The sequence below is a fragment of the Chionomys nivalis genome, chromosome 5 (assembly GCF_950005125.1).
Source record: "Chionomys nivalis chromosome 5, mChiNiv1.1, whole genome shotgun sequence".
Lineage (NCBI taxonomy): Eukaryota > Metazoa > Chordata > Mammalia > Rodentia > Cricetidae > Chionomys > Chionomys nivalis.
Window position 1 is genome coordinate 32,950,620 of NC_080090.1, and position 245,721 is coordinate 33,196,340.

Here is a 245,721-nt window from a genome sequence, read left to right on the forward strand (position 1 = left end):
GAGCCCACAGCCTTGTGTGCTAGATGATCATTCTACACCCAGCCACATTTCCAGCTCTATCAGTAAGTTTATGATAAACTCAGCTGTTCTGGATACGCAGACAGACAGATTTGTCACTTGGCTTCCTTGGTGATTAGATCTGGAAGCCCCAATCGTCACCAAAGCCTGCATATGTCACCGTCCCTTCTACAAAGTCATTTGCATAGAACTGTACCCACAGCCTCGGGTATTTGAAACCCCCTCCAGATGACTTTCCTACCTAATGCGATGTAAACACTACGTGGATCCTTCCTATACAGCCTCTCAGCTAGATGAATGCCAAAAAAAATTGTGCATCTGTGCTCAGTACAGAGAGGTACACATGCCTCTGGGTACTTTTTATCTGAATAAAGGGTACAAACCTGCAGAAACAGAAGGGGAGCTGTACGGTCTGCTACCACCAAAAATCTTGAGCCCTGACCAGATACCGCTTTCTCAGGGACTTATCTGACCTTCCCATCACATCACCTAAGAAAGCAGAAGGAAATGAACAGAAATGCCCTTCCTCTTTTTCCCAGAGCCAACGTGGTCCAAAGGTGACAGGACAGTCCCAAAGGACTGCAGAAGCAGAGGCTGGGAGGCTGGGGCCAGCCACCCCCTAGGACCTTCTACCCTCAAAGGACTGCCTGCCTGTAGCTTTCTCAGCCTCTCGGCATGCTTGTGAGACTTAAGACAATGTCACAGCTGTGGATGAGGATATGCAGGCCCAGAGGAAGGCAGAGCAGCGGTAATAATTCTTCTCACAAGAGGATTCACCATCTCCACCACCAAGCCCCCATAAAGTAAGTGACTCATGACAATATGGCCACTCATGGGAGGCTGGCCCCACCGGGAGATGCTGGGCAGTAGCCAGCCTAAACCAGTTCTGAAGGGTGAGGATGGAACAGAGGCAAAGCCACTTCTGCTTTCTGTTCGGGGCCACCGAATCACCAGCCCAAGGAGCAAATTTGAATTCTCAGACCTCAGCACAGGCTCACTTCAAGTTCTGAGGGGAAATGTGGGTGCTTTCATGGTAGCTGTCTTGGCTTTCTGTAAAAGACCCCTTCACCGCTTCCAGAGGAGCTGTGGACTCAGTGTGACCCTGTCACTATCAGCTCGGACACTGATAGCCTTTTGCTTCTAGACATTTCTGAGAAGAAAAAAAAAATCACCCTTATTTCTCCTGGTGTAAATCCATCCTGAGGACATGAACCAGTACCAGTGGGGATTTTTGTATTCACCTCAGGCGCTTGTCAGTGGCGGGAAACTGAGACTATATATGAAAAGCAGATTCCTATGTGGAGCCATGTTCTCTGAGTGTGGGAGACAACCTGAAGGGGATCATTTCAGGAGACTTTAAAATTGCACGCTCAGCCGTCATTCGGGCTCCACAGCAGAGGTTACAGTCGCGGCTCGGTTTGCAGCGCTCGGTTATAGAGCTCAGCGTTGGCTGTACGCACGCGCTCTGGCTTCAAAGGGCCAGGTCTGAGCAGCCTCTGTCCCTCCTCAGCTTGGCCCTGGGTGTGTCACTTCAGCTGTTTACCCTCCAGCGTCCCCATTGGAATGCGAAGACTATCACCTCCTTCTCTCCAAGCTGTTTTGTAGGGAAGAACACTGAAGGACAGGCTACCTGGGACCGCAGCTCCCTAGCCCAGGAGCCTTGAGTCCAGAAGTCCTCAGTAGAGAGCTTGTGTCCCTTACACACTGTGACCACAGAGCTGCGAAGAAGCCTTGTCATTCGCTTCCCCAAGGACCCTAAGCTGGTTCCTGTGGGCCGTGCCCTGTAGGTGGAGACCAGTGTAAGCAGGACGGACAACCACACTCTCCAGGAACCTCGCATGCTCTCTAGGCACGAACCTGGTAATGCCTTGCTAGAGATACCCCTGTCTGTTTGGCCCCAGAAGTACTGGAACAAACTGCCACCTGCCCAGGAGAGCAAAGAGTGTCCCATCTAAAGCCTCGAGCTGCAGAGGACCATGGGACCCCAACACAGCACACAGGATGCGTTCTTCTGCCCTTCGGGATGTGGGCCCAGTGCTACCTTGACACAGGCTGCTGACCCAAATGTCTGCACGGTGGACAAGAGTGTCCTTCATCTGGTTCTGTGCGCGCCCTCCAGAGGAGAAATGACTGGATTCGAGTGCTCTGGATTTGGATCAGGTTCAGCAGTGAGAAGCAGGTTGTGCTTCCGATGGGGCAGTGCTTCCGTCTCCAGGGGAAATTAACTACGGAAGCGAAGCCCTCCACGCCTTCCTCTCAGACCGGCTGAGTTTCGCAGGCTCTCCACAGGCAAGTCTCACTTTCCGATTATAGTAGACCCCACGTTCAAATTCACATGTGACAGGCATGTACAGCCAACAAGTCTGTGCACGGGACAGGTGCATGCATGTCACGGCAGTGTTGACAGTGCTTAGTCCTTCACGGCAGCCTGGAGAAGCTTCACACGACTGAACAGCTCACTTCCTCTCTCAACAGAGAGGCCCTCCACACTGGCTACTGGAGGGAGAATAATCAGTAGATTAATCCACACCATGTGCATTCATTTTATATTTATTTATATAAATGATTATATTTATTTAAATAAATATAATCATTTATATATTTTTAAATGAATATTTTATATTCATTTTATATTCTATATAAAATATTTATATATTTTATAGCTTTATTTTCTTAAAAATAATTTTACTTACATTTTTATATTAACCATCACAGATTATTGATCTTTGATTTATTTGTTTTTATTTCCTGTGTGGGTGTTTGCCTGCAGGTACTAATATACCCTGTGTGTATGTACCCAAGACTGCTAGAAGAGGGCGTCAGCTCCCCTGGAAGTGGAGTTAGAGGTGATCACCAGCCACCTAATGCTGGTGCTGGGAGCTTAACCTGGCCCTCTGTAAAGGCAGGGTCTATTGTCACGGTGAAACACCAGGGCCAAAGGCAACTGGGAAGTAAATGATTACTTCATTTTCCACTCCCAGTCACACCCATCCTGGAGGGAAGTCGGGGCAAAAACCTGGAAGCCAGCACTGGGGCAGAGACTGGGGGGGTGGGGGGGCAATGCCTACTGGCCCACTAATTGCCAAGCCTGATTCCTTATACCACCTAAGACCACAAGCCCAGGGGCGGCACTGCCCACAGTCATCTGGGCCCTCCAACTTCCTGGACGACATGATGTGGGCATTTTCTCAGCTGAGGCTCCTCCTCACAGGTAACTCCAGCCTGTACCAAACTGACAGAAAAAGAATGAGAACAGGACAGGCGGCAAGTGCTCTCAACTGCTGAGCCATCTCCAGGTCCGACACTTACCTTCTGACTCTCGTGGAAATATTTTTTTTTTTTTTTTTTGGTTTTTCGAGACAGGGTTTCTCTGTAGCTTTTGGAGCCTGTCCTGGAACTCCCTTTGTAGACCAGGCTGGCCTCGAACTCACAGAGATCCGCCTGCCTCTGCCTCCCAAGTGCTGGGATTAAAGGCGTGCGCCACCACCGCCCGGCTCGTGGAAATATTTTTAAATGTAACAGTAACAGCAGCATGACAGCTCCCACTATGTGCACACAGTAGGTCAGAGGAGACGGCAGGGCAGCTGGTGGGCATTCACTCTGAAAGATCTGTGCTAAACCCTTGCTTTAAAAGCGCTCATAACCACCCCGCATGGCAGTAATTACTCTTGTAATCTCGCCACAGGAAGATCAGAAGCCTGTGTATCCCTGCACACGTGTGTTTATGTTTGTGTCTCTGTGAGCGTGTCTGTGCACGAGTGTTGGATCCACATTGCTGGTGAGGATCGTGGTGGGTGACAGAATACACTGTGCGGAGAGAGCTTGAGTGTGGAGTTTTACTGAGAAGAGGGTATTGAGAGGGGAGAGGGGAGGTAGGGAAGGGAAAGACACAGAGACAGAGACAAAGAGACAGAGAAAGAGAGGAAAAGAGGAGAGAGAGAGGGGGGAGAGGGGAGGGGAAGGGAGGGGAGGGGAAGGGAGGGGAGGGGAGGGGAGGGGAGGGGAGGGGAGGGGAGGAGAGGAGAGGAGAGGAGAGGAGAGGAGAGGAGAGGGGAGGAGAGGAGAGGGGAGAAAGAGAAGCCAAGATGAGCTAGCTATCTCTGCAGGAAGAGAGACCGGGAGTGGGCAGAGCTTGTCTCTTTTTTTTTTTTTTTTTTTTTTTGGTTTTTCGAGACAGGGTTTCTCTGTGGTTTTGGAGCCTGTCCTGGAACTAGCTCTTGTAGACCAGGCTGGTCTCGAACTCACAGAGATCCGCCTGCCTCTGCCTCCCAAGTGCTGGGATTAAAGGCGTGCGCCACCACCGCCCGGCCAGAGCTTGTCTCTTAAAGGGACCTTTGCACTGCCTACCATCAGAGCTGCTTGCCATAAGCGGAGAGACAACTGTGCCAGGTTTCCAAGGGGCGCCAAGATATTAGCAAGTGTGTCTTACGTTTCTGCACGTCGTTTCAGTTGTTTGTTTGTTTGTTGTCTTTGTCCGGTAACACATACATGCAGTGTCCACAGGAGCCAGAAGATTACCCTTGAATTGTAAATCGCACGCAATTGTGAGCCTTCTCTGGGCACTGGAACCCAAAACCTGGTCCTGTGTAAGAACAGAGTGTGCTTAACCACTGGGCCGTTTCTCCAACCCCAGACTCGAGTGACTTTGCTTAAAACAAGGGCAAACCTTCTCTCTCACTTCAAAATCATGTGAGAGTCAATTAAAGATAAGAGATTTTCCATGGAAATTTGGCACACAAATTGAATGAACGTAAAATACGCCTCAGAGTTTGAAGATGTAGTATAAAGATGATATAATACTCCTCAATCAACAGTATTTATACTAATGACATGTTGAGGTGACATTTTGCGAGCGTTGTGTCGCGTGAATCCGTTAGGAAACTGAATTCTCCTGCCTCTTTTTACGTGATTAGTAGCAACCTTCACCCCACATGGCACGAATATCTCTATTACATTTCCCTAGGCATTGGTTACTTATCGTAAAACACCTGTCTCCCATGTGCCAGGCCCCGGGTGCCACCCTCAACCGTTCAAACCGGGAAGCCTGCCTGGGGCAACGGAAGCATCCCTGCATCCCATGTCCAGCTCTAGGAACTGCGGTGTGATCGCAGTTCAGTCTTGTCCAGCCACACTTTGTTCCGTCCACATTAAGATATTTCTGATTTACCTGGCTCACTCGGGACCTCCTGGCGCTGTGCAGGTCAGCCTGAGCCGAGACGGGACCGTCCAAGGCATACATCGTTCAGCCTCCATCTCTATTGGCTACCTGAGATTGGCCATGCTCACCATAGCCTCTGAGGCCCAGTGGGAATGGGGACAGGACAGGACAGCACCTAGGGAGGAGCTGACTGCGCCCGAAGTGTGCGTCCTCCGTGACTTATCCTGCCCCTAGCCTTTCCTGTGCAGGAATATGGGCTTCACCTAGTTGTTTTTCCAGCTAGTCCCCTGCGCCACTTGGAGAACACGGAGCCTGTCCTACTGAGAACTCCTAGTGCCCCTGCCAAAGCACTGGGGGAAGCGGGCACAGACGGAGGGGCGGCACGGGAGGCCACGTACACCCTAAAGAGCGTTCTTAGAGCGCCATCTTGTGGTCATTATTGTCAATTACACTCAGGAATGTTTAGTATGTCCTTTTCCTTTTTTTTTTCCAAATCCATGCAGACTTTGTTAGATATCATTATGATGATATTCAATAAAGGATGTCTTTGTGATTCTCCTCCCCCATCCCTCCACCCCTCTGGAGTCCCTGTTCCCTCATCGTAGGCTCTCACTGATGCTGTGTCTTATACGTCCCCTGCGTCCTTTTGTCCCCTCCCATCCTTCGCCAAGGTACATCACTCCCAGATGGGCTCGTTTCTGGGTTTTTAGGTTTCAACCAGACTTACACCTGTTACACACAAACACCTCGTGGGCGAGGATCCTCACACAGGGAGCACATAGGGGTTGTTGTTGGTGGTGGTGGTGGTGGTGGTGGTGGTGGGTTTTTTTTTCTGAGTTTTGGTCACCTTACACTTTGCAGATCCATCCGTTTCCTGAAAATTCATAATTACAATTTTCTTCACAGATGAATAATACTGCTTTTAGATAGCAAGCAAAACCTGATGTCTTATGCATGTATAACAGTATAAAATTCCATCAATTCTTTTCCTTTCTCATGCCAAATAGCCTCCTTCCCATGTAGACGACGTGAGAGTAGAAACTATATTATTTGAAGTTAATACACTCTGCACATCAGGGGGAAAAGTGTCATATTTTGCCTCCCCCACCACTTTTCATTCCTTCTTTTGCATTTATACTATGTGTCATATGTAAATGAAATGTGAATATGTAAATATTAATATACATATGCATAAAAGAGAAAACCTGTGCTATTTGTCTATCTTACACTTGACATGATTTCCAGATCTAACCATTTTCCTGCAGTGCTGTAATTTCAGGTTTTTATTTTATGATGATGATGATGATGTGTGTGTGTGCGATTTGTAGGGGTGAGACCTGTGTGAGCCATGACTGAACATGTGGAAATCACATGACTCCTTGTTGAAACGGCCTCTCTTGTGCCTACTGTGCTGGTAGCCCAGTCCAGCTGCCCCACCATCTCCAGGCTATATTCCCGTCCCCACCTCCATTTTTGACATGGGAGAGCTGAGATTACAGATGAAAACTGAAACCCCGGCACCTGACCACAGGTCCCAGAGGTCAAGCTCGTGTCTTCAGGCCACCAGAATCCTCTCTCCCCAGCCCAGAGTTCCATTTTACAGCTGAATCAAATCCCACTGTATACACGGACCACATTCTCTTTATTCCTTCGTCTGCTGATGGACATCTAGACTGGCTCCATATTGGTCACTTTCCCCATTACTGCGATAAAACGCCGGACAAAAGGCAGTTTAAAGAGACAAGGGCTCATTTTGGCTGTCAGCTTGAAGTCAGGGAGGGGTGAGGCAGCCGATCACTTTGCACCCATTGTTAGGGCGCAGGAAGAGATAAATGCTGGCCCTGCGCTCGCGTTCCACTTCTTAGTCCTGAGTTAAAACCTCTGGACATGTCCTCGCTGACAGATGTGTCTCCTGGGCCTATTCCAAATTCAGTCAGGCTGGCAACAAGGCTCACTACGGCACACGTTCGGGTGTTTCAGGAGGATGGCTGGGTGGTACCTTCAGCGGTTTTCGGCAGAAAACTCCATGTTGGTTTCCATAGCGACTGCACCACTTCACATTCCCGCCAACAGTCAATGGGGCTCTTGCTTCCCTGTCAGTAGCCAATGAGCTTTCGCTTCCCTCTCAGCAGCCAATGGGGCTCTCGCTTTCCTGCGTCCTCATCAATAGTTGTTTTTGTGGAGTATTTTTTTTTCTTTCTTTCTGATGATAACCTTCTGACTAAGGTGAGTTAGAATCTCAAAACAGGATCTTCTTAAGATTTATTTTATTGATTATATATAGTGTTCTGTCCGCATGTTTGCTTGCACGCCCGAAGAGTTCATCAGATCTCATTATAGATGGCTGTGAGCCACCATGTGGTTGCTGGGAATTGAACTCAGGACCTCTGGAAGAACAGTCAATGCTATTAACCACTGAGTCATCTCTCCAACCCCTCAAAACAGTTTTAATTTGGATTTCTCTGGTGTCTAAGGATGTTGGCCATTTTTCAAATGGTTATCAGCTGTTTGTTTTTCTCCTTTTGAAAATTACCTATTGAGTTCTCCTGTCCACTTACTGACCGGATGATTTGGTGTTTCGTTTTTAGAGTTCTTTATTCTGGATGTTGACTCCTGTTAAATGCGTAGCTGGAAGGGACTTTTTACTCTGCAGACTGTCTCTTCTCTCTGTGATGACTTCCTCCACTGTGCAGAAACTTTAGATAATAATCTCGTGCAGTTCACCCTCAGTTCTTGGGATTGTCTCCTATGCTGCTGTGTTTCCTACGCTCCGTTTGGAACGCCCTCACCACGCCTTCACTGAAATGTTTTCCCTGCTTTCCTCTAGCAGTTTCAGGATTCAGAATGTTTTGAGTGTAGGACAGGAGATGCATATCTACCTTCATTGTTCTTAGGACTGATATCCAGGCTTGCTAGTATCTCTAGATGAAAATGCCAGTGGGCGTGGTTTGGGGAGACACCAGAGAACTGGATCATAGTCTTCACTTCATCAGATGGTCTCAACTACATTGGCATGCTGTATCCACTTGTATTTATAGTCATTATTGAGAGAGTTTGCTTGTTCCTATAATGTTGTTGCTTAGTTTGGGTTGGATTCTGGCTGGGTTATTTGTTGCTTTCTCTTCTCTCCTATTTGCGTTAGGGCTTTGCTGGTTTACTGTGTTGGGCACAATGAATTCCTTCTTAGTCCATCATCCCGTTCATCATCCCACTTAGGAAGTGTTTTCTTTGCTGTGTCCTCTTGGTTGGGATTTTCTTCCTCCTCTGTGTTTAGAGTTCTGAGGTGTCTTCGGCAATGCTGGCTTTGTGGCTATTAACTGCCTTGTGTCATGTTCATCTTGATATGTCTTGATGTCTTCATGAATGTTAAAAGATAACGTTGTTCATCCCTGTTGCTGATTGTCTTCTTCAGACCATGGGTTGAGTCCTTGCTTCATGTGTCTGCTCATACATATTCCCTTTGTTGTTGTTGATTCTTTTATAAGTAACTCTTGAATTCTTCGTCTGGCATCTACACTGGCTCTGTGTCTTCACACTTGGCAGCTGAGTTATCTTATGGAGCGGTGACATCGTTGTCCTTGGTCATGTCCCTTACCATCCTTCACTGTGCCCCTTGTGTTTCCACATTGTAACTTGCACCTCTGTTGGTTTGGGTCTCCTTCCTGTCTCAAAGGGATCCCCTCAGGAGTGACCATCTCTTGAGGGCTTCCTCTTCAGAACCATTGAGAGCAGAAGAGCAGATGCTGTGACAGCCACAAGACAGAGAAACACACTTAAACCTGATGAGAGCCCACGGCTGCACCACCGATGCCTGGGGAGAAAAATACCCCCCCCAAAAAAAGAATGAAATAAAGATTGGAAAAGGATGAAAGAACAAGGGATTAAAATAATAATTCATGATTTTGTATAATTAAAATCATAAACAAAATTTTCATAAATGAAAGAAGAGTAATGGAAGTTAAAAACATGAAGGACGATTAAAAATACAAAGAAAGTCAAAATGCTACAAAAGCAGAGGCAAGTATCAGCTAAAAACATCTGCGCACCAGGCAGTGGTGGCATATGCCTTTAGTCCTAGCACTCAGAAGGCAGAGGCAGGCGGATCTCTGTGAGTTCGAGCCAGCTTGGTCTACAAGAGCTAGTTCCAGGACAGGCTCCAAAGCTACATAGAGAAACCCTGTCTCGAAAAGAAAAAAAGAAAAAAAGTCTGCCCAATAATGGAAAAACGTGAAAGGGAAATTATGTAACTACATTAGAATCTCAAAAATCAAAAGAAATAGTTTGAAAATAAGGTAAAGTAAAAATTTTTTAAAAAATGAGGAGAACAGAAAGAATAAGAAAAAAAGAAGTATAAAGAATCAGAACAAACTTCTGGGCTCTCAAACCTTGAGTTTTCCATTGAAGAAAACTGATTTTCCCTTTGAGTGGGTGTCAGAGCATCTTGGTTGGGAGTGAACTCGTCACTCAGCAAACTGCCCGATGTGACCTACTGCGTTTGGTCCTCTAGAAGATCCACGGGGTTAGTTATATCCCTACCAGCACTTCACAGACAGGGAAGGGGGCTCAGGGAGCCCACCCACCACGGAAGTCAGACAATCCCAGCCACCTTTTCCAGCAAGCTGGCAGACTTGAGTTCCTTCCCCAGTGTGCACAAAGGAGACCTGATGTGGGTATTTTCCAGTGGGGTTCCCAGTAGCTTGGGGGCTGCTGAGAGGTCCAAGAACAGCGGTCCACATTCTTGCCTTTTTGCATGTTAGCTAAATCAGAGGCTCAGAAGCAGTGCCTTTGCTGAGCCCTGGTGAGTGGGGAGGCTGGCCCATCAGTGTGAGCATCTCTCCACTTCTTTCCTGGGCCTTGGTTTTTAATCTCCTCTGCTACCCAAGGGTTCTTTGATTGATTGATTGATTGATTGATTATGCACACGGTGTTCTGTCTTCCTGTATGCCTGCAAGCCAGAAGATGCACCAGATCTCATTACAGAGGGCTGTGAGCCGCCATGTCGTTGCTGGGATTTGAACTCAGGACCTCTGGAAGAATAGCTAGTGTGCTCTTATCTGCTGAGCTATCTCTCCCTTGCTGCAATTCTTAGGGCCTAACCGTGAGGCAAGGCGGAAGGATTGATCTGATGAGAACAAGGATCTAAGCAGTCCCAGGAACTGCACACAACTCACTAGCAGCTCCTGAAGGGTAGGAAAGCAGTACCTGGAGGCCACAGGGAAGCGCAGACCAGCTCAAATTGCCTCCAGACCCTGCAAGGAAAGCAAAACTCAGCAAACAAAGCCAGGGTCTCGGAGCATGGGCGACAGCGCCTCAAATGACCACCAGAGGGCGCTCCAAACCAGACAACCCAGACCCTCCTCAGCGAGGCACTTCCCCGCAGAGGTCAGCCTTCCGCCAGAACACTTTCCGAGCCGCTGAGGCTGCTGCAGCCTTAAGAGCCCAGCCAAGGATTGCCGTCAGAGCATCATCCCCAGAGGCACCGAGGAGACAGGAAACCTGCATCCTGCCTGATGATGTTCAGCCTGGGTTGCATCCCCTGGTCCTGCCAGCGGGCTCATCCCATGGGAACCCGGGGCAGGGCCAAAGGCAGGGCGCCCACGGGGTGAGAAGAGGGGCCCTCAACCCGAGTGCTCCCTCCAGGCGCCGAAGAAGAAGTCCCCGGAGGATCAGGCAGAGGCAGAGAAGCATGCTCTCCAGGTTCAGGTGAACAGAGGTGAGGTCCAGGTGAGCCAGGACTCTCGCACACACAGCAGGGCTCCCACCCAGCAGCGACCCTTAGCAGGGTGAGTGGACAGCCGGGGCTGCACACTGTTTCCAGACTATGGGGCTGTGAGTTCATACTTTAAAAATGGATTTAAGAGCCCCTCCTAGGCCTCATTAAATTTATGCGTGGCTCGGAGCACCATGCTTCCACAGTGAGACCCTTGCCCAGGGTGCTGGCGGGTGTCAGGTAAATAAATGTTTTTGGTTAGTATACAGTCCTATGGCGGTTGTAATTAACACCCGCAGATGGAGCGCTGTAGGCCACAGGGGCCCTGGCCTGAATCCAGGGCAAACGAATTTGTTGTGAGCGTGGTGCAGAGCCATGGCTGGAGCTGAGTCACGTTCAGAGAGGCGTCCAGCACTCTCTGAAGGCAGGCCCCCCACTGTACTTGGCTTGGCTGGGTGTGGCCTGCTCTTGACCTAGCTTAGAAAGGTGGGTTAGGGGAAGGCCAAGGTGGAGGGTCAGAGCAGTTTCTTTCTCTTTCAGAGGTGGCCCCTCTCTACCGCATTCCCACAGTAGCATAGGGGTTTTGGCGCCCCCACCCCCGCCCCATTACCGTCCCCCAGGGTCTATTTCAGCATCCACTTCTCTCCTCTGCCAGCCCTTCCTAGAATTGTGGGAAGCAGCGCCGCCCAGCCCCCCAACTCCAGCCCAAGGCCAGGCTGACTTTAGCCAATCAGCAAGTCCCACTGGTTTGGATGAATCTAATCTCAGGTGGGTTGGTTAGTGTCCCCAAACAAGCCCTGAGAAAGAAGGGTTTTAACAGTGGTTGGGAGAGGCCCCTTGGTTCTTCTGAGACTGGAAAATCTACTCTTTCCTTCTGCTGGGTGGGAGAGAAAAAAATATTAGCCCCTGAAGCTGATGCCACCCAGAGAAAGAGTGGGAGGGAGAAGGAAGGAAGAGGGGGAGGAGACCCCAGGAGCAAACAGAAGGGGAGAGAAACCCCCAGACTTGGTTGACAGAGTCAACCTGGATCCAGCCATGCCTGCCACCCAGGTTATGAGGATCTTCCTCTTAACGGAGCCAGTACAGAAATTTCAACTTTAACTTTAGTCTTTTGTTTCATTTTTTAAAAACAGAGTCTCATGTAGCCCAGGCTGGCTCTGAACTTACTATGTAGCTAAGGGGAGCCTTGAACTTCTGATCCTCTGCCTCCACCTCCTGAGTGCTGGGATTACAGATACACACCACCCCTGACTTTGTGTCCTGCTAGGGACTACTCAGGTATGGACCCAGAACTTTCATGCTAAGCCTTGCTACAATGGGTTTGGAGGTGCCCCACCCCATCCCAGTCCACTGTGTTTTCAAGCCCTGCATGCTTCTAGGACAGAAGGAAGGTGTCACTCTAGACCCATCAGGGTCTCTGAGATCAGTACCAGCTCCAGAGTCCTTATTTCCCAGCCCCAGCTCTGTCTCTACCCTCACCCTGGAGGCTTCCAGCTCTCAGCTGTGCACTCTAGGCTATCTGTGCTCCTGGACAAAAAGTCATGCTGGCATCTTGGGCTCGGGCCCTTGCAGATTTACTACCTACCCACTGTTTCCTTCTCCCGGCTATCCCAAAGGCAGTCTGCCCTTTACACTCCAAGTGGAGACCAGTCACTGACAGGGAATGTGCCCAAATGCTTAAGTGTGTGCCAGAAGCACTTTGACCCAGCATAACCCACAGAATGCCAGCCACTAGTCCAGAACCCCAAGTTTCCATCCTGTGGCGTGGTGATGAACTGATGAAGGCCCACATCCCTATCTCCTCCACATTCCGGCTTCCCCCGGCCCAGGCTGGAAAGATCCGCCAGGGCTTACTTTGTAACTTCAGGCCTGATACAAGCTCAGCTTATAGAGGTTAGCGGAGTAGTGACAAGGTGGGTAGGGGAAGAACATTTTGGGCTTGTCCTTCCAGGCTCCATCTGCAGGTACGTCAGATGTACTAAGACAGGTGACATTGTGCCTGCCACCCATCTTTGCCTTACGTCACTTGGGCTACGGTGTGAAGAGTGTTGATGGCTGCAAAAACACCACTTGGCTCGCTATAACCAATTCGTTTGTGCGTTTGTTTTTTTTTTTATCAGTTTTCCACAGCTTTAAAGATATAAAGATGACAAAATTTCTAAAAATACAATGGAGAAGTGGCACCCTGAGGATGTGACCTAGCTTTCCTGGGTTCTACCCCTGCAGCTGGATCATAAGCCCCAGAAGCCATGGCGCAAACCAGAAACCACCCACATGTTCAGAGAAATCTGCACATGTTCCTTTGTGCAAATGGCTCCTTGGAAAAATCGAATCCAGCTGCTGGAGCCCTCTGGCTCTCAAAGTCCTCGCTTCCGCTGACACATCTGGCATCTCTTCCCTCTGCGAGGCAGTTGTCGCTGCTGGTCCCATTTTACAGATTTGAGGAACTGATACCCATACTTCCCCAAGTTTGCTCTCAGATCCCCAAGGTACACGCTCCACAGAGAAACTCATCCCTCATAGCAGGGCTTCACGCTGGAAATCCAGGCAAATGCCTTAAAGGGCATTCTAAATATATTTCTTTACTATAGATGCTGATCGCCTGCTACTGAAACCAGGAATTAGCTTGTCTGCCTGAGGACGTGGCTGCTGCCTTCGAAAGAAGGCACGGGAGAAATCTGCCGACTGCCAGCCTAGCGATGCTGCCGACGGCTTCCAGCAAAAGAAGAACCTTCGCTGCCAAATACTTCAGTAAGGATTTGATTCTGTGTGGAGAATGACTGTGTGTTTGACTCCTTGCTTGAGGGCGGGGTTGCTCAGGGCCTCTGAGAGAGGCTTCTTGGTCCTGTGGGCACCATGCAGTCAGGGCTCAATCTTCCTTCAGCTTTCATAACTGACTGGTGGCCCAGCACTCACCCGTATACCCCAGCATCTGCTCTGTGTCTGCCTGAAAAACGGGCTCCAATATGACAGCAAGTGTCAGGGGTCCTGGGCTCCAGTGGCTGAGGACTCTAATGACATTTAATGTCCATGAGGACCACCATGACCGTAACCTGCTTGGACACTAGGTAAACCCCCACAGTGAGAGCTGTGTGACCCAAGGATCCCCTGTCTGCACCAGGAAACAACCCAGCCTGGCAGTGAGCTCAAAGATGTGGAGGTTGAGCCTGGAAAGGGCTGGGGAGGAAGCCGTTAGCCACAGTGGGACTATTGTCTGTTTGAGTCAAAGGCAGATGCTGGTCAGGTGTGCCCTGAAGGTGCTGGTCCCTTCAAGAGCCAAGCCTTGTAGGTGCTGGGTCACACCGATGTAGGTCCAGATGGTGCAAGGTCATACAAGTGTTGAGCCTTGCAGGTGCTGAGTCTTGCCGGTGCCGAGCCTAGCAGGTGCTGGGTCATATAGGTGTTAGGCCTTGCAGGTGCTGGCTAGATGTCCCCCTCAGATGCTAAGCCCTTCTGGAGCTGCCATACTCAAATCTGTGGGCACTGTCTGGACCCCAGACAGGAAGGAGATGATTGTGTTTGTAACTGGGTGATGTTCTCTGGTTGTAAGGACCCGAGAGCTGGATTACAGAAGCAGATGCCGTCTGTGGCACCCTCGGGGCCTCTCGTCCTGCATTAGAAACTGAGGGAGCTCTTCAAACTCCCCAGCCTCCTCTGGAGACGTCTGCTTAACTGTCTCAGGTGGACCTCAGGCTTCAGGACATTTTTATGTCACTGTGAGCATGGGGAGAAAGTAAACAGAGCCACAGGGCTTGGACCCCAGCTGTGCCGCTGCTGTGCCCTGAGCTGGCATGTGTGGGATGAAGAGAAAATTTTCTCTTTCACAGAGGCAGGTTTGGGTGGACTGGAATCCGGACTGGGCTCTGAGTCTGGGCTAGAGTCTAGGTGGAAGTTCCACCGGAATCAATGCACAGAAATCAGGGGAGAAGTCGGGCTGGGGCGTTGAGGTCACAGCAGCTGATACTCTCCTCCAACTGGGGTCACAGTATCATTCAGCTCCAAATGAAAACCCCTGGCTTCTGTGGGAGGGTCAGCTGCCACATTTGTCTGATAATGATGGTTTGTGCCCCTCATCTCCAGAGGGCATGTGCCAACCTATTGCGAAAGGGCAATGGAGATGTTACATGAGAATTTAATGAATAAGATTACATTGATTTTTATATGAAAGTGAAACTCACGTGGCAGAGAGTGAGCCGTTTTGGAGTGTAAAATTCAGTGGCAGTCCATGCATGCAGCATGCTGTGTGGTCACACTGTCATCGTCCATGCATCCTGCATGGGCTAGCAGTCCCCGTGCACAGCCAGTATGTCTGTGTGTGGTGATTTAGCTGCTGCACAGGTCTGATAGTGCGTGTGTCCCTCTGTGCCCACCCTTTGCACTCAGCATGCTCTCATCCAGGCTTGTGTGTGATGGAGCAGGTGTCTGTGCTGTCGCCTCTTGATTACGCTGGTTTTAAGTAACGATCATCACAGACTCTTAGACAACGTTGAAGAAAATGTTAATGTTGTTGCACAAAAGGCTTCAGACAGGGGCGGTGTTATGGGAACAGTGGAAACAACTTCTCTCCCCAGCCTTGATCGGGTTATCTGATTCTCTCCTCTCTCTCTCTTTCTCTCTCTCTCTCCTCTCTCTCTCTCCTGAATTAGTCAGGGGATGTTTTTGTTTTTAAGATTTATTTATTATGTATACAGTATTCTGCCTGTAGGCCAGAAGAGGGCACCAGATCTCATCATCCTTGGTTGTGAGCTACCATGTGGTTGCTGGGAATTAAACTCAAGAAACTCAGAAAAGCAGACAGTGCTCTTAACTGCTGAACGATATCTCCAGCTCCCTTACTCAGGATTTTTTTGGGGGGGAGGGGGGTTGTTGTTGTTGTTTCAAATTGTTTTATTTCCATCTTTAACACTAGCAGGAGTCCAAAACAGACTGATATCATCCATGAGCATTGTTTAACTGTAACAAAGAAAGAGTTAAACTATATACATTAAGGAAAGAGGAAAGGGGTAATTTTTTTCTATACCAACCTTTTCCTATTAATTCATTTTCTGATTAGTAGAACTAAACACATCTTAATTTAATTTAGGATGAAGTAATAGAACTTTTAAGATCAACTTCATAAACTTAAAGAAGAAGAAACCGAATTTTTAAGTGGGTGTCACTAGATTCACTGGTGAGCTGGCTACATGGTCACCTGTGCTCCTTGAACTAACAAGAGCAAATCCATGAGGCCCACAGGGAACTCAATGGTTGTGACATCCAAGGGGAGGGCACACATCACATCACAGTGGTGAGAGCTAATGCCCCTACTCTCTGAGTCCACGTAAAAACATCATTACTCTCATTCAAATTAACTGGAAGTCAAACAGTTTTAAAAGTTAGAATGAAGACTACAGCTATTTTCTTTCACATGGTGGAGGGCTCTCCTTCAGCTCCATTCAAAGTGAGTTCTGTGCCGAGTCCCTGCTCCTTCAGAACAGCAAACTGAAAGTAGCCAGGGATTTTTACAGGAAGAATATATACGGGATTTACTAATGACTTGTAGGCTGTGATCCAGTAGTCCTTCAATACCTGTCTGCCAAAGAAAGGTCAAGACTCTGGTAGTCGTGCAGTCTATGAGTCTGGATGTCTCTGCTGGTTTATGTCGACATCCCAAAGAAGTGGGTTCTAAACCCAGCAAGGTATCAGAATACTATCCTGCATGCCTCAGCAGGACGATAGGTGAACTTTCCAGTGAGGGTTAGGGCAAGCAGGCCAAAAGCAAGAGCTTCCTTCTTGGTTGCCCTTTCATGTGGACAGCCACCAGAAGGTGTAGCCCAGGTTTAGGGTGCGTCTTCTGACCTCAAATGATCCAGTTAAGAGAACTCTCTCAGAGATAGTCATGCCCAGCTGCTTGGGTTTAGTTGATTCCAGATGTGGTCGAGCTGGCAGCCAAGATTAGTCATCACACCTGGAGAATATGACTAAGGAACATGAGTTTCCCCTTGATAGATGTTTGCAGAGATTCTTGAGGATTAAATCCCTCTGCTGGACCTCACATCCACCTCTTCGGGCACCATTCTGCCAGACCTGCTGGAACTTTCCTTGTAGTAGGAAGCCAGAGCTATTTGACTCTGCCAGATGCTTTCGTGCCTTGTGGAAGGGTCACATAGTTTATTCCTGGATCCTATTGATGTTAGCAGACGAGCAGACATTTAGGTCCTGCATCTCTCAGGTGTCAAACTTAGCTTGAGTTCCTGCAGTGAACTCTACTTACAGCTGGTTTATGTTTTACATCTTACTCGAATTGACTTTGCTGGCATTGCTGCTAGCACTGTTGTGTGTGTTCCTGAGGAACGGTGGGCAGCATTTGTAAAATACTTTGTCTTCCACATAACCATAGCGACTTCAAAGAGTGGCTTGGGAAGCAATCCCCTTCCTTTGTCTGCCCTAATGAGGGTTACTATTGCTATGATGAAACACCACGACCCGAAGAAAGCTGGGGAGGAAGGGGCTTAACGCTTACAGTTCCATATCACTGCTCATCATCAAAGGAAGTCAGGACAGGAACTCCTGAAGGCAGGAACTGAGGCAGAAGCCATGGGGAATGTGCTTCCTGACTTGCTCATCGTGGCTTGTTCAGCCTGCTTTCCTATAGACCCAGGACCACCAACCCAGGGAGGACACCACCCACAGTGGGACCTCTGACACCGATCACTAACTCAGACAATGCCCTACAGCGGGATCTTGTGGAGGCTTCTTCTCAATTGAGCTGTCTTCCTTACAGGTGTCTATAGCTTATGTTGAATTGACATAAAACGTTTGTCTAAGTTTGCTCTCTGTGGCTGTGATAAATGTCATGACCAAAATCAATTTCCTTGGGAAGGAAAGCACTCATTTGGCTCACACTTTGAGTCATAGTTCATCCCTGGGGGAAATTAGGCCAGGAGCTGAAGCAAAAGTCATGGAGGAAGGCCGTTTACTGCCTCATCCTCTGCCTCATGTAGAGCGAGTTTTCTTACAGAGCCCAGGACCAACTTTCCACAGATGGCTTGGCCCTGCAAGGGCAATCTAATCTAGGTAATTCTTCAGCTGAGGTTTCTGCTTTCTGGGGGGGGATGCTAGTCCAGTGGTTCTCAACCTGTGGGTCGCAACCCCTTTAGGAGTACATATCAGGCATTCTGCCTCTCAGATATTTCTCAGTAGCAAAATTACAGTTATGTAGTAGCAGCAAAATAATTTTATGGTTGGGGGTCACCACAACATGAGGAACTGTGTTAAAGGGCCACAGCATTAGGAAGGCTGAGACGCAGTTCTAGGCTGTGTAGAGTTTATAGCAGAGCTAACCAGCACAGTCCTCTAGGAGAGACTTTGGGAAGCATCGCTGTCCAGGACATCGGGTAATCGTCATCCTCGAGTTCTGTCTGCTTTCTAGGTGCCCCACAAGCATTTTCCATGTAGTTTGCTCCCGGCGTCCTTACCAGCCGCCGCACATGCTGTGGTGTGGATGCGACGGCTCCTTTTTCAGTTCTGGTTCTTTTTATTATTGTTGCTCTGTCTGGTTAAAGGTTTGCTGAGGTTTTTTAGTCCTTTGAGAGAACTGTTTTTTGTTTTCTTGTCTTTTTGGGGTTTTTGTTTGTTTGTTTGTTTGTTTTGTTTTGTTTTTTGCTTCATTGATTTTTCTCTCCTGTTTTGCTTTTTCTGTGTTTTGGGGTCTCTGAATATGCTCATCTCTATGACTTCCTCCTCATTTCCTTTGGACCTGGCTTGATTTTACCAGTTTCTCAAGGCAGAAATGTGTGTTATTGAAATCTTAAGGGTGGCACTTGGAGTTAAAATTATGCTCACTTTCAAGTATTTGACAAGTTCAAAATTTTCTTCCTGTTGTTTTTTTCTTCTAATTTAAGTCCAGTATAGTCCGATCATGTTTTTGTATGATTTCCATTTTCAAGTTCATCAGACTTTCTTTATGGCCCAGTGTATAATCTACCCTGAAGAACATTCCAAACGCCCATGTGAACAAAATCCCTCCGCATCTGTGTGAGGTGTGCTGTGTGTACCCATCAAGTCACATAGGTAACTCTAAAAAAAATATAGTCTTTGGGAGCATAAGAAGAAAATGATACAAAACAAAACTATGGGTTTGAAGAATATTCCCATGATTCCTTGTTTCTGTCATCCCTGGTCTTCCTCAGTTCTTCCAGGGACACTTCTTCAGTGTTTCCTCTCACACAGATCCGCTGGCCAGGACCTCTCCATCTCTGTACCTCAGGGGAATCATGCCATTTTGCCTTTCTCATTTCTGACAGTCAGCTTTCACATAGGTTGGCACTGATTAACAGTTTTCAGTTTCTCTACTTCTGGCTGGCATTGTTGAGAGGTGCTGTCAACTGCTAATTACATGGGCGCTCCTCCTCATCACCAGGCCACTTGGCGCTCCTCTGCGTCACCAGGCCACTCGGTGCTCCTCCGCGTCACCAGGCCACTTGGCGCTCCTCCTCATCACCAGGCCACTAGGCGCTCCTCCGCGTCACCAGGCCACTCGTTCCCTTTACTTTCAAGCCTTAATTTTTTTCTTCTGTCTTTCAACAATTTGATTGCAAATTCTGTCATCTCATTTCCCCGTAAAACCAACCCTGGCACTAAACTGTCCGTCTGTCCACATCCACCTCTGTACTAGAATGCACTTCTCTTTCTCTTTATCCTCCTTGCATTTATTATATGTGAAAAAGAGTGCTTTCCATCCATTGGAAAGTGTCAGTCTTCTTGTTTTGTTCTCCAAATAATGTTTCTGCTCCTGTCTCTCCTGTCTCCATCTGCCTGGGGCATGCATTACAAGCAATTTGGCAGAAATGATTGCCACTGTTTTCCATATCTCTGCCTCTGTTCCTTTTCCTCCAGCCGTTCTGTACCTTCTGAGCCCCCTGCCACAGCTGAGTATCTGGAGGTGCAGGCTGGCTCTACCAGCCCCAGCCATATTGGATTATGTCCATATCTCTACTCCCAGGAACACTTACTCTTTCTTCTATCCCCCTGCATAGGCCGTCGTGCTCTCCCAGACAGGTGGGGGAGGGGATTTAGTCTTCAGTCCTTGGTCCACCAGCTCAGGGATTTCTGCCCTCTGTTTCTGTCTTCCTGAAATTCTGTTGCCCCCATCACCCTCCCGTCTCCTGCGCTTCTTTACATTTTTATTTTAGCTTCTTGAGTCAGTGGTGGGAATGTTCTGCGGAACTCAGAATCCCTGAGGGTGTAGCATCCTCTCTCTCCCTTGGGTTTTAGACAACTCTTTGCTGTCATTAAGAACCGGACAGTTTACCTGCTTACAACATGACTTTTTGCAAACCCCTGACGAGAAACAACTTAAGGGAGCTGGGTCTGTCTGCTTCAGCATCTCACCACGGGAGGTCGGAGGGAGGCCCGGGCTCTGTCCCGTGAGGTGGGGACTTAACTAGTCTTGTCTCAAACAATCAGGAAGTAGAGCACTCGGGCTAGAAGCAGAGCTAGTCTGGGGCACTCAACTTCGCTCCCAATGGTCCAGCATCTGCCATAAACAGTTGCAGTCCGATAGGCTCCACAGCCTGACAGAACAGTGCCCCCAGCGGAACCAGTGTTCAAACACTGCACAAATGGGGCCTTTTCATCTTTAACTGTAACGTTTATTTTTGTTAGGTTTTGTTGTTGTTGTTTTGCTTTGCTTTAAGACAGGGCCTCACAGGCTGGCCTCCAATTTGTGATCCTCCTGCCTCAGCATCTGGAATGCTGTTATTACAGGCAGAAGTGAGCCGCCGCCACACCTGCTAAAAGTAGACACTTTAGATAAGAGGTTGAATCCTTTGCCTGCGCTGAATCCGTAAATCCTGTCCCTCCCATATGCTGCCTTTAATGCCTCTGTTATGTTTGCATTTTATTCTTGCTTTTACTTTTCAGTGCTGCTTCTAAGTGTTGCCCTGTTCCAGTGCCATTTAAGGATTAGCTGGTAGTTGGCCCCGCCCTCTGCCAGGAGCTCTGTGAGAGGACAGGGGATTCTCTCAATTCAAGTAGTCCTTAAGCTCACTCCAGCTCTCCATTCCTGCTGAGCCTCCATGTCAGCCCTTGGTTCAGGCGCAGGACTGGCAAGAGCACATGGGGCCCGGGGCCCTCCCTAGCCTCCTCTGTACCTGCATGCAGTCCCCGCGCAAATGTAAGCCTCAAACAAGGGTGGCTATCTTCTAATTCCGGCTGCCAAGACAACAGAGGCTGCTTGCCTTCCACTGAGTGGGGCTATTGCTGACTGCTTACAACTGAACGAACCATTCCTGCCTTGTGCCTGGTCTCCATGATGGCCCCATCCTGGCACAACCTCTCTGAGAACTGAGCTGGAGGTCTTGGGCAAAGAGCAGCCCTAAGCAGGAAAACCACAGGCTTGTACTGACCTGTCTCAAAAGTCCAGCCGTTAAGTCAATGAGAAGAATTTTCTGGTTGTTTTCCCGCATTTGATAAGCTTCTGAAGTTCAAAAGTAGCTAGGTTTGTCAGTTTTGTTTAGCTTAATAGTTGCATCTCTCGACTGTAGCTGAGAGTCTTGCCTCATACTTTTGTGTTTCAGGTTTCCTGGAGTCTGTTCTCCCCTTAGGATAGCGGCCCCATCCTCTGGCTTTGTTGCTACCCCTTAGGTGCTCATGCGAGCATTACTTTGAATGAGGAAGTGAGGAGGAAGAGCCGGTTAGAGCTGTTTGCACAGTGATTGATCACTAAAGTTATACCTGCCATATAATGTGTATTTAATTACTGTTGAGTAAATGTGTGACTATATGAATGAATGAATGAATAGCATAAGAAAGGTAATGCAGGTCAGATGACCTTACAGAGGCCCTGAGTAAGATTAAAAACACTGGGAATAAAAACATTGCACAATGCTTAGCAGTGCTGGACTGGGAGGGAGGAAGGGAGGGAGGAGGGAGGGAGGGAGGGAGGGAGGGAGGGAGGGAGGGAGGGAGGGAGGGAGGCACCTGGGGCTTCTGGATGGATGATGGAACGGTTCATTTGAGTGATGCAAGATGATCCTACAGAAGGCAGCACCCTCCACAATGACGGTGAGCAAACACACAGACATGACTACGCACACACACTCACACACACGGCGCCCCTAGGTTAGAGACACCTCGTGAAGGCCCACAGAAGTAGAGCAATGCCAGATAACAGGCCTGACTGCTACTTTATGCTCTTTAGGTGAACTGGCTACGAGAGAGGGAGAGGGAGTGTCAATAGCACTTGGCATGCCTTGGGGACAATTAAGCTTGTTTTTTGGAAACAGGGTCTCTCACTGGGACTGGTACCCAGTGGCTGTCTAGTCAGCTCCTGAGGACACTACCAAACTCATGCGACCGTACCCAGCTTTAAAAACAACAAACACTGGTTCTGGAAATCAACATTAGGTGCACCAGTTTGCTAACTTAGCTGCCTCCCCAGCCTCTGAAAACTCTCTGTAGAAGACCACTAACATGTTCTGGGGCTGTGTGAGGAGGGGACAAGGAAAGGGACAGGGCAGTGTCAGTAACTCCTTAGTTCCAGACACCTGGTTAGAAATGAGTCAGGAGGTAGATTTTTTTCCCCTTTCCTTTCTACCTTTTATGGTACAACCAAACTAAAAATGATAATAATAGCCCTGAGATCACTTTGTCCTGTGTCCAGCTCCCTTCAGCGGATGAACTTGGCTCTAAGGTGGAGGAACCAGAACCCCAGTCAGGAAGCAGTGAAACCATGTATAAATGTGGGTGCCCCAAAACACATCTTAAGCAAGGGTCAGGGTGGAGGTGGTAACTGGGGAGATGCGCCAGGAAGCTGGGCTGTGACTGGAAAATGACCAGAAGGAGGGAAGTCCACCTCTGGGGAATGGGGGAGACCACTTCTGCAAACAACAGTCCCCTTGCAAGGACTCTAGAGATGGCTTGAAAGCCTCTATACAAGGGCCATGGCCACTCAGCGCCTCCTCCCCAGTGTACTGAATTCATTTGCACAGGCTCAGAAGGAGCCGGAAACTGGAAGCCAGCAGTCAATTCACCCAACAGGGCACTCATAACGGCCGCTGAAGCCAGAAAACACCGAGGCACAGACATGAATATTTAAGCTTTGCAGAAACCATTCTCCTCACCCAGTGTAGGACACTGTGTGAACTGAATATCCCAGGACACGTTGAAGGAAGGCTCAGGGGACCCCTGGCCTGGTGCAAAAGTGAGAGGAAGTGGTGAGCAGAGAGGGGTCCAGGAGCAGGGTAAAGTCTGGCCTGGAAGTCCCTTGTTCGCAAAAGGAGGCTGGGAGAGAGGTGTAAGTGTGCCTGGAGAGGAACTTACTTCCTCACAATCTGGAAGCTAGAAGTTCACGGTAAAGGTATTGGCAGGCCTCTTTGCCCCTTCAGCCCCTCTATTCGGCTTCAGGTTCCATCCTCTCCCCGTGTCTCATGGGCTCATTCCTCTGTCTGTGGCTGTGTTCTCTTTCTTTCCTTCCTTCTTTCTTTCTTTTCTTTTCTTTTTCTTTTTTCTTTTTCTTTATTTTTGAGGCAGGGTTTCTCTGTGTAACAGTCCCTGACTGTCCTGGAACTCAGTCTGTAGACCAAGCTGGCCTCAAACTCATAGAGATTCACCTGCCTCTGCCTCCCAAGTGCTGAGATCAAAGGTGTGTGTCCCCACTGCCACCTGGCTTATGACTGTGTTCTTACATGCTCCTCTTACAAGGATACCAGTCATTTAACCACCTCTGTAAAGGCCCAGTCTCCAGCAGGCACTTTCTGGGACACTGGGGCTCATAGTTCTATCCTGTGCATTTGAAGGGGACTCAGGCCAACACTCTTGTTCGCCTCAGTTCTGAAGAGCCATGAAGAACCTGTGCCCAAAAAACAGTGTGGACAGAGCCCTCAGCCAATGTCTAGACAGATACTGTGCCAGGCACACTGCCCTCTGGGGAGCCAACGGAGGGCTGAGTCAGCAGCTTTCTCAGAGAGCCAGCTTCCTGTGGTAACCTCTGTTCTGCCCAGCTGGGAAAACATCCCTGAGGTGGGTGGAGAATGCAAACCACAGCAGGCCCTTGGCCTTCTGCCCTCTGCCCTCTGCATCTGCCCCACTTCTGCCGGCTCCCTGATGCCTGCTCCATCATCTTACACTGTCCATTTTGGTGTGAACAAGGATTCCACACCAGACCATCCCTTAGAGGTCTGGAGTGGGAATAGAATACCTAATAAAAAGCAAAGCTTACAGAGGGCTCAGAGTAGGTCCTGAATTCATAGCAGTTTCTTTCCGAGAATAAGACGCTGAGATGATCTCTGAGAACCCTAATGTGGGGTGTGCATGTGCGTGTCTGTGTGTGTGTGTGTACATGTGCGTGTACTTGTGTGTGCATGTGTGTGCGCATATATGTGTGAGTGTGTGTGTGTTGCTTCATGCACAGAACAACCTCTGGTGTCCTTCTTTAGAAGCCACCAACTTTTTTTGAGGCAAAGTCTCTCATATTCCAAATAGGCTAATTTGGACGGCCAGAAAGCCCCCAAAATCTGCCTATATCAGCTTCCCAGCATGCATCACCATGCGCAGCCTTTTACATGGATTCTGGGAATAAAACCCAGGTCCACTTGGTTGTAAAACAAGCACTTTAAGAGCTGAGCCCCTCCTCCCACCAAGTCCTTTTGCAGATTTAAAAAAAAAAAAAAAGCAGAGAGGAATGGTGGAGCCTTGGACATAGGAAACCCTATCTGGAGCCTGGCATGCCATCTGCCAGATGTTGTGGGCTCAGGGCAAGAATTCAGGCAGCGTAGAGGAGTATCGAGCACTCCAAACTCCCCTCCCAGGAGACAAAAATAGCTCTCACCATCTCCTGAGGACCCTGACCACACATTTCGCTCTTTGAGTAGGAACACCACTGAACATGCTGGGATGAAGAACCAGCTCAAGCCCTGGGCATGGTACTTGTCACTGTGTCCACTCCTCAGCAGCACCCTGATGCTCACTAAGCCTGCAGGCTTTTGCAAGGCTGGACCTTGAACGTGGACTGAGGTAGACATCGTAGGAGACCAGGCACTGTGCCCAGGGAGGAGTTGGATGGAAACGCAGGCATACAGCAGCCTCAGTTGACCAGTTGTAGCCCTGTGGCCAGATGGGCTTTTCATGGCTGTCCTGTGTTAAGGAACGTAGGGCGAGGCTCTACAGCCCCAGTAAGACCAGCCATCGGTGTTGAGGATGTATCTCAAGTAAGAATTTCCTATTGAAGAATGTCTCCCCATAAAGTTAGGTCAGCATCATGGAGCCAGAGGCCTTGTCCTCCTGGTGGAGACAGACAGGGGTCACCTAGTATTGCTTAAAATGCAGGCTGAGTTTGAGATACCAGCTTAGCCACCTCCTAGCCAATAACTTCTCATGCATCAGGCACCTTCTTTGGACCCCATTGTTCTCTACGACATGAAGAAGTGTGTTCCATTTGTAATGAAGGGCGGTAGTTCCTACCGTGTGGCACGTGCTCAGCAAATACTCCTTACAGCTGTGCTATGTGTTAAGGGCAGACACTACCACTCAGGCACAATGCACTCCCGGCCACATCATGTGCAGAGTTAGAAGGCAGGGATGTCGTGAGTCTAGGGATAACTAAGAGCTGCTGTCCCAAGACCCTCCAGAATGGTCAGCTTTCCCATTGCCAGGAAGAGAGAAGAACCAATGTTTATCTGCAGCTCCTGCTCCCTTCCCTGTGTCCCTCCTTTCCCTAAGGCTGACCCTCCACATAAGCCACATGCGGGACCCTCACCCCAAGTCTAGACAGTGCCTCTTGTAGGGACAAGGCGCTCTTCTTCCTCCTCCCAGGCTGAGCCAACCTCGTGCCCAGTCCTACAACTTGCTGATCAGTGACACTGATGGCCTGAATGATGTCCTAAATACCATCCCAGCCATTCACACTGTAGACAGGAACCACAGTACCCAGCCTCACCCACAGCATATGCTAGCATGTGTCCACAATGGTTAGATCAGAAGTTATCACGTGCCCTTTGGCATATCAGAGGACACTGACACCCAGAATTAAACTTCTGAAGCGGATGGAGATGCCGTGGCGGGAGCCAGCACGATTCCTCTGCATCCAGCTTTTCACAGTTCTACGTTCCTGCTCCACACACAGCGCTCGCTCACTCCAAACCCCGCTGTGGTCCCTGGCTCCATCACCAAGAGCGGTTCCCTTGAAGGATGGCCGCTGTCTCTGGACCTCTGTCTTGTTCTCTCAGATTCTCCAGTATCGGTAGGGTATCTCGGCAATTCAGTTCAGTTCTAGCATGAACGACCCAGAGTGAGCTCACAGCTTACGAGACTGCCGACTGTAGACTCACTCACAAAAGTGTCTCCTCTTCAGAGCCCGTCACCAACGGATGCCTAGGCCACCCTTCTGTCCTCTCAGCTCCTTAGCCGAGGTTCCCACTGCTCTCCTCAGGTGCAGTAACTCCCTAGATGACTCACAAACTCAAGAACACACTGAGTTACTAGAGAAGACGCACCTCTGAAAAGCCTGACGGAAGAGGGGGGCTAAGGGGTGGGGGGTCGCCACACGCCTCAGGATGTGCCATATACCCAGAACCTCCAAGGTTCACCGACTCGAAAGCTCCCTGAAGCCCCTCATCCATACATAGATGGGCCTGATTGACCAGATCAAGCCACTCACCATTGGTGGTTAAATGTGATCTCCAGCCCCACCCCTCAGCTCGTCACCTACTTGGTTCATCTGACAACCTGACCCTATTTGCACAGAATTACTGCATTAACAGAGACTCGGGTGCTAGGCCACCACACAATCCTGATGACCTGAATTAGGTCCCCAAAGGCCAAATAAAGGTGGACAACGAGAACCAATGCCACAAAGTTGTCCTCTGACCTCCACAGGCTGTGTATCAACACTCCCCCACCCCCCACACTCACACACACTAATAATAATATTAATAAACAGAATAAAAATTTAAAGACTCAGAAGCTTTTGAAAAGCAATAGGGGCTCCTCTCACTCCTTCCCCGCCGGAGCCTCCGAGGAACGCCATGCTAGGGATCAAGTATAAAGATTCATCTTGAGCCTCTCCCGGTAGAGCAACCGTTGCCTGGGAATTGATGAGCGCAACTGCTCTCGTTTGATCCTCACACGTGACGGGTGGTATTTCACCTCCCCATCTTAAAGAAGGACCAGGAGACAGGGACAGGGTCCAGCCAAGCTCAGCAGTGACCTCGCTGATACTGAATGTCAGCAGTGACTCGAGATGAGTAACTGAGAGCTACTCACACGGCCCAATGCTGAAACAATCTTGTTTCGCATGGAGAAAGAAAAAATCCCTGAGCCACTAATAGTTTCAGGAAGTGGTATTTTGTGATCAGTTTGACTTCCTCTGAGCAGTATGAGAGATGAGTCCCAGGGTGCTGGCTTCCTCTTCAAGGCTAAGTGCCTGTGGACACTGTGGCGGTGGCTGTGTGAAGCCAAACCCACCCTGGTGACAGGGCGAGGACTCCTGTTAACCAGGTCACTCCCTTACTTCTAAGAACTGTGAAGGGAGAGAGATGTCCCAGACTTGAACCCACACACCTGGCCTGCTAGGACATTTCGTCCACACGCTGTATTTGGAGGGGAATACACAGCTATGCAGAGCCCACTCCGGTCTCTGACCTCAATCCAGGCTCCCTTGAAGTCCACCTGATGTGATGCAATTGCTCACTTAATCCGTAGGCGTTATGGTTGTTGAAGACATAACTATGCAAGAGGATGCATCTTTTCCTAAGAGACCTTCCTAAGTGGACAACCTAGGCACACAACAACTGCCCTTAAAGCTGCTCCTTGTCATGCAACACCCCAGGTCTCTGTGCCCTTGCTAGCTGAGTAGGCGGGAGAGCCACAGCCCCACCCAAAAGAGTATCAGAGCATTCACCCAAAGCTGGTTGAGTACAGAAGGGGAATGCCAACCTCATTGCTAAGGACCAGACAGGATTCCAGTCAGTCCCCAGAGGTGATGAGACAATGTCATCCAGCTAGAGGTCCTGGGATCAGGTCACTGAGACCACCCCGGGCCCAACAACTTTTGATCTTTTAAAGATGAAGCTAGCTCTTGCCCTGTACTGGAATTTGGACCATGGGTCAACATCTCCAAAATGGTCTGGAGTGGGTCTTTTGTCTCCCTTACTAAAATCAGGAACAAGAAGGATGCTTATTCTCTTCTGTTCAACATAGTGCTTGAAGCCTCTTTATTTTCACCTATTCTCAATATGGCCATGTTGAGTAAATCTTTCTCTACTTTCTACTTAAAAATTTAATAAAATAAAAACATAAAGAGGGGACTGGCACTTCTGGCCTAGGCCAAATTTGGAAGGTATGGATAGTCTGGTGGCATTTCAGCTTCTAGGCCCCAAGTGTATGGCATCTTCTGCGTCCCCAGGCACCCTGGGACCCCAGGGCCTGGGCATGCTACAGAGTGCTCTACCGTAAACTGTACCCCCATGGCCCCATCTTGCTTTAGATGAGTCTCTGATCATGTCTTGCCTAAGCCATTTCCACCCTCTTGCTCACCATCCTTCTACCCCCTGTGGAGTCATCTTGCCTGTGTGAGGGCCATGCTGGAATAGGAACCACAGCCTTGGTTGGAAAGATGAAACCCTGTGGCAGAGAGGCAGAGAACCAAGTCTGAGGAATGCATTAGAGAGCCATCCCCTGTCCACAGACATTCTGACAAAGCCTGGTGTTGCCATCCATATCTACTGCGAGATGCCAACCGTGATGCCATCCATGCCCTGCCGCAGCCACCACCTCCCTGTGGCAGGTCAGGAAGTGGGATTTTCCTTTTCCTCCTGGAATGTGTGGATGCTCCTGTTCGTTGGTCTCATAGCTTTGCTCAACAAATTTGGTTACCTACATATTTCTTGTCACGTGTGGCTGTGGAAGTTTACCCTATTATCTCAAAGGCTAGTGGGTAATTGAAGAGAGATTTTAAACACTGCATGGAAAAAAATCTCCTAGCCTCTGTGGTGTCTTGTACACGCCTTCCACACTCAGCCCCTCCGCTGGCAGCTCTGCCTTGCTCTTTACCTCATGCTGAGAAGAGCCTGAAGACCACAAGAAAGTGATGGCTCGGGGCTTTCTTGAGCATGTCGTTGTGATCTGAGGTATTCTCCACAGGCTTGTTTTCAATGTTTGTTCCCTAGTTCATGGCACTTTCTCGAAAGCCATCATGGTTTTTGAGGGTAGATTTTGGCAGGTGAGAGTAGGTTGATTTGAAATTATACTTTGGTTCTATCTGTGGTCTCTGCTTCCGGATCCTCTTTATGTGACCATCCACCGCCTCATGCCCCACTGCCTTGCCTTCCCCACTACAGAGTGAGATCACTATGAAACTAGCAGCAAAAATAAGCATTTCTTCCCTTAAGTTGTCTCTATTGGGCATTTTGGTTACAAGGCACAAATACCAATACCATGGACTTTGTCTCATTTCTTTCTGTCCAGAACAGCCCATCTCCAAGCCTTTTCTCCAAAGCTTTATGTCAGGCTAATTTTTGTCCCATTGTTTACTGCCTGGAAGCTCCAGTGACCAAAACATTTGCCTCTGACAGTTTTTGAGGGGAAGCCCCTGCTCCCTGATGTGTGTGGGAGAGCCCTGGGTTAGTGAAATCAAGGCAAAGCCCAGGGCAGAGTTTCAACACTCCGTGCAGGCGTGCAGGCTGGCATTTTTGTAAGATTTTTGCTGACCCAGAGAATTGGAACAGGCCTGAGTGTGGCTGGACCAAGTGTTGCAAAGCCATGATCTCTAAATTCAGGATTCTAAATAAGGATTTAAGGATTTTCCCCAGTCTATACTTCGTGTCTCCCCTGCCCCATCAAGGCCGATTTGTGCTGCCCAAATGTTCTGGGATGTGTGAACTTCCCATGGAGCATGGTAGACTTAGCAGAACTACATTCTTTAAGATAACTGGCCTTCCCCTCCCAGCAATTAAGACTCACCATCCTCATGAATTTTTAAAGTTCTAAAATGTCGTCTTGCCAGCTCTTGTCAGCTTTTGTTGCTGTTACTGTTGCTGGGGGAAGGGGGAGGCTTTGGAAACCCGTCTGTCACTTCATTTCCCAGTCATCTGTTTACTTTCTCTGTTTTAATTGGGTCTGGCCATTGTAGAAAATGATGCTTCCTACATGTAGATCGCATGGTTTCATCTTACACCCCCATCCTGACTCCATCTCCACTGTTCATTTTTAAACATGCATTTCGTATATTCTATGCAACATTTTTAGTTGGAAGTCTTTGTGTCTTGTCTGGATTTGTCTGTGAGACGGCTTAAGAATGGGAAGGTCATTAATATTGCCAGAATCGGAAATTCCTGGTCATTGTAAATTCTGGCCTCCTCCTTCACTTGTACAGGGAATCTGCTCTTGGGTCACACACGGCATCATGGGCCAAATCGTCTGCACGCTGTCCTCTTCCACTGCCCGCCTTTCCTGCCTGGGTTCTCCCACCACCCCCACCCCCGGCTCTGCCTGTGCTGTTAGAGGGCTCTTAACTAAACTCCTCTTTTCCTTCTACCAATGTGGAGGTGCTGCGGTTCTTTCTCTGAGTTTGGTTTGGCTTCTTTTGACATTCTTATATCCATGTCTCTAATCAGTGTCTCACCTAATGTCCCTCTGTGGTTGAGACCAGACCCCACGAACATGACTCTCTGAGACTGGTTTCGTTCTAAGGACTAGCAAGAGTGACGCTTATATTTGGCTGAAGTTGCCTTAGTGGCTCCACTAATGATGAGAAAAGCAGAACAGTTGGGAAAGTGGGTGGGAAACCATGCAGAACTGTGCTGGGCTTGAGTTCAGAGCTAAGGCTATGAGCTTACCATTCCAGAAGTCTGCGCTGCAGGTTTCGCTAACAAAATGGGTACTCACAGAACTCATTAGCTAGATGCCTATCGATGACCTGCAAGAAAATCATTTAGTCACATGTCAGTGGTCGTGGTCGCAGACTACGTAGTGGTGTTGAGTACAAACTATGCCTTGGAGAATACTGACTGATGACCAGGGAGCCCAATAGTCCCTGGAAGTCCCCTGAAGGAGAGCAGTACGCAAACACTGGACTCTGGCAGAGATGAGAGGCAGCTAGCTAAGCCGCAGTTAGGTTTTGAAAAAGATTAGGATAAAATAAAGTCTGGGAGGAAAGTAGGTGGGTAGTAGGACCTCACCCAGAGGCATCCATTAGGCCAATAGAAGTTGAGTCAGTGCTGTCCGACAAGAACCTCCAGAGGAAACAGGACAAAGGACTAGAGGGGAACCAGGTCTGGAAAGATGACCTTTGGTTTCTAGACTGAGATGAAGTTGGTAGTGAAACCAGGCAAATAGGGAAGGAAATGACTTCAGTTGAGAATGGGCAAGGGCGAGACTGTGTGTCTGTGTTGGTTTCGGAAGATAACAAGGCCAGAGGGACGAGGACCAGTCAGGCTTGGATTGAGGGGTATCGCGCAGGCTTCAGTGTCAATGAAAAGGCGACCAAGGCAGCTGGAGGCAATAAGGGGAATTCACTGGAAGTTTATGAGACTCTTCGGGAGTTGAAGCCAGTTTGGAAGATGAACGGAAATGACAGTGCACAGCGGCCTTCATTCTAGCAGCACAGGCAGGACCCTGCTGCAAGACAACTCCCCATGCTACAGAGTCCTGTTGTCCTTGCAGAACCATGTCTCTGCTGCAGACTGTAAAGTTGACTCTGTCCAGATTAGCCAGACCCAAGTCATATAGCCATGTCTGACTGCCTACTGGGGACCAAGCAGATCAGTTCTTTATGGTTTCTAAAAAGGCACCTGTGAAGTTTCTTTGAGTCAGCAATGGGCTGGATAGTGTCCAGCAAGCAACCAAGTTCTAACTAGGAGAGAAAAAGACTGGGCTGTCTGTGGTCTTGGAGAAAGGACCCAGCAAGGGATGGACGACAAGTGTAAAAGGCAGGGAGATGAATGGGAGCAAGCAAAGATGGCAAGGTGAGGGGCTTCCTCTTGGAAGATCTGAGTAGGGAGATGGGGGCTGTAGGAGGGGCATGAACACAGAAGGGGACACTGGGACAATCTACTCTTGCCATCTGATCGGGGTCTCTCCTCTGCAGGTAGGTGTTTTTACTAGGGATCAGGCTTGCTAACGGACAATGCAAAACTGACCAAAACAGTGGATCTTTATTTTCTCAAACATAACCTTTGACCTCCCTTTGAAACCTTTGCTTTCAGGGAGGAGAAGTCACTTCAGACTGTCACTGAACCCCTGTGATATCAGGGGTGCTCTTAGCTACTGGGCAGCCCTCCCCTATCTCCGCCACATACTGCTTCATGGATGATGACAATACCTGGATACTCCGTGTATCCTTATTCCATGAAGAGGAACACCTTTTTTTTAAACCTTTGCTATTGATGTGATGCTTTTTTATGAAATTCTGAGGCCTTCAGCACATTTCCAATCAATAATTGATCAATTTATGCATTACCTTGTGCTAGAGGACCTAGTAGACATGTATGGGATTGTATGTGTGTTATATTTTGTACTTGAATAAATGATAAAGTCAATTCTGTATCATCTGGTATAAATTCAGTAATTTCAATATGCAAAACAACTCTTTCTGCATATTGTGAATCAGTAACTAGGAATGAGGTTCTTTAAAATCCCTTAGTACCATGAGAATAGCATATAATTCTGACTTTGTACAGACTCATAAGGGCTTTGATCCACTTTACTTAAGTTTTCTGATTTGTAGCCTCCATTTTCTGATTTATTTACACCAGTATAGAATGTAGGTGCTCCAGTTATTGGTGTGTTCCTTACAATGTGAAAAAGAATCCAATTAACACTCTTTATGGGTCAAATTTTCTTGCTTTTGGAGAGTTGTTGCTCCTCCCTCACAAAGGATTATTGTAAGCTCTTTGCCAGGGTTCACTTCCCTCCCATGATTTGTCAATTTCACCATTAGTGAATAGTGCTACAATTTCTGCAGGGTCCATTCCTACTAATTGACAAGTCTCGATTTTCTTTTTAGAATTAACTCAGAGACCTTATCTACATAAGTTTTTAATTTTTTATTCAGTTTATGTTGTAAAAAGATCCATTCTAAGATAACATCTTCCTTCTGCATTAAAATTCCTGTAGGGGAATGTTTGGAGGGTAATATGACCAGAATTCAGTTAAGATTTGGATCCACATGATCCACATGTGCCTCCTGTAATTTCTCTTCAATAAAGCAAATTTTCTCTCAGCTTCAGCTGATAATTCCCTGGACTATTTAAGACCTTGTCAACATTTAAGCTTTCCTTTAATTGGGTCATCAGGTTTTATCATTATTGGGATAATGGGCTGGGAAATGTCTCCTAGCAATCTGTGGAAGTCATTAAGAATCTGAAATTGATCTCTCCTAATTTCCATCTTTTGGGCTCTAATTTTCTATACCCTATTTTATAACCTAAATAATTAACAGAATCTCCTCTTTGTATTTTTTTCATGAGCAAGTTATAATCCCCAACAAGGTAAAATTTTCTTTACTTCTTCAAAATTCTTTCTAAAGTATCAACTTTTGAATTAGATATCAAAATGTCATCTATGTAATGTATAGATTCAGAAAATTACTTATGTATCATTTCTAATGGCTGACCTACAAAATATTGGCATTGGGTAGGGCTATTCCATTGATATGTTTTAGTAGGCTGAGAACTATTACAAGTAGGCACTGTGAAGACAAATTTCCTGTTCTTTTCTTGTAAAGGTATAGTGAAGAAACAATCTTTTAAATCAATAACTATAAGAGGCTGTCTTTTAGGCAATGGAGAAGGCAAAGGAATGCCAGACCACAGAGAGCCAATTGGCTGAATCACCTTATTAATAGCTTTTAGATCTCTTACCATTCTCCATTTTCCAGATTTCCTTTTAACAACAAATACAGGAGAATGCCAAGCGCTGGCTGAGTCTTCAATATGCGGAGCATCTATTCTCTCTTGTACCAGCTGTTCTAAAACCTACAGTTTCTCTGTTATTAAAGGCCATAACCCATAAAAGTTTGTCTGTCAGCCATTTTAAAGGTTGGACTGTTGGTGTCTTTGAAATATCAGCAGCTATGTGCCCTATTCTTGTGCAAACTGAATGGCTGGTGATTGTTCTTTATAAAACCTTCTAATATTATTCCCAGAAACAGACATTAACTTATGGTTTATTTCTAAGATTGGGCGGGATTTTATTCTGAGTTTTTCATTGCTGTAACAAATCACATCCCCACAAACTCATTGCTATGTTAACTAGCTACATATTGTTTTAATGTTAGTCTCTGACCTTCTAGTCCTATACTTTTGATCCATCTCACTCTGCTTTACCTGAGATAAAGTTCAGATCCCTAAAAACTGAACATTTACATCCTTAAGTGGCAAATTTGGAAGCCAAGATTCTGATGAAATTATTGTTCATCTTCACCTGTGTCTACCAGACTTTCAATAACAATGCCATTTATTCGTATTTTTAATTTTGGTCTTTGTTCATTTATATAAGTTTGCCAAAATACTTGCTTTATGGTTTCTCCTGAATTCTTTGTTATCTCTTCTATAGCTGTGCTATTATCCAGAGCAGTATGATTTCTTACAATAGACATTAGATTGGCAAAGGATTACCATGAATATTCCTCATTGACCTACATTCATTAGTCCAATGCCTGCCTTTGCTGAATCTTCCAAATAATCCAGAAGAGAGGGACATTCTTAATGGATTATTCTTAGAAAAAAAAGCATTGTTTCTAGAAATGCCCTACCTACAACCCCTTTTAAAGTGACCTTTTTGCCACAATTATAATGTTTAATTTAGGATTTTTCCTCAAACCTCTGGAAATCACCTCTCCTATACATTTATCATCATGTTCATGAGATTCAATATTAATTGTGTCTCAGATACATTCCTCTAAAGGTGCTGACCTTGCCTTTAATGGCCTAATTATCCTTTTGAATAGAGAATTGATATTCTCAAAGGCCAGAGTTTCAACTATTATTTGTCTAGCTTCTGAATTTGGTATCATTCTATTTACTGCTGAAATCAATCTTTGTAATAAATCCATAAAGGCTTTCTTTGGGCCCTGCATGACTTTAGTAAGTGATACAATTTTCTTTCCTATTTCTCCAATTTTATCCCAAGCATTTAAAGCAACTGCACAGCATAAATCCAGGGTGTGGTCTTCATATACAGCCTGCCTTTCTATAGTAGCATAGTCTCCTCCAAGAATTTGATCTTGGGAGCTTTCCCTATGTCTAACTCCATTGTTCAATAATTTTAACCTCTTCTCTGAACCAGGTACTCCATTATAATTATGGACCAGGCTCTCAGACACCATTAACCAAATCTTCCCAGTCATTAGGGATAATTCTATTACAAATTGACCATGAGTTTAACATTTATTTTACAAAAGGTGAAAATGTTTCACATGCCATATGAGACTATTGCTTCCTTTAATCTCCTAAAATCTAACAATGGCCCAGGAGTCTAGTTAGCTATAACAGAGCCTCTGCCACTTGGCAATTGCTGTCAGGTTACTGGATATATTAAGGTTGGTTGTCTGAAAACCTTAGGCTGTTCCTCTCTATTCTTATAATGAAATACTAAAATTGGCTCTCCATTAAGTTCTTCTGTCTGGATTTGAATCTCTCTGTGATCTATTTTATTAGATTTTTCCAAGGCCTGTATCTTAGCACTCAGATTAATCAGCTTTTTTTAGTAATAAGACAAAAATTGTAATGCTGATAATGTTTACAATTGACATTACATAAATCCAATCTAAATTAGATATCCTCTCATTTAATCATTCCATTTTCAAACTGTCTAACATATCGTCATACAGAGACAAAAATCCATCCATTATAATGGTTTTTCCCATCTTTTTTAATGTGGGGGGAAAGCTCTCTCTTTTAACTAATTCCTCCCTTTAAGAATTCCCAATTGTCTTACAAAATATCCCAATGATGTTGATGAAGACATGAGACTGTCCAAGTGCAGCCCTGGCCTGTATTGGTGGCTAAAAAGCCTCAGGCAAACAGCTTCTTCATGAATGCATACCTCAAATGTTGAGCACCACATGTAGCATGAATAATAAAAATCCTGAGACAGTTACTGGGGTTCAACCCAAAAACCAGGAAAGCAAAGCATCTAAGCCACTAGAGGAGTCGTACCTCTACCAAGGCTGGGCAGCTGCGGACTAAGCCTATCTCTCCTCTCATTTTATATTCCCTCTAGGGCAGGGATTAAAGGTATGTGACTCCCTAGTACTGGGATTAAAGGTATAGGCCACCACCACCTGGATTTGTTTCTGTATTGATCTTGTGTGGCCTTGAACTCACAGAGGTCCATCTGCCTCTGTCTCCCAAATCCTGTGACTAAAGATGTGTGCCACCACTGCCTGATCTCTAGTGGCTTAGCTTTGCCCTTCTGATCTTTAGGCAAGCTTTATTTGTCAAAGCATAAATAATATATCACTATAATAACACACAGCTGGCCGCCTACTTTTTCCCTTTTTATTTAGTCTGGGATCCCAGCCTATGGGATAGTGTTGCCCACAATTGGAGGCTGTCTTCCTCTCTCAGTTTTTCCTCTCTTGAAACATAACCATAGGCTTGCCCAGAGGTCTGTGTCCTAGGAATTTCCAAACTGACAGTGAGCACTGACTGACCATCATAATTAGGGGCTTTGTAAGCAAACCTCCATGCTTTGGGCTTGGCTGTCTTGCCCTGGTCTAGTGTGTCTAGGCGGTTTTTCAATGTGTGATTTCAGATATTGCATCTTTATCCTGACTTGGGTACCAAGACACTAAATAGATCACTCCCAGAAAAGTGGGAATCTAAGACCCTGAACCCTTTCCAAGGACCCGGCTGTGACAGTGAGTGGCATGGGAAGCAACATAGAGAAAGCACCAACTAAAAGGCCAGTGATGACAGAATAAGGGTCAGAGGGAGGAGGCAGGGAGGAAGGCCTGCCCTCAGGAGCGGAGAGTCCTGAAGCCTCCACCCTCTTAGTGGTGACACAGATGAAGGGCATGCCCATAGCACCAACAAAGCAAGACCACCAAAGCGGCCCAAAAGTTCACTGTGATGACTCCCACACAATTTTGCAATTTTAAAATCTAGTAGGAGTACTTCAGTCCAACCTGATGATTTATGTGAAATTAGTATTTTAAATTATGGGAGTGAACAGGAGCTCATACTCTTACCAGTCTCTCCTCTCCCCAGCTCCCTCCCACTCTCTCTCCCTCTCTCCTTGTAGAAGAAGATCCCCAGAGCCTCAGGGGCAACTCATTCCAACCGTGGAGATGAACAGGGAGCTGACACTGGATGTTACAAAAATCTCACGGGCAGAGGACAGGTGACACTAGATCCCGTGGAAAGTCAGCTCTGGTGACCAAGAGGACTAGCCATTTAACAAATCTCGCCATGGACATTCGTTCTGCTTTTCGTATGCACATAGAGTGCTTCCGGGCTGGCAGGGAAGGCTCAGCTCCACACAGCCATTCAAGACTTATTCTGCGTGGCTCTTACCACCTTTACATAAGACTTCTAAAGTGTCCCTATCCTAATTGAGCAGACAGCAGGCTGTCAGGAGCGAGAGTGCTGTATCCCAGGCCTGGGAATGACCGCATCCCTTCCACTCATTTATTCTGGCCAGAACTCAGCCACACTGAACTGTTGGTGGCTGACAATACAGCACATCCACGAGGAAGAAGGGGCTGATTGCGATAGTGACCTGGCATTCTCTGCTCAGACCAGGAGTGCCACATACTGACTAGGGCACACAGGAAAGATGACAAAGAAGGGCATGGAGACCGGCTGGTAAATGGGCAGGAGGAGCACATTCTGCTACCTTATAGAGGGTTCCTGGGGTCTCTGGCATGGGTCAGAGGGAGATGAAAAGAGAGAAGGGGGTTCCTATGCTCTGAATTACAGGGTTGCCTGATTTCCACGCTGTGAATTCTCCCAGCATGATAGCGCTGAACTAGGGGGGATCAGCATGGCAGCGAGAACATATTGTATTTTCCATATGGATGACTCAAATGGATTAGGAAGTAATAAATTTTGAAACACTGTTTACTTAATTACAGGTTTATATTGTTCAATTTCTGACGGTGCCCATCATAAACCAGCGGCTTTGCAAACCTACTGAAAATGTAACCATCAGCTTCCTTACAGATTAACACCAGCTGGCTGGCTAGGAACCCCACTGGATAGGCAGCGGGAAAGGCAGAAATGATGACCTTGAGTGACAGGCTAAGGAGAGGGCAGTGGCCTCTTCACAGCAGGGAACAGTGGTGCTGGTGATTGGGAATAGGCTCTGGAGAGCCAGGTCAGCGCTGTTTGCACACTGACCTCTGTAAGGACACGCTTTTATCTAAAATCCCGAAGTGTGTGGAACAGGGAAGCAGGGATCCACTGTCTTTGTGAAAATTAAAGTTTCCCATCCCAACTGCCACTTTCAATGCTTGCTGGTCCAGCCCAAACCCAACCTTCCCACTCCCTTTTGAATATTTTTGTGCCCAGATTATGCAATAGCACCAGTGGCTCTGCATGCAATGGGTTTGTTTCTCATCAGAGCTCTTTCTAGCTGGATGAAGGTTTGACACTGACACCTATCCATAAGAAGGCATCTCTCTCGGGATGGTAGCAGGCAAAGGTCACCTCGGGAGCCCTAGCCCCAGGCATGTAGAGTTGTCTTCTAAGGCAGTGGGTCCTTGCCCTGGCTGCATGTAGGTCGCAGTTCCACAAGCCCCAGGATGACTGTGTATGTGCGCTGGTTAAGAAGAGCAGCAGTATGATATAAGCAGGTACTCTTCTGCAAAGTCTCCAGGGTTCAGCCAAGGGAGAGAGCCACAATAGTGAAAGCACCCTGGCTCTGGGCTGGCTGTTGATGGGCAGGTATTCCATCAACGGATGTGCATTTTAACAGGTAGTTCTGGAGACTTCTGTCCTCAGTCCCCTTAGGCCTTTCAGTGCCTGCTCCTGAGCAGCCCTTAGAAGATGCTGAAGAATGTGAGGCAGGAGAGTAGCAGACGTAGAGCAGAGCCACTGGGATTGCAGTGCTGGGGTAGGGGTGGGGTGAGGGCTACACTGTGAAACAGGCAGAGGGAGTGGCACTCCCAGTGTCTGCTGCCATACTGACCAGTAACCCCATTTCCTGTTCTTGGTGTTCAACTTACACCTGGAGAAATAGCACTGTTTCTTCAAATACAAGCTATTTGAAGTCTTCACTTTCAACAAACCCCATAGCCCTGCTCTTGCCCCACTGTCACCTGAAAGCTCTGGAAGGATCTGGAGGCCTCCAACATCCACTGCTGCATGGGGGAGTACTACAGCCCCTTCCAGGTGCTGCCATGAATCCTGCATCAGAAGGACTAGGAACGGAATCCGGGGTCAGGACAAGAAAGCGGAAGAGTCATTTTGCCCTCCACCCACTGACCCCGTGGTCCCAACCAGATTAGCTCCAGCCCCCTGCAGGCTTGCTTCTGAGTCTGAACCCAGAGTCTGTGGTTTGTTTCTCCTTCTCTAATGGCCAGAAAAGCAGGCAGATGAGAGCAATGACTTCAAGTCCTCGGGAAACAGCTGCACAGGAAGAGCTCCCGGAGGTGGTTTCTTAAGCCAAACAATCGTGAGTAGCGCTAGACCCAGGCTCTGGCATTCACTGACCCTTGGCTCAGGGGAACACTGGCCAGGCTGCATTACTCACAGATGGTTTCCGGATTGCTCAAGATGCTGTCACCGGCCACGGGACTTGCCCCGTGACCCTGGTGTCAACATGTGAGTTGTCCAGCTCTATATTCTGTCATCCTTCCTGGGTGGGCTCTGTCCTAGCCTGGTCTGGATTGTGCTTGGCCTTAAAGGAGAGGAACCCTGCAACGGTGTTTCTGATCTGTCCATATGGAGTGTTGGTGTGTGTGTTTAGTGCATGTATGTGTGTTCCCATGTATGTGAGTACACATGTATGTACCTGGGTATGGAGGGGAGAGGTTAACGTGGGGCATCGATCATCTCCACCTCGTATATTGAGGCAGGGTCTCTCACTTGATCCCAGAGCTTGCCAACTGCGCTAGTCCAGCTAAGCAGTTTGCTCCCAGGATCCTGTTTCCACCCCCCAAGTATTAGAACTATAGACAAGCGGCCATGTCCACCCAGGATTTATGTGGGCTCAAAGGATCTGATTCTTGCGATTCCATGGTGACATTCTACCCACCGGGCTATCTCCCCATCCTCTGTGCACACCGTCCTTCACAGAGCATTTCATGAAGCCCTTTGGGGTTCGCAGCTGAGAGGACAAGATTAGGAAAGTGTGTGAGGGCTTGGGAAAAGTGCTTCATGTCTCCCCCAACTGGTAGAATCAGGGCAGTTTCACTACGGTGGCGGGGGTGGGGTTTGGGGAGGGTGTTAAAAGCATGGCAAGACAAGACCTCTGAAGCTAAAGCAATGTAGGGAAGGTTTCCAGAGGTGGGGTACTGTCTGTACAGAGGCACAGGCCATGGGAGCAGGGCCGCATATGAAAGGGGACATACAAGGACCTCGTATAACCTGCACAGAGGACCACAGGAGCAACAGGCATGGGACAGAGGGAAGGAAGGAAGGAAGGAAGGCCTGGGGAAGGCTTTGGATGTCATGTCAGGATCCCTACTCCACATTCTGAGGAGTAAGCTAAGATCAGAAGAACTGGCTTGAAGCCGAATGAGTCTGCCCTGTGTATTCTTCCTCCTGTTGACTGGATGTGGGGTTTACTGCATCCTGCACACTTCCCTCTTGCTCTTAGTGCCCCACACACACTGAGGTTGGACTCGCCCACCTTTTCTGGATTGCTTCAGAGGTCTCCCTGCTTCCCTTGCAGCTGCTGAAGTTGATTAGGTGTCAGTGGGACATTTGAGACTCAGCGAACATGAGGTACATAGAAATATTAAAGCGGGGGGGTGTCACAACATTACAAGTTCATGGGACACTCTCAAGGTGGGAGCTCTTACCATGCAGTGGTCAGAACTGGAGTATTTTGAGAAACAGTCTTCATAGAATAGCGTAAGTTTATAGCCAGGGTATAAAAAGACCTGTGTGTAATTCAGCACTCAAGAGGGTGCTGAAGGATCAAAAGTTCAAAACCAGCCTGGGCTACATAGCAAGACTCTGCCCCTCCCCAATTTTTAGAGGGTTGAGGTGGGGCCCAATAAAGGGTCTAAAGACCCATTAGAATTATGCTGGTCTTAGCAGAGATCTGTTACTCAACTCGGGAAGTTTTGTGACCCTGTTCAGGCACTGGTTTCTCTCCCCTTACTACGGAGGTGGTCCATAGCCTCAGTAGGACTCCCTCTGATAGTGGAGTTGCTGAGGATGTGAGCAATGGCAGAATGCCAGCTCCTTCCAAGAAAGGCAGTGAGCTGAGATGCCTGGCCCCTTGGGCGGGCCTGGAGGGGTCTCACCACTCCCTAATCTGAAGTAGGGCATGCTAGCCCAGCCAACCACGGTGCTATGTGTGTCCTCCGCCCTCTTAGCGGCAGGCCGGCTGGCGCACAGATCTCTAGAGCCTGAGGACCTGTAGCCAGCTGCAGTCTACACTGGGCTTCAGATGGCCCCACCCACCTGCCCACCCCTGAGGCCAAGTCTCCGCCTCCTCCTTCAGGAATGGGTAGCCCGGAGAACACGACAGCCGGGCGGGCCCCGCCCTGGTCAGTGATTGATTACCAAACATCACTGTGACTTTAATGGTCCGCTTGGATGGAAATTAATTCTGGAATGGATAAATAATGCATCAGGATTTATGTAGTCCAAAGCAAACCGGAGCCAGGAGCGGGAGCCGAAGGGGTGTCCAGTGGCCCCCGGGTCTCAAAGAAGCTAGGCATGAAGGGCCATTGGCCAAAAAGAAGAGAAAAGAGAAACGGATGGCAGCATGATCGGCCCAGCAAGTCTGGCCAGGCGGCTGCAGCATGCTGAGCCCAAAGATCAGACAGGCCAGGAGGGGTGAGTACAAATTCCTGTGGATTTCGGATTTCTAGACACACAGCGTGTTTCCCCTGGCAAACGCGAAGACACTCAAGGAGCTGTCCTGCCCGGGTACAGGTGGGGGAAGGCACCCTGGGTCTGTGGCACCTGGGCAGTGAGTGTCTGCCTGAGCCTATGTGTCTGTAGTTCTGGTGAAATTCGGGGCGGTGGGCGGGGGGCGGGGGTCAGACCCGAGATGGTACAGGGCAGTAGCTATCTAAAGTGTGATCGTACAGGGCAGTAGCTATCTATCTAAAGTGTGTAGGTGGTGAGCACCTCCACCCTGCATTTTATGTTTTACAGCCACCCTGTCGTTATGGGTAAACAGGTGGCAACTGGAGGAAAACTTTACTTTTCACTCACAGTAAAAGTTGAAATGACCCTACCAGGGTTAGCCATCTGCAATTCAAGTCTGAGGCCAGCCTGCTGGGAGCAGCCCCACCCCCACCCCCAACTCCACCCACAGCCAACCGGGAGGCAGAGGTAGAGTGTGTCTCAAGCCTGCCTACCTTACGGAACCGCACAGTTGGGAAGGTGGTGGGGGAGGGGGGTGAGGGTAGGGCGGGTACTAAAATCAAATAAAGCAAGAGATTACAATCTGTAGTTCAGGACTCGGCCATCAACTGGTATCCCAGCGATGTAGCCTCCTGATCCAGCCACTAGACAGGAAAAGAGACTAGCATTTCCCCCAGGCAGCAACTTCTTGGCCAGGAGTGAGGTTCTGATGAAAATACCTGTCTTTAAAGAGCAAGCAAGGTGGTGGTGGCACACGCCTTTAATCCCAGCACTGGGAGGCAGAGACCAGCGGATCTCTGTGAGTTCAAGGCCAGCCTGGTCTACAGAGTTCTAGGATAGGTTCCAAAGCTACAGAGAAACCTCGTCCTCCCCCTCCAAAAACCAAAACAAACAAACAAAAAAGATGGAACAGCTTTTCAGAAGACCAGCACTTGCTAGTGCTTGGGACAACCTGCCTTCTTAGCAGAGAGTATAAAGATGGGTCTGGAGATGGGTGGGGCATGGGAGTGCTTTTTAGAGGCTGCTGTGTGGGGAGGGTCGGGGCACTGAGGATCCTTGTACCTCCTCAGGGGTGCCCATTTCTTTAGCAGATTGGAGGTACTTGGTGACTTTTCCAGTGTGTTCAGTGCCATCCAGACTCCCCTGTAGGTTGGTGGGATGTAGGGTAAGTGGGAGTCAAATGAGGGAGGACAGACTTGCCTGCCTCTGCTGAGAGGTGAAGGCATGGTCTAAAGATGAGCAGGGCTGGACCCCTCTCAGCAAGCCATTTCCTTCTTCTGTCCGAAGACACAGGCAGTAGTCACGTGAGGCTAATAAGCACTCGGCATGTGCTGGTCCTAAGAGAAAAATACACACAGGCTTTTGATGACTCCATTAATAATTATTTGATTGCCTGCTGGAATAACAATGCTTTTGGTGGGTTAAAGAAGCATATTGTTAAAATTAATCTCTGGCTTTGAGAACAGCTACTGGATTAGTTCCGTGGTTACATGCTCATGATAGACCTTTTATATTTCTGTAGAATCTTGTTGGTCTGGAAAGAGACCAATGCTTCAGCAAAGGAGACTGTCTGTAGAATCCCAAACTTCACTATTGTGTGTGTGTGTGTGTGTATGTGTGTCTGTGTGTGTGTGCACGTGTGTGTGCGTACATGCCTGTGGAGGCAAGAGACTGACTTCGGGTATCTTCTGTTGCTCTTTATTTTATTCTTTGAGACAGAGTCTCCTACTGAACCCAGAACTCTACTGGTTAACCAGAGGTCTGCCTCTTTCCCCCACCCTCAGCACACAGACCCACACCACTGTAGCCAGCTTTGTATACGGTGTTAGGGATCTGAACTCAGATCTTGATATCTGCATGCACTTTAGTGCCACCAAGCCACCTCCCAACCCCACCAAAGCCCTTTTATATATTTGATTTCAGTGGCTTTCCATGAACATCAGCAGCCCTTCCTCCCTTCAGAAACAGGAATGTCTGGGGGCATCTGTTGACCATTCTAACCAAGGGAGCTACTGACTTCCTGTAGGTAGTCGCCAGGGACGCTGCTGAACACCCACAGTGCCCAGGATAAGGCCTAGCACACAGAATTATCTGATCTCAAATGCCAGCAGTTCCAAGGTTGAGGATAATGTAACAAGTTTAAATTTCTAGTATAGTTTTTCGGACATTAATATAGGAATTACTTACCTAAAACACTGTCTGACCATATATCCTGAGAGAGACATTGGGAGAACATGAGTTACACAGAGGTTGCTATGCACAGGGTACCAAGAGGTGCTCAAAGTGAGCTATGATTCTTGATCTGTAAGCTGAGTAATGACAGGGGACTGAGCAGGGATGGGATGACAGAGGGAGGCTGAGCAGCTGCCTGGGAGCATCACATGTAGTTCTCCCAGTGTCGTATGTATAGTGCGGTGTGTGTAGTATGTATGCATGTATGTAGTATGTATGTATGTGTTTGTATATGCATGTATGTATATATGAAGCAAGTTAGACTTGCAGCATGTTAGGAAATAAACATCTGTGTGCTTCAAAGAAACTGGACTCTGGCAGATGGAAGATTTTTCACCAAAATTCACCCCTATTTAAAACTTTTGGTTCCAGGACAAGGTCTCCGTGACCACTTGAGAGCATTCGCATCACAAACTCCAAGCCCTGCTGTCCAGTCCCCGTCTGAACTAGACACTTGCAGGCCACTCCTATGTGGAAATATGCCCAAGTGTGTGTCACTTGGAAAAGATCAGGCTTCCTCTGTAGAAGAGTTCATAGACTCAGACCCGGACAACAGGCTCCCAGGGCTTTGGGGCCTGACTGAAAAGCAGCTCCCCTGGGATGTTGATACCTCCTGGGCTCCTGGGGTCCCTCCTCAGAAGCCACATTGGCTGCTAATGTTTTGGCAAATTTCAACAGGCCAGCCCTGAAGGAGCAGGTGAAGGTACCCATGACCATGGAGGGTGTCCTTGTCATCTCTTTGTAGGGACAGGAGGAGAGGTGAGAATTAAGAATTTCACAGAAGCCACACTGTCAGTTACCCACTGCAGAACTGCCTTAGTCTGTTGCTATAACAGAATACCTAAGGCTGTAGTGATAATGAAGCAAGGCAGGGATAACAAGTACAGGCACTTGCTGCCAAGCCTGGCAACCTGAGTTTAACCCCCCAAACACACATGGTGGAAAGGAAGAAGCAGTTTCCTCAAAGCCAATCACTACCCTCTACATGTACCCTAATAAAAAATAAAAATAAATATATTTTAAAGGAGACAATGTTTAAAAGGCTGTTGGACTTATAGCTTGGAAGGCTAAGAACATGGTACTTGCATGTGCTAGGCTTCCAGTAAGAACTTCATGGCAAAAAGCAGAAGGCTGGAGTGAACGCGTGTGGAAGCCGGATGTGAGAGAGAGTGAGTGGAGGTGCTAGGCGCATCGTAACCTGCTTTCACTATAGCTAACCCACTCTTTGGGAAGCACATCAATCTCTTCATTATGAGGTAGCCTTGGCGACTGTTTGCTCTTAAAACCATCACCTTTAGAATTGTCACATGGGGAAATTGGGCTTCGCCATGTGTTTTGATAGAAACCATATCCAAATCACAGCATGAAGTAGGCCAACTGTCCTTCCCTGGGTGGATTCAACTTCCAAAAAGTTAATTGCAGATGGGGCAGACAGACAGACCACACACACACACACACACACTGGTGAAGCTCTGACCAGTGAAAGCAGGTGGTACTGTCCCTGGATCTACCCTGTCCCCAGCGGGCTCATCTTCCCTTGACCCATGTTCCCAGGTTGGGAAAGGGCAACGCAGCTCACCCTGTCTCTGCCAGTTTTCACAGGGGAAAATAAGGTTGCATTTACTAACCCTCCACAGCAGGACACAAGACTATGTGCTGTTTGACACAGATAGAATAGCTATTTCTTTTCAAGACAGAAAAATAAAATGCAAGGCAGGCCCCCCTCTCCTCGGAGTTATGGGGTGGTTTCAAACAGTCCGGAGGAAGCTCGGAGACCAGGCTGCACACTCACGCTCACTGTTACACTTGCCACACTTGTGCCCTTCAGCTTGACCATGGCAAGAACTAGCTGCCTGTAGCACTGGGACCAGGCCCTTGTCTGAGCAAACACGGGGCCTACTTCATCTCCATCCTCTAACCCTGTTAGGATGACTACATCTCTACAACCCTGCGGTCACAGAGCTTATCATGATGGTTTTACCAGTCTTGATGCAGCTTCCTTGAGATCCATGAACACCCTCCCACACTAATGGTTACTGCTGTGGCCTGCCCCACGGCACCCGTCTGAAGCATGCCTTCCAAAGTGCTCTCCTCTCTACACATTCCACTTGTCTCAGGCTAAGTCCTCTGTGGCCGTCCTTACCTCCAACCTGGTCAAAACCATCACCCCAAATGTCAATCATACCCTGTACCCTTCTCCATCCGTCCCCCTCTTCTACTAGAAATCCTTCAGCAGTCTCCACTGCTGTTTTTAATCAAACCCCACACTCCTGACAATGGCTCTGAGTGTCCCTGCACAGCCCAGCTCACTTCCAGCCACTTCTCACACACTACGTCCCAGATACGCTGGCCTTCTCCCCGCTGCTCTGTGTTCCACAAGTTCCCTCTGGACTTCCTTTTATACTCGCGTTCACACATAAACACACTTCTTTGACTGTTGTTCACCTCCCAGCCCTCAGCTCCTCCCACCAGGAAAATCCTGCCCCACCCTACTCCAGTTTGGGGCCTTGCCCCATGCTCTGCTCACCTTCATTCCTCAGTCTTTCCGTCTGGTGGCAGTTACATATTTCTGAGGGTGGCTTTTAAGTATGTCACCTGCACTGGACTCTAAGCTCATGAGGGTGGCGACCATTTTCTTTTTGAACAGCATTATGGATGCCCTTGGTGCCTAGTAAGCACTCAGAATATATTTTTAAATGGATGAATAAGTAAATCAGTCATAGGAAGGGATTAGCTTAGGAGGCTTGGCTCTTGTCTCTGCTTTAACTCATTGAGGTTCTTAGGAAAACCTATCCTTACCTTGACCGTATGTTACAAATATTTACCTGTTCTCCAATTATCCTATGGTTGGATATTAAGTTGTTTTTTTTTTTTTTTTAATTTGAGGCATCTGTAAGTTTTTATTTCATGTCACCAATCCTGCAGTCATTTTCCTTTGGAATTTCTGCCTTTGTTTGGAATAGTTCAGAGTAAATTTGTGTCTATTGTCGGTGCTCCTTCGGAAAAAATCTACGGAGTGAGGCTGAAGTAGCTGTGGCTCACTTCCCAGGGCCTCCACGAGCGCAGAGCCCCTCTACTGCAGGGCAGCAAGAGAGCGCCGGTGGGTGGGAGGGAGTCTTTTCGGTGGCTTTGTTCTTAGAACTTTTTCCCACAAGAGAGTAAACTTCTTTGTTAAATTCCCTCAATGAGGAAGGCATTTTTTTTTTTGCTGTAATTCCTCAATTCTTGGGGCTACACTAAAATGAAGCACCTTTGACGTCATTCTGAAAGGTATGAGAAGAAAATCATTGAGTGTCCTGAACAAACATGGTGGAAGTGACATTCATGTTTGTCTAATGTTAAATCCTTTGTTTGTCCTTAGCCCAAGCTACTTACAGACCTCTGTCAATCACCCTGCAGGCCTCCAGCGAGAGGGTTACAAAATGCAATGACTGGACAAACATTGGATGTAGGCAATTGATGCAGTGTTTAAGACTGGGAAAACATCACCTAACAGAGAACTAAGCAAATGGAAAAACAAGAACAAGTCCAGGAAAACAAAGAGTAATATCCAAACACAGAAAAACAATAATGGTATATATAGCACAGTGCTCACAGGGGCCTGGCAGTCACATGGCACTAACGATGGAAGTTCTATATATTGATCTAATACAACTTACGATATAATTGTATGGGACCAATGAGGACGATATTTGTGTGTGTGTATGTGTGTGTGTGTGTGTGTGTGTTTGTGGGGGGATCATCTTCCATAGCTAAAAAGTCAATAGATAGCACTTACATAGGAAAAATCGAGACATGTCAATAAATGAATACTGTTTTAACACGTGATAACTACTGGGGGAAGACTGTAGTCCTGTGTCCCCGTGGCAGGGATACATCCTGAGAAATTCACCATTAGGTGACGCCCATGTCAATAAATGAATACTGTTTTAACACGTGATAACCACTGGGGGAAGACTGTAGTCCTGTGTCCCCGTGGCAGGGATACATCCTGAGAAATTCACCATTAGGTGACGCCGTCATTCTGCCAACACCACATACTCACATGCCGCTCGGTGGACACCTATGCTGCATGGCTCACCCTGCTTCTCCTGGGTACAACATAATGCCACATTTTACGGATGATTGAAGGCAATCATATGTAATTATGTAACAGTTCTCATATAAACTATAATAAGATATGATGTGGAAGGTAGATACCTGCAGCCGTTTGGGGCTCTTACTGTGTCTGTCGTGCGGGTTGCCATGACTGGAGTTGCCCTGGGTGAGTCAGGGAGTGACCGGGGAGAGCGTGCAGATGCCCAGGTCACCACTGCACTTCACTGGACACTAGATTTCAATGAAAAGAGTTTTTCCTTCTTCAATAGTAAGCTAACGTTAATTTGCCGTGACATTTTTACTTTGTAAACCTTTTAAAGTTAGCCTTTTGACCCCTGTTTGACAGCTTTAAACACAAACACATTCAGAATCCATACAAAAGATCCCTTGCACCCTTGTCACATGAGCTTTTTCCTGGTTTTAGTTTCTGTATACTCTAGACTTTCTCTGAAAAACTAACATGCTGGGCTAGAGAGACGGTTGGCCATTGAAGACTAGATTCACGATCAAACACTAATGCAGTTACACACATATCAGCCTACACTGCATGGGCTCACTAACATCACTGACTACCTGATTTACAAAATATGTTGCACAATACATTGTACATACATGGATCTATGTACAGTACATGTGCACATTGTCCTCAGAGGCCAGAAAAGGGTGCTGGATCTCTTGGAATTGTTATTATAGGTGTTTGTGAGCTGCCATGTGAGTGCTGGGAACTGAACCCAGGTCTTCTGCAAGAGCAGCAAATGCTATCTAGTTAACTGCTTTGAAAAGTAAGTTGTAGTATACTCTAAAATAATGATTAGAAATATGGATACTAACTACACAAACAGTGAGTTTTAATGATTATCAAATATTATGTACCGAACATAGTTGTGTGTTCTATACCTTTATACAACTGGTCACAAAATTGGTTTGTTAATACTGGCATCACTAAAACATGACCAAGGTGTTTTATACAACCTTGTGACCATTACTGTGCCACTAGCTTTGACAACTTTTCATCTTTACAGTAATATGGGACCGCGACTACATGTAGCCCCTTGTGACCAAGCTATTGTTGTGCATCACAGGGCTGTACAAAGATAAAATGTGGCTTCCTCTAGAGGTAAGGACAGAAGGTGGGGAATGCAGGCTCTGGATTGAGATGTTGCCAGGGAATGGTAACCCAGAAGCCAGCTGACTCATCCCAGCTGACGAGAGAACTGTTCAGAATCCTGGAGGTTTCTGGTCTTAGGGCATCATGGGGTCCACAGCCCCCTCTGATTGCTTCGTTCGGAGTGGTGTGTCTTCACAGAATATGCCCATGGTGACCCGATGTTGCCTATGCCCACAAAGACCAAATACACTGAGGATTTCTAGGAGAGATCACATCCAGGCCTGAGTGTAGAGCCATAAAGAAATGTAATCAGATAGGTGATGTAGCTTCTGGCTTTGCCTGTATCTCACTCAGAGAGGGGCTCGAAGACAGCAGAGGGTTTCCTAAGCCATGCCAAGGAGGAGTGCATGGTAGCTAAGGCAGAAGCTCAAGGCAGGACCCTGAGGGCACAACTGCTTGTTATTCCATGTAGCCTTAGTTCTGACCTGGGAGCTCACTGAGCTGCTTGGGGGCTCACTCTGACTTGTTCATGCTTAGATAGCTTTCTTATATAACCCAAGATCACCCACCTACCTTGGGATCGACTACCCCCAGTGAGGTAGGTCCTCCTTAACAGTAAGTACCCACGACTATCCCCACAGACTGGCCCACAGGCCCGTGTGATCTAGGCAATTCTTCAGTCAGCTTTCCTATTGTGTGACTCTAGGCTGTGTCAGGTTAAAGTTAAGTAGGACACAGGATACAGGCCAGAGTTCAGTCGAGTGCAGAAACCTCAAAGCTGGAATCCTGAAGGAAAGAAGGGAACTCACAGGTCTCCTTCACCTGCCTGTGTCCTTACACCCAGGCCATGACCTGGCATTGTTGCTGATAGCTAATTCTACCCTGGTGACAGAGGTGCCCAAGCCTGTATGTCTTCCGTTGATGCCCAGACCCTCTACCTCACACAGAGAATACACTGATTCCCAAATGTGCCTTCCAGAACTAATATGAAATTAGAGAAGTGCTCAGATCATCAAAGGACTCCGGACAAGCCCAGGGAATCTAATTAGAGGAGATAAAAGCTCCCAATTTGAGTATCTTTGAATGACAGCAGCCTCAAAGTACATTGTGAATGGATTTTTAATCTGTTGTTTAGGGTTGTGTTGTTTATTTCTATTTTTTTATTTGTTTCTACTGAGACATAATTTTCATACATGGTTCCCCTTTCTGTGAGATTTCAGTTACCTATAATCTACCATGTTCCAAATTAAATTTTAAAAAATCCAGAAGTCACCAGTGTGGCAGTGCATACCTTTAGTCCCAGCATTGGTAGGCAGAGGTATGTGGATCTCTGTGAGTTCGAGGCCCAGCCTGATCTACAAAAAGAGCCAGGGCAGTTACACAGAGCAACCCTGTCTCGAAAAACAAGACCAACAAACAAACAAAATCCAGAAGTAAAGAACTGATGCATTTTAAATCGTGGCTGTTGTCTGATTCCAGCTGTGGCTTCTGATTTCTGCTGTAGCATGGCACAGTCTCGCAACTTCTCACTGTGCCCATCTGGGACACGAATCATCCTCTGTCCGGTGTGTCCACTCCGGGTGGACCATCTCGCCACTAGTCACTCAGAAGACATCTTGAGTATCAGATTGGTGGGCATGGGAACACAACACGTATATTTAAGCAATCCTTATTTTGTTTAATAATAACTCTAAGGCACAAGAATACTGATACTGAACAAGTTAGTATGACAGAGAAAGGCTATGTGAGAAGGTAGACATTACTAACTTTATTGTAGATATATGTACATAAAGGAGAAAGCAGCTTCTATAGGATTTATAGTATTGATGTTTTGAGGTATCCTCTGGGGGAATCTTAGAGTCATTCCCTAAGGATAAAGAGGCATTGATACACAATAAAATGTTTATCTTAAATGTCTCCCCATTATCTGTCATCCAGATCAACACACACTGTATTTTCCTTAACTCCAAGAAGTCCCCTCTTGTGTTCTCCCAAGGTGACTCCATTTTTATCCCCATAGAGTGTTCCTCTTTAGTCACTTTAAGTTTTGTATGCCTGGCATCATGGGTGTGACCGGCATCATGGGTGTGACTGGCATCATGGGTGTGTCTGGCATCACGGGTATGACTGGCATCATGGGTATGATTGGCATCGTGGGTATGATTGGCTTCATGGGTATGCCTGGCATCGTGGGTATGACTGGCATCATGGGTATGCCTGGCATTGTGGGTGTAAGTGGCATCATAGGTATGCCTGGCATCATGGGTATTCCTGGCATCGTGGGTATGCCTGACATTGTGGTTATGATTGGCATCATTGGTGTGTCTGGCATCATAGGTATGCCTGGCATCATGGATATGACTGGCATCATGGGTACAACTCCCACTGTCCACACTGCTGCACTCCATCATCTTTCTTCTTTCTTTTATGGAAAGTAGGGAAAACTTGGAGGTTTGGAAGGTGCTGGGTGTATCTGAGCTTTCTATTCACGTGAAAATCTCTGACTTCACTCCTGTCACCAGCCGTATTAAGAGAGAGAACAAGGAGCTAAGCGCTCAATGTCCTAGCACCTAGACCGTCTTGAGCTTCAATCCAGGACATTGAAGTCCAAGCAGGTTCCTCCCAGTGCCAGCTGTGTCTGTGACTGGTGGGGGTCATAGCCTCTCAGCAGCTGCTGGTTCGAATCCACCAAGCACCTGCTCCCTCCCATAGGGCCCGAGGATGCCATCAGCAGTGCAGGAACCAAGGCTAGGTGAGGTCCATGCCATTCACTCTGACCTGGCCTTCTCAGCTGGGCTTTACTGGAAGGCACGCCCACTGAACCACAGGCTAGGAAGAGCCAGGGTTAGGATTGGTTACTGCTTCCCAGGTCGCAATGAGGGCAGATTCTAGCAGTGTTGGCCATGGGGACAAAAGTGTGTACCCTGTGCAAGCAGGCCTCTGTCGTCTAACTGGCTTCTGTTTTATATTGACTTCCATATTTTGGGAATGTGTGGGTATAGCCTTCTTAGATGGTACAGACTCAGGAAACTTCCCTTCCTGCCTGCATTTGGGGTTGGATACGTCTTTGAGAGTTCCAGCACTTTCAATGCTTACAGTGATAGTAATACCCACTGTTGGTGCTTGGTGAACTTACATGACTAGAGAGCTGGCATATCTCAGGAAGTGACTTCAGTCATGTGCTCTATGTCCTGGGAATAGGCCTTCCCTGCCCATGCCTGCTAGGCCCCATGCCAACTATGAGCACTCTGGGATAACGAGTTTCCAAAGACCAGGCCACTGTTCCCACTATTACTTTAAAGGAGCAAGGGTGCTTCCCATACACAAAGAATGAAGGGTCAAAGGGCCACTATTAGAGCAGGCTTGCCCAGAGTCCTCAGCCTTGGCCTCAGCCGGCCAGCTTCGTCCTTATCTGAACACTGTCCTGAGTACCACCTGCAGGGCTGGAAGCCATTAACCAGCTCTCCATAAGCCATGCCCAGTCTCTAAGGACCAGAGTATTTAAGAACATAGGATAAGGACATATACTCTGCTCTGTTCCCTACCCCGGCCTGTGGCCTTTGGACTGCTGCTGCCCACGGCCATGTACCAAGGCTGCTGTTGTATCCAGGAAACAGGCACTGGAGACTCAAGCCCCTCCCCGCTCTTGCTCTCTTTCCAAAATACATCAGTCTGTCTGACAGGCAAAGAGGTTTCTCTCCTACACAGAAGATACCAATGTCTGTAACATCATTAGCCACTCAGGGCATAAGTACTGCCAGACGAGGGCCAGAAGAAAACTGGGCTGAGCTTGAGGTCCCAGACAACCTGATCACTGGCCATGACCTTGTTTGAAGAGGACAGTAATTGATTTGCAAACTAGGCCTGAACTGGCTCAGACCTGGTCCAGGATGCTGCCTCGTCTCCCTGACCCAGGCAGCTTGGGACCATGCTCTACATCTGCTGAAATCATCAACAACCCGGGCGGTTGATTAACCAAGGGTAGAGACTGTATTGATCGAAGCTAATGGTTTGTAGGCCGGCAGAAAATGAAATTTATAATTGCTATTGAGTCCCATCGACTCACCGACTGTAGGCTTTTGGTGAATGGGAATATGAGAGCAATCATCACGGATGGCCCTTGGGCCAGCAGTTCCCGGACAGGGTTCAGGAGAGGGGAAGGAAACTTCGAGAGGCTCAGCCTGCAGAGCAGAGAATCGGCGCTAAGCACACCGCTGCTCTTTGCTCTGTACACATGCTTGTCCGTCTAGGAGGTGATCAATTAGCATTTGCGCCTTTTTTTGAGCTACTGAGCTAGGAAATTCTAGAAAACTGTAGTGTTGTGTCTCTAGGCTCCTGTTGAGTCTCCAACAACACACACATCATCACCAACCTCACTGTGCCCTTGACTTCTACATTGTATAGATGGGGGCTGTTGGTAGAAGACCAACTAAGAATCCTGATGGGGACTCGGGAATGGTTTCTGCAAGATCAAGGTTAAGAGCCTTACCCCTGCCCCATGTCAACTCATTCTGCTGGGCTATTCCCTTTGCTCCCTGGCCCTCCATGTACACTGCTTCTTCATTTTATCCACTTATTCTGCCTCGGCCTCCGCTATGGCCTTCTTGCCTCCTCCAACTGCCTTGTCCCCCTAGCCTAACCTCGGCCTTGCCTGCTTCATGCGCCCCTTTCCTCTGTGTGTGCCGAGATACCAGCAGTGTTTGCTCCTTGTCTAGCTCTGCCTGGCAGTCATCCTCCCCCAGAGTCTCCCAATGCTGAACACAGAGAAGGCCCCTAAATTTGAGGACTGGATAAATGAAAATGGCGGCTGTATGCAGTTGAATCTTGGGGTGCACTTGCATGGAAGTAAAGAGAAGTCCAAATATCCCCCAGCCTTTGTACCACACAGCCTAGCAAAAGACAGGTCAACTGAGCCAAGGAGGCTAACTTTTAAGAATGTAATCTTTTATATTGACTCTTTAAATCTTTAAAACAATCTTTATGAAAAGCCGCCAGAGTTTTCAGACTACCTCATCACTATTTTAAAAGTTAAGATTTCCATTGATGGGGTTAGAGAATAGGTTTATACATTGTTGCCTTGATGGGGTTAGAGAATAGGTTTATACATTGTTGCCTTGAAGTTCTCTAGGCAGGGAAGAAGGGAAGGCAGTCTTGTTCTGAGCACCCAGCTGGATCTCAAGACCTTAGGTAGAGGAAGGACTCAGGGAAGAACAGACGTCCAAACAGAGCTCAGACGGAACACTAACAGTTCAAAAGGAAAAAAAAAAAAAAAAAAAAAAAAAAAAAAAAAAACAGTAGAGGCATTAGGACCACTATACGATAAATCATCTGCTGTGGCAGCTCACTCCTGGGACAGCACAGGACCTCAGCAGAGCCCCTCAACCTTGTCTACAAATCGCATTAAGTTTCTAAAACATCCCATTGACCCCTCCCCAGTGCCCTTCCATTACCTCACCCTCTCCTCCCAATCAATCTCTTGACCTCAGTGCTTACCCTTTAAATCAGTTCAGCTCTGAGATTCATCTTGCCATTTCCCCCGGCCACTTTAAAAAGTCACCGACTTCTCATAAATCACTTTCTGCTCCCCTTCTCCTCCTGCACTGTACTCCATACTCCGCCGGTGCTGCTCTGACACAGCTGCAGACGCAGACACCCACAGGCTTGCTGCAGGGCGCCCAACCCCAGCCTGTGGTCCAGGGGCAAATGGGTCAGTGGCTGCTGCAGCTGGGCTGTCTCGAGCCTTTCCAAAGCTCCTGAAAGTTATTGAACATGTCCAGTGAGGGTCTCTAAAGTAGACCTTAAAAACAGGACTCCCACGCAGTTCTTACTAAAGAGGTTCCCTGGCTGGGAGAGAAGTGAGGGGAGTGGATCGGAGAATAGGACCAATTCTAGAGGAGGAATGGGACACAAGCCATAAAAGGAGGTCTCTGCCGAAGCCTCAGGGAGCTCGGCTCTGACCAAGGGTTACCTGCTGAGGATGACATAAATTCCCAGGCACTCCTGGTTGTCCCAGTTCAGGCTAAACCAGACTCTAGCAGTCAAAGGGCGCTCTGAAACAATCTGGCCATCCTGAGAATCCTCCTGGGAACGGATTGTGTCTAATATGAAGCCTCCTAAAAGAGAGGGAGCATGAAGATCCGAAAAGGGACCCAAGAGAATCTGGGCAGGGCTGCTGCACAACATGATTTGAAAAGCATCTTTGACCATTCTCAGAAGAATTCCTTAGCATCAATAGTCGCCCCAGGTAGGTGATTGCTGGCCCACACTGCACACCTCCACAGGCTGAAGGAAACCCCAGCACACCAAGGATTCACCTACAGGGAGATCCATACAACAGCCCTAACTGTGGTCCTTGGAAGGTCTGTAGAGAGGCCAGGCCCAGGCTTCCTCCAGCCCAGCGCTGTATGTGATTGATGTTAGCCTGTCCCCTGCCTAGTGTGGCCCACAGACAAGGACTGGGGTTTATACTCTTAGTTATGGTGCTTGTCACAGGAAAAGCTCAAACGTCTCGCAAATTAGCGTTATATTTGTTATTGTTTTAGACATCCCAAGGGGTTCAGCTCCCTTCCAGGCAGCTTTCACTTAAAAAGCTTCCATATAACTTACATAAATGGTTTGAATCCATCAGTATCAGAGCTCTCTTCTTCCCCTCACACATGTAAACTGTTAGGTGGGACATGTCCCTCACAGACCCTGTTCTATTCAAAAACCTATAGCCACCAAAACCCGATTGTGATTTTGAAAACTTCTGTTTGAGGCTGGTGGTTTTCCCCCATTTTGAGGAGTTTATGTTTCCTGTAATGTTCTACAGCTTGCTTTCCTTGAGTTCCATCACAGTATTTAAACATATATCCCTCCATGTTTATGAGCCCCGTGGCCACAGATACAACCGACGCCAGGCTGAGGAAAACAGCTCTATGTGTGTTGAACGGGTACAGACTTTGTCTTATCATTGTTTCCCAAAGGATGCGGTGTGGTGGCTGCTGATGTCACATTGTACCAGGTTCCATAGGTTATCTAGGAAAAAAGGAAAGTATCTGGGAGGATTGTGAAAGTCGTGGATAAATACTGTCATTTTATATGAGGGGATTGAGCCTCTAAAGGGTTTGAAATACCCATAGGGGGTGGTCCCAGAATCAGTCCCAGGTGTGACAATGTCGCAGGGAAATTGAAAGGTGGAAATGCGAGGTAAGGAGTTTATGTATTATTGTTGACCTCAGAAGAAAGGCATTTATGGGAGAAATGGAGTGAGCTGAGATATTGAGGAAGCTCTAATGGTATCAAGGGAGGACACAGGACTGATCACACCCATATCTGCCGAAGACACTGTGGTGGGGGCTGGGCTCTGAGAAGGATTGTAAAGTCATGTAAATCCATGAGACAGTGGCAGCATGTGGCACCCAGTGAGGAAAGGCAAGAGGGTGCTGTTGGGAGGCCAGTGCAGGAAGTGCTGTCTGAGAGGGCAGGATCAACATGACTCCTGTTGCCACCTGGCTTCAGCCCTGGCAGTCACAGACACCTATGTTTGCCCATCCTTCACCCCTCCACCCCAGCACTAATCACACAGTGGTGTTCTTCTCTCTCCCATCTCAGACAGGCAGGAAGCCATGTCTCCCCTGTCTACCTCTCGGGAAAGCTGGATCAGAACTAGTACGACTAGAGAGCCCATGCTTCCTCACCAGACTGTGGAGTGTGCAGCATAGTTTGTGCCCAGCTACCCTGGCTCCGGGAAGCTCCAGTACAGTCAAGCCTGAGCACAGAGGACTATAGGGACACAGGTGGTTGCGGGGATCTCCAAGTGGAGGGCCTGATCACTGCTGTAAGACTGCCCCGACCCATTGACACCTCTGCCTCCCATCACAATCTGGGATGGCTTCCCACCAGCCCAGGCAGACCACCCCCAAGCCCTACCTGAGTGCAGACTCCCACACTGGCACCTTTTGGAAACCCCCTCTCTGAATCCTTCCACCCAACCTTAGCCATGCCCTTAGCTGTGGGCATGTAGATCCTCCCCTTCTTCCTGTCCTTACAAGGAGGATTTTAGAAAGGTTTCCCTATGTTCTTTTAAGACTCATGTGTATTTGTGTGTGTTTATGCATGTGTATGTGTGTACATGTGAGTGGTGTGTGTGTGTGTCTGTGTGTGCTGTTGTCACATACAGGTCCTACCGTCCTAAGCCCCTCAGCCCCTCTACATCTTGCTCCCTCCTCTCGCACTCCCTCACCCAGGCAGGTCCGTATTTCTCCCTATAGGGCCTTTCTCACTGCATCATCCAACAGGAAGCCAGAGGCTTTCATTGAGCATGTCCTTCCTGCATTCTTCAGCCTTTCCCTCAGGGCTCGAGGGGTAAGCCAGCTCTCCTGCACACTGCACCACCCCTCCCTTCACTGGGAGAGTTCTTGGGACTCTACTCACAGTCCCTTCTCTCTCCCTGCACAGGCTTCCTGGAGAGGTCATCAGGGCCCACAGCAGTTCCTTGAGGAGTTAGGACACTGGCCCTGAAGCCAGCAAATGCAGACTCCAGAGCAAAGTGCATGACCTACCAGTGCTGGGACTTCAGGCGACATGTCTCAGCCTCTGCAGGCCTCAGCTTGCACACATGCAAAATGGAAGTAGTGATGAGGCTTGTGTAAAAACATAATAATAATCCTGATAGAAAACGAAGGCCCATGCACAGCATGTAATGTCTAAGTTCACGTGAACTGCAGCTGGTGCTACTTTTATAACAATTATTATTGAACACATCTTGCATAATCTATAATCTAGTATGTTGCAACCTTTCTCCAATCTCTGTCTGTCTCTGTATCTCTCTGTCTCTATGCCTCTCTGTGTGTACGTCTCTGTCTCTCTGTCTGTCTCTGTCTCCCTCTCTCTGTGTCTCTCTGTGTGTATGTCTCTCTCTCTCTCTCTCTCTCTCACACACACACACACACACACACACACGACATATAAAGCACCCCACAAGAGGGCTGGATATCTCCTAGTTCCGTTTCTGGTCCCCCCCTCTACCCCCACTTCCAGCCCACTTCCCTCTGCTCCAGGCCCCATCATTCCTTAGACTGAAAGATATCCTCTGGCTAGCTCCAGGTGCAGAGGTGACTACACCATTCTTGTGCCCCCAGGGAGCAGCAGCTAGCTGAGCAGACAGCAATATCCCACGGAAGACAGTTATTCATAGGATGTCAAAGGTGAACTGGAAAAGGGTGACATTGTGGAGGACCACATGGAGGAGGCTTACCTGGGTGGGAGATCAGACCCTACAGTGTAATGAGCCCAGGGCAGTAACCATACTGCTGTCACATCAGCGGCCTGGAAATCCAGATTCTAAACCATTTGCCCAGAAGTTTGGGTGCCTAAGCACCCTGGGTGCATGCACATGTCATGACACCATTCAACAGTTGTTAGCTGAGCAGCTGGGTCTGGTGGTAGATATGTGATCATGTTGGCTATACTGTGACTCACGGTTCATGGCAGGAATGAGGCTGACTCTGGGGACCACAAGAGCATAACTGCATTTGGAGACAGGACAAGACTGTTTCATGACAGGGTTGCTGCTTAGACATGAGGCCAGCCAAACTAAGAATCTCAGACTGTGGCGCTTGCCAGCCTTCAACCACTGTTGTGGTCTCTGAAGACCTCAGTTTGCACATCTGCAAGCAGTAAAATGTAACTTGTTAGTGGAAGAATTCAAGATTCAAACAGAGCATTTCCTTGGCCACTGCACAGGCCTTTGGGAAAGGCCTGTAGGTGGTGCCCAGGCAAGGATGGTTATATCTCAGTTGAGTCAGTAAGGGGACTGAAAGGAAAGGGGGGAACACAGGAGAAAATGAGTTTAGAAAGTAACTACTCACGAAGTTGGGGGCAGTACCTCAGCGTGTGACGTTGCTAGCTGTGGAGTCCTGGAAGAGAAATGAGGCTCAGCAGGTTTGGGAGAGCTTCACACTGAGTTTTTCATTCATACCAGAAAGACCCAAGACCTTCTGGGGAGCATTTGTAGATGGCTGGACACACGAGCCTCCCATTCATAAATGAGGACTCCTGATAGGAGAGGGGGAAGCTGGGACAACCTGGCAACAGTGAAAAAATCTTGCGAGAACTTCTGGAGAGGGACAGAGGGAGTCATAGCAGTTGGTGAGTCTTGAGTACAGTCTTAGCAAGAAGGCTCTTTAAAGTGGAGGGAAAAGGTCTGGAAGGGGTGTTGGGGGTGATGGTATCTGAAAGCCGAAACCATGTTCAGGGGTGTCTGGCTAGAGCAAGGTTTGGAGGGGCCAATGTCTTCCAGTGCGAGTGCAGAGAAGATGAGAAGCAGTTGCGTGGGTTGTCCTGGGAGAAGCCGCGAGAGCAGACACCTGCTGTGCATGCTGAGGTGAGGGTAGATAGCAGAACGAACACCATGCTTGTGCTGACCTCCTTAAAAATCACGAGCCCTGCCTGTCCTGACCTGAGGCGATTCACATTCTGGTTGCCCTTCAAAGCCTGGCCCTCTGGCTCTGTGGAGATTGTCCCTCCTCTCAGGGGCTCTGCAGAGATCTGCGGCCCCATGGTCTACACATTTGTTTAATTTTCCTTCCCTTCACCCGTCAGGAACTCCACTCAGAATCCTGCCCTGTACTTACCAGGACTCTTTGATTATGAGGGAGGGAGGACAAACGGGGGAAGCGTCTTGGTATCCTGTGGTGAGTAGAGAGCCCCTAACGTCAGGTTACCATCCTCCCGGGGCCAACTTGGTTTCAGGCTTGCCAAGTCCAGTCAGTTCCGAAGCCTTAGCTTTTCAATGCCCCCTGATTCAGGGTCTGGTTTAAATATTTACAGAACTGGATACATTGATTAAAGGAAGTGCTGAGGACAGGAACAGTGGTTATTAATAAATCATGCCAGTGGCTGTTTTTCTTGTGAGAAACTCCGTGGGTCTGATAAGTAATATATGCATGATTGATGACCTCGGGAGAAGAACCTGTGCTGGGGTGGCAGTCCACGTGGCCCGTGCAAGAGGAATTGCAGGACTGGAGATGCTCCCCGCCCCCTGGAATGTGGCTTCAGTGTGGCCTGCTTTCCATTACCTGGAGCTCCCGAGAGAGCTGGTGTCTACAGCCTGACAATCAGGGAAAGCCTCTCCCTTTGTGTTGACATGTCAAGGGACATGCATGCCAATAACATGGGCAGCCATCACTTATTGCCTGTATTGCTAAGCTTTGCATTCATTGACCTGGGCCCAGGAAGCTCAGCCTTCCTGGAGAAGCCATTTGGCATCTGTAGACCCCACCCAGTGTACTCCGGAGGGCCCATCTATGCTGATTAGTCCCTGAGACTGTCAAGTTCTGCTGCCAGCTGCCCTAGTATGCTAGAGGGAGGAAGAGAACATGTCTGTCTGGTAGAAAGGGCAACTATCAGAATCTTTTGTGACAGAGTATAAAGACAGATCTATAAATACAGCCTGAAAACAGTCCAGAGCCTCATGTCCCACTGAAGACACCTGCGGGGTCTATTTCATCCTTCGTGGAGTAGGGCAGGTTCTAAGCGCCTCCTGAAAGGAAGAATTCAAGAGTGGTCGGTGGAGATTAAGTCACCCACTCCAACAGAGAATCCTCACTCACGGAGCCGCCACCGCCTGCCGAGTCTTTAGTTAGACACATCAGGCAATCAAAACACAAAAGTCCATGCACTGGATGTCTTAATCTTATTGAACTTGATTTTAAAAAAAGCTCTGGAGATGTACACATTGACACGTAGAAAAGAAAACTCACCAATCAAATGGGCACACATGCCCTCATGTGGGCAAGGAAAGAGACCTAAGAAACTAAGACCTTCAGGCATGTGGATCTCCCCATCAGTGATGAATCAGGTGTCTCCTGTGCGTAGTTGGTCAAGCAGGGAGTCCCACTTGATCAACCATCTAGAGGAAGGGAACTAATACTGTCCTTTGCACCTCCTGAGTTCTGGAGTGTGACTCCGCAAAGTGTGATCTGCAGCACACTTGGCCATGAGGAAAGTGGTGTGTCAATCACAGCCATACACGATTTTGAGGAAGCCGTATATAAAGGCACTTGAAGCGCCAATAGCTATAGAAAGACCTCTTCTGTTATGCGGGCCCACTGCTTGCTGCTCAGACTCAGGAAACAAATTATCCGTGTAAGCATTCACCCTCCTATTCCCTTTATCACGGTTATCATCACCATGGCTACCAGTTGATGTGCCAAGTACTCGGCAGGGCTTGATGATCACTCCTCCCCTGGGACAGTTTCTCCTCCTCTGTGCCAGTTTCTCCTCCTCCTCCTCCCACTTGCTCTGCAGCAGGCATTGTAAACCTATATAGTCTGGAGTTGCTGACCTGTAGACTGAGGAGAAGTTCATAGTGCTGGCAGTGAGGTAAACCCAAGTCTTTCCCCGAAGTCTATATATTTTCAATTGCCAACTTCTAGACTCACCTTGGAGACAAATCTCATGTCTGCAATGGAATTTCTGGGAAGACCCATTCTAAACATTGACAGAACCATTCCACTGACTGGTGCTCTAGAGCTTGAACAGAGAGGAAAAAGTAAACCAAACCCCATCATCTGCTTCCTTCTGTACCTGGAGTTCAGGTGCAATGTGACAGCTGCCTCATGCTACTGTTACCTTGGCTTCTCTTGACTGGACCCTCAAACTGTATACTAAAGTAAAACTCTTCCTTCCCTAAGTTGCTTTGGCCAAAAACTGTGCCACAGCAACAAAACAACATAACTAATATAGAAATTTGGTACCAGGAATGTGGCTGTAATACAGAAACTTGGTACCAGGAGTGGGGCTGTTGCTGTGATAAACTTTTAGGTTTTTAGGTGTTTGAACTAGAAAATCCCTAATGTGCTGTGATGAGAGTTTGGTGAGTCACTCTGGTGAGTGAGGGGAAGGACAGAATGCTGCGAGAATCATAAACAATGTGTTTTGGAGGAGAAGAAGGTCTTTTGGGAACTGAGCTGCAAGTCATTAAGAACATATTCTGGAAAACCATCTAGCTGCAACCTTCCCATATCCTGAGAATGTCAGTAATGCTGAATGCAAAAGTGATGGACTGATTTGTGATTTGGTGAGGAAATTCTAGACAGTATAGCATGCAGGATGTGTCATGGCTACTTCTCACTGCTCTTCCCTAGGTTTACAGAGAAAGACAGCAAGTGGAGAGAAAACAAGTACAGAAAGATGTGCTGTCTGGCAAGGAAAGAAAAATGTAAAGTTGCAGACATGATAGATAGGAACTGAAAAAAATAGCTATAATTGTTGAAGAGATTATCACCATTAAAGAGAAATCTACATCTCCGTACAAGAACAATATGAAAGGTACCCTAAGGATAAGAACCCGTAGATCAGAGGCTTTGTTTTCTGAAAATCCAAATTAATTTCAGAGGGGAGCCAAAACTGAGAATGTCACTTGAGGGACGGTTCCATATGGCCGCTGAAGCCAGACAATGTGTGGTGGGAGTCATAGTTTTTGCAGTGAGGCCCTGAGGGGTCCATTGTGTGAAACTGTAAAGGTAAAGTCTTGTTGAAATGAGACTTGGGGTTTTGGAGATATTAGGGCCACAAGAGATCTTCCAAGGAAAAATGCAAGTGCAGACTGGAGCTGGCCCGAGAGAGCCATGGCATAGCTCGAGGTGGAATGCTTCCCATGCTCTCTAGTGCCTAGATGCTTCGTTTTGAGTCCCAGTGACGGACATGCAACTGCAGAATCTGATGTTTGTCCCGCTGTGTCTTGGTCTCGCTATGGTCCAGTTTTTCCTTGCCATGTCCTCACGCCCCTCTTTCAGGAATGTTTACTCTGTGCCATTGTGCATTGGAAGTGTGTAACTTGCTCTTTGATGTATTAGAACTGTTGAAGATTTGTGGGGATGTTTGAAGTTGGACTGGATGCATTTTTCACTATGAGATAGCTGTGAGCCTGTGATGATGAGGGGTGAAGATTATAGCTTTAGCACAGTATCTTTGGTATCAGATCAACAAGCGGTGGACTTTTGATGATTAATATTGATTGTCAATTGACAAGATCTAGGGGCACATAGATGTCTGTGAAGGAGTTCCTAGGTCGGGATAACAGGAGTGGAAAGATCCACCTTTAATCTTGGCACCATTCAATGGGCTGTGGTTCTCAACTGGGCCCTAAATGAAAATTGGACTGAACACGGGCATTCATTACCTCTGCTTAGTGAGCGAGAACACAGTGTAACTGACTGCCTCATGCCCCTGCTGCCACGCCTTCCTTGCTGAATTAGTGAGGAGTCTCTAGAAGAACAGAACTTATAGAATGAGTCTACATATATATAGAAAGGGGTTTATAAGAATGGCCCACAGGCTGTGGTCGAGCTACTCCAGCAATGGCTTCCTACCAGCAGAAGGTCCAAGAATCCAGGAGGTTGTCCAGTCCGTGAAGTTGCATGTCTCAGGTGGTCTTCAGTATACTGCAGAATCCCAAAGAAGTATCTGCTCTAATGCCAGAGAAGGCGTGGACTGCGAGCAGGAGGGAGAGAAAGCAGGCAGACAGAGCAAGCGTCCTTCTTCCTTTGTATAGACTGACAGCAGACGGTGTGGCCCTGGTTAAAGGCGGATCTTCCCACCTCAAAGATCCGGCTGAGAAGTGGGTTTTCTCACTGCAAATGATTTAATTAAGAAAAAAATTCCCCACAGGTGTGCCCAGCCATTTGCATTTTAGTTAATTCCAGATGAAGCTGTTAACAAACAAGAACAGTTGTTATAAGTTCACCCTATGTCAACATGACATACAATCATATCTCCTTATGACATGATTAATTTCCTAACGAAAACAGAAATATACTATCGCACATACAATTGCACACAAATTATGTATTTAAGCAGGTCGGAATTACGTTTGACGTGATATAACTGTCCCTCAAACAACCACAAATGCACTATAAATTTAGAAGAGGAGTACTGTCCCTTGAGGGACATTTTGGTGTGTGTGGGGGGAGGGGGGTTCGAGACAAGATTTCTCCGTATAACAGTCCTGGCTGTCCTCGAACTCACTCTGTAGACCAGGTTGGCTTCAGACTCACAGGGATTCACCTGCCTCTGCCTACCAAATGCTAGGACTAAAAGCCTGTGCCACCACCGCCTGGCCAAGGGATGTTCTTTTAGTAATTCTTTTTGTAAAACTTAAGTCTGATTACCACTGATAGTCTCTCTGTTGATGTTACATTACATGATCGAGAAATCAAGGAAAGAAAACAAATATCTGTGCAAACACATTCTTAACAAAATATGGCAGAAACATGTCAGTTATAATCCTGGCTGGCTTCTGGTCACATGGCCCTAGCTGGTGTTTATAGCCACCTTTCTCTACTACCCATTCTGTATTTCCTCCATCTTCCGCAAGAACCTCCGCAGGTCTTGGCTCTTTTCCTGAAGGAGTGACCATACCCTCATTCCTTAAATATCTGTGTTCTTTGTCATCTGTCCTGGATTAGGCTGTTGCAGTTTCCCATTGATTTTAATTAACAGGACATGGAAGCGCCAAGAGGTGGTCTAAAGGAGCTCCTGTACTCCAGACATAATCTTTCTTACCTCCATTGTAGAGAATAAATCCAATTTCTGCTTGGTAGTCTAGATTAACCGCCCCTCCTAACACTTATTTCTTTCTTAGGCTGTTGGCCTAAGGGCATCAGAATCTCAAAGTGGCCAGGGTAAAGTCTGAGTTTCCAGTTCAATGGAATGTTATGTCTCCTGGCAGGAGTGCTCCCTGTTCTAGAACCAAAACTTCTAAGCCAGCAGAACTTAAGGTCACAGGAACAGGAAGCAAAACTTTTCCTATCACTAGAGGTGATCGTGAGTGGAACTATTCCCTTTTCCACCCCTTGATTCCTGGAAATGGGAGAAACAATATGTTATAATGGACGCTGATTCAAAGCATATATTGCCTTCTGGAGAGCCCTGCCCTAGCCCTCCAGGCTACTGCCACATAACTGGCACTGTAACTGGCTGTTACTGCATCTTCAAAAGGCCCTTTTGTTTTTCTATCAGAGCAGCTGCTTCAGGATGGTAGAAACATGGTCAGACTGGTGGATCCTATTATCAAGGGCACACTGCCACACTTCTCTGGCTGTGACTTGAGTTTCTTGGTCCAAAGCAATACCGTGTGGACTGTCATGACTGTGGATAAGGACTTCTAGAAGTCCACAGGTGGTATGTGGCAGAAACATCATGTGTAGGAAAGGCATATCCATAACCAGACAGATTAATGTCTTTAAACAGTGATCAGGGTTAAGAGTGTTGATTCTGTATCATGCAGCATAGGCCAGGCCCAGCAGCCAGATGGGAGCAGGATGTAGATCCATCTGAAATACAAACACAACATGTTCACCCCTGTGCCCGGTGCTGCTGGAAGACAGCGGTGGCTGTGTTGTGGGAAGGAGCAAGGCTGTGCTGCTCCCAAGCACCCCTCCGATTTCTCTTTAGTTTCCCTCGAAAAGCACACTGTGTGGGGCCACCGTTCTCTCTTAGTGTAGGAGGTCAGCATAGGGGTGGCCGCATTCCTTGCTCAGTCAAAGCTCTGCTGCGACAAGGCTGGCAAGGTCAGTACCAATGGCCAAGAGGTGGCTCTTTTGAATTCAGTCTTAAAGGCTGCGTCGGACGTCACCAGCAGCCAGAGCCAAGATCTGAATGGGCGAGAAACACAAAACAAAATGTCTGCGCTAGTAGAGTAGTGATGTGGAGGATAAGGACCTTTGGTCCTGGGGTGAGGCTTATCCATAAGGATTAAACCCAGAGAAGTGGAGACTTCTGGATCCCAGTGGCAGAGCGGAAACTCATGAAGGAAGGCTGTATGCCTCCCTGCAAGTACATAAACCCATGCTCCTTCTGAAGTGTTCTGGCATATGCCCCGGAAATCCAAGCAGAAAGTGGATCCAACTTGTCTTGCCATTCTGGACCCCAGGCCTTGGTCCCGGGGTAGCCTGGGATCCAGTGGGGAGCAGATGGGAGCTGCAAGGCTGACCTAGGTCTCTCCACATTCACTGTGTGTTCTTGGCTTCCAGCTCGCTCCAAGAGCCTGGTGATGGGGGAACAGAACCGGAGCCCAGGGAGGCCCCTGGCCCCCCACAAGCTGGGCCCTGTACTCAAGGCCGGCTGGCTGAAGAAGCAGAGGAGCATCATGAAGAACTGGCAGCAGCGATGGTTCGTGCTGCGTGGTGATCAACTCTTCTATTACAAAGACAAAGATGAGAACAAGCCCCAGGTAAGGCGTGAAGGTCCTGCGTCCCGTGGGCATTATGCCAGGACAGCGAGGTGGGGCATGGGGGCTAAGGTTTGAGTGTGAGTGCAAGCAAGGACAGTACTCAATTTGTCTTACCCCTGTGCATACTCCCATATCACAGCTTGTTTTCCTAAAGCACACTCCCAACTTCTGAGATGAAAACGGTTCCTTTTAACATTGGCAGAGTACATCCCCGCCTAGCTTAAGAAGAGGCACTTCCCGTCTTCCACTCAGCTGCTTAGCGCTTCTGACAAAGACATGTGTGCACATACTTCATTCTCATTATCCAGAAAAATGGGCTTCAGACCAATCTAACCTGACACTGAAATCTGAATCCCTGTGTGACTCTACGTCTGCAGTCTCTGCCTCAAATAGAGGTATTTATTCCCTGTACTACTGGGGACCTCCCCATTTGGGTGATCCGCTCAGACCAGCCTCAGTTCACTCACGGGGAAGGAGGCCTGTGGACAACCAGGCTCAAATTTAAGCATTAAGCATTCAGTGTGCTAAGTCTGGCCCTTGGTTATAGAATTGCTGTGCAATTAGATTCCAGTATCATCCTTGTCATGTAGGTAATATTGTTCTATTTTGCAAATAAAACCTAAGTTGAAAAAAAGAGTGACTGCCCTAACCCTATGGGAAGCACGCTAGATGGACTTCCAAACCATTTCAGATCCACTGAGCTCACGACTTCGCTTTCCTCCCATGTAAAACTGGACTGATGAGATCAGGAATTCCCAGTTTGGACTAGAGCCGTCTTCATCCTGTTCACTGTAGTTTGGTCCACCCTCATGAGTTTTGTCCATTTGTGCTGTTACCTATGTGGCCATCTTCCTCAAGCAGTTTTAATCATTTATGTATTTATGTATTTATTTATTTTTATAATTTACTTAACTTTATTGGCGTGAAGGTGTCAGATCCCCTGAAATTGGACTTGTGAGCTGTCCGGTGGGTGCTGGGAATTGAACCCGGGTCCTCTGGAAGAGCAGCCAGTGCTCTTACTCACTGAGCCATCTCTCCAACCCTATGTATTTATTTTTATTGTATAATTTGCATGACATAAATGATACCATAGTATCCATTGTTAAAGCATATAATTCAGTGGACTAAGCTCATTCACATTACCGTGCAATATGTTTTCATTTTGAATGCGGATGAATTTCAGAAAGGCAATGTAACGTAACTACCACAGAAGAGAAACCATGAATGGAGGTAACCATTGGAATACATGAGGTGAAGCCACCAAGTGATTGACTTGTAGCCAGCTCCTTCCATTACTGCAGGCTGTGGGATGAAGCCTACCCCCAGCCCTGTTTCTATTCAAGCTAGTGTTGAGGATGCGAAAAAGATACAAGCAAGCCAAACTGACACTTCTGACATTCTCAGACTGTTCAACACAGGTGTGACAGAACTTGACAGCCTCCTGCACCCAAATTCACATCTTGCTTGCATGGACCATTTGGTCTTTCCCATGCTGCGGGAACCACTGGGACATGCACAGTCTCCTGTATACCAAGGCCCTGTAACTTCTGGCTTTGAATGAGGGGGTCTGAGTGTCCTTTCCAAGTTGGAGCATTGATAGGGGGTATGGCTTGGCACGTGTTCTTTATCCTCCCTTCTGTATTCTTTCCCCAGGGAATATAGTAGCTGTCCCACACTATCTGCAGGGATAGTTCCAGAACCCTCCATCAGTGTTCAAATCCCTGTGTACAGTGATTTATTTATTCACATGTAGTCTTTGCATCCCCTCCGATAAACTTGAAACCATCCCCAGGTTGATTATAATACCTGGGGCAATCTAAATATAAGCAGTTATTATGCAGTATTGTCTAGCAGTTCATGACAAGAAGACACAATTCAGTCTAGATATAACTAGAAATATTAATGATCCATAGAGGTTCAATGCATGGGTGCAGAGGCCATGACTGCAGACTCCTGGCTTTACTTCTTGCAAGGATTAGATGGCTCCAGTCCTGCAGGCCCAGCTGTCTGCAGAGCACCCTGCTTTGGTGTCTGTGTGATCCGGCTGTGATGAGGCCATGCCCAACAGATGAAGCCGCTAGCTGCTCTTTACCAGAAGTTCACCGTTGTACACCGGACTCCTTTGTCACCCCCTGCTCGACTCAGCCTGCCGTGCTTCCTTTGGAAGTTGTTCATTGTGATGTCGCATGATGCTAGGTGCTGGCAGCCCTGAGGTCCCCTCCCTTGGGTGAAGACCCCTCTACTCCAGGCTCCCCCATGTGTTCCCTACTGTATACCCTGTAGTGAACCAGGCATCCCTACCTCCAATCAAACGGCTCTAGAGCACGTCTCTCCCAGATTTCCCATTGCTGCCATCTTTTCCAGACCTTGACAGCTTCTAGTGAGAGCAGCTAATCAAATGACAGTAACCACATCCCCCATTCACTGGCCTGGATGCATAAGGGTATAGTAACCTTATACCCACCCCAGGTCAGTGCAGGTCCTTTATCTCCAGGGAGAACGGCACATCTGTGAAAGGAGCCAACATACCTCAACAGATACCAGTCTCTGCTCAAGACTCCTCTTGTGACTTTCTGTGTCTGTTGACCCTTCCATGGTACTGGGACCTAACCGACGTTCCATAACCAACTCTGACTCCCGAAGCAGCCTTGCTATACAAGTTCCTAATTTAGCTTCTACAGTGTGATCTCCAACTGCTGTCACAGTCAACCCACAGATCCCTATCTAATTTCATGAAGTACATGTAATAGACTAATTCTCAGTATCTGGTTCCTATAAAATACGCCCTGCTCACTGTTCACAGTGACAGCCGGGCCCAGGAGTCAGTCCCTCTCGGCGGAGAGCCTGAGCCAGCTGTTGTAATTGTCAGGAAAGGGTACATCCAACCGCCTGTGATACTGCCCAGAGCTCAGATAAGCATCAGTCATAGCCCATGTCCTTGTTCCCTCTCAAAGCCTTTATTTCTTCTTTCTCCTGCCTAGGCCAAGAGGGCCAGCAACTGATTGCACAGAGATGAGGCAGGTGGCTCTCATGAGCTCAGACATAAAAGGCCCAGCAGGGCTGCTTTCCAGAGCCCTGTCTGCCCTCATCCCTCCAGCCTTCCCCAGAACATGCTCCGAAGTTTTCTAGTCGGCAGACTCTGCACTTTCTCCAGGGAAGGGGTCCATGACTTTATCATTTGTCTTTTTTGAGTTGTAATTTCAACTTCTGTTCGGAATGTTTTCTCATGGCATGAAGCTTCCTCGTGCGCTTTGGTGGCCAGCTCTGTGCGTTTCCATTACTTGGAGACTCACTTTAGTGATCTCAGGCCTTAACCTGTGTGTCTCTTGGCACTGAGTAGCGATGGACCAGAATTGCAATGGCAAGTACAAGACAGAAAAACAGTAGTGCCAGAGAAAGAGTCCAAAGCAAGCCACAGGACATCAAGAGTAGGTGCTGACATTTTAGCACTCATAATAAACAAGAATAAACTAGAATTATCTGCTTCTTAAAAGACAGGAAGTTTGGGGAGATTTGGCCTAAAAATGAGAAGCAAAAATAAGCAAAAGAATGGGGGGGGGGGACAGGCAGTGGTGGGGCACGCCTTAAATCCCAGCACTTGGGAGGCAGAAGCAGGCGAATATCTGTGAGTTCGAGGCTTGCTTGGTCTACAGGGTGAGTTCCAGGACAGCTAGGAGTGTTACACAGAGAAACCCTGTCTTGAAGAGAGGAAAAAAAAAAGAATGGGGGAAGTCTACACCAGGACCTTTGAACAAAAAAGGAAGCAGACTGAGCAGGGTCCCTGAAACCAGGATCTGAGATGGGGACACACACTTCAAAATTCCTTCCTAGTTTATTGAAAAATGAAGTAAAATCCAACCTTCTAGGTAAGGGTAGCAGATGTAGAAAATCAAATTTAACTGTTTCAACTCCCTAACACCCTAACAAGTTACAACTATGGTCATAGTTAAGACGAGGGAGACAGCCTCTGATGCTGGGCAGACTGGCCAGAGGCAGCTGCTGTGTTTGACTGACCTGGATCCCAGGCAGGGCTGAGGGCTGCACAGGAGCCTGAGACTTGCAGAACAGGCCTGTCCCAACTGGCTGGAACCGGCGGCACTGGATACAGACCAAGAGGAGCAAAGACCAAGAGCCAGGGCTGAGAGTCAGCTTCAAAAGCTGTCAGAGGACTAGGGTGGCAGCTCAGTCAGGTGCTGTGATGACCTGAGTTCAATCCCCAGCACCCACACAGAAAGCAGGTGGGTCCCAGGATTTGCTAGGCAGCCAGTGTAGCTGAATCAGGCCGCCAGCTCCAGGTTCAGCAAGAGACTGTCTCCAAAAAATTCACTTCACACTTAGCTTTCAGGGCCTTCCGGTTAGGAGCAGCCCCCTCCCTGGTCCAGAGAGGAAAGTGAAGAACTTCCGGGGCTTGCGAGGGCAGTGGTCCAGGTGGAACACATCAAACTTCCAGGACTTTAGCCTCTTAGCAGTAAAGGCCAAGATGGCAAAAGAAACTCAGACGAAAACAGGAAGAGGGAGGAGAAGGAAAACGAGGAAGGCTGGGGGAAGGAGAAGGTGTCAGCTATAGAAACAGAAACGCAGAGGGGAGAAGCTCCATATTTAAAATTCTGTACCAGGCCTGGTAGTATAGGCCTGAATTCCTAGCTACTCTGGAGGAGCCTACGGCCAGTGTATCACAAGTTCAAGGCCAGCATGGGCAACTTTGTGAACCCCTTTTCAAGGGGATGCAGCTCAGGGGAGGAATACTAACCAGCCTGTGCCAGCTCTGAGTTCAATCCCTAGCACATCCCAACAACAGAGAACTGCCCCTCACTTCCTATGAGAAAGACTGCGAACCCGGAGGAGACAGAGAACAAAACCTTCAGAAGTGAGACTTCCAATTTGAGACACCTAGAAGAGGAAAGAAATGACAAAAGCGTGACAGACAAACCATCTGATCAGGAGCTCTGGAGAGAGAAAAGGGAGAGGATGTGTCCTCAGAGGAATACTGCCATGAGCCAGCTTCTCACTGCTGGAGAGCACGCAGGGTGGGGCTGATGAAGCAGCGCTAGGGAGGGGCAGAAGGGGGAAGAGCGGGAGGAGGCTAGAGGCACAGTGTCAGGTCTCAGCTGTGCTTGGAATCCTCCAGATAATGGCTAAAACATTGTGCCAAGATGCAGTAACATAAACATGGTATTTGGGGAAAGAAAGAAAATCCCATTTAAGAGACTGAAAGTGCTGATCCTGGAAGTGACGGGGGAGGGATGAATTGCTGTCTTGTGGCAGGCATGGTGGAGAACTATTTTAATCCTTGAGTAACTTTGCTCTTAGAAGTCAGTGAAATAAAACTGAAATGATTAATACGGAGTTTGAAAATACAAATAAGCTAGATTGGTAAGGCTGGGGGTGGACCTGGGAGTGAGCTGGGAGGACAGCAGACCTGGGCTGGGAGGACTGAGGACCTGGGAATGAGCTGGGAGGACAGCGGACATGGGAGGGAGCTGGGAGGACAGCGGACCTGGGAGGGAGCTGGGAGGACAGCAGGCCTGGGCTGGGAGGACTGAGGACCTGGGAATGAGCTGGGAGGACAGCGGACATGGGAGGGAACTGGGAGGACAGCGGACCTGGGAATGAGCTGGGAGGACAGCTGACATCGGAGGGAGCTGGGAGGACAGCAGGCCTGGGCTGGGAGGATTGAGGACCTGGGAGGGAGCTGGAAGGACAGAGGACCTGGGCTGGGAGGACAGAGGACCTGGGAGTGAGCTGGGAGGACAGCAGACCTGGGAATGAGCTGGGAGGACAGCGGACCTGGACTGGGAAGACAGCAGAACAGTAGCCAGTGAGATTTCTGTGTCATGTTATAATTTCTCACAGCGGCCTGTCCACTCACATCCACCTTTTTAATGACTTTTAACTTAACCAATAGAGAAAACAATGAAAACCAAAGAAAAGAATGGAACAGAGCCACAGGCCTAAGTGATCTTCAGATAATTAGAAAAGGAGTGGTGAGAGACTAGACATGTCACCGGGGCCACCAAGGACCACTGAGTCACCCGATGGCCTCTGAAGAGCAGGTCTTGACCTAATGTTGGTGCTCAGAAGTAGTCATGGACAGTGTGTGTGTGGCAGCCTACCTCAGGGAGGGCCAGGAGGCCAGAACGTGAGGTTAGTCACACAGAGAGCAGAAGCAGCAGCTATTAGCCAGAAATCGGGTGTGGCTCGACCTGGGAGCAGGGCCTTCCTTCTGTCCCAGTGTTGGGGGATCCACTGTGGTTGAGGAGCTCACACTCGTCACAGGGGCAGTCGTTCTCAGCAGCATAGGCAGGAACTGGAGGGTACAGACAGGAGGTGGGGCAGGGCAGGAAGCCCTGCTTGCCCTGGAGAGAGGGCCTGTGGGTACTGAAAGTAGCAGGGCAGAGTGTGGGAGGCTGTGGCATTTGAGGGACACCAGCATGGCTCAGGCAGCTGCAGGTTCTGGTCAGGACATCTGAGAAGCCATTTTCAAGCAGACAAGGTTTCCATTTTTGCCTCTTTGTTTGTTTTGTTTTCTTTCCTCTTTTCCAGGATAATAAGTGGCAAGAGGCTGAGCAGTAGAAAATTGATTTAAAGTTTGATTTAATTTAGCACAAAAGCCTGGAGTTGAGAGAAGACAAGATGGATGGAAAACAGGGGCTCTAGTGGGAGTGAGCTTTAACACAATCAGAAATCTTTAAGGAAACTAATAAAATGAAACGTGCCAAAATGAAACAAAACTCGCACAAGGAGCAAACAAGGAGTTCATTTTGTGTTGGCCAGCGCCATGGAGCCTTCCCTGTCGTGTGGCTGCTATTCCCAGTGGTACTCATTTGGAGAAAATTCATTTTTCCTTTCCTAGAAGTATCAGTTGCAAATAGCTTCTTGTCCTGTGTCCACTTTCCCCTCTCAGAGCTGGAACCTCCTCTGGCTTGAGCCTGCTCAGGTCCTGTGTGTGTGGCCACACGGTCTCTGTGCCACAAACTCATTTTAAAAGGCACAGAAAAATCTTAATATTGCAATATTAATTATGTGTTAGGTATAGTAAACTAAGTATATTATCCAATCAGAGTAAGAAATATTTACAAAACAGGGAACTTTATGTGGGGGTTAGGACGGTCATCCAATCCCATAGCTTGAAAGTCATAAGGAATTTCCAATATATAACCAGTGTCCGGCTTCCCTGGGGCCAACATTGACCAAGCTTTTCAACACAAAGCCATTAGGAACCCCTCCCTCCCACCTCACCTCAAGAACAGGAACATTTCAAATTCAGGTGAGGGATGTGAGGGCATGGCATCTTGCCTAGGCTGACGAGTGCCCCGAAAGCATCTAAAAGCCGGAACAACTTCAGTGACAACTGGGCTTGGCAGAGAGAGACCTTTCATCTCAGCCAAAGGTGTCCACAGCGGGAGCCAGGGAGGGAGCACTTTGCTACCTGACTTGAAGCCAGTTTATACACAGCTAGCTTTCTTATAAAGCCTAGGACCACCTGCTAGGACCACCGTGGTCCTCCTCCATCAGTTAACAGTCAAGACAGTCCCCCCACCCCCAGACACGCTTACAGACCAGTCTGATCTAGACAGTTGCTCAGCTAAGAGTCTCGTGGCTCTAGGTTGTGTCACCTCGACAGTTGAAGTTGATCAGGACACTTGCCATGGATGCCTGGTATTTGGGCTTCAGCAAGGCACTTTACCAGTGCCCCACATCTGGGGGGCGGGGCAGAGAATACGGAAGCTTTCTGAACTTGGGCTCCAAGCTCACTAGCTCATAACCAGAGAAGACGTTTGCTGTTATTTAAATGAAAAAGAAATGTTGGGGGTTGAAGAAATAGTTCCACAGTTAAGAGCACTTGCTGCTCTTCCAGAAGATCTGAGTTCGGTTCCCAGCACTCAAGTCAAGTGGTCAAGAGGCTTCAGCTGCCTCTAACTCCAGCTCCAAGGGATCCCACGCCCTCTTCTGGTGTCTGTGGGGACACACGTTTACACATTTGACATTCTCTCTCTCTCTCTCTCTCTCTCTCTCCTCAACCCCCCCCTCACACACACATAAAAATACATTTTTTAGTAAAAAATATCCCCCATAGGTCTTATATTTGAATATTTGGTGCCCTTGCTAGAGGAAGTATGCCAGCTTCGGGGGTTTATACCCTCACCCCACTTCCTGCTCCCCATCTATGCTTCCTGCAAGTGGGTGGAAAATGTGATCAGACAGCTTCCAGCTCCAGCCACTGTATCACACTTCCCTCACTGTGGTAGACTCTCTATCTCTCCGTATCTGTCAGCCCAAAGAAATCCTTTCCTGCCTAAGTGAACTGCATTCAACGAAGCTTTAGTAAGTCAGCCAACAGAAAGGGGTTCATGACAGGCAGGTGCCCCTGACCTCACCTCTGTCATGTTTCGGTGTGATGGACAGCACTGAAAGCCAGTGATTCTGTGGGCTATCAGGCCAGGTCCCCAACTGAGCTTTGTCCACTTACTCTGGCTCTCCCAGTCCCATACTACAGTCTCCAAGGCTGACCGCCTGCGTTCTTCCCTTCCCTGCTCACTTGCATGTTCACATGCATGCTCTGTAGTCTCCAAGGCTGACCACCTGCATTCTTCCCTTCCCTGCTCACTTGCATGCTCACATGCATGCTCTGTAGTCTCCAAGGCTGACCACCTGCATTCTTCCCTTCCTGAACACATGCCCTGCTCCCTGCAACAAGTTGATGGCATCTCCCCTCCTCTGAATACAAGCAGGGCTGTGACTAGTTTGCCACTAGAATGACCCAGAAGTGATGCTGCATGCATTCCAGTCCCCACCCCTAAGAAGCTAAACTGTGCACTTGCCTGGGCAGATCACAGCAGGACAGGGACAATGTGCAGGTAGAGAACTCCCAGCCAGCACTGCCAGTTGACAGAGATGCCCCTTGCAGCTCTGCAAACTCATTATCCGTTCCTTTGGTTTTCAAGAGTGTCATAAATGGCGTGCCGCATCAGTGATCGAAAGAGTAGGTTCTAGAAACACTCTATTTTCTTGGAGTTGTGGCCCCACAGCACTTTCCTCCTTGCTCTATGTGACATCAGTTTTCCCGTCTGGCTAGAAGAGGATCTGCACATTTTGCAGGTTTTGGAAAGTGGGCATAATCATTTCTTAACTGTTGTGGTTATTTGCTGGTGTAGAACAAAGAACCCTGAAACTTAGTGGATTGGAAAGAAGGAATTATGATTCTGCAGCAGGGCTCAGGAAAGTTTTGTTCCACAGGGTGTGGTATAGGGTCACTCACACAGCTGCATAGCAGGCTGTTGCCTGGGGCAGAAGATTCATGACCAACCTGAGCTACAGAGTGGGATTATATCTTAAAGATAGATAGATAGATAGATAGATAGATAGATAGATAGATAGATAGATAGATAGATAGATAGATAGATAGATAGATAAACAAACAAGGTCAGAACTGGCGAGAGAGCTCAATGGTTAAGAAAGGTTGCCGCTGTAGCAGAAGTCTGGAGCGTGGTTCCTAGCACACACATCAGGCAGTGAACAGCCACCTGTAACTCTTAACTCCAGACTATCACACACCGTTGTCTGACACCAAGGATGTCTGCACACGTGGCATGCATCCACATCCACAGTCATATTCTTTTTCTTGGTTTTTTGAGACCGGGTTTCTCTGTAACTTTGGCGCCTGTCCTGGAGCTCACTCTGTAGACCAGGCTGACCTCAGACTCCCAGAGACCCACTTGTCTCTGCCTCCCGAGTGCTAGAATTAAAGGCGTGCGCCACCACCACACAGCTCACATATTTTAAAAGTCAAGTGAAGAGTTAAGGGTTTGAATTAGTTGAAAGTTCAGTAGAAACTAATAGTGAGATATAGTTGTGAAAATCTAATGAGGGCCCAGTCATATTACAAATACATACAAATTCTCACAGGAGAGCAGAAGCCCTGATGAGCTTGGCCATGGTCAAACAAGGTCCATCTGGAGAAAGGTAGTCCCTCAAGCCCTGCATTTTCATCATGGCAGGAACAGGGTCCAGGAAGATGAGGAGCTTGAACTTCCACAGATCAGAGAAACAACTCAGTACATTGCCTGGGGCAAGGAAGTCTTGGAAAGAGTACTATATAAGACATTCATCCTCATAGGAAAACATGAGCAGACGTGCTCGACATGACCACTCCGCTCCTTTGTGTGGCTTATTGGAGCAAGTGAGCACCATTCTCTGGGACTGATGAGTGGGGAGGTTTAAACAGACATGGTCTTTAAGGGCCTTTCCAAATCTCAAAGCCAAAAGGGATGCAAGGAATGAAGACCAGGATTCAGCTAAACTAGTACAGTTTTCCAAAGCCATATCCTATTTGAGTCAAAACTGGGACCAGAGGAAAAGCTGGTGAGCTCTGGATCTGTCCAGGGCAGGCACTTTTTCCCAGAGTTCCAGTTGTTGATGACATCATGGTCTTCAGCTGCCATCTTGTATAGAGCATCTGGACCCTGGGCTCCATGGTAGGCCTGATGAGAGAGAGTCTCAGAGGAGACAGAGTCGATAGTGGACACCGTGGGGGCCTTGAAGCTGGCAGCTCCCACAAGTAGTATTTGGCAGTGAACATGACCTTGCGCTAATTGGCTGTCAATAGGTATCTGTTAGCAGGGCAGTGAAAAATTAAACTGTGGATTTTTCCTCATTTAAAATGCCCTTGGAGACAACTTCAAATGTCTCTTTTGTAAAGAATTGCTAGACTCTTATAAAAAGAGAAGTATTAGTTATTTAGGTCTAAATCTGAGAATTTATGGTTTTTCCATGAGATTCTTCTATGTTTCCAGCCATTTAAGAATCATTACTCCTGCTGTCTATACATATCAAAAACTGAATTCCAGCCAGAGCTAAACAACACAGTGAGACCCTGTCTTGAAAACAAACAAATAAATAATCAAATAACTTTTCTTGCACCTTCCTGAATCTCTGGAGGCAATAGTGGAATTAGCTGGTAACATAATTATAATAATGATAATTACTATCACCAATAATCATATGCGAATATGCTGCCACTCCTATAGGAAAGGAACTGTCACTTCTCGGCCACTTTATCTTCTGAAACTGACCTCTGTGAACGCCGAGTGGTGTCACATGGCTGAGGCAAGTGGGAGCAGGGGACCAGGAGTTCAAGGCTGCATATCGAGACCTCTCCAACAAAACCAATCCCCAACTTTTGTGTTTCCTCCAGTGTCCCTGATCATTCATAAAAACGAAGTGCCCTTCTTTTGGTCTGCTAATTTAATTCAGCACGGAGCTTCCAGTGCCTCTCACAGCAGATCAATCCTTTGGCTTTAAGTTGAACCCAGTTGATTTACGGTAATTGCTGGAAGGTTGTCTGGTAAATCATGGGCGTTGTCAATTACTGGGCAGAAAAGTGAATTGGGTGGCGTTGGGGCCGCAGAAAGGATACCTTGCTCATTGTTTAGCTGAGCCTGACTTACGCTGCATTAGTGTTTAGCCGTTCTTTAATGCATTGGTAGACTACTGATCAGCATAATTTAGGTGATTGGAGATGGCTTCTGTCAAGCCGATGCCTTCTCTAGGCTGCCAAGAAAAATAGGTATATTTCCTAAAGAGTGTGCAGTGTTTGCAAAAGTTAGAGAAGACTTCCATCTGCCCCATAAAGGCAGCGGGTGCTCTTGGCTGCAGCCAACTCATCAAGTCAGGGTGGTACAGCTGAGCCTGTGTGTCTCCAGTTAGCCTGTCCACTGATAGTGTAGAGGCCTCCCTCTCAGCAACCCAATATACCCCAGGGCATCAGCACTGCCGCTGGATTGCAGAAACCCTGTGGGATGGAGCCATTTCTAACCAAGAGAGGGTGTGTCCCCATAGGTGCCTCGTGGTGAGAGACCAAAGCAAGACAGCACCACCAAGAGCTTCCAGCTCTGGTACCAAACCCACAGGCTGGCCTGGCAGAAATGAGTGCAGAGTACTGGGACAGAAATTAACACGGATGTCCATCTGAGTCCTACATCAGAGAAAATTCTGGAAAGCTATAGATGGCCAGCAAAGAGCCTCTCAGTTCCAGAGAAGGCCAGAGCTGATGCCTGAGGATGCTTGTTGTCTCTGAAGTCAGCTGCCTCAGCTGTGACATTGCCACCACATACCATGGAGGGCAGGGGGGACTAGGCTTAGCCCAGTTTCCTCCAGCTCCTCTACTTGAAACACTAGGCATGTCAGGAGACAAGCACTTTCCACCTTATCCAGAGAGTCAAGAAAGAAATGGAGTCACTCCTAGGACCCTACATTACCCTGGCTAGGCCATCACAGGCTGGATGTTTGGTGAGGGATAGTTGTGTTTGTCCCATGTGTCTCTGGCCAGTCTGTCCACTGATGGGGCAGTAGCATCCCCAACAACACCATATTCCCCCGGACATCAGCATTGCAATAGGCCAGGAGGGCATGACATCCCCTTGGACCTATGTCAACCCTTAGCAGATTTTTTTTTCCAATTTTCCAGTTCAAATTTTCAGGCAGCTGGGGACACTCTTGACCATTGAAGGTGGAGCCCAGAGTCATGCCCTGCAGACCATCAGGGTCAGACATTGTCCACTGACTCTCGTCCCCAATAGCATACTGCAAATAGGTGGACCAGTCTTGTATTCCTTTTTACTTCTCAATATCCAGTCCTAGGAGCAAAGTACAATGAGTATAGCTGATCCCCTTCACTACAAAAGATGCAGTCTAAGACCCCCAGGAGTGCCTGAAGCTATAGTCTAAAACTCACATGCACCAGGCATTTTCCTACATGTATAAATATGTGATAATGTTTGATTTACAAATCAAACATTGTCATAGGTTAATAGCAATAGACAATAAAGTAGAATAAAATATCATTCTATAATTCAATATCATGCTTGAGGCCATTATTAAGAACTAGAACCCAGCTACTGCGCATGCCAGTCAACCTAAGAACTAAGACAGCCACTGAGTTGCTCACAGGGAGTGTTCTGCTCGGTTTCTGTCAACTCGACATAAACCTAGATATCTGGGAAGTGGGAACGTTAATTGAGAAAATGCCTCCATAAGACTAACCTGTAAGCAGGTCTTCTGGGTGTAGCTGTGATTAGTACTTGGTGTGGGAGGGCCCAGCTCACTGTGGTATAGTACCACCCCTGGGCAGGTGGTCCTGAGGTGTGTGAGGAAACAGGCTGAGGAAGCCATAGCAAACCAGTGAGCAATGTTCCTCCATAGGATCTCAGCTTCACTTTCTGGAGTCCCAGCCCTGACTTCCTTCAGTGGTTGGCTGAAGAGGAAGTGTAAGAGAAATCAGTCCTCTCCTCCCCAAGCTGCTTTTGGTCACGGTGTTTCATCACAGCAATAGAAGCCCTAACTAAGATGTGAGGGTAGAGTATACCCCATGGCTATGCTAGAAGAAGACACCTGTCATATGCTGCCTGGGGCTTGAGAGTTCATCCAGCTATTTAATTTAATCCCTTGGAAGGCAGAGGCAAGGCAGGCAGAGCTCTTCAATTTGAGGCCAGCCTTGTCTCTAGTGAGTTCCAGGACAGCCAGGGCTACACAGGAAAACCCTGATCTGAAAAACAAAAGAAAAAACAAAAATTATACATACATATATACATACATACATATGCATGTATATGTATATGTAATTTTGTGCGCATATATATATTTTAAAATGTTTATTTCTGGAGTGTTCCACTTTGTACTTCCAGACTATGGTTGACCAAATGTTACTGGAAACTGCAGAAGATGAAGTGGAATAAGAAGGAATTGTTTTATTAAGAAGCTTTACCAATATGGAAATAAATATTTAATAGTGTTCAAAATTTTGTATGTGTGTGTGTGTGTGCGCGCGCGTGTGTGCATGCGCGTTTGTGTGTGCATGTGTGGGGGCATAAGTAGTTCAAGACAACATCAATATTTATTTTCTCAAAATAGTATCTCATTAGTTAAAATAACTAACACTGATGTCCTCTGAGATAGTCTTGATAAACACACCAAAAGTTTACCTTTTAATGGAGCAACATCCGCTGTGGATGAGGCTGAGGCTTCAGCTGTCTCTGTGGCCTCCCAGGTTGACCCAGCAGGGAAGGAAGAGAGAGAAAGAGAAGGTCACGGTCATGTTTGAAAGGGTGCTTAATGTTGAAGTGGACACCACTGCCTTCCAGGTCCACTAACCTTATCTCACCGGGTGTTCCCACCCTCAGACCTCTCAAAAACTATAATAGATAGAGATTTCATGGCTTGAGACCCTTCTCCAAGCCTATGACAAAATAGCATGACATTTTGCCTCTCCCCCTCCTGCTGGGCAGGACAAACACTAGAGAGTTTAGGCAATCCCTGGTTTAGCATTCCACAATACTAGCACTCTGGGACCCAACTCAGCACTCTAACTCAGGCTGCCCCTAAGAGCTCTGGGTCCATACAGACTCTTCCCAACATGCAACAGCATCTTAGCTCACGAACATGGCAATAGGCATTAGAATGAAGAGGAAGTGTAAGAGACAGTGACAGGCCAAGGAAGGAGGGGGAACTCCCAGGGTGCTGTTGGGGTCATTGGTACAGCTTATCCACAGCCAATAGAATACTCCTATCTGCAGGGAATTCTTCAGAGTGACTTGGGGTGAAATCAGGGCACACAATTTGGGGAGTCTAGCTTAGAGTTCAGCCTCTTAGCTGTCACATAACTAATTGCACAACAAGCCAGAACCTTCCCACCTTGGGAAGGGCACCTTCTGGGGCCTTGGGAGGAACTGTTATTTGCTATCTGAGGGCCTTCTCTACCCATGCCTCATGCCTAGACTCACCCTTCATTCTCAGCTGCATTTTCCAGTGGTTCAGAACTGGGCTGGAAATGATCAGCTGGGGAATTATAAGGTATGGGGAACCCCAACCTTCCACAGAAGAGTCTGTTCTTGGGACTCTGATCCTAAGGCACACTCCAACCTGGGTCTAAGATTTTTCTGGATAAAACTGAAGAAGTTCCAACACATCATGTGGAATACAGTGTTCCCTGGACCAGTTCTGGTATGCAGGTGGGAGAACACCCAGAATCCGGGGGAAATCTGAACAGTCAAGACAGTGTCTTAGCAAAGACAGACAACTGACTTGCCCCTCACTCCTCAGGGAGTTCCCCCTCTCCTCAGGGATGTGAGGGTCTCACCCAAACACTCATTTGTCTCTGTCCTTTGCCCAGGTCTCTGTCTTGTGGAGGGTGATGGCCCCTGGCCATGGACCTGGATGATAAGGAGGGAGGGAGGCTGCTTCCCCACTTGGCAATGAGATTCCTTCATGTTTGGATTATTTATGTCAAGTTCGGAGAGATCTGGTTCCTGGCTAGGTGTCAGATGGCTAAAACTTTTGAAGATGGATCTGAAACCCCATCAAAATTACACCAGATAAGGAACCTGAGCAATTGCTCTCGAAAACCAGCCTGCAGTTTTGCAAGACTCCGCCTGTGAGGAGCTTATCTTTCACCTTCATTACAGGGACTTCACACAGTCACGGTGAAAAATGAAGACTTCCCAGAAAGCCTCCCTTCGCTAAGTTTAGCTGAGCTAGGATCGCAAAGGCTTCAACACTAGGGCAAACCCAGGATCCAGGGAAGTGGAGGAGATGCAGACACCCCAGGCTCGGCAGGGAGTCCCTACAGTGTCATAAACTCTAGAGAAGGACCCTATCCTGTCACCTCAGACTCCCCAAATCTGTGTCCTACCTTATTCATGACACATAAAATATGGCAATGGGGGACCACAGAAATATTTTCATGTCTAAAGGTCAGAAAATCAGACCTGAGCCCATGAAGTCATCTTTTCAAGACCTATACTACTACATTACAAACCCCAGAACTTTTTCTACAAATTATTTTTGTTATGTGGTGAGTGTCTGTGTGGCGCATGTGCACATTGATGGTGGAGACCGGAAGAGCTGGTTGGAAACTCCCTGGAACTGGAGTCACAGATGGTTGCGAGACACCAGAATGGGTGCTAGGAGTCAAACCTTCATCCTTTGGAAGAGCAGCCAGGGCTCTTAGCTGCTGGGCCATCTCCACATCTCTCCTGGTGATGGTTCTTAAGCATTCGTGTGTGTGTGTGTGTGTCTGTGTGTGTGTTGTGCGCGCACACACACGCACACGCGCATATATGCTGCATCCTACAACATTCGACCGTAAGCAGTCTTGACAGTGTAGCTCTCACCAATCACAACAGTTCTCTCTTCAGGTGCTGGGCCTGGAGACGCCCAAGAGTTAGCTCAGGAAATCTTCATACAGCCCCACATTACTGAGTAGGAAACTGAGACTCTGGGTGACACAGGCATCCCCTGAAGGCCCAGTGTGACCTCCAAGCCACAGTCATAAGATTGTTCAGTAGTGTCTAATTTATTTATTTATTTATTTATTTATTTATTTATTTATTTATTTATTTGGAGAGGTCCTGGGCACCTATGTAGCTCAGCTCCAACCCAGGTCCTCTGAGTACCCCATCCCATCAGAGGCATCTAGAGGAAAGGTGCCTCTACAACATTCCACAGAGAGGGAAATGCTAGCCCCAGTACCTGATACCAATAAAGCCCCAGTACCTGATACCAATAAACAGTGGGCCAGGACTGAGACCTGACCTCTTTCCATGTGAGTCCCATAGCAGATATGACGCTGTCTGTCTTGGCGAGTTAGGTCCTGGGTGTGACATTTGACTAGAGACAGGCAAGCAGAGTTCTGCCGCTGTGCAGACTCTGGCCGAAGGATGTTAAGGAAATCACCACTTGATTTTAGTCTGAGGGGAGTTGAGAGGCCTGCCTCACTAAATGCTCGCAGATGACGAGGCTATCAGTCTCTGTTTGGGAGTGAGGGATGGACATTCTGGCTGCGGAAGGGTTGAGCAGGCTGCCCTGCTCCTGACATGAAGGGGGATGTGCAAGGAATGGGTGATGGGTGATGGGAGGAGACACATGCCAACAGCCCATTCCTCAGGCCTGAGCAGCCCTTCAATTATCTAACTGCCTTTTTTGAACTTTAATATTATTTTAATGTTTTTATCTGGGTGCAGACATTACAGGGTAGAACATGAAAAGGGCCTCACCGTTCCCTCCCAATGTGTAGGAATTCTGTGCCCTCCCTGAACACAGTTGGCCCTCCATATTTGAAGACTGCGTGTTTACCTGACTGCAGACTAACAACATTGGAGCAGACAAGTCTCTATGCCTGTATGAACATGTGGAGCCTTTTCCTTTGTTTTCTTTTCTCCAAACAGTATTATGTCAACTGTTTACCCAGCATCTTCGCTGTGCTGGGTTTTATAAGGAGTCTTGAGACAATTTAGTATGTACTGGAGGATGTATCTTTGTTTTGCAAATCCTACAGTGTGAGCATCTGTTCACATTGTATCTGTGGGGGCCCCTCACGCACTTTTCCTAAAGCCACTGATCCCACTCTGGAGGGCTCCACACTGTTAATCACTTCCCAGAGGCCCACATTTCTTAGTTTTGATATTTGGGACATTCCAACATAGGAATTTGGGGGAGACTCAACACTCAAACCATGGTTACTATGCTATGGATTTCTTTTTAAGATTTATTTATTTATCATATATACGGTATTCTGTCTGCATGTGTGCCTGCAGGCCAGAAGGGCCGTACCAGATCTCATTACAGATGTTTGTGAGCCATCTTTAGCCTATATTTCTGCTTTTAGTAATAAAGTTTATTTATGCCAACATATCAAAATACTTTTATTTCAATGTGATAGCATATAAAATTATTGGGGTATTTTATATTCTTTATGCTGCCTTTGAAATCTCATTGCTGTGTTTTTCAATTTATACACCAAACTTAAACAAAACTACTTGGTTTGTGGGGTGTGGGTGTGGCTTGTTAGTAGAATACTTGCACAGCATTCTGGTGCCAGAGGCCCTGGGTTTAAGGCCCAGTGTCACAGAAAAGAAAAAAAGGAAAGTACTTGAGCTACCGTTAGATTTCATAAAATACCTATGTGAAGTAGAGTCACAGACCAGTGGTCCAAACAAATGGCCCCCCTCAAAATGTATCTGTGATAATCACCTAAACGAATGAACATGTTCTGTCCAATGAAGAGGGGTCAGGAGAGCTGCGGATATATTAATGCTGCAGTGTGTGTGTGTGTGTGTGTGTGTGTGTGTGAACACAGACTCCACATGGAGGCTAAAGGGGTGTCCCCCTCTGTCACTCTCCACCTACATGTGTGTGCAGAGGTAGACAGTGAGGTCTCCCTCAATTGCTCTCCCCTTGCTTTTTGACACCGGGTCTCTCCCTAAACCTGAGCTTGGCGATTCAGATAAACTGGCTGGCCATCAAGCCCCAGGGCTCTTCCTGTCTCTACGGCCCCAGCGCTGGGATTGCAGGCATGCATTACCATGCTTGGTTCTTCTAGATGCCTTCAAACATGTACAGCAAGCGCTTTGCCAAACAAACCACCTCTCTAGCCACTTTGTCATTATCTTAACATTTCATTGTGGAGGCCTTTCATCTCTTAGCTAGGTTTACTCCTAGGTATTTGTCATTTTTATTTGAGAAGCTCATATATGAACATAGTGTATTTGTATTTGTTTTATGGTTGTTTGGTTTTTGGAGATGATTTCTCTATATAGCCTTGGCTGTACTGGAACTCACTCTCTAGACCAGGCCAACCTTTGCCTCCCAAGTGCTGGGATTAAAGGGATGTGCTACCATTGCCTGACTCTTGTATTTACGTTTTTAGCTATGGTACAGTTTTATTTTAATTTCTCAGCAAGTTTATTACTTGTTTGTAGAAAAGTAACTGATTCTGTATGCTGTGTTTCCTGCACCTTTCCTATAAGTCTTTATTAGATCAGTAAATTTTCAGGAAGCAGAGAGCCAAATCAACAAGTTATCCTCTGACCTCTCCACACAATAAATACATGTATAAAAATAAAATAATAACAGATAGGCAGTGGTGGCACATGCCCTTAATCCCAGCACTTGGAAGGCAGAGTCAGGTGGGTCTCTGTGAGTTCAAGGCCAACCTGGTCTACAAAGCAAGTTACTCAACAGCCAGGGCTACACAGAGAAACCTTGTCTCGAACAACTGAAAAAAAAAGTCTAGAGACTGGGTACCTTTCTCATTTTTATCAAATACTATTTTCCTGCCAACTGATTGTCTCTAACAGTTTCTTTCAGTCTTTATATATCTTTTAAAATTTATTTTTATTTTATATGTATTGGTGTTTTTGCCTGCATGTATGTCTTGTGAGGTGTCAGATCCCTGGAACTGGAGTTAGAGAGAGTTGTGAGCTGCCATATGGGTGCTGGGAATTGAACCCGGGTCCTGTAGGAGAGCCGCCGGTGCTCTCAACCACCGAGCCATCTCTCCGGCCCCGTGACTTTGTTTATTTTGTTTTATTTAACCTACCCTTTTGAAGGTCATTTCCACTAAATTCAGAATGTGAGGTTGGTTGCATTGTTGCGCTTTACTGTAGTTGCGCATGTACAGAAATACACATTGCTAAGCTGGCTTCTCGCTTGCTCTGTTCTGGTGAGAATTCTGCTGCCATCTTCCTCCTTGTTCCTCTGAACACACAATGTCATTTTCTTTTTTTTTTTTGGTTTTTCAAGACAGGGTTTCTCTGTGGCTTTGGAGCCTGTCCTGGAACTAGCCCTGTAGACCAGGCTGGTCTCGAACTCACAGAGATCCGCCTGCCTCTGCCTCCCGAGTGCTGGGATTAAAGGCATGCGCCACCACCGCCCGGCACAATGTCATTTTCTACTGGCTCCTGTTAATGGTTCCTTTTCATAATTGTCTTTGAGCCTTTTGATTCTGACGTGGCTTCACGTACATTTCAGTTCGGTTTGTTTCTTATATTTGAGGCTTATTGGAGTCCATGAATCTGAGCGTTTGTTTCTGACCATTTCTCTAAACATTTTTCAGTCTTCCCCCTTCTGTAAAGGTGATTACATAATCTGATCTTGTGAAATCGACCTACATCTCGCTAAAATGCTGCCTTATGTGCTTTGTGGTTTAAAGACAGATCTCATGTAATCCAGGCTGGCCTGGGTTGCGGGTGACCTTGACTTTCTAACCTTCTTGCCTTCCCCTCCCAAAGGCTGTAATTACAGGCATGCACCATCACTGTTAGTGTTAAAGAAGTGATGTTAACTTAGCCTTGAGGGTCAAACTGAGGGCCTTGAGCACGCTAGGTAAGCATTCTGTCAACTCAGTTTAATTCCCAGTCCTTCTGCCCATTTTTAAAAATTATCTTTTCTCTCTGGAAACTGGAGAGATGGCTCAGAAGTTAAGAGCACTGGCTGCTCTCCCAAAGGTCCTGAGTTCAATTCCCAGCAACCAATTGGTGGCTCACAGCCATGTAGAATGAGATCTGGTGCCCTCTTCTGGTCTGCAGGCATACACAGAGGCAGAACACTGTATACATAATAAATAAACAAATCTTTTTTCAGAAAAAGTTATCTTTTCTCCGGGTTCCTGTTTCCAAGCTCTCTAAGTATGTTTTTCTCTGGAGAGCTGAATTATGGATAATTCTCCCAGCTGGGTCTGTCACTCACACACTACTTTGTGCCTCGGGAGGCTGGGTGTGTTTTACAGCTTCCCTTGAGTGTGCCAGCTTGAAAACCTACCTCTGGTCTTCTTCAAGCTTTCAGGTTTCTGGACTTAACTGTCTCCTTATAAAGCCGCAGACTATCCAACGACTCTGCTTCCAAATTCCTGCCCTACAGAAGCTGTCTGACAAAATAGTACCATAGTTTCAGGCTACTAATTTTTAGGTGTATTGGATAGCAGGAGATAACCAACATGCACAGAAGCTGGTATAGGGGACTTTCTGCATTCAGACAACCCCTGCACCCCAAGTTACTCACTGTGAGGTTTAGGCGCATGGGATGGGCTGAAGCTCATCACTAAACTACTGTTTTTCAGCCTAAGGAGCTTCTGAGGTTTGCATTTAATATGTCACATAGATGATGGATTTTTATTGTTTGTTTGCTTTAAGGTAGGGCCTTTCTGTATATTCCTGACTGTCCTGGAACTCACTATATATACCAGGCTGACCTTGAACTAACAGATCTCTGCCTGCCTCTGCCCCACACCCCAATTCTGGGATAAAAGGCATGCACTACCACTGCCCGGGTAGATGATGGATCTTTAAGTAAGCATTTTAATTTGCTGCTGTCTTTGAAATTTAATCCCTCCCAAAAGCCCCTCAGCTGGGCTTGTCCTACCCATTTCCCAGAGCTCTGTTCTCTGTATGCAGTTTCTAGAATTTGGTAACTGGGGGAACTGGGGCGGGCACTATGGTGTAGACAGCAACAGTCCTGGCTATGGGGCCTTGCTGAAGACAGACAGAATGCTGTGTTCTTAGCGCATGGGTCATCTATACCAATAAACTCTGCAGGCCTAGAGCTAGAGATGAGCGAAGTCAGCTGTAACTTCTAGGGATGAACTCAGACACGCAGGCTGAGCAGATGTACCAATAGCCAGTGCCCATGGGTTCAGACCCCGGGAAAGGAGGTAGGACCTTCGAGCTGTGTGCTCTCTCTGTGTGTCCCACAGGCCTTCATCAGACTGTGCCCCTGTAGCGCAGATCCCTGCTTACCCCCGCTAGCAGCAGAGACAGGAGCCTGCACTTTGTCTTCCCCACCTCTATCCTCTGGTGCGAGGAGACGGCAATAGCGGAACCTGCCCCGCAGGACTTCTAGATCAAATTCAATCATGTGGGTTTAAGAGCCAGGAACAGAGCACCAGTTCCCACCAGAGAAGCTATTTCTGCCTTTTCCCTTTTGCCTTGTAGAAAGTCATGTCAATGAAGATAGATATTGTTACTCCTACTGTGTGGACGACAGTCGTTGAGGCAGAGGGAAAACACAGCAAAGCTTCCGTCAGTCGCTTACGGAAGCAGCAAGTGCCGGGGCTCAGTGATGAATCTCGTGCACGCCCTCTAATGAGCATGTTCCCACGTCCTGGGGCTGCTGTCCTAATTTATTCCCCGTAGTTCCAGGTTCCCAGCAAGAGCACAACCAGTAATTCAGTTACAGAAATTACCAGCTGGGTCCCTGGCTTATTGCTATAATTTCCCTGGAGCAAGCATCTGTGGGTGCAGATACCATCCTGCCTGGAGGTTGCTTATATGACAAGAGGCATTTCCATACGTCCCCGAAGCACAGATGCCAGCAGACATAAGGCTCCCGTTACCCTGCTGTGGTCAGGGTCTGCCAGAAAAGGCCTGAGTCAGCTGCAGGCTAATGCTTCACCTTTCTGTCCCCCCACCCCACCCCCGGCTTCCTTATCTACGCAACAGGACTATAGTGGGGATGTTGTGAGGACTACAGTGTTACTGGTCCAGGAGGAGAATGTCTGCTGGCAGGCATAGGAGTGGGGCTGGGAAGTGGTGAAGCAGACCCTGACCTTTTCAACTAATCAAATGCAGACTCATGGATGATGTGGAGCCATAATAAAGAGATTTATTTAGTTACACACAGTTCTTAGCCCAGCGGCGTGATGCACACCTTGAACTGTGGCACTCAAGAGACAGAGGCAGATGGGCCTCTATGAATTCAAGGTTAACCTAGTCTAAATAGTGAGTTCCACATCAGCTAGGGTTACATGGTGAGACCATGTCTCAAAACAAATCACACACACAGCTGTTCTCACTGTGTGCCAGGACTCACACTAAGGACATCTTGGGTATTAATTCATGTATGCTCAGAACAGCCCTACAAGAAGCTAGTATAAGTCTCAATGCCCAGATAAAGAAACCGAGGTACAGAGAAATGATACAGCTTATCTGCAGCTGAGCTAGGATTTGAACCTGGAGAGCTGACTGCAGGAATGGAGTTGAGAATGGTTTTCCATAGAGTGGATAGAAGTGTGTGTAGTCTAAAGCTAAGCAAAGCTGCACATATGACTTGAAGGAACTCTTCCAGAGAGTAAAGAGGGCTCTGGCTAGCCTGTGATGAGGCAACACCTCATCTCTTTGGGGACAACTTACCAAGCAGGAATCTGACTTGTGGAACTCTCCTGAGGAGTGAGGGTCAATGTCCCTTTATACAGACATATAGACTGAGCATCTAAGAGGTCCTGGAGCCAATACACTGTGGATTCCAAGGGACAACTGTGCTCGCCTATGACAGAGGGAGGGCACTGTCTAGGCTGGTGACTTTGTACATGTTGTTGCCTCCTATTCTGTAGAAGTAAAACCTCAGGCCGACAATGCAGCTCGATGAGAGAGCATGTGCCTAGAATATGAGAGGTCCTGGGTTCGATTCCCAGTACTGCAATAGAAATCTCTTAATAATTAATTGAACTGGACATGGTGACACATGCCTTTAATCCCAGCACTCTGGAGTCAAAGGCAGGTTGATCTCTTGAGTTTGAGGCCAACCTGGTCTACAGAGTGGCTTCCAGGACAGTCAGGGATACACAGAAACACCCTGTCTCAAAAAAAAAAAAAAAACAAAAAAAAACAAAACAAAACAAAAAAAACTAAACTGAAATAATAATAACAATGACAACCAACAATAATAAATTGAATGCATAAATAAAACCAAGAGAAATGAATGAAATCACATCCTGCCTGGCCATGGCAGATTATATTCACGCAGCTGTGTGATGCTGTCTATTGCCCATGCCATCTCCAGAGCTCTGGAACTCGAGCCTTCCTCTCTCTCTCTCTCTCTCTCTCTCTCTCTCTCTCTCTCTCTCTCTCTCTCTCTCTCTCTCTCTCTCTCTCTCTCTCTCTCTCTCTCTCTCTCTCTCTCTCTCTCTCTCTCCACACCTTCGCTCCTATCGGTTCAGCAGACCACCGTGAGCCTTTGGAAGGGGGAGGTGAGGGATGGAGAAGAGTCCGGTTGTCCCCTTGGCCTCAGCGTTGCTTTGCCTTGTCTTGCACTGGGAAGCGCCTCCCACCCTCCAACTGTGTGCTCAGATTGTGGGTGGGGGGTGTCCTCAGTGCCTGGTCCCCTGCCACAGAAAAGAAGCACGCATTTCTTCCTGGTACCCAACCTGCCTTGCCAGGTGGAGGACTGAACCCGTCCTAGCACTGCCCTCCACTACGAAAAGCCCTTTCCCAGACTTCTCAGCTTTCCTGTTTGTGTTTGTTTCCATTTCAGGGATTTATTTCTCTACAAGGGACACAAGTGACCGAACTTCTTCCAGATCCTGAGGATCCGGGGAGACACCTGTTTGAGATCACTCCAGGTAGGCCCGGGGGCTGTTGTGTGCTGAAGGGGTCCTGGTGGCCCCATGGGGGCATGACTGTGCTCCTGCCCCCACAATCCTAATTCTTACAGGAAGATTGCAAGAAAAAGTACCCAAGCTAAGGCAGAAACTTGGGCCAAAAGCTAGAAAAACTAGGGGAAGAAATAAGAAAAGCCAATCTGTTGTTTGGATAATTAGTTCTTGAATAAGAGAAAATGAGCCTCTGACACAGTTCCTTGTGTCGTGGTGACGCCCAACCATAGAATTATTTTTGTTACTCTTTCATAACTGTAATCTTGCTACATTTATGAATCGTAATGTAAATATCTGATATGTAGAATATCTGATATGTGACTTCCGAAGGGGTCACAACCCACAGGTTGAGAACTGCCTTAGGGTGAAGATGTAAACATTCACATGGAAATAGGATCACAGTCCATTCAGAAGCCCACCATAGGTTTATTATGCATCTCAAAGACAAATTATAGGACGGCAGGAGGGACACAGTTCCCCACAGACCCTAGACTAAGCTCTATGTGACCAAGTTCCCAACAGAGCACTGGGCCTTATTGTGGATAGAAAAGCAATAATTATGATAGTAATAAGAGTGGGGCCCAGAATGACAATAAGTACTGTAATCTCAGCTACTACAAAGCTGAGGCAGGAGAATTACAGCTTTGAGGCCAGCATGGACAAGAAAGGAAAGAGTAAAAGAAGGGGGGTGAGTGACCCCACCTTAAACCACAACATCAACCAGGAGCTCAATGAGCCTTCTCACTCAAGGCTCAGTAGCCCCTGGTATGTGCCTGATCTTGAGCTGGCCTCCAGGTCCCCTGGAGAGGGCAGGGCACAACCTCTGTCCTGAAAAAATCAGAGGGAAATGCCATCCTGAGCTGAAGACAAGGTAAATAGGTACTTTCTAGGTTGAGGCCAGTTACCTGAGCAGGAACTTAGAGACAGGAAGTGTGGCTGCTAGGGTCCACGTTGGTGTCTCCCAGCATTGAAGTGGATGAACAAAAGACTGGATAGGGCAGGGATTGTCCATTAATGTAATGTTTTACTCTCTTTGCTTTTGGGGGGCACCAGCCAGCTCCCAAATAAATCACACATGAAGGCTATTCTTAGTTATGAATGCCCGGCTTTAGCTTGGCTTGTTTCTGGCCAGCTTGTCTTATTCTAAATTATCCCCGTCTACTTTTTGCCTCTGGGCTTTTATCTTTCTCTGTTTCTGTATGCCTGACTTTACTCCTATCTCCATGGCTTGCCCTGTAGCTGAGTGGCTGGCCCCTGCTGTCCTCCTCCCCCTTTCCTCCCAGATGTCTCCTTCTGTTTATACTCCCTGCCTGCTAGCCCCGCCTGTCCTTTCCCCTGCTCTTGGCCAGTCAGCTTTTTATTAGACCATCAGGTGTTTTAGACAGGCAGAGAATCACAGCTTCACAGAGTTAAGCAAATGCAGCATAAACAAAAGTCACACACCTTAAGATAATTTTCCACAACAGTGGTCTGTACAGGTAAGGCTTGCCGACCATTCTGAGGGTGCCTGCCTGACGGGTCTCGGGCACAGAAAGCTGAAAAGAACAAAAAGACACCTAATAGCGAAGCCTGGTTCAGTGCCTCTGGAACCAATGTCAGGACAGGAGGAGAAAGGAAGGACTGGTTGACAACGTTCTGTTACAGAACACTGACAAAACAGGACCCTGAAACCGTTCCTCATTCTCCACGGGGGACCCTCACCCTCTAAGAAGGAAAGTTTAACAGCCCTGGGAAAAGTGATCATTCTTAGCAAGATTATACATTGCATCATCTACTTAAGTTTAATTCATAGATCCTGTTGTGGCCTTCAACCCTATAGAAAGTGACAAGTGTGTAACAAAATCAAATGAAGGGGGGAAAAAAACAATGCTGCCAGCGCCATCTAGTGGAGGAACCTGCCAATGCTAAAATCACTGTGCTGCTGACCTCTACAAGGAGTCCCTTCCTCTGGGCTTCACCTCTGGTGATTGAGCAAAGCATAGGAGGACAGTGTCACTGGGGGCATGAGTGTCAGCAGGACTTTTCTTGTCCGACTGTGGTTCGTGGCTCCATGTCTCCCTACTCAGTGTACAGAACATGCAGGTGACCGGTTACTGAATTCTAGAGAGCTGAAAAGCAAGGTTTCCAGCGCTTTGTGTCTTCTTTGGATTGCCTATTACGTAGCTTTTGTGTGTTGTGGGGTGTTCAACAATGAATGCTTCTGACTGGCAGGCAGTTGGTCCCCACGCATCCTCCTGCCTTATGGTTTTGTCCGAGCATCAAAGTTGTCTCCAAACTAGGCACCACTCCTCAGAGAGGCACTGGTTCTATCCTAGAAATGGCTGTATTATTTTTCCCGGTTGGCTGGCCAGAAGGAAGTCACAGGACCTCACATCAGCGCAAGGGATTCATGAAGTGTAGTTCACCTGTGCCGGGTACCATGACAAGGCTGGTTTTACGAGAGCTGGTAGATCTGCCATGCTGCTTAAAGAGCTACCTATCTAAGAGTCACGGGGTCACATTCTCACTCCCACAGCAACACAAAGAGTGTGATAACAGGACCAGTGTTTGATCCAAGATAAACTTCTGCACGATGGGAAAAAAGGACCAACTTCTGAAAGTTGTCCTTTGACTTCTGCTTGAACGCTGTGGAATGTGCGCATGTGCCCGTACACAGACATGAATAATGGTGTTTTAAAATACAGAATATGATAAGGACGTTCCTGCCCATACACCCATCTATCTCTTTATTCCAAAGTGCTCAGTGAGTGGATAATGGAATTTGAAACCCACAGGGGTCAAGCTCACTGCCAGATTAGAAACCAGTCCCCTGTGGTGACTCTCAAACCTCCACAGGGGAACTTCTGGCTGCTGAGCTGGCCGTGAGCAGAGGTGGGTAGGCTGCCCTAGTGTGATGACTGAGAGACTTAGAATCTTCGAGAGAGGACCGAGGAAGGCCTAACTGGTAATGGGGTAATTACGGCTGTGGTCCATTTGTGATTATTAACAGAGGAAGAGTTAGGTGGCTGTCTAGTGATGCTGGCTTGTTCCATGGTCACCCTGACTTTTTCCTTTACCACACTAGAAGCAGAACGCTTCCTCGGGCCCCTTGCCTCAGAGGGCACTAATACCCTAGTTGTACCCTTCTCCCGGTGGAATCTGTAGTGGAGAAGCAAAGACAGTAGTTACCCATATCTTGGCAGTGCCCAGGAAGATGACATATCCCAAGATAACAGACCAAGTAATGCCACAAAGGAAGTTAGCTGACAGGAAGATAGCAGGGCAGGCCCCAAGGTGCTGACCCAGACAGATGCACTGCAGTCAAGCAGGTAAGGGGAGGGACAGCAGGTGAGATCAGCAGATGGCCACCAGGGTCCAAAAACCCTAGTCCTCTTCTGGGCAGAAAAGGGGGTCTTCACCTCTCCTAGTACTGACCTGGGAGGGTAAAGCTCAGAAGCAGAATTAGCAGGACTTCTTCCTGATTAATAAATGCTCATTGTTGGGTTTCTGGGGTAGTAGAGCAGGATCTGGGTGCCAGAGAAGTAAATATTTATTGTGTCCATTCTTTATATGGAGGCCCAGCACTGCCATCTGATCTCACCAGTGCTAAACACTCCACAGGTGTGTTCAGGAACCTCCACGCCAGCAAGCCTAATTTGCTAGAACCCCAGACCCAGAGAGCAGAAGAGAACTACACCTTGAGCTAGCTTTGGGCTAGAGCCCGGCCTCTGATCTGCTCTCTGAGACCTGAAAGAGTCAGGTCCCCCTTACAGAGGCTGCACTTGAGGGTTCTGTATCTTCTGCCTAGATTTTTCTCTCACATCAACAATATCCTGGTAAACCCTGTACTGCCCATCCCTGAATACTTGATCCTATGAGGACTTCTTGGCATCCCCTATGTCTGGCCCTAAGCCCAGTTTAGGCCTCCCTCTAAACCCACAAAAAAGGGCTGAGAGGCTTGGCTTGACAGCTACTGGGCAGGCCAATCTCCATGTGATGCTCATGAATTAAATAGTCAGTAAAGCCCTGTAGCCGCTTGCTAACCCCTATTCACCTTCCGCAGGGAGGCCTGTGGGTTGAAAGGATGTAGACCAGAACCCTGGGGTTACAGCCAAATGACTGGGCTAAGTCTCCATTGCTCAGCATGCTTCCTAGGTATCCTGGGGCAGGTCCCAGAAGCTAGCTCTAGGTAAGGCCTGCAAAGGGAGAATTGACAAGAAAGCAACCGGACCACACAGAATCAACCAGGCACCGTGGGCTGTAAGGAAGGACCAGGCAGCAGGGCTGTTGGGAGGTTAGGAGGTCATGGAGGTGGCTGCCCTATTCAGGGGAGGTTGAATGCTGTGGAGTTGCCTTCCAGCCTGGAGTTTACAGCTGCCTGTCCTGATGCAGTCTGCAGTTTGGAACAGACAGGAGGGCTGGAATCTGCTATCTCTAAGACCTGACCTTGAAAGGGAGCCAGCGTGGGGGGGATTGCTCTGTAGGAGAGAGATACAGTGTGTCTGACATGCCAGAAACAGCCTGGATCGCTGCAGCAGGTTGGGGGGTGGGGAGTGGGGTGCTGATATGCTCCTATCTCCGCACCTGGTACCAGCCAGCCTGCATCACAGCTTGACTCTGTGCAGTCCCACGAAGTTTGGCTGCAGAGCACCAGAAGCTGGGGCATTTCTAGAAATGAAATTAGAAACTCCCACCAGCAAGCGTGAAGAATCAGCAAATTCTAGAGTGACTACTTACAGTTTGCTGCCTCTCCGTCTGGCCTCCTCCTTGCTGTCTGAGACGCAAGCATCTCAGCTACCCACGGGACCTGATGGAGGAGACTCCCACTGGTGCCCACTGGTGCCCACTGGGGAAACGTGCCGGAAGTGGCAGTGCCGGAAGTGGCGGAGCCTGCAGCTGACTCCTTTGGCTCAATTCGTGTTCTAGGGCGGTGGTTCCCAGCTTTCCTAATGCTGTGACTCTTTAATATTACAATTCCTCGTGTTGTAGTGACTCCCCCATAAAATTATTTTTGTTGCTATTTCATAACTGTAATTTTGCTACTTTATAAATTGTAATGTAGACCAGGTGGTGGTGGCTCACACCTTTAATCCTAGCACTCGGGAGACAGAGGCAGGCGGATCTCTGTGAGTTCAATGCCAGCCTGGTCTACAGAGTGAGTTCCAGGACAGCCAGGACTGTTACACAGAGAAACCCTGTCTTGGAAAAAAAATAATAATAAAATAAATAAATATAAATCATAATGTAAATATCTGTGTTCTCCGATGGTCTTGGGTGATCCTTGTGGATGGGTTGTTCAACCCTAGAGGGTTGCAACCCACAGGATGAAAAACACTTATCTAGACCAACACTCAACAGCTAGTTGGGGTTGTCACTAACTTGCTTGCTAGTAGCCACCATCACCAAAAGAAGAAACTGAATGATATCAGGTGAAAGAACTTGAATAACATTTTTATCCAGCCCGTGAAGTCCTAAGCATTGCTACTTCAACTTTGGTAAAATGCTGGGGAGGGTCTCAGAATCTGGGGTTGAACCCAAAGCCGAGGGCCTGCCAGCTCTCCGTCTGTCATACCTCTAGACCCCACTGAAGTATTTTAATTTTCTTTCTAAATTTAGTGAGTGGTTTTCACTTTGGGCACTTCTCAATTTAGACATTAACATTTCTGTTTTTCTTTCCTTTTTATATATTTTTGTCCTTCAAAAGTTTCCTATGCTGTTATAGTTAATTTTAATAGTTTTCATTATTCTCCGTTCCCCTCTCTCAACAAGCCGGCTCCTCTTCTCCCTCTGAAACCCCTTTTCTTGCCAATGAGTCCCCACCTGCTTTCTTATCTGTTTTCTGTGTGTAATCCTCTGAGTTTAACTGGGGGTGGGGGCGGGGAGCTGTTCACTAAGACATGGGCGACATGAGACAGCGGCTACACCAGTGAAGAAAATGACACCCCTCCCCCAGCAAGCATTAACTACCAGTGTCTTGGGGAGGGCTTGGGACCCCAGTGATGGCGTGTTGTCAGGTCCAGTCTGTGCAGGAGACCGTAGCGGCGGTGAGTCCATGTGAGTCACGGTGTGCCCGGTTGGTGTTTTTCTCAGCCTCTGCTAGTATGGTCTTTCTCTCCCTTCTTCCCTGTTGTTCCCTGAGCCTTGGAGGGAGGGATATAGATGTCTCATTTAGGGCTAAACACTCTCTCATCGATTTAAACAATAATTTTCATCAGAAGTACTTGCTCCAAATTTGGATTTCATAGATATGTGATTCAATTAGCACACACATGTCTAAGTCACTCCAAACATACTTGGAGATTTTTAATGACTGAATGGAATGTCAGATGTTTTTACAGAAATGTAAACAAGTTAACTTAAATAATATTTTGATTGCTTCCTTGGACCAGCCACACTAAGGTGCTGGCAACTATAAATCTAAAGAAGCCTTGCTGGGGAGCTCGGACCTGAGGAGGAGGAGCCCAGGGTGCCTTCTGGTAGAGGCTAGACTCTCAAAAAGACCCTCATAAAGAGAAGTCCGGAAGCAGGACAGTATGTGCTGAGGACCTGGGCTTTGGAGTCAGACAGGCCTGATTCCCATCAGAGTTCTCTCTCCAGTCATTAGCCATTCACTAATTGGGAGAACTTGGACCAGTTACCTCAGCTCTGGTTCTCCCACCGAGGGATTGCTCAGCATGAGCTTCAGGGATGATTCCCCAAGGGTCTCAGTTCCCACCAAATCCCACTGAAGTGCATGGAAGACCTTCTGCTAGAACCTTCTTCCACAGGAGAGTGTGCCCTTGAAAGTGGTCTTCAGCCTCATCTGTTAAACTTGAGAATCATGAGAAAAAGACCAGTTCCACAATTTTTGAGCCAAATTTAAAGCAACCTTTAATTAAATACTGGCGTTGTGAGGGTGGGATCCCAGTATGGCATCAGAGACTTCAGGGAAGAAGGCCAGATCCAGCAGATGAGCTGTTGGACAACACATTCAATCGACAGTTCCCTCGTTACCCCTGTAGAGGAAGGATGGAGCATTCTGTCGTGCTGGGAAATAGGGTCTCTCACAAAGTTCTGTGGTCATACTAGAGCTTGGGGAGTCATGGGAGGCAGACCTGCAGTCTGCCAGTGGATTACCCCCCCACCATGTCACCGCCCACCCCCCAGTTCCCATCCCCCATCCCCTGATCTCAGTACCTGTGAACTGTCAGGAGCACCAGGAGCATCTCTGGTCTGAGAGTTCCCGTGTCTGGTGCAGTCATTCTCCACAGTAACTGTAGCAGGAAGAGTCGTGGGAGAAGCAGAAGGCAGCCCCCCAGATGTGTTCAAGAAACAGCCTTCTGTGAGGGTCTGCACTGCAGGAATGTGGAGAGCGGAGAGTACCTTTTTTTCCCATAAGCCCAGAGAAGCTGATCTTTGTCCTGTGAAGGGCCTCTTAAGTGACCCTCTTGGATATGCAAATGCAAGACCAGTCAACAGCCAGCGTCCTCAGATTCCTGTAGAGAGGGCCTTTTGTGGCCATAGGTGGCGGGCTTGCTTTTTTATTTTTAAGTGGTTGACAACTATTGGGAGAATTTCCCTTGCAGGCTGAGTAAGGACTGATCTGCTGGGAGAGATGGGGAGGAACCATCTGAGGGCTGATTTACACAGAGTTTTCTTCTGGAAGAAATGAGACACACCAGCACAATATCTTTATGGTTTTTTGATAAGCAATAAACATTACCTGTATCCCAAAACAAGACATACACTGTCAAGGGTCTGACAAAACAGTTCTATGCTTAGGTTCCGTGCCTTCCAAACTCTCTCTCTTTCTTCCATGTGTGTGTGTTTATACATATGTGCTAGGGAATTACTGAAGGCCCAGCATATGTTAGGCCAGAACTCTACCACCAAGGAGACCTCACTTCCGATTTCATTTTTGTTTAAAGTTCTAGAGAATTGATTTTACGCCTCCCAGGAGGCCCACAGTCTGGAGGTCTACAGAATACTTCTTGGGTTGGGTACTCAAGAGGGTTATGGGATGGATACGCTGTGGAAAGTGAGCCCTTGCTGAGTGAACCCTCCTGATGCTGATGAACCGGAGGTGGGTGACGGTGAAAATAGGGTGGGATTCAGACACCGAGCACTGGGTGGCCTCACCCTCTCAGGGAGGTCAGGCTGGAGAGTTCTGGAAACCCTGTCCCTCAGGGGAAGCTGGTGTTCTGCTGTTCCCATCAACTTGTCACTATTAAAACCAAGGCTGGCTTGGGAAGGACCTTACTTCCTGCCCATCAGGCCCAACACCAATGTCATCCAAAGTGAGGAAACTGTTAAGGTATTCCCAGAGAGCACACTTGAGCCTCACTACTTCCAAAGAAAACCCCAGGGAACAGAGCCTTTTCCCAGTGGTGCACCTGTGCACTGATTACACAGCAGGGGGCAGTTCTGCCAGGCAGCCTGCTGGGCATCAGACAAATGGCCTGAGACAAACACCCTGGAACGTTGCCCCGGGTTTTTCCTCTTCCACCACGAGGTGGCAGCAGGGAGTACAGTGCACCAGGGGCTCTTTCCCAGCCCAGCCCTCCTGCCTCACCCTTAACTATGGCCGCTGTTCTGCTAAGAAAGGAAAGGGTATTCGTGGCTGTGCAAGTGTCTTCAGTCTCTTTAGTCCGTCCTCAGGACCTTCTGTCCCATTCATTGTCCAGATAAAGAAACAATCGAATATCAGTTTTGGCATCAGCTTTGGTCAGGGCAAAGTGATTTCAAACCATGCACTTGGGCATCAGGTGTCCCCTTTCCCTCTACACCAGTGCTCACTTGAACTGCCATCGTCGCTGGCAGCACTGGTCCCGAAAATCCAGAACGGGACAGTGTGGTTCCGGGAAGGAACCTGAATTCTGAGTGCCTGGAGCAGTACTGTCCTCCTCTCCTCACAGTGACTCATTAAGAGATGGGGGCTGAGCAGGAAGTAGTCTTTATGGGATGAAGCCAGTGAGGTTGGTGCCAGGGTGCTCATCACGGCAGTGCGTATCAGTCACCTTGAAAATGTGCTCAGGGCCCTGCCCTGTCCATGACATGCTGTAAGCTGGTCTCAGTGTTTCCCCATCCCTTCAGTAGGTAAGGTACCAACCACAGGGCTGGCACATGACAAAGACTCATGTGGTTACCAAGACCCCTCCTGTAGCATCAGAAGCAAGGCATACTAGTGACACCCCACTTAGCAGTCCTGGGACCCTGATCCGTGGATCTGACACTAGATAGAACTAGTTTACAGTGAAGGATGTCATCGTCAGTGTCTGCCCTGGGAGTGCCACTGAAGCCCTGAAAGGCACACAAGTCCTGTGTGTGAAATGGGGACCCCTGCTATTAGGGGGGCCTCAGTCCACAGACGGCCTGCCAAGTTGAGGACCACAGGTCCTAGCAGTGAATGGGGAATCAGGTGCCTGGGCGCTTTGTGCCTGACTCCCCCTTTGTAAATCAGGGCCAGAATAGGGTTCTTGTGGATATCGATAAGGTCACATATGCAGAAGTCTCAGCATAGTGGCTGGCTCACAGGAGGTGCTTCTTATGCGTCCCCTTGATTACTGAGGCACACGGGCCACTGCAAGATTTCTGCCTAGACCACCTCCCATCCCCTAGTACACAGGAAGGCCGGAGACATGCTGAATACCGGAACGGGCTAAAGCCATCCACGGGAAGCAAACACCCTCTCTGCAAGGGCCATGATAGCAGCTCGCCTTTTCCCAAACAGCATTTGTTCTGGGAGCAGGGAAGGAAAGAAAGTGAGAAACACAGAAACAGCAGGCAAGGGCAGAAGCTGGTGAGGCTGAGACTTGGGGAAAGGACAGCGAGCTTTGGAAGAGCCCTCCCTTGGCAGTCTGGCCAACTGTTGTGGCTTCAGGCCGCAGGAACAAGAAAAATAAAATGTAGCCTAGGAATTTCTCTGCCACCATAGCCCTGGTCTTTCTCCATGAGGACTTGGAGCTGCAGGCATTCCTTCCATAACCAGCTCCCGCCCCACTGCACTAAAGGGCCCTTGGTCAGGACTGGTGAACCTCGCTGGCCCAGCTATGCTAGCACCCTGCCCCCCATGTCCCTTCTCTGTCGGTGGGCACTACAGATGTGCCAAGAATGATCTTGTCCTGGCAGAGCTCACGGCCCCCTCTCAGGGTCAGCCCCATTACGACACACCTGCTTCTCTCCAGAGGCGACCCACCCGGAGAGTTTCCACAGCGGCTTCTTGCCAGATGGTTGTCAGCGGTAGATGGACATCTTGGATAGAATGCCCATCATCTTGGAGATGGGAATTTTTTCTAAGCCAAGTACTTCCCGATTCCAGAGAAAACAGTTTCCCAGATACTCTTCAATTCTTTTAAAACACGGGGAAGCGCTAGTCGGCAGGCCAGACCTAGCTTGCCACCTGTCTTTGAACAGAGCTTTTTTGGAACATGGGCACACCCTCTCACGTATACCTTGTCCGTGACTGACTTCATGCTATATTGCTAGACTGTTCTACCTGCTGTCTGTTGCTTACAGAAAGCCCACCCACAACTTCATGGTCCTACTACATTTGGCTATTAAGTGACGCTCAGATAGGATGAGACATTGTGATGTGTGTAGCTCAGTGGGAGAACATGAACCTAGCAAGTGAACCCTTCCGGGTTCAGATGGAAGAAAGGGAGAGAGAGATAAGAAAGAGGGAGAATGTAGGAGGAAGGGAAGGAGGGAGGGAGGGAGGGAGGGAGGGAGGGAGGGAGGGAGGGAGGGAGGAATTTTCTGGGGTATTGTTGATCAGTGGTGTGCCCACACATAATCATAATTTGCTCACTTTAAAAGCTAGGATTTTGAAAGTCTTTACCATAAAGAACTGATATGGGGCTATGAAGTGATATGTTTAACTTGAGTTGGGTGTACATGACTGGGATCCTAGTGCTTGGGGGTGCTGAGGTAGGAGAATTTCTAACTAAAATCCATACTAGGTTACATAGAAAATTCAAGACAGGTTTGAGCTACATTATGAGACCCTGTCTCAAAAGTACATTTAATTGGGGGGAAAAAAAGAGTTTGATTTAAACACACACACATATATGTGTGTGTGTGTGTGTGTGTGTGTGTGTACATGGAACCCCATTTGCATACTTCTTATGGTTTTGTGTATTAATTATAAAATTGTCTGTTGTTTTCTGGGACAGGATGTCTTGTATCCCAGCCTGGCCTTGGACTTGTTTTGCTGAGGATGGCCTTGAACTTATGATTCTCTTGCCTCCACCCCCCAGTGCTGAGATTTCAGGTGTGGGACACCATACACATTTTTAAAAATGAATGTTTTCATTGTTGCATAAAATAGCCTATTTACTGCAGTCTGGGGATGTTTCGAACAGCAGTGTTTCTGCAGTCTTCCTGTTCCTTCGGTCTTTCGGCGGCTTGACTCTGGCAGCAGAAATGGTGCTATCACCCCGGCCCTGCCAGCCCCTCTTCTCACAGTGCCACAGGGAACAGGAACCACAGTGGCCGAGGCTCACAGGCTGCCTCTTTATCTGCCACACTCGATGTGCTGGCGAGTTCCAGTCCATCACTGTTTTCCAGAGGGTGGGGGAACACCATACAAGGTCCTGTGTTTACCACAATTCCTTCCTTCTTGGTACACCAAACTGCCACTGTGACCTAGGCCCTCACCCGAAGAGAAGAGTGGCTAGCAGAAGAAAGACTAGCAGTGCGTTACGTAGTCACGGTGTTCCGTATCCTCAAGGGGTTTGCAGCCACTCCTACTGGAAACATTCTTAATAAAATAGTGAAAGCACAGTAGTAACAGAACAATTTAGAACCTGGGAAAGCGACGATAAAAGTTAAAAAAACAGAACCAGGAACCATAACATAAACACAAAGGTTTACTTAGGATCGTCATGCTTGCCAAAGACAAACTTTTAGCATCCCCTTCGCTTCCTAAAGCTGGAAGAGGAAAAATCAGAATGAAATCTTATTAAGAGAAAGTCTTAATAAGCATAGTTCTGATAGACCCTGTGACTTTTTGTTTTGTTTGTTTTTACCATGAATCTGAATGAGGCTTGCTTCAGAGAAGCATGGCCCCTCTCTTTCCTAGAGTCATGCTTAGGTGAAAACAAGATTGAGCCTGAACAGGGGGTGAAGTTAAACGGTAATTGCGCTCGGTTGATAGGGGCACCCTGGGGAGAGAGGTTCAGGTCAATACCTCCAACCAAGCATTTAGCCAGCCTTGCTAGCCTCAGGACGTAATTCTCTGGTACATACATGTACACAGATGTACACAGTGTGTGAACGTACAGTGTGTACCAGTGCAGGGAAGTTACACTCCTACCACCATGGAAAACCATGGGGGGAGAGGGTGAGGGATAGAAGGTAGGGCCCGGATGGCCTTTGCATAAGGCAAGAGGAAGTGGTGTGGTAGCTTGTGGCTTCGGATCTCACCCGCCTAACCTGGCCCTGTATCTGTATCATCACCTGTAGAACCATGTGATGACCAGTCACCATGCCAGGGCGGCAGGGAAAGCCAATCAGAATAATCCTGCTGTTAGTGTCCCCAGAGATGTGACTTATAATAAGCTGTTAAAAGTGTCTCCCTCAGGCCCATCTTCTAGAAACTACCAAAGCTGGCAGGACACAGGCATGAAGCTCTCCCGGGAGAGCACTGTGTCTAAAGGCTCCACCACGGACTGCACGCCACAGCGCCAGAACACCAAATTCAACATCCTGCACTGTCCCCTCTCCCTGCAAAGTGTGACTCAGAAAGTCCTGGAGAACGCCAAATGGGCTGGATTCCAGTGTGAACCCAGCCTCTGAATAGCTCTGTGATCCTGTACAAATGATTTCCCCTTTCCGGTCCCCTTTCCGTACTGTTTAAGGCAGACATAATAATGAAGCCAGGCCTAATGTTGCTCTGAATTCTATGAAGATAAACACCTATGACTTCATGCTGGCGCATGGCCTGGGCAAGGCAGTGTTTAGTCTTGAACACGGTTTTAATTAGGTGCTACTGTGTGACAAACTGTCCCAAAGGTTGGTGGTGTCTCTGCTGTCCTGCAGTTTCAGAATGCGGAAGGGCAGCACTTCCTGCTCTCTCTGGGATCACTAGGGGATACGCATCCAGGTGGCCTCACTCTCAGGCATGTGAGTTGTTCTGACTCGGTTCTAGGCAGGGCTCCTTGCATAGGCAGAGTGATATTCCTCCCAAGGGATGGTTTCCCAGAACCGGCCACCAGACCACTCCGCTTTAAGCAGGGTGTGGCATGGTTTCTGTCTTGCATCAGGGGTTTGAGATTGCAGTAGTCTTAGGAACAACTGTGCACGCTCACTACTGCACTGTGGGTTCTTGAGGAAAATGGAACACGGCAGTAGGAGGCGCTCTGGGCAGAAGGGCAACTCCTACTCTCAGAAGCCGCCTTCCGCTGCTCACTCCCAGGACGCCTTGCCTTCCTCTGCTGTCATCTGGCCTTCTTCCTAGAGTCCCCAGCCTTAGCTGAGCCCTGTGGTGTGTTTTAGGGGTTCCTGCCACCTTCAGCCCTGCCCAGAGTGGAGCAGCTTGTGTTGAGCTGGAGCATTACAGACTTGACTGGGGCTCTGATACTTGCTCATTTCCAGAGAGTTTAGGATCACAGTCAATTTGGGGTGCAGAGCTATATTCAATAAACTATATTTCTTAACCAAACTCCCTGCTTACTATGTGACTTTTTTTTCAGTTGTAACCCAAGACCCTTGGCCAAACTTGGAAAATACCATCTATCCCTCTCTCTGTCCGTCCATCCATCCATCTCTTGTAAATAAACATTGACCAATTCACATCTATCTGTTCACTTCCATTCACATCCATAGCCATCCGTCCACCTATTAATCTATGTATCCATCCATCCATCCATCCATCCATCCATCCATCCATATCCATTAGCTTACCTATCCGCATATCTATCTAGCCAGTTAGTCTCTATCCAACCTTCTATTCAACTATCTGTCCATTCAACCACCCACTCACTTATCTATGCATCTATTCATAAAGCCATCTAATCATCTATCCATTAATTCACCTATCTACATGTCCCTCTGCCTGTCCACCCACCTGTCCACATCCATCTGCCCATCTATCCATTCATCACCCTCCACCAAGCTATCCACACACATGTCCATCTACCATCTACCCGCTTGTCTGGTCACTTCTTTCTCAACTCGCTGGCTATAGGCAAGTTTCTTTTTTTTTTTTTTATTTATTTTTATTCTTTTTTAATTAAAATTTCCACCTGCTCCCCGTTTCCCATTTCCCTCCCCTCCTCCCAAATATTGCCCCCTCCCCCCACTTCCCTCCCCCTATCCCCACTCCTCTTCTCCTCCCCCCACACCATTCCCCCTCCCTCTCGATACTGAAGAGCAGTCCAAATTCTCTGCCCTGCGGGAAGACGAAGGTCTTCTATCTACTTCCAGGAAGGTGAGCGTCTAAACAGGCTAAGCTCCCACAAAGCCGGTTCATGTATTAGGATCGAAACCTAGTGCCATTGTCCTTGGCTTCTCATCAGGCAAGTTTCTTCATCTCCCCAAATTTTGTATTTTTTTTCCTGTAAATTGAATATTATAGCGTGTGCCCAGTGGAGTTGTTCTGTGGCTAACAGACAATAACATCTGTGAATTGCGTGGCACACGGTGGGAAGCACATAGTGAATGCTATTTTCCTTTCCCCTTGAGAATGACATACAACAGGAAAACTATAAAAACCACAAAATATATCCAGGAATTATGGAGTGTGAAACCAAAGGCAGAAATGAGAGAAACTCCTGCCTTCCTATTTGCCTGCTCAACTGCCTAGGAGCTAGTATTTAAAACCACTTTGAAAAATCGAGTATCCCAAAATATATTTGAATGGTTCAGTGGGGACGGGATTTTGACCCTCGGTAATAGGCTCATTTGAATGATGCGGCTTTGCTGCTTCCTGTTAGGATAAACAAGCGATCTACAATGGCCACTATGATGTTTTCTTTTAAATCTTGCTTTCCAAACGTAGGACTTGGCCGTTGGACAGCTCCCTCTGGGGGTTGCTCTCCCACACGCCCCCCCCCCCCCAAGCGCTGCGAGGATGCTCTCCCTGAATGCCGGGAGCCCCAGCCTGGAATTCCTAGGGCCTCATTAAGCCGTCTGTGACGAAGTGATCTTGCCTGGTGCTAACACTGTCTAAAGTGACTTGGCAGCAACCAGAAGTCAGGGCTGGCTGCCTTTTCTCTGTTACTCTCTTTGTGAGCTTGCTTCCACATCCTGAGGGAACACATTCTTTCTCAATCTGCTGCTGGACACCCTGTCTCTCCCAGAGCCCCACCCGGGCTTTCCAGGGAGTCAAAGGAGAAGGGGGCCGAGTTCTGCCTGCTACTTTTAATCTCCCTTTTGAATGAAGACTTGGGAAAACTTTCTCCTGGCTTGTCTCAGTCAGTAATCCTCCCCTGTTACCTTACCTCTTCTGCTCCCAGACCACCTCGGTACTTGGAGAAGAAAGGCGAGGCCCCAGTCTAGCCTAAGGCTACTGCCCTGCACCAGAGCTAGGCAGGGGCAGAAGCTAGGGACTGCAAGAGGAAACAACTGAGGATTCTTGGCGGGGTGGGGGATGGGGAGGGCGAGATGGGGGATGGGAGGAGTGGATGGGGGATGGGCTTTTGGTCCTGGGTTCCATCCCCATCACCACAGAAAAGTAAGCAAAGAATCTGGACCTGTGCCAGACAAAAACATGAGAGAATATGACTTCTCTTACTTGAGTGTTACACGGCTCACAAATACACCTTCCTTTAGGAAACAAAGTCACCATAAGAACACTCTTGACATCCACATTGCCCCTTCTTGGGCCTTCTCCCCCAGAGGACTCATTCCTGGTTTGCCTCCTCCCAAGTGCCTAGCATAGAGCCTGGTGGTGTTTTACATCTCAGCTGATCAACCCCACCACCACACTGCACTTTATCACCACGCAGGAGAAAATTCTTTGACTGAGAAACATTTTGCTGGCTCTAGTGTTAAGCGTTGCCAACGGAGTTGCAATGAATAGTTTTCCTAGACATGTGAACAAGAATTCTTGTGGGGCACATACTGGGGAATGGAGTTGCTGGGTCCCGTGGTTTTTCAAGACAGGGTTTCTCTGTGTAGTCCTGGAACTGGCTCTGTAGACCAGGCTAGCCTCGAACTCACAGAAATTCACCTGCCTCTATGCCTCCTGAGTGATGGGATTAAAGGGGTGTAATATCCAGCAGGTATTAGAGTTCTTATATTTATTCTTTTCTCCAACCCTCACCCACCCCTACCCCTGCATGTGGATGTCAACTTTCAGGAATTCTCTGCAATGTGGATCCCTGAGTTTGGATGTCAACTTTCAGGAATTCTCTGCAACGTGGATCCCTGAGTTTGAGCCGTGGGTCTTCCGGCTTGGTGGAAAGCATCAATACCATTTGTTTTTTTAAGATTTAAATATTTATTATGTAGACAGTGTTCTGTCTGCTTGTATGCCTGCACGCCAGAAGAGGGCACCAAATCGCATTCTAGATGGTTGTGAGTGACCATGTGGTTGCTGGGAATTGAACTCAGGACCTCTAGAAGAGCAGCCAGAGTGCTCTTAACCTCTGAGCCATCTCTCCAGCCCCAGCTCTTAATTTTGTTGAGTGAGACCCATGCTACCTTCCAGTAATTACCTTCCCCCATTCCATGGTAAAAACACCCTTCTACCAAATCCTTGTTGCCACTTGATGCTGATGGATCACAGCAGCTAACCACTTAGCTGTGTGATAGGTCACTTCCATTGATATTTAATCCTTATGACGACCCAATGGAGCAGTTTCCAGTATTTTCTTCTTATACGGGTGTGTGTGGGTGAGGTGGGGTGGGGGCTGGCATTTACAATAAGCCAAGTGGTCTTCTAGATGGCGAAACAGTCCCAGAGGGATAAGTGATCAACTCAGCCACAGGGTTTATAGGTAGCTCAGCCAGATTTGAGGGGTGTCTGTACAAACTTTTCTGACTGCTGCCCCAAAGTTCAGGTGAAACGAGAAAACAGAGCCAAGTGGCTTTGGACCACGCCCCCTTCCAGTCTTGCAGAGGTTGAGGTGACTATTCAAAGGATGCTGGAGGAGGGGGGAGGAGCCGCCGTGTCCCTGAGGACTCTTCTTCCTCGTGCGCGCAGCGGCCTGACTTCGGAGGTCGCGCCGCCCTCGGTGGGCTTGGCGGCAGACAAGGGAGAGTGCGGTGATCTGCTCAGCGCCCCCTGGCGGCCGCTGGTTGCGCGCTGCTCGGTGCCCAGGGAAGAGTAACGGGCCGTGGGGAGGGCGCCGCCCGGGCAGCGCATAAAAGCGGCGCGCGGCGTGATCTGCGCGTTCGCGAGGACCTGGGAGGGAACTGAGGTCCCGTCGCTCCCCACGCTCAGCTGTCTAGTGCACGCCAGCTCCGGGGGTGCGGGCCGTGGCGTGGAGCGGAGGCGAGCAGCGGGGAAGCAGTGGTGCCATGGGGTTGTGCTGTTGCAAGGACTGGAGAGGACACCTGCGAGCGCCCAAAGGTAACTCCGGGCGCGCACGTGCGCCGCGCTGCAGCCGCGGGCACAATCCCTGCGGGGGTCCTCAGTGTCTGAGGCCGCCCGCATCTGCCCAGCTTTCCCGCGGTCCCGGCCTCTAACTCTCGCCGGGGCCTCCCCTAACTCCGGAACGCGGGGAGGGAGCCAGGGATACGCGCGGAGCAGCGCAGCGTGGGGATCCGGACGGTCGGTGGGCACCGAGGCAGGTCCGTCAGGTCCACTGCTGCATTGGGCCGGGTAGGGGGTGGGGGACCGAGGAGCACAGCAGTAACCGGCGAGTCCCCGACACCGCCAGCCAGACCAGCGCCCGGGACTCCTCTGCGGCTTAACCGCCTGGAGGGGGCTGGGCCATTCATTCTCACCGGCCTCTGTCACAGACTTGGACTAAGGGGGCCTGACTCAGAGTTTTCCAAAGTCGCTGCGGAACCTGCGACCAGAGCTGCTTTTGGAATGCAGCCGGCTTGGAGAGGGCCCAAAACTGAACGCTCGGGACAGCGGCGACTGCCCGAGGTCCGGCCTTCCTAGGCAGTGGCCGTGGCCGTCTGACTTAACCCTTTCCTCGCCAAAAGGAGCCTTTCTAGACACAGGGTACAGTCCTTACTTCAGTTCCCAAACTTGCCTGACCCTAACTCTCATCCGCCCTGCCTATTGAAATCTCCCCAGGGCCAGTGTTTGAGGAGTGTCCCTACGTGACTTAAGTGTCCCTCCGAGCTCAGCAAATAAGACTTGCTGGTCGCTCTCAGAATAAGCAATAAGTCCTATTCGTCTACAAAGCATATTCTAGACCCAGATAAAGGAAAAGCATGGACCTGTCGAACAGCGTGAAGAACTCTTGCTCAAGTGATCCTTATTCCACAGAAGTCCTTCCAGGAAGGGTGTGAGGTGTCCCACAATATTACTAAACAGACCTAATCGCAGTTTAGACGGGACCAAGCATCCAGACATGCAGCCAGAACCAAAAAGAACCCCTCATGGACTTTGATGTGTTATGTGTTATGGCTGTCCCACCGCAACCATCTTCTTAGCATTTTATTTTTAAAAGAAAAATGAAAGAATGTTGCTTGTGGGGCTTCATGCTTGGGGGCCCAGGCAGAGAGCCAACTTAGCCAGGGCAACAATGGGATTCCACGGGAGGGGCTTACTGCGGGCAGGTCAGAGTCCAAAGGCAAGGACTTTCGTGAGGGCGGGGCCAAGTAGGTTGCTTTGGTCTTTTCTGAGCCCTCCTCGGTAAACAAGGCTCCTGTGAGTCTCTGTGTGTGTGTGGGGGGGGGGAGGCGGGGGGCACGGGTAGATCTGCAAAGACTTGCTTAGGGCGAGCATGTGTTCAGCAAGTAACCTTGAAAGAACCCCAGACCCTTGGCTATGCCCATCCAAGTGAGGGGCAGCCTGGCCTGGCAGTGTTATCCTGCTCGCCTCCACCACAAGAGACAATCAACAGCTGGAAGCAGGGACCCAATGTGGAATGCATTCACGGAGATTCTGCAGCCTACGGAAATAAGCAGGGCTGGTTACCTTTAGAGTTAGAGGGAAGGAGCCAGTGCCTAGCAGAAGGAAACCTGTGCAGCTAGAGGGCCATGCTCAAGAAAGGTTCTTCTTCTTCTTCTCCTTCTCCTTCTTCTCCTCCTTCTCAAATCCTCCTCCTTCTCTTTCTCCTCCTCCTCCTCCTTCTTCCCTTTTTCATATTTGGCTTCTTAATGTAATAATCTCCAAATGTTTTTACATGCTTGTGACTCATTTACCACATTTGAATGTATGTGGTCGGGCTAGGTGGCAGGCAGTTTGGCTCATTATTTGCAATGAATTCTGCAGTCAATGAAAGAAGTGGAACATTATGCGGTCAAATAACCCAAGACATCACCATTTATCAAAGTTTGGAAGGTTTCTTCTGTCTGGCCTTCTCAGGGTTTTGGGCACAGTTGTGCAGCAGTGTGTTGGGTGGACTTTGGGTCCGCCTTCTAGGCTTGTGTCCAAGGAAACTGCTTTGCACAGAACCTCATGGTGCACATACCATTGGATACACTTTACGAATCTCTGCTTTAGATATTAAGCTCAGTTGCCATAGCAGTAACTCAGCAAGTTGGTTTCCATGGCTGTGTGTGCTTGCTAGTCACCTGAGAAGATTCAGACTCGCAGCTCAAAATGCATGTGTATTTGCTGTTTAGAAAAGATTAAAAAGGAAGCCAGGCACGAGACTTAAATCTGTGATCTCAGAATTAGGGAAGCCGAGGCAGGAGGACTACTATAAATTCAAGGGCAGTCTGGACTATACAGTGAAACCCTATCTACACACACACACACACACAATTCATTGCACTCAGAAAAGTCCTTTAGTTACTCATATTACACCAGACCAACAGCTAAAGCAGCCGCTGTTCTTACTGATTTAATTTCTGGATGTTCCTGAACATACATTTTTACAACAGAATACTTTAGCTGATTGTTTGTGTGTGAGAGTGTGTCTGAAGAAGTAGAAAAATTCCAATAATCTGAATGGAATCTGGTGAAGAGAGCCTCAAAACCTCCCCTAGTGCCCGAGACTGGTTTAGCAGCAATATCCTTGTGGCTTTAAAACCCAGTGCTGGGGTTCATCTAGAGACCATCGGCTGGCTGAACTTGGCTGCAAGTCAAACTCAGGGCAGTGGTGGTGTCCTCTGTGTGAGTGGCTGCTGCAGAGGTGGAACTGGGCTCCAGGTGCTCCCAGAGAAATGAGTGGTCCTGCCCCAGTGTCTGTTCTACAGAGGCTGTGTGTGCCTGAGCAGAGGGCTGAGGTACTCGCTCTGAACCCTGAGGCACCTGTCTGATGTCATTCTTTCTAAGAGTGTTTCTAGCTACATCTGTGTGTAAGTCTATGGGACATATTTATTTAGCTCCTCAGTATTGCATGGTTGCCCGGGACCGGGGCTGGAAGAAGGAGATGCCCCTGAGCCTGGCACTGAGTCGAAGTTGGATCCAGGCTGGGAAGCAGCGAGAGCAGGAGGCAGAGGCCCTGTGACCCTGCTGCTGCTGCATCTCCTGCTCTCTCTGGGGCTTTTGATCCTCACTCTTCCTGTTGGTCAGAAGGCCTCCCTGCTCCCAGAACCCCCCACCCCCTTCTCCTTGTGCCTCCTTACATCTTTAGAAGCCTAAGTCTTTTATCAGAAACTATAGTCCGCCCACCACCACTGCCAGTCTTGTGTCCACTTGGTACCCCGTGGGACCTAGCCATCATTCTGTCTTCCATCCTAGCACCCATGACCTGTCTGCCCTGCCTGCCTCCTTTTATCCCCACTGAACCCCCACACTCTTGGTAGCCTCTGCCTTTGATGGACCAATGAGCCATTCTGGTGCTCTGAGTGCCTGATGACCCCAGGCCCCTTCTGTCCTCCCTCATTGCTGGTGGCTGCACCTATCTAGCCTTTCATCTATGTGTATTTGATTGACCCCTTTGCCTGGTTTCACTTCGTTTGCTTCCCATCCTTTCTGAGTTCTGTCTCTCCAGGACCCCAGGACTGAGTGGAAGCAGACCCACGCGCTCCAACTCTCCTCTGCAGCATCCATCTGAACCAGCAGGTGCAGCCGCTGCTTAGCTCGGCTCTCAGCTGGAGCCCTTCGTACCTTCCTGCCCCTCTGCAGAGATGCTGGCTCTCCACTGTCTTCTTCTCTTCTGACACTGGAAAGCTGGGTGCTCTGTGATCCAGTTTCCTGGATCACCTTCCTACTTGTCACCTGCACTGGCTTCCATGCTGGCCATCCCATGCTTGTTCTAGTCCCAGTCACACGTGTCCCTCCTCAGGTCTACCTTGCAGTCTCTATATACAGAAGAAGCTCAGCTTCTTTGTCCGGTGACATTTCTCTCCAGTGCCTGGCCAGCCTGTCCTCCCATACTGCCTAAACCTCGCTGGTCCTACACATTGCTCTGTATATCTATAGCCAGGCTGAGAGTGACTGAACCTGGCGGGGGGCCTGCACCCACTGCTGTCTCTGAGCCCCTGGCCTGTGGGCCCCATTCACTTCATTCTGCAGGGGAGGGGTTGGTCTGATTGGCTGCTGCCAGTGGCCCTCTCTTGTAACCTCTGTAAAGACACTGTACCTGTGTGTTTTGTGAACACTGGAAAGCAGGGTGTAGGAAGGCAGGGTGACACTTTGTCTCCCCACTGGTAGGGCCCAATGTGTGACTCTGGCCACCCAGCAAATCCCAGTGGCAGACAGTTTGAAAGAATCCAGCCCACACTGCCAGTAGTGAATTCTAGGGATGGACATTGTGAGGCCAGCGGCTGGGGCAGCTTGCATTCAGCTTAGCTTCAGAGGCCGTGGAACAGGATGTGGGTGGAGAACAGACTGTGACCGATGGCCAGGAGGTCAGCGCCCCATGGTTCTGGTGGCGGTGTAGAGGACAAGGCCCCATAGCATCCCGCCTGTGGCTCAGGGTCTGAGCGGGTTCCACTGTGTTTCTGAGAAATATCCACCCTCAGTCACCTCTTCCCCATTCAAGTGTACCAGGCGGCAGCCTTGTGGGTTTCTTAAAACAGGAACTGGTCTCAGGTAGAGATTTAGTTCCATTTCCTAACCAGGCCAGCCCTCCCCTCCCGGCTCCAAGCTTCTCCATTGCCACCTACATTTCAGACGTGCACGCCAATCTCAAGAGGCTTCAGAAATGTTTCAGGAAGCGCAGTGATTTTCTTAGCTCTTCCCTCTTCTGGCTACAGCTCAGGACTTTAGCATGTGCATCTAGAAAGAGGAATAAGCAGGCTCTGGTGATTGCCCAGGCCTGCGGCAGCTTGAGCTCACAACTGCTCTGCTCCTAGCAATGGCCAGCAATAGGCCCAGTGCTTCCTTCCTTACGTAGAGCTGGCAGCAGTCTGGCTAGGACACCAGTGCTAAGATTCTAGTTGGGTCAGTGGCCCTCCTTTGGCCATGCTTAAAAGCAGGTCTACTTACCAAGCACACGGTCGAGGTCAACACTGCGGGCCTTCAGGTTGGAGAGGGGTGGGGGTTCTTGTCCTGGGAAGGAGCCAACCTTCTTAAGGAGGCCTGATGTTCCTTTAAAAGCCTCCCAGACACCTTCAGACTTTTGAGCTGCCTGTAAATCTACTCTCCCATCCTGCTAGATCATGGGTCCTTGTGAGGATAGGAGAGCCACCTCTGGGGATCTTGGGACCAAAGTAGGGAGCATTCAGATGAATCAACCCCATAAAATAACTCTCCACAGCACCCCTAACTCCATCCACTGGAGTTTATGTATTTTGTCAGACAGACTCTTTCACCATACACTCTGTCACTAACCCTTGAACATCTTTATAGACCCCGTCCATTAAAGTACACCGCATCTCAACAGTTATAATGTGGTCATAAAATTGCGTGGTCATAACCTTAGTTTAAACATTTTCAACACTCCCAGAACAAACTTCATGCCCAGCTAGCCACTTCTAGTTCTGAGACAATTGTCCCTCACCCTGTCACCCTTGCCTAACAGTCACAGGATGGTTAAACTTCTTTCCTGCCAGTGGGTTTTGGGGACTGACTTCTTTTTGATTGCTTTTAAGGCTTTTTAGTTTTAAGTAGTTTCTTTGTTCCTTTTTATGGCAAAATAATATTCCTTAGTGTGGATATTCCTTAGTATACATTTTGTTTATCCATTCATCAGGTGATTTAGATTGTATTTTACTGGCTGCTTCTTCTTCTTCTTCTTCTTCTTCTTCTTCTTCTTCTTCTTCTTCTTCTTCTTCTTCTTCTTGTTCTTCTTCTTCTTCTTCTTCCTCCTTCTCCTCCTTCTTCTTCTTGAATTTTGTTTTTTCATTTGAGACAGGGTTTCTCAGTGTAGCCCTGGCTGTCCTGGAACTCAGTCTGTAGACCAGGATGGCCTCAAACTCAGTGATTCACACGCCTCTGCCTTTAATCTCAGCATTCTTCCTTAGTGCTGGGATTAAAAGTGTGTGGACCACACCTGGCGTTTTTAAGTCTGCATCCATAAGGGATATTGACTGAAAGTTTTCTCAGGATACGTGTGTGTTCAGTATCTCAGGAATACTGGCTATGTAGAAGGGACTGAGAAGTACATTCTTTTCTATTTATTTGAAGTCTATGAGTAGTGGGTGTTAATTTTTCTTTATATGCCTGATAGAATTCAGCATCCTTTAAAAGAAGCATCTTTTTGTTAATTTCCACTGCTGTCTCCTAATCATTTATTTCTATTGTAGTTTCATCTCATCTGTCCATCTTGTTTGGCTTATCCTTGTCCAGCGTCTTCATGTGTAGGATTAAGTTACTGAGCTCTCTCTTCTTTTCCCACATAGACATTTAGGGCTGTGTCTTCTACGTTCACAGCTGCGACCCATAAGTTTTGGTGTGTTGTATTTTCAGTTTCCTCTGCTTCAAAGTGTCTTTGTTTGGCTTGGTTGGATTTTTAGTTTTGAGACAAAAATCTCACAATATATACCCAATGCAGAAGTTAAAATTCTCCTGCCTCTGCCTCCTCAGTCCTGGGACCACAGGCATGTGCTGTCACACTTGGCTCTTAAGCTTTTCAGGACATTGTTTGTGTCTTCTCTGAGTATTGGAGAGTTCTATTTAGTCCCCTCATCATTGTCTAACCCCCAAACTTCCTTTTTATTCGTTTCCAATTTGATGAGTCAATACACATACTTCCGAATGTCTGAGGCTTGCTTACAGTTTAGTCTGTTGTATGTTCTGGAATATATCCTATGTTGACTTGAGAGGAATGTGTAGTCTGCTATCGCTGGCTTGGGTGTTCTATAGATGCGTTTGGTCCAATTGATTCCTCTTGGTGACTGAGCTAAGTACACATTTTTGCTGACTTATATTCCCGATTCTATGGGTGTTCTTCATGTCTTCATGTCGTGTAGGAGATGATCTAATGTTTCCTCTGATGTTCATTTATTTTGTTAAAAAATATGTTCACTTATCTTTGCTCTTTGTTTAAGTAGTCAGTCTTTATGAAGTTTATAGTGAATGTAATTGCTACTATGGTAGCTTTGTTATTTTATTTGTTTGTTATTGGGGAACAGGATTCTCATGCTGTAGCCCAGGCTGGCCTGGAATTGTATAGCCTAGACTGGCCTTGAACTTATGGCAATTCTGAGAATATAATCAACCACCATCAACCATGGCAAGGTATACATACATACATATATACATACACACACACACACACACACACACATATATAGAGAGAGAGAGACAGAGAGACAGAGAGAGTTAGTTTTGCCTTTTTCCCCCCCATTCCTCTTGTTTTCATTGTTGGTTGTTTGTTGTGTCTTATTTATGCATTACTGGATTTTTCTTGTTATACAGAAACTTTCTAGTGTACTGTTTCCTTCTAGCATTTTATTTTAGTTGTCTTAAAATCTGTTACTGATACTAAAATTAGCCCCCTCTTCAAATTCTGATTAATAGTCTTCACTTCAGTAGCATAAACTCTTGTACCATGTATCTCTACTCCCTTCTCGTCCTTTGTGTCATTATTAATTACATCTTTGTAATTACCACAGTTTTGTAGGCAATGGTTTGTGGAGTTACTTTTTTAGACAAAAATATACATTTGAACTGTCTTTTATATGTCTAGTTATATGGGTTTTATTTCTTCATGTGGGTTGGATGAACGTCTAATGCCTTCTTAGTCCACAGAGCTCTCAAGGTAGTATTTCTTATAGGACAGATCTGCTGGGTAGGGAACTTGGAGTTCTTGTCCATCTGGGTCAGTCTTCATTTTCCCCTCATATTTCAAGAATGGTTTTCCTGGATATATAATTCTCGGTTGATGGCTTTCTGGTTTCTATATTTTGGAATAGAATCCCACTGCTTCCAGGCTTTGCTGGTTTCCTGAGAAGACAGCGGCTAGCTGAATTCACTAGGAATCATGTGTGGTTTCGCTTGCTTTTGCGTCTTACAAGGTTCTCTGGATTCAGACTGCTTGTCTGCGCATTTGTAAGATGTGAAGCCCAGTTTAGCATTCTTACAGTATTGGGATTCTTAGAGCCAGGCTTGTCAGCCAGTTTGGAAGATTTTGAATCATTCATTATCTGTATCCTTTCTGCATCCCTCTTTGCCGTAACTCACGTTATGTGGATGTTGGTACCCTTAATCATGTACCATCAGGTTCTAAAGTTTGTTTGTTCTTTTTTCTCAATGTTTTAAAAGTATTTCCCTCAGACTAGATATTTTCAGTTTCCCTCAGATCTGTTGTTGAGGTCTTATACTAAGTTAGCATATTTTTAAGCCACAAAATTTCTATTTGATTCTTTTTATAATTTACATCTTTTTGTTAATGTTACACAATTAGTGAGATATCAGTATACCCAATTCCCTTTTCTTTTTCTTTCTTTAGGGCCTCACTATGTAGCTCTGGCTGCTGGCCTTGAACTCACAGAGCTCTGCCTGTCTGCTGGGATAAAAGTTGTTTGGGGAACCCAGTGGTGTCCTTCATTTCTTTGAACATATTCACAATGGCTGACTCGCAGTCTCTGTCAAGTTTGGAGCTGGTCGAGGGTACTTTCTGTAGACTAATTTCTGTGCGTGGCCCTTACTTTGTTTTTCGTGTAGAGCCTGTCCTGGAACTAGCTCTTGTAGACCAGGCTGGTCTCGAACTCACAGAGATCCGCCTGCCTCTGCCTCCCGAGTGCTGGGATTAAAGGCGTGCGCCACCACCGCCCGGCTCTCACTGTGATCTTTAATGAAAATTAGATACAATGGCAGACCCACATCCTCGGCCTCGGAGTTTGCAACGCTATCTTAGCCTCCACTTTTTGCTTGGGAAGAGACCCAAAGCCAGTAAGGGACAGGACACTGGCCCTTCCCAGGCTCTCCTGTGCAAGGGCACACATGTGATCTTCTAGAGCTCCAGGAATGTGCAGTTCTCCGTCAATATTTCTTTCCCCTGGATGGTCTTTTTTTTTTTTTCCCACCACAGACCAAGCCTTTACCTTTATTTTAAAAAGCTGCGTATTTATTTCGCTTTCTACCTTGTGCTTGTGCCTTCCACACAAGCACGAAAATTGACAACAATTTTCGGCTCCTCAATAAGGAAGGCACGCTTTGTTGTAATATGTGCGGCGGGGCTGCGTCCCGGCACCCGGCCGCCCGCATGGCTTTACCTGAAATAATTACACGGAAACTGTATTCTTTTAATCACTGCCTGGCCCATTAGTTCCAGTCTCTTATTGGCTAGCTCTTACATATTGATCTAACCCATTTCTAATATTCTGTGTAGTACCACGAGCTGGCTTACCAGGGAAGATCTTAACCTGCGTCTGTCTGGAGTGGGAGAATCATGGCGACTCCTGACTCGGTTTCTTTCTCCCAGCATTCTGTCTGTTTACTCCGCCTACCTAATTTTCTGTCCTATTAAAGGGGCCAAGGCAGTTTCTTTATTACTTAACCAATGAAACAACAGATAGAAAGATGACCCACCTCCATCAACGCTTGATCCTGTCACGGACACACTTGGAGCACATGAAGCTACCGTAGGCCCTGCTGACATGCTTCTTTGTCTTAGACAATCTCAGAAGGACTCACAGTTCGGTCTCACAGCATGAACCCCTTGAAGTCTGCCTGGGCACACATCACATGACAATTTAGGTGCTTTTCCAGCCTTCCTGGTATGAAGGTAAACAATCGTGTTGCCAGGGGTTCAAGACAGCCTAGTTTTGTTAGAGGCTGTATTGTAGGAAAGTCTACAATGGTATGTCAAATGCTGGACCATTCTGAGTGCCTCTAAGCACCGTCCCTGCAAGCTCCCTGGATGATCTTAAAACTTAAAAAATATACAACTTACTTTCTAGCTTTGGCGGAGTGTGTTTGCCCAGTTTGTATCACAGCTCTAATGGGAAAGAATTGCTTCTGATTTTTTTTTTTCAATTTATTTTTCAAGACAGGGTTTCTCTGTGTAGCCCTGGCTGTCCTGGAACTCACTCTGTAGACCAGGCCAGTCTCGAACTGAGAGATCCGCCTGCCCCTGCCTTCCGAGGGCTGGGATTAAAGGTGTGCACCATCACTGCCCAGGACTTCTGAGTCTTCTGGACAAATGCCCTGAAAGCAGGGTAAAGCAGGAGTCAGGTTAAATGAAGGCACTGCCCTGTCACGAGGATTTCTTAGGGAACTCAGACTAGGTCGGATGATGACAGTGCTTTGGGGACGGGGACTTTTGGAGAAGCTGATTCCTACCAAGGTATGTGAGCAAGTACTCTCTCCTCTGGGCAGGGTCTTGTCCTTCTTACTTAAGTTTTACTTGGAGGTGTCAAGGGTGTAGCAAGCCAAGGGCTTGGGCTCAAGGAGGTCGGGAACCAATGGAAGATCATGCAGCCAGAGATGGGACGGGCAGGGCTCTGGATCCAGCCTGCCAGCAGCCAGCATAATTCTGTGCGCCAAAGAGGAATAGCTTTGTCTGTAAGCAGAGGAGGTTCCAGAAGTCTCACCGAGCTCATTAAGATCCGAATTAGCATCTGTATAACTGTGGTGTTAGCTTCTGGAAGATGCCCAGTAAGGGAAATGATTTTTACCCGACGTACCTTCGCTTCCAGGATAACCTTCATAACCCAGAGAGCACTATGTGCCAGGCTCTGACCTAGCCACCTCATCTATAGGAAGTGACTCACTCCCTGTGAAACCCTGAAGTCCCTTCTTGGTTTCCCGCTAGAGATGAGGAAGCAGGTGCAGCCTCCCATGAGTGGCCAGCCAGCCATGGGTTCCCATCCAGCTGCTTGTCCGTGCCCTCCCCCCCCCCCCCCCCCCCCCGTGTACCTATCACAGCAGCTCTCTAGAGGTCTAGAACATGGCGAACAGCATCCTGTGTCCTTTACTAGTAAAATCTGAAACTAAGGCTAGGTTGTCCCTGGTCATACTGGTTTGGAAGGTGTTGGCAGTCAGGAAGAGACCATCCAGGTCTCTTTTGTGGCTCCAGCAGCCAGGTTTTTCTCTTCTCTGCAGGGTCTGTTGCCTTCAGGGTCTGTTTCAGATGGTTGCGGTGTTGAGCGCAGCCAGTCCCCAGTCTGCATAAGCTGATGACTGGATGGGAATCTATGGGCTGCTGTGATTCTGGCCCTTAACAAGCCCTCCTAGGTGGACCCTAGGAGCCGTAGCACCAACAGTGTGCAAGGTGTACAACTCAGAGTTGTGCCAGGGCTCAGATACAGTACCTTTACTCGGGGCTCCATCAGGTTGTTAATGACTTTGACAGACTTGATTATTATCAGTGATGTCACAGTGGCCTCTATGATGTGGAACTTTTATAGGTTCAGAGGAGGTGGTTCCTGTCCCCTGGCTGGCCAGCCTCGCATATTTTGGAGTTGGGGGGGGTGTGACTGTAAAATAATTAAACTTAAAGAATTGTCTAGTTTATTATTTATTGTATGCATATTTTGCCTATATGTATGTATGTGCACCGTGTGTGCCTGATGCCCATGGAGGGCAGAGAGAATTGAGCCCACGCCTCTGCAAGAGCAGCAAGTGCTTTAACCTCCGAGTCATCTCCATTCCCTTGAGAGAGGTTCTTATTTCAGACTTTTTCCAAGTCTGAACTTAGTCCACTTTGCCTCTAGCCAAGTCTACCCTTGTCATCCCTTGCAGGCTCCCCACGTCCTGCCCGCTGGACCCCCATAGCCTGAGGTGTGTAGACTCAATGGTGTCACAAGGAATTCCCGTGATGCCTGCCGGTCCTCAGCAGTTCAGGCATGTTTGAGGCATGCTTCAGGCATGGGAGATGAATGGTCTCACCTGGGAAGGGGCGAGGCTACATCTGCTGAGTGCTGGCTGTGTCTGAGTGCACATTGAGCCTCCTTCCTCAGCCTCCCTGGGCTGGGAAGGGCTCTGTGAAGGAGTGAGACTCCAAAGTTCCCAGGGGTGACTAACTGAATCCCAGCCTTGCAGATAGTCTCAGGAATGCAACCTGTGACCCTCCTGCTTGTCTCTAAGCATCTAGATCATTACTGTCTATCCAAAGCTCCAGAATAAATTTCTGGAAAGATCGCGGTTTAATAGCCTTTGTCTGCCTGCACAGTGGGTCTTTGAGGTTTCTCTGGCTACCTAATAAAGTGTTGTCTGAGGAAATCTCCAGGCACTCTTCCTTCCAGTACCCCGCCCCCACCACTGTGACCCACACAGACAGCTTCAGAGCCTGCTACCCTGGAGATCCAGAGAGGTGGTGCTGAAGGGATGTTACCCAGACAGGGAGCCACACCTCCCAATAAACTCCTGGGCAGCCACTGGGAGGACCGGGAAGTGTGGCTAGGTCACCCAGCATCCTCCTGCTCCCTGTGAGGCCCTATTGTCCAGCTAGAGCTCCCTGCAGCAGCCCTGGTGGGGGTATTCATGAGCTGGGTTCTGAAGCCCATTCTGAGGGAGCGCTATTTGTAGAATCTTCTTAAAATACCACAACAGTGCCATTCACAGAGCGTCTGCCCAAGCATGAACTGCAAAGGCCAGAACAAAGCGCCCCTGTGCCGGCATCCTCCAGGACCTCCGCCAGGGCACACACCCCCTATCCTGGGTGCTTTGAGGCCAGACCCTAGGGTCTACTGAGGGACCCTGGCTGGGAATGCGTCCTGGGCAAAACCATGGCTAAGGGAGCCACCGGAGTGCCAGGCGTGACGTTCTGTTTAGGAAGAACTCTGGGTTCCCTTGGTGTTCTCAGAAGACACCTTATCCATCCTGTCATGCTCAGTCCTGAGTGACATCAGGCCTAAAATGTAACAAGTTACAGAGACAGGTGGCCAGGGACTCAGGAGGACAAAGCCCATAGCCTCCAGCATCCAAGGCCCTGCCCTGGCTCCTGGCACCTCGTGAGTGCCAGTGTCCAGTTTCCTTATTAGACAGACAGTTAGTGTCCCCACCAGAGGCCTCTTCTCTGTCTCAGCACCTCCACCAGAGTGCTTGTGCTTCTGGCCGTGACATTAAGCACTCACAAGTATGTGCCCACCATCATCTGGCACGCTATTAGTGAGTCTTGGGCTGATACAAGCTCAGCAGAGCTAATGGGTAGAGCCTTTCTATGCAAATAGACCGTGTGCTGGCCACTCCCACATGACTCCACATCTACCCTCTTCCCGCTGCCTGCTAGGGCCTTCTGCGCTCCTGTAAGACATTGTTAGACATTCAGGCTGGAGCCCCAGGCCATGTGACCATCTGTGCAGGTTACTTGATGTTTTTGTCCCTTCCAGAGGGATCTTAAGTTGCACTGAAAACCACTCCTAAGGGAGCTGGTTTAGGTCTCTGGAGGATAAGAACCTGAAGTATGTGCAGGAGGGCAAGCGAGCCTCTCTCTCCGGCAGCTAGGCCAGCCAAGACCACTGTAGCGTCCTTGAGTGGTGTGTTTGTCTTTAGCAGGCCCCTGACTCAGCCCCAGTAATAGGTAGTCAGGAAGTACAAGGGCTCTCCCTGGTTAGAGTGGGGTGTTGACACACACAGGGCCACCTGAGGAGACACCCTCGCCTGGCAGTGCTTATCTGCTGGGGCAAGGAACAGCAAGAGTTAGGCAACAAGGATGGTTTGGGGATTCTCAACAGCAACAACAACAAAAGCCTGCATCCCCATGAAAAGGAGCCCTAGCCTTTGCATCTCAACCCACCTAGAGGGAAGCAGGCACCCTTCAACAGGCAGGTCCACACCACTTACTTGCCACATGGTTCCAGCAAGTTCTGTCTCTGCGGCTGTTTCTCCATCACTACAGTGGGATCCCTGATGCCTTGGCTCAGGGTTGCCATGGGAATCTGATGAGCCTTGTGATGAGTGTGTCTAGCTGAGCAGGGCCTGTCCCCGGCCCGTCTTAGCCTTAAGTGCCTCATGAATTAATGGGAGTTTCTGTGACTCCCTCCATCTTGTCTCATGCCTCTTGAGGTCCTCTCAGCTGGACCACGTATCATCCTGGTATCTTCAGAACAGCTACATCCACGAGGTGGCTGTCCTATATGAGGATATGCAGAAGGCCACTCCTTGTGGCCATTTTGTGGTCAAAGAGCTGGCACACCAAGGCACACTTTGGACAGTAGGTATCTGTTGGCAGTGGCGTGCAGAAGGTGTACCTTTCTGAGCTCTGGGCCCTTCTTTCTTCCCTTGGTGTCAGCTGTTGCTGTTGTGTCTGTGGTGGTCAGCATGCAGTCTGTGGGTGTGATTGTGTGTGCATCTGTGCACTAACGCTGCCTAATATAGCTAGCCAGCTTGCCCCGGGGATCCCTGACCTCTGCCTCCCAAGTTCTGGGGCTGCAGGGAGCCGCCATGCCCATCCAGCTTTTATGTGGGTTCTGGGGATCTGAACTCCAGTCCTCATGTTGCTTCCCAGGCACACTCGGTCCAATTTTAATGATCTGGTCTAATCCAGCATATTCCAGGGAGCCGGTAAAGCCTGCACAACACGAGGGTGTGTAACATGAAAGGAAGTGCACCCAGAAGCTCCCTGGACTTGACACATTGCCTGGTTTTTATTTATTTTTTTTCCTCCCTCCCATTCATTGCTCCTCTATCCCCAACAACAGATAATTTTAATTGGGGAAGCCACTTCTGGATAATATGGGGTTGCTGTGATATCTGTACATGGAGGGCCAGGTGATTGACTCTACTAGTCATGGCCTCACACTGAGGATGGCTAAGGTGATGGAGAGTGTTGGGAATCAGATCACAGTTGGGACCTTCCCTAAAGCCAGTACCCAGCCCCGCCTTGACTGGGCCTGAGGAGGACAGGACTGAAGGAATGGAGTTTTGCTCTCAGCCCCCTGAGCCTTGCTGAAGACCACTGGACAGAGTCCTACTGTTGGAACAGCGTTAGCAGTTTCCTTCTGTCGAAAGCAGAAAGATAAGACCATGTAAGACCATCTAGGATACCATCCATGGAGCCTACAGTATAAATGGTTGCCTCTAGAGGGCGCTGTATTCATTTAGCCTACAAGGTGAATGGCAGCTTTCTGGGGTAGTGCTGGGAACTGGTACTCATAGTAGAATGAACCTACAAGCTTCACTAGCATGGAGACTTCCTGCCTGTCTTGTGTAGCTGGCCTACAGGCAGGAGAGAAGCTAGAGAAGCTATGCAGAAACAGAACTATTTGGCTTGAAAATGAAGTGTGGGAAATGTGCCAGGTAAAGCCCCAGGGCCCCTCACAGCTGTGGGGGTGGAATACATCCGTCCTGAAACAGGGCTTTGGTGACAGATGTGTGGTGGGTGCCATCGAACCAGGAAGCAGTGTCTGTGTGCCCAGCCAGAGAGGTGCAGGACTGGGGTGACCTATCTGCAGAGCCCCTTGGGCCCTGGCTGTGTGGCATGTCATCGTCCCCTGGGATTGTATCCACTGGACCCTCCTCTCCAGACTGCTGAACTTCTTACAGGCCTTTAACTGCATCTCATCTCTTCCCTCTTGCAGCCAGCTTGACCCACTCCCTTTGCACCTTTGGGCTGGAAGCCACCAAAGTCAGGTGCATGAAGTTTAGGCTGCAATTCCCTTCCCCTACCTCAGGTTTTCTGGAAGAAACTGGCTAGGCCAGCCAGTTCTCTTCCTCCAGGGGTCCAAGGTTTAGTGTTGTGGGACTGGGCTGGGGTCTGTGCTGGGGGTCAGCTGTGTCATCATAATAAAGGACGGGCTGGACAGAATTTCAGTCCTTTGGTCCAGCTGGGTACTGAAGAACTGATGTCTGCTGCCTCCCTTAAATTTGGCTTCTTTTGTTTTTAAAATGTTTTTATTGAGCTACATATTTTTCTCCGCTCCCCTCCCTCCCCATTTCCCCTTCTCCTTTTACCCTCTGCCATGATCCCCACACTCCCAATTTACCCAGGAGATCTTGTCTTTTTCTACTTCCCATGTAGATTAGATCCATATGTGTCTGTCTTAGGGTCTTCTTTGCTGTCTAGGTTCTCTGGGATTGTGAATCGTGAGCTGGTTTTCTTTGCTTTATGTCTAAAAACCACTTATGAGTGAGTATATGTTATATTTGTCTTTCTGGATCTGGGTTACCTCACTCAATATGATGTTCTCTGGATCCATCCATTTCCTAGGAAATTTCAAGATGTCATTATTTTTTTTTTCAGTGTGTAGTACTCCATTGTGTAAACATACATCTTCTTTATCCACTCTTCGGTGGAGGGGCATTTTTGGGTATATACCCAAATGATGCTCAGTCATACCACAAGGACATGTGCTCAACTATGTTCATAGCAGCATTATTTGTCATAGCCAGAACCTGGAAACAACTTAATTTGGCTTCTTAAGCAAGTTCTCTGTTTGCAGCCTGATTGTTTATCATGGATTGTCTGCCGAGGACTTCAGGTGGGGTCTTGCCATTTTTTGTATCCCCAGATCTAGTGTAACGCCCCTCTATCTGGACAACAGGTCTCAAACACTGTCATGAAGGCATACATCAGCCACAGGGACAAAACTGAGCAGACACGGGTGGTACCCGGTACACCAGGATGATGATGCTCAGCATCAGAGTCCGAGGCCAGACTGTTGTGGGAAGGGGCACAGGGAAACTGTAGGTAGGGTTAGGTTTGGGGCAATGGTTAGTAAGCTGCTAGTTCTGTGCCCAATTTTGGGGTCAATGAAGGGCACAGGGTGAGAAGCGTTTCCAGAATTTTTAAGTGTTCGATGCCTCAATTAGAGTGGTTTTTGTTTACTCTCACACGTCGTTTCTAGAAACAAAATTCGCCGAGCAGAGCGAGGCTTGGAGCCCTCTTCTCACTCACAGGATCCTTCTGCCTATCTAGACTTCACTCCTACTCAGGCCTGGCGTTCCTCTCTGCCCAGGCTGATCTGGGCTCCAGGGCTGCTTCCCCATCACCATCCAGACCCTTCCTACCCCTAGTTCATGGCCAGGTTCTGTGGTCCCATCAAGAGAGCCACCCTGCCCTTCTAGCCTGGGTACCTGCAGAATGTCCTATCCACCTCTCAATCCCCAACGGCCTTCCCACCCATTCTTCTCAGTTCAGAGGATCGGAAGTGTTTCTGTCAGATCTCCCTGCCTCACAGACCTTTCCCAGAAAGGCGATCCCCATGTCAACTCTGAAAGGATAAAAGGGCAGTGACATGGGTTCCTGTGGCGGGCCCTGCCGAGGTATACCACTAAGCGGACACTCCGCGTGCAGCGGAGTTAGCACAAGGGGTTCACTGGGGGAGGAGGGGACGGCAAAAGAGTGAAAGACTGTTTGGGGGAGTGGGGACATGGGAGAGGCAGGCATATAGACAGACAGACAGACAGATCAGACGAGAGAGCAAGAAGGCGGCAAAAGAAGCAAGAGGAGCAAGCGAGAGAACTGTGACTGGCTGGCTAATGGACGCTTTCCCATAGCTGACCGTGATGATGTAACCACCTCAGCCGCTGTGGTAGGAACTAACAGCCTCCTTTTCAGCTTAGGGCCCCTTCCCTGGCTGTGGTGTTCCTGGACCTCCTCCACTTGAGAAGCAGTGTTCCTGGTTCCCCACCTAAACCCTGTGCACCCTTTTCCTCAGTTCTGTAGTGGAGGGCCACTGTGTGCGTCAGGCGTACCCTGCAGACGTCTCTGAGTGCCACTCCGGCACTTCTGACTGGGCCAGCTTTCCACAGGGGGGCACTCAGAACTTCAGGAGCACCCTTGGTAGTAGAGGATACGCTGGTAGGACAGTGCTTAGTCACCACCACAGTGGCCAATCTGTCCCTCTGAGGGATAGCTTCCATGTGGGTGTACTTGCTCAGGCTTTGAGATAGGAACCTCAGATCACGGTGAATAATGGGGGGTTGTCTTTCTCAGTTGCAATAGGAGTAGTTGTGAGTTCTTATTGAATAGGCCTTCCTGGGCACCCACATGAAACCAAGCCCTCTAGGTGTGTATGGAGAGGATTAGGATAACTGTCCAGTTTCCATCCCAGAAACCCAGACAGAGCATCAGAGAGGACCTGTGGCACCATTAAACTGAAGAGGGTACTCAGAGCTTGCTTACCCCCCTGGGCCTCGGAAACTCTGGGCACTGAGGCTAATGGCAGCGAGCTTACAGAATGACTGAGCAGGGAATGCTGCATGAGCAGGTTGGTGGCTTGGTGGTATGGTTGTCATGGGCAACCACAGCCCTTGGGGCCTAGTTAATCTCTCTGAGGCTGACATCAGTTTATGTCCCTAGCACATGACACAATGTCTGTCATGCACTAGAGCTTCAGTAACCACACATAGAAGAAAAAAAGGGAGGGGTGGGAGGGTTGACTCTGCTCTTCCAGAGGGTCTGGGTTTGAGTCCCAGCACCTTCATGGTAGCTCACGACTGAAACTCCAGTACCAGAGGTATCTGATGCCCTCTTCTGGCCGCCACAGGTACTGCATGCACCATGCAGATAGTGGTGCACAGGCATACACGTGAGCAAAAACACTCATATACAGAAAATAAAAGCAAAACAAATTTTACAACAACCCAACTTTTTTTTAAATGGGTGGGGATGGGGTGGGTGTGGAGGAAATTTAAAGGAAGCTGAAGGAGAAGTGGGACCACTTGATCTGGATCTGGGCTGAGCAGGAGTTGACCAGGTGAGCAGATGGGAAGTCGGTCTGTTTGACAGAGAAAGATGAACTGAGCAGGGCTGGAAGTGCATGGAATGCCTCAGGCACAAGCACACACAGGGTGAGATGGGGGATTTGAGGTTGAGGCTGCAAAGGTGGTTGCAGTTCAAACAGGATCTGTGGTGAAATCAGGGTTAGGACCGAGGGTACCTCTGGACTTCCCACTGGGTGGGGAAGATCTGACTTACATTTCAGGGACTGCTACTGAGCCAGGCCCCTGTACCCCTTCTGTAAATGCCCCTGGGAAGGCCAGTTGCAGATTTCTTGCAGAGTCAAATGTCCCCTCAGCCCTGAGGAAATCCCCAGGGAGATGCTGGAAGGAGTGAGACTGCCTTGTTGATGGGCAGAGAGGCTCCTGGGAGCGCGTTGGCCTTTGCAAGAGCAGGACTAACCCAGCTTCCCCAGGGCCAAGCATACCGATGAGGGCCTTTTACCAGGAAGAGAAAGTACTAACACATGGGCACCCTTTACAGTCTCTAGAGAGGTCAGTCTCTCTTCCCGTGTGCCTGGGCCTCCCCTTCTTGTCCTGAAGCAGACCTAGGCCCCTGTGTCCTGCTGTCCTGGTAGAAGTAAGCAGGCTTACTCTCTACTGGTAGCAAGTCACCCTCCCAGGCAGGCGGCGGCATGCTTCTCACCCTGGACCATCCTACGCCCCTGGAGCAGCTTCACCACCTTGTGTTGTTTGGATGTGTGTACATGATGTAGTTAAGCAACACGTTTGAGTCTGCAGCTTCCCTGCCTCTGGATTCAAACAGCTATAGGCTGAAAATATTCCCATGATAGATTGATTCCTATTAGAATATGGGCAACCATCCCTAAATAATGTTCAGCATGTTGCCATGGATTCGATACTACAGTAGTCCAGAGAGGATGTGTGCAAGTTGCATGCAAATGCCAGGTCATTTTATAAGGGGGTCTCGAGGCGGCACAGTCTGGACCCAGACCCCCTCAGGTAGGGAGGGCCCACTGTTCTACTCACTCAACAAGAGAGTTGGGCTACGTCTGTTTTCAGGAGATGGACGGACCGCCCCTTGGCAGACTTGCAATAACCACCTGTACGGAGCTGGAAGTCGCTTTCCCACGGAGTGAACTGTGAAGAGGAGAGTGGTGTAGTTTGCAGGAGGCGACTCCTGCGGGGGGCCCTGAGGGGAAAGGAGGGAGCAAGGCAGAATGGTTGGTGACAGGAGGTGGAGGAGAGCTGCTTCTGAAGGAAGTGGGCAAATAAATGGCTTCTTGTGTCCCTCTTCACCAAAACCTGGAGCATGTCTTCCTGCCACAGCCATTCGGGAAGTTTCTCTGGAGCTGGTCAATGCCACAGGCTGTGCTGGAGAGTTTTGCCCTGGTTAGGAGGAAACTTCAATTAAGAAGATTCTTCAGTAAGATGGGGCTGCAGGCGAGCCTATAGGGTTCTGGTGATTGATGGAGGAGGGCCCAGCCCATTGTGGGCGGGACCATCCCTGGGCTGGTGGGCCTGGGTCCTCTAAGCAAGCACTCTGAGTGCGCCAGTAAGCAGCTCCCCTCCATGGCCTCTGCATCAGCTCCTGCCTCCAGGTTCCTGTCTGGTTTGAGTTCCTGTCTTGTCTTCTTCAGTGATGAACAGTCAAGTGGAAGTCAGATAAACCCTTCCCTCCCTACCTTGCTTTTGGTCATGGTGCTTCACTATAGCACAGATAACCCTAAGACACAGGTCTGACCCCATGTCCTGGGAGAGAGAATGATGCTGGGGGAAGCAGGCAAGGCTGGACCAGCCAGCCGGCTTTGTTTCAGGTGTGCGGGAAACGCACCAGTGTGGTGACTTCTTTCTCAGGAAGAATCCAGTTAAGTTCAGGTCCTGACGCTGCGCTTCCCAGAGATGGAGCTTTCCTGGCACTTTGGCTTTCTTGCTTGTGACAAAGCGGGAAGACGTCCACCTCAGAGGAAGGAGGACATCTTCTAAGCATTCTTTATAGTCTCCGCCTGAACCTCAAGAGGTAGGCTCAATCATTGGCCACATTTTGCTCACAAAGGGGAGACAGCCTGAGGAGTGAGGCCGAGATGGGAGGATGGCAAGTTTGAAGTCAGCCTGGACAAGTTAGTGAGTTCGAGGCCAGTCTAGATCAACAATGTGATGTGACCCTTTCTCAAAAAACTAAGTTTAGAGAAAGCAAACCAAAAGAGCACAGCAACAACAAGCATACAAACAAACCTAAAAGGAAGCAAATGCGAAGTAAGTGGCTCACACCTGGCTGCAGTAAGCTCTGTGTGGTCCAGCTTTTACCCTGTGCTCATTCATCGGCAAATACTGCCAGAGACAGCAGCCCTCAGCTGGAGCCCTGTTCCCAGCACACCTTTCCGGGCTGACCCTGCAGCTGACCAAAGTCAGGAACTTGCTGAGCTCTGGGCTAGCATGCAGGACAGGAGCCCAGATGCAGACCAGCCTGCGGTGTGATTTCCACAGTGCATCCCCCCATTTCACCCCAGTAGCTGTGTACTCTGGGAAGTGCTCATGGGGATCCCCGCCTTGGACAGTCCCAGCTTTCAGGTCCTGCAAAATGCAGAAGTTCCTTGTGAGCGAGAGATGAAAGACCCTACCTTAGTCCCCACAGCTTATACTGCTCGGCAGCTAGACAGAGCAGCCTCCGGCTTTGCTGCCCGCTGTATGGGCACCTAGCTGTCACTCCAGGTTCAGCCGTGCCCAGTCTTCCTTTCCTCATTGGTCCCTCACTCACCTCACCATGCCTTTCTGCCTCTCCAAGTATCTGAAGAGGAACAGGCGCCTGTCCAGGGGTAAGTGGACAGCCAGAATCCTGGGTAGACTGGGAGTCTAGCAACCTGGGGACCTGGAAAGCCACCCTTGCAGGGCAAGCAATATTCACTGCCCCCGAGTCAGTAAAGAGAGCTGAACGAAGGAGGACAAGTTCAGCCTGGTCAGCCCGGCAGGATGGGCAGCTGAGGCTGCACCCTGCGGATTCTATGTGGGTGCCTCAGCTGCGTCACTGTCCACAGCTGGCCACACGCACATCGGCAGGTTGCCTGTCTGTCAACAGTGGGTGTGTGAGCATTTCTGTCACTTGATCTTGTCCGCCCTTGTTGTTCATCTATTGTCTTCTGTGTATTCTGTGTGTACGCTCTCTATGCCAGACTCTTCTCATACGTGGCGCTAGATACGGACAAAGTGAAGGTGGTCTGGCAAGCAGCCTAAGTTTCTCATGTCAGCATACTCTGTGTGCTCAAATATTGGATGCTATGGGACAGTGGTGGCTGACAAGGAGCATGGTTGGAGATGAGAGATCAGGAAAGGTCCAAGGTGACCTTCAAAGAGAGACATGAATGAAGCGAGGGCCAAGCCATGCCAGTGTCTGGAAGAGCAGCTTTCTGGGCACTGGACAGGGAACGAGCAGATACAAACCATGAAACAAGAGACCGTGCTTGATAATGCCACTTTCAGAGAGGAGGCGACCAGGGACAAAAAGGCAGGAGTGGGGCCTGGACCCTGAGGATGTTAGCAGGGCTGTGGCTGGTGTGGGGGCTCCTGGGAGGACCGAGCAAGGTATCGGGTGCTTTCAGTCTTCACCGGGTCCCTGTGGCTTCTGTACTGGGGACAGATGTATGGAGTCAGAAGAGAGATTCCTGGACATGCCAGCCCTCCAGCTGAGAAATGACTGTGATCTCAACCAGGTAGCCCGTGAAAAGCGATCCAGTTCTGGAGATATTCAGAAAGATGAACAAATAGGTTTTACTGACACACTACGAGATGTGAGATTAGAACGGAGGTTGTGCCTGTTTCCAGCCTGAGTCCCTTAAAGCTGGAGTTGCCCTCAGCCGAGAGGATGGCCAAGTCATGCCCAGAGATGGGATTGGTTCAGGTCTGGAGGGTGGGACAGTGGTGAGTTTGGAAGTCAAGACCATACAGCCAGCACTAAAGCCTTGTGTGAGGTCAGTGAGTACCCCACCCACCCCCAAGTAGTCTATGTAAGGGCAAGGAGAGGAGGACCCAGGTTCCCCCCGCTCTTTGCCTTGGCTGCCTGACACTGAACGGAACCAGGTTTGATAGGATGGTAGGGGTCTCTCGTGGACCTGCCACATTATGCCTGTGCCGTATCACATGGCTGTGGAATTAAAGTCAGTCAGACTCACAGACATTGTAGGTTGGATAGGTCTCTGTCAATGGCAGTTTTGTCCCCCAAGGAGCATCTGGCAATGTGTGGAGGTGTTTGTTGTGGTCACAGCCTCCGAGGCGAGGCGGGAGAGATTGCTGCCAGTCTGTCTAGTGGGTAGAGCCCAGAGGCTCACTTTAAACATCCTGTTTATTGTGTGCAAAACACACCCAACCCACCCTAAAGAACCGTCTGGCCCCAAGTGCCGTTCCTGTTGGGACTGAGCCCGCTCTCCGTGTGTTTAACTGGATGTGGTAATAAAAGTGGACGCAATGCCTTGCTGGCTGGCCTAGGTGCAAAGCCAAGCTGGTGTTCCCTTTCATCCTAACAAGATGGCACCTTCACTTTCTCCACCCCCAAGGCGTGGGACTTGGATGCTTTGTGGATTAATTCCACGTGCTCCTCACACATTGTTATGCCCATTACTGATCCCCAAATGGATTCACAGAGCCCCATTTCTGATGCAAATTACGCTAGGGTCTTTAATATACAAACTTGAGTTTGGACCACGCCTTTCCAGCACCCCAGAGCTGTGGATGAGGAAAGTGTTTGGCGGAGAATCTGTGGAGGGGAGAACTTTGAAAAGGGAACGCCATAATCAGGGGAGTTCATGTCCTGTCGTCTAGGGATTGGGTAAGGAGGGCATAGGGGAAGGTGGTTTCTGAAACCCCAACAAAGAACCATAAATTATTGACAGGGTATCTTCAAAGACAGGATGCCTCTCAGGAACATTTGGTCCTCGTTAAATTTTATGGTCCTGCTCCTTAATAGGTGATTTTTTAGGGTGTCCACTCAAATTCCGCACATTCTGACATCGCCTCGCCCCCTCATTACAGGGCTTAAGATGAAGCCCCTTCTTTAAAACGGAGTCTGCAAAGTCAGGTCCTCACGACATGGGGTTGATCTGAGCTAAGCTGAGGGTTGATCCCCTAGGAGGGGGGCTACCAATGTCCAGGATGCATGGTAGGCAGCATAGTGACCACATGGACTTGTTTAAAAAGGAGGGCAGAGGAATGGCTCAGCTCAGGGGGCAAACATTTGCTGCACAAATCTGACGATGTGAATTCAATCCCCAGAACTCACGTGGTGGGAGAGCTGAATCTCACAAGTTGTCCTTTGACCCAATATGAACATCCATGTGCATGCGTGAATATACACCATGACGAAAAGCACCTTGGGGAGAAGAGGGTTTATTTATTTGGCTTACACTTTATGATCATCCTGCATCACTGAGGGAAATCAGGGCAGGACCTCCAAGCAGAAACCTGGAGGCAGGAACTGAAGCAGAGGCCATAGAGGGACACAACTCACTGGCTTTCTCATGGCTTGCTTAGCCTGTTTTTTGTTTGTTTGCTTGGATATATATATCAGGACCACCTGCCCAGGAGTTGGCACACCCCTTATGAGGGCCCCTTCATGAGCCCTCCCACCTCAATCATTACTCAAAACGATGCCCTTCAGGCAACCTGGGTAGAGGCATTTTCTCAACTGAAGTTCTTCTTTCCAGATGACGATAGCTTATGTCAAGTTAACTAAAACCTACCCTGGACAGGGAGCATCGTAATTCCAAATCCAGGGGATCAGGCCCCCTCTTCTGGCCTCTGGACACTGCATGCACACAGTGTGCATACGTACATGCAAGCAAAACACTCAGAGAATAAGAGTTTTTTTAAAAAAAGATTTTCAAAATATAATAAAAATGTTTAAAAATAAGAGGGAAGGAGCAGGAACAACAGATATAGGCTGTCGCCTTCACGATGCATATATTCCTGAAATACTCGCTGTCATAAAAAGGTAGGCATAAACAGTTGGGTGCAGCAACAACCATCTGATCCTCCTTGCACTCCACTCAGTTACTACAAAGGTTTCATACTGAGAAAAAAAAAAGAGCACCCAGGTGAATGAACCTGTGGTTGCCCTAGGCTCTCTGCTTGTTCGTTCATGTGTCCAGCATCTAACGTCCCTGGTTTCCGCATGTGTAAAATGCTCTTAGTAATCTTCCTTCCTGTGGTGTCAGTGAGGACCGTGTATGGCTGTGGATGTCGATACCTCTTACGTATGTCACATGTAATGGGTCCCTTAGATACAGGGATGTGACTGTCACTTCTGAACAGCTTGAAGCAAGAGGGACCAATTCCCTAGCAATGGACACAACTTTGCCCCAACATATGTATATTTGAAGCCGTGTCGTCAAGACATCGGACATTAGATAGTGAAGGACCTTTGCTCCAGAGTTGAGAAACAGTGAGCCCTACATATGTCTTAGTTGGCTACTTTAAGGAAGTTTCCAGACTTTGATATAGGAAAGGGACACAAGTGGAGGCCACTGGCCTCCACGGGTGGAGACAGCACAGCTGGAGTTTGGGCGATCAAAACATGAGGGCTTGCAGGGTGGTGCGTGGAAAAATGGAAGGGCTGTAAAGAGACAGAGCATCCATGACAAAGCTGTGGACCTGTGACCACATGCATTTGAGGAACCCCTGAGACTGAGGAAGGAAGGGTTTGAGGTCGTCATGTCCAACCTGACACAGGATGGAGCGGTGCCTGTTCCCACATGCCAGACTGGAGAGCCAGGTCGCCATGGCACAGACAGTGGGCATGACACACAGAGGGCTTTTCCCTCCACAGGGGAACCATGAGCTCTGCCCTGAGCCCTCTAGGTTCCATGACCCTAACTTCGTCTCAGAGAAAGGTTCAAGAGTACTTACAGGAAGATAAAGTTCCCAGCACTCAACCACTGAGAAACCACAATGCCAGGCACCTACTCAAAAACATCGGGAATGCGAAGAGGCAGGAAAGTAAGGCCCAGAATGAGAGGACAAGTCGACAGCTGGGAACAGCGGAAATGACACACATTTCAAGATGAGCAGACCGAGACATTAAAGCAGTTTTGTTTTAGCTGAATTCACTGTGTCCTAAGGGCTCAGTTGAGACATGAAAGATACGTAAAAATCATAATGATGATGAAAGCCCAAATCATAGTTCCGGCGTGCAAACCGTCAGTTTCTGAACTGAAAAAAATAGCTCACGTGAACACAGAAGACAAAAGGTTGGTGAGCTCTAAGCAGTAGAAACCACAAATAGGGGGTTTTGTTTGCTCAGGAGAACAGGCTCTCCCTAACCTGAAAATGTGTAGCCTGGGCCAGCTTCATACCTATGAGCCTTCATACCTACCTGCGCCTCCAGAATGCTGGGTTTACAGATGTGTGCCACCATGCCTGTCTCTGTGGGCATTTTCTGTGACAGGTCACCACGAAATCCATGGCTTAGATAACAGCTCAAACTGTGTGATGTCTGTGGTTCTCGAGGTTACAGGTCTGGTTTAAGTTAAGGGGTCACAGTGCTGAGCACCTTTGGGAGTCTGTAGGGGAGAAGCCAGCTTCTCACCTGCTCCTAGATGCTACCCAAGTTCCTCAATTCCCTATACCTTCAAGGCCGCCATGATTGATCAAGTCTTTTTAGTGTGTCATTTTTGGTTTGTATGCACCCATTTTTTATCTGGTTTCTCCTTTGCTTTGAAAGGCCACTAGGTCTACACTGGGCCAATTAGCCATTTTGATTCCATTGGCAAAATTGCCACTCTTCTTTGATATAGCCTAACCTGTGCATGGGTTCCAGATATTAGGATGGAAGTACCTTCGAGAGGGGGTATTATTCTGCTGTAATGCTACCCAAAAATAAATGTATAGAGGAAAAGTTCTTAGCACAAACATCTCTCACCAGTGAGCCGTGGGAGGAGCTCCGTGATGTCTAGCGCACAAGTAATTGGAGTCACCGAGGGGCAGAGGAAAGATGGACGAGTGTATTTGCGGCACTAAAGACCAAAGGGCCTGAGCTTTGTGAACTCTACAGACACATAAATCTAAGCAACCCAGTAAACCCCATTCACGAGGAACAGGAGGAACCCACACGGAGGCACGCCAGAGTTAAACGGCTCGAAGTCAGCGAAGCAGAAATAGAGAACAGGGTGCCAGCCAGCTGAAGCACGGGCAGGTGAGTGGGCTGTGCAGAGACATCCAGAAAACAGGCAGAGGGAACCAAACCAACCTGATGTCTTACCCTGTGAGATTGCCTTTCAGAGATGAGACCGTGACTCCTTCCCACCAGAGATTCAGAGTTACTCGCCAGTAGTTGCATAGGACTAGGAAATCCAGCAGAGGGGTTACAGGCAGAGGCGACGTAATGCCATACAGGACCTGGATTCTGTGGAGAGATGCGAGTACAGATAAAAGTCCTTCCCTTATCACTAAAATCTTTCCAAATCACGCTGTCTTGTTAAGTGGAAACAGTGCCACAAGCTGTGGTGTGGCAGTGTCTTTGAGAAATGGTGATGTGGAAATACTCCCGAAAGGCCCCACATGTCCAACCTGTGCCCTGTGATAGGAAGTTGCTGTTTGCATCCATAGCTTTCCTTGGGTATGCACATGGGTTACATGCCTGCAAAGGGTGTAATACCCTTCAGTGTAGACAGTGGTAATGAACGATATATGCTGTAGCCTCTGAGGCTGCACTACTGCGTGGTGGGAGAAGGGGAGAGGCTTTGTTAACAGCAACATGAGAGCTAGAATGGAATCATAAAAACAGGAAAGTGGAGGCTGGAGGGCTGACTCAGTGACCAAGAGTGCTTGCGGTTATCCCACAGGACCCAAGTGTGGTTCCCAGCGCTAAACTGGACCACTCACAGACTGCTCTAATCCCAACTCCATGGAATCTAACACCTTCTGGACCCTAAGGGCACCTGTATTCATGTTCACATGCACACAGAGAGACAGACAGACAACCACACACACACCACTTTTAAAATGATAAAGCAGCTGGATGAAGTGGCACGCATCTGTAATTCTGGAACTTAGGAGGTAGAGACAGGAGAATCAAGAGTGTCTGGGCTACATAACGAGGCACTATCACAAGTACCTCAAAGAAAAGAAAGTATAAAAAGGAAGGTAAAGGGACACCGAGCCCATTAAAAAGAAGAGGGACTTAAACACAAGCATACGAACAATCATAAATCTTAAATCATAAATCTTCCTGGGTGAGACTAGGAAAAGCATGTTCCCATCATTTGCCTGACAAGAAATGCATGTAGGGATACCAGATAAGTTGTTTTAAAATGGGAAAAGGTCTTACCTGCTTGACAGCAATCGCAAGGAAGATAGGAGATTGATTATACATCAGATAGAAATCTAGAGAGAAATAGACAAAACCCAGATTGCAGCAGAGATTTTAATGGCTCACCCCAATAATTGATTTTTGTTGTTGTTGTTGTTTTTTTTTTTTTTTTTTTTTTTTGGTTTTTCGAGACAGGGTTTCTCTGTGGTTTTGGAGCCTGTCCTGGAACTAGCTCTTGTAGACCAGGCTGGTCTCGAATTCACAGAGATCCGCCTGCCTCTGCCTCCCAAGTGCTAGGATTAAAGGCGTGCGCCACCACCGCCCGGCTTCACCCCAATAATTGATAGAACAAATGAAAAGATAGCCCACACAGGGGTCAGAGACCTGAACAGACTCCCCAAGCAGATCTGACTGATGTCAGCAGACACCTCACCCCATGCTACAGCCAGCAGGACCGTTTTAATTGGTTCGCAGAATAGCTACCAAGACAAACCATGGTCTGAGCCAAAATCAAAGTTTAAGAAGTACAAAATGCCTCAGGTCTTACACATATGTTCTCTTACTGCGGTAGAATTAAGTCAGAAATCAGTAACAGAAACGGTCCATAGAAATCTGAACTGCGAATTTGGAAACTTACGCATTTCTAAAAACTGGTAGTTCAAAGTGAAGTGGGAAGTGTTTTGAACTGAATTAAAGTGAAAATACACCCCAAATTGGGGACCAGCTCTAAAGCAGAATTTGGGGTAACAATAGCACTAGACAGGATAAGAAATGAAGAACAAACAAACAAATCTAGCAAAGGAAAACAAACACGGAAAAGCAACCAATAGCGCGGTGGCAAACTGCAGCCTAGCTGGCACGTTCTGTGATCAGCTCTCACAAGCATGCTCAGGCCTTCCCGCTCCCATCCTGGCCCTGCTGGCTCAGTACTCGTTTTAGTTTGGCAGAGTGGAGGAGTTGTTGCAGAGACTGTCTGTCCTAAAATCCTAAACTATTTACCATCTAACCTTTAAATAAAGCTTACTAATGAGCAAAACAATGGTCATAGTCCAACAAAGGCTGTTTGTTCGAGGTCAGTAACAGGAGCTTTGGTCTGGCAAGATTGACCTGAAAGAAAGACACAGGTGACCATCCTCTCAAGACCGCTGCGAAGGGGCGTGTGTGTACGCAGAGACCCTTCAGGCACTAAAATGACCATGGACGATGACAAACAACTTTATGCTGGTTTGTTTAGTAACACAGATGAAGCAAATTCTCTAAAGTCGCAAATACTTGCAGGTTAGGATAGAAAAAAATATGTATGTATTAAAGTGACTTTTTTTTCCCCGAGACAGGGTTTCTCTGAGTAGCCCTGGCTGTCCTGGGACTTGTTTTGTAGACAAGGCTGGCCTTGAACTCAGAGGTCTGTCTGCTTCTGCCTCCAAGTGCTGGGATTAAAGGTGTGGACCACCACCGCCCGGCTCTTAAAGTGACTTTTTTTTTTGGTTTTTCGAGACAGGGTTTCTCTGTGGTTTTTGGAGCCTGTCCTGGAACTAGCTCAACTTCTGAAATCTACCAAACACTAAGAAAAAAATAGTAAAAATTCTACACGAAGTCTCCCCCAAGAAAATTGAAAAGGAGAGACTCCTTAACAATCCTCTGAGGCCTGTGTTGCCGGGAACCAAAGCTGGACAAAGACATCTGTGCTGGCTGGTTTTGTGTATCCACTTGACACAGCTAGAGTCGTCAGAGAGGAAGGAGCCTCAGTTGAGAAAGGCCTCCATGGGATCCATCTCTGAGGTGTTTTCTCAATTACTTATCAGTAGGGGAGGACCCAGCCCATGGTAGGTGGTGCTATCCCTGGGTTGTTGGTCCTGGGTTCATAAGAAAGCAGGCTGAGCAAGCCAGGGGAAGCAAGCCAGTAGGCAGCACCCCTCCATCCCTCCATGCCCTCTGCATCAGCTCCTGCCCTGTTTGAGTTTTTGTCCTGACTTCCTTCAGTGATGAATAGCATGTATACAAACAGATTAATGCAAAAGTAGCCAGGAGAAGATGTTCCAGGAGGAGAAGTCTGGTTAAGTGAAGACCTCTTTACTCTGGTATAGTGCATTGACCACCAAAGGAGCCTGGCAACGCAACGAAGAGCAAGAGACTTCAGCAGCAGCAGGGCCATAGAAGCAGACCGCTGTGTACAGAAGTTAACTCCAACTCGTAGGCCTAAATGTTGACCCCTAAACCATAAAACTGCTGGAAGAAAGCTTAGAAAAAGACTTAAACCACAAGTTCTTAGCTACAATGAAGAAACCTAAGTGATAAAAGGGGCAGGGGAAGATAAATTGGAGTTTGCAAAATTAAAACCTTTCATTCTTATTCTTAGAAATAAGCCACAAGAGGTTTGTAACACACAAATCTAATGAACTTGCATTGAGAATATGCAAAAAAAACTTTAAAAAAATTTGGTCATGGAAACAACTCCTCTAGAAAATGGATAAGGGGCTGGAGTTGGCCGTTAAGAGCAATGGCTTCTCTTGCAGAGGACCTAGATTCAATTCCCAGCACCCTCATGGCAGTTCACAACCATCTGCAACTCAAGTTCCAGGGGCTCCGACACTCTCTTCTGGCTTCCATGGACTTCAAACACACATGTGTTCATGCCTAAATGCAGGCAAAACACCTATACATATAATATATAATAAATCATTTTGAGGCTGAAGAGATGACTCAGTACTTAAGAGCACTGGCTGCTCTTCTAGAGGACTTTGGTTTATGTCCCGGCACCCATATGAAAGTGCATCACCTTCTGTAATGCCAGTTCCAGGGAATCTAAACACCCTCATAGGTACCAGGTATGCAAATGGCACGCATATACACATTTGGGCACATGCATAAAATAAAGATAATATAAATATAAAAAATAAATAATCTTAAAAATGGGTGAAAATCCTGAACAGATGCTTTTTTTTTCAACCAGAGAAGGTCCATGGGTGCCAATTAAGTAAATAAAATGATATCCATAATATCCAACAGTCAGTAATTTGGGAGCTGCTCAATCAAATCTCCACCTGCACACTTACTAGAACGGCTAAACACAAGAAAACATTGGTGAGGGCACAGGAACTGGAATGGTGTGGGCCGGGCTGGAAATAAATGGTGGAACCACTTTGGAAAACAGTTATGGGCTGTTTCTTGAAAAGTAATGCACGCTGAAGGATACATGCACATGAACATACATGAAGAAATACATGAACTGTATAATATGCAGACTCATGGCACCCTGGGACAGGCCCCTGGCCAGGCATACGGATCTACACAAGGACGTCTGCCCACTTCTGAGATGGGTGGGCGCACATTTTGTAGAATGACGTATTGCATGGGTGACCTTCTTTAGGGAAAATGGATTTTAAAAAGAGAAATTCACAATTAGGTATGAAAACGACATGCTGGTCAATTCCTAGGTCCGTGGATCTCTGGGTTTCTTTCTTCGGGTCTGTGCTGCAATGCTGAGGTCATACAGAAAGCTTCTGGTGGCCTCAGGTCCTCACCACCGAGGACCCTCACAGTCTGCCTGGCCCAAATGATGGGTATCTTCTACCAAGCTGCTCTAAGCTGGCAGCTCACTGTCAGTGCCGCGTCCATGTGTAAGGCCACGGCCACAGGAGCAGAGATGGGCCTCCAGTTCCTTGCTCCCCACCGCGACGACTCTCATGTCTGGTCATTTTGGAAGCCCCAGTGAGCAGGGCTCGTCTGTCTGTACCTGGAAGTGTCTTGCTCGATACCCTGCTGAGCTTTGGGGTCCTTCTGTCCACTGCAGTGTCTGTTGTCCCATGCTCCATGCTCATAACACCCTCAGCAAGGTCTATGTCCGCCATGGGTACAGCTCCCACAGGAGTCTGCTCACCTCCCTCGGGCTGCTTGCTGAGGCCCTAACATGCTGACAGTCTCTTAGGAGGTGGTGAGAAGCAGGGGTTGGTGGCCGAGCACCAGGACCTGGAATCTATGTCTCCAGCTCTTAGGAACTATAAGCGCAGGCAAGATACTGAATTGGGCTGTGCCTCAGTTTCTCTGTCTATAAAATAAGAAGAAGGGTGGGATAAGGGTATAGCTAGCTCGGGAGTAAAGTGGTAAGAGACCCTGTCCCCTCAACATATACTTGGTAACTGCTTTTGGTTCTTGTGAAGATGGGCCAAGGGTGGTTGTGTGCTCAGCAGAAATGTTCTGGAACTTTCTAGTGCTCAGAAGCATCTGTTCCCATCTGGGCTCTTTCCCTGAACCGTAGTCCAGCAGGGGACAGTCTGGGCTAGTGATGATCCCTGTCTGCCTTCTCTCCCTTGGGCACAAGGTTGTTTCTGGGACTTATCCCCAGAACATTGTCCTGCGTGGGATCCTACCCTACACAAGGAACAATGTTTGGGGGATGTGGAGGGTGAGGAAAACAGCCTTAGAAATCCCTTAAATTGCCCACAGAGCTCAGTGTAAAGTGGTTTTTAGAACATCTGAGCGATGAACTCACTTGCAAGGGCAACCTGGGAGCCAGTAGAGTTGCTGAGTGGAGAGTTAGCTCCAAGGAACCCAGCTCTCCTCCGCCCCTTGTGCCTTTTAGCCTCGAGTAGATGACTCCTGATCAGGCTTACCATCCGGCCTCTGTAACCTGCGTGGAACAGGGAATCTGGAGTGTGGGGAGGTCAGTTACACTAAGGGTAAATAAAGCACACAGTGAGTGTCAAACACAGTGGCTGACTTCACACAAAGCACAGTGAAGCCATTTGAGGGACTGAAGCTCTCTGAGCTGCTCTGAGATAGGCATTTTCCCCCAGTAGTGTCTGGTTAGATTTTTAATGATTTCAGTTTTGATATGGAAGCAAATGAACAAATACAAACAAACCAAAGTGAGAGCAAGGGAGAAAAAAAGAAAAACCAGAAAGGACCCCCGTGTGAGGTGTGGAAAGGGCCTGGGCAAAACTGGAAGCAAGATCTGAGTTCCCAGGTGTCTGGAGGGGACCTCCTGTCCTGCACAGGGACCCCGCAGTAAACCTTGTCTGTCTGTCTTGCAGGTGGTGCCGGGGAGCGGGAGAAGGTGCCAGCCAACCCTGAGGCACTCCTGCTCATGGCCAGCTCCCAGCGTGATATGGAGGACTGGGTGCAGGCCATTCGCCGTGTCATCTGGGCCCCGCTGGGCGGAGGTACTTCCCGTAGCTCGCATGCCCACCCTGTAGAACCCTTGTCTACAGGTAATCTTGTTCTCTTGCCCTGAACTCACAAGTTCTTTCTCATTTGGGACTTGCTGACTGTATCCTGCATGTCTGATGGCAGCCTGCTCCTTCTGCTACTATCCTGGAAGTCATGCCTCCCACCTAGTACGTGGCCCCTTGGCAGGGGACACAAGCCTCCAAATAGAGGCCTGTGGCTTTTACACGCTCGTCTCCTTCCATCTAGACACCCTGCTGAGTGCTGAGTGCTCTTCCCCCAGACTGCAGGTGGGCTCCACACCATTCTGTGTTCATATCCAATTCCTCAGTCTTCACGTCAATGAACAGATAGCGCATGTTTGTGCATCAAATGCTTTTCATTAAGAAGAGGGAGCATTTGGGGCTGGGGAGGTGGTCAAGAGTGCTTGCTGCGAGACCTGAGTTTAGTTCTCAGCACCCATACCAGGCAGCTCACAACTGCCTGCAACCCCAGTTCTTTGGATCCAATGCCCTCTTTGGACCTCCACAAGCCCCTGGACTCAGATGTACATACATACATACATACATGCATGCATACATACATACATAATACACACAAATAGATACACTCATGCACATATAAAAATAAAATCCCCAGCCCAGCCATTGAACTTCTGCACCAAGTTAAAGGAGCACACATTGGCTAATAATCATGGGGAAGGACGTGCCAGCGCTCTGTAAGGAGAGATAACAGTCAGATGTCCCTTGGGCTATCTCAGGATCTGATGGGTGACCAGCCCCTTGAATGTGCACTTGGAAGGTGCTTAGGAAAGCTGACTGTGACAGGCAGAAGACCTGGCATCAGCTCTGCTGCTCTGAACCCTTGACAGCTCTCTGGAACCCTGTGATGGCTGCAACCTACCCCACCCCACCCCACCCCACCCCAGCCCACCCCAGCCCACCCCTGGACTCCTGTGTTCTCTGGTCATCTTTGCTTATCCTTCTCTTCTTGTTGTGTCCTGGTCACACTAAACTCTTCAGCTGTCCCTTCTGTTGTCAGTGGCACCCACCGGAAAGACTGGGGTACCTTTGTAAGGACAGCATTCAGCACTGGATGATGGTGGGAGAATAGGGGGATAGGGTTACTCAGGTATCGGTGTCGCCTCACACCAGGGTGTGATTGACATAGGCCCAGCATGCTGGATTGGTATAGTGTGTAGGGCATGTGATCATAGGATCAAGCTGCCAGTGAGATGCAGCTGCTGAGATCTTACAGCAGAGCAGAGGCAGCAAAGGAACAGGTCTTCCAACCAAGTCTGAGTTCTAGCAGCCTGCTTACACAGCCTAAGAATGGGCATGTGGACCACTGCTTTGGTCCATCAACTCTGAGCACTAGCAGCCTGCTGATACAGACCAAGAAGGGGCTTATGGACCATTGCTTTAGCCCATCACATCCTGCTTCTAGCGCCACCCACAGGCATTGAACCTTATGTTTGGACCAATCATGGCTTGGCTGCCAGTCACAATTTTCCCTTTACCAAGGGAAGTGCCAAGGCAGAAATGGTTCCTGAAGGTTCCTGGTTGCAAAAGCCCAGTCACACTGTCTCACCCAGCCCTGTGTGGGGCTGGGCCTCAGGGGCCAAGAGAATGAGCACCAATTGTGGCATTGCTGGCTCAGTGCACTCATGGACAGCCAACAGCTGGTGCTGGCGTGAGTGGTTGCTCCGGCAGTGTGACCTGTTGTCCTCTTGATCAAGGCAGCCAGGACAACACAAGAGCCTAGCAGTTGCTAGTTAGTCAGATTCCTTATTCCTGGTGCCTTTGCTTATTTACAGGAAAATGAACATCAGAAGGAATGCTTGCAGTCCAAGCCCCAGAACTTATCATTAGTGCCAACCGTGATTGTAGTGATTGTAACGGTTCTGGGTGCCAGGGAGAGTCAGTCCCCCAGCCTCTTAGAAGCTTTTGTTTTGGGTTTGCTAATAGCCACCTTGGTGGGTGTGAAGTGGTGTTTCGTTGTTGAAACGAAGTGTTGCAAGAAGGCTAGAGGCAGCCAGGAGGATGTCTGGTGGGAAGCTGCCAGAACCCGCCAGCCCTGGCTGGCACAGGGGAGCGTTGATGTGGGCCAGAGGAAGCTCTGGCTGCGAGTCAGGTGGTGGGTGAGTGCCTCCTGGTCCCCCTCCGGATATGGGTTTTAACTCCTCAGGGAGATGGGGAGAGAGCATTGGAGAGTTCTGAGGCAGAGAATGTGGTGATCTGACATGCGATTTGGAGGGGACTTCTGTCTGCTACCTGGATAGGCAGGAGGGGAGGGGAGGTCCAGAATCTGGACTATTCATGCAGGAGCACAGCTCTTCTCATGGGCCTGGCTGGTGAACTGAGCAGATTGCAACTCTGTTCAGGAACTAGGGGTGATGAGATCTCCAGGATTGAGTGTGAGGAAAGGACGTGTGAACACTGACTTCAGGAGTCATGCCGAGCATCTTGCAAGGGTGGAGGTCAGTGACGGTGAAAGAGGAGCAGACTGGGGGCGCCAGAGGGGGCGGGGATCCTGAGAGCACGGCTCTGTCTGGGCACATTTGGGTGTGGGCTGTCTGTGAATCTGTATAGGCAGCTAAGGTAGGAGTCAGAGGGCTGGGGATCGCTTCTCCCCGGCACCATTTGCTCCATATCTCAGCCTCACTGAAGACAGGTCTTACTTCCGGTTCCAGTGATTGTCACCCTGCCAAGCCAGCTTCAGTCACTTGAATCTGCTTCTGATGCTGTGTGACCTTTCTAGTGAGACATGAAGGTTCAGACACCAGGCTTAGGGACTGGTTCACAGTGTCCTCAGATCTTCCATGAGGCACTTAAGGCCCCACCCCTAAAAGAGATACAGGAGCCCATGATCTGGGATCCTCAAGTCAGGAGAGACAGGTGGCAGTCATTGCTCCAGGCTCCAGCCCCGGGCTTTGAACTGTCAGCCAGGAAAGCCAGGGCCAGAGCAACTGCTTTATCTGGGAGCTCCCCGCAGCAACCCCTGCTCAGCCACCTTTAACTCCCTCTCTGCTTTCCGCCACCCTGTCTGTCTTCCCTTCCTCCTCTGGCAGCCATTAACCAGTCTCCATATATGCTACACGGAGCTCTGCGCTCTTGCACACGCCACTCAGGGACGCCATCCAAGCTGAAGAGCGCACCTGGCACCAGGCTGCTCACAGAAGAGAACCATCATCATGTCTGAGCTCTCCAGCCCTGCTCCCCACCCCGCCCCAGATGCTCCCAACACAACAGACTAGAACTCACTGAAGTGGGGCTGGTGAGGACCAATAAGCAGGAGGTAACTGCAAACCTCCATTTATCTGAACATTTCCTAGGCTGGTAGGTCTAATTTAGGGACCTCCAGGTTGGGAAACTGGGGTTCAGATAGGAGAAAAACAAGCCATCACCATTGTCTACCCTAGCAGGGAGTATTGAAGGTGCCCCCACCCTTCCCACCTTCAGACCTGAGAAGAGAAACTGGACACTTTGGATTATACGCACTTTTGGATGGAGGACTTCAGCTCCACGCTCAGGTTCAGGGCCTGCGCTAACATTAGCCTCAGTGTCCCAGAGCTCGAAACTTTGGGAGTGTGTGCTTTCCCCAGGGACATAAGCGTAAGGATATACCCCTTGCCTTTTCCACTTCCTGGACTGGTAAGTCCCCTTATCTCCTCTTCCTCTTGTAGTTCAAGCACCCTGCAGTTACCCTGAAAGTCTGCAACAGCCTTTCCACCCTCAGTCAGCTCATACCTAACCAAGCTCCTCGGGGTGTGTAAGGTGAGGAAGTCACCAGGACATGACATCAAAATACCCCATTTGGAATAAAGACAGGACGTGATTGAGACTTGCTCAGTCTGTCTTTATTTACCACTTTGATACTTTGATTGTTATGGATCTTTTTGCATTAAGGTTTGAGACAGGGTCTATCTACATAGGCCTGGCTGTCCTGGATCTCAGTCTGTAGACCAGGCTGGCCACAAACTCAGGGAGATCCACCCACCTCTGCCTCCTGAGTGCTGGGATTAAAGGCATGGGACAGCACTGCCTGGCTCAAGGTGTGTTCTTAAAATTACTCAATGGGTTATCTTGGTTCTTAGAGCAGCTCTAAAGTTTCCCTCGGTGGTCCGTACTCCCAGCTATGTCCTACTAAACCTGAGCAGGTAAAGTGGTGGTCCCTTGTACGTCTACCTAGCTTGAGGAGGGACCCCATTCCCCCAAACTCAGGGCTTTCTTCCTCCCTCTCTCCATCTCTTCATTCTCTCCTTCTGACCACCGGCCTCCTGGTGTAGGCTGACCCTGCACACCACTCGGAACACACGATTGTGAGCTCTTCTAGACCAACCCAGAGAGGTTAGGCTTTGCAGAAAGATGATTTTGGAATGATCTATAGGTTCTCAGCTAGGAGACTGCAGGCAAATCGCATCCTATCTGAGGCTTCACAGCTTCTTGTAAAAATGAGTTGTTAATTATCTTTTAGATCTGTTGGGAGGAGACAAGGTCAAATCCAAACCTGGTTTCAAGGAGGTAGGAGACCTGGAGTGTGGGATCCCCTTTAGGTTGGGCATTAAGGCTCTGCTGGCAGGGTGATTCAGAACCAGTTGCTCAATCCTCTCTGGCCTCCCTTGCACCTCCTGAAACTCGTGCCTCTGGGCCCTTGGTCTGCTTGGGTGCTCCTGAAGCGGGGCCCCAGCTAGGAAGTGATCGCGTGGGGAGCTGCTGCCAACTCAGGGCTCCTGATACAGCGGTGCAGAAAAGGGGGTGCGCACCGGGAGCTCCTAGCGCGGGGAGGCATCTCAGGCACTCGATCCTCCCTCCCTCGCCCCAGGTCCGGCCCCGGGCGGCTCTGGCCGGGCAGGCGGCGGGCAAGACGCTACCTGTGCGCGTGCCGGGCATTCCTGCTTCTGCTGCCGCGCCGCCGCGCCCGGGCGCGCCATGGGCCTGATGCCGGCTGCTCGGGCCTTCTCCAGCTGCGCCTGCCCACGGCCGCCCTGCCGCCTGCCCTCCTGCTGCGCGCCCGCCGCCCCAGGTAGGGGCTCGACGGGACGCGGGGCTTGGGGGATGGGGGCTGAGGGAGGGTGGCCCGCATCACAGGGAGGGTGGCCTGCATTACGGAGCCCGGGGATCCTAGATTGGTCCCGGGGGGTTGCGGGGATGTATGTGCATGTGCGTGTCGGGGAAGAGGAACTGGGGATCCCCTATCCTTTCCGGCAGGAGTGAAAGCTGTTTGGAGAGATGGGAAACTACATCTAGGAATTTAATATCTTCCCCATCCCCGACTGCCTAGACACCTAGAAGGAGATGGGTCAAAAGCTGGGACTCCAGGGCCTGTTGCTGGCCTGTTGCTGGCCTCTGGATCGCCACCAAGCAGAGGAGGGAATAGGTTTGCCTTGGGGCCTTACTGGCCTTGGACAAACCCATCCTCTAGTGCTTTAACCTCTGGTGGTGTTCCAGCCACGCTGAGGGCAAGTTAGAAGGGTTTTCAGCCTCTTGCCAATATCAGACTGCCTCAGAAAGCAGGACCTGAAGTCGGTGGTCCAATCAAAGTGAGGGTGGATGTTCCAGGATTCGGTGCAGGGCAGGTTGCAGGTGGGAGTGAACCAAAGAGCAAGAAAAGTTTGTAGATAAGAGGGAGACTGTAGGTTTCCCCAAAGTTTGCAAACCTCTGGAGAATTGTTTTCTCGTTGTCCTCCCCCCGCCCCCCCACCCCGACTGTGGCCTCCTCTCCACTGGGGAGAGCCAAAGGCAGATAGACAGCAGCCAAGCCGACCTGCTGCCTCAGCTCTGGGACCAGATCCAGAGGGAATCCCAGTGACCTCCCTTTCTTGCTGTGGCAGGACGCTGGCCCCCTCGCACCACCACCACCGCTTCTCTTGAGGCACTAGGTGCCCTGTGTTGTTATTGCGTGTTCACCCGTGGGCATAGCTCCAGGACTCGGCAGGGAGGTTGAGGGCCACTTCCAAGGTGTTTTAGAATGAGCTCTGAGCAGCAGCTGGGACTGTGGCTTCCACTCCTGCTTGAGATTCTGAGAGGTACTTACTGGAGGCACGTAGGCTGGATGGAACAGCTGGCCAGACAGAAGCTGTGACCGCAGGTCTACCCTGAGGAAAGCCATCCCTGACAGCTTCCTCTCAGCTGGCAGAGTGGGCACTTTGTGACGACCGTGGGCCGGGACCTCTAGGAACCACGTACTGGCTGGGTTTCCAGCAACATGACAAGCCTACTGGAACTGATTCTTGGCATATTTCCCCTCTGAGACTTGCCAGGAGGGCTTTGGGAGTTCAACAGGTGGGGCCAGGCCACACAGGGTCTGCCAGAGAGGCAGACTGTGGTAAAGAAAGCAGTGGGCAGGGCCATTGGAAAGGGAGGCTGCTTGAGGCCTGATCGTGGCTTGCCTACAGCGGGGGCAGCTGGCAAGGAAGAATCAGGAGGCTGAGCAGGAATGAGGTCTGGATTTTTCCTTTCAAAAGTCTAATGGAAGAGGGGATGGCCTGGGAATGCGGGACCATCCTGGGTCTTGGGGCACTCTGTGAACATAGATGCTACTATACTCGGTAGATGGAGACAGAGGCCTGTGGTCCACTGGTTTAGCCAAATGTGTGTCCAGAACCTGGGTCTCTTTGGTCTTATTATTTGCCCGCCCCCCGTGCCCCGACCTCCTGGCATCTGGGGCCAGTGCTCATGTAACCTTGTCTCCCCTCCAGGTATCCTTCCTCATCCCTGCCCTCCAGCACCAGGTGTTCTCCATCACAGCTACTCCATTGACCCCTTAGTCCCCTTCCTCGTACTTGCTTGTTTCCTCTGTCACCTCCTTCCCCAAACCTCTTCTATTTTGAAGTGCCGAGACCTTGTGACTTTCCCGTTGCCCCTATCTGGGGCCAGTGAGAATGTTCAGGAAGGCTTCAGTGGGAGGCAGGGTTGGGAGGGGCTGTCACAGACAGACCTGTCAAGACTGGGTGCCGCCGTGTGGACAGATGGGCTCGTCTAAGTTTTGTGCCTAGGGGCTGGTGGAGGCCAGCAGGGCAGAGCTTGCCTGGTTAGTAAAGTGAAGATCACAGTGGGTGGATCGGGGAGCATGCTCACAACCCGGGATGACTCTGAGACTCCTGGTGTTGCTCACACATCCACAGCTTTTACATTCCAGGGTTCTAGCTTCCAGGGGTTACCTGCCACCTGAAAGTACAAAGTGGAAAATTCCATAAGCAAACAGCTCATAAGTTTTAAATTGTGGGTTGTGATGAAATCTCGAACCCTCCCACTCTGCCGTGTCTGGGATATGAGTCATCGTTTTGGGGTGTTTGTTCTGTTTATGTCACCTGCCTATCAGATCCGTTGTTGTGGTACTATAGTGCTGGTATTCACACCGCCTTTATCTTATTCCACAGTGACCCAAGCACAAGAGTAGCGCTGGCCATTTGAGGAGCTGCTCCTTTAAGTGAAAATGCTGAAGTACAAAGAGATGAGTTCGGAGAAGGGGTACAGGGAGCAGGGCACCTACGGAAGGGACCTTCCGCACTGGTACATTGTTAAAATTGTTCTGTTTTGCCAGCTCCTTAGTTCAGGTCCTAAAGAGACAGATGTCTATCAGCGGTACCTGTTAGCACACCAAAGCAGTGCATGCCGCCTCCAGGCTCCCTCAGTACCACAAGAAGGCTGCATCCTGTCTCTCCTCACCCTGTGCTCCACCCTAAACTTCTCCAACTCATGGGCTTCCTTCCCCAAGTGCCTCACTCACCCCTTGTAACTGCTATTTCAGGTATGCCCTTTCTTTTGTTCCCCTTTCATCCTCTCCCTCTTGCCCCTCCCGCCCCTCCCGCCCCTCCCTCTTGGTCCCCTTTGCCTTCACTCTCTCTCTCCTTCCCTCTCTTCCCCTCTCTCTCCTCTTGTGGCCAAGTGCAGTCTATTGGCCACATCTACTCTGTCTCCCTGCTCTGGACTCTTCCGGATGCCTCTGGCTGTTCGCTCCCTTATAAAATAAAAATCTTCCCCTCAAGCGTACTATGGAGCAGTCGTGATCTCCTTTTCTATGTCTGGTGCCGAAATCCTCAGTTTACCCTTAGATCATGCATGTTCTACTTAGGGAATGGTGTTGTCTACAGTTTCCCTGGGGATCTGGGTTTGCCTCCCCTGAGAATAGGGGGACTTCTGCTCTTAGAACAGGGCCAGGCATGGACACACAGTGAGAGGCGGGTGTGGGGAGCAAGGAGGCTGGTTGGACTCACCTGAGCTTTGTGAGTCTGTGGAGAGAATTTGGCAAGTCTTCTGTCTTCCTGACTGGTCTCCAGTCGCTGGGAGCTGAGGCCAGGAGCTGAGTCCAGTGACTTGAGATAGGCAAAAGCACTGCATTGTGTTTGTCCTTCCCATAATCTCAGTCCTCCACCTCTGCCCGTGGCCCTGCAGAAATGAGTGTCTTTACACTGCTATGGCCCTGGGGGTGGGAGAAGCAATGGACACAGAAGGCCTTGCATGTGCACGGGTGCTGTGGAGTTTTAGTTGAAGATGTGTTACAGTCGTTTGTGCCGTGGAGCATTTGTTTACTGCCGCAAAGGTGTGTTGCATCCTTTGATGTCACATTTGTGTAATTCTATAAAGCTGAGTTACTTTGCCTGCTGCAAACACCTGATTTGGTCTACTAAAGAGCTGAATGGCCAGTAGCAAGACAGAAGAGGGATAGGCGGGGCTGCCAGGCAAAGAGAATAAAATTGGAGGAGAACAGGAGGAGAGGAGGATGCCAGGGGCCAGTCACCCAGCCACACAGCCAGCCGTGGAGTAAGAAGGAAAGGAACATATAAAGACTAAAGGAAGGCTAAGAGCCCAGAGGTAAAATGTACTTAAAGAGAAATGAGATAATTTAAGTTAGAAAAACTAGCTAGAAACAAGCCAAGCTAAGGCTGGACATTCAAAAGTAAAAAAGTCCCTTTGGGAGCTACGGCAGGCCCCCAAAGATTAAAAAATAAAGCAAAACAAAACAAAACAAAAAAAAACCCCAGGTAGACATGGGCATAACTGTGTGGAAGCTGACACTGGCGAGGTTGAGGCGTGGGCAAAGCTGAAGGAAAGGTCCACATGGGTGGTGGGGAGGAGGCAGGTGCCAGACCAAACTTGCCGCCGCCCCACCTGGGGACACTTTATCCATGGGCTCTTCCTCTCTGTGTTCCGTGCCTGCTCATTTGACGTAATGGTACTTCTGGTTACAACAGACATGACTTCCCGTGGCTTCCTTCTGTGGGCTGGAACCCCTTCCCCACTTATACAGACTATAGTGTCATTTCGGGAGGTCTGTAGTCACAAATGCCTCAAAGCAGGAAGCAGCCGAGTTGAGTGGGAGGCAACAGGGAATCGGCAGTGGGTTTCTGTCTTTTATCACGCTTGCCTTGTGGAGATTTGGGCCTGTTGCTGCCCTAAGCACAGATATTTCAAGAGAAACTCAAGAGCTGGGGTACAGCTCAATGACAAAAAGCTTACCTAGCGTATGCACTTCGAAACAAAGAAGGAGAGAAGGAGAAAAAAAAAGCTAATTTAAAAAATGTTCCACCTCCCCCCCCCCAAAAAAAAAAACAGATGGTGGTGGCACATGCCTTTAATCCCAACACTCGGGAGGCAGAGGCAGGTGGATCTCTGTGAGTTCGAGGCCAGCCTGGTTTACAGAGTGAGTTACAGGACAGCTGGGACTGTTTCACAGAGAAACCCTGTCTTGAAATACCCCTCCCCCCCCAAAAAAAAAAAAACTTTTCAATGTGACAGGAGGAGGTAAACTTGTGCAGCCTAGGTCCTGAGCGTGGGTGACTGAGTCCTGAGAGAGAAAGAGCAGGGTCTCTGTGTCCTTGGACCAACCAGCTCTGACCGCAAAGGCTAGGACACTGTTAGGCCTGAGTCTGGCCTGCTTTGAGCTGCCCAAGTATCCAGCTTGTTCCTGGGCTCCAGGCTCTCAGCCTTCCCCAAAATCACAGTCAGGGAACTAGCCTGCCAAGTACCAGAAGAGGGAGGTTTCCATCTTTTCCAGTACCACTTCCTCTGCTGTGACCTGATGATCCCTGTTCATGGGGCCTGCTGCTGGGCGCCCCCATCTTCATGGTGGTGGCAGAAGAGCTGGGATGTTTACTGCATCCAGAGCCACACTGAATGGGCTTCACTTGGACCCTGCCACAGGCACACACAAGTTGACATGTTCACATGTTCACATGAACAAAAAAAAAAATCCCAAACTGTGTGTGCATATGGTGCACACCTTTCCCTGAAAAGGCATGTGGGACAGGGGCATCTTCCTCACCAGCTCTGAGTGCTTTATTTCCAGATTGTGCAGTTTAAGGTTCAGCATTTGCAGTGCCATTCTGTGACAGGGTTTCTCTGTGGAGCCCTGGCTGTCCTGGTAGCTCTGTAGACCAGGCTGGCCTCGAACTCACAGAGATTCGCCGAGTGCCGGGGTTAAAGGCGAGCACCACCACTCCTCGACTGCTTCATCCTTCTTAAAGCTCAGATGGCGGTGGAACCTTCCTTCCCTATCTTTGAAGCTATACCCCTGAACAGTTCCGTCCACCTCCCTCCCAGTCCCCAGCGACCACACTATTCTACCTCCTTCCTCTGAGAGTGGCAATGTAGGAATCCTTACCAGTTTGGTCACACGGCTTTCGTCCCTTTGGGAGAGCCTTCTTTTGCAGTATCTTCTGGATTCATCCCTGTCGAAGCCTCTCAGAATTTCTTGATTTTGCAGGGTGGAACCACGTCTCACTATGCAGGCACAGAACGTTTCATGTGCTGATGGCCGGCGGAGCGCCCCCCACCTTGCGTTGCTGTTTGCAAAGCTGCTGTGCACGTACACACACACACACACACACACACACCTTTGACACCCTACTTTCAGTTCTTTTCCCTCATCTAACCAGCACTGGAATTGCTTGCACAATAATTCAGTTCTCAATTCACTAAACTGAGATACCATACTGCATGGATATCCCAGCAGCACCATCTCCTGTCCCTGCTAGTGGTACACAGTGCTTCATTCCCCTACCCTGAGCAGTGCGGAGACTTTCGGTTCCTCTTCCTCCCTGCCCGCTCTCCCCAGTTTCTCTTCTGATGACAGTAGCCTGAGGGATGTGAGGCAATGTCTTGTAGTGTTGTTGTTTTTCTTCTTCTCCTCTCTGGTGTGTGTGTGTGTGTGTACAGAAGGCAACCTTGGTTGTCTCTCCTTGTTGGGGACAGGGTTTTTTCTTCACTACTGTGTATGACAACATAGCTGGCCAAAGTTTTTAGAGTTCCTCCTATCTCACTCTAGGAACATGGGATTACACATGGGTGCTACTGTGTCCAGAGTTACACGGATCTGCACTAAGGTCCTCACACTTACGTGTAGAGGCTTTACCCACTGAGCTGAGCTAGCACCCCGGCACTCACTGCATCATTTTGATGAATGATGTTGAATGGGATGATGTTTTTCACATCAGTGTGTCAACAGTCTTGTCCCGTGAGCTGTCCTGTGCCTCCCTTTTACAGCAGTGCCCAAGGGACTGACCCAAGAAGGATCTGCTCATTCTCATGTGCCTGGGTTTCCCATCTGGAGTGAGTTCCAAATCCATGAACACAATTCAAATACATGCTCCCTCAGGCCAGGCTAGCCATGCTAAGAGCCTTGCCTAGCCACTTGGGGGTGCCCTCCCAGCGTCTAATCTGTACCCTTGGAAAGAGCCTCCTTTGGTACCCACAGCCTTCTCTGCCTTCAGCTGTCCCAGACACCCTTCACCTGCCATTGAGCAGAGCGGCAGAGGAATCTAAACAGTCTCTTTCTGTGTCCAGGGATCTTTGGGCAGCGGCTGGAGGACACAGTACACCATGAGCGGAAGTATGGCCCTCGCCTGGCACCTCTGCTGGTGGAACAGTGTGTGGATTTCATCCGGGAGCGAGGACTGGGTGAAGAGGGACTCTTCCGTATGCCGGGCCAGGCCAACCTGGTGAGGGACCTGCAGGATTCCTTCGACTGTGGGGAGAAGCCTCTGTTTGACAGGTGAGCTCTGAGAGACAGCAGGAGAGGTGGGACCAGTTTTTAAGCCTGCTGTAGTTTCCCCTTGACACGAGCGTCTCTGAGCAGGGCCTGCCTGGTATGTCGGCTGCTGCTATGACTCATGAGCGTTTAGCCAGTCTGCTCAGAGGACAGACTGCCAGTGCACAGAGTCACGCTGGTCCCCTGGTCTTCTTGAGATTGTCTGCCACAAACAAGGTCAGCCATGTGGTAGTGTTCGCAGCTCTTCCTTGACCCTGGTAGAGGGAAGAAGGCCTCAGCTGGCTGCCAGGCCGGCATGGCTTAGACATAGCTGCATCTTGGAGTCCAGGCTTCCTGAAGTGTGCCTCTTAGCTCTACCTCTTCTTAGTGACCCAGCCCAAGCTTCCACAGTGGTATGGTGGCCTAGCAGCTGAGTTCCATCGCAGTCAGAAGACAATTGCTTCTGCCTGCCTTGGATCTGTGCTCATCGCTGGGACTTTCCCATGGCTACTATGTGGAAACTACATCCACTTCCCTGGGCCTGAGAGTGGGGGAACTCCATGGGGTTGTGTGGGCTCGCTTCTCTCTGCCAGGACCCCACTTGATACAGATCAGTTTTGCATAGAGTTCTTGTATCAAGCCATCAAACTAAACCAGACATCCATAAAGCTGCCTTTTCTGACATCTTCCCTCAGACAAAGATCCTACTACCACAGGACAAACCAGCCCTGCAGTGCCTACAGCCCTGGGCTTTCCTGGTCCTACAGAGTGTAACACTCATCCATCCAGTTTCTTCCCAGAACCATGGCTATAGCCAGAGCTGTGACATTTCTTTCCTTACCTGTGGTGCTTAGGACTAACCACGGGGCTTTGGAGTCCCTTATACCTGGAGCCTTTGAATGCCTGTCCACAGCTTGTAGAAGCTTATGGCTTATTCTCTCCATCTCTGCCAGACAGTCCTTGTCTCTCCTGTAGGCATCAAGGTTAGAGACTGCTTCCAGCAATCACGGTCTTGGTAGGACCTGGGGGCAGGGGCTTTTAGAAACTTCCCAGGGTCAGACACCCTGCTGCAGTGTTAGACACTGGAAAATCATCAGACCTTGAACCGCCATATTCAAACTCCCTGGGGTTTCCTGGCAAGGTACCAAGCCTTCGGGCCTAACCCACCCTCTGGTATCATCATCTTGTCATGCCTCCTGTTTTAATGTGTGGTGCCAGCCGAGCCCAGTTTGGTGTCCATCCCTGCATTCAGTTCCATAGACCTGCATCTCAGCTTGGGCAGCATGACGAGGCCCTTTCCTCCAGGCCATGGCTCCTAGCTGCCCCTTCCATTATGGTACCTTTCTTCCTGCAGCTTTAACGGTTCCTCCTCCCAGGCAGGCATCTCAGCAGTGTCTCTCCAGCAGGGCAGGGCTTCAGAAACCCCTTCATGTTTCCGAGACCATTCTCGTCCAGTTTCTGCTATTCACAGAGGAGCTGTGTCCACCAACTCACAGGGCCCCAGGGATCTGCGGCCCTGTCCAGCCTGGTTCAAAGTGTGCCCTGGGGCTCTTTTCCCCCAAGCTCACTCATAGGGACATCTCAGGGCTTTATTGCCCTCAATCATAGAGGCCCAAGGGCTCTGCTTCCATGCCCACCTGCCTACTCTGAGCACTGGAGCTGTGTTCCCCACAACTCTGTGACAGGGAGTCCTCCTAAAACTCCTCACAGGGAGTCCTCCTTCCACCAACCAACTGGGCTTGCACGATGGGGATTCCCTTCCCAGACTTACTCTGTCTTGTGCCGTAGGCCCCCCACCCCCCTTGTACTAGCCTGCCTATGGGTGTTGCTTCTGGCCTTGGGCTTCCTTTACCACTAAACTCCTTTTCATCTGCTTACTCTTTCTCCATAGGAATAGTCAGCCCTAGGTGTGAGTGTGTGTGTGTGTGTGTGTGTGTGTAGAATAGATTAGGATGGTGGGGGTGCAGATACGAGCTTATGAGCCAGTGGGGAAAGAATGGATGGGAAGAGTGTGTGTGTGTGTGTGTGTGTTCTCCAAGTAAGACCTTCATTCTGGACGGATGTTGTTGTTGACATGGGCAAGAGGGTGACTCTGAGGACGAAGAGAGGATGGGAAGCCTCAGGTGGAGGCGTGGTCAGTGGAAATGGCTCAGTTGACCGGAGCAGTCTGCTGATCCCCAGTGTCTTGCTGTGGCCTTGCCTCAGCCCACCAGCCGCATGTAGCATGTCCTGTGAGACTCCCAGGCTGATGGACCCAGGCATTGGCTTGGAATGTTCTCTTTGTACTGGTGAGAATGTGATGGGTGTGCAGCAGTGGTGTGGGAACGGAATTCAGGGACACTGGAGTCAAGCGTTAAAGAAAAGACCGGCAATGAGTGGGGGATGGAAGGCTGCAGAGGAAACCACAAGAGAGCAAAAGTGTGAGGAACAGTGGCCATGGGGTGCAGCTGAGCTGCAGGTCTCCATGGGCAATGGGTAGTGTGGGAGGGACTTTGAGCAAGAATGAAGACAGGAAGTCTGTGGACTGCAAGGGGCTAGCATGTAACCAGTCCCACTTCCTGTCTCTGAGGGGGCAGCAGCTGCCAACCCAGAAGTCCCATCTGGGAAGGACACTGGCTTCCAGCGTGGATAGAGAAAGTGACCTAGGAGGAGGCAGTGGGTAGTGAGCAGCAGCAGCAGCTTGCCTCCCGAAAGGAGGTCAGGAAGAAGAAGCCCACATGTGTGAATCTTGGGAATGTATGGTCATATGGAGGCCATAATATCAAATGTCTGCCAAAAGAACCCAGGGCTTTATGATGCCAGCATGGTACATGGTCAAGTGCCACCTTATTAGGCAGCCAAGATCTGCCGGCCCAGGTGTAGCTTGAAGTGCCACCTTGGAAGGGGTGCCAGCTGTGGCCAGAACTGCCCCACAGAGTCAAGGCAGATAGGAAAAGAGAGAGTGAGCCTGAACTGGGAATACCCTTGAATACCCTGGCCCCAGCACACACACACTTCAGCCTAGGCGTCTCTGAACCCATAGTGGAGACTAAGTCCAGTTGTGGCCATCCACAGCCCTAGAGATGGAGCAAGGCGCTGAGACCAGAGGCAGGGACCTGACCTGTCACCTGTCCAGCCAGTGCTGGGTGCTGCTCTCTGCAGGAAGGTTAGCCCTGATGGGATCCCTCTGATATAGACTCCCCAATTCAGCCAGGGTTCATCCCGGGAACTAAGCAAGCTCAAGCAAAGACTTGACTGTACCCCATGAGAACTTCCTGTGAGCTGATCCAGGTCACAGGTGATTCCTTCTACCTTGAGCAGCTGTTGTGAGAGGACCAGCCATGCCCTGTGGCTTCTGCAGCAGACTATCTGCCAAGTCGCACACCGTGAACACAAAGCAGAATTCTCATTGTGAGAGGACTAGCCATGTGCTGTGGCTTCTGCAGTAGAACATCTGCCAAGTCCCACACTGTGAACACAAAACCGAATTCTCTTCACCCCTTAGACACGAGACTGGATTTGAGCCAGTGATGTGAGGCTGGTGAGTAGATGCAAGTTGAAACTTCTGGTCTCTCTGTCACCCTCCCCCGATGCAGGGGTCCTGCCTTCTGTGCTTGCAGGCAGCCAGGGTCTGCAGCTAGCTATATGCACACACCTCGACCTGAGACCGGGTACTGTCCTGGTCTCTTGGGAGGTCATAGCGTACGTGTTAGTCCTGCAGCTTCCTGGGGTCATGTTCTCACTCATGTCCCCCTTTTCACCCCAGCACCACAGACGTGCACACAGTGGCCTCCCTGCTGAAGCTCTACCTTCGGGAGCTCCCAGAGCCCGTCATCCCTTTCGCCAGGTATGAGGACTTCCTCAGCTGCGCCCAGCTGCTCACCAAGGACGAGGGGGAGGTCAGTGCCTCCCGGGACACATCCTGGGGGTGGGCTTGGGGGGGGCAGCAGGCTTGTGGAGTCGATTTATCAATGGCACATGGGTTCTGACTGCAAGGCTGCTATGTCGGGGAAGGAGGACCCTCAGCTGTGGAGTCTGTGTAGGACTCCAATTCTCCTCTGATAGTTTCCGCATGAGTAGAAGTGGGGTGGGGTGGAAGGCAGACCCCTCTTAACACAGCGTACCCAGTTCTAGCCACCACACAACGCACACTTCTGTTTCCCCATGGTCTCCCACACCTGGCTGAGACTCCCAGGCTCTCACGGTGTTAAGACCGAGGAGCCTGTTACCTGTTTTCTGAGATAGCCACCAGGACAGGCCTCAGTCCCCTCCCCTCCACGCTCTGCCCTCCTGGCCTTGCTGGAGCCATCTGCAGCTCTGGGCTGCTGCGGCAGACAGACTGTTTGCCTTCTCCGTGAGTGTGTCTGGGTGAGAGTTGTTATCTGGCAAATATTTGTGCCCTGATAAGTGAGCCGAGACATTCCTCTGTGGCCTTGCAGAGGCCACCCCTCACTCCAGCTCCCAGAAATGAAATCAGTCTCCTCAAGAGGTCACAGCCACACTTTGGAGGGAAGGAGAAGGTCAGCTGGGATTGGCCATGCATCCCTCCCTCCTCCTGTCCAGCCGTTCTCCAGTTAGGGGAGGCCATACTGCTGGTGTCTGAAATTCTCTGTTCTCTTTCTTCACAAGGGGACTCTGGAGTTAGCTAAACAAGTGAGCAACCTTCCTCAGGCCAACTACAACCTGCTCAGATACATCTGCAGGTAAGTGGCCTGTTTGGGGAGGGCCTCCTCTGGCTCTGGGCTCATTCCCTCCACCTCTGGAGAGACAAAAGTACAGAGGGTCCATTCACCCCCTCAATGCTGCCTCAGCAAGGGTCAGGATGGCAAGGAGTGTGTAAGAACACAGAGCTGCAGGAGGCGGTCGGTCGTGAATCATTTCAGAAGGACCCTGCCAAGCTCTGCCTTTCTGGGTACCTCTCACTTCCCTTCCCCACATGCTGGGTGCTGGCAGGGGTCTGCTGGGATGACACTCACCCAGTGCCAGGCGGGGTCCAAGCTTATGGTGCATTTGCCTTCTACACTAAGGATGGCCATATCTTGTTCCTTGGCCTTTGTTTCTCAGGATAGTCTTAGATCTCAGGAGCTATCTTCCTTGAACACATACAGGTGCAGCTGACTGTACCCAGCAGTCATAGAAAGTCTGAGATGCTTGGCTGAGTGTGGGGATGGAAGGGGGCCTGAGGGCACAAAGAGGCGGCCATGTGGTGGGGTTGGAGGTATAGGGCGTGGCTAGAGGGCATGACTATATGAAGTTGAGGGTTGGGTGGCTATGGGATATGCCTGCATATTGAAGGTATCATGATAGCGTAGTGAGTGGTTGGATATAGGGTAGCTGAGTGGGTATGGATGGGGTGGGTTTTGTGTGGATATGGCTAGGGTTTGGCTGTTCATAGCTGTGACAGATGCGGGAGCATAAAGCATAGGTATGTAAGGTGTGGTATGTGGACTGATGGAAGAGCGGGTAGTAATGCGGGGTGCTGACTGGTATGGGGTGGGCATCAGCAGTATGGTATGGTGGGTATGTCTGCGAAGTGCAGCTTGGAGTGTTAGTGTGGTGGGTGGGTGGTGGTGCAGGGTGAAGTCGGTGCGGGCTGGGCTTGGTGGGGTATGGTATGGTGGGCGTGGCCATGCGGGGCTCAGAGCTCACGGTAGACTGGAGTTCGGAATTTGCTGCTTCACTAGTGGCGTTTTCTCTTTTGCAGGTTTCTGGATGAAGTGCAGGCCCACTCAGATGTCAACAAGATGAGTGTCCAGAACTTGGCAACAGTCTTTGGCCCTAACATCCTTCGGCCACAGATAGAGGATCCAGTAACCATCATGGAAGGTAAAAGGGAGGTGGCTTGGTGGTGCCCAAAGCTGGGAGGTTTGGGCTCTTGTGAGTTGCCAGCACATGCTTAGCACAGCCAGGGGGAACAATAGCTTAAATGTCCTGTCTCCATCTTTAGGGACATACCCTCCTTCCCTCTGTGGCTGGTAGCAACCGGTTATTGGAAACAATGAAAATGACCAGTAGTTAGAGAGGGCAGAGCAGCTGGGAATCCGGAGTCCTTGTCCTTGATCCCACACAGATATTTTCTGCTTTAACGCCACAGTGAAGTGATCGTCTTAGGTTCCTGGAGGATAGACCTGTGCAAGCACCAGGGAATTTTTTTCTTGTGATAAGTAATAATAAAATGATGTTTTAAAAGAGCAACATAGCCCGCTGGGCGGTGGTGGCGCATGCCTTTAATCTCAGCACTCGGGAGGCAGAGGCAGGTGGATCTCTGTGAGTTCGAGACCAGCCTCGTCTACAAGAGCTAGTTCCAGGACAGGCTCCAAAACCACAGAGAAACCCTGTCTTGAAAAACCAAAAAAAAAAAAAAAAAAAAAAACCCAAAAAAAGAGCAACATAGTGAGGCTAAGGCGGGAGAATCACATAAGTCCAGGAGTTTGAGGTCAGCCTGGACAACATGAGACATGGTCTCAGAAAAAGGAAGCGAGGAAGAGGCGAATAAGGAACCAGACAGTCTCCGCTTTGCAGCTCATCTGTGCCATTCAGGTACAGTCCTCACACCGGCCTATGTGTGATTATAGTCCTTAAGTTCCAGATGATAAAACGGAGGCCACGTGAGGTGCGATGACTCAGCAGGGCCTGTCAGCCGAGCTTGCAGAGGGCCCACGTAGAGAGAGGCCAGTGTGGAAACGAGAGCCTATATGCACAAGCCTTTGGGAAGCCTGTCCCCAGCAGAGCCAGTGCAAGGACCTTGCTGCCTGGTCCTTACACTTGCTTGCCTCACATCTAGTTGGTGAGGACACTCCTGAAGTCCTGGTTTAGACCTGAGGACATGGGCCCAAACTTGGATGCCAGCAGCAGCCCCACAGCCCAATCTGCGAGGGCCGAGTTTTCTGGCCGAGAAGTCTTCTGTGATTCTCCTGGACCACTAGGTTTCCATGGGAAGTCCATCCAGGCCATAATCTCTCTTCCCAACTCTGCTGGAGGGAGCACGGCTATAGAGCAGACACTGTTGACCTTTGGATGAGCCTATCTTTACTGCTGAGCCACATACCACCACATGGGAGCTGTGCCCCCAGATTGGGAGCCCGGCATCTCAGGGATGATGGAGGGGTTGGGTGGCCAACACTGTGCATATGTGCATTTATGTGTATGCATATCTCTATACACATTAAGTAGATTTTATCAGGGCTGAGCCATGGCTCTGTGGTTGAGTACGTTTGCTGCTCTGGCAGATGACCCAGGTTTGGTTGCTAGTATCCACGTGGCAACTTGCAATACTTTGTAACTCTGGTTCCAGTTGATCTGACTTTCTGTTCTGATCTCCACAGGCACTAGGCACATGTGTGCTTCACATAAATACATGCAGGCAAAATACTCACATACATGAAATAAGTACTTTTAAAAAGATTTATTTATTGCATTTTTTATGTGTATCAGTGTTTGGTCTGCATGTATGTCTGTGTGCCGTGTGCATGTCTGGTGCCTGCTGAGGTCAGAAAGATCTGTAGGAACTCGAGTTATAAATGGTTGTGAGCCACTCTCTGGATGCTGGGAATTGAACCAGGTCCTCTGCAAGAATGAAAAGTGCTCTTAACTCCTGAACCATCCTCCCAGTCCCCAAATAAGTAATTTTTAAAAGGATGTATGCTCATGCATGTGTGTGCATGTATGTGCATGCGTGTGCGCGCGCGCGCGCGCGTGTGTGTGTGTGTGTGTGTGTGTGTGTGTGTGTGTGAGAGAGAGAGAGAGAGAGAGAGAGAGAGAGAGAGAGAACCCTGTTCCAGAGCCCTGTATCCTCAGAGGGTCTTCATTAAGGCACAGCCAGTAGCAGCAATAGCACAGGAGAAACTGAGTTGTTGATGTGCTTTGGAACCTGCTAGGTTCTGATTTCCAGTTCCATCATCCTGTGACCTCGATGAGCATCGTGTCTGCATGGCATCTCCCACCTCCTAGGTGCGCAGTGCTATGCTTCCTCCATGCTCAGGGGATTTGTGGGCACAGCCCTGTCTGTGCCTGGTTCTGGCTGGTGTGACAGTCCTCTCTCAGACCCAGGTGAAGGTGCCCTGCAGGAACGGGCATCCTGTGTCTGAGCCGTAGCTGACCCTGGCTCTTTCTCATAGGCACTTCCTTGGTTCAGCATCTGATGACTGTCCTCATTCGCAAACACGGACAGCTCTTTGCCGCAACCTCCCTGGAAGAACCTGCCTCGCCACGTGGTACTGTCCAGGGCACAGTAGAGTGGGGCTCTGAGGAGGTCCCCCAGGACCACCAGGGTGAGCCTGGCAGCCCTGGCTTGCCCACACACAGGACCTCATCTCTGGATGGGCCAGCCGCAGCAGTACTGTCTAGAACTTCTCCCCCACGCCTTGGCAGCCAGACTGGTCCTGCAGCCACCAGCCCTGGGAAGAGGATGCACACTTTGCCTGGCTGGAAGTCCTCCTTTAGGCAGGGGTCACGATCGGAGAGCCCAAAAGGGGGCAGTTCATCCTTAGAGGTGCCCATCATCTCTGGTGGGAACTGGCTCATAAACGGGCTATCCTCTCTACGTGGCCACCGCCGGGCTTCATCAGGGGACCGGCTCAAGGATACGGGCTCGTCACAGAGACTCTCCACCTATGACAATGTGCCCCCATGCAGCCACTTCCCTAGCACTGCCAGCATGGCCAGCATGGCATGGTCTGCAGCCTCATCCTCCCGAGAGGCATCTGTCAGCAGTTGCACAGCCTGTCGGGCCAGCGACTCTTCTGCCTGCAGCTCCTTACACACTGAGTGGGCTCTTGAGCCCTCTCCCCTCCCCAGCAGCAGTGAGGACCACAGGTCACCAGACCTGGGCCACAGCCTGGAGGAGACATGTGTGGGCAGTGGCAGCAGTGAGCCCAATGATCCAGGAAGCCCCACACAGGCTCATGTCCGCCGCTGTCGGGCTCTCCAGGGCCAGGTAGCCGAGCTCAGGGCAGAACTGAGTCAACAGAAGACTGAGTACGAGAGGAGCCTGAAAAGGTAAGGGCCGAGCTTATGATAACAAAGCTGCAAGGGGCGGGGCTCAGAGCAACCAGCCTCCAGGTTGCCTGCCTTGGAAAAACACCCTAGGATGTTCAGGGTTGGTGGGTCAGGATCCACAGATGCCTGCCGAGGGCACCAGGAGCCAGGTGGCTGTGCTCTAGGATGCAGTGGGTGAGAACAGCGCTTTGAATGACTGTATCACTGATGGCCACACTGCCCAGTGTGCAAACCAGCCTACTCCCGGAGCTTGTCGCAAGCCTCGATATCTCTGTTCCTTACCTATACAGGCCCCTTTTTGGGAAGAATTGGGGGGCACAGTGGAGGCCCTGACAGAGTGACTTGGGCCACTTGGAAGGAGTTTAGAATGAGGGTGGTCTTCAGCACAGGAGGGGAGAGGACATTGTACCATGTCCCATCCATTAGGCTTCTGGAAATATGCCTCTATTGGCATACATGGAGCCCCATTCTGCTTCCTGAAACCCAGTCTCTCCTGTTCCAGTATATCCCTAAGAGAATCTTTTGTTTGTGAAAATATGGATGCTGCTCTGGATGCTGGGGGCACAGCTGTGTCTCAAACTCCCCAGAATTCTCTGCCTCACTCATGTTTGGGGTGTCAGGATGAAGCCATGCACAAGGTTCATTAGAAATACATGGCATGCTTGGAAGTGGATAAAGGACAATCACACTGGGAATGGAAGGGGACCCTCCTCAGGAGAGGATAGGAGGCTTGGGGTGGGGTTAGGGGAGCACACCTTGGAGCTGTGCCAGCCTTGAGCAGGGTCGTAAGGCAGGGCCTTTAACCAGGGTGATGCTTGGTCTTATTCAGAGGGCAGTGTGTGAAAAAGTTGACGGAGCGTCTGTCTCAAGGACTTTGGCTCCTCAGATATGAAAGCTTACTGGAGGTCCGGTAGGAATGAATGAAGAGACCGTAGAAGTTCCGGCCCATGGGAGTGACATGGGCCACAGGGTCAGGAGGGGAGATGGGAGAAACAGGAGTCTTTGGTGCATGTTCTGATGATGGATTGAATGGGCCTTGCTCACTGATGGGTGGGAACAGCTCAACTTAGTAGGAGGACTTGACAAGGTCACTGTAGCATAACATAGACAGAGTGGGGAGGCCTAAGCAAGGAGAGGGTAGCAAAGAAGGGCTGGGGAACTCAGGAGGCAGAGGCAGGCAGAGCTCTGTGAGTTCGAGGCCAGCCTGGTCTACAAAAGCGAGTTCCAGGACAGGCTCCAAAGCTACAGAAAATCCTGCCTTGAAAAACAAAAAACAAAACAAACAAAAAAACCAAGGACTGGGGACAGGGGACAGAAGGCAAGCGAGAACTCAGTGCCATCCTCCATGAGGCCCCTTTCTGATGGCATTGCCTGTTGCTATGGTAAAGGGAGGTCACTTTTCTCTAAGCATTGTGCCTGGGGGCAGAGGGGGCAGACTCACTGTGGTCAGTGATGCATGCATGTTGTCCCTGTGTGGTGACTGTGCTCTGGGGAGTATGAGGGGGGTCACCTCTGCATTTCAGAGGATGCTAGGCCCATTGTCATCTGTCTTTTCAATGCCGTGGAGCTCAGACTGCTGTGTAGGCTCTGGTATGGCTAGACTTACAGGGTGGTCATGGGAGGTGACCCCAAGGAGGACATGAAGGGCAGACAGGAATTTCCTCTGGATTTATGTTCCCCTGGAGCAGTGCGTAGACAGCAGCAGGAGCTGTGGGTACGAGCACATGAAGAAAGTTCAGGGGACCTCTGCTCTCCCTTGCCAGTGGCAAGGATCCCTCACCAGGACAGTTGACAGGGCTGGAGGGACAAAAGGCTATATCTAGTGCTCAGTGCTAAGATAGGAATCCTTAGGGTGGCTTTTCTGGGTCCCAAATCCAAGGAAGCCTCCCTGCAGGGAGCCCCCACGGGCTGTGAGATCCCTCCCCGCAGGCCTCTGTCCTCCCTGCCTTGGTCATTCCTGCTGTGACAGAGTTCCAGTAGCTGGAGTCTGAAACTCCCTCTTCTTGATTTTTAAGCATCGAGGAGGGCAGTGCTGACTTGCGGAAGCAGATGTCTCAGCTGGAAGAGGAGCTGGACCAGGAGAAGAAGAAGTATGCCATGCTGGAGATAAAGCTCCGGAACTCAGAGCGGGCCCGTGAGGATGCAGAGCGCAGGAACCAGCTGCTGCAGAAGGAGATGGAGGAGTTCTTTGCCACCCTAGGAAGCTTGACTGTCGGGACCAAAGGGGCCAGAGCCCCAGAATGAAAGGAGCAGAGTATATGTCTGTGTATGTCTGCTCACTCTCCCTCAGGGGCTGGCCACAGGCTGCAGAGAAGCTAGAAGCTTCAAGTTTGGGCCAGGCCACCAGCAGGGCCATCTGACCCCAAGCGCCAGATAGAAAGAGCCTGATACCCCACAGGGGCTGTCAGGACCCCAAATAGTCCAGGCAGGATCTGGATGCTTCTTCAAACCTATGGGTCCCAGCAGGTGTCAGAGGGGACAGTGCCAAGATCAGCATTAGCCTCTCATCCAGGAAAAGTTCCCAATAGCCATCCAAAGGAATGGCACCTAAGAGCAGGACCACCGCCAAGAACCTCAGTCTTTATTAAATGTACTCTGAAAACATAGCACCTGTCACCAGCCTCATTCTTCATGTCTATGCCAGTGGAGTTTATCAAGTAATTCTAGAAAGGTTGAGCGTCCCCAGGGGGAAGCTTTTTGAGAGTCCCAGCACTGTGGTTGGGGAGCCATAGCCACCCCTTAAGCTATCCCACCTCAGAGCCTTTGTGGTTCCTCCTTGCCCTGCAGGGTCTTCTGGGCTGCCCTCTGTAGCATGCTCTTCTCTGCAGGGGCCCAGCTCAGCTCCAGAGGCCTGGGCCTGCAGGAGAGCAGAGCTCATGGGTCCTCAGGGTGTCTCCTACTCTATACTGGGCCTGGTCCACCTTCCAGATCTGGGAGTGAGAGAGTCACTTAATTTCCATGTCTACTCACTCCTTTGGAATCCTCAGACTTCATGTGTCCCCCTACCCACTCAGCTTACAGGCAGCTCAGACGCATTTTGGTTGCCAGATTAAAATACCTAACCATCTAGGAAGGCTCCCAGCTGGTGTGGCACAAGAGCTGGTCTACCTGGAGCAACCGGAGCCCGAGACAGATGGCCACAATATATCCACTGACCCACGGGTCTCTCTCCTGTTTCTAAATCCAGTCAAGCAGACAATACAAACTGACCTGCAGGCCTGGCTGAGGACTGGCCTTTCAGGCAGCAGCATTGCCCCTGCTCCTACTCAGTGTCACTGTGTGCGGTTTTGTTTCCCTCTTAAGCAGTAACCTAGGATGATCTGGGTGGGGTTGGGGGCTAAAGAGGTCATTAAAGTAGCCAGGTTTCTGATTACTACGTGGAAAAGTCCTTAAGCCCCTAATGTCTCAGGTACCATGTCTGACAACACTTGGGCAGTAGAATGGCCAGGGTCACACTGCTACTGGGCAGCACTGGCTACCAACACAAGGCCATATGCTCCCACCCCAGTGGTAAGGCAGACTGACGTCTGACCTCTTACTGTCCTTAGGAAGGTGACTGGAGATTTCTACAACTAGGATGCCTGCCAAGAGGTCAGGGGGTCAGTGAGTCCCTGGGATGTTAATTTATGCTATGGCACGCTGCTACAACCAGCCTGCATTTCTTGCCAAACGTTAACCACCACCCTCCCTATGCTCAGAGAGGAAAGGCTAAAGCGACTGATTCCTCAGAACCTCCCACATGAGACTAGAGAGACTGGACCTCTCTCTCTCCGTGAGAGGGGAAACAGAGCCTGAGGGAAGTGAGGTGGAACCACCAGGGCATTCCCATGACCCTGCTGTGTTCCCTCACCACAGCTGTAGAATTCTGCTGAGTTTGTCTCAAGCGAAAAATGCCACCAGCTCACTAAAAGAACTTCTGGGATCAAAGTCTCAAGAGGAAAGGCCTTCTGACCACAGTTAAGGCCGGCTGCCTGCCAGCCCCGGACAGGGTTGACAGTTAGCAAGCCAAGGCTGCCACCTGCTGGCAAGACTAATCTAGGCATCTACAACCTTTATGGGAAATTTAATGGACTGCAGCTGTCAGCCTTCTGCCTGTGTAATGCACACTCCCCACCTGTCTACACATCTGAGTGTGAAGCACTGAGCACCTGAGACTCATCCATGATGGGTCTTTGTCCCGGAACCTCTCATCCTTCCCTCCCCACCCTTTAGTTTATATTTATACAAACTGTTCCAAGCCTCAAGATTCCTGCCGTACTCATACTAGAATAGCTTCACTTAATATTAAGTCAAACAATGAATTATGAACATAAGCAGATAAGGAATGAGTTGTTTTCTTTAAATCTGGTGAAGTTCTCTATAATGACATGTAGTAGGAGGCCGCTTATTTATTCCCAGCTGCTCAGCCCTGAAATAACCATGCAGAAACTGTATTAATTAAATCACTGCTTGGTCTATTAGCTTTAGCTTCTTATTGGCTAGCACATAATTTAACCCATTTCTGTTAATCTGTGTGTATTGTCACGAGGCTGTGGCTTACCGGCAAGGTTCCATCTGGCGGCTGTCTCTGGTGGGGCTACATGGCTTCTCTTTGACTCCACCTTCTCTCTCTCTCTCTCTCTCTCTCTCTCTCTCTCTCTCTCTCTCTCTCTCTCTCTCGATCTTCCAGTCTGGCTATGTTCTATTAAGCCATTGGCCGAGAACAGAGTCTTTAATTCATTAACCAATAAAAGCAACATATACAGAAGGACCTCCCATACCAATGAAAGATCAGAGGCCATTGCTAAAACATCACCAAGTTAAGCAGGGATGAATCATGGTGAAGTGAAAGCTGGTTAAAAAGATCACAGGTTACTTCAGACATGTTTTAAAATTTGGTTTTGGGGGCTGAAGAGATGACTCATTGGTTAGGAGCACTTACTGCTCTTCCAGAAGACCAGGGGTCATTTCCCAGCACCTACAGGTGGCTCACAATGGTCTGTAACCTCAGTTCAGTGGGATCTATCCTCTGCTTCTGGCCTCCTCTGGTAGTACACTTACATACATGCAGCCTACACACATAGAAAATTAAAAAATAAAATCTTGTTTGGGGTTTGTGTGATGACTCATTGGGTAAGAGGTGCTTACTGTCAAGTCTATCAGGTATCAGCTCAGTATCTTGGATACATATGGCAGAAGGAACAAGCCAACTTCTTAGCATGCATATACACACATATAACAGATGCATGCACATGTGGTCACATGCATGCATGAGTGCACACACACACACAAAGGTAAAACTTGGGTTTGACTTTAAAGAGAATACTGAAAATTGTAGGTAGGGGCTGGGGAATCACTCCGGGGTTGGAGTGCTTGACTAGCAGGTGCAAGGCCCTAGGTTCCTGGAAGGGGAAACAGAAAACTAGAAACTTTACATGGAAAAGTAAAAGGTTGGCTTATATACTAAGTTTGACAAATAGGTTTGACGCCCAGCACCCCACCCAGGAAAGAGAAATCTGTATTTTAAGACTATAATTTTAATGGAATGAGCCAGAAAGATGAGCCCTTCTTTAACTGCTTAAACGATAAACCAGCACAGTAAGATTTGGGAATGGAATCCATGTGCTCATGTCAGTCCTGCCTGTTGAGCCTTTAACAGCATGTTTTACTGCCTCTGCTGCCACTGTCACCTATCCCTGTGCCCAGGAGTCCCAGTCTTTCAAGTCAGGTCTGGAACAGTTGAACCCATGCCATCTCAGGACATGTTGTGGTCTATAATAAAGTTGGAAGGCATGGCCATAGAAATCTTTGTCAGCTACAAGTCTGGGCTTGTCCTCCCCATGCTGTGAGACAGTGAGGAACACGTGCCCTGAATCTTCCTCCTTCCCGCTTAAAAGACGATGGTATTACAGAGGCCAGCCATTCCAGGTCCCAGGACCTTGCACACATATCTCATTTGCTCTTTAGGGGTGCAGACAATGTAAACTGAGGAAGAGGAAACATTGAGAAGTTAAGGACATGGTCTAACCACATACAGGCAGTGAAGTTAAAAGTCAGAAGCTGATCTCAGCCTGCATCCCTCCTACTGGTCTGTGTGGAGATGCTAGCTTGAAAGTAGTATGCAAGCCCCGATAGGTTATGTATGAAACCATAAGGAAACACAGAGAACACAAAACACATCTGATTAGCATATGCTCTGAGTAAGAGACCTGGGGGAGGCTGACCAGGAAGCCTTTCCAAGATAACACGTGAATGAAGATTGCAAAGATGGACACTGACAACAGGCAGGCATGCAAGACAGTGCCCAGTCCAACAGGAACATCTGTGAAGGAGTGCTTGTGCCCCTAAGCAAGAAGAGCTTGGGATGCTTTGACAGTTTGGATACTATCCCTGACGGCCAGGTACCCTTGAGGGATATTTGGGAACTCTGGTCCCTTCTCCTTTCTTTGCTTCATGAGTTGTTTTTGTCCACCATGTTCTCTACTATGATGTGCTACCTTGCCATAGGCCCAAAGCATCCTAGTTAACAAATTATGGCTTAGTCCCCTTCCCCCACTGTGAGCCTAAATAAATATGCTAATTACCCAGGGTATTTCATTATAGTGATGCAGAGCTGACCAAGGCAGGTAGAATGCAGTTGCTGGTGGGTAGACCTGCAGGGGGCAGATGGAGCAAGCAAGCAGGCATTCACTCCACTAACATGAACTGGCTTGCATTTAAACAAAGCCTGCATTTTTGGCCACTGCACAGAGTGGGTAAGTGGATGCAGGTACACTAGTCAAAGACGTCTGACGCTGGGAGGCCGGCAGAAGGCTGAAGGGGAGGAAGACGGGGTGGGGGCTGGGGGTGAAATGCCAGCACATCCTTCTACATTCTGATGTAGATAATGCAGAGAAGCAGGGGCTTTTAAAGGCAGACATTAACAGGGCCTGGTGGCATACTGACTGAAGAGGAGTAGGGGTGAACCTGAGACAGACCTTACGGGGAGTCAGTAAATGGTAGAACTGAGAAGCTGGCCTGAGCAGACACAGGAGCCAGAAGACAGGCAGGGGAGATACCTATAGCTGTCTCTGGGGTCCTGGCAAAGGAGAGAGCCACTTACCTTAGCATCCTAAAAGGAAATATGTGACCACAGTACCTTCTCAGATGAAGGCCTGCCCTCAGAGCAGGGCCTGACAGCAGTGGGTATAACCGACTGGCAGCTGAGAGCTGCTGCTTCTGGCACAGGTCAATGTATGTCTGTGATGGCATCTGATACCTGTCTCTAGAAAACTAGGGATTGCATTTTGGAGTCAGACTTGAAATATCACAGCCTAGCCCTATCAATCCTGAAGCTGTAAATCACGACCCTGGCCCTACCCCACGCCAGCCAGCAGCAGCTATAAGCTGCCCCGCTGAGTTGAGACATCCCTATCAGCATCCTCTTCTCTTCCTTCAGTTATTTTCTGGTGTCTGTTGGTCCAGTGTTAGAGAGAAACAAGGGGCAGGACCCAAGTGATGTGGAGGTTGAGGATGCCTAGTCTACTGGCTCTGCTGCACTGTTAGGACGAGTTCCGGATGTTAGAATCACTTCCCAGCACAGAACACCAAAGGGAAGTAGTGTTTGCTGTGTATCAGATTCTTTTGGTATGTATTTACCTTAAGACCTGACTACTGTTCAAGCGAGAGTGAAAATATTGAGTTGAACTGTAAAGACCTCTAGAGACTGAACCTCTAGCTGAAAGTTAAAAGACAACTATTTGCCAAGGGTGTTCTATATACTGCTCAACCTTGTGTGGATGCTGAGCCTTCACAGTGACTTGTGACTCCCTGTTTTATGAGAAAACAATGAATACCATGGAGTGGGTAAGGTCATACACTCTGACTAGAAGCCAGGATTCAGTTCTGGAGTGTTACACTTCTATTGCTGCAATAATTTCACATTGTATGCAGTCTTGTGCCACATGTTGAAGACTATGCTGCACTGTCAGGAGTCTGTCATGGGTTTACACAGCACTTGCATGCTAACTATCTCCATCCAAGTGGCCAGGCTCTGTTCACCCAAGGCACTGTGGGGTAAATCAGTAGCAGAGCATGGGATGTCATCAAAGATCAGGTGAACATGCTGCCTTACTCAGTCATCTTTACAGGAGAATAAAGTGAGCAGGCATGAGGGCAAAACATGCAGACAGGGTAGTTACCAGCTGTAACCCAAGCATGCCTACAATAAGACGGGAAGCGGTGGGTGACTGGGGAATCACCCAGTTCTCAAGCCAGGTAGGCTGGGGCAGGCAGCACAGCTCAGGAACGAGAGGTTCTGCTCTGCAAGGTGAAAGGTAAGAACTGACTCCTGCAAGTTGTCCTCTGACCAAACACACACAAACTTCTTTGGTTTTGTTTTAAAGTAAGCAAGAATTATGCAATTATGTTGCATTACTTCCTAGGGAAGACATGCAGAGACATCCACTTACTACATACAATGCACCTCCAGATCAAAGAACTCCACCCAGGTCTAGCTCACTGACCCAGTGACCTTAACTGAGGGAACTTCGAGGCAGCTACCCCACTGGAGAAGTGCACTCCACTTGCCCAGCAACCATCCTCCACCTTGTGAGAATCTTAGGTTATTGTTGCTGGGATATAGAGATGGCAAGAGCCACACCATTCCTGGAGGGCGGATTTCCACACAGAGATAACCAGAGGCTTGCAGAGGCAGAATGACTGCCCCTGGGCAAGTGTGGGTGTATAGGACACATACTCAGAGTACAATAGAGTATATACAACAGGGTGGTTTAGCTGACAGGATCTGGCGGGAATGACACAAAAAAGCACCAGAATACAGCACGCTCCAATTTTCCATGAAAACTCAAAGTTGACCTTGTGGTACGTCTTTCAAGGAAATCTTACCAGCCACATGTTTGGGACTGTGGGGCATGGAGAAGGCAGCTCAGGGTTTGGGATACGGTCGTTCTGAAGTGGGACGGCATAAAATGCTTTCCTTTCAGGGCAGCATTCTGCTACACCACTTCCGATTCTTTCCAGGTTATACTGGCTTACACTGCCTTTCATAAAAGTACACACAATCAGCAGACACCTTGAGAGCACACCACTTTCAGGTGACAGATGACCACCGAGACTTGCCTGAGAGCATTCAACTGTCCCTCTTCAAGCAAACCCGGATGCTTGGAATTCACCTTGCCAGGGGGCACATGCAAATTGGCTTCTCCCTTTTTAGTTCACTCTGATCTGTAAGATTCTTTCCATTTCCTAGCCCGCTTTTGAAGTGCTTTTTTTATGGTCAGTCCAGCATCCGCAGCAATCAGACACCCTGGGTGTTCTCAGGCATGTTACTCACTAGGCAGTGTCTCCCTTTCCCACTGTCCACCAAGCGATACAAGAGGATGTGGGGCAGGGATAAGTAGATGTCACAGGCCTCATGCAGGAAATCATGAGATTAGTTAGGGTGCAAATCACCTGTCCCCTTCCTAAGACAAACAGAAAGCTGATGCCATACCTGCCCTGCCCTCTATCATAGATCCTGTAAAGAGGGGGAGGTACAAGTCCTAAGATGAACTGGGTACAGACCCACTGTAATGAATGGTCCCCGAGCAATAAAGGGCTCAAAACATCTCTCAGTTCCCCATGCCAAACTTGGAAACATGCTTAAATGAGCCCCCTTTTCCATCTCACTGCTCTCTCAACAAGATATCTGGCTTCCAGGCCCATATTCACACTTCCAGCTTAACTGGATCTGTCCTCATAAGTGACCCTAAGATAAAGGTCTCATCTCACATCTGCAATGGGTTCTGACTACAGAGAATGAAAGCAAGTCCTGGTGTTCTGTTCTTGCTCAGTGTTCCAATTCTGAACCTCAGCTTTCCAGTCTTATTATCTTTGTACACCTAAGGCTTGCCCATCAGCCCTCATTTCCAAGCCGGCTCTTACTTTCAAACCTGTGACTTTCCTTTGGTTTGGAATACCCTTCCTCCTCAAGTCATTTCACAGAAAGGCTCACCTCCTTTGCACAATACTCTTCTCCTCTCCTCAGACCTGCCCATTCCCTTGACACTGACTTTGCTCTCCATCCATTTTTTTTTGACTCCTCTCACTCCAATTTCCAGCAGTTTCACAGTATGTTTTCATTAACTGATGAAATAAAACTTGTGTTGGAAACTTAACATTTTCAAAGCATACTTGAAGAATCTTATTTTCAAATGAGGTTCAAATACTGGTATATAACCTTAAATATGTAAAATATTTTTAACCACAAAATCAGTACAAGTAAACCATCCTCACTTAGATATATCTGACAGATTTTTAAAACAATATTTTAAAATATGTAATACCTATATTAGCCAAACAAAGAACTACATTTTATGACTGGGTGGAAATCTTGATCATTCATCTAAAAACAAGCCTGCAGCTAACAGTCTGATGTCAAATTCTATAGGCTGTCTAGCACTCAGGAAGAGACCCTGTCCACGTACATGTAGCTCACCCATCAGCAATGCTGAGACCCTGAGCACATAACAGACAAAGGCTCCAAGCTCAAATCTCCTGCTTGCTTTGACAGATGATACTGACTTTTGCCAAGTGGCTACAATGGCAGCTGTTTTATGCAGTTACTAGATCAAGGGCACTGAAGCAAGTTCCTTTCTTAAAGTTTCTATAGTGATTTCAGACACAAGAATAGCAAGCTTAGATCAAACTATACACCAGCAGTGATAACCACGATAACAATGTGTGTACAACCCAAACCTAAGACACTTGCTGCTCTACTGATAATCTAGCTTCAATTCACAGGAAACCCTAAAACCACCTGGAAAAACCACAAGTTTGTTTTGCTTTCAATGAAAAACTCTTACTTTCATACCACTTTTTTTTATTTAAAATATTATAACCAATTGACATACTAGATAACACTGTTTACATCCAGTGGTGCATGTTTAATGACTAGGGCATGAACACGTAAACCACAATAATGATCTCAGCATTCCCTACAAAGTGCCCCATTCTGTTTTGTCTAGAGAGGAGAGGGAGAGGAAAACAAACACAAATAAAGGAGAAGGACGAAGAAGTAATGGCATGGACAGGGAGAGAGAGAGAGAAAGAAATTCTAATTATCACCCTTAGGTTTGCACGTTTAAAACCTTATTAACAGGATAAACTGTAATGAGAAAATAGATGTCACAGTCCGGGCAGACAGCTACTTCAGTTTAACTTCATCATTCAGCTATAAGATTAACAGCTTCTCAAAAATATACCAAATATTGGGCCTACAAAAGTAATTTATTTCTTCGTAAAATTTACTAAGATTTACTCCTTTTGTAAAATGTAAAGCATGGACTGATATCTTGAGCAGGTTTCTTACAAAAACAGTGATGATGTCAATAAGCACAGCTAGCACAATTCCCCAGACACAGTGGAAGACTACACAGGACTGTCTCTTACTGATGCAAGGCATGCACTTCACATACTTACTGGTATTTTGTCAACAGTGATCATAAAGTATGCGACACACAGTTATAATTCACACTCAGTAAAGGATCTAACATTGAGGGCAACAGCTTACTTGGGAAAGCATAGAAAGTCAGTGTGAGGTAGTTCAATAAAAACCTAGTCTAATTTAAGTCATCGTGAGAATAGGACATTGTGCAAAACTCATCCACAGGTGCTATTTCTCAGAAGTTTTGTAACGAGACTCTAACCCAGAAATGCCCAGAAGGTTATTCTTACTAGACTCCCCTTAAGAGCACTTTGACTAAGAGCAGTTACTTTGAAATTAATTAGGACACAAGTTTTCCTATCTTACCTCAACTACACATTTCTGCTTCAATGCCCTTTATCTCATCCATCTGTTGTGCTATTAAGACAAATTTGCTTCCTGTGGTCCAGGAAAAGCCTAAGAGATCAGTAGAAACACGATGCGCACTAAAATCTAACAGGCCATGGAGCAATGCTGAAGAGGGCTACGGATGAGACGGCGCTGGGTCTGCTACTCACTGGGAACAATTAGTGGGGTCCTGGGGCATCATGCATCCACCCTACAGCTAATGTGTGTCTAATGGGCAACACTCACAAACTACAATAGTTCTGAAAATAGACTATGCTTTTATCTCAAAATGTTGTGCAGGCTAGTGCCTAGGCAAGACTGATGGTTGTCTTCATGTGTGTGGCAGAAACTGGCCAATAGTGTAAACCTAGTGTAAACCAAGTTCTATTTGTAACTCAGGAAACAGCTTCACTCGCCTGCTGCTCATTTTGTCAGTAGGCCTCTCTGCCTCCATGTCTTGGGGTCAACAGAGGGAGACGAGCCCAGAAGGGTTACAGGCTTACAGGAAAGTTGCTGCTTTGTACACAATCAAGCTTCTTTGTACTGGTGGGGACTACGGCTTCTCTTACAAGTGGGGTGTGAATGCACTGGGCTTTGTTCCTGGTGTGCACTCAGCAGCATGGCATGACACAGTAAAAACCACTTAGCAAATAGCTTGAAAGAGTTGAGATGCTCTATTTGTAACAAGCAATCCCAACAACATGGTCATCTTAGAGAAGGTCAGTATAGTAGGGATAAGAGAACTGTAACCAGGAAGACATTTAGGAAGAATCCACATCTCTTTCCTAACCTGATTCTCAGTTAAACAACAGGTAGCTTAAGCATATATAATTGAAAAGTCAAATTATAGGATGGCTGAACAAGTACTGCTAGACAGAAAAGTTATTTGTAAATTCTTAAAAAAATACTTAAAATGCTTTAAGATCCTAAAAGTACCAATATTTATGTGAACAGGTTTAAGCAAAGAGGGGGAGTTGTGTAAACAATGAATCTTAAAAAGCTAGGGCACACACATTTAACAAACAGAACTTACTTTTAGGGTATAATTTTGTTAAGTATTTTAGTTTACATTAAGCATTGAAACTGAAACATGGCTGGCAAGTGGGAGCTGGCAATTACAACAAATGTACAATCAGAGCAACTGTTATTTCTCACTTAACCAAAATCTGCATCAAGAAAGATGGCTTCTCAGCAATCAAACATAAAATACAGAAAACTAACGAAGCATGTCAGCTGCTAAAGTGCAATAGTGACACATTCTATCCTGGGAAAACAAAGCCAGTTAGCTGTAGAACTAATATAAAATAAGAGCACACTCACACTCCAATTTCTGCTAAAATCCTGACTCCAATCTTGTATTTCTACAGACCAAGAGGCATAAGTCTCAAATTCATACTTGCCTAATAAAAATTAATGCACCATGTTAAATGAAGAGAAAAGGAATCACTAAAAGGTGGGAAGCTAGAAATCATGATAAACTAACTTTGCTATATTTCAAAGTATAAAAAAGCTAATGTATTTTAATCTTAAGTATTGCACATTAACAATGACCAAAAATACCTTACTTAAAGGTAATTCTACACTAAATATACAAAAAAAAAAAAAAAGCAAAAAGCTAAGCAAACTTTCAGAAATTTTGCTGAGCTGTGCCTGTTCTTAGTCCTGTTGGTTGTGAACTCCAAATGGCTCCTCCCTACAACCTTGCAGCTCATGAAGTATGTATTTCCCAGTTCAATCCATGAAATCCCTCTTGTTCCAGACAATACCAAAGGTGCCTGGGCATTACAGACATCATTTCAGAAATAATGAGACCTTGATGACATTTTACTTAGGAAAATTCAGTTACAGAGAAAGGATTCTGTAGATAGAAAATGTAAACAGTTAACACACACTTGTCAGGAGCAGCACCATTCTTACACTACTCAACGCCCACACTGCGTATTCTACTGGAAATCAGATATAAAAAAATCAAAGACTGAAGAACCACCACTATGCCTGCTCTGCTCACTGTGAAGAAACAGTCCTTAGAAAATGACATCCTGCATATGGCTGTGTGCTACTATTTTCAGATGAACGGTATATTGCTCATTTAAACATCACCTACACAAATTTAAGTAGGCTTTGGAACCTCCTGACAGCTAGTAAAAAAAGACTTATGCTACAGGTAGAACCAAATGGCCAGAAACACCAAAAACTGGTGCTCAACAGACTGACCCTCCAAAGAACAGGAACTGGGAAAGGTCCAGAGGCCAGAAGCTATACAAAAGAGAAGTCCAGACTCTTGACCAATGCCAGGACCTATAGCCTGAGATTAACTCAGTGTATAAAGAAGCAGGTTCATAGTACAAGGGAAACAGCTGTTGATTTGCATTGAAATGTATATTCATGAAGTATCCTCTTGACTGTATACAATTGATCGAAAGTTTTGAGCATGCTACAAAACTCAGAACAGACCACAATTCTTGATTTGAACTTTTGTTGGGTTAGGGTGGGGAGCTCCAAATGGTAGTAGGATGTGCTCAGCTTCTTTAAAGACATGCTCTGAGTTATCCTGCCATTTAGAGAGCAGGGTGTTTGCCAAAATTTAGGTAAGGTTGCCTACTAATTGTTGTAACTAAATTGGGATTGGCAAGTAACAAATATTGGAGGTTTCTTGACACGTTCATCATTTACAGTAGTTATTCCTGAATATAACTGGCTACAGGTTATTTTCCCTTACTCCTCTGGGGTTATTTCATTGATAAGCACATAACCCTTAAGGATAGCATCATGAACAAACATCTGAAATAAATTCTAATAAAAAACTTATAAACATCTTAAATAATTCATGATATATGCAAGTCACCACATAATAGTTGCTTTGATAAACAAAAATCTTACAAATTCAGTAAAAAAAAAATCAGCAGCATAAGATAAAGCAAATATGCAAAAAATTTAAACCATGATAAAATAATTAGGTTTACATTATACAGTTAATTACAGCAAAAATACAATACAGTTTTGTTGCTGTTTAAAAACACAACTTAGGTTTTAAATTACAACACTTGAAATTAAAAAAAAATAAACTACTTTACTACAAAATGAATTCTACATTTTCTGAAAAATCACTCAAAAATATGACCACTGAATTGTTTTAAAAGCAGTTCTATCCATGACTAACTGATTGCCCATCCCTCCCACCCCCCCAAGGCCCAAGTAGTCATCTACAGCAGCCTAGAGGTCCAGCGGATGCTTCTAGACTGCTGTCTGTATCCGAGGCCAAAGTCGGATCTGTGGACATTGAAGACACATCATTGACAGACGGTGAAGACGATGGGTGCTGAGAGCCGTTGATCACTGCTGCACCTGTGCTATGAGAAACAAAACAGCAAATCAGTTACTGTGCTGCCCACCTCCAGTGTCAGCATACTACTTCTCCTGGGCTTACGGGGTGCGAACTATAGTGAACCTAACGCTAGTGTTCTCTCATTCACACAAGCTATGAGGGAAGAATTCTTAAAACGCCTAGAAACCTATACTCCTGTCCTTTCTACTGCATTGTGAGTTTAAGACAAGAAATCAGAAGTCGGGGCTGGAGAGATGGCTCAGAGGTTAAGAGCACTGACTGCTCTTCCAGAGGTCCTGAGTTCAATTCCCAGCAACCACATGGTGGCTCACAGCCATCTGTAGTGAGATCTGGTGCCCTCTTCTGGCCAGCAAGCATACAAACAGACAGAACACTGTATACATAATAAATAAATCTTTAAAAAAATAAAATAAAATATTGGGGGCTGGAGAGATGGCTCAGAGGTTAAGAGCATTGCCTGCTCTTCCAAAGGTCCTGAGTTCAATTCCCAGCAACCACATGGTGGCTCACAACCATCTGTAATGGGGTCTGGTACCCTCTTCTGGTAACACAGACAGAATATTGTATACATAATGAATAAATAAATATTTAAAAAAAAAAAAGAAATCAGAAGTCCAAGTAACGTGGAGAATGGCCCTATTAGCAAGATTCACGAATGGGCCTCAGGGTATATTCCAGAAGAGTTGTGAGCACATATAAAACTGTCTACCTTGCCCTTTGTTGGAGAGAATTCTCAAAGAGCCAAATGAATAAAAGCAAACTTCGAGAACTAGAATACTACAGAAAATATTACTTTTAATACTGTCTTACAAAAACAAAAACAAAAAAAACCCCACAATGTCAAAATAATACTTCTGGAATATCTTGCAAAGCAGAAGTCAACATAAAAGAGCAACACTTTGATTAAGAGGAACCTTAAATAACTGTCCACTATGAGACTGTGTGCCTTCCCAGCCTAGTTATGTTAAATTCAGGTTTTACTTTGATTCTAGAAAATACGATGCAAAGACAAATACAGACTTACTAAACAGAGACAGGAGCAAATGCTTTCTCTGCTAAGAGTAGTATCTAACAAGTATTTCTTGCATTAAAAAACCAACCTTCCACACAAATAGACAAGAATACACATGGACAGAAATCCTTTCAAGGGGTATGCCTCATTCTAGGGTAGGAGTATGTTAAAGCAACTCAACAACAGGTAGCAACTTTCAAGCCACAAGCTTACTAAATAAGGGTAATTTAGAAGCACATAAAAGTTCTCAAGAACACATTTCCAGAATAAAAACAGTGGATGGAGTTCAGGGCCCCAAGATGCTGAAAGCAAACAGGTAGAAAGTCTACTGAACCACATCTCAGGGGCTGAGATCATCCCCATTCTGCAGAATGATGAACAAAGCACTCAGATACAAGAGGTTCACCCAAAGCTTGTTTCCAACTGTGACAAAAGTACTGAAAACAACACTAGTACTTGATGGCGTGCGTGTGCAGCAAATTCTGTAGTGAAGCTTTTATTTATTCCAACTGAAAGCTGTTCCAATCAAAACACAGAGAATGCAAAGAGAATTCTTTAAAGCAAGGCCAATAAAGGCAGGGTTAAATCAGTATGACAGAGACAATAGCAAAAAAAAAAAAAAAAAAAAGAAGAAGAAAAAAGAAAAAATAGAGACAGCAGTATGTCAGTGCTTTCAAATTTAACTATAAAATTGTAACCAGCAAACTGAGTGAGCAAGGTGAAGAACTGCAGGTCCCAGGGCAATCACAACCACAACGGGTCTATATTGTAACCAACCTAAAGGAGATGGTTGCCCTCTTATGACTCCATTCTTGGTTCGTTCCTCCAAGTCCATCACCTCCTTGTATATTAATTCTGGGGAAAAAAAACAAGAAAAATAAGTGTTTTGAAATCAGAGTGAACCTCAGAAGGTATGTATATTTTAAGTTAAAACTTGTGTATCTGTTAAGTATGCCAAGCTGGGCCTTTGCAATGTCAGCAGACCAAGTGAGTGTCAGGTTGATTCACAGATGTTAACAACTCCCTGACCTCCACCCACAGACAACACTGAAAGACAGCACAACTCTCTGCTGTAACTGTTTATGTTGGCTAATGGGCAGCTGCTGCCAGAAGTAAGGTATCACCCAAACAGCATTCTGCCTTACAGATGCTTGTCTAATTTTGTCTAAGTGAGGGTTAGAGTCTGTGTTTATCTTCTTTCTACTTCTTTAGTCCTGGCCTTATGCAACAAGGCTGTAGTTACAAAGATTTATATATACAGCAGTGTTTACAATTAGAATGGGACAGGAGACTTTTTTTTTTTTTTTTTTTTTTTTTTGGTTTTTCGAGACAGGGTTTCTCTGTGGTTTTGGAGCCTGTCCTGGCACTAGCTCTTGTAGACCAGGCTGGTCTCGAACTCACAGAGATCCGCCTGCCTCTGCCTCCCAAGTGCTGGGATTAAAGGCGTGCGCCACCACCGCCCGGCTGACAGGAGACATTTTTATTTAAGCAAAAGTAGCAGTAGCTTCAGCTCCTTCCAAGTAGCCTACAAAAAGCATCGCACCAACACCCCATCCCAAGACACTTTAGTCCTGAGTGAGGGCAGCAGCAGAGCACTACAAAGACAGCTTTGACTGATTAAAGACATAGGGTGCAGTATGTACAACACACCCTACTCTTCTACATGATTCTGACTTCTCCATTACCATTATTTAAATCACCTTTGGGTCACGCACTCTTTGAAAAATCACATAAAAGCAATTCCTCGGAAAAAACCCAAACCAAAAATGTAAAGAATTCCAAAGAATTTGTATTAATTCCCAAAGTTCAAGGTGTTTTTTTTTTTTCTTTTTTATAAAGAATCCCGCTGGAGGCCAGGCACGGTGACACATACCTGTAATCCTAGTAGCTGAGAGGCTGAGGCAGGGAGATCACAAGTTTGATGTCAGTCTGTACCATATGCATGTTTTTATTTCAACATTCTCCCAACCATCAAAAGCATCATCAAGAAGCTGAATACTCAATCAATCAATAGGCTAACCAATAAACGGGAAAATTCTTTTTCAACTCAACAGAAATTTCTCAAAAAAATAAAATACAAATGGACACTATATGAAAAAAATCAATATTCCAAGCCATCAGAACACATAAACACAATACCAAGATTCTATCCAACATCAGTCAGAATGACTACTATTCATCAAGAAAACCAATGGCAACAAATGCTAGCAAAGATATAATAAAAAGGAACCTTCATAAATATCAGTGGAAATAGAAATTAGAATAGTCAGTACAGAAATTATTGCAGGTTCCTCAAAACATTAAAAAAAAAACAACAACAAAAAACAAATTTCAGGGGCTGGAGAGATGGCTCAGCGGTTGAGAACACTGATTGTTCTTCCAGATGTCCTGAGTTTAATTCCCAGCAACCACATGGTGGCTCACAACTACCTGTCATAAAATCTAGAGTCAACTTCTGGCCTGCAGGGACACATGCAGGCAGAACATTGTATACATAATAAATAAATCTTTATAAAAAAAATAAAAAAAGAACCTAAGGCAGAATATAAGATACCTGCACGCCCACTGAGACACTATTCACAGCAGTAATATGTGATATTAGCCAGATGCCCACCAAGAGCCCAGATGCCCACTAAGAGCCCAGAAGCCCACCAACAGCCTAGATGCCCATCAACAGCCCAGATGTCCACCAACAGCCTAGATGCCCATCAACAGCCCAGATGTCCACCAACAGCCTAGATGCTCATCAACAGCCCAGATGCCCACCAAGAGCCCAGATGCTACCCACAGCCTAGATGCCCATCAAAAGAAGACCGGGTAAAGAAAATGTGATGAGACAAGATGTGGTGGTACACACAGATATAATCCCAACACTCCAGAAGCAGGCAGTTCTTGGTGAGTTTGAGGTCAGTTCAGACTACAGAGTGAATTCCAGACAAGCAGAGTGCACTTCAGGCCAGCAAGAACTATATAGTGAGATCTTGTCTCAACAGAAAAATGAACGAACAAACAAAACAACAACAACAACCCAAAATGTGGTATATATGTATGCAAGGTAATTTTAGTCAGCCATGAAGTAGAATGAAATTATGTCATTTGCAGGAAAACATATAGAACCAGAGTCTCATGTTAAGTAACCTGACTCAGAAAGATAAATATCAAACATTTTCTTCTATATGGAACCTGGATTTGACAATGTAAACACATATGACACAAAGGAGCCAATTGGGGGAGAAAAGGACAAGTGAGAAGGTTAAGAGAGGGCATGAGGGATCAAAGGAGGCTAATGTACACAGAATGATACACATATCTGGAAATATTGTGACAAAACCTGTTACTCTGTACATAAAATAATAAAAGAAAAAGTGTATTTATGTATTAACTACATTCATAAATTAGTAAAAAACTAGATTTGATGTTCAGAGATGATAAATGAAGCCATTAGAGTTAGAGTGGAGGTGGACTGATACCTTTGTGTCACGATGATAGACACAAAAACTAGTGTCTTTGATTAAAAACAAATAGGAAGTAATTAAAATATTTGGTCAAGCACATCTCCTTTTTGGACTGTTCTCTTAGTTATTTTCAAATATGTGCACACAAACACATGGTAACAGCAACAGGCTGTGTTAAGGTCCAACTTTAGTGCACATCACAAACTGAGAGACACACTTCCTTATAGCTCATCACTTACTAGCTATTAAACCCCGCAGGCAGCTGTGCTTACCAAGAGCATGTCACTTTCAAGATGTATGGGGACATCCATAAATAAGTGAGCACAGAACACTAGATACCCCAAACATGGGTGCAGAAACAAAGAAGAAAACAGTAATGTGCCTACAACTGAGGTGGAAAATTTCAGAAAATAAAGAAGGAAAGAAATTGTCTACTTTTGTAAAACAAACAAAAACTTATTACCAAATGTAAGTTATGAAAATAGAAAGCAACATTATTTCCTTAACGGGAAGAAGCCACTGAAAGAAGCGGAAGTTGCATTTGTGTCTTCGAGGCTGGTGACTGTTACCTTTCCACTCTTCTATTGTGTGCTCCCTTTCATCTAACTGCTTGTCAGGGATCTTTGGTGGTGGCTGCAAGAGACAAGGCAGTAACAGCTGAGTCAGTTTACTGAAAGTATATATACTCTTACTTATTTAAAGTATCAGTAAGACAAAAGACTTGTAAAAATGAATCATGAGAAAAAGACTAATCAATCATCAGTAACTTGAACTTTCTACGAAGTAATTCTATAAGATTGCTTTGTAAGAAATATGATGTCTGTCTTTTTTCTTTCTTCCTAACTTTTGAAATTGTCACATTTTACCTGTATTACAGAATTCTGCTCTTCTTTGGATACAAAACATTAGTTCTAAATAAGGCTGCTCCCACAGACATTCTAGCTCCTCTCCAATCAACTATCAATTCAACAGAGTAAAAAACAGTGGGAGGCTGCCTGACTGTGTGATAGCTTAGCTATCCTCATTAACCTAAGGTTTTCTTCATGCAGAACTAGTAAAGATTTAACATCCTCTACCTATATTTTTTAAAATGACAAATGTATTTCAAACTTAGTTTTAATAATAGTTCTAAGAATGCAGTATGCTCTTCAAACACTAAGAACTTACGGCTTCTGCTTCCGAAGGGTCATACCAGACGTTGATGTATGGGTGCTGGAGAGCTTCATCTACTGAGATCCTTTTGGATGCATCTATTACTAGCATTTTGGATAACAAATCCCTTGCCTGGCTGGCTGCAAAAATAATGATATTAATACACACATGTTCAAGAGATTCTGATTATTAACTTTAGAAAGTTGAGGTTATCTTTTATTTAAAAAAATTATCTTTGTCAGGCATGGTGCATATGCTTGTAATTGCTGAACTAAGGATACGGAGGCAGAAGATCACAAGGTTTAGGCCAGTTTGGTTCTAGTCCTAGGTCAGCAGGATAACACAGTAAATAGCTATTTCAAACTGAACCAATCAAACTAAGACAAAACAAATCCTATGTTTTAAAATAGAATGCTGTTTATTATTTATTTTTTTATTAAAAGAGATTTGTTGCATTTTCAGTTATGTGTACACAGAGGGAAGGGAGGGGTGTGTGCATGCACACATGAATGCAGGTGCCCAGGGAGGCATATTAGGTTCCCTGGAGCTGGACTTATAGCTGGTCGTAAGCTGCCTCATATAGTGCTAGAAACTGAACTCAGGTTCTCTGCAAGAGCAGCAAGCAACCCTCTCTAATCCCTCCGCCTACCCCCATTTATTTAAATAAATAAAAGACCAGGTCAAGCTATGTACCTAAGTTAGCCTGGAACTCATAAGGTAGCCCAAGATGGTCTCATACTCCTCACACTACTTCAGTCACAGCTTCCCAAGTTCTGGAATTATACTTGTGAACCACCACATTTACAGAATAGTGTTTACTAAAAACCAGGATACACACATGATTTATAAAACACACACACACAAATATTTACTTACTTATTTATTTTTTTGAGACAGGGTTTCTCTGTGTAGCCCTTAGCTGTCCTGGAACTTGCTTTGTAGACCAGGCTGGCCTCAAACTCACAGAGATCCACCTGTCTCTGCCTCCCCAGTGCTGGGATTAAAGGCATGGGCCACCACTGCCCGGCTTTTTTTTTTTTTTTTTTTTTGAAGTAGGCTTTCCATTTTCTTGCCTCAGCTGGCCTTGAATTCAGAAACCCTCCTGCCTCTGCATCCCAATTTCAAGGATTAAAGGCAAATGTCACTATAGCTAGCTAAAATGCAAAAGCAACAGAAACTTTCTTATGCTCCACTAGCAGACATAATTTTGAGTTAGTCCCTTAAAAATATGACTAAGCACTCTTCCCACACATGCAAACCCAAAACAGAATTTGGTGCACACACTTACACAACTTACCTTTAAGCTTGTTATGCTCTGAGTCAGCTGGGAAAAGCACATCAGGGAACAGTTTCTCAAAGCTATATCCAGCATATTTAGGTCGGTTTTCAACATAAGTCCTTACTGTTGGTTGTAGTTTCTTCATGAATTCAGGACAGGGTGTTCCAAGCTGTTCAATAACTTTATTCCACTGATCAATATCTATTATCAAGTAGCTAAGAAAAATACTCCATGTATCAAATGTTCAACCCTTTAATCTCACCCACATTAAATACAAAAAAATGGAAAAATTTTAACACTTAAAGAATGTGGCCATTATATATTTTATATCTCAAAGTCACCTTGCAAAAGGCAATGATTGCAAGTGAATAAAAATGATGAATAAATAAGTTTGGTTAATCTTATTTATTGTGTATATGTATGTGTGTACATGTGTGTAGGAATATAGAAACATTAATTCTACCATAAAACAGAGGCATACACAAGTAAATTCAAATAAAAATTATAACTCAAAAACTATCATTACTATGCATAGACTCAAAATACAAACTGCATAAAACTTTAATATTTAAAAAGTTGCCTTTCCCTGAGCTCTTCAAAAATGTAAATGCATTTCTTAGAGAGTAAGAAGTATTTCTAGTCTGTCCTGTTTCTGAGTTCTCTACACTAACAAAAAACAATCAATACTGATAAAAATGATGACTGATAGAGGTAGCATTTTCTTTTGCCATTCTCAGGTCTGTCTACATTAATTATGTTCATGAAATGCTGAAATACATGAAAATGATACTAGTATCTCAGAATGCTGTAGACTAGGATTTCCTGGTCTTATTCCTTCTAGTCTTTATATTACAAACCTCCAAAGACTAATGTCCCAAACACTCTTACTGTAACATGGCAAATAATCTCATTGCACCTAAAACAATGTTACTCACTCAAAGACACTTCACTGTTAACATAAATAGTAAAGGCTGATGAACTAAAAGCATGACTCCCAACCTAATTATCAACAGAGGAAACTTCTAGCTGACATTCTCAGCATGTTAATGTAATGAGACAATAAGACACAACATACAGAACAGTAACAGAAAGATGTGGGGGAACTAAACAAAAAGACAGACAGGAGCAACAGATTAATTCCAAAACTCATGCTATTTTCCATATAGTTATAGACTTACTCAAGTGTTAGAAATTTTTAGTGGAAGTCGTTAATCAATTCAAAGCCATCGAGGAACTGTGAATAATCACACTTGAGCACTTATTAAAATTACCATATGAAACAATAAAAGAGGAAAGGGAAGTCTATGTCAAATAAGAGGTGGTATTCTGGAAGAGTAATTTAAGAATACTTTGTATTAGGGAGAGACAAAATACATTCTACCTGACCAGGCTGACACGGTAGCATACATTTTGACCTTTAGAAACTACATTTTAGGCCAAAGATAAGGATACGATCTGTACCTGGGAACAAAACACCACCTTTGATCATTTCTCCCATGATGCACCCAACTGACCAAATGTCAACTGAAAACAAAATGCAATGACATTAACATAAAGATTTTGATTAAAATAAAAAGAAAAATATATAAACATTAAAATAAAACACAAACACCATATACACTTAAAATTATAAAAAGCAATACGAAATAAAAATGAGTGACAGTGAATGTGCTCTGACTACCAGCAGAGACTGTATGTCCTACTGCCAGGTGCAGCCTACAAATACTTCAGTTTCTTAGCTCAATTTTTGAACTATAACAGCCACAAACTTTCTATTAAAAAAGAAACCTGTATGTACAAATGTAGAATATATTCCTTTTCATTAGCAATCAGAAGGAAGTTCATCACATAGCTAATTAGTCTGCTGCAGCAGCACAAGGATACAGTCCCTTCCTGGAAAGAGGATTTTGTGGCAAACCATTTCTCCCATAATGCACCCCACAGACCATAAATCCACTATGTTTGCAGCACAAAAGAAGGAAAAGCAAAGCAAAAGGTCATTAAAATCAAAGAAGCAAAATATGACTGCATTATCTAAAAACTGCAGAACATCGCAAAAAGAAAAGGTGGTTTGATTTCAAATAATGGAATAATTTAAAATAAAATACTTTTAAAAAGCCTCTGAATCACAAAGGAAAATATGAAGTATTGCATTTCAGTTACATATCTAAAGTGAGAACTATGCACAGAAATTGCATAAATAAAAAATTCTTACATTTTATAAGAATTTATTAGTAAAATATAAACTAGAATAAAACAAACTTTATAAAGTTACAAATGTATTAGATCATAAAATTTTAAAAATAAGATGCACTATTTTGAGGTTTGACTGTGCATTTTACTCTCTAAGTTAAGTTTTAAAAGCACAAACAGAAATAATCTAGCATACAAAAACAGAGTGTCTCTGAATTTAATAAAATGTTAGTCTAAGTTTTTCCAGAAAATTTCAAACTTAGTGACATTTCACAGGCTTACTGAACTGAAAAAGCTTTGTATATTCTGAGGAAAGCCAGCTGTTTTCTTGGCAACTTCGTTTACATTTATACCGACCTCTACCCAAAAAGCAACAAATACAGAGAAAGAACAGCTTATCTGCTGAGAAACTTGGTAAACACAAGTGTTTTTCAAGTATTCAATTTTGAAATATCAAAGTACCTACAGATCTACAAAGACTCTCCTAGCACATCACTGTATTATAAAACTTGCTACAAGGAGTCGAATTTGCTTTCATGCAGTTTAAAACAGATCAGTTTACCCCAAACTTTCCAAAATAATCTGAGATTCTCTGAAAACATGAAAAACATGTGTGTATGTGTGTGTGTGTGAGAGAGAGAGAGAGAGAGAGAGGGAGAGAGAGGAGGAGAGAGAGAGAGAGAGAGAGAGAGAGAGAGAGAGAGAGAGAGAGAGAGAGAGAGAGAGAGAGAGAAGGGGAAGGGAGGGAAGGAGAGAGGGAGGGAAGGGAGGAGAAAGGAAAGCAGAAAGGAGAAAGGGAGGGGGAAAGGGAAGAGGGAAGAGGAAAGAGAGGGAGGGAGGGAGGGAGGGAGGGAGGGAGGGAGGGAGGGACTGAAAAGAGGGTATCTATATGTCACTCTCCATTCCCTGCTGGCTAATGTAGTTATGAGGAAGGATTAGATTTGACTGGGTTCGTGGGGAAACAGGCAGAAAAATGTAATGAGAGATCTATGTGACTCTTATCTATGAGAGGACAATAAGTCAATTCTTTGTTTTTAAAGATTGTATTTATCTGTTTTGTGTGCGCATTTGTCTGTGTGAAGGTATCTAATCCCCTGAAACTGGAGTTATAGACAGTTGTAAGCTGCCATGTGAGTGTTGGGAATTGAACTCAGGTCCTCTGGAAGAGCAGCCAGAGTTCTTAACCACTGAGCCATCTCTCCAGGCCCAATATGTCAATCTTTGACAATAGTTTCTCTAATTTCTGGTAAGGAGCTATGCCAAGACCATATTTACAAGGACACCAACACATGGTACCACTTGTGATAATCAAAAGTTTCACAGAAAAGCGAAAAGCAATTAGCAATCTGCACTCTGGTTATCTGAAATATCAACCTCAAAACAAAACTTTTAAATCTATGTCAAGACTAAGAAAACGAAGTTTCATGCTTACTTAAATTAATTAATATCTCAAGTTTTTTTTTTTTTTTTTTTTTGATTTTTTGAGACAGGGTTTCTCCGTAGCTTTTAGTTCCTGTCCTGGAACTACCTCTTGTAGACCAGGCTGGCCTCGAACTCACAGAGATCCACCTGCCTCTGCCTCCCGAGTGCTGGGATTAAAGGCGTGCGCCACCACCACCCGGCTCAAGTATTTGTTTTTAAATAGTTCAAAAAAGAAGAGAAAATTAAACAAGGACCTCAGTTTCAATGGTATCATTACATATATATGCAAACGTATTATGTACATATATGTATAAAGAATCTTCCTATTACTGACGTAATAGTTTTCTGATTCAAAGTGAGCTACTATTCTAATTTCTTCCTAGAAATACATCACATTAAAAAGTTTAACATATCCACACATAATAATAAATTAAATTTCCTTAAGGTTGGGCACAAGCTTTGAGGAAAACACTGGTGCTTCCCACAAGAGGTTGCATTATCCATGAGCTTTCAGAATTGGATCTTAATATAGCTCTCCGTTTATAGTGAGTGCTACTATTAACACCAAGTAAAGGTGTTGGAGATGCAAGCAAATATGACTAATATACACTAGAATTACTTCTAAGGTTAAATTATTAATAAGTATATGCTCACACTGAAGTTACAGACAAGCAAAAGGCATAAGTTCCGGTTTTAGAATTCTTTATCTAGGGGTAAGGGTATTCACGTTTAAGATAAGGCCCCCATGCTTTCCCAAAAAATTATGGCAAAATGCTCAGATTCTTAATACACATTTGAAACTTGGATGAACGCTTAATTCCATGCACTTCAATTGAAGTATAAAAAACTTATTGATAAACTAAATCAAAAGAGTATTTCAAAGTGAAAGTATATGCTGACCGTTCTCCTTGTAGCCCATGCCAAGGATGACCTCTGGCGCTCTGTAGTACCGAGTCACGACATAAGGCGTCATCATAAAACTTGTTCCTGCAGTCCTCGCCAGTCCAAAATCAAGAATCTTCAAAGTGCAGTCTGATTTGACTACTATATTACTAGGCTTTAAGTCCTTCAAGAAATAAACATGAAAATGATTGCTAAGACAGAAACAAAGGGTTTAATGCTCAACTGATTTGCATAAACTGTCAAACAATGTTAACTGTTCACTGTTTTCTCTGTAATATCACTACAGAGATTCAACAAATGGGCAAACCCAAGACGTCAGATTTAAAATGTTTTCATTGATATGAACATAAACCCAGTATGGATGTCAATAATGTTTTATTTCCTAGAAATTAGTATTGGCTAGAAATTCTTGGTCAAATAGAGCAGGAGATTTGGAAAGGAATCTTAAAGCTCATTTAAGAACTTTTGTGTGGGGCTGGAGAGATGACTCAGCGGTTAAGAGCATTGGTTGCTCTTCCAGAAAACTCTGGTTCAATTTCTAGCATCCACATGCCAGCTCACAAGTGTCTGTAACTCCAGTTCCAGAGGATTCTACACCTTCACACAGACATACACACAGATAAAACACCATAAAAGAAAAAAAAATTAAACAAAAAAAACCTTTTGTGCTAGGTATAGCAGCCAATCCTTTTCAATCGCAATACTTGATACCAGAGCAGAAAGATACATAGTATACTGCTTGGATTGTTGTTAACTTGACACAAGTTAGAGTCACCTGGAACAACTGAGAAGCTGCCTCCACCAGAATGGCCTGCAGACAACTCTGTGGGAGGTATATTCCTAATCAGTGATTGATGTGGGAGAGCCCAACCCTCTGTGGATGGTGCCCTCCCTGGGCAGGTGGCTTTGTGGGAGCCCAGGTAGTTTGGATGCTCACCTTAATAGACCTGGATGGAGGTGGGTGGTCCTTGGACCTCCCACAGGGCAGAGAAACCTGCTTGCTCTTTGGGCTGAGGAGGAAGGAAGACTTGATTGGGGGAGGGGGAGGGATTGGGAGGTGGTGGCGGGGAAGAGGCAGAAATCTTTAATAATTAAATAAATTAATAATAAAAAAAAAAAGCCGGGCGGTGGTGGCGCACGCCTTTAATCCCAGCACTTGGGAGGCAGAGGCAGGCGGATCTCTGTGAGTTCGAGACCAGCCTGGTCTACAAGAGCTAGTTCCAGGACAGGCTCCAAAACCACAGAGAAACCCTGTCTCGAAAAACAAAAACAAAACAAAACAAAACAAAACAACAAAAAAAAGAAAACAGGTTGAGCCAGGCGATGGTGGCGCACGCCTTTAATCCCAGCACTCGGGAGGCAGAGGCAGGCGGATCTCTGTGAGTTCGAGACCAGCCTGGTCTACAGAGCTAGTTCCAGGACAGGCTCAAAAGCCATAGAGAAACCCTGTGTCGAAAAACCAAAAAGAAAACAGGTTGAGAAAACCATGGAGTTGCAAGCCGGTAAACAGCACTCCTTCATGGCTAATCCAGGCTCCCGCCCCAACTTTCCTCAGAGATGGACTGTTATATGAAAATTTAAAATGAAATAAGCCTTTCTGCCCCCAACTTGCTTTTGGTCAGTGTTTTATCACAGCAATAGAAAGCAAATTATGACACACAGCAAGACCCTGTCTTAAAACACCAATCACAGACAATAAAAGAACTACTATGGTAAGACTTATAAATTATCATTTACATTCATTTGCACACTAAATTATAGCATTAAAAATCCCTAAAGTCAAAATAAGCTTTATATTGCTTTAAAACCAATATGAAACATTCTGCTAATATTTACGTGATCAAATTTGACATAATCTTGGCATATGTTATTTGAACACTCATAGTCATATGTGTTTGCTTTTAAAGGGAAGGAAGCTTGGGATCAACCCAGTATAATAGATACTCAGCTCTAAAGGATCAAAATAGTGATTATCAGCCTGCCCATTCCTGACTTCCCACATAAAATGACAAACATTTGCTCATAAACTTTGTTCACATGTGAACTAGTGTGCTGGTGCCACTGGTCCATACAATTCCTTCCTGCTGGTAGTGCTACATAATGTCTTTGTGAAAAACTGCCACTTGGTTCCGGCCAGAAGGAAATCTGTGTGATACCTATTAAAATGAAGGCAGTGGCATAATACTCAGGCCTTCATAGTCATCATGCTCCTGCCTGTGAGCTTTGATGAACACTCATATCACAGTCACACTATCTCACATGCACAAATGAGTAGCAGACACAAACACCCAGAGCAAAAGCCTTCAAGATAAAGATCCCTTTTTAAATGTCTACATACAGGAATTGCTTGTATGTTGTTTCTACCTTATTCTGACAAGCCATCATGCATAGGCTTAGGAAACAGATTCTTACAACAGAAGACAAAAAAGGTTATCATTACTGTTCTGCAAATATAATGTTGCTAATACTTCTGAAATACAGCATATGAAACAAAGGAATATCCATGATTAAGAATAAAACATTACAAACTTTTAATCACTTCCATATCTGTTACTACAGATAGAGATTATTGGCTCTTTATACTAGTTGGTTCTAGTCTAGAAAAAAACCTTTTTGTTATGGAATAATTAAGAACAAATGCATTTTTTAAAAAACAAACAGTTTAAGATAATAAATTACCAAGAATATTTGGCTCTAAGAATATTAACTAAAATTCATCTTTCTGTACCAATGTCTATCTTTTTACAGATGTCATAATATTGTTAACTACATATGGAAGAGTGCCTTGGAGTTTACATTTGTGCAGAGAGAGTAGAAATAACTCAACATTCTATCTTTCCTCTCCGATTTTCTAAGCCTCTTGGGTCAGACAGGGAGGCATGAGTAGACCCATTAGGTAGTGTCTGAACAGGAACAAAGTAGAGGAGGTTCAGCACATAACCTTCTGCGGCTTGTCTCTTGCTCTGGCGATTAAGAATACTCCAGACTTTGTTGGCAGTGGAGTTGTTCATCATCTCTATGAAGCCAAGTTCCCACCCTCACCATGATCTGCCTGTATACATAATGAGAGAATTCCTTAGTCACGTTTACATTGCGTTTGATATTTGTTATTATAGCCATGTCTATTGCATTTTGGTTAACTGACCCAGGACTGGGGAGTTACTATTACAAGTTGAGTATCCCTACTCTGAAATCTGAAAGGCCCAAATTTAAGTCATTTTGAGTATAACTGATAGTCCTCAAAAGGATCTTATATCCACTTTGATGTCTACGCTAAGGAAAACTTAAAGGTAGTCTCAAATTAATCCAAGGATATAGGGCCCATCATGCCAGTGCTTTGAATTTCAGGCAATTTGGATTTCTAACTTTAAGATTTAGGGATGCAATACTCACCTGGTAAAGGCTATACAAATATCTAAAATCTACAACATTCCACAATCTGAAACACGCTGGCTCCAAGCATTTCAGATTACAGACAATGTATTCAAGGACACAGGACTGTTAAGTTGGTGACTGAACAGCACTGAAACCAGTAACAAAATGGAAAAGAGATCCTAATTACATAGATGCAAAAGTATTTTATGTCACCTGCACAGGACTTACATAATGAACAGGGGCTGACGACTGAGAGCATGACTTGTTTTGCAAAGGAAGTTTTATGTGAAGTTAGACATAGTCATTTTGCCCCATATTATTTACATCTGCTTTTGTGACAGAAGGGCACAGTCCAGTCAGTAGCTGTGACAGAGGCCATGTCCACAAACCAAAACACTAAGAATGTGCTCTTTATATAAGCAAGTCCCTTAACCCCTGTTCTTGGAAAGCAAGACTTTGTCTGTTGGTGACTACTAGCTACAATGATTGCAAGCAGAATGAAAGGTAACCATGTCATCGTTTTGGATAAACTAAATTCTACTAGAACCCAGAAAAAGGTGACAGATGGTTTAGTTTATCACCGGACCAAGCATCATCCTTTTATATGCCTATCTTGTAACTTGTTTCAGTTAACAGAACATGAAAGAATGTGATGCTCACCAGATCTGAAGAGAAATTCTGGACAAAACTCGAGTCAACATGAGAATATCTTATACCATGGGAAAAGAATGTCCCTGGGAAGCAAACCTGAACTTGACCCAAGAAATGGAACAATGTCACATAGTCAACTCTGAGGACCCTGAACAAGCACTGTGCTGTTTCAAGTCACAAACATTCTCAGCTTGTTTCTATACATCATTTTCCCACAACAGAACTGAAGGCTCCTTATCAAATCCTAGAATTGATTAAATCACCTCAGTCTGCCCAAAGAAGCCTGAAGGCAGACTCAAGAGAGCTTCAAATAAGTTCAAGAATACAGAAGCCATCAGCTAACAAATATGCTTTAGAAAGACATATAATCAAAAAGCTATACTTCTTTCAGTTACTGATAAACATTGCAGTATGAAAAACAAAACTTTAAGTCTGTTGTCAAGAAAGCTGCTAAGCCAGGACAGCAAGAAACTTTCTTCTCCAAATATCAATAATAGAAGACCCTTTTGCTTCTGTCTTTCATAGGTAGGAAGAAGGTCAAGAAAGCTGAGCAGCGAGCCCTTGAGCACACAGCCTTCAATACTCACTTGAGATATACTTGAGGAGATAGTCTAAACCGAGGGTAGTTCTGGGGACCCTTGAGCCTAGGGCTATGACCTCTAATTAGACAGTGTGACTAACTCTAATTCTGAAATTTGTCCTGAGGCCTTACAGCTGGTGTCATATTAATGATGACTATGGTTTGAGAATGTTTGCATGTGTCTCCCAAGGGAAATGTTGGAACCTGTAGAGGGTGGGGACTATTAGAAAGTAATTATGTCATGGGCACTATCGTCAGAAGAGATTAAAGTTGGTTTTGTGGAATGGCTTAGCTGTCAGAAGGGAGTTAGGGTTAAGCAAAGCATCCTACACACTTGGCACCTTTTACACATAATCAGATTTGCTTTCTGTTTCTATGCCATGCTTGTAACTAACTGGCCTAAGTGATCGTCACCAGAAGTTGATGAAGCTACCTGATCTCAGATTTCAGCCTCCAAAACAGAGCTAATTCTTTTCCTTATCAATAAACACCTTGCTTTAGGTATTTGTTGTAATAACGAAAAACAAACTAATCGATGATGACAGGCAAGATAAAGACAAAGTTGGCTATTTTTGCTATTGTTCTTCAACATTTTACTGTAAGTTCTAGCTAGAACAATGGGGAGGGGGAAGGTGCCCAAAATGAATAAAGTTACAGTTCAGTAGACATGATCTTTAAAAAAAAAATTCAGTGGGCATAAACACACAAGAGGAGGTTAGAAAGGAGGTTAGACATACTTTATGACAGAGGAAAGACCATGTGAAGATACAAGAGAGTGTTTATGGACCTCACCAAAACCACCATATTTTAGGCACTGTGAACTGTAAGAAAATAACTCCTTCTGTTCCAGCTACACAACTTACAGTACTAAAGGCTAATGCAACTTAGGAAACTGAAAGATCCTATGGGTAACAAATTGGAATACTATATATTGCCAAGATGATAAAGCCACCAAACCAACGTTCAGATTCAACGAAATCTTTGTTCAAAGTCTAGCGTTTTTTTCTGAAAAAATGAAAAAGTTAATCTTCAAATTCATATGCACTCAAAGTTTCAAAACTACTGAGAAAGTAGTCAGGATTCAGTTTCCCATTTCAAAGAAGTACAGAGTTACAACTGTAACTGGAGGGTGCAGAGATGGCTTGGTGGTTAAGAGCACTAACTGCTCTTGCAGAGGACCTGGGTTTGGCCTCCAGTATCCAAACAGAAGATCATAAAATCCTGTAAATCTAGTTTCAGGGAAGCCTATCACCTCTGAACGCCATGGACCCCATATCCTTGTGGCAACATAAACACACAAATTTATAAAAATGTGATTCCAATATAGGGACAGACATAGACTAATTATATAAAACTGGCAGTTTTGGAAGAGACCCGTATATTTGCGACCAGCTGGATTCTGAAAGGGTACCAACACAATTCTCTGAGAGCTTGGACAACTGAATTTCTACACATGGAAGAATGAAGACAGGCTCTTGCACTACATCATGTAAAAAATGAATTCAAAATAGACACAATACCCATAAAACTCTTCTAAGAAGAGATAATCTTAAATCTTTATGACCTTCATTTTAGCAGTAGATTGTTATACAAGACATAAGGGCATATGCCATAACAAAATTTTGGTATTTCATGAAAACTAAAGCATTTTACGTATTAATAAGACATCATCAGCAAAGTGAAAACCAATCTATGTATAAATTATGTCTGGTAAAGGTTTAGTATACATAGACTGGGATACACATTCTCTCTCTCTCTCTCTCTCTCTCTCTCTCTCTCTCTCTCTCTCTCTCTCTCTCTCTCTCTCTCTCCCTCTCTCCCTCCCTCCCTAACAAAGAGGCAAACAATTGATTAAGAAACAAGAGCTTAAAAATATGTGTTTTAAAATGCCGTCCTAGAAATGGCTAACCAACAAACGAAAAAGTATTTGACCACTGTGGTAGCCTGAATCAGAACGGCCCCAACAAGCTCATATGTTTGAATACTTGGCCCCCAGTTGGTGAAAATGGGAAGGGTTAGGAGAGGTATGGCCTTGTTGGAAGAGGTATGTAACTGGGGACTGTTTTCATGTTTCGAAAGCCCATACCATTCCAGTTAGCACTCTCTCTTTGTTGCTGCCTACAGACCATGATATAAGTTCTCAGCTACTGTTCTAGTGCCATGCCTGCCTGTTTGTTGCCATGCCCCCCACAACATTAGTCACAGACTCATCCTCTGAAACTGTAAACCACCAATAAATTCTTCTTCTGTCAGTTGCCTTGGTCATGGTGTTTTGTCATAGCAATAGAAAAGTAATTAAGACAACTCTCATTAGCCATTAGAAAAATGTTTATCAAGAACACAATAAAATACCACTTCATACCCATTATGATGACTAACACAAAAAGGTCTGGTACTAAATACTGACAAAATTGCAGAAAAATAGAGAACCCTTATATAAGGGTTCTGAGAATAGGAAATGCTACCCAATTTGAGAAAGTTTGATTGTTCCTTAAAAATATAACACCACATGATCCAGTAATTCCACCCAGAAAAACTAAAGAATAAAGATTGAAGAAATACTTGTACATAAATTTTCATAGTGAAACACTGTGGAATATGACATATGGAATATTGTTCATTCACAAAAAGAAAAGACAAACTAATATATGCTACAGCATAGACACTGCAAATACATTACACTAAGTCAAAGAAACTAGACAAAAGGCCATATGATTACATTTATATGAAATATCTAGGACAAGTAAATTCATAAATATTGAATTGCTAGGGTGTGGAGAGATTGACAGAAATGAAAAGTGACAGTTTGAGGGATGTACTTTTGAATTTTTTAGGCAAGATGATGAAAACTTAGAATTTGACAGAGGTTGTGGTTGTACAGTACTGTGAATGGACTAAATGCCACTGAGTCACATACTTCAAAACAGTCTGTTATATGGATTTTACTTCAGTGATTTAAAAGAATAAGATCATGGTGGGCTGGAGAGATGATGGCTCAACAGTTCAGAGCACTTGCTGCTTTTTGGTTTCCAGCACCCACATGGCAGCTCACAACTGTCTGTAACTCCAGTTTAAGCAGATCCGACGCCCTCTTCTGGCCTATGAAGGCAATGCATGCATGTAGTAAACTTAAATACATGCAAGCAAAATATTTACAGAAAAATTTAAAAAAATCCTTAGAAAAGAACATGGTGATATTTTTCTACTAACCCGGTGAATAATTCCAGCAGAGTGAAGGTGCTTGATTCCACACAGCATTTGATAGAGAAGGTAGGACATTCTTTCATGATCTAACTCCATCTGAATCACTTGGCAAAGATTTGCATCCATGAGCTCCATGACTATGTAACTTCATGGGTAGAAAAAGATGACAGCTAAAGTGTATAGCAACAATCTATGGACAGGTACTAGTTAAACTTTGTATCAACAGCATTCATTCTAAATACCACACTTACACATCTTGAAATTCTTCTAGGGATTTCTGTGGTGTGAAAACATTCAAAAGGCCAATTATCTGTGGCAAAAGCAAAGAAATAAAAACATTAGAAACTACTTCCTAATACTTCATTTGAGAACTGCAAATACATGTACTATAATAATTCACTATTAGTTTAAAATCATCTAATTTTATATACTAAGCACAAATAAACATGTTTACTAAAATTTCATTGTTAGGAATTGGAGAAAAGAAAAAGAATGACAGGAGGAACAAAAGATCTTTGGGGCAAATAAAAATGAGTTAACTATAAAGGTGGAAATATATGCATAAATACCACACACTAATTCAAACTCATAGATTCTCTTATTCCAAGTGAACCCCAGGGGCCGAGGGTATAGTTCAGCTGTCATGTTTACTTAGCATGCAGAGACATTGGGTAAATTTCCAGGCACCAAAAAGAAAAAATGATTGCTGAAGAGATGGTTCAGCGGTTAAGAGCACTGGCTGCTTTTCCAGGGGTCCTGAGTTCAATTCCCAGCAACCACAAGATGACTCACAACTATCCATAATGAGATCTGGTGCCCTCCTCTGGCTTGCAGCATACATGCAGGCGGACGCTGTATACATAATAAGTAAATAAATCATTAAAAAAAGAAAGAAGAAATAAAGTGTAATCTAATGTAAATTGTGGAATTTGGGTGATACATTAATGCACTACTCAGATGGGGTGCTATATACACACAAGGACAAATACATACAAGCTTGTATCTTTTTCTCACATTTGCTATGAAACTGTCCTAAAAGTCTTAATATTCGATAACAAATTATATAGACATTTATAAAAAATAAGTGCCTGACAGAGCATAAATAGAAAGTGTTATGTGAAGCCCTTCCATTGACTTTGAAGGACAACTATCCTACTTGGTCCTCAGTTACTGTCCAGGTCATTCCTACATTCTGCACACCATAACAGAATCTTATTCTCGTAACAAGTTCATCCTAGACCACATAAGATCTTTGTTAGAAATGAGCTGACATGCTTTCACAGGCCAGTATACAACAATGCATTTGACTTACATTTTTAAACATCTGATGGCGATTTAGGTTAAAAAGAGGTTACTCGTTGGTCTTCTGACCCAAATAATCACACAAAAAACCGTTTAAGTGTATTCCTATCTAGCTCTTACATCTTAAATTAACCCATTTGTATTATTTTATATTTTACCATGAGGCTTGTGGTTTAATGGTAAGGTTCTGGCATCTTTATCCTTCAGCAGCTATATGACATCTCCCTGACTCCGCCTTCTTTCTCCCTGCATTCAGTTTAGTTTTCCCACCTATCTCTATTCTGCCCTGCCATAGGTCAAAGCAGCTTCTTTAATAACCAATGGTAATAAAACATATTCACAGCATACAGAGGGGAATCCCACATCAATTTAGGAAAAGGAATGCTTTTCTAGACATAATCTTCATGGGGACAGCATAGATGCATTAAGCTCTGCTTGCAGAAGGCATCTGCCAGTAAATATTCAGAAAAACATGAAATCAGAAATGATAAACTAATTATTTAAGACAGAGGGAATAACTGGGTGGAAAGATGGCTTAGTGATCAAAAGCACTGGATGCTCTTCCGGAGGACCTGGGCTCAATTCCCAGGCCCCACATGTCTGTAACTTCAGTTCCAGGGGATCTGACACTCTCATGCAGACATAGATGCAGGCAAAACATAAACGAACATAAAATACATAAACCCTTAAAAAAAACTGCCAGTGGTAGTGGTAAACAGCTTTAATCCCAGCACTCAGGAGGCAGAAGTAGGTAGATCTCTGTGAGTTCAAGGTCAGTATGGTTTACAGAGCAAGTTATAGGTCAGTCAAGGCTAAAGGCAAATATAGAAACAAAAATGGGATTAATAAATGCTTAGAGCTGCTGGGTGTAAGAGATAGGGAAGAACAACAAAAGAACATAGGGTTTCTTTTTGGTTATATATATATTAATGAAATATTAAACTATTCAACTGTATACTTTAGGCAAATGAAGACACAGCTGTCTTATTTTTCAAAAAAAATAAATAAATAAATTATTTTAATCAGATTAGATAGACAAGCAAAAGCCAAGGACTGACAAGTGGATGAGCTATGGCTAGATAGCAAAGAACTAATAATTACCACGACCAAGTAAAAACTTACTGAAAAACATTATTTTTCTCTATGGAAAAAACAATAACAAAGAAGAACAGTAACTAGATAATGCAACTAGATATAGCATATAAAGATTTCTAAAAGGTATTTGTGAAAATATCTCTAATAATATGCATGTGAACACAAAGAATTAGGGTAGCTGAACAATTCTGATAGCTATGCATGGCAATTTCTACAACACATTCAACAGGTGCAGCTATTATAAAGACAATCTGAGCAATTCTGGGAAGTAAAGCCAGTAAATGTAAAGTTAGAATGAAGAGATGGGGACAGTGTAACTCCAAATACTCTGGGGAGGACAGCCACACTTTATCATTGATATATAAATGAGAACAACAGAAAGTACTATACTTAATTCTCCCAAACCAGCAGAATACAATGTGACTTGCTATCAGGTCCTTGGCCATTACTTGTTAGTCAAGTGATTTAATATCTACAATAGAGAGACAAGCCTTAACAGCTAATAGAGGAATCCATCAGACACTGTGTGTTAAGTGTCTCATCAGAGTGACCAGGTTAAAAGAGAAACTAAAAATTACAAAAACCTTGAAAACAGTAGGGAAACATCATTTCAAGATGATCTGTGCAAAACAGAAAGTGCTGAAAAGATAAAACATTACATAAAATCCAGCATACACCATGCGTGGCTTCCATCATATTAGTTTTATGTTCATTCAATGAACAAACCATGTAAGCACCCAATTGGTGACACTTTCGATGGCTAAGCATACAAGACATGCTTCCCAAACTCTCCATACTATAGATGAAACATCTTTGTTGCCACCCAGGGTGGAGAAAGAAGTATTTGAATTAAACAAAGAAAAACTGAGGCAACACCTCCACTGCCTTAAAGAAACTAGGTCCAGAGACTAACAGGGGCATGAGCAGCACTAGCAGGAGAAAGGCCACAAGCACAACTCGGACAAGAAACTACAATTTCTTCCTTGATAACCCCTCTTCCTCTGTCATCCCCTTTCCCAAAAATCTAACTTTCACTCCATCTTTAAGAGTCAAAGTCTAGTTTTCTCTTCCGGTCGCAGGCGCTTCGGGAGCCGCCGATTACAGTCCAGCCATGGCCAAGTCCAAGAACCACACCACACATAATCAGTCCCGGAAATGGCACAGAAATGGCATCAAGAAACCCCGGTCACAAAGATATGAATCTCTCAAGGGGGTTGACCCCAAGTTCCTGAGGAACATGCGCTTTGCCAAGAAGCACAACAAGAAAGGCCTGAAGAAGATGCAGGCAAATAATGCAAAGGCCATGAGCGCACGTGCGGAGGCCATCAAGGCCCTGGTGAAGCCCCAGGTGGTGAAGCCCAAGGTGCCAAAGGGCCCCACCCGCAAACTCACCCGCCTGGCTTTAATTGCTCACCCCAAGCTTGGGAAGCGGATTAGAAGCTACATGGCCAGGGGTCGTAGGCTCCAAAAAACAAAGCCCAAGGTTCAAGCCAAGGCAGAGGCCTCAGCTGCAGCTCAGGCTCCCAAAGGTGCTCAGGCCCCTGTGAAGGCCCCATAAAAAAGGTCTCAGTCTGCCAATGTGAAAACAGATGGACTGGTGTGAACACCTACACAGTATTTGCAGATGTTCAGGACCTTATGCTGTTTTTACAAATAAACTTGAGGCAAGTTCTGTTAAAAAAAAAAAAAAAAAAAAAGAGTCAAAGTCTAGTCTCGAGCCCTTTAAGCCTTCCTAGTTCATTGAAATTCACAGAAGTCTCCCTCTTGAGATGTCAGCATGCACTGTCCGCCCTCTACTGTCTGACAGTTAAATTATCACTGCTTTGTGGTATCTAACTCTCATCATGCTTCACTGCCTCCAAAACAACAGCATAAACTTCCCAAATAATAAGCCCAATCATCAACATCTATACAGTTCCCATTGGTGATGACTTTAATATATAAAGGTTCTTTGCACGGCTAGCTCTCAAAATGTGATGAATTGTATTTTCTACACCAGAAAGTATGGAAATCATTATATCTTATAAATTTCTTTGGACAATGTCTCTGGCTGGCAATTCAGTTTAGTGCTTCATAAAACTGTCCTTTCTGCAATTCTCTCCTAGTTTATGCCCTCCTAGTTTGGAAGGACTGTCCTGTTAATATAATCACAAACATATCAGTCAGTATGCTTAATGTAAACTTAAAAACACTGAAGTGGAGCTGGAAAAAAGGCTCAGCAGTTAAGAGCAGTGGCTGCTCTTCCAGAGGTCCTGAGTTCAATTCCCAAAAAGCACATTATGGCTCATAACCATCTAGATGGGATCTGATACCCTTTTCTGGCATGAAAAAAAAAAATTAACTGTTCATTTTCAAAATGAATGAAAGTTAGAAATGTTTTTCCTCGTTCTCTGTAAATATTTCCAAAGATTTTGTTCAACTGTTAATACCAGCGGTTATCTGATACCACTTAGAAGTCAGAATTGGGTGCAAAGAAGTTGTTTGCATTTTGATTCCTATTAAGTTCCAATGTCCAAGTGCAATGGGAATGATTTCGTCTCTGTACAGTTTTGTGAAATGCCAGTTTTACAGGGAACAAAAAAACTAAGATGAGAAAAATTCTGAATTAAATGCTTTTCAAACACTTATCTCCCTAAAACTTTTTTCTATAAATTAAATGCCAGAAAACTAACCATTTAAATTTCAGATCTCATTTTTCCACTTTTGGTACTACTTACTAATGGGGGTAGGGAGTAGGGATGGAGGGAAAGTCTGTAGATTTTGAATAATGTTTCAATGTAGAGAGTTTAAAGTCCCTAATATTTTTTTTAAAAAGCCTTTGGCAGGCATTTATTCATGAATAAATCTTGATTTCATTTATACTTAGGAAACATGAAATATTCACTTACATTTTTGTGATTGACACATTTCATAAGAACTAGTTCTCGGTAGGCTCGCTTAGCATGAGTCTGATTCTGAAATGGCCGGCTGAGCTTCTTGATGGCAACATTTCTTTCAAGAATGGCATCATAAGCTGCACTGTAATAAAAAATTAAAAATAAACATTAAGCACAAAGTTATAAAATCAAATTTACAAAGCAATCACATAGACTCCTTACTTTCTCCACTGAGACTGGTCACCCAAGATCCCTCAGCACGGGTGGACACAAGTGCCTAAGTTCTTTTTGTCTTTTTTTAAATGCATTTTTAAAATGTATTCATTTTGTATGTTTTGGGAGGAGGGCGGGTAAGAGTATTTCACTTATACAATTCTGTTAGATTTTAATATTTTACCACAATTGTTCTGAGTTTTTTAAAAAGAGAAACATATTACAGGTAAAGACTTCTTCCTCTTCTGTTCTCAGAGGTAAGCTTTTATCTTTTCTGCATATGTAGTCAATCCAAAGTATATAGAACTGCTTTGCATATCTGATATATTGTAGAGAAATTAATACAATATGGTGGGGTTTTTTGTAGATCGTTTTAACACTCAGGTCTATACTTCTGACAGTGTCCATCTGACACAGACAGCTCCACTTGATTTTAAATGTTGTACAGTACTTTGCTGTTTGACTGTATCATAACATTTTATTCTCCTGTTGCCAGACTTGATGCTGTTTCAAATTCTGCTATAGAAATAACACATAAAGAACAGCCTCATGTACATGTATTTGTAGATATATGCAAGAGCTTTTCTAGAACCTTATAAACATGCTGGGACAGAAATACTCACAATTGTTTTAGCAGATTTTAAATAAATTTTGCTTGTTTAAGAAGTAATAAAGATGTAATTATGTTTGGATATGGCTGGCTTATCATTTCCCCAAGATTATAATGCTAACTTAGTGATTCTGAGTCAGTAGGAGAACTATCCCAAGGACTGTATGTACTTCAATTTATAAAGAATTATGTTCATCTATAAAACCTGGGCCTTTTTATAGAAGTTACCTTGTAAATCAACTTTAAAGATACACAAGTTCTGAAACATACTAAAATGTATTAGCTGATGTATTCCCCAATTTATGAGATTTCTGATCCACTACAGAGTGAAAGTGAAGATTCAGTGAGGCAGGCATCTCAATGATCAGCTATGGGAATAGATGCATTCACAGAATGAACAGGCCTGCCAGTCCCTTTTTTTTGATATAAGTGCATGTCTCTATATGACTCTAAGTACATATTTAATCATATTTTATATTTCAAAATACTATTGTTGGTTAATAGTTACAGCTTAGAAATAATAAAGAAGACCAGTAATCTCTGAGGAAAAATTACCACATTATAGATTTCTCTCTCTCTCTCTCTCTCCTTTCTTTTTGCGTGAAGTTGATTACTTACCAAAGGATCTACATTACAAAGAGGAGAAAAGGCAACAGTTAAAGATTGCTGCCTTATTTTGAAATAAAAACTTACCACACTATTCCTTGAGCTCCTGAGCCTATAGGTTTTAAATTCTGGTATCGTTTTAGGACTGTGAATGTTGAATCTCCAATCTCTACACTATAAAAATTGTTGTCACGCTTGCTTCTGCTCATGATGGCAAGCAATTAATTTAATGGCTTCATCCAAATATTCACCGAGGCTGCAAAATTTTAAAAAAAAAGTGACATAAGAAAATGATTTTGTGTAGTATTAGCATCTAGGTCCTCACTTTATCCACCATAGTAACACAGACTGCTAGGTCATCCTCATTAAGAAGAGTGCATCACCAAAACCAAAACCACCACAGAATTTTGCTCTATACATGCTACATGTAAGTAATTACTGACTGGTTCTTCAAAAACATTTTTATTATGAACTGTTTCTCTAATCTTTAAGTCACTGGCATTACTGCACACTTACCTAATAGAAACAAAACAAAGCAAACAAAAAGCAAAAGAGGGGCTGGGGGGGTAAGCTAGCCAGTAAAGAGTTTGTCACACAGAGTACTAGCGCCAGCACCCACATCAAAAACGGGTTTAGTAAAGCACTGTGTGCAGTCCCAGTGTGGAGGAGGTAGACATGGGAAGATGCCTGGGCTCACTGGACATCAAGCTTAACCATGTCAGCAAGCCCTACATCCCAGGAAGATGATGTCTCAAAATATAGTAGCTAGCTCCTGAGGAACAGCTGGGGTTCACCTCTGATCTCCACAAACACATGTACCCCTCCATACACACAAAAGAAAAGTAAGCAAATAATTATATTAACATGTTCTAGAAAGTATTTCTACAATAAAAAGCGAGGTAGTAAATTATTAGCACATATTGTATCTGTTTAACAAATAAGGGTCTTTTTTTGTGATATATTCTCTAACACTCAACAGCAACATCTGGGACAACTACAACAGCTGCAAGAATAAGAAGCAGGATAGAAAACGTAAGATCAAGAAGGGAGGGTTCATGCATTAGTATACAAATAATTCACTTCCGATGTCTTTAGAGCACCTAACAATTCGTTTCAGTTTTGACAATTTCTAACTGCCTGCCAGATTAAAAGTAAAGGCTATCCTTTTTTCCCCCTCGTTTGAATGTTAAAAATACTGACAAATCCCTCCTTCCTTACTATGCAAGTATTCTATTCTAGAATGCCTGCACTGGATGTGTAGGTTGGACCTATAATTCTGGCACGCTGGAAGCTGATGCACAGAGAACTATTTAAGCCCAGGAATCTGAAAGTAGCCCAGGTATCATAGACTCCATTTAAAACAAAACAAGATAAACAAAATGCAAGCAAGACAGCTCTAAGTTACCATTCACCAACCCAGTGGAATCCAAAGAACAGCTGTGTGTGTGTTTTGCTGAAGAGTGGTGGAGAGGAGGTGAGTGTTAAGGCAATGACAATAACAATAAAAATTCTGACGATTTTTTTTTTAATTGATTTTTATTGAGCTCTACATTTTTCTCTGTTCCCCTCCCTGACTCTCCCCTCCCCTTAGGTCCCCATGCTCCCAATTTACTCAGGAGATTTTGTCTTTTTCTACTTCCTATGTAGATTAGATCTATGTAAGTTTCTTAGTGTCCTCATTGTTGTCTAAATTCTCTGGGATTGTTGTTTGTAGGCTGGATTTCTTTGCTTTATGTTTAAAAACCATCTATGAGTGAGTACATGTGATAATTGTCTTTCTGTGTCTGGGTTACCTCATTCAAAAAAAAAATAGTGTTTTCTACCTCCATCCATTTTCTTGCAAAATTCAAAATGCTGTTATTTTTTTCTGCTGTGTAGTACTCCATTGTGTAAATGTACAACATTTTCCTTATCCATTCTTCGGTCGAGGGGCATTTAGGTTGTTTCTAGGTTCTGGCTATGACAAACAATGCCGCTATGAAGATAGTTGAGCACATGTCCTTGTGGCACGATTGATCATCCTTTGGATATATATCCAAAAGTGGTATTACTGGGTCTTGAGGAAGGTTGTTTTCTAATTTTCTGAGAAATCACCACACTGACATCCAAAGGGGCTGTACCAGCTTGCACTCCCACCAGCAATGCAGAAGTGTTCCCTTTTCCCCACAACCTCTCCAGCATAAGTTGTCATCAGTGTTTTTGATCTTGGCCATTCTTACAGGTGAAAAAATCTCAGAGTTGTTTTGATTGCATTTCTCTGATGACTAAGGATGGTGAACATTTCCTTAAGTGTCTTTCAGCCATTTTAGATTCCTCTGTTGAAAATTCTCTGTTTAGGTCTGTACTCCTTTTTTTTTTTTTTTTTTTTAATTAGATTATGTGTTCTTTTGGTGGCCAATTTCTTGAGTTCTTTGTATATTTTGGATATCAGACAGACCTCTGATGTGGGGTTAGTGAAGATCTTTTCCCATTCTGTAGGCTATCGTTTTGTCTTGTTGACCGTGTCCGTTGCTTTAAAGAAGGTTTTCAGTTTCAGGAGGTCCCATTTATTGTTTCTCTCAGTGTCTGTGCTACTGGGGTTATATTTAGGAAGTGGTCTACTGTGCCAACGCATTCAAGTGTATTTCCCACTTTCTCTTCTATAAGGTTCAATGTGGCTGGCTTTATGTTGAGGTCTTCGATCCATTTGGACTTGAGTTTTGTGCACAGTGACAGATACATGTTGATGTCCAGTTATGCTTGTTAAATATGTTTTCTTTTTTCCATTTGATATTTTTTGCTTCTTTGTCAAAGATCAGGTGTTAAAGTAGTGTGGATAAAAATCCAGGTCTTCTATTGGTCCTCCTGTCTGTTCTTATGCCAATACCAGGCTGTTTTCAGTACTGTAGCTCTGTAGTAGAGTTTGAAGTCAGGGATTGTGATGCCTCCAGAAGTTCTTTTATTGTACAGGATTATTTAGGCTATCCTGGGTTTTTTGCTTTTCCATATAAAGTTGAGTACTGTTCTTTTGAGGTCTGTGAAGAATTTTGCTGGGATTTTGTTTTCAAGACAGTTTCTTTGTGTAGCCCTGTCTCTTCTGGCTGTACCCTGTAGACCAGGTTAGCCTCAAACTCTCACCTGCCTCTGCTTCCTGAGTGCTGTGATTGAAGGTGTATACCACCCACACCCAACAGACAACTTTTAATAAAAATAATAACTCAATAAATACATGAGCAGCCTGAGGCCAAGTCAGAAGTCAGTAACAAGGTCAGATGGAAGGTCTGGAAAGTGGGGAGCAAAATACTGATATTAGCCTGCAGGAGAATGAAGTAAGAAACTAGAAAAGCTACTTATAGTTCACAAAAGTGCTAGCTTTTTGGCCCCTCTAGCTTTCCTCAGCTAGAGTGGTTGAGGAAGCAGCCCTTCTACTGCTGGCAGACCTGAGCGCTTGAGTGTTAAGAGCTTATGGCTACACTGACAGACTTAGGAGTCCATAGCTCCATGCTCTGACACCTGAAGTCTTATTATGGCTCAAGACTCTAAGAGGCTAGAGATTTACAGTTCTAGATACCTAAACTGGGTGCTTAGTACTCCGGTCTTTACTAGAGGCTTGGCATTGGCAGCTAGTGTAAGCCCTGATCATATCTGAAGAGTACAAGGGACCACTTTTACTATCACTATGCCTTGTATGGACCCAATTTCTAGAATCAGTATGTAAATATTTAACAGAGGCTCTTACACCCAGCGTTTTCTTTTCTTCCTTTTTCTAGTTCTCTTTCCCGGATGTTTCCCTACTCTAACAGACAGGAGGACGACCAAGCTAAGACAGTTAAGAGACTGGTGAAGAAAGGTGAGTTACTAAAGGAGGACACTGAAACCACTTACCCTTCAGAAAGAGCACTTTACAGGGATAGGTATATAGTTGGGCCTCGAGGTGGAAGACCATTAGGAGGCAACATGATGGGGTCCCAAAAGGGAGGGAAGCCTTCCCTTCAAAATCTGAAAAGGAGCTTTGATGTAAGAAAGCGGCAGTCCTCAGTGGACAGGCAACTTTTTAAACAACACCAGAAGGGAAAAACAAAGTGTACTTGAAGCAACATAACACAATATAGATCTATTACTATCACATTTCAATTAACTGGTATCCAGGATCCTAAGATTATTTTGTATTCAAAACACAAATATCTTAATTATAAGAAGCTGGTTCTAGGCTTAATTGAAATTAAATTAAAAGAATGCCAATTCTTCTCAATGACATTCAATTGAGTAAAAACAGGTGACCTAATCTGTAAGAAGGTGCCATTTTCCAAGGTACTCAAAAGGTATTTTCTTTTTATATCTAAGAATACTTTCCCCCAACATAATTATTTTTATGTGATTATCTGAGAATTTCACACAATGCACCCAATCACACATGCTTCCCAGTCTTCCCAGGTTTATTCCCACCTTTATGCCCTCCCCCAAAACGGAAGAAAAAGAAAAAAAATACACCAAGTCCAATTTGTGTTGCCCATAAGAATACTTTATACGCGTGAATTTCTATATTAATACAGGAAGAATTCCCTGGATTTATCTATTGTTTTTATTTTCCTCTTACAGTGCTAGGGATCACCCCAAGGCCTAGTGATGCTACTCAAATGCTCGCTTTACCAGTGATCTATAACTCAAGCCCAGTCTAACTCTGCTCTCCTTCTATACTACTTATAGAACCCCATAAATTTCTACCTTGCTCTTATCTTCTGTATCTGGTAAAGAATGTTCTTTGTGGGCCCGAAGTTACTCTTCAGGTGGGCTAGCCACACTGGCTGTACCTAAGATGGCCAGACAACCTCTAGCTTCACTACAATCTGCATTTCAAATGACACAGATAACTGCTGTGACAACTGCCAGGAACATGAAAGGAGTGTACTGGGTACACACTGCTGGTATAAAATACATGGGAAAAAAATTTTTTTTTTTTTTAAGAAAAAAGTGGCTGTCTTAGCTCACAGTATGAGTCCATCAGGAGGGAGTGATGAATGAATCTCAGCTATCTCAGCTTCCTTCCTCCTTTGTATGCAGTCTAGGACTCCAGTCCAAGTCATGGTGCCATTTACATTTAGGGTGGGTCTTCTTTTGCACTGATCCCTGAGCCTTTAGATGCAGAAGTTGTGTTGTATACTAGGGACAGCTGCGGTCTACAATTCTGCATTTTATCTTGGCCATAAACAATAGCTCTCTAATTAGACTCACATATGCAAGGTCTACCAGAAAACTCAGGTGTCTCAAAGCTACCTCAAATTACATGTACAAAAATAACCATTTCCCTCAACTCCCACCAAATCTGCTAAAACTTTACTGTCAATCTGCATGACAGTGTTTTTCAAACTGAGTCTCATGATGAACCACATATTGCAACCCCGCAGTATGAAACTCAGAAGTGACTAAATAATAGACTATATAATTAACATTTAGATTAAGTTGACTCAATAATTTAACTACCATGCCACAACTGCGAATCATTAAACATGTTCATAGCTTGACAGCTGGAAGGTCTTTTCTTACATCTAAACATTTCTGGGTTATTACATAAGCTTCCAATACTAAGATGTTAGGAAACCAGCAGACAAAAACAATTTGCCCAAGATTCTTGACTGATAAACACATTTTCTCCAAAAGATGGAATATGAATCTCTTTATCATTGTCTTGGTTATCAAGAATTATCAAAGTCTGGAAATTTTCATACAAGACAACATGGTATAAATATTGCAATACACTGTCAATACTTGGTAATTCATAAAGTAATAAAAATCTCAGTATATAGTCAATATGTCAGATCATTTATATGATGTTATGAGGGATGTAAGTTTACTCACAGTCATGGGAGGATGACTTCCCTCCCCCCCTCAAGACAGGGTTTCTCTGTGTAGCCCTGGCTGTCCTAGAACTCGCTTTGTAGACCAGGCTGGCCCCGAATTCACTGACATCCGCCTGCTTCTGCCTCCAAAGGGCTGGGATTAAAGACATGCACCACCACTGCCTGGCGAGGATGACATATTAAGCACAAAGTCACAACAGTGGTTCAGTCAGAAGTTATAATTATTTTTGTATGAATACATAGAACAACTCCCAAAATTGTTTGAACTGCATTGCAACTTAATAGCAAAAGGACCAAAGACTGCCAAGCTAGAAATGCAGACATAACTACTTTTTAACATTTAAAACTGCTACTGTTATTTCACTTGTTTCCTTAAAAAAAAACTTGGTAATAATCATATTTTGTATTTTACATAGTTTTTTATTTTACATCTAAAAGTACTCAAAGTTAAATAGAGAAACTTGTATAAAGACAGACAAAGACAAGTTATGGTGGTCTGAACCTGTAATTTCAGCACTGTAAAGACAGAGGAAGGAAGATCACATGTTCAAGTCCAGTCTGGTCGACTTTAGAGTTACTACAAACCTGTCTGAGCTACAATATCAAGACCCCCATTTCGCCACCTAAAAAAGACAAAGTGTTATCTAGTAACAACACTTAATACATATGTGGTTCTGGCTGGCTTCAAACTCACAATTCTCCTAGTTCCACATCCTAAGTGCTAGGAGTACAGAAGTACACCACCATGTCTGCTCCAAATATGCTGCTAAAAGGAAAATACAAAATCTTCTGTATGTAATGCTCTGTCTTTATTTTTGATTTGATGAACAATGGCTGGCAAATGTCAATTTGAACAGCCAAAGTGGTGCTCTCTCACAGTGGTGCATCTGGATGTTCAACTCAGCCCAGGATCTAAGACCTTCACCTCTGACAGGGTCCAGGCCCTGCAGGATTTACAGCCCCCCACAACAGCACTTCAGATTCCCTTTTTTTTGGGTCTGATGGGATTCTTCCATCATTGGATCCCTAACTTTGCCATTACAGCCAAGCCTCTGTACCAGGCAGTCAGAGAGACCCCCATAGGGCTAGCTCTTACCCACCCACCCACTGTCCTTCTAACAGTCCCTGCCCTTGCTCTTCCAGATCCCAGGAGACTTTATCACCTTTAAACAGAAAAGCTAGGAGAGGCCACCAGAGTTCTAATCCAACAGGTTGGGTCTTAGAATCAGACAGTCACCTTTTTGTCCAAACAGCTGGACTTCACCGTCTGTGGATGGCAGCCATGCTTGAACTCACCAGGGTCGCTCTCAAGAACACCCTGTTCAGGCCAATTACGGTATATTCCACCCACCGACTCTCAGACCTTCTGCATCATTCTTCTCTCTCCCTCCTTGGGCCTCCAGGAGTACAAGTCTTTCATGCTGTAGGACAATGGTCTTATACCCTAAAAAGTTTTTTAAGTAGTACTGGTTTAATAAAACGCTGATTGGCCAGTAGCCAGGCAGGAAGTATAGGTGGGGTAATGAGAACAGGAGAATTCTGGGAAGACGAAAGGCTGAGTCTGTAATCATCATCCAGACACAGAGGAAGCAAGATGAGACTGCCTCGAGAATAAAAGGTACCAAGCCATGTGGATAACACAGACAAAAATTATAGGCTAATATAAGTTATAAGAGTTAAGAAGCCTGAGCTAATAGGCCAACCAGTTTATGATTAATGTAGACCTCTGTGTGTTTCTTTGGGACTGAATAGCTGTGGGCCGTGAGAGACAGAAACCTTTGCCAACACTTTCACTTACTGTTTCTAGAAAACCCCCAAATTATCTTGGCCTCCATTCCTGCCCTAAATTCTGCAACCCTCCTTCCTGTTCGCTCCTGCTTTGGTAACTCCTTTCACTCAGCCTCAGAGGCTGTGGAGGTCTTACCCGGACCAGGTCTCCTAGACCAACCACTTATAAACCCTCAACTCACCCTGTTTGTTGATGGAAGCTCCCTTATACATGGATCAGAAAACCACCAGGCAGTGTATACAGTGGTCACTTCCACTAAAACTGTTGAAGTGACCCACCTGCCAATGGGAACCTCTTCACAGAAGGCCAAATTAATCATCTTGATTAAAGCACTCTGGATAGCCAAGAGTCAACAGAATAACATCTATACTAACTCTAAGATTCTGGGACACCCATACTGGTGCCATCTCTCCAGGATCAAGTAGGCACCTATTCAGGATAGTTTGTCTGTCCAGCAGTTAGGACTCTCTACCCTCTAGTTTTCCAAGATGCCACAATGAAGCGCCTATCTGCTCCTCTTCCTAACACACTCATCTTCATCAGTACAACCAAGACAGATGATAACCTATTTTTTTTCCCTAGCAACCTGCCTTCTCAGTTTCCTCAAGTAACAGATGCATGAGGTCTCCCGGATGGCAGATAACCAGATGCCTCTCCAGCCACACCAACTTCCAACTCTCCTTGCCCCATGCCCGCAGGAAGTAGCCAGACTTGAGCTGGCGCCCCATACCCAAAGAGTCTGGGATGTTTGGGTGGAAGTTCCATCCTAAGCCCCCTCCCCTGGAAGTTGTCTCAGTCCAGACTCTACCCCTGAGAAAGCCCGCCAAATGATGACCAGAGATGCTTAAGATCACTCCCACAGGATATTTAAACTGCCTCCCCCCAGAGAACACATGGTTTTCCTGCCTTCCTTCCCCGTCTTCTCTCTGGGGTTCATGGTAAGTAGATAAATCAACTATGATACATATATGCAATGGAATATCATTCAGATATGAAGTATGGACACATGCTACAGCATAGATAAATTTTGAGGACATTAAATTAAGTCAGACATATTATATGGCTCTATTACATAAAATAATCTAGATAAGATCTATAGAGATACAAACTAGATTGGCAGCAGTCAGGAGCTAGGGTAGGAGGAACAGGGAAGAATGACTATTTCATAGGCACTGGATATCCTTTTGAGGTCAGAAAATATTCTGGGAATGTGTAGTAGTTGGTGAAGGGCACACAATATTGTATGTGTATTAATGATAAATTTTATGTGTATTTTACAATAGTCATAAATAAGGGGAAGTTTATTAAAAACTCATCACCTAGGAAAGACTCATATATTCTAGTTCCTCAAATGCTGCTTGAGGCTGAGGAGAAAAGTTTCTATGCTTAAAAAAAAAAACAAATTAATGCCTCCAGGGCCAGGTAGTGCAGGCAGTGGTGGTGCACGTCTTTAATCCCAACACCTGGGAGGCAGAGGCAGGTGGATCTCTGAGTTCTGAGTTCGTAGTCAGTCTGGTCTACAGAGTGAGTTCCAGGACACCCAGGGATACACAGAGAAACCCTGTCTCAAACACAAACAATAAATGTCTTCTTGGGGGCTGAAAGAGATGGCTCAGCAATTGAGAAAACTGGCTGCTTTTCCAGAGGACCTAGGGTTGATTCCCAGCATCCATAGGGAGTTTCATGATCATCTGCAACTTCAGTTCCAATGCTCTCCCTGGCCTTTTTGGCAAATGTATGAAGGTGATATACAGACATACATGCAGAATACATATACACAAAATAATAGTAAATCCCTTTAAAAATTTTTTTAATGCCTTCTTGGATCAAAGCCAATTTTAAGTGTCTGGGGCTAAGTTTCCAGAAAATGTCTTCCTTTAGCCCATTTCTCTGAGAATTTTTTACCTGATGAATTTCTTTTGTTGCTTCTGTTAAAGGGTTTTACTCTGAATAACTAAAGATGCAAAGGAAGTAAAATGTTTCAAGAACAGTTCTGTCCCAAGACATCTTTGATGCATTCATACCATGAAAATCCTACACAATAAAAATGAATGTGATACATGAAACATTTTAGATATTAACAACTTTTTTCAAAAATATGGCCTTAAACAGAAAAAAAAATTGTATAACTAGAGAAAAGATAGAAAACTAGTTCTTGCTAGGGACTAGGAGCGAACTGTGAGAATAAAAAGGGAAAAGGGTATTTTATCGTTTTTAAGGATTTATATATAGATTTGTAATTCATTTTGGAAAAAAATTTGTATAAAGTAGGTTTAGTAAAGATTCATTTTGTAGCCTATCAATATCCAAACTATTATGCCAGCATTACCTGCTGAGGAGATCATCTTAGCTCAAACAGGTTGTATGCACCTTTGTTAAAAAGCAAATGGAGGCCTAGCTAACTGGTATGCACCTGTAATCCTAGCTATTTCCAACGCAGGAAGCTAGAAGCCAACTCAAACAACATAACAAGACCCCATCTCAAACAATTGTGTGGAATTTCTAATGTGTTCTATTGACTTATAAGTGTAGTAATAAGAGCAGCAGGCTAAGTTCCTAGCACCCGGCCGCCCACATGGCTAGCTTTATACCCGAAATAATTACACAGAAACTGTATTCTTTTGAACAGTGCCTAGCCCATTAGTTTCAGCCTCTTATTGGCTAGCTCTTACATACTGATCTAACCCATTTCTAATATTTTGTGTAGCACCATGAGCTGGCTTACCAGGAAAGATCTTAACCTGCGTCTGTCTGGAGTGGGAGAATCATGGCGACTCCCTGACTCGGCTTCTTTCTCCCAACATTCTGTTCTGTTTACTCCACCCACCTAAGGGTTGGCCTATCAAATGGGCCAAAGCAGTTTCTTTATTAATTAACAAATGAAAGCAACAGATTAGAAAGAGATCACTCCCACATCATATAAGGGTCAATCGTCTATCTGTCCACCAATGCCACACTGTCCTGGCAGGGCTAGGTGTATGAGAAAAAGTAAGAATCGCTGGGAAAAACAGCAGATGGCAACAATTTTAAGCAGGGGTAGCTCTTTAGGAATAAACACAGAAGGTATAAATAGTATTAGAAACTGTAAACTCAAAAGTAGCTCACAAAATTTGTACACCTTTAAAATGTTCTGGGAAAAGCAAATCTTTTAACCCTAAACTTCTTAAACTAACTTCTTAACCATACTTGCATATACCTTTAATCCCAGAAACTGGGAGGCTGAGGCAGGATGATTCTGATCTGAAGGCCAGCTTGGGTTACATAGTAAATTCATCTGCTGAACTCTATCTTAAAACACAACCCAAAATATTATCCACCAGAACTGCTTCTGTGGTCATGGAGGTGACCCATAATTGGAGTCAAATTACCATGTGACTTTTGTTTATTCTGATACATTTTGTTTTTACAAACTATTTAATTCTCATTCCCTAAGTTCAGCTTGGCTTAACTGGAGACACGGCAAGTACCTTAGAAATATTCACTGGATCATCAGTTAAAGATTCCAGACTACTAATGAGCTCCCAAGGTCCAGTTGAAAGGCAGAAGGAGGGAGAAGATAGCAAAGTCAGAATCGTGAGGGGTTGGTCCACCTAGTGAGGCAGTGTACCTGTTCTAATGGGAGCTCACCAAATCCAGCTGGACCGGGTCTGAATGAGCATGCGATCAAACCGGACTCTCTGATTGTGGCTGACAATAGGGGCTGACAGAGAAACCATTGATAAAGGCACTGGGACTTGTTTTTACGGCATGTTCTGGCTTTTTGGGACCCTAGTCTGTATGGATGCACAGCTCCCTAGGCCTGGATGTAGCGGGGAGGGCCTTGGACTTCCCCACAGGGCAGGTTTCCCTGCCCTCTCTGAAGCAGGGTGGGAGAGGGAGAAGGGGGTGTGGGGGAACGGGAGGGGATTGGGAGGAGGGAAGAAGTGTAAATAATTGAATGGAAAAAAGAAAAAAAAAAGATTCCAGACTAGTGCAATCTCAAATCAAATATCCCAGGCTTATAACTGGCGAAGCTATTGCAATCCTCCCCCACACTTAAGCATGGCACCACCACCTTTTCTCTACTTACTTTACTCCCACCCTCTACATCCTTTTCTTACAACAGAAAGGAAGATATACAAAAGATGCACTGCTTTACTTACAGGGCAAGTCAAAACTGCAACCAACAGAACCTTTAACTTCTGTCAAATTAGTCAAGTATTCTAAGCACCAAGCTTCAAAGCCACAATGTCAAAGAAAATAGTTATGTTTAATCAACTGCCAGCTGTCATAACCATGAAGTTCCACAACTCTGAATTTGATTCAGGCTTCATTCCTTTCCAATCTTCTAAATCTTTCTGGGGGACATTAGTGCTGAGCCCCAAACTTCCTTATATCCTCAAACCCTCTACAAAGCATCTGGCTTTACCTCTTTGAACAATCTACACACCACCCAAATAATCTCTAAGGGTGAGAAGATATCATTAATAGAAATATTTGAAACCTTGAAGTCATGTGTGCAGAATGAGAACCAGAAATTAATTGATTTGATGAAATAATTAGAAATATTTACAGGTCAAGAGATTCAGACTTTACAAAAGACAATAATAAAAAGATCTGAATTGAGTAAGGAACTTGTAAGAATTAATAAGCAAGGAGAAGAAGTACAGGCAAAAGACAATAGTAAAAATTCTGCTCTTGATTAAGGTATTGTGATTGTGTAGTTCATTTAAAAATGTAATGTATAATTAAGAAATATATGTTAATAGATAATCATCTATAACAGTCAAGTTTGTAGTTGTTAGATTTTCTAAATATACAGAGAAGTATTTCAGATGGATAGGGATTCTTCAGAATATGGCATTTAAAATGTTTAAGAACGTAAGACTTTTCATGACAATAAGACACATTTGCACCTGGCAGCACCAATCTTCTTCAAAACGAAGATGGACATCAAAGAAGCTCCTTATGGAGTTTGTTACCCATTGAGCAAGAAACTGGTCTTGCCTGGACTGCTTCACTGGACATGCAGGACTCACAGAGAAATGACTGCTGAACTTGCCTAAAGGTGAGATGATCCTTTGGGGTTTCTGCTACATGAAATAGTCTGTGAGACATTCTGCAGGATACAAAAGAAAGTGACTGAACTGCCTTTGAAATTTCCTGCTTCATGGAAAAGTCTGCTGGATATTATTGGCCTGTAGGCTGAATATGAATGCCCTAATGGTACAGAACAACTCTGGGTGACTGTCCAGGCAGTGAGATGTCACTGTCAATTCTAGAGTGTTGGAACTTGTTTATAATGCACTTCCTGTTTACTTAGGTAATATTATATCCTTCTGAAGTCTTTGATGGAGTTGAAGAATTTATAGTTATAGTTTTTCTTAGTTATGATAAAAGATAAAATAGATATAAATATTGTAATTGTAATTCTTGCTAGATACCTGTTTTATGTAATTTTACTATGTTAAAGCCTTCCTTTTTGTTTAAACAGAAAAGGGGAAATGGTGCAGGAGATCCTCCTGTCTTTGTGTTGCTTTCAAAGAAACTGCTTTGGGCCCTTGATAGGGCAGAACTTAGGTAGGTGGGGGAAAATTAAACAGAATGCTGAGAGAAAGAAGGCAGAGTCAGAGAAACTCCATCCATCTGCCACCGGAGATAGATGTGCTGAACTTTACCTGGTAAACCAATGACACGTGGCGATATACAGATTAATAAAAATGGGTTAAATTAAGATGTAAGAATTAGCCAATAAGAAACTAGAGCTAATGGGCCAAGCAGTGATTTAGTTAATAAAAAAAAATTAGCATCACCAGTACCTCTCAGAGTCAGAGATGACTTACCAAGAGTTTTAGCTACTTGTCCTGTTACTACTACCTCTGAAAAGTCAGGAAATACTCAATACCCATAAGAATATGCAAAATGTAAATGGGAACTTTTATGTATTAAAGATCTAAAAGACATTAACACACATCCGATCCCATACAGGTCTGCCAGATCCTCTAGCACAAGATAATGCAGGAATTATTGATTGGAAATATGCTGAAGGTCTCAGAATTTCATTTAAAAGATCACGTTAGTAGCAAAGGCTTAAAAAAGGACTTTTCTATTACATGGCAACAAGCCAAGGAAAGAATACAGTTTCCGTGTAATTATTTTGGGTAAAGCTAGCCGGTGGCCAGGAGCCCTCCCGGGCGGCGGGAAGTAACCCGCAGCTCCAACTACAAATTTGGATGTCCAGATTCTGGATTAATAATAGTCACATCCACACCCGTGTCCAATAAGCCTTTAATTATGATGTTATTTATTTGTACTCTTATCTTTGATCTTTGATCATTTATACAGGTCTGCCAAAATAGACATTTCCTATTTTCTACTGGAATTTTTGATTCATCCTCCAGGATCACTCTGTCATCCAGAGCATCATGGTTTTTTACAACAGGCACTGGGTTTTCTAATTTTCCTGGGAGGCATGTCCTCCACAGTGACTTGAATGATTGGACCTGGCTGATATGATGTCATTATGCTGATAGCACAACTTTAAGATAGGTTTGGGGTTACGAACTGTTTAAGGTGATTCCAACTTGGTTAGCTGAGATGGTGCACCTTCTTTTAACGTTCTGGCCAGAACTTCAAATAAGAACTTTCAAAAGACTTTATTCATTCCTCAGAGACTATCTGCAATTGTACCAAATAGTAATCTTGAAACTTAACCATTATTTTAGCTTTTACAGGATCACATAGAAATAACATCATCCCATGACTCTTTAGGATATGATAACTATTGAAACATTTAGCATGTTTCTTGTTTGATGTTGTTCATGCTGGTTTTAATTCAAATTTTTAGTATATTTTTGCCTTTTCTCTGGACAACACTTGATATTTTTTCTGATTGTATAGTTTTGTATTTAGCTTAGAACTCTCTTATTCAGACAAAAGTGGGAGCTTTTGTGGAAACTCCTTCAGCCAATAGCCTTTAAGATATCAGCCCATTTTTGGCATGGTTTCATGTACCATAAGTGTGGATGAAAAGTATGTGCAGCCCCTTTTTCTGCTGGATTCGGTTCCAGTTCCCAGCATATATGGAGGACTGGTGATCGTGACCCTGACTGTGAGTTTATCCCCAAATAAATAAACCTTTGTTATAGTGCATTCTGGGATACTGTGGAACTCTCTGATACAGCTACAAAAACAAATTAAAGAAGCTCTTTATAACTGGTCTGCCTGCCACAAAGGCAGCTCCTTCCAGAACACTGTAAGAGAGGGCCACACTGAACACAACACTGAGCTAAGAGACAGAGAAGACAAAGGTAACTGGAATCTGTAGGTTGATGTACAGGGTAGAGGAAAGACACCAAAGTTCTGCAGTAGTAATGCTCCTAAGGCTTTGGCTGAAAACTTATTTATTCTATACATGCAAAGGACAAAACTTCCAAGTATGAAGCAAAAGGCAAACGCCTGGGAGCTACATAGTACTGGCTAGCCTGGGACTCACATTGTAGACCAGGCTGGTCTTAAACTAACGAGATCCACCTGCCTCTGCCTCTGAATGTTAGAATTAAAGGCGTGCATTCCCATACCTGGCAACGGCAAGGGTTTTGAAAGCTGCTGTGTTATCTGATAGCAGCAAAATCCTTGGACCAATCTCTTATGAAATGGATAGAAATTTCCCAAAATTTTAATTTTCACTTGAGAGTCTCAATTTTGTCATTGTCTGTGAATACTGTATTTGCTTTCCTTTGAAGTCATAGACTCACTTTATCCGTTATCAAGAAAATACCTTCTCTGTGCCTTTCAAGTCGTGACAGTTTGTAACTCTAGCACTTAGACAGAAGTAGGAGGATCCTGAGTTCTGTACAATCTGAGGTACTTAAGTGCGCACACACACATGCACCTTATTTAGGCACACAGAGTTTGTGTGTCAGTGATTATTTATTTATTTTTAAATATTTATTTATTTATTATGTATACAATATTCTGTCTGTGTGTATGCCTGAAGGCCAGAAGAGGGCGCCAGACCTCTTTACAGATGGTTGTGAGCCACCATGTGGTTGCTGGGAATTGAACTCAGGACCTTTGGAAGAGCAGGCAATGCTCTTAACCACTGAGCCATCTCTCCAGCCCCCTGTCAGTGATTCTTATAAAAATAAGAGTTCCATGAGAAAGTGGCTCACAAACGCTTTTCTGGAGTGGCTATGTACTTTTGCAGATACTGGGGCAAAGTGCTTATATACACTTCCCATATCACAGCACAGATAATTTGTAAATCTTATATTACACAAGAATTTAACAACTTAATTGTAATGTGGAATCTGAGATCATATAATATATCTTCATAGTCTATATTAAAATCCAGTGATCTGTGCTGTATTTTAGGTGAGTCTTGCCTATGTTTGAGTTTGAAACTGCATGGATTGATCATTTGGAAAATACTTTTTCAAAAAGGGCTCCATAAATGTTGCCCTAGTTTGCTATATAGTGAGACAAGGTTTGAAAATAAAAAACAAAAAAACAAAACGCAAAATCTTTTCAAGTCGGGCGATGGTGGCACACGCCTTTAATCCCAGCACTCGGGAGGCAGAGGCAGGCGGATCTCTCTGAGTTCGAGGCCAGCCTGATCTACAGAGCTAGTTCCAGGACAGGTTCCAAAGCCACAGAGAAACCCTGTCTTGAAAAACCAAAAAAAAAAAAAAAAAAAAAAAAAAAAAATCTTTTCAAAACCAACATGTCATGAGGGGAGTTAACCAGAAGGATCTAGTAACTTCAGGCAGACAGATACAGCAAAAACAAGCCAGGAAAGGGATGTAGGAATGCCATGTTAACTTATCAAAGAATAACAATTTTAAATTCTGATCCAAAATTTAGGACTGTGAGTAAAATGTGCTTTTTCTATTAAAATAACAACCCTCCAATTCTCGCAGGAAATATATAAAATACCATTGTACACACAGACATTTCCTTATGAAGTGTTCTAGTCTCATTTAACATTATCACAGTGCTTTAAAATGCATACTCTAGATTTAACATAATTTTTTAAACCCTCAATCTTTTGAAAGAAATGTCATTATTCATGAAAATGACAGCAAAGGACATTAATTCAAAGAAATACACAAGAAGCTCTAAATAATTCCAATTAAGCATCTCAAAACTTTTGCTTAAATACACGGGTCTTGCAATATCATACCCAAGCACTCTGGTAACAGGAGTAACACCTATAACACAGTAATCTACAGGAGGGAAGGAAGAGCATGATACAGAGTCACAGGTCTCACTGTGCAGCAGATATAATGTTGTTACTTGATTTTCTTTTACCTTAATTTCCCCTTCTATAAAATTAAGAAGCAGAAACAAGAGTACTTATAAAAAGACTGCTAGGAAGAGCACATGAACAACTATTTGTGAAGTGTCTTTATGTACTTGCTTTTTTAAATATTAAGCTAAAATTCAAATGTTTTTAAAAGTGGCAAATTATAGTAGATACAGAAATTTAAGACTAGCTAACCCAGAATATTACAAAGTGAATTATTAAACTTTTTAAAAAGGTGTACTGTCTGGTATTCAACTGTCTCTTCATCTGATATAAGATCTAGCTGCTAAACTACAAATCACTAACTAACCTGAACTGAGCAGGAAAATACTGTTTTTGAAATGAAAATCTCAGTCACTCTTGCACAAACTGTTCAAATCCCATGTAGCAAACCAGTTCAAAGTTTAAAGAAAGAAACTGACAATCATGTAAAATTAAATCTGAAGATAACTTAGTAAAGAGAGTTTTTAGGTTAAGGCAGGATAAATACAAGTCTGCCAGCAAACAAGGAACATTCTTACCTAGTTAAAGTGATAGAGAAGCCATCATGAGAAATTCCCATTGAAGAAACATGAAACCTTTGGTACATAAAAATTAATAATACCACCTAAAGCAAGTACCACAAGAAAAACAGGGTAGAAATAGATGGAATTGCAATCAGAGAAATACATGGAATCAAGAAAAAAATAAAAGCTGGCTACCTGAAAATGTAAGTAAAACAGATATATCTCTAGGCAGGACTTAAAAAGAAAAGAGAAGTTCAGGAGAAAAAACGAAGAGGGGAAGTAGGAGGGTGAAGAAGGAAGCAGCAATAGTTGGGCCTTGCAGCATAGGCCTGTAACTGCAGCTACTAAGGAGACTGAGGCAGGAAGATCACTTCAAGGCCTACAAGAGCTACAGAGTAGGTTTAAAGCCAGCTGATCCACTTAGGGAGATTTGGTCTTAACTTTTAAAAATAAAGCGTGGGATACAGACTGCTTGCCTGGCAAGTGCGAGGTCCTGGGTTGGATTTCCAGCACCAGTGAGGAAAGGTGAAAAAGCAGAGACGAGGGAAGGGAGGGGAACAGTAAACAGAATACTAATACAAAAATGAGAGAGGGATCATTACTGTCTCAAACGACACTGAAAGTATGATGAAGGGGCAGGCGTGATGGCACACATATATAACCCAACATTCAGGATGCTAAGGCAGGAGAATAATGAGTTTGAGGCCAGAGTGGGCTATGATGTTGAGTTATAAGACAGCCAACAGCCTGGATTACTAGCAAGACCCTGTCTTTTTTTTTTTTTTTTTTTTTTAAAGAATGACAAAAGAATACTATGAACTACTGCAAACCCACACAATGGTGGCTTGAAATGAAACGAACCATTTCCGTGAAAGAAACAACCAACCAAAGCTCTTACAAACATAACCTAAACAGAGCATATACACAAAAGAAAAAGAACCAGTCACCTGAAGAGAGCTCCATCTATTAAGGAAACTGAACCAGTACTTACTCACCTTCTTAAGCAGAAAGTACAAGGCCCCAGTGATTTCACTAGTGAATTCTGGTAAACGCTTAAGAAGAAGAAGTATTTTTCTCTCATTTTATTTTTTTATGTATATGAGTGTTTGCAATTATGTAGGTACACCACATGCATGCCTAGTACCATGGAGGTCAGCAGATGGTGTTAGATCCCCCAGAACCTAAGATAACAGAAGATTGAGCTACCATGTGGGTGCTGGGAACAAAACCCAAGTCCTCTGTAAGTGGTTTATGTTCTAATTACCCACTGACTCATCCCTCTAGTCCTCTAATTATTTATAACCTAAAAATGGTAGAAGGCCTACTTCTTAACCCTCTCTAAAGAAAAGCATTATCCTAACACCAAAGCCAGACAAAGATATAAGGAAATCTATAGACCAATACCTCAAATAAACACAAATGGAAAAATCCTCAACAAAACAGATGAATTTCAATAAAGTACAAAAACAATTACTCATTCAGACCAGGTGGGATTTATCCCATATGTACAAAGCTGGTCCTAAAATCTACTGAGGACTACGTATCAACAGGTAGAAAAATCATGTGATTCCAGCAATGGCTGCATAAAAGGCACTAGAAAAAAAAAATCTAACAACTTTATGATAAAACTATCAGAATCTAGGAGGCAGAATATCTTTAAAATATAACTCCCTGATTCTAAGTGCAGGCTTATGTAAGTCACCTCTTCCAAACACCACAGGATAGAAGGGTGAGGGGTAACTTTACAGTAGGAAAACTCTCACAAGCACACCTCAGCCAAGAAGAGCCAGGTCAACAGCAAGAGCTGCAAACTATATAGTGTGTAGCCTTGACATAATATAATGAAAATGATACTGTACCTCTAAATTTTCTTCCCAGAACTTTAGAGCCATGGTCTAAATACAAAAAAAAAAAGCAGGTTCTTGTTGCACAAACATGAGAGCCTGAGTTCAACCCCAGCACCGACAGAAAAACCAGGTGTGTGTGGCAGCCCATGCTTGTAATCCTGTGTCAGGGAAGAGATAAGATTCCTGGGGTTTCTTGGCCGAGTCTCGCTAGCTAGGTTCATCAAGAGACTGCCTCAAAAAATAAGATGGAAGAGTTCCCGCAGAAAGATGCCAGACATTGTTCTCTGGCCTCTACCATGGACATGCACAAACCCAAAGCACAAACACACACACACACACACACCCCACAAGAAAACTTCAAAACCCAATAAAATGACTTTTACAAAACACTTCAACACTACTCCACAAAACTATCAAACTCACCAAAAAGAAGCATCTGAGAAATTCAGAGCTAAGAAACAAGGAGAACGGTAAATATGTGTTACTTCTAAAAATCAAGGAAAGCTGAGTATATTATGGACTTTAAAGTTTATAATAATGCATTACTAGCACTCATAATGTTCAAGAAAATGCACTATACTAATAAAATATGCCAAAAGGAGAACCTGCATGGGAGGTATATGAGTTCCAATTTCCTGTAAAAATAAACTTAAAAAAAAATCTATATTAATAATTATAAAGTAATAAAAATGAAAATCTTAGGCTGGGAGATAGCTTAGTTGGTAAATTGCTTGCTCACAAGCATGAGAGCCTGAGTTAGATGCCCAGAACCCACATAAAAAAGTCAGGTGTGGTGGTGTGCATATATGTAATTGCAGCATAGGCTGGTGGGGGGTGGCTGGTATCAGTTCAGTGAGGAATACCTAAGGCTGACCTCTGGCCTTCATGGGCAGGCATGTAAACACACACACACACACACACACACACACACACCTCTGTGCTAGGAGGAGGAAAAGGAAGAAGTTAATGGACACTTCTGGCAATATGGCCAATTTTCAGAATAAAGAGTTGGTACATTAAAGAGACATTAGAATTTGGCTTCTTTGTCAAGAAGAACTTTAGAGTTCAATTTTAGCTTATAAGAATTTTAAAGAATATTTTTTGGGGTAACAAGGCCTTGCTGTGCATCTCAAAGCCCAAATTCTGAAATCTCAAGTGTGCATTATTGCACGAGACTCAGTAGTCTTTGAATGGAATTGAAAGCTGGCTAACAGACTCAAAAAGACTGTTAGAAAAAGAGCACTGCACAGCAAGATCAAATGAAATAACTGATTCAACCAAAGCTAATCAATGAATGCTAAAAATAGCAGGCAAATGCTAGTGGGAAACAAGATACAGAGAACCACAATGTCATGAGGACAGTTCTGATTTTTATAATACGTCTGCTGAAAACCTCCTTACTTTAGAGTCATGACCTGAAGCCTTGTCTTACATATGAATATAATGGACAGAGTAGCATCAAAGCTGAAAACCCTAAATACAATGTAATCTGTAAATCCAAACTTCTGTTTTTAGAAGCAGTCTGTAAAGATACAAATTAACCACAAAGAAACAACCAACTAAATCCAAAGTTTGGGAATCATCTACCAGACAACTGGCCTGGTGTGTTCAAGGATCCAGCATCACAGAAGGAAAAACAGAGGTAAGGACAACTGTAGTGGGCTGACAGTATCAGCTCTGGCTGGAGACACCAAGCTATGGTGTTTCCCACCTCTCCAGAATCAACACTAACTACCACAGGAAAATACCTTTTCAAGGAGCTCCACAGCACCTGGATGTAGCAAACTGACCTTAGGAGAACAAACCAACCAGATGAGGTGGCACATTCAAGAGAGTCAAGTACCAGGATAGTCAAAGCTTCACAGTGAGACTATTTAAGATTTAAAAAAAAAAAGCCATTGGGGGGTGGGAGGACGAAATGTTGACTACTGTCAAGTGGCAGTGTAGGTGAGGAGTTTCTGTAAGCTCCTCTCAGCTTGCTTGTAAATGTCAGTATTCTAAAATAATTGGGAGCCATTTAAGGGGATCAGTTAAGAAGGCACCCAAAATAAAAGAACCAACCTACCAAACAGTGGTAGCGGAGCCTATGGACAAGTGCAACAAAGAAACACTTTTCTAAGCAACTTAGAAAAGCTCTTAGGAACTTTGAGAGAAGAGACCTTAAGAAAAGACAACCAGTTTAAGAAAAACTTTCATCTTTCAAAGGCTTCTTCATCAAAGACTACTGAGAAAACCATCGAAAACAGAACATTTCAGTAACTCTTTCTTAAAAAAAAAAAAAAGATGAGGAACAAGAGAAAAGCTACTTTTCCTCTTCAAATACTGCATGCAGTCAAGGGTGATGGTAAATTCATGATTCTGAAATTCAGAAGTATGGGAACAGGCTAAAAACAAACATAAACGAGCTCACGAAGACCTAAAGCAATACACGTATTAAGATAGTAGTAATACACAGCTGGAGAGATGGCTCAGAGAACTGTGCTAGCTGCTCTTCCAGAGGTCCTGAGTTCAATTCCCAGAAACCACATGGTGACTCATAACCATCTATATTGAGATCTGGCACCTTCTTCAGGCAGAATACTGTATACATAGTTAATAAATCTAGTAATACACAATAAATCAAATTGTCAAAACTCTTGTATCTAACAGGGCACTACAGAATTACATTCTCTCTGCAACGTTTTACCCTACTAAAAGATATGCTGTGGACATGGAAGTGACAAGGTACAGTTATAAATTCAGCTACTGTGGAGTATTTGTTTAAGATGTGTTACATTTGTTTATGCGGTGGAATATTTGTTTAATGATGCAAAGATGTGTTGCATTCTTTTATGTTGCATTTGTTTAAAACTCTGTGAAGCTGTGTTTCTTTGCCTGTCTAAAACACCTGATTGGTCTAATAAAGAGCTGATGGCCGACAGCTAGGCAGGAGAGAGAGAGATAGGTAGGGCTGCCATGCAGAGAGAATAAACAGGAGAAAAATCTAGGCTCCAGGAAAAGAGAGAGGAGCGAAAAAAGGAGGAGTGGAGGATGCCAGGGGCTAGTCAGCCAGCCTTGAAGTAAGAAGGAAAGCATGATATATAGAATATAGAGAGGTAAAAAGTCAGAATTAAAGGGAAACGGGATAATTTCAGTCAGAAAATCTGGCTAGAAATAGGCAAGCTAGGGCTGGGAATTCGTAAGTAAGAATAAGTCTATATGTATTTATTTGGGAGCTGGGTGGTGGTCCCCTAAAGAGTTAAAAACAAAACCCAACAACACTCAGTCCCACTGCTGACTCTCCCATTTACTAAGTCGGAGATCATTCAAGGATTTCTCTGTAGAAATCTTTAAAGATCCACTCAGTGTGGTTTCTCAGTGCCTCCTTCACAAAGAATAGGATTCTACAGCCTTTAACAGCTTGTCTACCAATTGTGCCGGGTGCTCTTGAATGTGACCGCCTTGTCTCACTGACATGAAAACATTATCCTACATTTATCTCTCACGAACACTGCAAAATTAGCTTTCTATGCCAACTTTCTCTATTAAAATTTCTTCTTATCTTCTTTTCGAATAAGTGATAATACACAGGAACCAATACTCTAACTCTGCCCTTGAGGAAGAACTAAAACTTGCATACACTACGATGTCCAATAAATTTTACTATGTCATTGGACTAACAAATCACTTTCCTCACAACCGTGAACTAGATAAGTCATATTAACTGTCTCACTAGGAGAAATTAGAAAAACTGGACACATTAAAAAAAAACTCCCTAAAAAAAAAAAAACTCCCAGGAAAACCTGGGAAGGGGGAAAACGCACAAACTGAAAACAAAAATTGAAGCCATTTGAGCGCCCTCACTGTGAAAAACCAAGATCTAGTAAAGTAAGGAAATTTGGCATCTGGACTACTGTCTTCCAGGTTATCTGTCAGTTCCTATAATGTGGTTAAGATGAACTCTCAATGGATCAACAAGGTCAGAGAGGATTAAATAATGCAGTCAAGAGGCCCACATAGCACAGGCACAGAGAAAAGAGCTCACCCATGTTTTTCTGACATGTTTATTTTTGCCAAGTTCACTTTTCTAAGTATAACAACTTCCCATAAACACTCCACTCCTTTTCCTTCTCACATTATGTAGATCTTAATTTCTAAACTGACTGCATACTTCTGATGGCTGACTAAGCTACATTAAATAAATTATCTCTAGGTGCTATGCAATCTATATTGTGACCACACAGGAAACAATGAAGCTCACTATCAAAGGCTGCTACTATCCCCATTTAACATATGGCAAAAAAAAAAAAAGAAAGAAAATTTTAAACAAAAAATTAGAAAAAGAAACTAGGGCTGGAAAGATGGCACAGAGGTTACAATCACTTGTTGCTCTTCCAGAGAATTTATTTGGTTCTCAGCATCTATTTGGTGGCTCACAACTGTAGATAACTCCAGTTCCAGGGGACACAATGCCCTTTTTTGTCAATGTAGGTATGTGGCGCATAGGCTTACATGCAGGAAAAAACACACACATAAGTAAATAAATAAATCAGAAAAAAATTTAAATAATATTAAAACACCCAAAAAGACTTAAGTAGCAAATGTTTTCTATAGCATTATTCTGTTGGCAATAATTCTCTCATAAATACAAAAAACCAAATCGTCATGACAAACTGAATGTATGTAATTGAAGTCAATCATATCTGGGTGCGGGTGGTGAAAATGTTAACCAGTGTGAAAACTCTCTCAGTATTGGACCTGTTATCTATCATGACCTGTAGGTTTCGGAAACATATACATACATAGGCAAACACACAATGTGTACGTAAATGTTTTCCCAATAAAATAAAAAGATGACCAACAACCGAAATGGCAACAGGATCGACAGAGAAGGGGTAGAAATGACACCTGGCACATTAATTATAAAGCTCACACAAGCTAGAGAAATGGTTTAGTGGTTAAAAGTGTGTTCTATTCTTGCAGGGATCCCACATTCGGTAGCTCACCCGTCTGTAATGCCAGCTCTACAGGTTCTCCCACACTCTTTTGACCTTATGTGCATACACACACACACACACACACACACACACACACACACCCTCCACCATGCACAAACCCAATCCCCCTACATATATACACATAATTTAAAATAAAGATAAAACCTTTTTAAAAGTTCACATACACAAACAGGCCAGAAGCTAGGAAAAGCAAAATATCTAAGAAAATTAACAAAAGGGCATTAGCCCCAACAGAAAGCACACTATAAAGTACAACAATTAAAACAGAATGACTTGGTTTCCAAATGCACAGAGAAGTCAAGGGAATAGTAATAGCCCAAGCACATGTGGAAATTCAGTAAATAATAAAAGTGGCAGTTTAAATCAGTAGGACAAAAAATTATTTATTAGATAATGCTGAAGCACCAGAATGATTATCTGGTTAAAAAAAATATGGTTGGACACATGTGTAAACTCATAAACAGGAAAGGCCATATAGTTTCCAAGTGGAGAAACAGGGTAGCTGGCAAAGTGAGAAGCTTAACTGTGTATTATATTAAGTCTTTGAAATGCTGATTAAAGTTGGTCAAATATATAAAGTCTGTCAAAATATAAATGAAATGTAAACAAATTCTCAGTGTAACAAAGCCAGACTGTTTGGGGTTTTGTTGTGGTTGGAGAGAGCCTTTCTCTAGTCTTTGCAGTAGTAGCTTTTCCCTCCTCTATCTTACCTTCAGTTGATTCAAATAACTTCAGTGTATAAGGGACCCACCCTCTCAAGAGTCAAGGAATAGGAAGTTCCTACCTCACTAACAGCCCTTAGGAAATGCTAAGTCCTTAATGGTTTTCCAAGCAAGGCAGGTGTGTAGGGCTGGCCTTAGCAATATGGTGGCTGGCAAGCTGGGTCCTCTGAGCATGACAAAGCTTCTCAATCCTGGAGTGTTGTGGGATTTTGATCCCTTTAGTCAATCGCTTTTGGGTATTACGAATTCTAGGGCATGGTCTTATTTATTTACTTAGATTTATTTATTATGTATACAACATTCTGCCTCCATGTATGCCTGTACGCCAGAAGATGGCACCAGATCTCATTATAGATAGCTGTGAGCCTCCATGTGGTAGCTGGAAACTGAACTCAGGACCTCTGGAAGAGGAGCCAGTGCTCTTAACCTCTGAACCATGTCTCCAGGCCCAAGAACAGGATAATTTATAGACTTAGGGAGAGGGTCTCGTCCTTCTCTTGCTCCCATGCTCTACTGGGTGGTTGAAGCAGAGCAGGTGGCTTACTCTTCACCCCTGGACAGAAGACTGGATGAAGGCAGCTGATCAGCGGCAGCATTTTGTATCAATAAGTATCTCTACCCTTATTTTATACCTAAATAAATTCTTGAGAACCCTTAACAGACTCTCGTGGCTTCTTGTAACAAGTGGTACCCATGTGATCTGAACCTGATGGCCCAAGACGCTGCCTCAGACTATGTTAACGCATAGCCAGTCTACCAGCTACTTGAAGGTAACTGAGATGGTCTGCAGCCTTACAATATTCTAGCCAAAACAGTTCAGATAAAACTTCAGATAAGTTTTATCCATTATTAGAGACTGGCTACAAATGTTACAGCTATGAGACTTAACCATTGCTTTAGATTTTTACAGGATCCCATAGATACAGCCACACCCTACACAACAGGAAATAGTTCTAAGAATACAATGCCCCTCTACTCTCTCCCAATAGGTGGGATGGATGGGTTTTTGTTTTTTTCTCTGGGTTATGGATAACTGTCATCTGTAAGGGTTGGTTAAGTTGTTATAGGGCTGGGGGCAGAACAATAAAGATTAGACCCAAGAACCTCGTTTAAAACAGAAAAAGGAGGGATAGATAGGATAGGACAATAAGGTAGATTAATGTATCTACTTATAAACTATATTAACAACTATTAGTACTATTAGTGGTAGGGTTCTTGTATATTGATACAAAAGTAAAATTATTTTTGTAGCTGGGCAGTGGTGACACAAGCCTTTAATCCCAGGCAAAGGCAGGCGGATCGCTGTGAGTGAAAGGCCAGCCTGGTCTATAAGAGCTAGTTCCAGGACAGGCTCCAAAGCTACAGAGAAACCCTGTCTCGAAAAAAAAAATGCATTCCTGTCTAATTTGTATGTTGATACAAATTCAAAAGTATATTTTTCATATTGTGTATGTTCCTATTTCTGTTTGCAATATTTTTGTATATTGTTACAAATATGAATTTATTTTTGTCAAACTGTATGCATGTTTCTACTTCTGCTTAAGATATTTTGTATACTGATACAAATTAAGGATATTTTTATCATACAACACTATACATTTCTACTGATTAAGCTATTTTTGTATATTGTCACAATTTGAAGTCACTGTCCTCATGCTGTACATCTGTTTAAAGATTGTTTATTTTTATAATGTGTAGTTTTAGTCTTTAAGCTATATAGGTTATTAAGAACTATAGGTTTATAGTCACTCACGTTTGCCGTACTTATAATTAAGTTAGTTAGGCTTTCTAGATGCACAAAGAATAATTCCATATAGCTAGGTGATCTTCAGACACCTACAGAATATGACATCTACATGTTTTAATAAATGAGAATTCTGTTGACATGAGACACAACTACTCCTGGCAGCACTGATCTACTCCCAAGAGAATTATTGTCACCAAAGACACCCCTAAAGAGCTTGTTTTCTTCTTGGCAAAACTGCCTATTGGGCAAAGAACTGCCCTTGCCTCGACGACTGACAGTAAGCATGTCCAATCTGAATCAAACAGGATACAAGGGAAAGTGACTGTTGAACCTTGTCAAGACAGAGCAGGACAGCCTTTCAAATTTCCCTGCTTCTGAAAATGGTCTGTCAGATATTCTAGGCCTATAGCCAAAGTTGGTTGCGACAACACTGCAGAGAGACTTTGGGTGACTGTTCAGGCAGCCAGCTGTTTGTCATTTCTTGCATCTTTGGGAAGTTGTTCACTTGCACTTCCTACTTACTCAGGTAATATTTTCCTTTTCAGGTCTATGATAGGGTTAAAAACTAGACAGTCACAGTTACAATCCTCTCATATTTTATAGGGCACATTAAGCACAGTTATTGGAATAATCTGTTATTTACCAATTACCTATGGCCTAGATATTTAAAATGTTGTTTCTGACTTGATGTTGTTCTTGTTGGTTGTAACTTCATCTTTACTTATATTACCTTTTCTTTGTTCTAGACAACACTTGATAGTTATTCTTATTGCATACAGTTTTATGTTAGGATTAGAACCTTCTTATTTAAAAAATGGGGGGGGGAGTTGTGGGATTTTTATCTCTTTAGCCAATGGTTTTCGGGAATTATGAATCCTAGTGCATGGTCTTGTGTGTGGTATGACAACTTACAAGCTTAGGGAGAGGGTCACGCCATTCTCTTGCTCCCACACTCTCTTGGGTGGTCGAAACAGAGCAGGTGACCTGCTCTTCAACCCTGAACAGAATGAATGGATGAAGGTAGTTCTAAACAGTTCTGTATCAGTGAGTACCCCTATTTTATACCTACATAAATTCTTGAGAACCCTTAACAGACTCTTGTGGCTTCTCTTAACACTGAAGAAAGGCTTATTTTTTAAAAGTGGTCCAAGCACAGATCACTTGCTCTCAGACCCTCAATACAAGTTAGAGGACTCCAGGAAGAGCAGCATGTTCTCTCCCATAAACTTATTCCAATACTCTTTTTGAAACAAATTCAGCGACGTTTGCTTTTTTTTTGATTCTTCTATACATTTTCAACTATAACCAAACATTAGGAAAGATACTTTGTTTTCTGTACTTTATTACGTGAGCATATTTTTTTAAGGGTGGGCTAAGTAATGTTAAGGTTGGGATATTTCCAAATGTCTCAATTCCTAATGAAATGGCTAACAATATTGTTTCAGTGTGTTAGGACATGCATGCTTGTCCTTATTCCCTATGAAGTGATATTCATTCCCCCATTCAGAAGGGAGACCGACTTTAATGTGGTACATGTCAGACTCTCAAATCATTTACTACCTAAAGTGGAATAGAATGGGTTCAATAAATCTGGCTTGTGTAAAATCAGTGTCTTTATAGTTGCTACCCTTAAAAAGGAACAATAAATCTCATAAACTACTGACTATACAGAAAACTAGAAAGTTCAATGAACTACTGTGGGTACTAGGCCTCTGATAAATTCAAACTTCTCAAGACAAAGGTCTCCATAAGATTAGACATAAAGATGAGACAGCATTTCATGTTCCTCAAATGTGTTACATGATTAGAATTAGTCTCAGTTCCTAGATTCTGACTTCACAGATATTTGCCAAAATAAATCTGAGAAAGCATAGGGAATACTCTGTTGCGGAAAATGGCTTAAAAAAAAAAGGCAACATGACATTGTACTAGAGATTATTATTTGTTTTTGGAATGCTTACAAATTTTAAGACAGAGAGGATTACTGGTCCAAATGTTAACACACAAAAAAAAAATCCCAGTAAATTCAGATTAGTTGAGATTTTCAAACTTTAACAAATCCACTAGAGATGTAGACAGAAACAACCAGTATATTTGGAGAATCTGAATACACATTCTGCAACAAAATTATTTTATATTTACTTCATATTTTGCACTCATTCAAAGTTTAAAAAAAAAAGTCAAAACTCCAAAATTTTCTGAGTGTTTTACCTACCACCCAAGACCCAAAGTGTTTCATGTACCATATGATTTAAACCTCAGGATCCTGTAAGATGTGTGATATTCCTTTGATCTAGTAGTTAATGAAGCAGGCTCAGATATGCTCTATGACCTGAACTAGCTATGCCACAGAATTAGTTACCTTTGGAATATGGATTGGAATTCAGAGATGGCCCTAGAGTTATGCTGGCCATTACCTAAGTGTTGATTCCTAAACTTTTTAAAGAATTGGCAAATTTTAATGAAATCTGAAAATCTCTAAATCACAACAGGAGACACAGGTATCTGCTCTATTTGTTATATAACTCCCAACATATAGAAAAGAAAGGCACAAATTTTCTCAAAGCTCTCACACACACAAATTCTAAAACTAAATTTCAGTGAAATTTGGCTGTTCAGAGACTTGCAGTAGGCTTTGGTAGTGGGGAGGCTCCTTTAAAGGAACATAAATTCACTGGTATAACCATGTCATAAGTCCTGTCTTTGAACCATAAGTTTCTTGGGGTTAAGGAACTCTCCATTTTCACATCTTACATAGTCTTTGAGAGTATTTTATCAAAAAACATGGTTCTGTGAAACAAACAGAATTTTCATTCAAAAAATCTAGTTTATGGCAAAAACTGTTCTATAAGTCCAATACTGGAGACAAATTATCAAGTTTCTGATTCTTACTTTTCCTACCAGGAGTCTTCCTCACTCAAGAAGGACTCTGATGAAGAACCTGCAGCAGGCGCTATACCGCTGATGACAAAGTCCCACGGAAACACGGGTTTGATCCTGGACTGTTTTATTCCCATCTACTGCTCTGAAGGACAGGACGACTCATTTCAGTACTCCTGTCACCTTTTAGCAAACTCCAAATTCTGACTTTTCCTAAAAGGAGAGCTGCACTGGAGTAAGAATGCACAGCTCCTGGTGTTAGGTAGTGACTGTGCCTGCGGTATCACAGTTCAAATAGGCAGGGTTGTGACTTCCTTGCCCTACATGAATCAGGAAGGCTACTATCCATACGACTGACTTCATCAGTCTTCTAGAGAACTGGATCCTTAATGTCAGACATTATACTTCCACACCTGCAGCAAAGCATCTCAAGTATGGAGATGACTCAAACTTGTCAACTGACAGGCCAAACAAAGCAGCAAGAAGCTGGTGCATATTCGGCAACCCCTCAATTACCACTAGGATGATTTATGGCTAATTATTAACAACAAATTACTGTTTCACTGGCCATCTAGTATCTTCCATAATATCATTCATGGAACAAATAATTAATTGTACAAAAATGATGGTATTCATTTTGGTACGATTTATTCTTTAACTTGGGTATCCCAGGCTGGCCTCAAATTCCTCTTGCTTGGCCTCCCAATCCTGGGATTACAGGCATGTACTACCACACATGCTCAACTTACTCTTACACTAATTTCCATCCCCGGTAATTTCTCTCAGTATTCAAAGGAGCATGAGGTATACAATGTCCTAATAAGCCATGACAGTTAAAGGGTACCATTTTCAAACTCATAAAGGGAACATATTAACAGAACACATACTCTCTTCCTTTCAAACACCAGACGACTTTTTTTTTGGGGGGGGCACAAAGAAATGATGCTCCAGGGTGGAAAGAAATAGTAGTGATTGGTGTATAATTAGGCAAGTAGACTAAAAAACCACTAAAAAATACTCTATAAGGGCCACTCTTTTATGTGAGTTAAATCTCAAGAAAGCTGTTTAAGTATCAGAATTTAGAAAACAACCTAACTGAATCTATGCAGAGTCTGTCTGTGAGTCACTCAAATGATTTTATTCAGGTGCCCCCCTTGAACCTCATATATTTAACTAAGTAAAGAAATAAAAGTTTGGTGCCTAGAGACCCATATCTCATAGTAATAAAATCATTTTCTTATTTTATTGTTCCTATTTTACAGTAAATAGGTTCACCAGAACTACTGTCATATTGGAAAGAAGTACTTTTTAAATAGTGGAAATGTGCCAAAACTTGGATAAATTCATAGTATTTTGAGTTTTAAACCCATATGCTCTGTGAGTAAGTCCAAGTTAAAACCTTTCTAAGTAAGCAACTCTAAAACATTAACCAATTCTAAATAGAAATAAACTATTTGTAAAATACATATGGGTGTTGTACTTTTCTACTTTAAAAGAAATCATAAAAAACTTGCGAATTATTTCAAATTCACAAGTTATCTGTATTAGTTACAAAAGGGTAAATATGGCTCAGAGGGTAAAAATACATTCCCTGAAAGCCTGGGAAATGGGGTTCAATGTCTAGAATCCACATAAAGGTGTAAGAAGAAAATCAACCTCACAAAATTGTTCTGTGGCTTCCACATGCACACAGGATCATGTGTACCCCCGCCAATCATGCCCCTTAACAGTGATTTTTTTTTAAGGGAGATAAATGAAATCGTGTTAGATTCCTAATGAAACACCTCTGTTACGTCTCGGTGTATTCATACATATGGTTGGAGAAAGCCCTTATCTAAAATACTGGACGTGGACAACATGCCAACTTTGATGACAAAGTACCAAGTAAATGCCCCTTATCTACAAGGGACTGAAAGTGTTTCAGAGTCTGGAGCAATTCTGACTTTGGGTGCTAGGGGTGCTCAACTTTTACACATGCACATACAGAAACATGCCCCACAATCTTCTACTCTATTAAGTATACACCAAAAAAAAAAAAAAAAATTCAGGGTGGTTTTAAAACAGCAAATGGCCTAGAAGTGAAGCATAAACAGAGTAACTCCAAACCCTCTGTTGTCTTGACAGCTAGTGCCCTCTATTAATTTATGACCCAGCCAACTGAGAGTGACACTTCGGAAACTTCAGGAAGAATTTAAAGCTTAACTTTCAATTTTCTCTATAAGTCTTTTAATCAACCTAATGTGCATGGCTTCCACGCTAGGTGCTGGAGAAATGATGCAAGACAGGCCTCTAAGTACCATTCTGATTGCTTGCTTTCGGCAGGCACAGCAGTAAACAAGCTCATGCAGAGTATCTGACCTCCCAGGTCCAACAGCCTCAACAGAATTGAGGTCAACATTACTAACAAGAAAACTGGGGTGGTGGTGGTAAAATTTAAGACTACAGATGGTATATTTAAGCAAACCTAGCTCTTCTTCCTAACATAACATCATCTTCTGAAGTTCCAGTAAAATGAGCCAAATACCTTACTTAACATATATCCCTTACATAACCGTCTCATTGAAAGGCACATCTAATCTATTGTACATTATTCTTAAGGGTCTTTCTCTTGGCCTTCACATCCTCTCAATCTGGATACAGTACTACGAGTTGCCAAATGAATGAATGAAATAAACAGATGTCCTAACTGACCAAAAGGTACTTGGCGGATGCTGATCTCAAAACACAATAGGCTGACAGACCAGAATTCTACTGAAAAGACCACTTAATTTCAGAAGTAAAAATGGCAACTACTGGACACCGTGCAGTCAACATGTTATTAAATTCCCGGCGGTATGGGGAAGTTTCGGGAATGAAAACGCAAGGGGTTCCCTATGGTACTTTTAAATGGACTTGGCTCTATCGCGTCTGGACTGGAAGCCCAGGCGCAAGACAAAGAGACAGCGGTGGGGGAAAGTCAAAAGGTCAGCGCCAGGCGCCCCTCTGAAGGCGCGGCCCGGAGGCCGGCGCGCTCGAGGCCATCCGGCCCTCCGCAGCGTCGCGGCACTCACGTCCGCACAAAGAAACCGCCCACAGTCAAAACACGCTCCCCGTGGGTGCGGGAGACGTCTGTGCGGGCGCGTCGGCCCGATCTCCGCAGAAGCACCTCCGAACTTGCCGCCCGCCGGCTCCATTCTCCCCCACGCGACGTGGAAGCGGGCCGGAGTGGAGGAGCCAGGTCGCGCGGAGCGGACCACGCCTCCCGCTGCCCCCGCCGCCCGCGCTATTGTTCCCGCGCCACCCCCGCCCCGCGCGCGTTCCCGGGAGGGGGTCACGGCCGGGGGAAGGCGGCGGCCGCCCGTGCCCCGGCGCCCACCCGCGCACTCACCCGGCAGTGCAGCCAACGGCGACCGGGAAGCCCGTAGCGGTGAGCGGCGCCGTCCCGCGGTGGCCGCGGCCGCTACTTAGCCCTGCTCGCGGCTCCGCGTTCCGGCCGCGATGTCCGGCCTCGGCCGCTCCGCTGACTAACAGAGACGCGGGTCGTCAACGCGCACGCCCGCCCACGTCATCGCGCAGGGACCCGCCCCCGCGCCTGCGAGCAGCCTGGGGGGCGGGGCGGCCCCGGGGGCCCGGATTACGAAGGCGTGGCCCAGCAACTGGGGGCGTGGCCCACTGGGGGGCGGGCGGCACTCGCCGCGGTCGCCTGAGGGCGGGGCCGCGCGGGGGGGGGGGAGGCCGCGTGTGAGGGGCGTGGCCGGGAACAGCAGGGGGCGGGTCTGCGCCGGCACGTGGCGGCGCGTGGCGGCGAAACACAGGTCACAGCCCAAGCTTGCTGGGCTGCTTGCCGGTGGAGGGCTGTTAGTGTTTGAAGGTGAGGCACGCGTGCCAGCACTCACCTGAGCCACGTAGAATCCTACTTTGACTGACACTCTTCTAAGGTCTACCACCAACCAAGTAAATGTTCTCCAGCTCCCTGGAAAAAGTTCCTTCCTCTTCTCCCTAAAACCCTCCTGTTCCAGGTTCTTTTGCATTACCTAATGTATCTCCAAGGCCTTCCGGCCTCTGCTAGTATTAGCGATGGACTGATTTACTGAGCAGCCTAACCGTATGACAATGGATGGGAAGGCATTTAAATTACTATCATTCATGCAGTAGAATATATTTAGCCCTTTAAAGACCATGTGCTCAAAGGCATTCTTACCAAGTCGGGAAAATAACATCATTAAGAGAAAGCAAGAAACACGTACATGACCAGGCGGTGGTAGCTCATGCCTTTAATCCCAGCACTCGGGAGGCAGAGACAGGTGGATCTCTGTGAGTTCGAGGCCAGCCTGGTCTACAGAGCTAGTTCCAGGAGGACAGGCTCCAAAGCTACAAAGAAACCCTGTCTCAAAAAACAAGCAAAAAAACAAAAGAAAGAAACACATACACATAGAATGATTTTATGTATATATAAAATACATTACATGCACAGTATATACAAAGAAAAACATGGAAAGGAATATGCCAGCTGTTTTGACAGTGGGGACAGTCTCTCTTACACCTGTGTGGTATCCCATGATTTCCAAAATATATAAATATTTATTGGATAAAGTCAGAGAGATTATGTTCTCATTACACATTGAGATGCTGTTTCCAGTGATGTAGGCATGAAGGAAATGTGAGCATTCATTCATTCATTCATTTGTTCATTCTCTCCATATTTCATCTCTCTCAGCAATTCTTTTTTATTTATTTATTTTTATTTTATGTGCACTGGTGTTTTGCCTACATGTATGTCTGTGTGAGGGTGTCAGAACTCCTGGAGCTGGAGTTACAGACAGTAGTGAGCTGCCATATAGGTGCTGGGAATTGAACCTGGGTCCTCTGGAAGAGCAGTCAGTGCTCTTAACTGCTGAGCCCCTCTCCAGTCCCCTTAGCAATTCTTTATTTCCATTCTTCCTTTTTTTCTCCAGTGGGTATTTTATAACTTGCCCAGTCTCTTAAAGGCAGTGTTCTAGCACTACCAATAAATAGATCTTACAGAGAAATCCTGTGGTATGAAAATAATAACTGTATACAAAAATAAAAGAATCAACATTATGATACAAATTATAAGGATATATCAGACTATGAAAGGAACCAATGTATTAATAAGACCAGTTCTCTTAGGAGCTGTCTACTGAGTTGAGAACAGGTTTGACCAGATGGAAACTCTGTCAGAGTTAACTTGTTGTGTGAAGGCCCATTAATGAGAGAGCAGAATAAACTGGGGAAATTGAAGACAGGCCAGCTATTTTGAAACACCAAAGAAAAAAGAAATTACAAGATGAAAATGAGAAGACAGATAGAAATATAAAAACCTAAGTTGGAAACGTCTTATTCCAAATATGATGGGAAGGCCCTGGTGTGTCTTCAGCAATGGAGGGATGATCACACTGAGATCGTGAAAAGATGTCCTATTGCAAAGAGGCCTTTCTAGATCTCTCAAGATGTCCTATTGCGAAGAGGCCTTTCTAGATCTCTCAAGATGGAGCGCTTCTCCATCTACAATTCTTACTAAAAAATTTTTTTCTTCCAAAGTATGAATGCTATTTATAGTTCAAACGATGCTGTAAGACACTGTGTGTCCCCCGTGGCAAAGAAGACAGCATCGTTTCCTTGGCTTTTTCCTTTGGGTAACCTTAGGGAAGACCTGATGTTATCCCTTCCCCCATCCATTTCACTGGTACTCCTCTCCTTATCCTTGAGAGGTCAAACTGGTGCTCAGACCAGATGGGCAAGCGTTTATTCTACCAATAACCCGTGGCAGAGGGACCCCTATGAATTCCCAACCTTTGCCAAAAGTACCTCACTCAATTAGAGGCTGAATTTGAAACTGCTCTTTGGGGTGCCATTAAGTAACAGGAGATTCTGACATTTCCCCTGTTAAAGAGTCTTTGTCTGTGGGTGGCAGGGTTTGGAGGCAAGCGGCAAGCGGGACCCATATGCCTGCTGTTTCACTGCCAGGGGCCTATATTAAGACAGAATTTGTCTCACCTCCCTGACTCAGAGATGAGCCCTGGGGCCCGCTGATGCTAATGAAAAGACACAGATCCTTCAGAAAAGCAGAGGTGAGAAGGCAAATTGGTCTCTAGTACAGTAGAATAATCAAGACCAACATTGAACAATGTATTTCAAAAGAGCTAGCAGAAGCATTTTGAATGTTTCTTCAGAAGGAAATGATAAAAGTCTGAGGAGATATTGCTACACCAAGTACCCTGATCTGATCATTCCAGGTTGTATAGAAATGTGAAATAGCAGCCTGAACTCTACAAGCAGGTACAAATAATATGTTAACTAAAATAATAGAAAGTATCTTTAAAGACAGTTGGGTAAAGAAATCTTCACCAGTTCTTAATTCTGCTCCAAAGCAGATTGCCAGACCATCCACTCTCATTTTTGTGAGTAGATTTCTTTGCCTCTCTTACCAAGCGGCATACAGGATTTATTCTCCCAGAAAGGTTGGCCTCACTGGCCAGCCTTCCCTGCTGCACAGCTTGTGGGATTAGGAAGTGGCTGGAAGAGATTAAGGTATGAGGGCCCTGGAAAAGGCAGAGAAGAGTTACAAACTTTCCAAGTCGCTCTAAAAAGTGACAGCGACTCAGGAGCCCAGGGGAGTGTTCCTTACCCCAATCAAGGCACTCTACGCTCCAGTGGATGCCTACAGGACAAGCCATCCCTGATCATGACCAGGAAGAAATGCGTTTCTGGTGATGCTGTAAGCATCCTGGCAGGAGCAGAGAAAATCTCAAAGGAAACCCTGTGCCCCTCCCTGGGGCACTCAAGCTATTGAGACAGTTATTCTCCAGACCTAGAATTTCCCTAGGAATTGCATCCTGGGAAAAAGGAATAGACTGAAGCCTGGGGTTAGCCAGAGGAAGAATTTGTTCCCCAGGAAGAGATTTCACAGTTAGAGCCCCGTCAAGGACAGGTCAGTGATGAGCAGGGCCACACCCTGATGATCCAGGACTGCTTAGTTTACATTTGCCTCTTGCCTTCTAAAAAATCCTAAACTTCCTGTCATTCGGAGGGTGTCCCTGAATCTCTTTATTCCTCTTCCTAATGTGGCCACATCGACTCATTCTCCCTTTTCCGCTTCTGTGTAATTGGCTTATCAAGCATGAGTGGCCAAGCTTGTCCCGGCTTGTTAGGACCCAGGCTCTGGTGTTAACTGCCCCGGCAACAATTATTTTATCAAGCCATATCCAGAAAAAACAAAAAACATTTTTTTTTTTAGGTTTTTTTGACAAAAAACATTTTGAGGGTGTAGCTTCTCATAACAAATTGACCCTGGATGGAAAGCAAAGACTAAATGGGCTCACAGAAGTGCTAAGGTCACTTCACTCCATGGGCGTCCTCTTCTTCCCACTCAGCTGGCATCGGTACCTTTACATCTCTATTGGGAAAGCAAAGAAGTGAGTGTCTAGACCTTGGCCTCTTGAGAAGGTCTGATCCTTGGTGTTGGTTTCTCCACTATTGGTTCAACCAGGTTTTGCCTTCTTTTTAGTTTGACGTCCTGATGACCACTTTTGTTTAGGCTGTGTCAGTTCTGCTGGGCTACCTGGCTTCTTTTGCAGTTTAGATGGCAGGGAGCTGACTTAGAAGCTTTTTTTAGTCTATCTGGAGTTCCCTCTAAGTATCTGGGAGTTGTGATGGTTAATCCTGACTGTCAAGTTGATGGGATTTAGAATCTCCACAGCAACAAATCTCTGAGTAGATCTGAAAGGGATTGCCTACATTAGGTTAACTGAGTTGAACAAACATTCCCCAAATATAACTGGTATCATTCCATGGACTGTGGTCCCAGCCTGGGTAAAAAGGAGGAAGCAAACTGAGCACAAACATGCATTGCTGTTTGCTTCCTGATTGTGGATGTGATGTGACCCCCCTCCGACTGCTGTTGCACCTTCCCTGCCAGGATGCACTGTATCCTTAGAACTGGGAGCCAGAATAAACCTTCCCTTCATTAAGATGCTTTTATCAGGTATTTTGCCATAGCGACAATACAAAAAAAATGTGAATTTATCGTATGGCACAGATAGCTAAAATGCTCTTTGGAGGCTTTGTTGAGTCATTGGGACAAGGTTGTTGAGGGGGTTCCTACTGTGATCTGTGTAGCCAAGGAAACTACTGAGCCTGTCTGTCTTGGCACCCACCAGGGACAAGTCTAGATGAGTAGACCTTTGTAAATGAATGATTTCTTTAACGATTTGTTTCGTGTTTTTAATTATGTCCCTGCATGCATCTATGTGTGGATAAGTGCACCTGAGTGCAGGTGCCCTCAGAAGGCTGGGGCGTTGGATTATCCTGCAGCTGGAGTTACAGGCAGCTACAATGGGACATAGGTGCTGGGACCCGATTGGCACGTATAAAGCGAGGGGTCTGTATGTTTTAACACAAATGTGAATATTTCAGACCATTAGCAAACTATGTCAGCTGTTGCCTGTTTGTTTGTTTGTTTGTTTGTTTTCCTTTTCTTTTGACAAACAGATGAACTAAAACGCAGGAATTTGGCCTGGAGAGCCGGCTCAGGGCATAAAGTACTTGCTATGCAAGCATGAGGAGCCAAGTTCAGATCCCACATAAGAGCTGGGCAGAGGTGCCAGCCCCTGTACGCCCAGCACTGACACAGAACCTGGTTGCATTCTGTAGGTGTCCAGAGATTTGAGCCAGATAGAATGCGAAGGTTTGTCAGAGGAAATTTCAAGACAGGATAGTATTAGGCTATGCCATTGTTAGGCCTGATTTTCTCTGGATCTACAACCTGCCAGACCACCTCACAGGAGAAATTGGAGCCTGGACAATGATTTGGCTATGGTGAGCAGGCCCATACCTGACCAGGACTGTTCAATTATGCATACCTCTTTGAAGATGGATGCTAGAATGAAATCCCACACTAGCTCAGAATTGAGTATAATAAAGGGTTATTTATTTAAGGGTAGACTCGGATCACAGTCCTCTGCAGGAACGGGAACAGCAACCGAATCCAGCAGCAGGAAGAGACATCATCGTTTATAGTATAAGAGGCCATGTCGGGTAGCTTAAAGGCTACTGGCTGTGGGATTTCCTACAGCACCTCTTTTTCTCTTCATAATCCTGAACCTCCCTCCTGTCAAGACGACAAGGATGGACTTGTGAAAACTGTGACAGGAATCACTGGGCCTCTTTTTGTCTATTCCTAGTGTGAACACTTTGAGTACTTCTCCCTTTTATGCTTTTCATAATTACTTGATACTTTAATTGGACTACTGAGGCTGAGTGACTGGCCTGTCCTGGTTAGCACTGCCGGGGCCCAGGCTTTGACCCTAACTCTCCCAGTAACATTCCTGAGAAGTTGTCAGCATTGTGTGAAATGTCTTTCTCAGACATAAGCTCCCTCCTTTGGCTTCAGCTTTTACCTTTTCCCACTCTGAGATTCCTGGAGGAATTTCAGTTTTCTGGGGTTTGTTCTCTCAAGCACCTAAGAAACTGAAGGATGGGTACAGTGCCCCCTTTTTTTCAACATCTTTGATCCTGCCACAGCAGTTATAAACACAAACCAATATTAGATTCAGATCTTTGGTACACTCTGATCTCATAGCAACATGGGGCATCAGAACAGAACCTTACTTAATATTTTAGAGATTTGAAGCCCCAAGAGGAAGATTGGATAAGGGTGAAGAAGAAAACTAAATACTGAGAGCCTGTCTTTAGACATTCCTCTCAACCCAAAATGGGGAGGAGGGAATACCCCTAATTGCACAGAATAAAATCTCCCTAAGGAAATTAGTCATATACTAGATTGTTCCCCAACCTTATCAGCCATACAGTTTATAGACCAAAGGCAAGACATTTAAGAAGGCCAAGGTAAATTCAAGGATTCTTGAGTGCATTCAGTCAAGACTAAGAGCCGGGGATTCACAGCGACAGAGCTGTGAATATTTCTCTGCAGTCCTGTCAACCCATGTAGAGAAACAGAGACAGCTCTTCCAGCGAGGGTTCCAAGAGCTAAGACTTTCTTAGGTGTGTTAGGTAGGAAGATGGAATTAAAGCAGTTGGAAGTCCCTACGGTAACTAAGGTAATGAGGCCACTCAAAACAAGACTGGGCCTGGAAAACAAAGATAATGGGGCAAAATCCACATGGAGGCAAGTCGTTTTGTCCTTTAAGACCAAGAATGGTCGCCATGCCTACCAGAAAACTAGGTAGGCCTCCCTCTGTTCCCCTAAACCCAAGCCCCAGCCTCATCCCCAGCTCCAAGCAGAACACTTTGGGCAGCCTTCCCTGCTCCTCTGTTTCCTTCTCCTGCAGACCCCACAGATTTTCCCCTTCTAACGTCTGCCCCCAACTTTTTGTTTGTCCCAGCCCCAGCATGGCCCCACTGACAACTCCAAGGACTATTCTTGCCAGAGCAACTGAGTTTGCTGACTACAGATCCACACCCCTCCTTCTGCTTCTTTAGATCCAGTCCCCCCAGTCTCATCCCCAGGTCTGTAGCAGGAAACCTGCTGAGGTTTCTCCTTCCTGTCTGACCCCATCTCTAACAGATCACAAAGATATTCTCCTCTAACCTTCCTTCTACCCATCTCCTCCAAGCTTCCCAGCCTTCAACACCAGCAGGCACTCCCGGGATGAATCCAGCCAAAAAGGAACACCAGGGAAACAGGGAGGTTTCCCTGAAGACCATCACCCTCCTCCCCTCCACACCCAATCTCACCCTCAGCTCTGCAATGGACTGCCTGCTGTGGCCTCCCTTCCTCATCTGCCCACACTACCCCTCTGGTTGCTTTATCCCCAACTCCAGCAGTCATGCCCTGCTAACCCACAGACTACTCCTGTCAAGGAAACAAGTAGGCGGTCTGTAGCTCTTCCCCTTATTTCTGTTCCTCTAGATCCACATCCCCAGCTTCACCTGAAAACTGCTTTCCTCCTTCCTGTGGCCTTCTTCAGACCCTTAGCCTAACCCCATTCCTAAGTGTCAGCTCCCAATAGGCAGAAACACATTTTACCTGGAACCCCCAATAGCCATACTTATGTCTTATCAGCAACCACACTCTAAAAATTCAGAGAGGAAACAGAAACCAAGGGGGAAAATACCTACCTAACAAAGACAATTTCAGAAACCAACACCTAGACCTATAATTATCCCAATCCCAGATGCCTAAAAATGCAATTAAAAACAAACAGCCAGGATAATAGGTCACCACTAGAGACCAGCTCTCCTACCACAGCAGGCCCTGAGTAATCCAACATAGATGCAGCACAAGAAAAAGGCCTTAAAGTCGGGTAGTGGTGGCAGCAGTGCATGCTTTTAATCCCAGAACTCAAGAGGCAGAGGCAGGCAGATCTCTGAGTTTGACACCAGCCTGGTCTACAGAGAGCTCAAGGACAACCAGGGCTATAAAGGTAAGCCCTGTCTCAAAAAAACAAAAGATCAAAACAAAACAAAAACAGAAAAAAAGGAGGAGACCTTAAAACTGACTGTATGAAGATGATAGAGGTCCTTAAAGAGAGGATTAATAAATCCCTTAAAAAAATCTAGGAAAACACAAACGATGGAAGGAAATGAATAAAACCATCAAGACCAGAAAATTAAAATAGAATCAATAAAGAAAACCCAAACTAAGGGAATCCTGGAAATGAAAAATTTAGGAATTTGAATAGAAACCTCAGAGGCAAGCTTCACCAACATAATAAAAGAGATGGAAGAGAGTATCTCAGGTATGGAAGATATGATAGAACAAATGGATATATCTATCAAAGGAAAAGTTATATCTAAAAAACTCTGTATATAAGATATGCAAAAACTCTGGGATGCCATGAAAAGACCAAACTTAAGACTACGAGGATAGAGGAATGAGACAAGAAGAAGCCCAAAGGCCTAGGAAATACTTTAAACAAAATCATAGAAGAAAATTTTCCTAACCTACAGAAGAAGATGCCTGGGCTGGAGAGATGGCTCAGGAGTTAAGAGCTCTGACTGCTCTTCTAGATAGGTCCTCAGTTCAATCCCCAACAACCACATGGTGACTCACAACTGTCTATAATGGGATCTGATATCTTCTTCTGGTATGCAAGCACACATGCAGACAGAATACTCATACATTAAAAAAAGAGTTGCTTTAAAGGTACATGAAGCATACAGAACATCAAACAGATTGAACCAGAAAACTAAGTCCCACTGCCATATAATAATCAAACACTACACATATAGAATAAAAAAATATTAAAATCTGCAAAGGAAAAAAAGACCAAGAACATATAAAGGTAGACCTGTTAGAATTACACCTTACTTCAGAAGGGATAGATGTGCTATAGACTCTAAGAGACCATAGATGCCAAGCCAGACTAACATACCTGCAAATCTTTCAATTACTATAGGTGGAAAAAATAAGATATTCCATGATTAACCCAAATTTAAACAACATCTCTCTACAAATCTAGACTTACAGAAGGTGCTAGGCGGAAAACTCCAACCTAAGCAAGTTAACTATACCCATAAAAACACAAGGAATAAATAATCTTATACCAACAAAATCAACAAAAGGAAAACACACACAAACACCCCGTAACTGTCACCACCACTAATAATAAAGTAACAGGAATTAACAATCATCTGTCATTGATGTCTCTCAACATCAATGGGCTCAATCTCAAAAAAAAAAAAAAAAAGACAGACTAACATAATGAATGTGAAAATGGAATCCATCCTTCTGCTGCATCCAAGAAACACATCTCAACATCAAAGAAGACATTACCTCAAGGTAAAGGATTGGAAAAAGATATTCCAAGAAAATGGAACTAAGGAGCAAGTTGGTTCAGTCATTTTCATACCTAACAAAGTAGACTTCAAATCAAAAACTAATCAAAAGAGATAGAGACTCATCAAAAGAAAATTCATCAGAAGAGATGCATACTCATCAAAGAAAAACCCACCCAAGTTTGTAAAAGAAATACTACTATGTTTAAATCACATATTAACCCTCAAACACTAATAGTGGGGGACACATCAATACCCCACT

General features: G+C 46.0%; 2 protein-coding genes across 11 annotated transcripts; one reads left to right on the forward strand and one right to left on the reverse strand.

The window, feature by feature from the left end:
* The first annotated feature begins 10,775 nt into the window (after nt 1-10,775).
* Arhgap22 (Rho GTPase activating protein 22) lies at nt 10,776-164,631 on the forward strand. 7 transcript variants are annotated; one of them, XM_057769749.1, is made up of 11 exons: nt 10,776-10,889; nt 13,478-13,637; nt 66,314-66,513; nt 90,592-90,679; nt 140,967-141,143; nt 152,886-153,093; nt 156,815-156,947; nt 157,678-157,751; nt 158,753-158,874; nt 161,166-162,045; nt 164,061-164,631. In XM_057769749.1, the coding sequence occupies exons 2-11, from the start codon at nt 13,586-13,588 to the stop codon at nt 164,287-164,289; spliced, it is 2,163 nt and encodes a 720-aa protein (XP_057625732.1). In that variant the 5' UTR covers nt 10,776-10,889; nt 13,478-13,585; the 3' UTR covers nt 164,290-164,631. The 7 variants fall into 7 exon arrangements, 6 of the variants coding, with proteins under 6 accessions (XP_057625732.1, XP_057625735.1, XP_057625733.1 ...); XM_057769752.1 differs by having other exon boundaries at nt 140,967-141,095; XM_057769750.1 differs by lacking the exons at nt 10,776-10,889; nt 13,478-13,637 and adding an exon at nt 41,628-41,821.
* Nucleotides 164,632-172,881: 8,250 nt separating this feature from the next.
* Mapk8 (mitogen-activated protein kinase 8) lies at nt 172,882-236,230 on the reverse strand. Of its 4 annotated transcripts, none has more exons than XM_057769423.1 (13): nt 236,089-236,216; nt 208,946-209,109; nt 203,198-203,366; nt 201,694-201,823; nt 196,660-196,718; nt 196,415-196,553; nt 188,596-188,761; nt 185,533-185,604; nt 184,099-184,281; nt 182,817-182,941; nt 182,219-182,282; nt 178,972-179,049; nt 172,882-177,181 (listed from the first exon to the last, which is right to left on the reverse strand). In XM_057769423.1, the coding sequence occupies exons 3-13, from the start codon at nt 203,317-203,319 to the stop codon at nt 177,036-177,038; spliced, it is 1,284 nt and encodes a 427-aa protein (XP_057625406.1). In that variant the 5' UTR covers nt 203,320-203,366; nt 208,946-209,109; nt 236,089-236,216; the 3' UTR covers nt 172,882-177,035. The 4 variants fall into 4 exon arrangements, with proteins under 4 accessions (XP_057625406.1, XP_057625405.1, XP_057625407.1 ...); XM_057769422.1 differs by lacking the exon at nt 185,533-185,604 and adding an exon at nt 185,965-186,036; XM_057769425.1 differs by lacking the exon at nt 185,533-185,604 and adding an exon at nt 185,965-186,036 and having other exon boundaries at nt 177,038-177,186.
* Nucleotides 236,231-245,721: the final 9,491 nt, after the last annotated feature.

Coding starts and splice junctions, on each gene's coding strand:
- Arhgap22 (XM_057769749.1), top strand. CDS start 13,586: ATGCTGCCGACGGCTTCCAGCAAAAGAAGAACCTTCGCTGCCAAATAC. Junction 66,514..90,591: donor AAGATGAGAACAAGCCCCAG/GTAAGGCGTGAA, acceptor TTTCCATTTCAG/GGATTTATTTCTCTACAAGG. Junction 90,680..140,966: donor CCTGTTTGAGATCACTCCAG/GTAGGCCCGGGG, acceptor TCTGTCTTGCAG/GTGGTGCCGGGGAGCGGGAG.
- Mapk8 (XM_057769424.1), bottom strand. CDS start 203,319: ATGAGCAGAAGCAAGCGTGACAACAATTTTTATAGTGTAGAGATTGGA. Junction 182,942..184,098: donor AGAGCATAACAAGCTTAAAG/GTAAGTTGTGTA, acceptor TTATTTTTGCAG/CCAGCCAGGCAAGGGATTTG. Junction 182,283..182,816: donor ACCCTTCGGAAGCAGAAGCC/GTAAGTTCTTAG, acceptor TGTCTCTTGCAG/CCACCACCAAAGATCCCTGA.